The 288,358-nt window shown below is 45.4% G+C and overlaps 4 protein-coding genes across 4 annotated transcripts; 1 reads left to right on the forward strand and 3 right to left on the reverse strand.

Annotated features, from left to right (window-relative positions):
- Positions 1–32,521: 32,521 nt before the first annotated feature.
- On the reverse strand, positions 32,522–34,345 carry Tlnrd1 (talin rod domain containing 1). The gene has a single exon (XM_051206634.1). It carries the CDS (start codon positions 34,203–34,205, stop codon positions 33,117–33,119), a length of 1,089 nt encoding a protein of 362 aa, XP_051062591.1. The 5' UTR covers positions 34,206–34,345; the 3' UTR covers positions 32,522–33,116.
- An 8,362-nt stretch (positions 34,346–42,707) lies between these two features.
- Mesd (mesoderm development LRP chaperone) lies at positions 42,708–50,941 on the forward strand. The gene is made up of 3 exons (XM_051206635.1): positions 42,708–42,938; positions 47,792–48,024; positions 49,603–50,941. The coding sequence occupies exons 1-3, from the start codon at positions 42,750–42,752 to the stop codon at positions 49,859–49,861; spliced, it is 681 nt and encodes a 226-aa protein (XP_051062592.1). The 5' UTR covers positions 42,708–42,749; the 3' UTR covers positions 49,862–50,941.
- Positions 50,942–72,037: 21,096 nt separating this feature from the next.
- On the reverse strand, positions 72,038–220,677 carry Cemip (cell migration inducing hyaluronidase 1). Its single transcript, XM_051206548.1, has 29 exons — positions 220,414–220,677; positions 135,043–135,152; positions 131,445–131,591; positions 130,846–130,984; positions 129,525–129,761; positions 128,427–128,606; positions 126,329–126,399; positions 125,191–125,286; positions 124,656–124,777; positions 121,572–121,704; positions 120,660–120,851; positions 110,090–110,265; positions 107,626–107,835; positions 100,126–100,331; positions 99,166–99,235; positions 97,629–97,757; positions 94,935–95,020; positions 94,016–94,147; positions 91,842–91,877; positions 91,605–91,760; positions 89,142–89,322; positions 87,756–87,971; positions 84,774–84,985; positions 83,341–83,526; positions 80,204–80,408; positions 79,942–80,028; positions 78,500–78,657; positions 73,780–73,880; positions 72,038–72,172 (listed from the first exon to the last, which is right to left on the reverse strand). The coding sequence occupies exons 1-29, from the start codon at positions 220,464–220,466 to the stop codon at positions 72,045–72,047; spliced, it is 4,155 nt and encodes a 1,384-aa protein (XP_051062505.1). The 5' UTR covers positions 220,467–220,677; the 3' UTR covers positions 72,038–72,044.
- Positions 220,678–242,841: 22,164 nt separating this feature from the next.
- Abhd17c (abhydrolase domain containing 17C, depalmitoylase) lies at positions 242,842–281,789 on the reverse strand. Its single transcript, XM_051206530.1, has 3 exons — positions 280,990–281,789; positions 247,939–248,118; positions 242,842–244,277 (listed from the first exon to the last, which is right to left on the reverse strand). The coding sequence occupies exons 1-3, from the start codon at positions 281,550–281,552 to the stop codon at positions 244,058–244,060; spliced, it is 963 nt and encodes a 320-aa protein (XP_051062487.1). The 5' UTR covers positions 281,553–281,789; the 3' UTR covers positions 242,842–244,057.
- Between the last annotated feature and the right edge of the window lie 6,569 nt (positions 281,790–288,358).

Raw genomic sequence — 288,358 nt, forward strand, 5'->3', positions numbered from 1 at the left:
ACCAACAATCCCTTTTTAAAGAACACCAGGGGATCTGCTGGTTTTGGGTCCACAGGCTCCATGAGTGCCTTTTGGGTATCAAGTCTTGAATAGCACCCATGATCACCCTTACCATACAAGGTAGACAATTTTCTGGACTTATAGATACTGGAGCTGACTCCTCATTAATAGCAAAAAAAAAAAAAAAAAAAAAAAAAAAAAACATTGGCCACAAGCATTGCCTCTTCAGCCAGCCTCCACTCATTTATAAGGAGTTGATAATGCGGTGGCTCCAGAATGTAGCACTCAGCTTCTTAAATGGTCAGATAATGAAGGACATACATGCCTTTTTCAACCTTTTGTTAAGTCATATATCCCTGTTAATTTTGGGGGAAGAGATATGCTTCAGGCCATGGGAGCAGTCCTTACTACTGAGCCTGTTAAAAATATGCTAGCTGACCACGGTTATGTACAAGGAAGAGGACTGGGTAAGTTCCACCAAGGTGACCCTCAGGCTGTTGCATCCAAATATTTAATTGTCAAAAGAGCCAGAGATTGCTCTGGGTTGGAAAATTTTCCTTAGGGGCATTTGTTGCACAGCCTGTTCCCATTCCTATCACCTGGAAAACTGATAACCCAGTATGGGTGGAACAATGACCCTTATATATTGAGACATTAAAGGCTGCACATCAACTTGTACAAGAACAATTAGAGGCAGAACATATTATTCCTTCCCCCATGGAATATGCCAATATTGTTATAAAGAAAAAAATCTGGAAAATGGAGACTCCTACAAGATCTCCGAGCTGATAATGATTATATGCAAATTATGGAAGCCACACAACCTGGCTTCCCCTATAGGTATTCCTCAAGGTTATCATTTATTAGTTATAGACCTAAAAGTTTGCTTCTTTACCATTCCCTTGCATCCTCAGGATAGTGAGCAATTTTCATTCCTTCTGTTAATTTAAAAGAGCCCTATAGAAAATATCAATGGGTGTTGTAGCCTCAAGGAATGGACAATAGTCCCACTATTTGTCAAGTTTATGTATCTTTGGCCATTGCCTCCATTAGAGAGAAATTTCAATCCTCATATATTATACATTATATGGATGATATTCTTTTTAGCCAGCCCGGCTCAGATCCTAAGGAAGTAAATGAGGCTTTTGGGGAATTGCAACATAATCTTTAACTAGCTGGCTTAACAACAGCCCCAGAAAAAGGTATAAGAATTTCCTTATCAATTGTGGGTCATCAATTGTTATATTCTGGTATCCATCCTCAAAAGATTACTTTAAGGCTGGATAGACTGACCACCCTTAATGATTTTCAAAAATTATTGGGAGATATAAATTGGGTTTGATCTAGTTTGGCCATAACCACTGGGCAGCTTAGACCCTTATTTGATATTTTACAAGAATCTGATCCCACTTCTCCCCGTACCTGCTGTGTGCGAATGCATACAACTTGTGCAAGAATGCCTCCAATCTGCACACTTAAATTATATTGACTATTCTCAAAACCTGATGCTATTAGTTTTTGCTTCAGCATATTCCCTTAAAGGGGTGTTTTGGCAAACTGGTCCTATATTATGGGTTCATAAACATGCATCCCCAGGAAAAATAGTTAAATCTTATCCCCAGGCAATGATTTCCATTATTCAAAAGTCATACAAGATGAATCTTCAAGTTTTTAGCAAGACTCCAAATGTAATTGTCATTCCCTATACTCAACAACAGATACAATGGCTTTGACAGTTTGATAAGGATCGGCACATTTCATGTGTTCCACACCCTGCCACTTTGATAATCATTTTCTTTCCAATAAATTAGCTAATTTAAAAAAAAAACATAACCCAGTGTGTTTCCCCAAAATCCTTTGAAGGGGGCCCGCAATGTATTTACAGGCAGCTCTTCAAATGGTTGTGCAGTTGTTGTTCCTTTTCCCATTATTAAACACTCTACACTACAAGTGAAATCTGTACAATATGTTGACCTAGTTGCAGTACAATTAGCCCTTCAACATTTTTCTGATGTTCAACTTATACACTGATAGTAAATATGTGTATCATATATTGGCCCCTTTAGAAACTGCTGCCTCTATAGCTCTGGTCTCTCATGTACAGGAACACTCACTAACCATACAAAGCCTACTATGGAGGTTCTCTCATCCAATTTTTGTAGGACATCTCCGAGTGCATTCTGATTTGCCCAGCCCTTTGAGTTAAGGAAATGCCATTGCTAATTTTAATACTAAAACAGTGCTGTCATGATGATGAGAGAGTCTGGTTATGAAGTAGCCTGCAAATCTCATACAACCTTCCACCTTAATGCAGGGTCACTTAAGTTCCATTTTAAAATTACTAAAGACCAAGCTATTAATATATAGTTAAGAATTGTTCCCTATATGCAAAGTTCTTAACTGTTCCACACCTTGGAGTTAACCCCCAGGGTGTCACATCTAATGATATCTGGCAGATGGATGTTACCCATGTTCTTTGGTGGACTACAATTTGTTCATGTATCTGTGAATACCCATTCTCACCTCATATTTGCCTCTGCCCATACTGGAGAAAGGCTTAAGGATGTTAAGAGCCATTGTTTGCAAGACTTTGCTTACATGGGAGTACCCAGACAATTAAAAACTGATAATGGCCCTGACTATACTCAGGGTTTCAACTCTTTTTGCAAAAATTTTTTTATCTCGCATAAGATGGGCATCCCTTATACTCCTCAAGTTCAGGCCATGGTGGATCGCGCACATCATACAATTAAAGCCTATCTTCATAAAAGAAAAAAGGGGGTATTTACAGGTCTCCTCATAATCGCCTTTCACTTGTCCTTTGTATTTTAATTTTTTTTAACTATTAATGGTGCTGCCCAATCTGCAGCTGACAGGTATTGGCACCCTCATTCAGCTGACGATGGCTCAGTTATTTGGATGAATGTCAGTCACTACTGGACAATGGTGCGGCCCTGACCCAGTTCTAGCGTGGGCCTGAGGGTCAATTTGTATCTTTACACAAGATGCAGATAACCCCATTTGAGTGCCTGAGCATCTGGTTCACCACATGGGGAGGGACTGTGATTGTAGCAGCCATCGAGAAGGTCCAATGGGCCTTCATCAATAATCCACCTATTCTGATACCTGTGGGTCTGAGTAGCCCTGTGTGGCTCCTTTTCCTGACCACTAATTATAGTTTGGGTAAAGCAGCTATAAAATTACACTTTGATCTGAAGGATAAGAATTTCATCTTCATTTTAGGTACATGTGTTCTGGCTCCATTCTTTTTTGTTGTAACTAATGCTATTAATTTTGGAGGAAATCTCAATTGATCTCAGCAGGACTGCCAACTGATTAGCTGATGGACATATGAAGTAACATCTGTCGTGGGTCACATACCCATGGTGGTACCTATGCTGGAGATCTCTTCTACACATGACCAACTTGTGTGGCATAGAGGAAAGGAGATTTTGGGATCACGGCTGCGATTGTTAATACCATTGTCATCTCTACCTATGCAGCAAGAGTTTCTAGGATAGCCCTCTCCCAATCTGTAAATACTGAAAGCACAGTGGATGAACTATCAGGTGAATTGGCTGAAGCCTTGGCCACCCAAAACATACTCGATTATCTAGTACAAATTAGCATTTTAAAACTAAATCTACAAACTAGCCTCCTATAGGAACAATTGGATTTACTGTGGGAGGCCCATATGGCTTCTTATTCTCTCTCTTTCTCACACACATATCTGTGTTATACTCACTATAGTTGAGAATTCATCAGTTGTAGTTACTTTTCTCCAGGGATCCTGGAGTGATCAGTTTTTAAATTACACATGCTTTAGCCATGTATATCATTAACATCATGAAACCCGAGTACCACCTGCCAGTGCAGAAGATCTTTTACTGGGACTTCAACTTGTGGGCAGATTAATTAGAGAATGGGCAAGCTCTCTCTTACTGGGGCTCATAGCCCTTGTCCTTGGTGCTATCTGCCTGATCTGCCTACACCACCACAGCATTAGACAGGCCCAGGCCAACTTTCAAACAAGGCATATTCTACTGTCTTTATCTCAAGAGAATGCCTCTGTTCAAGTATGACTGAACTTACAGAGGAACTAATCACCAGAGACAGGAAAGGCAGAAGGGGGCAAATATCCAACCTATGACAGGAAGATTATGGGCAAATGATGGGTAAGGAATTATGCTGATGTCCTCTGCCACCTAAGACAGGTGTTGGTTTATATTAAAAGAAAGGGGGACTTGTAGGGCCCTGCATGAACCCCCGAGGCACCTTGAGCAAGCCTGAAGCTGTTGGCTGGAACATCTTGCCCCAGAGTTGTCATTGGCACTCTTCCTGTTTTGCTAACACACATCTGCCTCGGAGGAGCTAACCCTAGAAACCCCGTTGTTTTCCACTGTGCTGTCAGTCAGTATATAAGCCCACTCTGACCCCTCAATAAGTGGCATTCGGCATTCCAACATTGCTGTTGAATGAATGACCCGCTGCCTTGTCTCTTATTCAATCTCTAGGCCTTCATCCGATTAGTGGAGCAGATAGTAGCGTGGGCGCGACACACATTCTTCATCAATTTGATACATCCACTCAAGCCCAGCTGATGCCAGCAGCATATTCCTGGGTCTCTGGAGCTATAAGCACAATAAATCTCTTTTCTTTAGTAAATTACCCAGTCTCTAGCATTTTGTTGCAGTAACAGAACATGGACAAATGTAATGGTGAACATTGTTGCATTTAGAGTTAGAGTGATTGTAGATCCAGATCAGGCAGGAAAAAAGAACAGAGATTGAGCCTTATGCAAAGTTTTCAAAATTAGAAAATGAACAAAGTGAATTGCTAAAGGTGATGGCTATTCTTGGTTGTCAACTTGACTTTACCTGGAATTAACTAAAACTCAAAAATGGAGGGCACACCTGTGAGGGATTTTTGCTTAATCTGAAGTGGGAAGATGTACTTCTAATCTGGATCCACAGGCAGCAGGAAGAGAGAGACACTATGACTGGCTTGATTTTTTGAAACCCCAAAGTCCACCCCCAGTGACACACTTACTGACCCCAAGAAGCCCACTCTCTCATTCCCTCTCAAGTAGCGCCACTTACCAAGCATTCAAATATTTGAGCCTATGGGGACCATTCTCACTCCAACCACCACCCTGAGAAAAAGAGTAGGAACACCCTGGTCCAGGCCAACTGAAGCTGGCTCATCCTGCTGATACACTCTAGAGTATCTGAGCATTACCTAAGGCTCCTTATTGTATTAAACACACAGTGAATATTGAAAATGTTAATGAGACGTGTGGCTCATCAAGGTTTCTGCAGAATTACGTGTACCAGATACAGTGTGCTTACAGAAGCCTATGTGGTATAAATGAGCCCCAAATCCCCTGCTGTGTAATATAAAAGTTCCAATCTTTCGTCCTGCAGCACATATCTTTTCTTACTCTGGTCTACTCCCATCTCCCCAATAGTACACACCCCTTGATAAACTATCTCAGCTATCAGTTGCAACCGTGGGTTTCTGCCCAATTCCTTGTTCATGGACACACCCTAAAACTGACCCCCCCAGGGGTCAGTTAGGCAAGGCAAGGTAAAATAGCAACACAATAGTTAAACAAATATTCTATTCCACACATACTTCAAGTGAGGTCCCCAGTCCAGTTGCCCCTAGAACCCTTGGAGCTCTCAGCCTCACTGAGGACCACAGTCAGACTCCGCATCATAACTAGACATCTGGGGTTCACATGCAAAACAATGCTTAAAACCCTAAGTAGAGCAGCAGAGTACATCTGTGGGAGCAAGGACCTGGGTCTTTGAACCCAGGGAGGACTGGGCACAGGGATAGCTTAGTAGCCCCACATCTGAAAAGACAGAATTCCTAGAGCACACAGAGCCCAAGTGGGTGGTCAGGTGATACACATAATGAGCAGTAAGCCCAATGAACTTGCAACTGCATTGCTAGATATGAAGAGGCGCTTCTGGGAAGGTTGTACCCAGAAAGAAACAGTAACTAAGATTTGTGCTGGTGGTGCACTCCTTTAATCCCAGCACTCAAGAGGCAGAGGCAGTGGATCTATGTGAGTTCAGGGCCAGCATGGTCTACAAAGCGAGTTTCAGGATAGCCAGGGCTACACAGAGAAACCCTATCTTAAAACAAACAAAAAGAAATGAAGAAAGAAAGAAGGAAAGAAAGGAAGGAAGGAAGAGAAGGAAGGAAGGAAGGAAGGAAGAGAAGGAAGGAAGAAAGAAAGAAAGAATTGCTGAAAATTATATGAGACTAATAAGGAGTGGGCTATTCTCATTGTTCTCTCAGTATTTCATATTAGCCCAAAGACTGAATGCAGAGCCAGGTGTGGTGATTCACATCTATAACCCCAGCACTGAGGAGACTAATCCAAAAGTTCATAAGCAGGTGTGTGGGGTGGGGAAGCAGCTTATGATAGAGCAAGGTCTTATCTCACAGAGCAAAAGGAGTAGGAAGGAAGGAAGGAAGGAAGGAAGGAAGGAAGGAAGGAAGGAAGGAAGGAAGGAAGGAAGGAAGGAAGGGAAGAAGGGAATGGTTTCCTAAGGTCCAGTTGCATTTGTCATCCTTTTCATATTCTTTATGAAAGTATTGATCCACTAGACAGGTTGGGATCAATCTACCCCATCAGCCTTCTCACTGACAATAAGACTTTAGCCTTTGGTTTTTTTACCCCAAACCCCCAAAATCCTCATTGTCAATTCCTCAGCTTCCTTTCCCTACACGGTAGCAATTGCTTTTGCAGCCCTTCTTCATTTAAGAGCGCTACAAGCTCATGGCGTGTAAGGACAAACTAGAGGAGGGAGGGGGATAGATAGCAAGGCCATGAACATCAGTACTACTCACTTTTCTTGTTGCTGGGCTCAAATATCTGACAGGAACAACTTAAAGAAAGATTTACCTTGGCTCATAATTTGATCAGATAGGTCATTATGGTAAGGAAGGTGTGGCTGAGTTCATCATGGTGGGACCACATGGCTGGGACTTCTCACTTCTGAAAAGACCAGGAAACAGAGAACAGGAAATGGTGCTCATCTTACTTCCTCCTTTTCTCCTTTTTATTAAGTATAAGATCCCAGACCATGGGATGGTACTGCCACATCCAGGGCATTCAGTCTTCCTCAGCTAATCCTCTCTGGAAATATCTTAGTCGTCCTATACTGTGTCTCCTAGGTGATTTCAAGTCTACTTAAATAGAATACTAAGTAAGCATCATCAAATCTGAGTCTCTGAGATTTGATTTTCCTAAGTCCCAGCTACTCTGCTTTTTCATTCTATGCCTTCTAGCTGTGGACCAGCTCTCTTTTATTCAAATCAAGTTTCTATAGCTGGAGCCAAGAGATTGAGCCATTCTCCAAGGCTTCACCTTTCCCCTTAGATACCACTACTATGGGTGAATCCAGGCTTTACCAACTACTATGCTATACTTTTGTGTTTTTTATTCATTTATTTTATTCATTAATTATGCTGTGGATAAAAACCAGGGCCTTACATATGCTAGACAAATACTCTATTACTGGGCTATGCCTGAATCCTTGTATTACTTTAAACACATGAAAGTAATGTAAAGCTGTGTGTATCTGTATTTTTATGCTGGTACTAAAATGAATCCATCCATAGATGTAGTAGTGTAGTATGCTCAGACAGGGAACTCAAGGGTGAGTGGTGAAATTAGCTGACAACTCGGTGAATATGAGCAGCCTTACACACTCATTCACCAGCTTTGTGATAATTCAGCATATGACCTTCTAATGACAAACAATTGAGCATCCCTTACTTTTTGTTTCTAAAAATTTCTCGCCATGAGTTGCCTGATGACATGGGAAAATGAGCCCATTCCATTACTTCTGAAGCTAGGTGAATCCTAGTCAGGGAGGAACCTCCTTCAGAAAACTGCCTATGCTAGCACCATGAGCTCTCTCAAACTTTAGCTTCCACTAGATAGTCATGGTGGCTCTGGCTTGCCATCTCAGCACTGGGGAGACAGAGGTAGGAAGATGCCATCTCAGCTCTGGGGAGGCAGAGATAGGGAGATCCTTGGGACTTATTGACCAATCAGCCTAAATGAATCAGCAAGATCCAGGCCAATGAGGGACACTGAAGGAAAAAAACATAAGACAAACAAACAAGGTGCACTGCGTATGAGGAATAATACCTAAGGTTATCTTTAAGGCCCCCCACCTCTCCACACATACACAGCACAGCATATTGTTGGCTTCCGTTTGCTACAGAACTGAGTGTGACTGTTATCCTATAGAGGGAAGAAGAAATTAAGGTTTGGTAGGGCAAGTTATGTGTCGAAGATCGCCAGTTAATAAATGACATATTTAGGAGTTGAGTCTAGGTCTGTTAGACACATCTCTTTGTGTGTAACTGTGGTTCTCCAATTGAAACTTTGCATATGGTCCTATGGGGATTCCCTGGGCACAGGCAAATTCTCACTCAGCAACTGCAGATACCAGGATGGGAATTGAGTGTTCACATTTTTCTCTTTAGTTTAATTTTTTTTTTAATGTGTGTACCATGTGCATGCCTAGTGCCCACAGAGGTTAGAAGGGGGGTCTCCTGAAACTGGTGTTACAGGTGGTTGTAAGTCACCATGTGGGTGCTGGGAACCAAACTTAGGTCCTCTGGAAGAGCAACAAGAGTTCTTAACCCCTGAGCCGACTTTTCCACCCGTTTCTCTTTCTCTTTTGAGGCAGGGTGTCCTGTAGCACAGGCTGGTCCTCAACTTACAATGTAGCTGAGGATGACCTTGAACCGATGGTCTTCCTGCCTGCCTCTTCTGGAATTACACGTGTGTACTACCACTCCTGGTAAGAGCCTGTATTCTTTTTTATTTTTTTTTTAATTTTAATTGTATGTCTGTGTCTATGTATGGCTGTATATATGTGTGTACAGGTTCTAGTAGGAGCCCAGAAGAGAACATTAGACACCCTGGGGTTGGAATTATAGGTGGGTGTGAGTCACCCAATGTGGGTGCAGTGAACTAAACTCCAGTCCTCTGCAAGAGTGGTACAGACTCTTAACCACTGAGCCATTTCTCCAGACCCAGAATCCATATTTCTAACAAACTCCCTAGGAATGTAGAAGCTACACTCTATACCCATAGCTGCTAACAAAAACTTCAGGTGACAGTGTGACCTTGGTCATGTTCAGCCCCTGAGAATTAGAGGGAACTCAGGAGGAAGTTTGATTTTTGCAGACCTTGGAAGTGGTAGACACTTGAGCTAATTTTATACAGCTCTTGTGGGGTAGGGGGGCCTCACAGTAACATCTGGGCTACATAAGTATTTAGCTGTACAGAGCACAGCTTTGTTTTTTAAGATACAAATACAGACTGAAAACTCCTTTTTTGGTGTGCTGGCAGCAGCTTCCTGAGAAAGAAGACATCTTCCCCAACACCCTGTTCTTTCCAGAGATGCTAAGCTCTGGCCAGTTTGTCACCTAGCTGAAGCAGGAACTGTCTGCTCGTCTGCTCTCCCTGGCCCTCCCCCACTGCAGGTTTTCCAAGAGGTCAAAAATGATAATAATTACATGAATTGCCATGATAAATAGAACTGTGTGAAATGGATTCCATAGCAGAATACATGTCATTAACCCAGGGAGAAGTCCCAATTTTCAGTAAAACAAACTTAAAAAATTATTTTTGCACATATTTGAGAAAGGGGGCAGGGAAGGATAAAGAAATTTGGCCTGGGAGATTCCTCATTGAGTCAAGGAAACCTAAAATGACTGTTGGCAGTTCTTTGCTGGGACTGGGTGTGGTCCTCTTTCTGACAGCTCCAATAAACTGCTCAAGGATGAAAGTGACCTTGAGCTATGTCTCTAAAGCAAGGAAGACTTTCTACAGCTTTTTCCTGATACTAACTTGGAGCTCATCTCTAGTCTATTGGGATCTGCAGCCCTTGGTTCATCCACCAAACCCCACTCAAAACTTAGCTACTAAAACCCATGCACACATTGGCAGTATCACACAATTTCAATGAGTGCATTATCTGTGACCGGAAAGTCTACCCTCCAATGCATACTCGAGTGACATGTATCAGGGACATGCATTACAGAGAAGCTGTGTTCTCAGTGATGCTGAACCGAGAACAGCTGGATTATCTACTAGTCAGGGAAAATGAATGGCATTGCATTTATTTTGTGGGATATTATACAGTGCTGGGAACTGCAGTGGACTTCTCTTCCAGATATGATGTAATCATCAAGGCCTTGAATCAGAGTAACTGAGATCATTCAGGTTCTTTCTCACAAGCCAGGGCCTACTAACTTTCCTTCCTAGAACGTTAGTTAGATCCTTAGGCCCTTACCTGAGATTCCAGTTAAAGCTCCCTCCTGCCACTACCAGCTGCACATACATAATCCTGTCCTGGCCACACAAGTTGTTTTGTTTATTGGTGTTTGGGGAGAGTGTTAGAGTGCATAGAATGTAGAAGGTGGAAATGGGTTGGGAGAATCCAGTGATGCAGCTTTCCCAGGTCATTACCCATGGTGGGGTGGGTAGGGTTTTTTGTTTGTTTGTTTGTTGTTTGTTTGTTTTGGTGATGCAAATGCCTTTGAGGCACCCATGAGCCTGTAAGTGATCCCATTGAGTTCATTGGTTTGCCAAGCTCGGTGTGCATGGAAACGTTTCTTGGGTCTATACTCCTATCTGGGATGAACAAGAAAACCATGCCTTGGGATTGGATGAACTCGGGCACTCAACAACATGGATGAATTCTACAACGTACTTGATGGACAAACATAATCAAAGGTGTGTGCACAGGATGGCTTAGTGGATACTGCTACCAAGCCTGAAAACCTGAGTTCAATACCCTGAGCCACATAGTGAAAAGAGAGAACCAACTCCTGTAAATTCTCCTCTGAATTCCATGTAGGCACTAAATAAATACAATTTAAATTTTTTTAAGTGATCAAAGGTGTCAGAAGTCAGGATAGTGGGATCCTTGAATGGGGAGGGGGCACTGGAGGAAGGGTACCTGGGGTTTTGGCTGTGTTCAGGTCCCTAGTCTCAGTTTTGATGGTGTGAGTATCCACTGTGAAAAAGCTTCAGGTGGATGCACATGTACTTTTTCCATATACATGTAGATACACACACATGTTTTATGTATATTTATCTACATTCACACACACACACACACACACACAAACATATATATTATGTACAGACAGGAATGTCACACTTTAGTTAACATTTGACCTAACAGGGCTGGGAATGTAGATTGGTTGGTATTGTGTTTTAGGCCTGTTGTAGGATCCAAACCTTTGATTCCATCCCCAACGCCACATGAACTGGACATGCTGGTGCATGTCTGTAATCCCAGCACTCTGGAGGTTGAGACTAGACCAGAACCTCAGTCATCTTCAGCTACATCCTGAGTTCTAGGCAGTCTGAGCCAATGAGACCCCTGCTTCTAATTAAAATAAAACTTGACTTAAAGAAAGGTCACGTCAGTCTGCTGCTCTGAGATCAGCACCCAGGACTCCTTTGGCGACCTCTGCTCCCTCGGGCCTTTTCTCTACTGTGACCAGTGGTCTTCCTTGCATCTCTTTTACTGCCTTAGTGATAGCCTCACTCTGAGTCCTGTTACAGATGAAGCTTGCCACCTCTGGGCTCTGCTTACTGCCAATGTGTTGATGTCCACTCTTCATCACCCAACTACCACTCCTGAGTCCATTAAAGACCCAGCTCCCCTATGTGGCCCACATGTTGTCAAACCCTTGACCAGATCTGTCTACTCTTCCCTCACTGTGGCCTTCTATGAGAGATTGCCCAGCTAAATCATTTCTTTAGTGTCCCCATCCCTCTCATCCTTGCTGCCAGCATTCCCAAGCAGAGAAACCTCAGGCCACCTCAGTCTTGCTCATTCTTCCTGGAAGGAACCACTTCCATCCCATCAGATTTGCTAGTGAGCCTGACCTTGGCCTCTCTAGTTTTTCTCTCCCCTGACTGTGGGCCATCCTGGCTCACCTGCCTACATCATCCATAGTTGACTTTACATGTTTGGGTTCCTTCAAAGGAGCTAAAGAGAGAAAACAAAGCATTGTAAATGCTGTCTACCTATGCCTACACTCCCAACATGTGCCTGCCTATCACCACCTAACACAGAAGTTTCTCTGTCTCAGACCTAGGTCACCTGGACACCACGGGTGAGCTTTTAAACAGCATTTATTTGGTGTGTGTGTGTGTGTGTGTGAGTGTGTTTGTGTCTATGCACCAAAGTTCAAGTGTAGAGGTCAGAGGGCAATCTGTGGGAGTCAGTTCTTTCCTTCCTATATGGGTCCCGGGGATAGAACTTAAGTCCTCAGGATTGGCAGCAAACCTTCACCTGCAGAGACATCTCAGGCCCACATGGCTCTTCTTGAACACACAAAGACACAGAGTATTGCCTGAGGACTGCCTCAGCAGGGGTATTTCCTCCAGCCATTTGATGGAGGAGCTGAGTGAGGCAGGAGATCCACTAGGGCCAGCAAACAGGATCACAGGGGACTAAGGTCAGCTGAAATTCCAGAGCTGTATTTCCCTGCTTTTTCCGTGGCGGGGGTGGGTAAAAGCTTCTCTAAGAAAAATCCAGCTTTTCAGAAAAATCAGAGCTGAGTCCCTGCCCAGACAGTTGCTGGCCTGCTGGCCTGGGCTGGGTGCTTCCCCACCCTGCTCCGGGTCAGGCTGCTGGAGGACTGGAGAGGGAATGAGGCAATGCTGGCAGGGTGGTGGCCCAGGGAACTGAAGAAACTGCCTAGGCTGCAGCCCACGTAAAAGGAAGCACATTTACCAGAAGCAAGCAGGGATTTGCATACAAACAAGGGAGTTACAACTGCATTTCTAACCCTACAAGGTCCAGCCCCCTCAGCATGTAGTTACAGTAATTAAAAAAAAAAAAAGTGAAGGGGAAGATAGATTATAAATGCAAAGGAGAAAACAAAACAAAACAAAACAAAAAACCAGCCTTGTAGAAAAATGAATGGATGGAGTAGAAACTATGGTAAGTGAAGTAACATGAGCTCAGAAAAACAAATATTGCATGCTCTTTCTCATATGAGGATCCTAGCTTCTGAATTTGTATGGGTCAGGAAAGCAGAAAGAGACCCACAAGAGGGGGAAAGAGGGAGGCAGGGACAGTTGTAGCACCCAGAACCCTCTCTTAGAAACAGACTCCCATTTGTGCATTTTTCACACACTGATGGCAAACTGGCCACACACTGTTTGGGGCTAGGGTTGGGAGTTGGAGGCTATAGCTTACTCAGAAATATAAACCACTCAAATGGGTAGATTTAGGCCATGTGGAGCTTGCAGCTAAAGGCTTTGGGTATTGACATCTTCAATGTGACCAGCATAGCAGAGAGATGTTGCAAAGACAGATACTTGTGCCCCTTCTTTGAACTATCAGACTATTGAAACAATGGACCCCAAAGAATTACATTTTCTCCGGGAATCCCATGCTGGAGGAAAGGGAAGGTAGAAGCCATGGTGCCATCCAGAAGAGGAACTTGTCTCCTGAGAAAAATTTCCACATGTTCTGATAATTTATCAGGTCACTTTGCAGAAAAGACTGGAGAAGAGACAACTGTGCAAACCTATTATTGCCCACTATTTAAACCAGTGGTTCTCAACCTGTGGGCTGCAACCCTTTTGGGGTCATATATCAGATATTTACATGATGATTCATAACAGTAGCAGATTAGTTATGAAGTGGCAATAAAATAATTTTATGAGGAATAATTTTTTGAGGAACTGTGTTAAAGGGTCACAGTGTTAGGAAGGTTGAGAACCACTGATTTAAACCTAAACATCAAGCTAGGACCCAAATGGATTTGAGGGTCACAGGATATCCTTATTTGTCCCTCTTCCCAATGTGTCCCCATTGAATAAATCCCATTTCTCTGCCACTCATTATTACTTGTTTCTTTAATTGGCATATTGGGGATTGGTGACCAAGGCTATGGTTAGGGCTCCCAGAAGCTAAACTCTGACCCTTAAAAACTCTAGTAACTAAAGCATGGGTGTGAGAACTACATAGCCCAGATTAAACTCCAATGATTATCACCTGTGACCCTGAGGACGCTACTTGAGCCCTCCGGGCCTCAACCGTTTTACCTATAACCCATGACTGATGACACCCAGGCTATCATGAGGATGCACACTTGGGAAAGGACCTGGATCTCAGTGTCACATGGGCATTTGTTTTGTCAGGAGAGACTGGGCAAAAGGATGCTGAGTTCCAAGGATTCCTCCCTGACCATTTCCACGGCCCTTCTTTGCTTCCCATATAAAGAGGAACTCCTGCACTATGCTCTGATATATTTGAAGGATGAAGATTGAGGAGTTGTCTGAGGTTCCTGAATAGCAGCTCTGGGACATGTTCCAATGGTAAAATACACCCAGGCTTCTGAACCACCTGCTTTTTGTCCAGTTTTATGAGTCAGGGCTGTAAGTGACTAATGGTAAGATTTCCTTAAGGGAACAAGATCTGAGATTGTGGCTGAAGAAAAAACACATTAGCATCGTAGTGACACAGGAGCAGTAAAGACCCTTTATGGGAAAACTGGTTCCTTCTGGTCAAGAAGGAAAAAAAAAAAAAAAAAAAAAAAAAAACCTCTGACCTGGTGGAGACCAAGCATTCTAAATTACCAAGAACATACACACTTTACTCTAGTTGGAGTGGTCAATCACCCGGCCAAGGGACCACCTCTCAGGAAGGTGGCTGACCTTATCCCGGGCTAGAGAGATGGGCAGAATAATTATGCCTGTAATGGAATACTGTACTTTTCCTTCCCAGAATTTCTGCCCAGCAGCATAGTTGCCACAAGCTGCTATGATGTTCTATTGGATCTCTTCACCTAACTCAGAAAAAGGCAACTTTTCCTTTCTTACTCTATTGAGTCATAGCCAGGTGTGTTTGCTTTTTGTTTGTTTGTTTTATACTTTGGGATTCCATATTCTTTCTCCAAAGCCTCCCTTCCCACGATATGGCTGCTTGTACATCATGTGGCTGCCCTCAAGCTGGCTTAACTCAACATGGCTTTTCTCCCCCCTTCTCCATTCTCCTCCTCAGGCAACTGTTGAGATTTACAGTTTGCCTGCCCCGGGGCTTTTCTTCCTTCCTTCCTTCCTTCCTTCCTTCCTTCCTTCCTTTCCCCTCCCTCCTTCCCTCCCCCTCCCTCCCTCCCCCTCTCTTCATCCATCCATCCCTGTCTTGTTCCCCTCCTCTTTCTTTTTTTCTTTTCTTTTTCTTTTTCTTTTCTTTTTTTTTCTTTTCTTTTTTTTTTTTTTTTTTTTTTTTTTTGAGACAGTGTTTCTCTGTATAACAGCCCTGGCTATCCTGGAACTCACTCTGTAGACCAGGCTGGCTTCGAACTCACAGAAATACCTCTGCCTCTGGATTGTTGGGATTAAAGGTATTTGCCAACACTGCCTGGCTGGGGTTTTTCTTTTAAACTGAAAATAAAATTGTCCTATTTTAGATACATTTGGCTTTGCTTGACTTTTAAACTTTTCCTGTCTATTTCTTTGATGGGTAGAGAAAGGGTAGTTATTCCTACATCCCCAGATCATGTCTACCAGGCTAAGGGATAGATGAAATAAGGAACATCTGGGTCTTGGAGGTGGCTCAGGAAGCAGGCAGACACTTGGCATTCAAGTCAGACAACCTGAGTTAGATCTTCACATGCCATGGTGGAAGAAAAGAAACAACTTTGAAAAAATCATCCTCTGACTCCACACATGTTCTACGGCAAACACACACTCAGAGTCACACAATACTAACTGAATTAAAAACAGCATCTAATTGGGAAACTTACTATCACAATGACCCTCCTTGTATTCAGGCATTATGCTGGCCTGTCCCTGTCACCTGGCACTCAGGTAGTACTCTGGTCAGCCCAGGGTTCCATGATTTCGTAGTCTGGACGGATGCAGGTGCAAAGGACCACTTTAAAAGACAGACCCTTGAATGTTTATGCATTTTTCCCTCTTTCTCTTTCCTGCTGTTCACCTGGGGCCCACTGGACTTTTCCTGTCTCCCTCTTCTCTTCTGTCCTCTATCTCTGTATCTCTTTACTCTTTTCTCTCCCCCATCCCCTGCCCCCGTTCTTCCCTTTCTAATAAAACGTCTCACTTAAGCTCTGTCTGCCTGGCATGTTTGTCCCTCCACCTGGGTCAACCTCGCCCAACATGGAATACGCCGAGGGCCCCCCCCCCCCCGTGCAAGGTTCCCTCTCTCTTTATCATAACTCAGACACCCTTATTGGATCTTGACCTGAGTCTCTACATTCAAAAGGGCAGAATTGTTTTATCTTGTTTTTCTTTGAACTTTTGGCCATGGCCTTATTTTCCCTGGGCATCACCCGTGAAAGAGGTCACATCTCCTCTTTGGGTTTCAAGTTCTCCACCTGTAAAATAGGGATGAAAACACCTTACATGGACCTAATGATACATAAATGGGTTGGAGGTGCCTCATACACAGCCAATGACAGTTATATTGTCAGCATTAATACTCACTTGCAATCCCAAAGAAATTGTTCCTCATTAAAAAATCTCTTCCCAGAGCCAGGCATGGTGGCAAATACCTGCAATCCTAATGCCTAGGAGGTGAAAGGAGGAGGATTAGGAGTTCAAGCCCAGCCTCGGCTACAAAGTGTGTTCCAGGCTAGCCTGGGATACAAGAGACCTTGTCTTTAAAAACTACATTAAAATAAATAAACAAACAACTCTCCTTGTAAGATCTGGTTCTCAGCATTCCTTGCTGTAGACTCGGGATCCACTCATCATCATTAACTTTGTACAAAGGTGCCATCCTGGAGTCCCAGGATAGAAATGGTCCCTGGGTCCCCAATGCCTTCTGAAGTTTCTAAAGAAGTTGTCCCAGATCGTGAGACATAATTAGATACCTAAAAAGGAAACTGCACATTCATGCTTTTCTGGAACTTTTCATCTATTTAAGGGTCATGAGTGATGCCACTCAAAGTAACCTAGTCCAGTGGCCTCATTTAAAGATGAGGACCCTGAGTCCTAGGGACATCATCTGGCTCAAGATTGTACAGGGCAACAGAGAGCACCAAGTTCTTGAGCTCAAGTGCCACAAAGCACCCTTAGCAGTGACAGTACTAAGAGGAAAAACAGTTCTCTTTTTCTTTAGGATTGGAGCTATCTTAACTCCCCACCTAGACTCCAAGCTAGTTAGGGCAAGAACATGTTTAATGATTTGTCCAACAATACCTGGTACTTAGTGAATATCTGTCACTCAGAGCAAAGACTACCTCTGCCCAGAATGGGTAACTAATTTCCTTTAAGAAGTTGTCCATATTCAGTAACATGTGTAATCTGAGCACTTGGAGGTGCTAAGGCAAAAATATGAGTCATTCACACAGCTGTCCACATGAGCACTACCTGTTAATTGTTCAGGAAACAACCACAAGGTCTTATGAGGTAATGCCTAGGTGCATTGTAGTACGTCCATGAAGTCATATTGGAATTGTGTTTATGTGTGTTGGTGGTGTATACATGTGTACAATGTGCATATAGGTAAGCTTACCTATGTATGTATGCACAAGAGGCCAGAGGTTCATGTTCAGGGTCTTCTTCAATCAATGTTTGGAGACTGGATCTTTCACTGGATTTGGAGATCACCATATTAGCTAGATTGACTGGCTAGTAGGCCCCTGGGATCCCCCTGTCTCTTTCCCTTCCCTGCTGCACTGAACTATAGACTGCTACTGTTGTATTCTGCTTTTACATGAGTGTTCAAGATCCAAACTCAGTCTCCTCCCACTTGTGCAACCTACTGAGCCATCCTCTCAGCCTTGGAATTATATTTTAATAGCATTTTTATTAAGTTTATGTTGACAAAGTGAGAAAATACTAAGGGAAAAGATGTTCCAAAATGACTAGTAAAACAAATTGCTAAGTGTGATGTTTCAGATCTTCAGAAATGCTTCTTTGCTTGGATTAACCTTTGAACATATCCTTTAAAGCACTGGTGGTGGAGCTCAGTTAGCGTGGTCCTTGCTCTTCTTGCATAGGACCTGGGTTCAGTTCTTAGATCCACATCAGGCAACTCACAACCATCTGTTACATTACTCCAGATCAAGGGGATCCAGTGATCTCTTCTGGCTTCCTCAGATACTTCCATACACATGATGCATATCTGTAGGCACACATGTGTATACATGATAAATAACTAAATAGTTAAAACACTGACAGTGAGGAAGGGTAGATAGGCAGAGAGATTTGAGTGGACATGGAAAGGGAAAGAAGAATGCAGCCCTGGGATCCAGTCAGTGTTTCCTGATGAACAAAGGGCAATGAACATCAATGTAGCTGGCAAAAATTACCTACAGAGAGTGTTTGTCTTCAAACAGTCATCTCAAACAAGGATGACAAACATACTCAGATAGGGCCACATTACTTGTGTCCTCTAGTTTAACTGTGTTAACCATCTTCTCTCAACACTAGTCCCAGACAACATACTTCATAAGCTATCTCCTAATTTCATTTATAAAACAAAATTCTTTATGAAAATATGTAAACAATTCTTTATATTCAAACATATTTGTTTACATATTTACACATATGTATTTACAAGTACCTTAAAATGTAATTTTGTCACCTATTTTATGCATATGGTATATGTGTGTGTTCACATGTATGAGAATATGTGTGCACATGTATACATATGAAGGTCATAGGTCAACCACCAGTGTCATTTCACCTTATTTTGAGACAAGGTCTCTCACTGGAACCTGGAACTCACCAACTGGATTAGCCTTCCGACTCTTCCTCCCTCCATACTGGGATTATGTGTTTTGCCATTTTGTATGAGGCTGTCATGTCACATGTCAAACACTTTACTGACTGACCTGTCTCTCCTGACCCAACCCCTTTTTACTTGATGCTTAACTTGATTTAATCATTAAGATATTGTAAAGTATATCCTTTAAACAATGTAACTTAGGATGACACAAAGGTATATATCTAGCTATTGTAAAGACACCTATGGTGACTCTCTGGAGAGGTTTGCATACATGCATGCCTGAATGTGTACTGTAGCATCCCTAAGCTTCTCCCACCCAACCCACACTTAAGTCTGAAGTGTGTATCATCTCTATATAATAAACTCTAACTTTACTTCACCCCAATTCAACCTGAAATTTTTTGCCTGTGCTGTGGTCATGGCTCCAACTTTGCTTGGAAAGGGTCCCTGAAAGGGCAGGGAGCTCTTTGGGCTACTGGTAGATATGTGAATCCTCAGAGCCATCAGCACAATAGCACTGACTCATACATACATTAAGGGGGAGAAACCTAGGACTCAGAATATTCTCATGGACACACAAGGTCAATGTTTCTCAAACTTGAGGGTTCCTATGTACAATAATATATTCCTTTACATACACCAAAACAAGGCTGCTGTCATTCTAATGTAAGAGCAGTTTTGTCAAATAACAACTACTGCCATTATTTCCATAAGATAACCCTCATAAAAGATGTGGGGGGGAGAACATTCTTAGATGAAAAAGAAACCCATGAGCTTCTTTTTTTGGTGTTTCTCTGTAGCTTTGGAAGCTGTTCCGGAACTACCTCTTGTAGATCAGGCTGGCCTCGAACTCACAGAAATCCGCTTGCCTCTACCTCTCTAGTACTGGGACTAAAGGTGTGTGCCAGCACTGCCCAGCCCATGGAGCTTCTTTTCTTTTTCTTTCTTTCTTTCTTTCTTTCTTTCTTTCTTTCTTTCTTTCTTTCTTTTTTTGGTTTTTTTTTCAAGAAAGGTTTTATCTGTGGCTGGTCTCAAACTCAGAGATCTGCCTGCCTCTGCCTCCCGAGTGCTTGGATTAAAGGCGTGTGCCACCAACACCTAGCTCCCATGGAGCTTCTTAAGTCCATTATAAGTAGCAGCTAACATTTCACAATGTTTTTTCCATTTTGTCCAGACATGAGATCTTTGTCACGGATAGGCTCTACTCCTCAGCCAGCATCTTGGAACTACTGTTCTAGGTGGCAATTGGGGCTAACTCCCCATTTCCCAGAACATTATGTAACATCCAAAATGCTTCCAAATTGAACCAGAAGGTAAAGCTTTCTAAGCATTGCTGCTGCACTTAGTCATCTCTTATGAATCCCCTTGCTTCTCTCTGTGTGGCCCCTTCCATGCATGCTTCATCAGCTAGCTCATCTCCACAGAGATCACCGATTGTCCAAATCTTCAGTATTAAGAAAACTAGCAAGCCACGGCCGGTGGCTATCAATATCCACTCACAGCAACAGCTACATGTGCTGCTGACCCTGCTTCACCCTCCCCAGATGTTGGAGTAAAGCTACCCCTCCCCTACCCCAACATAAACCCTCTCTATCAGGAGCCCAGGTTGTTGTGGTGACCTGTAGTCACCTGGCCCAGTAGTCATGGCAACAACAGTTCTGGCAAGCAGAACACAGTGAGATACTAGGTCTATAGGAAAAGTAATGGGGCTGTTGCTATTTCCTAGTAGAAGTAGGGACAGTCATAGGACCTCACTTGGGTTTCTAGTCTCTTACCTTTGCAGTCCCTTCCAGCTGCACAAGGTCCTGGGAAGTGCTCTGTGTTTAAGAGATGGAAGGTTGCCAGGTGGTGGTGATGCATGCCTTTAATCCTGGCACTTGGGAGGGAGAGGCAGGCAGATCTCTGAGTTCGAGGGCAGATGGGTCTATAAAGTGAGTTCCAGGGTAGCCAACAATACACAGAAAAACCCTATCTTTAAATCCATACACACACACACACACACACACACACACACACACACACACACCCTAAAAAGATGAAATATTAGCTGAAGATGGGATTCTATGACACAGTTTCCATGAGGTCTTCATGCATGCTGAGGTGGGACTTTTCAGTGATGCCACTATTCTGGGGTCACCACATGTGATGAAGGGCTTATGGAATGGGTTTACTAAACTGGGCCTGGGTGGAATTATTCCTTTGGTCTGCCATCACATTCTCTTTCTAGGATGAACAGACATCTATCTGCTCATGTCTTCCCAGGAAGTCACACAACACCAGCATGAGCCCCGTTCCCCTCTAAAAGGGTCACAGAGCTTCTTTCTCTCCATGAGAGCAAGGTACCACCACCAATCTCAACAACTGAAATGTCAATTTCAGTCATGTGCTGTATGGAGTGTCTGGGAGCATAGTGTGACATCCTTCCTCTTGGGTTGGGGTGGGGTGCAGGCAGGGTCTGGGAAAGATGAAAAACTGATATTCATTGAGATGATAAGGATAAAGATGGAGGGCAGTGGGGTGATTCAAAGGACACTGGACAGATGTTTCTGTCCTAGTATATGTTGCCCCTCAAGAACAAAAACAAAACCCACATGCCAGGCAAGGCAGTGCATGCCTTTAATAACAGGATTTAGGAGGCAGAGATAGGTGATCTCTGAGGTCAAGGCCAGCCTGGTCTTACAGCAAGTTCTAGGACACCCAGGGCTACATAGAGAAACCCTGTCTTAAACAAGACAAAGACCCTGCAAACTTTGTGTGATCCTTGCAAGGACTTCAGGTGTTAGTAGCCTGTACTGGAAAGCAGGTTATATTCTGGCAGCATCAATTCCAGGAAGCACAGGAAATGGGCCTTGTATTTGCATCATTGGTGCTCAGCCCCTAGGAAGTTTCCAGAAACTGTCAACCTAAATGTATATTTAGGCGGGCGAGAGAGGGGCTCTGAATATTCAGACAGACTCCTGTGACAGGAGTGAGGCACTGAGCTAAGTCTGGGCTCCCCTCAGGGAAATGAGAGGCAGGTTGACAATGAGATGGGTAGGCTGGCCTTTGGCTGCTGTGAACTGGTCTCCAGAGACTGGATTACTGGTGCGTGACTTTCCCGGAGAGTCTATTTCTATTCACTCCAGATAGGGAGGGCCAGAACACATCAAAGAAACAATCCCAAGTCCAGTTTGGTGAACCCTTGAGTTTAATTGGAATTATTTAAGGACAGCTACACCACCAAGGACGCCCTTTCTTCCAACAACTTTTAACTGTTTTCATATCCTTGGAGAGGAGGGGACTAATGAGACACCCTCCTTCCTTGAGGGGGTATCAGTGAGCCCAGTTTTATGAAGGTGGCCTCATGTGGCAACCAGGGCTGCTCTGACTTCAGATGGCCACAGCTACATCAAGCCCAGAAGACAGATCATACCAGCACAGCTACCCTGGCAGGAAAGGAGACTGAAGAAGGGCCATGTGCCCTTGCCTTTGTCTGTCAGGCTATTCAAACAAAGAGTCTCAGAGTTAAATTTCCACGGAAGGGATAGGCCGATGTCCTGGTGCCTAACAGGAAGAGACTTCAAATGATTCTGATGGTCTAATTTAACATGCTTTCTCACTTTCCCTTCATGGGTCCTATAAAGTTCTCCACTATGGAGAAAAGCTGGAGAACTCAGGAGTCTTCTTTCCCTCTTTTGACCAAATTGTAAATACATCAATGTTCCTGTGTCAAATTGTCTCTTAAATTCTCTTAAGCAGTGGTGAGGTTCTGGATTTAAGTGCTCTTCAAAGACCAAGATAGGACCTAGCTGGGGTAGGGACAGGGAGATTGAAGGTGCTTGTTTCCTGAGTCCAGGACCCACATGGTGGAAACAGACCTCCAAAGGTGTCTTCTGATCTCCACATGTGCATACTTGTGTGCATGCACACACACACAAACACACAAGTACACATATGTACACACTAAATGCATACATGAATTAAAAAATGTAAAAGCGGGGTAAATGTCCTGAGTCTTATCTTCACGTTGCCCTTAACAACCTGTGCACTATAGCTCCCAAGCCCCAGTGCTAGGAGAATAGGACCCTAGGTTATGACTCAGATCCTTGAGTTTTCTGGTTCTTAAAAACAGGCCACTTTTGGGTTAGAGAGCACTTATCACTCTTGCAGAGGTCCCAGGTTCAGTTCTCAGCACCCAGACAGTAGTTTACAACCCTCTGTAGCTCCAGGTCCAGGGAATCTAATGGTTTCTTATGACCTCCATGGGCATCAGGCATACACATGATACAAATGCATATCTGTAAGAAAAACTTTCATAACATAAAATAAATATTTTAAAACTTAATCTCTGTGAGTTTGAGGTCAGCCTGGTCTACAAAGTGAGTTCCAGGACAGGCTCCAAAGCTACATAGAGAAACCCAGTCTTGAAAAACAAACAAACAAACAAACAAACAAAAAACCAAAAACTAAAACAACAAAATTAAAAGCAGACCACCTACCAGACATGATGAAGCATTCCTGTAATCCTAGTAGAGGCAGAGGCAAGTGGATCTCTGTGAGTTCAAGACCAATGTGTTCCAGGCCAGGCTAAGGCCCTAACTCAAATATACTGGTGACTTGGAATCCTGTGAGACTTGTTTGTTTGTTGACTGGTTGGTCTTTTTGAGACAAAGTCTCACTGTGCAATTCAGGCTGTCCTTAAACTAGCTATCCCCCTGCCTCAGGCTCATGGCTGCTCTGAGGCTTTTACTTTTCCTAAATTTCCTGGTGACTTGAACTTTCTCTCCCTGAATCTGCCATTTTCTCCATTTAGAGATGTCTAGGTCTGGAATGCAGTGTGTGTGTGTGTGTGTGTGTGTGTGTGTGTGTGTGTGTGTGTGTGTTATTGAGCACTCCTCACTCCAGAAATGGATTTATGTACATTATCACAACCTGATTATGGAAAGTCATGAGTAATTTTTGTAGTATAACAATCACAGGACTAGAAGCCAGAACTCAGTTCTCACGCCAGCATCAAGGGCTCCCTGGGGAGCCTGGTTCTCAGTGGATGTGTGGGAAAGACCAACTTCCCAGAGTGGCAAATGGTTTCTAGACTCTTGAGAAGAGCTAGAAAAATCATCAGATGGACACCAAGACCTAACGCTCACAGCCCAGAGTCCAAGTTTAGTCAAGGCACCAGAGGAGCTATCCATGTACCAGCCAGAGAGAAAGAGAGACAGAGAGAGAGAGAGTAGAGAGAGAGAGGGAGAGGGAGAGAGACCCATTTACATAAACAAATCATGTCATCTCTACTTGAAGTTCACTCAGATTCCTGGGGAATTATGAGATTTTATTTTTCTGGGGGCTGGAGAGATGTCCCAGCAGTTAAGAGCAAGTTTGGCTCCCTATGCCTACATAGTCGCTCTCAAGCATTTCTGTGGGATCTAACTCCCTCCTCTGACCTCCATAGACACACATGTGATGCACAGAAATCACACAGGCAAAATACACACATAGAATAAAATAATAATACTATTTTTTAAAAGATTTTATTATTTGAGACAGGGTCTAGTGTAGCTCAGGCTGGATTCCAATTCACTATGTACACAAGAATGACCTTCTTGAACTCCTAATCCTCCTATGTACCCAGTGCAGGGATTATAGGTATGTATCAGCAGGCTAAGCAATGACTCTACCAGTTGAGCTACATCAGCTTAAGAATGGTTTGGCTTTGTTCTCTGTGGTGCTTGTCCAGTGGCACAATGCCGATAATGAGTGTGTAAAAATTTTGACAGTTCGAAGTTACCATGTAGGATCAAGATTTACCATATAAAGCCTTGACCTACAACCGATGGATAAGAGAGGTGAAGATAAGAGTGGGCCTGAAGTGGCTACACCTAGGAAACCTCATTTCTGGGAAAAGGACAATAAAACCCCAGAGTAGGAGGCTGCGGGTAGACCACACAAAGTACATAACTTAAAAGTTCAGAAGATGCCTGACTAAAGAGAATTGGAAGAAGTTAATAAAACATTTTCTTCTTGGGACTTTGCCTTTGAAAGATTGATAAGAACTCAAATCTTACATCTATTAATGTAGATGTATTTATTGAATATGTCTATTAGGTGGCTATAAGAAAAGATGATGCTACCACCTGGTAGTCATGCCTTTAATCCCAGTACTCAGGAGGCAGAGGCAAGAGGATCTCTGTGAGTTCAAAGCCAGCCCAGACTACAGAGCAAGTTCCAGGACTGTGCAGAAAAAAACCCGTGTGTGAAAAAATCAAACCCTGGGTTTGAAATACAAACAAACAAAAAGATGATGCCACAACTTGATGATCATACTGAGAACATATGTGAGTAAACAGTTACAACAACTTGGTAAATACTAGTGTATTGTAAGTCCAGGCTACTACAAGGGCCCACAGACAAGGTTGCCAGCAGAGCTGAGGAATGGCAGAATGGGGGGGGAGGGGAGGGATGTGGGCTGAATGGTCCAAGGAGAGACAGCTTAGCTTGTACAGTAACTTAGAAACAATAACTGGGAGTATAGCTTTTGTCCTGAAGTCAGTGGGAGGACGGTGGGAAGTACTGTAGAGTGGGTGAACCACAAAGACATTTGCATCTTAGAGACACAATGGTTCCTGAACAAGCCAGAAGTCACTTTTACTCCAGCACCCTTTAAACCCATAGTAGACATCCCACTTTTCCCTGTATCTATTTCCCAAGAAGAGCTCTAACCAAATGTGTGAGACTCAGGGAAAAACAAACAAACAAACAAACCTACCTCATGGGGATTACCATCTGTAAAGTGAAGAAATAACCCCGTCAGAGCATTTTATCTAAAAGACCAGATGGACTCCATGTTAAAAATTCACCCATTCATGTAGTCAAGTAACCCCAAATGCTTGGCTCTGTCAGAGACAGCCATGCTTCATACTTTTCTGTTCCTACTTAGCAGCTTGTGACCTGGGCAAGCAGTTTCAATTGAGCATCCCTATCCCTTAAAGCAGCCATGAGAGCTGAGTGATGCAAAGGTGGAACAGAGCCAACTACTACATCCCCCTCGTTAAGCAGCTTCTAGCATCAGCAGGATGCTGGAGACAAAAGAGACATGCCGATCTCCTTAAAAGGCTCCACTCCATCAGCAAGCCCTCACCCTCCCAGCCTGCCTCTATCACCCCAGTTCGCCTCTTGGTGATCTGAAAAAGCAGGCCAGACTCAGGAACAATCTGTAGGTAAGTGTGTCCTACCAGCACCACACAAGCTCCTGATCTAAGACCAGCCTAGCATCGAGTGGAGATAGGATTCATCTGCTCTCTGCAGAGCAGACCAGGTCTTGAAAGAGCCTTACACCACAAAACAACCTGGAAATTAAAGCATAAGAGAAAATTATTCCCCAGGTCTTGGAATGAACCTTGTTCTTTAAGGTACCTAAGGCCTCTCTAGAAAACCACCCTTCAGTTAGACAGAAAACAAATCAAGGAATTTTCACTTCTGTGTGGTCACATGACAGAGAGAGAGACAGAGAGAGAGAGAGAGAGAGAGAGAGAGAGAGAGAGAGAGAGAGAGAGAATAGAAATCGGTTCTAGCTAGCACCATTCCCCTCTTTGGCAAGTTAGCATAGCCAAATTGACCCAAACTAGGGATTAAAAAGGCTGGAGATAGCAAAGGGTTAGAGGAAGATCCTTTGGAAGGGTTAAGGGTTCTAAATTGGTCTCCTGTGATCTGCATCACCTCTCCATCAGCTATTCTAATGGTCACCATCTCATCTTTGTGTTTCCTGCACCCACTGATTATTTCAGGGAACTCATTGCACAGTCAGCTTCATGAGTCTTAGAACCCTGAAAACTCAGTATCGGTATCTTCACAACTGCTAGTGGGTGTCTTCACAACTGCCAGTGGACACCAGTTATGTCCTCTGCATGGAGTGTGTACACATACAGTCTCTCTCTCTCTTTCTCTCTCTCTCTCACACACACGCACACACACATTTAATTATTTGTGATAGAGAACAATTCTATTTGGGTCAACAGACCATTTTAATCATACTTTGTGGGGTTGTTATTCTTCTTCTTTTACTTTATATCTATGGTTGTTTTGCTGCACATATGTCTGTGTGTGCTGGTGCCTTTGGAAGCCAAAGGAGATCAGATGGTTGTGAGCCACCATCTGGATGCTGGGAACTGAATCCAGGTTCTCTGGAAAAGCAGCCAGTGCTCTGAAATGCTTGAGTCATCTCTCCAGCCCTTGTGGGATATTTTTGCCTATTGTTTGGGGGTTTTTTTTGGGGGGAGGCAAAGTTTTATGTAGGCCAAACTGTACTGAAGCTGGCTTTGAACTCCTGATCCCCTTACCTGAGCTTCCCATGTGCTAGGTTAACAGTCATACACCACCCTGCATGCCTTTAACAACCTGTTTTGAAAATTAGTCCTCTATGTGTTTAAGATGGAATGAGAAGGAACTTAGGTGCCAGGGAGCCTTTTAGAAAATTCTGTACACCAAGATTCTACCCAAAGGTAGATGCTGGCTTGGCTTGCACATCAATCTGATTTTCTTGTAAATTTTTCATTTTTTTTTCCCCCATAGGGTCCCATGTAGCCCAGGATAGCCTTGAACTACTGACCCTCTGCTTCTGGGTTACAGGTATTTGCCATCACAGCTGGCTCTTTGCCAGTTGATTTTACAACCCTCTGATGGTCACCCAGAAAGAAAAAGTGAACAGGGTGTATGTCAGTAAAAGCTACCCTGTGTTTTCTCGGGTGACTTAACAGCTTCTCCAGGTTTGCCACCAATTCAGACTTCCCGAAAGCTGTCTGACAGCAGAGCCAAGGTAATTGATAAATGATGTATTTGTTTGATCAGTATTTGCTCAAATACCATCTGAAATTTAGGCAGCCTGGGGGTGTAGCTCAGTGATAGAGTGTTTACCTAGCATGCACAAGGCTCTGGAATCACCCTGCCCCAGCAAAAAATAATGAATTAACTGATAATAACTTGAGTTATTTTGAACAAATCCTGAAGTGATTTGTGCTTGGATAATACTTCAGTCGTTTAGAGTGGTGACACGTTTAAGTTCTATGCACCCCACTCTTCCTCTAAAGCAGGATTATCAAAGCTTCCTGTCCTTTCTTTAGCCGATCTTGATACACAGATGCTACACATTTAAAATACGGTCAGTGAGGTGGCTCAGCAAGTAAAGCTGAGCAAGCCTGAGGACATGAATTCAATGCCCAGATCCCATGTAAAGGGGGAAGGAGATAAATGATTCCCAAAGGCTGTCTTCTGACTCTCACTTCTGTGGCATGTACACACACACACACACACACACACACCACACACACACACACACACACACAGAGAGAGAGAGAGAGAGAGAGAGAGAGAGAGAGAGAGAGAGAGGAAGAGCGAGCAAACACATACACATATAAAAATTAAAACTTAGAAATCCAACTTCAGTCATAGTTTAAAACAAGCAACTGGATTAATTTTTAAATTGTGCTAAAAACTCATACTTATCATCTGGCTTTTTGAGACAAGGTTTCTTTGTGTAGCCCTGGCTGTCCTGGAACTCACTTTGTAGACCAGGCTGGCTTTGAACTCACAGAGACCCATCTGTCTCTGCCTCCCAAATGTTGAGATTAAAGGCAGCTGCCACTACTACCCAGGGGTTTAAACATTTTAAGAAGTACAGTGGTGTAGAGAATCTGGATTGGAGGTCTGAAGCTATACAGAACACTTCTCAGAGGATGAAGAACAACACATCAATGTACTTGTTGTGTCAAAGCACTGGAAGTTAAGGCAAGAGTGTCAAGGGAAACTGCATGAACCTAACATTCAGTGGCGTGACTCCATGAAGTAGATGGGGTTACTCTGATGGAGCCCATTGCCAGGCCTTCCACTTCATGGAATTCACTGTAAATATTTGCTTTAGTTTTTACAACGGGAAAGCAGAGGCACAAATGTTTGGAAGACATAGTGAGTAATACCTACCTCCTCCCAAGAGTGTTCTAAGGACCCAATGACTTATGATGAGTGAAAGTGGTCTGTAAACTAAAGATGCTCAAATAAGTATAACAAATGCTCCAATTCCCACAGTTCAGAATAAAGCTAGGACTCAGCCATGGCTACCTCACCCTATCATAGAACTGCCCCGGGGCACACTTGCATTCACACACACAAAACAAACGCAACACATAAAGATCCTCAAAGATCTAGCTAAAGAAAAGTTCTTAGGGCCTGAGGACATAGTGCAGTGGCAGAAAATTTGCCCACCACATACAAAGACCCAGGTTGAAATTTACAATATCCAAGAGAAAAGGACACCAGAGTAAAGGAGGAGCTCCCAGAAATGATGCTGCATTCTGATACACAAGTGGTGTATTCTGGAATTAAAGATGGAAAAAGAGTAAAAAGAAACCCACATACTCCATAGGGTAGCAAGTCTCCAACCTAGGCATGCATTCATTAGTTTACCTGGAGAGCCTGGCACAACACAGATCAAATTCCATTGAACAAACCCAATGTAGCTCCCAGGATGGGGAAGATGCTGCAGGTCTTTGGACCACACAGCACCTGTGTGACAGACTATAGACCATGTATCATTTGCAGCTGTACCCTAGTTGGTTCCCAGTCTTTTTGCTCTGCGAATGACCATTGTAACTTCACTTCCGGGAACTATTTCACCACTTGCATATATAAACTAGTTGTAGGCAACTTATTGGTTTCATTTCAAAACCAAAATACATATATGCCAGGCATTACAGCTTCTGGCCTTAATGGGTTCATAGCCTTATTAAATTGACCCTAATCACAGATGCCCATGCTAACAGCATTCCCTGGTTGTACATGTACAATTACATTTTTCAAGCCTTTTATCATAGTGAGGGAAGTAGATTACTCACAGAAACTTGGCTTAAGTGAAACGAACCAATTAGTCACACATATGGCAAGTAAATAAAGTAGTAAACCCTGAAAGGATCTGCCTGGGACACAACTGTCTGTTTCCACCATTAACACCCAGGTCTCCCTAAGAATTCTTTAGTTACTGTAGCTAAAGGTGAAGCCAGGCAGCAGCCCCAGGCGAACATGCTACGCGTGTGGGTTTCTTCTCCAAACCCCCTCAGTCTTTGCACGTTTGGTTGGTAACTCTCTTCTGTCAAACCCCTGCTATTCTGACTGTTCACCCCGAACATTCATTCAGAAAAACAGGTGTTCCTGTTAAAATTAGCTGTCTCAAAACTGCCAAATAGCTCAGATCCTTACCCCAGTTTAAAAAGGAAAGTGCAAAAGAACCACCACTCAGTCGTTAACTGATGTTTCCAAAATTATAAAGATCATAGGGGCTGGGAGACAGACAGAAAGACCTCCCCCCCCCCCCACCCACACGTTACATTCTTACCAAAAACTCAAAATGAGTAAGAAAGGCCAAACTTTAAACAACCAAAGAAAGGCTTGTTGTGATTTTTTTTTTTTTTTTTTTTCCTGGTAATGCCTGAAAGCCGGGTTTGTCCCATTTCCTTGGTTGACTATCATAGATAATGGCTTTTGTTTGGGGAACTTAGCTGTTTTTTCCTTTTTCTCCTTGGCATTCCTGAGGAGGTTCTTGACATTGCCAGTTAGAAAAGGACAGTTACTTTAAGCCTGACTTACAAACCTTGACCTGGGAGGTCAAAAGGACCCAGGGATGACCTGGGAGTTAATAGTAGTGAGGTGTAATTTACATATTAAACAAGAAAGAAAAGTGAAAGGAGGCCATTCTGATTTTATTCCTGGAACCAGTAACTCTGCTGACCTCATTACATCCTATTACGAAATAGACTGATGTACTTAAAAAAAAAAGAAAAGAAAAAAAAAAAAAATCAAGGGCTATTTAAAAGAGAAGTTTGGCAACTAGTACATTGGAAGAAAGTTACAGTCTCAAAGACCTGTGCCCAAATCCCTTGCCCAATGAAGCCTTGTACACACACACACACACACACACACACACACACACACACACACGTGCTCCTCACGATGCCTGTCAGAAACTGCTGAAAAGACAGTTCATTTCAAGACACCTGCCGTCCCGGGCCTCATAAACAGAAGAGAAAACAGGAGTTCAACATCACTTTTCTTTGGACAGATTTCTAACTTTGCATGCCCCAAACTTTATATGCACTCAAGCATTAAGAGCATTTGTCACTTTTCTGGGAGAAAGAGCAGCTTCAAATTGAATTTGGAAACGAGCTAGTTAATGCCATAAGGAGATAGGGCAAGTCTATTTTCCTTTCAGCTCGCATGGTTTTTAGAATTACTTCTTTAAGGAGCGATTCCAAGAATAAGCTGGCAATTCTCTTTTCTTAATTACCACATTTACAGTGTTGTGGCCCTTATTTCCTTTGAGTTTACTCTGTGCTCTGTGACTGAAGGAACCATCTGAAACTTAGATTTTATCATTATGTGTGTAAATCCAACAAATAGAAAAAAATGTCCTTATACTTAGGGTTTCCTCCCCAATCTCTCTGAAGCTAATCTAGACTAAACTTTACAAAAGAGCAGGGGAATGAAGAACACTCAAGGTCACTTCATTTTACTTTGTAGCTTAACTCTTCCAGGACCTGACAGAGAAAATGACTGTTCCTTTGATCATTTTCCTAATGATTATTTTTTGTTTGAGGCAGCCCATGCTGGCCTCAAACTCATGGCAATGCTCCTGCTTCAGCTTCGTAAATGATGGAATTACAGGTGTGAGCCACCGTGACCAGCTTTCCCCGACCACTGTTTAACATTTTTCTAAGAGTTCAAGAGAGGATAATTTTACAAGTAAAATTTCACATTCTTGCAACAAATACAGCCATTCAAGTAAGTCAGTCAGTATGACTCTTCATGCTGATATTTTATAGTGAAAACTTCTCCGACTTTTGTGGGCACTGCCACGGTTTAAGCACAATAAAAACATAAATGATACATTTAAAGCCTGTAGGAGTGTTTTTGCTTGGGTGGCTCTTCCAGGCTTCAAGGCTGTAAATAGGCTTGTCATTTTTTAAATAAGAACTATTCAACAGTGTCTTCAACAAACTATACACTCCCTTACAACCCCCCATCCCCAATTCCTTTATGTGTCTACTGAAAAGACAAACTACCATGACTTGATTTCAAGCATAACACAACCAACCATTTGAATTCAAGGTCACAAAAACAAGCCCTCTGCCAGCAATTGTGCTCCAGAAAGTTCCTACTCTGGAGGAGACATCCTCCTCTACCAAATAGCCTAAAAGACCCTAAAGCCATGGAGATTTGAGTGAGGTCTAGTCTCCTCGCCAAGGAGGCTGATGCACTCAGCTGATGCACAGTGCTGTTGAGTCCCATGCAGAAATCCTGTGAACTGGCAAGGAGGCTGCAGCCCACACAGTATTAGGAAGTGCTTTAACCTGAAAAAGACAGGCAGAGCACAACTCAGACTTCAGCCAGTCTGAACCGTGGCTCACAACGATAGTGAGATGAGCAGCAACAAAGGCAGCTAAATCACTTCCCAGAAAAACTAGATGGGAGACTAAAGCCCCACTAACAGCCCACCCCCAAGCACTGCACAATCCAATCACACGTTGCCTGCCTTTAAAAATAGATCACATACATTTGTCTCTGTGGTGGTAGGGTGCTCAGAAGAGTAATTCTTGAAGGAAAAGTGGAAAAGGGTGGGCACTGAGGATCCACTTGCTAACCAAGGTAAACCTTTTTCCCCCACAGCCCCTTCCCACAGATGACAGGCAGCAAGCACTGTTAGTGAAAATACAGTAACTGCAAAACAGCCATCTGAGAAACATAACAATTTAATAGATGAAATAAATACTCCAGTACATGCAGGGTAAAAACTTGACATTGGGGGAAAAAATCACTCTATAGTGTAAATTAAAAAATAAAACACACGCTCACAGTAGCTTTCCCCCCACTTGCAAATCACATGGCAAAGTCATACTCTTATCACACCATGTATACTCTAATTCAACAAAAATAACGACATACAAAAAAGGTAGCTACATCCATATCTAAGGAGTGGAAACTGAGGTAAGATTTTTTTTAATTAAAAAAAAAAAAGAAATGAACCCATGACATCTTTCCTGCCCAATTAATAAATGAGTCGAGGGGTTGGAGTGTGTAGGGGGTAATCCTGAAGCCTGCAGACTACCTACCCATCTTCTGTATGAGTCTCTACAGCGGGCTGGCAGATACCTGGGCCTGTGTACATGTTGTGTGCATGGCCCTGCCTTCTGGGAAAATCCTCTTGAGCATTTAACATGGGGGAGAGGGAGTCACCTATGATTTCTTTGGTATAAATGGAAAGGGGTAGTAAGTGTCTTCCTTTAGCCTGGGGTGGAAAATGGGTTGGGGGAGTGTGTGGGAGGGGTGCTAATTCACAGAATTGGAATTCACTGGCGGTAAAGTCCTGGGCGAAGACCTTTCCCTTAAAGCCTGAGATAGCAGGGTGCAGCCTTCAGACACGGCGCAGGCCGAGTTCCTCAGCCTCTCCCTGTGGTCCGACATCTTGGCGCCCCCATCGGGGTGCTGCGCCAGATCCCTGAGGCACTGGGTCAAGAGCACACAGGCTGACACCACACTCATGGCGCCTCCTAGGATGGCGGTCTGTACCGCCTTGCCTTCAGCGCTCACGGCCGCTGCGCGACCCAGGAATTGAGGCTCGGTGGCAAAGCCCACCAGAGCGCTCACGGCCTGTACCAAGGGCCCGCTGAAGAGTGCACAACGGCTTCGGGCCAGCTCGCTGGGTGCCGCCTTCACCTCGCGCACGCATGCCAGCAGCGCGGATGCACTGGTGCTCATGCACTTGACGCCCAGCTTGAACTGCTCGCGCGAAAAGCGGTCCCGTGACTTGTCACTGGCCAGGGCGCATGCGTCCGTCAGGAACTTGAGGTTTCGAGACAGGCCCTGCGACACCTCCAGCAGCAGCTGCGGGGTCATGTCAGCCAGCGGAGTGGCTCGAAGCACAGCACAGCCCTGCTCCACCTCGTGGCGGCAGCGTGTCACACGGTAGCGGTCCACAAGGCCAGGCTGTGCAGGTTGAGCACCCGGCGTGGCCACGGCAGCCAGGTAGGCCGCATGTGCAGAACACTCGGTCAGCGATACCACCAGGTCGCCCAGTTCCACCAGACTGTCCCCTGCCTCTCCGAAGCGGCCCATGTTGAGCTGGCTCTGCACGTCGTGGGTGAGGATGGACAGGCCCTTGGTGCGCGCGATGATGGTGTCCCGGCACTGCTCGAAGGACTCGGCACCAGCGCCAGCGGAGGCGGGACCTTCGAAGAGCACCGGCCGTGCCTCGCTAGACAGCAGCAGCAGGTCGGCCACCAGCTGCATCTTGCCCTTGCAGTGATCACAGATAGACACTAGCCTCTTCCGCGGCTGTGAGCTGGCCCCGCCGACGGCGCTCCCAGGAGCCGGAGAAGCCGCCTCACCAGTGGGTTTCCCGGCGCTGCCGCTAGCCATCGCGCCCAGGGGGCACTGGCATGCCGCTGGGGAGCCCACTACCACCGCCGCCGCGACTCAGCTGGCCAGGGCCGCGCTGCCTTCCGCGCACCATCATGCCACCCACCGCGGCGGGCACAAGGATCGGGGTGGCGGCGGCGGCCGGGCGTTTCGGGGCGGGCCCGAGCCCGCGACAAGCTCTTTCGGGGTGCTGTGCACGCTCGCTGGAACCGTGAGCCGGGGCACGGCAGACTACCAATCCGCGCCCCTCGCCACGAGCCTACCAGAAAAGTCCCCGCTGCCTAGCTGTCGCCGCCTTCCTGGGCATGGCCGGCCGGGCCGCCGGAGCGGAGAGGGCGGGACGGGGAGGCTGGGAGTTGTCCTTCCTTCCTTCCTTCCTTTGAAATCAAAATCCTCTGCTCCTGGAGGAGCGCGGGCGGCGGCCCCGGCAGGCTTTGCTGTCAGCCGCTGCGCTGCGGCCACCGGACTCGGCGGCGCACGTGGGCTTCAGGCGCGGCGACCCCGCCAGAAGGCACCGGCCGGCGAAGGCGGCCGAAGCAGACGACCCGGGGCGAGCGGCCGCATCTCCTGCTCCGGCTTTTTGGGCGCTGGGCGGCCGCAGGGCCGAGGGCGTGGCTGGCGGCCGCGCGGAGTCAGTGGGGCGGGAGGCTGCAACACAGGGCGCTGGGCGGCCGCGCCTTCCCGCCTGGCGGTTCAGAGTGCGCGGCCCGGCGCCGCGGCTGCACGCCGTCCCCGCCTGAACGGTCCGCGCCCGGCGACCGGCTGTCGTGGCGACTCCATCCCCGTTTCCCCTCAAAACCCACGGGCCCCGCGCATCCGACGCCCCGGGGTAATCGGCTCAGAAGGTGCGCGCGGCTCCGCGGCGGCCGACCCGGGCCCCGGCTCCTGCCATGTTTGTCAACCAGCAACTTCCGAGCGACCTCCGAGCAACTGAAAGGAAGGGCGGAGACCGCAAGCCAGGGGACACCCGCCTGCCCGCGCGCCTCTGCGGCTTTCGCCTCCTCGCGTCCGCCTCGCCCCCGGCTCGCCGCCGCCACCTCGGCCGTAACCTCCCCGGAGCCTATAGGAATCTTTTGTGTGGCGTCACCGCCTTTCGTTTAAATCCCGCTTCCTCCTCTTGCCCTTCCTCCCGCCCCCTCCGCCGATCCCGGATGCTTGCGCGATGCGCTGCTCCTCCCCCGGGAAGCTGGGGGCCGTGGGAGGACGCCGCGCCCAGCCCCGACGCTGCGGCCCTGGGGCCGGTGGTCCCCGAGTCCAGAGGCTGGGAATCGCGTGTGATGGGGAAGGCCCGTCCTCGCTCCGCTCCCCGGCGCTGCGCACACCCTGGGGAAACCGGGGCGCAGCCGCGAGTGGCCTTACGTAAGCTCTCAGCCAGCCCCCGGGTTTGGTGCTTCCTCCCAGCCGAGGGAGCGGGTGTAAAAGGTGATGTTTTGTTTTCTTGAAAAGGAGGAGGCCCGTCACTATCCCCTGCCTCCCACCCCCCTACCCCCACCCCCCGGTTCCAGTTTGAATCTCTGAGATTCGATGACTTTTGCAAGCCCTCCCCTCCCTTTGTTGTGTTCAACCCTTTCCTATGGGTGGGTTTCTGTGAAATAGTGAAAGAACGGGACTGTGGGTCACGTTCAAGTTCCCACAGCGAGTGGAGCAGAGACAGACCCTTCCCGGGGATGGTCTTCCTCCAACTGATCAAGAGTTGTGTGACCTTGGGCAAGTTCTCTCTCCAAATCAGGTAGTGTGCGGTGACTCCGTTCCAGCTGGCTAGAATTAGCATGTGCCTTGATCAGCAGTTTGCCCTTTCCTGGCTCCGTCTATATAATGGAATAATAGCAGCCATTGTTAAGTAAGGAGTCTGTCTCTGGTGGTAAACACTGTTATCTCAGTGTTACAGGCTGAGAAACTGGTGGCAGAGTTCCTCCACCCTCCCACCCCCACCACACTACGGGCCTAGGGATTAAGCCTAGGACCTTGAACTACTGTACCTTTATTATTTCTGGAAACGGGGTCTGATTAAGTTGCCCAAGCTGGCTTTGAACTTCTGATCCTCCTCCCTTAGTCACATCTGGAACACCTGGGCCTGCTCCCAGCAAAGCACTCTCCTCTGAACAGTCTTAAAGCCTCCTGCTGGTGCCCAGGATAGCACAGCTGGGTGTGCTCAGCCAATGGAAATGTTTGTTCCTTTTGTCTCTTCCTAGGACCGCCACAGACTGTTGTAAATGTTATTTATGAGTTGGGTGACCTTCAAATTTATTGTTCAAACCCCAGTAGTTTACAGAGTGAACTATGAAATAAGTTGTTAATAAGTTAACGAGAAACAACAGATACAAACCTGGATGGATAATCATCCTACTCATAACCAAAAAATGCCCTTACAGATTATCTAGATTCTAGGAGAACCAACTTTCTCTATAAACTGAAGCCAGTAAAACCAATGGCTCTTTAAACAACTAGTGATCCTGTAGGGTTATTCCTTTGTATTTTTCTAAAAGGGAAAGGCAGAGCAGAATCTTTCCATGCTAACCCTGGAATAGCACTTAGTCCTAAGGATTAGTTTCCTTAGCTCTAAAATCTAGGAAAGGGGCCAGCAAAATGGCTTAGCAAGCTAAGGTACCTGCTACTAAGCCTGACACCTTGATGTTAGTTCCTTGGATCTGCATGTAGAAAGAGTCATCTCCTACATATTGTTCTCTGATAGCTACTCTGTGGCATTCACACAAATGGGTGCACAGACACTAAATACATGAATAAAAATAATAAAACTTCAAAAGCCAAAGAGAAGTAGAATCTTTGCCCTTTTGCTCACTTTATTCCAGGAAGCTCTGGGATCAGATTATTTTCCCCAACACAGTTGTTGCCCCTGGAGTCCAATTTCCCTTTTCTTCTATTGCTGCTAGAAGCCTCTTGTCCCCAGTGTATTGCACATAGACTGCCCCTGCTTGGTTTGTACCATGGAATTGGGCTTAGCTGTACGATTTGGTAGGCTAACATTTTGGCCTTTCTGGCTTCATTTTTTTTTTTTTTTAAGATAGTGCCACTCTTCCTAAACCTATCTTTCCAGGGTCCATCTTCACCTGCCTTTCTGGTTCTTTTTTTTTTTTTTTCCCCTCCTGCTGTTGTTTAACCATGGCTCAAATACTGGGCATCCATCATGTGCCAGCCCCTGTTCAAGGCACTGAGCTTACATAATAGGCAGTCTCTGCCTATGAAGATTAGAGTCCAGGAAGGGCAAGTTCACAAACAAGTGCCCTCAGTTACTGTTTGTATAGTAGAAGCACAGAACAAAATGGACATTAGATCCAGTAGTGCATTCCAAGTTTCTGACCAAGGCTAGGGAAGTGGTGGTGACCTGCTGCAAGGCAGTGGAAATCAAGTCTAAAATTTCCTGCTCTTTCCCACCTTGCTGGAACTGTGACACTCTACCCAGGAAACAGCATCTCTTTAGTCTCTATCCTAGTCCCTGACCATCACCAGCTTCTCCTTTGAGCTTGATGATTTGAAATACTCTGCTCTTTTGTGCCTGTCTTAGTTCATTAAGCACAGTGTCATTAAGGTTAATCAGTGCCATAACTTTTCAGAGTTTCTCTTTTGGGGAAATAATATTCACCTGTATGTATTTTGGACATTCATACCCAAGTTTCATGTTACACCCCAGAATTTGTGGGCTAGCAACCAAGCTGTCTGTGGTACACAGTGCCACCCAGTGGTTGGTAAGGAGCAATGTTGGCTACAGTTTTCCTTTGGAGCTGTGTTTCTCAGTTTTATGTTTGCAGTCACAGGTAGACAGTGATCTCAAGTGATCCTTCTTACACAATTGTAGACATCACGGTTTATTCTCTTTCTTTGAACATTGCTCTTGGCTGGGCGTGGTGGTGCACACTAGCATTTGGGAGGTAGAGGCAGGAGGAACAGGAGTTCAAGATCATCTGCAGCTACGTATGGAGTTTAAAGCAACCCTGGACTAGCTGAGACATAGCCTAAAAACAACAAACAACACCTCTCCTGGAGAAGAACAATTTACAACTGAGGGATGTGGTCCCATCCCTTTTTTAATCACAGTTGATGCATAAGAGCCCCTCACTGGCTAATGTATAGAATCACCATGGAATAGGCCACCCTCCTTACTTGGTGTATTCTCTAGACCTTTGGCACAGTGTGATCCTGGCTAGTACCATACATGGGGAAAACCTTGGCCTTTAGTCTCATCTTCCCTGTTGCTTCTGCTGTAGTATGCAAGGAAGCTGTGTACAGGCCCACTGATCCTTTGGCAGGAATGCCTGAACCTTCAGTTTCCAGTATCTAAGAGAGTAGGGATTTCCTCCAAGTGTTTCCCAGGGTATCCTACATGAGTAAGGTTGCTTGCATGGATCAACAATTTCATAGCCTATTCCTATACTGGCCAATAAGAGAAAAGATTAGCCCCAGGATTTAGGGACCACAGGTAGCCAATACTACCAATCTGGCCTGGTGGTTAGTACCTATAGATTAACTAGGGCTATTGCTGCCTCCCACAGAGCTTCTCTGGACCTTTAGATACACTTGGACATGTCTGCCCCTAGTGTACATTGTGCTGTCTTCCCAGCCTGGGTGAGACCATGCTATTTGAGACTACTCAACAATCCTGTCAACCTATGAAGAACAGATCTGGTATCTATTCTCTTCCATATCTGATGTTTGTGTAGTCATTAGCCAGTATTGGTGGAATTCATTTGTTGGGCCTTTACACAAATCAATTCTTGAAGGGTTAATGTTTGGCACCAGTGACCTACCATCAGATCCTAGGCCTCACTGATGATGATGCCTTTCAATTTCTCACATTTTGGGTGTTGGTCATGCATATTTTCAGGTAATGCTAGAAGCTATCATCACTCTACCTCCTTGCAGTGGACATAGGCCAGCATGAGCCCAGGCTCATACTCTCACTAAACCTGAGATGCACTTGGAGGTAGGGTGAGTACACAACTCAGAGCCTGGCCCCTCATTTAGGCCATGAACACTATCCTACTTCTGGCCACTCATCTCCAGTTCTATGTTGTTCTGCCTCAGACCTGGTTCGGATTCCAGTGCAATCCTAATGTTTCCTGGTTCCAGATTTTGCAATCAATTTCTATACTGTTGTTAGTGTTACTGTGCTAAAAGCCTCACTGGCTAAACCAAATGGTGTCATGGTAGAAGAAGGATACCAGGGAAGAAAATATTCTATATTCCTGGGTCCAGATTGTCTCCATGCTATCCTAGCTACTTAACCACAGTTGAATGAGCTGGGACTGGGGCTGGAGAGATACTTTAGTGGATAAAGCCTTTGCTGAGCAAATATGTGTCAGCCCTCAAAGAGACAGAAATGGGAATGTTTGTAGTAAGCCAACTTGCCAGACTAGCAGAAATGGCAGGAAAAGCCCCTGCCTCAATGTATAAGGTAGAAAGCAATGAAGGGAGACACTAGATATTAACCTCTGGCCTTCACATGAATACAACACACACACACACACACACAGAGGGGGGAGGGAGGGAGGGAAGGAGGAAGGAAGAGGAGGAGAAGGAGAAGGAGAAGAAGAAGAAAGCACAGACACTTATCATGGCATGATCCCTTTAGCCCCTCCTGGAATCTATGTAGAATTCATGGTAGATGGCTTACCTCCTCTGCTAGGTGCCAAGCCTCTGATAATATCTCAAGGACTGCAGGTTCACCTTCTCCTGTGTCTTACCTGCCTAACCGTAAGTCACTGGTAATTAAGTTCCTTCAGAGTTTAACTGGTCCAAGTTCCAAAAAAACAAAATATACTTAAAGTATTAAAGTGTTGAAAATGTAGTTGCTCCAGATGTTTTCACATCAGTAGAGTGGGAGCCAGATGGGTTTCCTCCTCAGATGACAGTCAGTAGCCCTGGAACTTCTGATTTGTTTCAACAATTACAGTACAACACTAAGAAAAACTTTTATTCTCTGTAACTAGATATTGTGGGCCAAGAAAACCAGCATTTTTTACCTTACCTTGGCAGTTGGCAAATGAATGACCAGGGTGACCCTGCCCTGCAGAGCACATGATCGGCCACAGCTGTGCATGTTTTTTAGGATGACTGTGCCAGGACAGAGCTCCAAGCCACTGGGTGGAGCAATGTGCCCCTGGGAGAAGGCTCATGACATTTCCCCTATGATTTCAGAAAAGAAAAAAAAAAAATCCTCTTTTTTGCTTATGAGTTGTTTCTGTGCAATGTCAACAGAAAATTTCCTTGTATTTATGCATATCCATACATGAATGGGGAAAATATCAGCCTCTGCTACAGCAGGATAAATGCACGCCGTATTTGACCTCAGAGTGAAGGTCAATAAGGCACATACTGCTAGCTAGTTGCTTTTTTAATCTCCACTTTATGCTTTTTCCCTTCACAACAAGTCTAATTTTATTTGGGCTGGTAGCAAATCCAGCTAAATGACAATTCCCCAGCCCCTCTCAGAGAGGTAGACTCCAGCCAATGAGGCCAGAAGTACTGTGCACAATTCCCAAATAGGATGCTTCAAATAAATCGTGCTTGGCTTCTTTCCCATTTCCTTTGCTTGAAATACTGTCTGATGGCTGGAGCACCAGGAACCATCCTGGAACTTTTGATGACCTTGAAGATGGAAACTCCAGACCAGTGTGATTAGGCATTATGGAAAAGAAGTCTGGATGGACAGGACACCTTAACACACTCAATTCCCACTTCCTTCTGTGAAAGAAATGTCAGTCATAAGAAAGACTCCTGATTCAACATTTTGTAAAAAGTTTGCACTATATGAAACCTATTAATCATTTTATCCAAAGCACAGAGAAAGAAGGGAAAAAGTTGCAGTAATGTCATGAGTAGAGAAACAAACAACAAACCACTGCCACAATATATGATGGATGTCATGACCCACACCTTTTATCCCATCACTTGGGGAGGGCAGTCAGGTGGATCTCTGAGTTGGAGACCAGCTTGGTCTACGGAGTGAGTTCCAGCATAGCCAGGGACTACACAGAGAAACCCTGTCTGGAAAACAAAACTATAGAACAGCAAAGAGATGAAGCACTCAAGGACTCCAGTATGCTTAGTAATTCATAAGATATGCTGACATAAACATTGAAAACCATTCTTGAGATTCTTTCACATTTGTAAACATAGAAATGAATTACATGCAGCATGTGATACCTTGGGGTAGGTATGTTTGAACATTGTCCAACTAACCAAGGTTTCATGTCTTATTATATAATTTGAAATTTTAAATAAATCAGATATGCCACTTAAAGCTAATGAAACTTCAAGGTATCTCTGAACCCAAATATTTTCTTTTTATTTCTGAAAAGCTTAGTGGTCAAAAATCTAGTAAAATAAAAAACAAAATTACTGTAATTTTGTTTAAAGAGTAGAACCATAGTAATAAGTGGAAATTACAAGAGACTGGAACTATTATTTTTGGTTTTTCAATATAGGGTTTCTTTGTGTAGCCTTGGCTCTCCTAGAACTAGCTCTGTAGACCAGGCTAGCCTAGACCTCAGAGATCTGCCTGCCTCTGTCTCCTGAGTGCTAGGATCACCAATGCCTGGCTGAGACTGGAACTATTTTAAACAATTTAAAAATGGCTATAAACTAATAATTTAAAATTTTTTCAAGGTTTGCTGACAGTGATAATGAAATACGAGTGGGTTGAATCGTCTGGAATGACAATAGATCCTTTATTTACAGACTTCGAGAAAAGTTGCCCTGGCTGTCCTTAGCTTTTTAGCTGTAAGTTCTCGTGGAAAATTGTTAGGGAGCAAGGCTGAAAATATACATCCTGAAAAGGGCCTCATTAGGGTCAGGGCAGTTTGCATATCTTCCACGCTCATTCATTTCACAGGCAAAAAGCTGAGGCTTCAAGGGAGCTGTTTGGCAGTTTTTGCAGGCCCTGAGGAAACTTTCTGATCTGGCTCGTGAATGAGAGACAAAGATGCCAAATTCTAACTAAATCCTCCAAACCTTAAAAGCACAGTCCAGCAAGACCCAGCTAGGGTAGACCATTTGGACAGGCGAAGGGGAGGAGCCCGAGGGGTGGAGCCTGGCAAAGGGGAGGAGCCAGTGGAGTGAAACCAGGAGAGGAACTATTGGTGCCCAGCCAGGTGAGGTCCCAGAACCATGGGGCGGGGTCTGGGGAGAAGGCGGAGCCCTGGGGGCGGAGCCAGAAGAGGGAGCCGAGGGGCGGAGCCAGATGGTGAGGCGATCGATGGGGTGGAGTCTGAGGTTGGAAGACCAGTGAAGGCAGTTGTGGGGCGGGGCCAATGTGAAGGGGCAGGGCTTCCGGAGGAGGTCGGGACTGGAGGAAATGGGATGAGGCGGGGCGCGGTAGGCTTCTGACGGTGGGAGGCGGAGCCACTCGCCCCTGAGTTTGCGAGGGTGGGACTGAGAGGCGAGTACGGGGCGTGGTTCTGGGCGGAGCCCTCCTGGGGCGGGGACGGGAGACAGGGGGCGGGGCGGGGGCTAGACCCGGGCTCCCGGACTTCGCGCGCTGTCTGCGCAGGCTCAGTGTGCACGCCGTCGCTACTCTGGGCGGCTAACATGGCGGCGTCCGCCTGGCTGTGCGCGGTCCTCCTGTTTTTGTGTGCCTCGGACCTTCTGCTGCTCCCTCCTCCTGGGGCCTGCGCGGCCGACACGCCGGGCGAAGCCACCCCACCTCCACAGAAAAAGAAGAAGGACATTCGCGATTACAATGATGCCGACATGGCGCGACTTCTGGAGCAATGGGAGGTCCGTGCCGCCCTACTCCCGGGCCTAGCTTCATTCAGATCCCTTCTCGCTAACCCTTATCCCCTTGGTCTGTGCCCCTTTGACTTCTATCCCCTGATCTCTAGCCCTGTCCTGTACCCGGGGGCCTTATTGACTGTTCCAAGTTGCTGCTGACAACCCCCCTCTGGTGCCTCTCTTCATTCCACCATGGCCTGGCCCCTCTTCCCCAGTGTCCTCCACTGCCGTGGCTTCTCGGCCACTGGTCAGGATTTGGCCTCTCACCAGTTATGCCCCGCTTTTCCTGCTATGCCCCGTGGTCTCTACATTGATCTTGGTGGGCAGTGAGCTGGGAAACAGGGAGAGAGTGCTCTGGAGGAGTGTTCCCTCATTCCGCCCACTTGTTCTGAGTGAGTGGGCTGTGAAGGTTGTCACTCGAGGACGATTTTTAGCTTTGATAGTGCTCTTTCCAAATATAGAGGGTTTCCGACTCCTTTCGTTGTATGTTCCTGCTTTTGTAATTTCGTGGGCGGGTTGATTTTACTGGTCGGGGGAGGTAAGGGAACTCAGGGTTTTCTTTCAAGGGGACAGTGGATTTGTGTTGTGAGAGGCCGTTTTCGGGTGTTACTTGAGTGCACTGGGGTGTGTAGTCACAGTAAGTATGAATAGGATGCTAAGGAGAGGTTACTGGTCAGAAGCACATTGCATCCTTCCCCCTTTCCAAAAGTGGTTGTACTGTCCTGTTTGATTTGCACAGCTGATGGACAGGAGTCACACAATTACTCACTGTGTAACTTTAGGCAGGTTGTCTCTTTCTGCAAGAGAACTCCCAAGGTTTGTTTCCGATGCTGATGTCTTAACTCACAGCTAACTCTATATTGTTGGAAGGCGGTAAAGACTTTTGGACATAAATTTAAAACAACCAGGTGCTGAATTTGACTAGAAGAAAAGGGGCTCCTGTTTTCATGTTATCTGTACCCAGCCGAAAAATTGGAGTAGTGGGGCCATGGTAGTTCATGTTTGTAATTGCAGTACTTGAGAGACTGGTGGAGGAGACTAGCCTGAGCTACCTGGTAAATTTCAAACTAGTTTGGCCTTCACAGTGAGACCCTGTCCCAAAAGAGAGAAGAAAAATGATAGTGGATTTGAATGGGCATGTGTATGACTAATGGGGAAGCCTCTCATTCTTTTCTTGATTTCAAACTGCCTTTTTTGTCTAGTAAACAGTGCCTTTTAATCTGCCAAAGTGAGAACCTTACCAGGTGAGAAGCTTTGCCATGGACAACGCTCAGATACTGAGAAAGAGGAGGGTGCAGAAATGAGCAAGCCATCTGTCAGAAAATAGTTGGCTCCTATAAAGAGAAGATGCTGTGGGAACATCAGAAGGCTGCAGGGAAGAGGTTGCCTTTTAGATAGGATAAGGAGAGTGTGTGAGAAGAGTCTGTGAGAGAGACCTGCCTACTGGGCAGAGACTAACAGGCTAATATTCAGTACGTTTAAACTTGTGATTTTGGTCTGGTAGAGCTCTCTGTGCCTATGTGTGTTCCTCAGCATGTGTGTAAAGGTCAGAGAACAAGTTGGGTGTGGGTGGTCGGTGCTTTCCTTCCACCAAGTGACTTTTGGGCATTGAACTCAGGTCATCAAGTGTGCCCAAGGCAAACATCTTTAACTCATCAGCTCACTGGGGATTTTTATTTGTCTATTTGTTGTTCACATTTTTCTATTAGTTGATCTTGTTTGTTTGCTTTGCTGTCCTGGAACTTGCTCTGTAGACCAGGCTGGCCTTGAACTCATAGGGATCTGCCTGAGTCTGCCTTCCAGGTGCTGGGATTAAAGGCATGTGCCACCACTACCTTATTAGTTTATATTCTACTGTTAGTAATTCACCCCTTTTTTCTTTGTGTCAGCACAGACAAATTCACCTAAGCTTGTGAATTTGGTCCAGTACAGCTCTGTGGAAGGAAGTGTTGTTCATCTCAAAATAGTTGCAAGTATTAATTGAGAAAACTGGAAGGACTTGGAAGAGTACAGCGCATAGTCAGTATTCAGTGTCAGAGCTAATTAATCTAGGCTGGGTCTGAAGCAAAATAATAGTGAAGGTTTCTGGGAACCAGGTCAGTGAGGTCCAGAATACCATAGGATCTGCACTTCTCTTAGAAGTAGTGAGTGAGTGGGTCTAATGGTGGTGAAAGTTGTCTAACTCAGATATTGTAGCACTACATGTCCATACGTAATCATCTCCACCCTGTTTCTAGTCTTTCTTTATGAAAACATAATTTTTGTAGCTGTAATCAGTACAAGTGGACTTTTAAAAGTCCTGTTTGTTTTCTCTGATACCTATTAAGCAGTTTTCCTTGGGCCGTCTTTCTAGGTATAGTTTCAAGCAAGTTTAGAATGTGCCCTGGAGCTGTTAGGTTTTGAGTAGGGGAATGCCAAGATTAGGACTAAACTTGATGGAGAGTTAGTCACTCTGGAAGTGGGGGATGGGTAAACTGGGAGGACTTTGAAGTCTGCTGTACAGTATCTCCTTTAATCCTCTCTCTTTGGTGATAAGGGAGGCTCTGTTTCCTGAAGGCTGACCTTGAGGCATCTTGAAGCAATTTGCCCAGGGTCACAGTGGGTTAGCCTAGTTTGGAATCCTGTCATTTGACTTAAGAGCCTATTTAACCACTTAGCTACAGTGCTGCATTGGTGTGCACTGTGCAGGTGGGTTATAATGAACACTTTGAGTGTGAAGCCTAAAGCCTGAACCAGTGACACAGGAGGGAGAAATACAATCTTGTGACCCTCGTTTACTGTTCAGCCTTATCCAGAGGGAAGTGTGTGACCCCATCTTCTATCGCTCTGAACCAGGGAATGCCTCACTTGGCCAGCTGCCATGCAGATTGAGCTGCTGTATTTAGACTCTACAGATGTGAACTCTCTTCCCCTGGTTCTCCTCTGAGAGAAGGTTCTGATGCAATGCAGTCTTTTTGTCAGGGCTCTGATTCCTTCCTAATCGCATGAGTGTTTGCTGAGGACCCTGCCTCAGATGTGTACAGAGGAGGTGAGGGCTCTGTGGAAACTGATGGTGAGTCCCAGGTGGCCCTGGAAATAGATGTTATTTCATTTTTTGTGGAGGCCAGAGGGATTGAAAGCCAGAAAAAGATATTTAAATTTGGCATACAGGTCTTCTTGTAAATGCATAAGTTGTGCTGTGCTGGTTCTTTGAGGCTCATCTGATTCCTTGAGCTGTTTGCTTTGAAGACTAGAGATAAGATGTGTCCAAGTGGAGTATTCTAGTAACTCAGCAGATAGTAGCTATTATCAAGAACCCTGAAAGAAGAAAAGAGTTCAGCTTGGTTGTCCGCAGACAACTGTGAGGCTTGGTGAAACCAGTTGACAGTGCAAGACTAGGTGTTTGATGCACACCTGTAGTTCTGGCCTGTGTCCCACTCTATCACTCTCCACTTTATTCCCCTGGGGCAGGGTCTCTTTCTGAACCTGAAGCTAGGTGAGTGACCAGCAGACTCCAGCCATTTTCCTCTTTCCTCCCCAGTGCTGGGATTATAGGCCTGAGAGGCCATGCCTAGCTTTTAAGTTGGTATTAGTTTATTTTGTGTGAGCCATAGGTCAGAGAACAAGTTGGGTGTGAGTGGTCAGTTCTTTCCTTCCATTGTGTGGGTCCTGGGGATTGAACTCAGGTCATCAAGTGTGCCAAAGCAAGCGACCTTTACCCACTGAGCCAACTCAACAGCCCTTTTGGGGTTGTTATTTTTGTTGTGTACCAGTTATTTTGCTCTATTTATTAGCTATTTATTGGTATTCTACTATTAATAATGCATTCTTTTTTCTCTTTCATTTCTTTATGTCAGTATGGACTTCATTTGGAGAGTTATAAATCCTCCTCCTCCCATGTTTACATCTTCCCCCAAGTGAGGAATCTGCTGTAGTTGCCCTCAGCATGTCTACACCTCTGTCGGTTCCCGAATCCACAGAAGGTGCTTTCAGAATCACTAGATCACACCACTGCATAGAACTGACGCACCACCTGGGATTGAACATGTGTGTGCAGTGTGTTGAGGGTTTTAAGTATTCAGCATGAGGAGTTTGTTATGCTCTGCTGGGGATGGGACCCAGGCCCCTGGGCAATGACAGGAAAGCACCCTGTCATTGAGCTCATAATAAGTTTTGGATAGTGTAACCCACACCTTATTGAAATACAAAACTGGTGAGTTGATGGGGTCACAGACCATCACAGCAGATGCTCCTTCATGTTTGTTCTCAGTCAGGTCCACCTTACATCTTTCTCCCAAGGCAGCCAATGTGCTAATTTTTTCCATTCCATATTCATTTTACCTGTTCTTAATACTTTAAACAAGGGGGGTTGTATAGTATGTCTTTTGTGCCTATCATGTGTGATTTTTTAAAAATAAAGTTGTCTTAGTGATGTTGGAGATTGACCCCAAGGCCTCACATATGCTAGGCAAGCACTCTACTACTAAGCCATGTCCCCAGCCCTTTTATAGTCAAGATCTTGCTAAATTGCATAAGTTGGCCTTGTTTTCTTCACCTTTCTCCTTGATCTGCTAAGTCATTGGACTTATGGACCTTAGCCTATATTTGAGATTTGTTGTAAGTGTATTTGATTTATTTTGCTATTTGTATTTTCACAACAATACCTGAATGTGTCTGTCTGTATAATCTTCCACGTTGGGTAGGTTCTTTGAGCGTAAAAAATCATAGAAACCTATATGACACAGGAACCCTGAGTGGTGTTAGGGGAATCTTTTTGATTGTAGTAATTTGGTAATGTGTACCCCTGCTTCTCACATCATGGGCAGTACCTGTGCAATTGGAGAGTGATGATAGGGCTAATGCTCCTTCTCTCCTGGCAGAAAGATGATGACATAGAAGAAGGAGACCTTCCAGAGCATAAGAGACCCTCAGCACCCGTTGACTTCTCAAAGCTAGACCCAGGCAAGCCTGAGAGCATCTTGAAAATGACAAAGAAAGGGAAGACTCTGATGATGTTTGTCACCGTGTCAGGGAACCCCACCGAGAAGGAGACAGAGGAAATCACCAGCCTGTGGCAGGGCAGCCTGTTCAATGCCAACTATGATGTTCAGAGGTAAAGACCCAGGCTAAGCAGCTTTCCTGGGGTTTGGGGGAAGGGTGGATGCATTTGACTATTACTGTGTAGCTCTGGCCATTTAGTCCAGCAGGCCTCACTCCTCACACTTAAAGATCCTCCTGGCTCTGCCTCCCCAGCAGCTTTGTGTCACCTCACCTGAATGTGTGCTGGGGATTTTTCTGGGGCTGAAGCAGGGTGTCTTTTTGGCAGGGCATCTTTTTTGGACCTTTCCTGTCTGAATTCTTTTAAATTTATTTAAATATTTTTTTTTCTTTAAGCATTTGGGTTTGTTTGTTTGTTTGTTTGTTTGTTTTGCTTTTTTTTTGTCAAAATCAGTAAGTTTGTTTTAATATCTTGTTTGATGTTAAATTTTGTTTTTCTTTGTCCCTCTAACTTTTACTTCATCAGAATAAAGAATTGTATTGCTTAGCCTCTTAGAAGGATGAATGTTATAGCTCTATAGTCCGTGGTATAGCTGTATTGATACATGCAGCTCTAATAGGTGACAAATTACTAATGTGAAAATGTCAACAAGTCTGTTTTCAAAGACCATATTATCTTAAAGTACAATTGGAAATATTCTACTTTATATATATTTCATACAGTATATTTTTGATCATGCTTACCACCCTCCCTGCCTTCCTGTGTTCATTCTTAGCACCCTCTCTTCCCTTCCCAGCCAACTATGAGTATCCTATTTTTAGAGCCTGCTTTTCCTCCTCAACAATACTTAACAATAGTTGTGAAATTCTAGGTCTTCAGATGAAGTGACGAGAAAGGACAGGAGTTTCTAAGGGTGCACAGGCCAGCATAATGCCTTCTGTATGTGTCTTTTTAGTACTGCTGTCTAGTGGACACCTTGCAATTGAAGGGGGCAGGTTTGATGTGCTCAGAAGCAGAAGCAGCATGCCTTCTGGCCATGCTTCTGTGTGTCACCAGACTCATGCTGCTCTTTTTTTGCTTCCTGGGCTTGGCTGAGTGGGGATAAGCTGAGCTGCTTGTACCTGACCATGACGGTTAGGGTTTCTACCAGGTTGTTAGGAGTCCTTGTGGGCCTTGAGGAAGAAGAGTCTTGTAGAACCTGCCATATGCCAGTGATGGCTGGGCACAGTGGCACATGCCTGCAATCTCAGCACTTGAGGGTGAAGTCAGGAGGCTCTGAAGTTCAAAGTCATTTTCCTATCAAGTCATCTTGGGGTACATGAGACCATTTATCAAGGAAAAACAAAACACCCCCCCAAAAAACCCCAACAATAACTCCCTCCCCCCAAAATGGGAACCCCCTCTCCTAGCATCACAGCTATGCTCCTCACAGCTCCTGGGGAGTTTTTCTTTTATGGTCTCTTGACAAGGTCCTCCTTTATGCCTAGGCAACTTCAGCCTCTGCTTTTTTTCAAGATCCAAGCAGCATGCTTGTTTAGAGCTCAGGGAACATTAAAGTCAGCAGCCACTTGGCCCAAGGCAGTACAGTCTGCTGTTCTGTGTTTGTGTGGAATTGAAGTGTGGTTCTGTGCCCCAACTTTCTCTGATCTTGGCACCTCACTAGCATTGCTAACTAGTGGCTTCTCTGTCTAGGTTCATCGTGGGCTCAGACCGTGCTATCTTCATGCTCCGGGATGGGAGCTATGCCTGGGAGATTAAGGACTTTTTGGTCAGCCAAGACAGGTGTGCTGATGTCACTCTAGAGGGACAGGTGTACCCTGGCAAAGGAGGAGGAAGCAAGGAGAAAAATAAAACAAAGCCAGAGAAGGGTAAAAAGAAGAAGGAGGGAAATGCCAAATCACGGGCTTCCAAGGAAGACAATCGGGCTGGTAGCAGAAGAGAAGACCTCTAGCAGGTGGCAAGTTTCCTGACGGGCAAGCAGGACCAGACACAGGACCAGACACAGCCCCTTGCGGGCCCGTGGGGCAATTGGGTGCAGGAACCTGCATACCAGATGACATGCTCATATCTTCTAGAAAGGGTCAGTGCATGCCCTCTGGTCAGTATCACAGTTACTGTATGAAGGCTTCACACACACGAAGGCAGGGCTTTGTGATTGGTAGTGGACACTGGCAAGACATACTAACTGTGGCATCACCTGACATGGAAACTTGATAGATGTTTTGTACCTCTTATATCTGGTGAGTCCTTGACACCCCCAGAGTACCACTCCTTCCTCTTCACTGAACCTGATGTGTCTGTGCGTGCAATAAGCTCTGTCAGACAAGCTTGAGAACCTGTAGCTTGTCTGAGGCAGACATTGATTGTGCAGTTGGTGAAGATATATGAGCTGTGCAGCTGGCTCTGCACACCCAGGATCCAGACAGCAAGTTCATTATACAGGACAGGTGTATTCACGAGATGGCGCCACCCAAAACCTAAGGAATCATTTCAGATGGCTTCACTTCTCGTGAGTTCAGGGGATCCATCGTCTGTCAGTCTCCCTGTGGTTGTAGAAGGGTTGCTGTCCTTTCTCATGTGAAGAGGGAAGGGTGATTCCCGTGAGAGCTCGTGCTCTCATGACCCGACAGCTGTAAAGTCGGTGAGGAGGGACCAGCAGAATCTTCCAGAGAGGACCTCATCTGCAGTATTTCTAAGTGTTTTTCTTTGATAAAGTGCCTAAACCTGTGCTTTTGTATGGTACTCTCATGGTGTGCTGCTGTTCACATCTGGGTTTTGCTGTTTGTAGGTTGGAGCCTATATAAAAACATTTCTGTGAGGATGCCTTTTCTAAGAACTTACATTCTTTAAAACCTCAGTTGTGGTTTTAAGAAATTCAAAATAGTACATGTATACATACATGGCTAGAAAGTGTCACTGTCAGTGTTGCAGTGTGGAGAACTGCCCTACCCTGCTGCCAATACTTACCCAGTGGAGCTACTGTTGATAATTGGTTTTTCAAAAATAAAGTATGTTTACTGGCTTCCAGTGATATATATATATATATATATATATATATATATATATATATATATATATGTATTATATATATTCTGTCCTCATTTTGGTCCCAATTTATGTTCATCTTAGTGAGCCATATCCTCTCCCCTCCCCAGCTCAGGGTGTCCTGGATGCAACCTGCTGAGCCTCTAAAGAAAGAGGCTTTTCTTGGTCCTCAAACATTGTGAGCCTGGGAAGATTATCTGCTACTGTCCTGCTTGAGGGTGCTGCCAATTCAGAAGCCGGGACAGGGCACCCAGCTTAGTGGTGTCTGGGCCCAGCAAATCTGAGACAAGCCGCATTCCTGGGGTTTGCCTATTTCCACAGGAGGCAGTTGATTGGCTGCTATCATGTCTGTAACTCTGATCATCTTGTCCCGTAGCTGGAAGTCTTCATGTTGCAGACATAGGGTTGTCACTGCTGTGTGATATGAACCCATTTCACCAAAGTCATGCACCATCTGTGATGTACTTGATGTTACTAGGTGCCAAGGACAGTGAAGACATGGCAGAAAAGACAAATGGCCTACACAATGTGAAATGGTAGCCATGGGGAGAATGGGACAAAAGTGGCATGGAGGAGGCCAGATGGGCAGAATCGTTACCTTGTTGGGTGATCAGTGGCCCCACCGAGAGCCAGAAGAAATATACAGTTGAGGGAATAGCAGAGGCGAAGCAGCAGAAACGGACTCCAGGGAGGCTGTGGAAGAGTCTAGGCTGGGGAGTAAAGACTGCAGGGGGTGCTGGAGTTTGGGGTGCCTGAGTGGTTAGTACTGTCTGGTAGGACTGAGAGCCTCCCAGGTTTACAGGTAGGGGGGCTTGAACTAGCACTCAGTCTGTGCTTCTTGTTGTTCCTAGTTTTTGGCTGTGTATTCCAAGCGGTAATGAACAGATTTTCTTCTCCAAACATATACTTATTTGCTACTAGAAATTACATTAGCGTATGAAGATTGCGTATTATTACAATTCAATTGTTTGAAATCCGGATAAATCTAATGTCTTCCCTAATTAGTAATATTACCCAAACTGCTCAGTGTTTCTGCATTCCTTCAAATCTTGTGTTCAAGTTTCTCAAGCACAAGGGGCTGGGATGTACCCGTGCTTCTTTGAGTCAGAGGAGAATAAAAGTATATGGAAGTCATTCTTCTACAAACTACAGATTCCTTACAGTGGTACCAAGGTAGGAAAAGCAGGTATAGTGATACAAATGCCTGTAATCCCAGTGTTTGGGAAGTAGAGGTGGGAGGATCAGGGGTTCGAGGCTAGCCCAGTCAGACCAGGTTACTTAGTTTGAGGCCAGCCTCAGCTGTACCTGAAATCCTGCCCTCCCCCCAAAAAAACAAAACACTAAAAAAAATGAGGAATAGTTGTGAGAAATCTGTCACACAACTTACAGGTACTCAGAATTCTTGGTGTGCAGTCTTAGCATAGAGTAGCTTTCTCAGCCTCCTACATAAATTAACCCTGCACCATGATTTCTCTCTAGTCTCGTGCTCCCAGAAGGACCTGCTGCTGCCACAGTGACTGCAGCTGCATCTGGACAGCACACTGCTTCACTCCAGTGTCCTCAAGGCCACCATCTCCTCAGGGAGAGCCAGCTCAGTGCTCCAGGATGCTCCTGTGCTGGAAATGGGTCCTGGCATTGAGTCAGTTGTCAGCATTTCTGAGCAGGACTTTCAGGACAGCCAAGGCTACATAGAGAAACCCTGTCTTAAAAAACCAAAAAGAAAAAAGGACTGGTTATCTTCTGTGAACATTCTGTTAACCTTTATGTTTGCAGGACAATGTGGCTTTGTGAGGTTTTCTTCAGCTTATTACATTCCACCCCTTTGGAGAGGTCTGAGATCACATCATATCATTACCCATGGAAGAGAGTGGTTTTTCTAGCAGAGTCTAAAAGTCCTTACTTTAAAAAAAAGTTTTTTTTTTCTTTACATTTATTTGTGCAGCATATATGTTGGCATGCAAATGTCCTGGATCCTATGTGGAGGTCTGAGGACAGGAAACTTGTTAGAGTTGGTTCCTTCCTTATATTATGTGGGTCTCAGGGATTGAACTCAGGTCACGAGGCTTGGCTCCAAGTGCCTTTACCCACAGAACCATCTTGCCAGCCCATATCTTTCTACTAATCAATATTCTGTCATTTTGCTGGAAAGCATAATCATGCTGGTTTTTATGAATTTTCAATTACAGATTCAGCTCCTTCTCTTTGATTTAAAAGAATTGTATAAAGCCTGTCTTTTATTGTCAATTTAGTTGTAGTTTTCTGTACGGATTTTGCACAGCAATTTTTTCCTTAGTTCTAAATTTATGTATTTATTTATTTATTTTTGTTTTTTTACATTGAGTCAAGATATTCCTATGGTGCTCTGGCTGACCTCAAATTCATTATTTAGCCCAGACTAGCCTGCAACAGAAGATCCTCCTGCTTTAGCTCCTTGAATACTAAGTTTACATGTATTACCTGCCATGCCTGGCTCTGAAATGATTTCTAAAAATCCATCAGTTTTTAAATCTCATCCTCAAGCTATTTGACTTAAAAATAAAATTTTTATTAAGTTCTCCAACTCAGAAAAGCTCAAATGGAGACTCTCCACCTTGTATATATATCTGATAGAGTATTTGTCTGTATTGAGAATGGGGATATGGCTCAGTTAGTAATGCTTGATAGCATGCACAGAGGCCAAGAGTCAGTCCCAACCATCTCCTAACCCCAGTTTGATGATGACATAGTGACACAGGGCTATAACACAAGTACATAGGAGGCAGAGGCAGGAGGACCAGAAGTTCAAAGTCACCCTTGGCTACTTAGGAAATTTGAGGTCAGCCAGCCTGGAGTAATGAGACTTTGTCTCAGAGAGAGAGAGAGAAAAAATTATATATGTATGTATGTGTTAGTATTGACTTGCTGTATTCTTTTGCTGTTGTCTTAATTCTGAATGTCTGGGTAGATGCCATACCTATTTCTTTCCTCTTTCACTCATTGTTCAGTAGACACAGCTTTCCATCCTTTCCCAGCCTTAAGCTAACAGCAGCATTTGCAGTGAATTCTCCTGGACCTCTCTCCCGCACTGAGCTGGGAAGATGTGATCTCTAGCTGGATGCTGCTTTCTCAAAACTGAGCAGTGAGGAGAGACGGATTCAGAGAGCTTGGCCTTGTTTGGCAGGTGGCCTCCGCCTCCTGTGCTTTAAAAAATGCCTAGACTGGGGTCTTTCTCCCAGGTTGGGGAGAAGCAGCCTCGACTTTAGAGCCTCCTCCCCTCTAGAAGTGGACCCTTTGTCAGGACAGGATACATATTTTCAGCTTACTTATCTGTCTTTGTAGAAACCCTTTTCATTTGCACTTCCCACTAAAGGACCCACCATGTGTGAATTTTTTGGTTTTTGTTTCTTTTTTTGGGGGGGGGACAGGGTTTCTCTGTGTAACAGTCTTGGTTGTCCTGGAACTCACTCAGTAGACCAGGCTAGCCTCAAACTCACAGAGATCCTCCTGCTTCTGCCTCCAGAGTTCTGGGATTAAAGGCATGCACCACCACCATCTGGCCCCATAATTTGTTTTATATGTAACAATACAGTTTACATGCTAAATAACCCTAGAATAGAATCAACTGATAAGGTTTTCAAGATTTGTTATTACTATTTTTAAGTTATATGTATATGTGTTTATGTGTGTACGTTCCCTCAGCATCTGGAAGAGGACATCAGATATCCTGGAGATGGAGTTATAGGCAATTGTTGGCTACTTGGACTTGAGTACTAGAAACCCAATGTAGGCCCTCTACAAAAGCATTGTGTACTGTTTATATTTGTCTGTCTGTCTGTCTATCTATCTGTCTATCTAGCTATCTATCTGTCATCTATCCATCTATTTATGTATTTATTTATTGAGACAATGTCTCACTATGTAGTTTTGGATGGCCTGGCATGCTCTATCTATTCAAGTGCTGGGATTAAAGGTGTGCACCATCATACCTAGCTTCATAGAGTTTTGAACGGAAGGGGGGAGGGAGAAAATTTCAAGTTACAAAATCTCTCCTTCCTCAGCAGTTTTTTGTTTTTTAATCACTTGAAGTAGGTCAGTGTCACAAACAGATGAAGTCGAATCTGATTCCTGTTGTAATGGTCAATGAAATTGGAGAGAATGGCTTCAAAGGAAGAAAACAATGGATTCTTCTGGAGTGCTAAAATGCTTTTTTGCAGTTTGCTCATGGTAAACATTTCAAATTCCCTGAATTCCCAGGGATTTTTGTTTTTGAATAACAATTGAAATCTTGATTTTGTTTGGTTTTGTTGTTTGTTTCTGAAACAGGGTCTTGCTCTGCAGCCTTATCACACCCATCTGAAGCGTTGTTTTTTACTAGGATGATATCACAAAGCAGGTTGTGGTAGCGCATGCTTGAACTCCCAGCACTTCAGAGGCGGAGATGTGAGATGCAAGTTCAAGGCCAGCCTGGGCTAAACACCAAGACTTATAAATAGATAGTAAACCACAGCAATGGTTAAAAGTTCTGAGAAAGAAAGAATGGGCTAATTAGATGTCTCAACAGGTGAAAGTGCTTGGTGAAAACATGAAACATCTGACAAGCAAACTAACAAAAAACTGAGTTTGATCCCTGGGTCCCACAATAGAAAGACCGGAGGATCAGCCCCAGAAAATTGTTCTTTGACTTGGTGTGTGTGCTTGTCATACCGCACACTACACAATAACAGTAAAATAAGAACAAGTGATGGTGAACAGCTGTAATCCAACACTTGGGAGAGGAAGGTGGGAAAAGCAGCAATTCACACCACCCTCAGCAACAGAGGGGTTCAAGCCCCTTTGGCCTTCCTAAGACTACATCTCAAAACAACTTCCTCTGTCAACACATCTTTCTCACTTAATCAAGTTTCCTCTGGGGCCACTGTCTCTGACCATTATCTTCAGATTGATGTCATCATAGCAGACATAGAATTTCATTTGTTGTTGTTTCTGTCTCCCTGTCTGGGCTTTAAGCTCAGCAGTCTTGTGACTGTAGCACCTCCATCCTTGTATAGTGCCATATTTTCACTTAGAATTTTACAGATGACGTCATGGAAAACGTAGGGTCAGATGTGGCTCCAGAAAAGACTGCAGAAGTGCTTGAGCCAGATTGATCCTGTCTCTGTAACACGGCCCCAGACCTTAGCAGAACTGACTCCATGATAGAAGTACCGTTCAGGCCATAAAACTCAGCATGTAGGCAGCACCACTTGCCAAAATGAAAGCAAAGATCTAATCCATCAAAGTCCGTAGTTCTGGGAAAGCCTTTAAATGTACTAATCTTGCCTTTTGGCTTCTGTAGTTCTGCTTCTGTTCTGTTCTTGTTAAACAAAGTATGTCAACTCAGGATATAGTCTTTGCACTTAGAATCTCACCCCAAGAAAGGCTCAGGGCTACACTGGGACAGAGCATCGGGTATAGTTACTGGTGGATAGCCCCAAACAGCCTCCTGTCTGTCTCTTTCTAGGAGTACCCTCTGCAGCCCAAGGCTCCAGCTACCCTGCTAGCCTGCCAAATCTATCCTGCTGTTCCATTCCCTAGATAGTCATGGGACCAGAGATGAACACCTGACCCCAAGGCATCCTCTATGAGGTTGTCAAGTCAGATCCTTCTTAGCCAGAGACTGATTCAATGGCTGAGTTCTTGTGACTGGACAGCAAGATGGAAGGTCCAGTTGCAGAGGTGTCTGGACTGGCTCTGTCTGGGTTTCTGACTTGGGTTGTGTTGCTTTAGGTTGCTATTGAGTTCTGAGAGGTCAAGATCCATGAGGGCAAGTTTGGAGAAGCTTCTGTATTTTAGACTTCTACTTCTTCCCCAGCTTTCCCTTGTTTTGTTCAGTCCCATGTACGAGGGGACAGAGAACCACCCAGGGTCACTGCATTGGTCACTGCTTGTTACCCAATGCTAAGTAACTTCTCTGTTACTTCTGAACTTACAGTTCCTGATGAAATTAGGCCCCTCATTTTAACTTGAAGGTTACCGAGGTAAAGATATCTCCTACTGTATGTTGCCACTTCTGAAAGGGTTGTACCAATTCATCACCGCATTATGGAAGCAGACCTGTCAATCCAGATGTGCAGTGGAGTCAGCCAACTTATTAAAAGACAAAACAAAACATTCTTTGTGGGAGACAGAGGCAAGTGGACCTCTGTGAGTTCAAGACCATCAAGGTCTACAAAGCAAGTTCCAGGAGAGCCAGGGTTGTTACACAGAAAAACCCTGTCTTGAACAACAACAAAAACCAAGAAACAGAAGAAAATACTTTTGTGTGTGTGTGTTTTCGAGACAGAGTTTCTCTGTATAATAGCCCTAGCTGTCCTGGAACTCACTCTGTAGACCAGGCTGGCTTTGAACTCACAGAGATTGGTCTGCCTCTGCCTCCTGAGTGTTGGGATTAAAGGTTTATGCCACCTCTCCTTGCCAATAATTTATTCTTTTGCCTCATAATCTTGGTGATCTCTGTTAATGAAAAACATTGAAATGGCAAGGATGGGACCAGTAGAATGGATCTGCTGGTAGAGGTACCTGCTATTGAGCTTGACAACCTAAGTCTTTCCCTGGAACCCATATGGTGGGTTGGAAGAACCTGCAATGGCACTATTTTAGGAGTCTCTAGAAAGTTTAGAAGATGGGGCCCAGTCAGAGGAAGGAACTTAATTGGAGGCATGCCTTTCCAGTCTATATCTGGTCCTCAACCCCTTCCTCTCTGGTTCCGTTTCTGTGAACAACCTCCTCCACATGTTTCCACTACCATGCCAGGATACTCCTCCCTAGTGCATGGGACCAAGCAACAAGGAACCGAACTATGAAGACAGCCAAGTGTTCAACCTCTGTTATGTCAGACATCCCGTCACAGTGAAGAAAGGTAGCATGATATCCCATGAAGTTTTCAACCTCGGCCACCCCTGACATGATATTTTAGCAAGGACCCAGGAAGCCAAGATTCCCTCACTTCTGGTGTATCTCTGCCATCTTCATCCACCTACCCTGCCTCAGCTGTAAGTTCCACCTGCTCATATTGTGTTCAGACGCTCTCTTCGGTTGCAATAGTTCCAGGTTAGAACCCATTTTTATTGTCTTCGACTGTGGTCGGGTTGGCTTTGCGGAAGTTCCATTGCAGAGCTGTCTGCAGCAGCAAGCTTGTTCTAGGCTGGTGGTCTTCCTCCTTCCTAATGTTGTGACCCCTTAGTACAGTCCCTCATGTTGTGGTGACCCCTGACAAAACTTTCATTGCTCCTTCATAACTGTGTGGAAGGGTCGTGTGGGCATAGATTTTAACGCTTATGCCCGTGCTCACAGCAGCCCTGCAGCTGCGATGATATAGCTTATTTACAGAATGGTGTGCTGAGGCACAAGCAGTGAGAGCCCCGCCTCCTTCACCAGACTCCTGTCAATCAGAGGTGGCTGCACACCCCTGACGCCCATGCACTTGAGAGGTGGAGGCAATAGGCGTGTGAAAACGTCTTAAAAAGGCTCCAGCCCATTAACGTAAAATTTTATGTTCTCTCTTCTTTATAGTCTGAAAAACAAAGCAGCCCTTGGGAAGTGATTTGTAATCACTCCCCACACTGTCTTCCCATTCTGGAGCCATTTGTAATTAGAGTGTTGTGTCCACTAGGGGGCAGCAGAGACTGGCTGTACCAGGCTGTTTAACCACAGTCTTCTGGTGAGAATTCTTCACTTAGTAATTCATTGCTCAATCATGCACCAAGTGTTTTATGAAAAATCTGCCTGCACCTTGTCTCTCAATTTCTCTTTGAAATTCAAATGATCATTGACCCCTGTGCATCCTTTATTGGAACATAAATTAATTTAGGTTGACGAGACTGTTGGGTGGGTAAGCTGGATCTCAAGATTCACTAGGTGGAAGGAAAGGACTAACTCCTAAAAATTGTCTTCTGACTTACATACAAGCACCATGTCATGTGACCACCCAATACATTTTTAAATAATTTATATCACCCCAGCAGCCGTATATGGTAGACATCATATCTATCACCTTACACACAGAGAAGCTTAGACCCAGAGAAGTTAGCATTCCCCCCCCCCAAGTCCAATCACAAAGAAATGACAAAAGCAGGGTTTGAACTCATGGTTTGGCCTGTGAAGTCTGCCATAGTTCTTCTAATTTGCCTGGAGGTCCTGCTGCATGGGCTTCTCTGCAGACCCACCTGCTTGTTGGACCAAACACTCCCTGACCAAGCTAGACACTGATGGATCCTAGGGATCGTGAGGGTGATGGTAGTGGAGGTGAACAAGGCAGACAGGTCCCCTCCTGGCATTTACAAACTTCATTGCATGATATGACAGGCCAGTCCCTAAGCTATGCATAGGTCTTCAATCCTTGGCTCTCTTTTCCCCTTCAAGGTGGCTGTTGGCTAGCTTTTAGCTTGAGGCCTGCTAGACCTCTGCCCTCATGAACTGTGCCATACTAGGCGAGTCACTGAGTCCCTTGCCTATGCATACCACTAGACACTGTTGCAAGTTTCTACCTTGAAGAAGCATTGTGAGGGTCAAGTGAGCTAACCCACCCAAAAGTTTACAATACCATCACAGCATTTGTGCTGGTTTGAATAGCAATGGCCCCCACAGGCTCAAATGTTTGAAAGCTTGGTCATTACAGACTGGAACTACCTGAGAAAGATTAGAAAGTGTGGCCTTGTTGAGGAAGTGTGTTACTGGGGGTGGGCTTTGGGTTTCAGAAGCCCAAGCCAGGCCCAGTGTCTCTTTTTCTTCCTGCTGCCTGCAGATCCAGATGTGGAACTCTCAGCTACCTCTCCACCACATCTGCCTGTGTGCTGCTATGCCATGCTTCCTGCCAGAATGATAATAGACTAAACCTCTGAAACTGTAAGCCAGCCCCTAATTAAATGCTTTCTTTATGAGAGTTGCCTTGGTCATAATTCCTCTTCTCTTCACAGCAACCAATAGCGCTCTGGCTAAGACAGCTTTCTATGTTTTTTTTTTTTTTTTCTTGCTTGTTCATTTGGGGGGGGACATTCTTGTTTGTTTGTTTGTTATCATAGACACACACACAGAGGCTTACAAGGGTTGAATTCAGTTTAAATTTCCCAGTCATAGCACCACCTCTGCAGCATTCTCCGTCGGAGGATATGCTGGCTCATTTTATGTCAACTTGACACAAGCTAGAGGTATCTGAGAGGAGGGGACCTCAATTGAGAAAATGCCTCCATAAGATCCAGCTATAAGGCATTTTCTTAATTAGAGATTGATGGGGAAGGGCCCAGCCCATAGCGGGTGGTGCCATCCCTGGGCTAATAGTTCTGGGTTCTACAAGAAGACGGGCTGAGCAAGCCAGTAAGCAGCACTCCTCCATGGCCTCTGCATCAGCTCTGCCTCTATATTCTTGCCCTGTTTGAATTCCTGTCCTGACTTCATTCAATAATGGACTCCAATGTGGAAGTGTGAGCCGAATAAACCCTTTCCTCCCAACTTGCCTTTTTGGTCATGCTGTTTCATTGCAGCAGCAGCAACCCTAAGACAAAGGGCCAGGACTCTTTTCACTGTGATTTTAAACCCTGAAGTAGATGGCTGGGATGGAAAACAGGGATAGTTCTAGAAGAATGGACACATGCCCAGTGTGAATAGCACAGCTTCCTTCCAGGCAGGAAAGTTTGCTGATCCCACCACTGTGGTACTTGACTGAACTGTGACAATGGCCTTCTCTCCTAGGTGAGATTGCCTTGCTTGAGGGACCAGATTAAGGCAGAGTCCAAGAGTCTTCCATGACTAGCAGGAGGCTATAGGCTGACGTGATACTTGATGACACAAAGATTTTAAAGAGTTCCCGCCCAGTGCTATTAAGCCAGTGACTAAAAAGTCCTTTCCACTGGGTTCCAATGTGGGGACAGCTGAACTGGCAGCCAGGTCACTGGCAGGGTCTCCTGAGGGTTTGCTGAGCTATCTAAACACTGTGAACCTCATCAGCCTACTTGCCAGATCCCTGCTAGATGCTCACCACCACACCCAGAATGCTTTTGTCTTTTTTCTTCTCTCCAAGAGTCTCCTGAGGCCCCCAGGTGACATTCTAGAGTCAATGGTTTAGGGTCCTGGCTTTGGGCCTAAGGGGCTGTCCTGGGTGGAATGCTGGGAATGCCAGGGCATGTGGTCTGCTCCTGTCAGCCTGTATACTTCCCATGGCAGGGAGACTCCAGCCATGCCTGACACACAGGCCTCTTTGATGCTCTCCTCACTTAGGCCCCAAGCCGGTGACTGTGGCTGTCATCACAGAAGCTCTACAGATTAACCTCTTCTATGAGCGGGTGCCTGGGCTCTCTGGGCTCTATGGGCTTGAGATTTATATCTTAGAAGAAATGGCACAAAGGGGTCCCTCATCCCAAAGCAAGGAGATCCCTGACTCGTCTAGGACAGACCTTCATTGTAGATTCCCTGAGACCTATGTTCCCTTGTTTGAACCTCTGCAGGGTAGGGATGGACATTTCTGTCTTTGAGCTCTTCTTGACAGCATATATCCAAATCCAGAATGTGTCACCTTTCTGGGCCTCAGTTGGAGTTTAGCCAAGGGTATAACCAGGGAGGCATTTGCCACTTAAACAAATAACTTCTGTTTTTATTTTATGTATATGAATGCTTTGCCTCCCCGGTGGCCATAGAGATCAGGAGGCATTGGGTCACTTGTAACCAGAGTTACACACCTGTGAGCCACCATCTGGGCAGTAGGAATAGAACTTGGGTCCTCTGAAAAAGCAGTCAGGGATCTTAACTACTGAGCCACCTGCCCAGCAGTTTGCTGCTCTGGGCAGCAAACTTCTTTAGGGTTTTGAGATGCACAGCTAATGGGGAGGAGCTACAAAGCTCTGGGGGAGAGGCGGTGGGATACAAGAAGAGGCTTGAATCAAAATCAGTCCACCAGCATGCACAGTGGCAGCTCCAGACAGGGCTGGGAAGCTCACAGGAGAGGCATTGTCCCAGGGAGGCCAAGTACAGCCAGCCAAGATGCCAACTCATGAGAGACTGTCCCAGGGATGTGTGATGAGGAAATTTCCCAGAGCTACTAAGTAAAGAATGAGGCAGGTATGAGCACCAAACTGCAAGAGGAATGAGAGCTTAGCCTTAGGTAGAGAGAGCTGACTGTGTGTGTGCGTGTATGTGTGTCTGAAAAAGTGTATGAGGGTAAATGAGTGTGTGAATGTGTGTGAGGGTATATAAGTGTGGGTACTTATGAGTGTTCATATGACTACAAATGTATATGTTAGTTTGAATGAGAAATGGCTCCCATGGGATCATGTATTTGAATATTTGGTTGGTCCCCAGTTGGTGGTGGTGTTTGCCAACAATATGCAATATGCAATATTTAGGAGGTAAAAGCTTGCTGGAGGAACGATGTGTCTTGGGGGAGGGCTTTGAGAGTCTTACACTGTTTCCTTGTTGTGGGGTAAATCTAGTTGTTCATTGTGAAGAATATATATATATATATACATATATATATATATATATATATATATATGCCAAGGTACCTTCTGATGGGTTTAATGAAGAGCTAAATGGCCATTGGCTAAGCAGGAGAGTATAGGTGGAATTTCCAGAAAGAGGAGGAGGAATCTAGGCACAAGAAGTTGGCTAGCAGACTCAGAACGAGTTGGATGTGCTTTATTAAGGAGAGGTAACTGAGCCACACATGGCAGAATGTAGATTAATAGAAATGGTTGGAAACAAACCTAAACGAAAGGCCAACCTTTCATAATTAATAATAAGTCTCTGTATTATTATTTGGGGACCAAAGAGAGTCCAACCAGAAAGCTTGCTACATTTCCTGTTCTCCCTCTTTCTGTCATTCATGAAATGTGATCTGTTTGCATCCTGTTCTTGGCTGCCATGTCTTTCCCACACTTAAGGAGTCTATTCCTCTAGAACCTTAATCCAAAAATCAACCCTTTCTTCCATGAGTCGTTTTTGTAAGAAGATTTTATCACAGCACAATAGTAACTAACACAGTATGTGAATGGGCATGAGTGTGGTTGTGAACAGATATGAATGTAAGGGCAGGTGTGTGTATGTGCACACACAGTGAAAATCCCTAATGCAAGGTGTGCTGGACCAGCAGACCTGAGAGGTCTTTCAGTCCTTCCACGACTTCCAGACCTTACAGGCCTACAATTGACTGCAATGAGTAGTGCATTATTGTAAACCTTGATATTGTAAATATCAATGAGATGTTACCATGAGAGCATAATTTATTAGTCATCCTGTGTAGTTGAAGATGTAGGGTTTTTAAGCCTGTCGAATGATTAGAAAAATGCTGCAGTGTACATCCATATCCCTAAGCTGTGTCATCTTGGGCTAAATTCTAGGTAAGTAATTAATAGGTCAAAGAAAAAAGCTATTTTCTAGGACATTGGTTTGTAACGCTAAATGCATTCTAAATTGGTTGTTTCAACTTTTCAAAGACATGTCTTGCAAACACTGTAAATGAATACATAAAAAAGAGTGAGGGGTGTGACATGTGTTCTGATATTGGCTTTAATAGTAACCAACATTTCAATAGTCACTTGACTCTTCTAGTTGGGAGGGGTGTTGACTTAGCCAGTCTCTGATCACTGTTGGGACTATTTCAAGATGTTCGTAACCACACAGAACACTGCAGGGTGTGTTCTTTTTGAAGTCTTTTGTATCAATGAAGCATGTTCTTTGTGAAAAAAATCTTGGAGCCAAAATTTTGGAGCCAAATTTTGCCTGCTTTTTGAAATTGCTTTTATACAATGGTGAATTGCTCTGCAGCAAAACCATTCCAAGTGATTCTTCTAACATCACTGTCCAGGAGTGTCTAGTTCTTTTTATTTTTTTTTAAAGTATTTATTTTCTAGTTACTTTTACAACTTGCTTGTTTAATAGTTCAATAGATGCATCTCATTGTTGTTTCAAATAGCATCTTGTAATTGCAGAAGACACAGACAGAAACTTAATTTTTCCTTATGTAAGCTGGCTACTTCCTCGAATGCTTTTGGTAGTTTCTTCTTTTATATTATTGCTTTGTAGGAAATATCTATACATGTAAAGTGTCAGGATTGTCTAGTCAGCCTAGCTACCTGGGAAGTTGAGGTGGGAACACTTGAGCTCACAAGTTTGAGATCAACCTGGGCAATATAGTGTGAGACCCTGTCTCCAGAAATAGGAAGAAGATGGGAATGGGGTATACAGGCACAGCTCTGTGGAAGAGACTAGATTAAGTCATTAGTATGGAATCCCCATAGTTCATAACTGGTTGCTTTTTGGGGAGAGAGACCCAGGTGTACACTGACTTCTCAGCTCATGCCATGGTTTACACCATGTGTTCCAATGGCACTTGTGAGCTATATAAACCTCTTGCTTTAGAAAGTATCTTTCCTAAGGCATTTCATAATATACTAAGGAGCTGAGTTAAATAGTGAGGTAAAAGACTGGGTATGGTGACAGATGAGCAGGCATCCAAAGACTTTCATCTCTTACCTAGGATATACATTTTAAATAATTTCCTCTGTGCATTTTCTTTCAGTATTATTTAGTTTTAATAATTTGACATAGTTGTATCAGCTAGCCTCTTGTAAAAGGCTTGTTTTCATTATTTTAAATTATGTATAGATGTGTGTCAGCATGTGAGTATGTGCACACTGGAGCTGGAGTTATAGATAGTTCTGAACAAGGGTGCTGGGACCCAAACTCAGTCATTTGGAGAAAGAGGAGCAAATGTTCTTAACCACTGAGCCATCTCTTTTGCTATGTGTCATCCAGTCTTGATAATACACACCATTGATATTGTGCTTTGGAAGACAGTCCCCATCTGTATTAGTTGGGATCTCTAAGGACAGAACTGATAGAATGAACTTACACACACACACACACACACACACACACACACACACACCTGTTGTCCAGTCCACACCAGTCCACAAGACTGAATGTCTCAGTCCAGTCTGGTGCTGGAGTGCCAGAGAAGTCCTAGAGAGCTGCCAGTTTTCAGTCTTCACTGGAATCCTGAAGAAGTAGGTTCCAACACCAGCGAAGGAATGAGTGATGGCAAACAGTAGAAAGCCCAAACTTTCTCCTTCCCTGTCCTGTTAAGTGGGCCCAGATTTCAGTGAGTCTTCTGACCTCAAACAATCCAGATCAGATTATGTCTTCCATCTCAAATAATCCAACCAAGAAAAACCCTTGCACAGGTGTGTCCAGCTTCTTAGGGTTTTGTTAATTCCAGATGTAGTCAAGCTGACTACCAAGATTAGTCATTGCACTATCCCAAAAGTTATCATCATCCAACCAGATACAGAGTGTTTTTACTCTAGAAGATGAAGGAAAGCCAGGCAGTGGTGGTATACACCTTTAATCCCAGCACTCTGGACGCAGAGACAAGCAGATCTCCAAGTTCAAGGCCAGCCTGGTCTATAGAGCGAATTCCAGGCTTCACAGATAAACCTTGTCTCAAACAAAAAGCAACAAAAAAAGGAAAACCAACCTATGTAGAAAAGACAGACAGAGCTTGGCATGGTGGTGCATGGCTATAATGTCAGCACTTGGAAGGCAAGGCAGGAAGGTCAGGGGCTCGTTATCCTTAGCTCCACAGTGAATTTAAGTCCAGCCTAGGCTACAGGAGAATGTCTCAAAAACAAACAAACAAACAAACAAAAACCCAAAGCAAACTAACTCATACATAGGCAGAATCCCATCTCGGCAACTTAGTTCTTTTTTGAGTGTGAATTCGTGTAGTTCCCTGTGTGATCGCTTGGCTGCATGGGCTGATCTTATAGGCATAGGCAGATATTCCCATCTTTCTCAAGCTGTGTTCAAACGCACCTTACCTCTGTTAACTCAGCCTTCCGGGTGACTGACCAGCTAGTACCAGCTTGTGAACAGTTGTTAAAGAGGAATTTTGCAATCTGGTTATCCAGCCATTGCAGCCTGTGCTCCCAGTGGTGGATTTGCTCTACAGAAACAGAGAAGTGGTACAACCAGGGGCTTCCTTCCATCCATCCGTTTCTCCTGCTCTCTGCTTCCCTGGCCGTTTTTCCTGATCACCCCCAGATGAGGGTGCAACAGTGCCTCTTCTTTTCTTCCCCATAGCTTTCCCCCTCTGCTCCCCTATCCTGCTCCATTCTTGATGGGCTGGACCCAGACAGAAGGATGGAGGGAGATGTTTAGGAAGTCCTCAACAGTGTATGTTGTAAAAGGCTTCTAAGTGTTATGGCAAGGGTCCTGTGTTGGCTCTTTGACATGGGGTTCTGGATTAATGTGAGGACCCACTTACTGTAGTCTCAGACAAGATTTCCCAGTTGAATACTGGCGGAACCCCTTCCTCCTGCAACTCTTGTCTCTAGAGGAACCTCAGCTGTTTTGGGGCAGGAATCCCTTCCTGGGCCTTCAGTCACCCAGGACTGACTCCTTTAGCTTTGTGCATATTATAGCCAGATGAGCCCCCACCTGGGTACAGGACCCATAGGATTTCTGGCTCATCCTGACAACCAAGACAGAAGTGTGTTCTCTAGAGGCTGACCTTTGCCATTCCAGGCTCCAATGGGAGCTCCCATCTCTGCCCATTCTGGTCACCCCTAGTGGGGACACCTTCTAAGGCCCCCACCAAAGGCAGCAGGCAGGTTTGATGGACTGCTAGTTTTCTCTTTGCATGTCCAGTATCCCCCAGACCAGTTCTTTTGGAATAGCATGTAAAAGAAATATAAACTCATGGACTTATTTATGTACATGTGTATGTGTACATATATGTACTGCAAGTATGTGTACATACATGTATGTGTGTGTATGCACATAACTGTGGCATGTGCTATGTGTATGTGTGTGCACACATACATGTATGTGCAATAGGGAGGAGATACAACATTTCTTTCAATCACAGAGGATCCAGCAGTTTTGTTTAATCTCAGGTAGATGAAAGTGGCCTCTGAAAGCTGACATGATAAGCAATGTTCACAGTAGCAACCCAGTAGCCAGCAAATGATTTAATTCTCCTTCTCAATTGACTTGCTAAGTCTTTGTTCATGGGGCAGCTTGTTTTTGCGTTGTTGGGGTTGCTGCTGGGGTTGGATCCCTTCTGCCCGCTGCCATGAGGTCATCTGTATTTTCTCATGGTGGTTCTTCTGTTCCCTTTCCGAGAAGACTGTATTTTGTTTGCTTTTATCTTCTACAGTGGTTTAGGAAGGAGACATCTTATTTTTGAGCAGGACTAATTATCATCATTAGTTTTTGTTTGCATTCTTAAACCTGCAATTACAGACCTATCAATGTCTAGGACAACATGCTGCACTTTCTTTCCTCCTGTGGGGAAGGAGAATCTGCACAGTGTTTCCCTGCCTGTGCTCACTGAAAGTCTAGTACGAGAAACCCAGCCTTCCTTCTGAAGGCTCTCAGCAGCTCCCTTGCTTACCCTGGCCTTGCCCTCAAGCTGGGCTGATGCCTGCAAAACCTTTTCCATGACTTTGTCATTCTGGACTTTGCTGCCAGCTCTTCTGACACCTCTTCCTCACTCTACAACCCTTAGTACTGTGACATCTGATTTGGAGAACACCTCAACAGCATCTTTTCAGGAAGAGTGCATCCAAGTGCTACCCATCCCTCTGAAGTGCTTAGATGCCAGACCCATTTTCTTTTGCTCTTACTCTGGGTGATGCCTAACACCAGTTTTCTGTAGACTGGTTGGTCCCTTTTCTTTAGGAGTTCAGTGAGTTGGGGATCGGGGAGATGACAGGACAAAGAGTGTCAGTCGGGTAGCAACTGGACAGCTGCTGATTCTTCAGTCCTGGTGTCATAAGGGCTAGCAGCCCATTCTCACACTCTGGCAAGCCTGTTTCCTAGGCTCTAGGTGACTCTCAGAGCTATGCTTGTCATAATTGACCATGCAAATAACTTTTCTGGGGCTCATTTAAGATGCAGCATGTGGGGCTGGAGAGATGACTCAGTGGCTAAAAGCAGGTTCTGTGCTTGCAAAGGACACAAATTCAGTCACAGCACCCATATTAAGTAGCTCACAACAGCTTGTAACTCCAGTTCCAGAGGAATCTGAAACCTCCTTGCCTCCTGAGTACTCATATGCACATTCCACACCCCTCATACATAATTAAATAGCAAAATAGATTTATTTTGTTCTATTTATGTATGTATCTGTGTGTCTTAGTCAGGGTTACTATTGCTGTGATGAAATACCACGACCAAAAGCAACTTGGAGAGGAAAATGTTTATTTCAGTCACACTCATATAACACTTCATTATAAGAAACAATGAGGGTAGAAACTCAAGCAGGGCAGGATCTTGAAGGTAGGAACTGATGCAGAGACCATGGAAGGGTGCTGCTTACTGGCTTGCTCAACCTGCTTTTTTTTTTTTTTTTTTTTTTTTCAATAGCATCCAGGACAACCAGCCCAGGGATGGCCCCACCCACAATGGGCTGAGCCCTTCCTCATCAATCATTAGTTAAGAAAATGCTCTACCAACTTGCCTACAGCCTCGTCTTATGGAGGCATTTTCTCAGTTTAAGCTCCCTTTTGTTTAATGACTCTAGTTTGTATCAAATTGACACAAAACTAGCCAGCACAGTGTGCTACAGCTGAGTAGACCTTCAAAGGCCAGAGAAGGTGTTGGATACCCACTCTCACTCCCTTGCAGAGTTAGAGTTACCAATGGTTGTGAGTCACCCAACATGGGTACTGGAATCTAAACTCTGGTTCTCTGGAAGGGCAGAGTGTGCTCTTAACCACTGAACCATCTCTCCAGTTCCCCACTGTTATTTTATTTTTGATTATGTCTATGTCTAAGCCTGTGTCTCTGTATGCAAATATGGTGGTCACTAGATTCCTACAGCTGTGGAACATCTGCAGCGTGACCAGTAGACAAGGAACTATATTTTTCATTGTTCTTAAATCAATTAAGTGTCAATATCCACAAGTGGTCCAGACCATCTCACTCTGCTCAGACAGTGTGTCTCCTCATCCTCTCCAGGGCCCATTCCACCTATTCCTGGCCCTTGAGTTCAGATTGGACTTGTTTCCCTACCTCTGTGCCCCTCTCAGATGTGGAGTTTGTTCTCTAGTCAGAACCTGAGGGCAGGACAGTTGGTCTTCTGGTCCCCAGTCTGATGACTTCCTCCAGATTCCCCAGTAGGAGGGGGAGGATTGAGAGCTTCTTGGTGGCTCGGGGGTATGGGGATGAGATGCATGCTGTCTTGCCTGGTGACACACATGACTTCTTCTCTGCCAGTGGACCCTTCTGTCTGTTTTTCTCAGCTATGGGATGGGTGCAGGTGGGATACTGATATGTAAGTAGCTCTTGGCAACAAGACCAGGAAGTAAGTGGGACAAACTTGGCTGATTTCCATCTCATTTTCTGTAGACAACTGGTGTAATGCGAGACTTACTGTCCCAGAAAATGAACCAAGCAGACAAGACAATGACATCCTTTGTATGTTTAATATGGTACAGCAGGATTTTTCCAAACCAGAGCTGGTGTCCTTGGCTCTGGGCACACCCCTCCCCAGGGCTCCAAAGACATCCTCTCACAGAATACTTAAGAGGACTCTTCACTCCTCTAACAGTGACTTCTTGAAGTGCATATATAATAAATAAATAGAAAATATACCTTTGTTCATGATGACACCTACAAGAAACATTTACATCAAAACATGCTGTGCATCCAATTCCCAAGAAAGGACCAGCTGTTTAGCCAACAGGAAGAAGAGGAACCCCTGACTAATGGCAATGCTGACCAGCAGAAAGGACAAAGCAACTTTCTAAGCAAGAAAGACATTTGTGCTACCAAGAAAATGCCTGGATATGAACTCTTGGTGGGTGGTATAGGAAAGAAGGCTTTCTGTATAGAACTCTGTACTATTCAGCTTATGTACAACCTGGAGAACTTTCCCACCGATATTTGCTGAAATGAACCGAGCCAAAGACATTTAACATTCACAGCCACCTGAAAGTGATTATTGCATCTTAAGTTGGTCACAGTGTGAGACCCTCACATTGAAAATTCAATGAAACTTAGATAAGAAAAATATGAGGTCACTTTTATCCCCTTATCATTTGCCCCCCACTCATCTCCCCAGAAGAGGCCTTTCGTCTGATGTTGGCCACTGAAGCAACCATGTCTTAGTTGGGTCTCACAGCCATTTCCTGATAGCTGGAAGACCCATTCAGTGGGGAGGAGTCCCTGGGAGTTGGCTCAGCCTGGAGACTGGACTCTGGCACTATGTCTTCTTGGCACCACTGGGCAGATTGGATCAAGAAAGTCTTTGAAAATGTTTCTGGTTGGAGAGGAAAGGGACACATGGCATTCATGAGCCCCAGGGAACCCCTGATGCCTCAGAAGAGTAGGGAACATAGATAGTTTCTACTCATTTGGGCATCTGAGCTATTTTCTCAGACAGGGTGCACACTAGCTGGACCCTGGGCTGGAGCCAACCATGCTCAGATTCTCATGAAAAGCCAATTTGTCCCACAATGAAGTATCCTGATCGCTATATATCCACTGGGCATCCCAGCACCACTGTGGAATAAAGTAGCACCAAGAGAGTTCCACAGCCATGAGTAGCCCATGCCCAAGTGTGGCAGGCAGTATGAAGAAAATGAAGGTGGCAGGGATGCCACCTAGGGGAGAGTGGGCAGTGTGCACTAAGGAGCAAGATGAAAAAGTCCTTTACAAAAGATCATTCTATTCTGGCCCTTGTCTCCTCTTGCAGCTACTTCAGGAGCACTGGACACCCGGGGCAAGTTGCTGAGGCTGTGTGATGTGGCAGTGTGAGCTGAGATTGGGGTTCACGGACTGGCCATGTGCTTCTTTCCCATCTCAGTTCTCATTCTCCTCAGATGCAGCTGCAAATCTCTAGACTAGGTGGTCCTTGAGGAGTCCCCAAGATCCTTTCCATCTCTGACACCCTTGGTTCACTGTGGTGTGAGCATGATCAGATATTCTGGAATCTTCTGCTCAGCTCTTGGCTGAAGTGCACCGGAGGCCTGTGAACTTCACTCTGCCCTCTCAATGTCAGAGGGGACTGGCTGAAGAGCAACCTGCACTAGGTTCTGTACATCGTAGCTCAGCCCCCTTTCTCTCTGCTGACCTTGCCTCTCCATCACAAGCGGGTCAGCTGTGGAGGGTCAGAGGTGACCTGCCGTGACTCGGATGCAGCTAGGGAGTGGCAGGAAACCATGCCAGGGGCCACATCATGTCTCTCTTTTCCAGTTCTGTCCTTCGCTCCTGCCAGTACCACAGCATCCCAGAAGAAGCCTTCCCCCATGTTCCTGGGTGGTGTGAACTTCCCCTCCTCCGAGCTACTACTGCTCAACTGTGTCACTTCTGTCTGGACTCTCAGCCTGGTATCTGAGTATACTGAGACCTGGCTGCCTGTCATCTGCTGACACAAGACCCCCAAGTGTGAACTTTCACCTCTCTATCCCTATATCATGAGCACTCATAATGGAGATGCCAGCTATGATGATTACGTCTACTGCTGGACTCCAGGCACAGAGCAAAACACTGTAGAGTTCTGCAATCCCAGGAAGGGCTTCCAGGAGCCACCTAGCCCCCACTCCAATGTGTCAGCTGAAGTCTCTCGAAAAGGGACCCCCCTCCAGACAGAGAACTCCATCTCCTCCCCAGCACAGTCTGCCACCCTGGCCAGCTCTGTCTGCATGCCAGCTCCTAATCCCAAGAAGCCCTACCTTACAGGAGTAAAGATGTCCTCCCCTCCCCATCTGCCACTTAATGTGTCTGCAAGTGACTGTAGAAATCAGTGAGTGGTCCCATCATCTGGACCACCTCCTATCTGGGTTCACATTCCTGCCCAAGTGGCCATTTGCTGCCAGTACAGCCCAGGTCTCTGTATGGTCCGCACACCTCTACTGTTGAGGCACAGACAGGAGAGAAGCACCCAAGAGGAGGTTGTGGCATCAGCCAGCACAGCCCAGCTGCTGTAGGTAGACTGGAGTAGGGGCAGGTGGCAGCACCAAGGTCTTTGATATCTGTCCCTTAGCCCAATGGGGCTGAAAACCAGGGGACCCAGCCATCCTGTCCCTGGCTGCTGTAGGAGTCCAGCCTAGGGTGGTAACAAGTGGTAACTGTCCTTACAACTTCTTTTTCCTCACCACAGGGATGGGAACAACTTGGAAGATTTTGGCCTTGTGTTCTTCAGTCTCCAGGGTCACCCAGCTGGGTCGAAAGCTGCCTTTGAAGCCGACAAATGCCATTTTTTCTGTAAAGTGAGGAATTGAGTGGATGAAAACGAAATTAGTAGAGAAGCGTTGCTTGCCATGCCCTAGTACTCCCCTTCAGCATCCATTGCCCCTTAGGGAAATCCCTTGCCAGCTCCATTGGGCTGTGTCCCCCTTGAGTAAGCTCTCAGCTGGCTGGTGCTGGGATTGGACATCTTTTTGTATGGGGCTTGTAGGTATCACTTGGACCTCAGTAAGGTAGAGGCTCTGTATGTTGCACGAGAGCTATGCACAGCAGAGGACAAGGTGGATGGGGAGGGCAGAGTGCTAGTAGGATTCCTGCCTGCCTTCCAGCTGACCTATGACCACCAGAAAGTCTCTGTAGCCTAAGATGTTACCAGTGAAATGGTGGAATTTATCTTCAAGATCTCATCCTCTGCTGTCATTTTGTGGCTCTAGGAGGGAAGGATCTTCCCAGGACATGAATGGCACATGGTGTGGGACTGAGTGGAACCCCAGACCTTAGGCTTCCATGCTGTGTGGTCTCTGCCCTGAACTTTGGTGACTTGGAGGTTCATGTATACACTAGGAGTGGCTGAGGCTGGAAGGCAGAGTACATCTATCATCTCTGGACAAGTACCACTTGACAATGGTCACTGTACATCTGATCCTTTGGCAATAGCATCTTAACAGATGGAAATTTGAAAATAGCCCTGGAATGTAAGGGAAAAACCTCGATTCCCTCTCTCTACTGGCTGCTATGATAGGCTGGTATCTTTCCAGATTGCTCTCTGGCTGCTGCATGGGAAAATATCTGCATGATGGGCTGCTGGCTTTGATGTTCATTATAATCAGGACACAGTTAGTCAGGGCCTGGCTCAGGAAGGCAAGGGTCCATATCCTAGCAAGCATCTCACTGTGTAACTGTTGAATTCTTCCTCTTCTGTGGAGGGAACCATGCCTGCTGCCCAAGTTACTTGTGAATGCATGAGCTAATTATTAAAAGTTCATCAAGGCTCAAGACTGGCATCAAATGGTAGCTATCATGGTAGTCACCATTCATATATCTGCTTCCTTTCATTTAAACCTCACTGAGGTCTCGCTCTGAACAATCTATGACAAGTAGCATCAAGTGGATATTTATGTCTGGCTGGCTTTATCCAGCATATCAAGGAAGTCTGGGTTGGGTCTCATTACAGAAGAGCTGTGTGGCCTTAAACAAGCATAGAGAGTCACTGGGATTTAGTTCTCTCTTCTTTTCCTGTCTTAGAAGACAAATAAGAACTGTAATAGATGCTACAAAAGCAGATATCAGCTGGACTTATGAGGAGGATGTAGACCCATGGCCAGGCTGATGCTTGGACAAAGACAGTTTCTGATGATGCTTTTAATGCATAAAGGGCCACTTGTGGAATAGAGGGGCAAATAGCTTTACAAGTATTCTTCCGGTGTCTGGTCACAGGGAATGTGCTGTAGTACAGGGATGGTAAGCAGGTGGCATCAGGCCAAGAGGCCACTGGCTATACCAAGGATTCTGGGGCTGGACCTAAGCCTAGTGGGAAAGAGTATCATGGATGCAGCAGGATAATGGTATCTCCACCCCATCTGCCCTGGTTCTGAGGTCAGCTTAGACCTCACTCTGACTTACCTTTCAACTTGAGACCTTTGTCTGCCCCAAGCTTTTCCAGTACTTTGGTCCATGGGCCTCTGGTGTTGTATCTGCCCTTCGATGCCATAAGAATGATGGAACTGAGGGAAAAGGAACTGGTCAGATGACAGGAATGAGAGGAAACTGCAGTGAGGGGTATGTGGGAGGGATGCTGGCCTTCAGTAGAGCCTGTGGTGGCCATGCCTGAGCATGGCCAGGGATCTGAGAAAGGATATCCTTCCCTCTGTCTTGTCCTGATGGGAGATGCCAGACCCTCTCTCTGGTAAGATAAGACCACATGGAAACACTTAGATTAATAGAAATGGGTTAATATTTAAGACAGAGCTAGCCAATAAGAAATGCTAGTAACAGGCTAACAGCTTTATAAATAATACAGCCTCTCTGTGTGTTATTTGGGGCTGACACAGCTGTGGGACCAGGCTGGCAGGAAAACTACTCGTAACATTATCCAGTATACTCTTTCGTTTCAGTGATGAGTATTCCCCAACATCTGCCCACATCTGGTGTTCCTGGCCTCTCATTACTTTTACATGTATGTCAACAAGCAGGAGAGAGAATTGTGAGGATCATGCTGTCTCAGGATGCTATACCAGTGCGACTTTACAGTGTAGCTTCACAGGACTCTCTCTCTCTCTCTCTCCCTCTCTCTCTCTCTCTCTCTTACAAAATAGTTTCATCTAAGACATTGCATTTCCACTCAAGATACATTAAAGTGGTAGTTTGAATGTAATTGATGCTCAAAATCTCACAGGAGTGACACTAATAGAAGGCGTGGCTTTGTTAGAGTGGGTATGGCCTTGTTGGAGGAAGTGTGTCACTGTGGGGGTGGGCTTTGAGGTTTCCTATGCTCAGGATCCCACCCACTGTGTCAGTTGACTTCCTGTTGCCTGCAAGATGTAGGACTCTTAGCTATACCTCTAGCACCACATCTGCCTGTGTGCCTCCATGCTCCCTGACATGGTGATAATGGGCTGAACCCCTGAAACTATAAACAAGCCACCCCAATTAAATGTTTTCTTCATAGGAGTTGCCATGGTCATGGTGTATCTTCACAATAATAAATACCCTAACCAATACAATTGCTCATAAAGTTCAGTACTATTTCATTTCTTTGTGAATAGTTATGTATTTCTGTTTCCTTCTTTACCTCCTCCCTCCCCCTTTTCCTTCTTTCTGATTTTTTTTTTTTAAAAGACAGGGTATGACTATGTGACCCTGGATGGCCTGGAAATTACTATGTAGATCAGGCTAGCCTCAAAACTCACAGAGACCCACCTGGCCTCTAGGCATACATTACCATGCCCAGCTGACATGTACTTCTTCATTAAAGTAATCTCAACTATGTTTGGGATAAAGGCCAATAGAAACGTGGTGATAGAAAAAGCCAAGACAGCTAGAAGGGAGCAAAAAAGGAATGGGAATGGAGACACAAGGGAAGAGGAGGGAGCGGTCATCAAACTGCAAAGCATCATGAATGCCTGACAGCAGGGAGCCTTGGAAACCCGCTACAGTAGCTCTACTTGGGAGTTCTTAAGGACCATGCTGCCAACTCACAGCAGACCTTCTGACCTACAAGCTTAGTCCCCACAAGATCTTGGCTAAGTTTGTAAGAACAGCGACCACAGCCATGCAAGGTTCCCAGTGGAGCCCATGTTTCTCTTTTTTTTTTTCTTCCTGTCTTTGTGTGTGGATCTTTGTGTTGTGCATATAGTGGACAGAGGAGGGTGTCAGATGTCCTGTTCTACCATTCTCCACCTTATACCCTTGAGACAGAATCACTGAATCTTCTGCGAGGCTGACTGCCTGCAAACCCGAGCAGTCCTCCTGTCTCTGTCTCCTAAAGGTTACAGGCGCAGGTGTGGCCATGACTGGCCTTTTACACTGGTGCCGGCCTAAGTGCAGGTCCTAATGTTTGCACAGCAAGTGTGGAGCCACGGTTGTGTGTTAGTGGTTTCTGTGGATGACACTGGGCTTTGTACAGCTCAGCCTCCTCTCAGCTGCAGGAAGAGTGTGGCCCAGTTTGAGAGCATTCTGGGAAGGACACTATGTAGTCATTGCATTTCCAGAATGGCCTCTGTTGTGTGTCACCACCCTCCCTCATCAGGTAAGATCAGCCTGGTGATATGAATGGGAGATTGACCAAACACTTACACATTATCTGTAAGGGCTTCCCAGAGGTGTTACTCTGGAGGGCAGGGGGCAGAAGCCAGGACCCAATTTGCAAAAGTCTAGGTGAGGAGTGGGCAGTCTGTTCATACTGCTTTGGACTGTATTTAGTTCCCAGTGCTAAGAAAATAGCCTCTGTAGTGGCAGACTCATGCTGGGCCAGACATGGGGAGTGAGCACTGACCTCAGGATAGAAACAGGGAAGAAGCTTCATGGGGTTTTGACTCCCAACTCAATGGAATTCTGTAACCACAGACCACAGTCCAGACATGGAAAAATTGTATGGGATCCTGGAACTTGCTATCACCTCCAATTTTGTTCCACTGGGGGCAGAAGGAAAGCTAGTGTGCAATAGGGGAAAATGGGAAGGCAGCTGGGAGGCTGTCTTGGGCTCTTTAAGAAGGCTAAAAGTGGGAGGTCCAAGGGATTGGCAAGGTGAGGCCCATTAATGAGAAAGGATTCATTGCTAACACATCCAGGCTCTGCTCCCAGGAGGAAATTTCCCCATTGTTCAGACTCAGAATAAACACTGAAGACCTGTGGCACTAAACTCAAAGCAAGGTCTTACACTTAGGGTGGCATTTGGGTCATCTGACAGAAGTGGGATAGGGAGACAGGCTTGCTTAGCAAGCAGCCTTCTGGTATGCTTTATATCAGGAACTCACACAGGTGGAAGGTCAGAGGGGGCTCCCGGAAACTATTCTCAGTGTCTGTGGTGTGAGCTGCTGGGATGCTAGGGCCAGTGATGGACCTGCGGGTAGGTGAAGGAGGGTGGAATAGGCCTAGGCTGGGTCTGAGTCACAGAACAGAAGCATCTCTCCAGGCCCACACAATTGCTGCTTCCCAGGAGGCCTGGGAGGGGTTGGAGGGTACTCATTCCTGTCTGTGTATCCACTGTCAGTCAAAGACTGACTGAGACCGAGACTACATTTCTCCAGGGATGTGTAAAGGCTGCAAGGAGCCCCACACCCCATTCAACAGAACACTCTGGGTTCTACTTATCACTCTCAGCTTCTGCACTCTGGTTCGTTTAAAGAAAAGGTCCTGTGGCCTACTGATCTCTAGATGATAAATGCACTTTCCCAACGTGGAAAGTTGTATTCTTTTGCATGAATCTGTACGTGAAAACTAAACCTAATGCTAATGTGCATGCTTGTCTTGCAAGCACAAGGACCTGAGTTTGACATCAGAACCCATGTAAAACAAAGCCAGGTGTGGTGGCACCTGTGTCTGTAATCTCAGCGCTAGGGAAATGGAAACAAGCGTCAGATTCCTGGGGCTTGCTAGTCAGTCAATCTTACCTACGTGGAAAGTTCAGACCAATGAGAGACCTTTTTGCAAAAACAAACAAAAACAACAAAAATCACAAGTGCCTAAAGAATGACACCTAAGGTTGTCTTTGGCTTCCATGCACATTGTGTGCACACCCATATACACCTATACCCATTTGCTTCCACATACATACACACAAATATGATGGGACAGGAACACTGCATGTGAGAAGAACAGACACAAAATGTGACCAAGCAAAACTTGTTCTCCAGAATCACACATGGAGCCAGTTCCCCCAGGGCCCTGAAAGTACATCTGGAAGGGCACTTGCCTTCATTCCTTAACTATTTATGAAGACCCTAGGTGTCACAGGTGCCACATGACTTGCACAGGCTTTTTTTCCACCAGCCTGTGCCTACAAAGATTTTCACACCCACATTACAGTTCAGGGACTCAACAAGCATAAGTTAAAGTCTGTTATGGAGCCAACATCAAAAAGTCTGATTCCTTGACAGGGCATCCATCAAGGGTCCCAGTTCTGGTTCAAGCAGTGCCCCAGTGGAGAAAGGTGGATGGACAGGAAAATACTTCAGGGAGGAGAATACAGATGTGCTAGACTTGGAAAGAGGTGAGGAGAAGCTACTGAGAATCCTAACATTTTAGGACACCAGGGAGGGAGCAGGTGGGAGGTCAATGGACTGTTTTAGCATATGGGGTGAATGAAAGATGTTCAGTATTAAGCTCAGATTCTGGTCTAAAGGTCTGGAAGGATGATAGTTTAGAAAAAAACAAAAGCAAAAACAAAAACTAAAACAAACAGAAGGAATGGGTGACCTGGAGGATTCAAAGATAAAAGGGAGAGACAAGGGGTTGAGAATTTAGTTCCATGAGAGACATCTAGGTGGCAGCCTCTAGGCAGCCATTGGGTAGGAGCGTTTGGGGTTTAGGAAAGAGATCCAAGCTGGAGAACTTCAGTAGCCACCAGCATTTGGATCCTATTGGAGGTGTGGGTGGGGATGAGATCATCTCAGTCGGGGTTGGAGGGTCAGGCAGCCTTCCAAGGTGTGAGGCAGCAGTCTTCTGTGCCTCAGCCTGACCTATATCTACAGCAGCCCTGCCTCTAGCATAAGCAGCAACTGGCATGTAGGTCTCCCCATCCAGTAGGCACAGATCATCATGAGAGGTTGGGCATGAGGGACAGGGCCCTAGCCAGGAATCTGTTGTGTCACTGGACAGACCAGAAGCTGAGACATAGACTCACTTGTCAGGGATAGCTGCCACGTAGTTGAAGAGCTGCCAAGGTATACCCTGTAGGATGGCATTTCTGAAGCTCCCATGGCTCACCACATGACCTCGGTTCCCATCAATTACCACTACCTGGATGCCATCTTCTGAGCAAGGGTACTTCCTCCCATCCACCTGCAGGGCCAAAGCAATACAGAGATGCATGAGGGATCCTGGGGCATCTGAGGTCCCAGGTTCTCCTTCCTGTATGGTTCCTATGTAGACACTAAAGACAGAGTTTGGTTACACAGCTGCTCAATTTATGAGACTCCTTCACATCATTTTCCTGTGCTATCTGTGTGTTTGAACAGTGAAGCCTCCAAAAGATATGACCACTAGGAACCTGTGAGTTTGACTTTATTTAGAAATGGTGTTTCTGAAGATGTCTTAATGACATACAGATGTGACCATATTAGGGCAGGGGCATCCAGAATGTTTGGGGCAGGCACTAAATCCAATTATGGGGGTCCCCTAGGAAGGAAGGTGAGAGATGTGAGATAGGCACAATGGGTGGAGGGCCTCATGAAGGTGGATCAAAGATGTCAGTGAAGTATCTCTAATCCAGAGGTCCTCAGAGCTACTGGAAGTTAGAGGAAGCTTGCTTGCTTCCTGAACTGAATGAGAATAACTGTCCTTTGCTTTAACATAGGCAACTTATCCCAACACCAACTGTTATAGTTTAACCTGACATGCCCCCACAGGCTCATGTTTGATCATTTGCTCCCCCTGGTGAGGATGCTTCAGGAGCACGGGGAGCTTTCAGGAGGTAGAATCTGGCTGGAGTTGGTCTTTAATAGTTATGCCTGACCCCTAGTTTCTGTAGTCTCTGCCTCTCTCTTGGTTTCCTGGTCCTCCACAAGGTCAACAGCCTCTGCTCTATGTGTAGGTATGGTGGTCTGAATGAGAATGGTCCTCCCATAAGTCCATACCTGTAAATGCTTGGTGGGACTGATTGGGAAGGATTAGGAGGTGTGGCCTTGTTAGAGGAGGTGTCACTAGGGACAGACTTTGAGGTTTCAAAAGGCCTCCCACCATTCTCAATGTCTCTTTCTGCCTCCTGCTAGTGGATCAAGATGGAAGCTCTCAGATGTTCCTACCATCATACCTTTCCCCATTGCTATGAACTCTAGCCCTCTGAAACTATAAGCCCCAAATTAAACACTTCCATTTATAAGTTGCCTAGGTCATGGTGTTCTATCACAGCAACTGAAAAGTAGCCATAACAGCAGGTCTCTGTGAACTGGGTTGTGTTATCATACCTTCCTCCCTAAAATGGACACACACTCTCTGGAACCATGAGCCAAAATAAACCCCTCCTCCCATAAGTTACCAGCTTCTGTGTTCACAGTGAGACAGAAGTAAATAGCACACCCACTCCACCTCAGTTAGCAGCCTGGGAGCTGCAGAACCTGTGCTCACTTCAATATAAGCGAAGTCATTCCGAAGGTGGAAGTAGTGCTGCCTGGAACTTTCCATCTTCACTTCCAGGAAGTGGTCCTTTGTCTTCTAAGAAACAAACACAGAGCAGTAGTGAGGCTATGAGACAGGATGGTCTTTCTCCTCATGTGCCCTGGGCCTTGACCCAGAGCTCAGTCATGGTGCTGAGTAGGTGTCCAAGGAGGAGCTCAGCTGGATCCAAACCCCCTGGAGGCAAAGGGCCCAGCCTGCCATGGCCACTTACCAGCTGAGCTCCAACGAGCTTCTTGGGCATTGGCACATCCACCACGGCCCTCTCCATGAACCTGGGGTACGCAGCGGCTGTGCAGTCACTGATGCCCGCATTCCTTGGGATCAGGGCTTTGATCTTGATTCTCTCGCAGCCCTTCATGGAGCAGAAGGCAAATTTCTCCCTTTCGTTCTGGGCTTTTAGCTTCAAGAAGAGCAACCTATGCACAGAAGGAATCGGGGTGTTCCTGTGGGGCACTTAGAACCTCCTTTTCACCCAAATCAATCATGATGGCACCCACCTGTCATCTCAGCACTTGGGAATCAGAGGTGGGAGGGTCACCTCAAGTTTAAGCCCAGACTGGTCTGTACATTGAGTCAAGGCCAGACAGACTACCTAGCAAGACCTTGTCTGAAGCAAACAAATGAGCAAACAAATTTAAAAATCTGCTGGTCACCAAGGTCATATTCTGAGAGCCTTAAGTCATGGAATTGTGCCTGTCAGAGTCCTATGCAGTTGGAGGAATAAAATAAATACATTTATGAATACATCCAAGAAGAATCTGAGAATGCTGGCAAACATTTTCTGAGGACTATGTCATACAATTGTAAATTTATGTATCACCTCATTTAACCATCAACTTTACCCACTGTGTACCATTATCACACTGACTTGCCAGATGGGGAAATTGTCTTAGAGAAGTGACTGCACCACTGGGAAGTAACAGAGCCGGGAATTTTCTCATCTCATCATAGGTCCTTACTCTACTTGTCTTCAAGCTATAACTTATTCTAATAATAACTATTGGGAAGGAAGCTGGCCCATGTTCAGGGAGGCAGATTATGAGGCCGCCACAGAACTAACTTGGCGTGTGTTATTGTTGTTCATTTCAGAAAAATGCTCTCAAGTCTTGTCTGTAATATCTAATGATAAGCTCTGACTGCCTCTACACTTTTCTTTTGCGGAGCCAACTTTTAATGAGCCCACTTGGCTTTGGGCCTGTGTGCTACAGTCTACTCTACTCCAGAGTAGGGGCTCACATTGGACTCTGAATAGGTTGTTTGTTGGCTACAGGGAGGTGCTTTCCTGTGAGCTAGAATGAAGAATGTTATGGGTCTCGTTCACTAGTTGGTAACTGAGTTGTAAGGGCATGTGAGTGGTGGCTGTTGCTACTGTTGTGCTATGGTCCTCCCAGGGAATTGAGAAAAGAAGGAAACGTGAGAGAAGACCTTGATACAAGAGGCTTGGCATACATGCATACATTCGTGTATATGAGAATGTGAGAGAATGAGCCATGTCTTGGGTTTGAGCTCTTTCAAGCCACTAAACAGCAAGAACTTTTGTTCTGCCAGGTGTGATGGCACACATCTTTAATATCAGCACTGAGAAGATGAAGGCTGGTGGATCTCTTTGAGTTTGAGGCCAGCCTGTTCTACACAGTAAGTTCCAGGCTAGACAGAGCTATCTAATGAGACCCTGTCTCAAAAACACAAAAACCAAACATATACACAAACACAAAATATCTATGCACCTGGAATCAAGTAATCCCTGACTAAAATGGAAAGTATCAGACACAGGAGTCCCCAGTCAAGGCCAAGCACATAGCCAGTGTCATCTGTATGTTCCACATCATGGGGAAGCTGCAGAGATGACACCTCTTATGAAGTGTGGCCATGGTCACATCAAACCAGGGCTCCATTCCCCATCGGAATCCAAGCCAGGGACTGAGAGGCAGAAGCTGGCATGGCCCCTTAGCTCCCATACTGAACTTAACAGTGTCAGAATACTCTTGATGCCAGACCAGAGCAAGGGGAATCGGAGAGACCATCCATCCCACACACCTGTACAGATCACCCTTCTGGCCTTGATCTATAATGCATGGGTGTTCCCCTGACCTGAATGTCAGGGCCCAGGGGTGGTGAAGAAACTAGGGCTCTGGCCTCAGTGGTCCCCATGCTCCTAGAGCAGTGCTTCCAATGGCCATACTTCTTCTATACCATACTTCAGTTTGTAGTGACACCTCCCTTGGTGGAAACTGGTAAACTCTGTAGTGCAGAACACAGTTAAAACCAAGCCAGGGCCCACTTCTCACCTCGGAACTCCTTCGTCTTATCTAGATTACTTTCATTTTACCCCTAATTATGATGAGTTGATTTTCCTTTTAAAAAGAAAGACAAGCTACTCTGTTTTCTCCTCATAAGAAAAAGCAAAATGCCCATTAAATGACCGTTCACTTTTCTCCCTAGAAGGTATCTGTGGCCAGCTTCATCACTGTGGAGCATACTGGACTGCCTGAGTTGTTAGTCTGGAGTGTATGTGTTTGTGAGTGTGCATGCATGCTTGCATATGTGTGTGTTTGCACACATGCATGTGTCATCCTCAGGAGTAGTCCATATTAAATCTTAAGAAAGGGACTAACATTTTTACCTGGACTTTGCAGACTAAACTAGGCTGGCTAGTAAGCCCAAGGAACCTGCATGCCCCCCACACCTTTCCCTTTCTGGAATTTCAAATGTGTGCTGCGGTACCTGTCTTTATTATATGGCTTCTAGGGGGCTAAACTCAGGTCCTCATGTTTGCACAGCAATTACTTTGCTGGCTGAACTGTCTCTCTGGCCCTGGATTTATTTCCAGGGGAAGAGACCAAAGAGTTGCCTAGTGTCTTTGTGCAGACACTGTGCTTCTGTTGTGTCCCTGTTGACCAGGACCCAGTGAAGGTCAGCAGAAGTTGGGGGGCTCAGGGTGTAGATAGTCCTAGGCTCAGAGCCAGCTGGGCTAGGTTTGTGCTATGGCCCCTGACCAAGTCACTCTGTACTTCCAGTTTCTTCTTTTCCCACCTTCAAATTAGAATATTATTTGTTCCTTTGGGCTTGGGTAACATACCACATTGGTTTGTTTTCCTTACTCCCTTTACTTTTTTTCTGACATTTCCACTATAATCCACTTGCAGATTTAGTAGAGAGTTTATGTCTGTCCCAGTGTTTGGCTGCATTAAGTGGTTGGGGACATGGTTAGTGTCAGGGTCAAAGTGCCTAGGAAAACATCTTGTACTCATTAGTATCAACTACACTGTAGTTCTTAAGAGTTATGGGAAGACCTAGGATACATAGTGTACTGGGCCCCATTTCTGCAGGCCAAAGGAACCTCCTTACCCAGAATCCTCATCCCAGTAGTAGTGGCTCCTGCCAGGATAGCTCTGTTCCACCTTGTCCATCTGCAGGGTCCTCACAAAGGTGCCGGTCTTGGATGTTTGCTTTAGCAGGCGATTGTGAACATCTGAAAGGATGGAAAAGGTGGTGCCTCTTGGGTAGCAGAGCCCCACTCGGATCCAGTCGCCCCTAGAAAGGAAGGTAGAGTTAGTTCAAGGGTCTCCAGGTCCCAGGGCCTTTTAGCACACCACAGGATGAGTGGCCAAAGAATTCTAAGTGGGAATTTTTGAAAGAATAATTACTAAGTCGCAAAGTGTTCAAGGAGAAAAGGATGAACAATGACCACCACTGGTTGAGGAGGACCATCCGGATGGGTCATCTGTAAGCATTCAAGGGCTGATCTGGGGTGTTCTGCGTGGGTTTTGGCTGGGAAAATGGTATTCTTTCAACTGGGCTATGATTAGAGAGCACAAGCATCTGAGGGAGCATGATAGAACACGATAGAGCATGATCAGAGGGCCAGCTTAATCCTCTTTACTGCAATAGACAACTGTCTCAGGAGTACAATGGTGAGTGCATGCTACATGTAGGGAACGCTTGAATGTCAATGTACATGGCTGACCTGATGCCCTCAACCTAACTGCTTCCCTTTCTGCCGTGCTTTACATTGACAGACTTGATAGGTCCTTGAACCACCCAGGAAAGGCTGTAACCCCCCGGGGGACATGCTGGGAGGAATTATCTAGATTAGGCTAGCCTCTCATCATGCCTGTGAGAGATTTTCTTGATTAAATTAACTGAAGTGGGGAGAGCGACCCTAAGTATGGGTAACACCATTCCATTGGCTGAGGTCCTGAACTAAATAAAAAGAAGCTTGTATCTCCCTCTGCTTCCTGGCTGCAATGCGACCAGCTGCCTCAAGCTCCTGTCAACCTGATCCCCACGCCACGACAGACTTTAACCTCAAACCCTGAGCCAAAATACCTTCTTCCTTCCTTAAGTTGCTCCTGTTAGGATGTCTTACCACAGCAACAGAAAAGTAATTAAGATCCCCCCACAACCCACACACAGAGCTCTTTGTTCCTTCTCCATAAATAACAGCAGTAATGCCCTGTGGGGTTTTTTTTTTTTTCCATTTACTGAGCACTTAGTGATGCTAGATGCAGGATGAGTTATCATATACTCATTAGCTCACTACACACGCTTGGTTCACTTGGGAGGCAATAATCACCCCAAGCCTCCAAGAAGTTAGCTGTTCTGCCCAGTATACATCCTGAGTCCTTGGATTCTCAACTCTGGGTGATGATAACTTCTCTGGGTGCATCCTGCAGGGGTGACAGGGAGTAGCCTGAGGTCCTCACTAGCCATGAGGAGTTCTCACTATCGCTGCCAGAGCCACTGTCCTGGGTCATGTTATCCTGGCTGCTCTCACTCACTTGTTGAAGTTGATGAGCCAGATGGCAAGCTCAGCCGGGGCTGTCTGGTCCCAGTGGATGGTGTACCCCTTCTGCAGGGTGATGACAGGCTGATACTGCTGGTAGTGGGTGCTCCTGGTGAGGGCCCCCTCTAGGTAGAGGGGATGGCTAGGGAAGTCGTTCTTGATGATTTTCATGCGCAGGTTGCTGCTCTTGTAAGCCTGGATGTACATCTTTGAAAACCCAAAAAGGAAACATACAAAGGGGGCTGTTAGAAGGGATTGTGCCAGAGTGTCTGGTTAGCATCTGATCACCGAGGACACTTTCAGAGCTACTGTCTCTTTACAGAGCCTAAATGAAAGGAAGACCAAATAAGGGGACATCTCTCTCTGCTGATGGACACAGCATAAGCTGCACTTCGCTCAGCAGTCACTTTCTGAAATTTCCAAAAAATGACCTCTGCTGAGGAGTGGCCAGTGAAACTGCTGGGAGTTGCCTGCCAGTTACACAGTGAACTGTGGGAAATGGAGGCATGTGTGCGAGGGCAACAGAGGGGAAGAGGGGCCCCTCCTTCATTTTCCTTCCTCCTTTCCTAGCTCCTTCCTTCTTCATTCCTCCCCTCATTACAACCTTCCTTCCTTCTTTCTTTTTCCTTCTTCTTTCCATACTGGACATGAAACACCATAGGTGTAATGCAAGTACTCCATCACTAGCTATATTCCTAAGCCTCTCTTTTTGTTTGTTTGTGTTTTATTTTGAGTCAAGGAAGGTCTCACTAAGCTGCCTGCCCAAGCTGGTCTTGAAACTAATGAACTTGTAATCCTCCTGCCTCCACCTCCCTAGCAGTTGAGATGTCAGGGCCTGTAGCATCAGGCCCAGGGGAGGGGTTAAACTCAAATTCTACTGCAGATGCAATTGGCCCTTCATTGCCTATGAGAGTTTGTATGGATGTGTTGCCCAACTTCACTCTCTGCCTCTCAGCCCATAGGCCAGGTAGTGTAAGTATCAGTATCCTTCAGAGGAAAAAGCATGTTGCCTTATTCAAAAAAAAAAAAAAAAAAAAAACTGAAAATAAGACTATTAGCCACTATATCTCTAAGGAGCAAAGAGCCAAGCTCTATTTGTGATACCCTTCTGGGCTCAATGAGTAAAATGTCTGCTATTAAAGCATAAGGGCCTTTGCATGGCTCCCCAGTGCCTATGTCAAAGCTGGCATGGTTGCATGCATCTGTAACCCTAGCACTTGGGGTAGTCAGAAACAGGCGAATCCTGGGAGCTTGCTGAACATCTAGCCTCGTCAAACAATGATTTCAGGTTCAATGAGGGAGTTTATCTCAAAAAAAAAAAAAAAATAGGGTGGATAGTGAGTGGTAGAGGAAAGCATCTATTATTAACTTCTAGCTCCTATATGTGTACACTCAGGCAAAAGCACACAAACACATAATATACATATATGCACACATTACTCACACATGTCCCCTCACACACCCCCTATTCAGTTCTCTGGCTCATTCAATATTCATAAAAATAACATCTCTGCAGCTAAGGCCAAGACAGACCATTAAACCGAAGTGCAATGATTTCCCTTTGGAAGGAACATGCTCTCTTTCCCTCTAGTTCGTGTGTGTGTGTGTGCACGCGCGCGCACGCGCGCGCGTGCACACACACACACACATGTATGTTATGCATCTATAAAATATATAATATATATGCACTATATAAAATATATACATTATATAAAATGAAAAGAGAAACTCCAACATTGTCCATCCTTACAAGGCTGTTTGATGCATCAAAAGACATACAAAGTATCTTGTAAGCTTTCTGATGCCTGTCTTGTAGGACCATCAGGAAGACATGGCCATTACATATTTCCTCCTCCTCTAGTCCACTTGGCCCAGGTGCTTTCTTCCTAATCTGACAGTTTCCTCTGGCCTCTTTGTCCTCATAGATTTCATCAAAGTAATGGCAGTAATGGTCACAGGGCCATGGCAATTATTTCAGATTGTTATACTCTAAACATTGTATAGCACTGTTTTCATGTGTTAGCCATGGGTCGTGAGTGCCCACTGAGTCCTGGACATGAGGACAGTGTGTCCCAGGAACCAGTTTTAAAATGCTATTTTAATTAATTTAAATCTCAAAATGCAGATCTGAGTCACGACATCAATCAGTCAATAAATTTCAAAACAAGAGCAGGGAAAAAACAGTTTTCTTCTTGTTAAATACAACTTGATAGTTTCAGTAGGTCTCTGTATTACTTTGCTGAGAACTGGCATTTCAAAAGAAATGAGCCAGGGGTCTATAGCAATGGTTCAGCAGTTAAGAGCACCATCGCTCTTCCAGAGGACCTGGGTTCAGTTCCCAGCACCTACTGAGTGGTTCACAACTGCCATCACTCTAGTCCAGAGGACCTGGTACCTCCTTCTGATCTCCGTGGGCACCTGCATACACATGGTTCATAGACATACCTGTAGGCAAAGCACTCATACACATAAATAAAATAAACATTTAAAGGAAGAAGTGGCCTAGAAATGTGGGATAAAAGTGGAAGTTTGAAGTCTCATTTTTTTTTTTTAAACCTTTTAACATGACTACCAGGAAAGTTATGGCTCACATTATATTTCTATTCCTAAAAAGGGGCAGGAGAAGGATTTTATTTGTCTCATCTGAAATCATTAATACAACATCATTAAATTTCAGCTTTTAGCTCAAGCTCAAACACGAAGAGACTGAGGCTTCAAGGGTGTAAGCTAAAGGTCAACAATTAGTAAGTGTGCAACCTGACACGAAGTACCCAGTGCAGTGTGTTGACTGTGAAAATCCTGTGGAACGGGAGTGAGGGGCAGAAAACATAAGGGAAGAAAATCCTGCATCGTTCTTGGCCCAACACGGAGCTGGATACACACCAGGCTCTCTGAGTTCTTGTCATGTGAGTGAGTGAGTGAGTGAGTGAGTGAGTGAGTGAGTGAGTGAGTGAGTGGCTTAGGGTATCATCCCCACCTGTGCATAGTGCCCACTGCAGATGGCCCCTCTCCAGTCTGGGACGTTGATGCAGTCTGGATGTCGAACCAGCCAGTTGTCATCCTTAGTGAGGTAGGAGCCAGGATACTCCGACACAGAGCCATCTACATCGTGGAACACAGATGTCTTGTCCCCATCCATGTCCAGCTGGTTGAACCAGGGCCCAGGCTCTCCGAAGAACACTCTGGAAGTAATCTGAACAGAGCCCAGAAAAATAAGGCTGGGCCTGAAGGTGAATGGAAACTGTAGCTGTCATCAGGCCAGGGGAAAGTTTCCAGTTTCCGCTGACATTACTAAGTAATCAGACAGAGGCTGACCTTGGGTGCTAGAGGAAACCACATAACTGACCATCTCATGGAACTTGAAAAACAGTCAGGGTGGCACTGCCTCAACTCTGAAAACTAGCATACAGTTTTGGTTTTACTTACTATAGGTAGGTCTGGCTGCTGTGGTGACCTTGGAGGCTGGTCTGGTAGAGGAAGGGCTTAGGAGTGAGTGAGTATGAGTGTTCTGATGAATGAACTGGACAGGAATGGGTGGTGAGTGCTTGTATGGTGCGCATGTGTACCAGCAGTATGTAAGGTGTGATTGTGTGAGAATGTGCATGAGCTTGTGAGTGTGTGGTAGATTTAAGGAGGGAAGCCTCATAGTGCAAGCCATGGGATATCTCTGTGACTGGCCCTCAGGGCCCTCAGAGGTCTGAATGAAGAAATTAAGTAACTTAAATTTCATGTTTTCTCAGAGGCCCTACTAGTGACTGGGCAGAAAGGCAAAGGCAGTAGTAGGAAGGAGGAAGACGATTGAGGAGGAGGAGGACAAAGAGCAGAGAAGTGGGAGTGAAAGGTTTGAGAGACCACAGGCTACAGATAGTGAAAAGCAGCATGCCCCACAGGCAGCCTTGGCCTGCTCTCCTGACCTCAGCTCATCCATCCTCTCATCTTCACCCGGGAGGCCCATTTCTACTTTCTACTTTCAGGATGGAGTTAAATGACATCTTCAGAAGACTTTCCTCGGACACTGTTGGAGTTGTGAGATGAACTGTGCCAACTCAAGTAGCCAAGTCACAACATCCAGTGTGTCAAAGGGTCTGGAGGAGCAGCTTCAGAGCCCTGACTTCATCTCTAGGTTCCTTCTGAGGTACAGATAGAAGGCCAGTGGGCATTCACCCAGACTTGACCTTTTTCTGTGACCTGAGCTTGTACTTTTCCAGTTTGGGCAGAAAGCAAACTGGGACATGGCCCAGCCGACTTGGGCTATTCCACCCTTGTGGTGGCGGTAACATCTCAATCTCCAAGCCTTGGGGGCCATGTGAGTCATCATTCATTTCCTGGCTCTGCCAGAAGCCTGTCCTGGCACCATACTCACCGGGACATCCTCAAAGGCAATGTTGGTCACATTGTTGTGAGGGCAGCTTTGCCAGGCATTGTTTAGGCGGAAGGCCAAGGCACTAGTGTGCCGGCCCTCGAGGGCCACGAACTTGCGGAAGGTGCAGTTTTGGATGTTGATAGGGCCATCATAGAACTGAATTCCTCTAATCGGAAAATTCCTGTGGAGTTAAGGAAGTCAGATGTCAGATGAACACCATGCTGTTTGTGTTTTTGAAGGTGAATGGTAAGGGCTTTTCTGAGTAAAGCTATCCCCTGATCCCCACCTCCAGCAACTCCTTCCATGGGAATCATTAAGTCAATTAACTCACTAAGAGGCACGTATGGGCACGGTGTCAATGAAAGAATGACTGCTGAAGATGGATGATGAATGTTGGGGGATGTATTGGCTGAATGGTGGATGGTGGAAAGTGGATGAATGGATCAGGTTGGATGGATGGGTAGATGGATGCTAGCTGTTAGGCAGATAGGTGCATGAATGGTGGGTACATGGCCAGATGGGTCGAGGAATGGTATGATGGACAGCTAGTTGGATAAATGAATGGTAAGTTGGTAGATAAATAAATAGCTGTCTATATCGTTGCTGGCTTGGAGACCTCTGTTTACACAGTTTCTCTACTCTTCCCATCAATGTGTCTAGTCACTAGGAAAATACTGTAAATACTTCAAGAGACTGCCAATATTCTGTCCCTTGGGAGGGGAACACTGTTAGTCATTATCGCCCTACTTTTAGTTGCTATAACAATTTAATCAGATTAAGATCCTCTGTAAGCCTATCCACCAGCAATGTGCTGGGCTTGGGAAACTGGATCAGCAATACACAGAATAGGCAATGAAAAACAAAATTGACAACGTAACTTTTCAAGGGTTGCCAGAGGCAAAGACTGTTCTTGCTAGAAAAGCAAGGCCACAGACTGACACAGGGGCTTTGAAAAGGCTTGATATGGAGTAGGGGGAGACATAGGAAGGAAGTGGGAAGAGGTGGCAGCTGGGAGACATGGAGGGACCAGGAAAGAATTAGTGGCATGGAGACTACACCCTTGCCTGGCAGTGAGGAGGGGCTCAGAGGCATCTCTCCCATTTGCTTGAGACTCTTGAGCAGGGTATGGGAAAAGGTGGCCCATGAGGGACTGGTCAGACCGCTTAGTGGCCTTTCTCAGGGCTGATCACAAATCTAGGCTTGTCATTTTCTGTGCCTAACATATTTGCTTATACCCATGTCTCTGCTTATGGCTTGACCCCTTCCATCCTCCTCCAGAGGGGACTTATGGAAGCAAGGAAATGAAGAAGTAAAGGAAGCAAGTGAAGTACCTGTCCCCAGAGAGAGGCTGTCCCCAGCTGTCCCTCGTCTTCCAGTCAGGCTCCCAGCTGTTGCATATGCTTCACAAGAAAGTCTCCACTCACCCCCAAATCTCCTTGTGGTCTCATATTTTTATTTGTAAGTGGCAATGCTGGTACCTTGAACCCTGGTTCTCATGGAGTACATCCATGCATTTCCCAGTTAAGGTGTTCAGGATCAGCACATTCTTGCTAGCTCTATGCAAATCGTGTGCTTCAGATCCTAATCTACTTCCATTCAGGCAGAATATACCTCAATCAAAACAGCACAGTCCCTTCTAGGTATCTCCCCTCAAAGGCAGTGTGAGGAACCTGCCTGAACCTGTCAGGCTACCATAGACAGGATCACCTCTGGAAGTTACCAGCATATCCTCTCCTTGGAGGTTGGTAACCTTCTAGAAAGAAATTTTAGAAATGCAGACTCAGACTCACTTTTAAATAAAAGGATCTGCCATATCCCTTTAAAATGGAAGCCAGGCCTTCCTGACAGTTTGGCCAAAGAAGACCAGGTGAATGCCTTTGAGTTTGCCTGTAGGGCATTTTGGGGGAGGCCCATGTGCAGGTTGAAAGTTTCAGTCTGTGTGTTTCTGTCCTGATTGTAGCAGCTGAACCTATTAGTTTCACAAAGAGAAAACTAAACCAATTCTAGGGCCTAAGTGGAACAAGCCTTGTCTGCATGCCAGCCTTGAGATGTGACCACCTAGGGATCATCTGTCTTTGTGTAAGATTCCAATCTGTGTGAGACATGGCTGCAGGTTTGATCACCTCTGCTCATCCTCCAGTAAGTGTAGTTTGGCCTTATTGTCTCTCTGCCATACTCAGAAGTGAATGAAAGACTTCAAGTGAGACTCAGAATCCCTCTTCTGGATACCATGCTCCCATGAAGACTGACTAGGACCATATCATGCATTTGATGGCTGTGTGCTTATTGGCATCTACTCTACATTGCTTTTGAACTTCTCTCTCCTCATCCTCATTCAGGTTGCTAGAGCACAGAAAAATTCAGAGTCAACACATAAAGGTCTCCCACTAACTTCTTTCTTTCCATGGCTGCGACTCAAGCCACACACACATAAAATGGCAGTTCCCACCATTTCAAACCTACTGGCCTATAGGGAGGGTTCTTCCGCTGTGGTCCAAGCCACCTGGGCCCCAGATTCTGTTGTCCATCATCTCTGTACCCACGTTGCCACTCTCGCCAACAAACAAGCTGTTCTTTATCTCCTGCTTGGAGCCATCATCATACGGGAAGGTTCCACCACTGCAGAAAGGAGATGTTGGGGGTGAGATGTCCAAATATAAGCTCCCACAGAAGGCCACTCACAATGGCAGTTACTCTTACCTGGCCAGGGTCAGGCCGATGCCATTATCAGCAAACCTGGGGACAAGAGCAGACAGTCAGCACATGCTCTCATTTTAACAGTCAGTGAGATTGTAGGAAGGAAGGACCCTTCTCTGTCCCTGGAGTCTCACTGTGGACACTGAGGGAGGAGTTTTGCTGGGGAAATCGTAACTTTCCACTCTACACAGAAAATGGGTATTCTGGTTCTTCTTCATAGATTTAGAATTCCTTGGATCATATGGTGGAGAGCTGGAAAATGTACCCCACACTGGCAGGGACCCCTCAATGTTCAGCATTTGGGGCATGGAACATTAGCTGCAGGAATACTGACCTCACAGTCCTTCCTTACCAGCCCACCTCTGGTTGAGCCCCCGGGGCCTGTGGGGTTGATCAGGAGACATGGAGGGAGGGTGATTTCTCACCGTCAGGACCAGCACTGGCTGAAGGTAGACCATGTGGAAACTACTTACTCTTAGCCATGATAAGGAACTCAAATAGCTAATTTCCAAGTTTCCTCAAAGCTAGGGAGGTTCCATCCCTGAGAAGAGCAAGAAGGAACCTCATAATTGCACCATGTTGACCACAGCTGTTCCCCAGAAACACTCCTGATATTAGGGTTCAGCATAAGCAGGTTTCTGGAGGCAGCTGTGCCTGCCTTGTAAAGGAGCTGGACTTTGGATCTGTGTTGTCTTCACTCCTTTCCTCTTTTCCCTTCCTGTCCAGGACATCCCAAGGGACTCATCTCCTCCAGGTGTCATTTTCACTCACCACCTGCTACTTTTTGAATCTCCCATGGCTTCATGTCTCCTATAAGCCCAAGGCCAGGTCTTACCCTGGGACAGAAGGCCCAATCCTCTGTTCCCTTCTATGTCAGCCACACCGGGTGATCCTGGTTTCGACAAGCTCCTTGGTTCCCAACACACTTGATGCTCCCTTTCAGAATGCTCTGCTTCCCCTTCAAAGATCTATCTATTCAAACCAACAGCCAAGGCTCACCATGGGTACCAGGCTCTCTAGCTCTTTCCTACTCTCTGCCCCCAGCTTTTCCTCCTTCTCAGTATCTCCGGGTGCTTTGCTAAGTTTCTCTATGCTCTGCTATGACACTAGGGACCTCATAGCTTCCCTCTCCCCTCATCTGCTGGGGACTCTAAGACAAGACATTGCCATATCTTGTCTTTGGAAGATCTGTGGCGTTTTCACTGCAAACTTTATGAGCATCTCCATCTCAACGCATCTAAAAACACAGCCACCCATGCCTGCTCTCTATGCTGAAGGCTGGGGTTTAGCCACACTCTCCTTTCTATGATTCCTTCTCACCTGGACTGGGGTGTGGTATTCCATTTGGAGTTCCATTTTCAATCTCCAGGAGTAGTACCCTCTCCCATCCTCACCTGCATTCAGGGATACTAGAGCCCCCACCCCTGTCCCAATTCCCCCAATGCCCTAAGTCCCAGAAAAAACCATTCTGTCAGCTCTGGACCATGTAAACGCTGTCTACTTGTGGGACCTCAACCCTAGTGCCAGCCAGACTTTGAGCTTCTTTAGAATGTCTGGTAGAGGACAAGAAGATGCTCTCTCATTGGCAGGTGCTTCATAGCTACATAATTTTCCTTTCAGAAGGAGAATCATGTTTGGCATCAGACTTCTGGGGACTTTACATTATGAGCCAAGGACTTTACATCATGAGCCAATGTTCTGGGCCCTTTTTGTTGGGCTTATGTCACCAAGCATCAAGTCTCATTTTCATCACTCATTAGCTATGTGATATGAGACCCTCCTAACTGAGCCTGAGTTTATCATCAATAGAGCCAGGATTGTGCATTTAAAAAATTTTCATTCTTGAGAAATGTGGTAAGAAAGAAATAAAACCAAAGTTTAGGGGCACAGTGAGAGGCCAGCACGGTAACTTTTTTCCTTCCCGCACTGACCATGGACCGTGAAAAAGAGAGTCCCCATGAGTAACTTAGCATTCAGCACTGTGGGTGAATCTGTTGTCCTGCTGTGGGTTTTTCTCCCCGGCCACTGTCTGCGGCCACCCTATGTCCCTGTCTTTCTATGGAGCAGAGAGCTGAATGTCAGTGTGTTTAGAATCTCTGTGCCTTGCTCACTCTTCAGTCTGGGGAAGGAGCATTACACCTCTTTTGTGTCATTGTAACCTTGCCTTCCAGACTCACCGGCAGCTGTCCAGCCACACATCCCCACCCCGCAGCCAGGCTCCATGATCCTGGTTCTTGTAAGCAGTGAAATGGCGGATGATGGCCGGCTCCCGGGGTTTCAGCGGGTCTGCATCCTGGTGCGGGCTGTACCTGGAGCATGGGAAGACACAGGTGGTATTCCTTCTGGCCTCTGTATCTTGCTTCCACTCACAGGTCTCCAGTTGTCTCTGACACCACAGAAACCCATTGGCACAGTAGGCTCTAACATGAACACTCTGAGTTTCTCCCAGAGGCAGGAGATCCCATCTCCAGAGCCCAGCTCCTTGCAGGAGACAGACAAGGGGTCCTACTTTTGCGAATGACCCTGAAGTTTCAACAACTTCTTATGTTTTCTTTGAGACAGGGTTTCACTATGTAGCCTCTGCTGACCTAGAACTCACTTGTGCAGAACATGCTGACGTTGAACTCACAGACATCTCCCCGCTTCTGCCTTTTAGGTGCTGGATGGAATTAAATTTGTGTGCCACTCTGCCCAGCCTTGGCAACATTTTAAAAACAGCCTCTGGTCTTCAGCTAAGCTTTGGCTTGACTTATCAGCCTGGCCATCAGATTCCTTATCATCAAAGTGGCAGTTAATGCTTCCTTTCTGATCATCTTTGTATCCTAGCCCAGCCTGTCACAGCTCTGGCCATTCCTACTGTTGTACGGTCCTGGTTCTTCAGAGGAATCTGGAAAGTGCTAGGAATTTCAGTCTCCCTTTGGCTTAGTTTCATTTCATTCAGACTTAGTTTAGATTTCTAGCACAGTACTCTATCTCAACAACTGACTTAATGCCAGCTAGCAAGCACTCATTAGGTGAAGAAATGCATGGCCAGAGCAGAAGACAAGGAAGCAAGCTGAGAGGTCCAATGGGATGGGTCATCCCAAAGGTTATTACCTGGCAGAGATGATGGAGAGGAAGGGTCGCTTGTCCTTCGCTGAAGCCTCAGTAGTCTTGACTCCATTGTCTATGATCATGCCAGCCTTGGGGGGGGGGGGGAAGGACACAATGGCTACCACTGTTGCCCACAGCCATAAGTACCAGCCTAGGCACATGCTTTCGAATATGACTGTAAACCCAGCATGATTCTCAGACTGTGTCCATGGGAGTAGGGTCTACAGTGAGGGCTGAAGAAAGCCTACCTCACTCTGCATCTCTCTGATCAGATCTGGGGAAGGTCATCTGCGGAGGTGTGATAAAGAAATTGGGGTCTAAGAGTGTCTAACCTGGAGTCACATAGACAATTCTTCATTCAGAGCTCACAGTACTTCAGAGAGTTTCTATCCCAGACCCCCAAACAAGGGCTACAAGTGTGTACTCAGAGGAGAAAGGCGAACTTTTTTTTTTTTTTTTTTTTAATTTTGAGGCAGGGTCTCAGGTAACCCAGGCTGGCATCAGACTTGCTATGTAACCAAGGATGAGTCTGAATTTCTGATTCCCCTGCTTAAGCCTAGAGTGCTGGGATTATAGGTCTGTACCATCATGTCTAGTTTGTATGCAAACCCAGGGCTTCATGTACACCAAGCAAACACTTTACCAACTGAACTGCATCCCCAGCTCTGAGACTGGTGGCTTTTTCTTTTCTTTCTTTATCTTTTTTTTTTTTTTTTTTTTGGTTTGTTTGGTGTGTGTGTGTGTGTGTGTGTGTGTGTGTGTGTGTGTGTGTGTGTGTGTGCCAAAGCTGGCCACTTTACAGCCACCAAGTGGGAGGAAATGGAGGCTGTAGTTCTAAAAGCCACCATCCAATCCCTTTCACTCCCATATCCCCTTGGTTTCTTAGGAGAGCTTGTACCAGTCCCCTCCCCCTATTCAGGCTACTATTTGCTCTCTGGCTGGCTTTAACTTAACAACAGTGATGACAGGAGTTTTGGCTCTTGGCTCTATTCTCCCAGACTGTGCCATTTGGCAAATCCCTCACCTCTTTGGTTAGTCATATCATTATCTGTAAAGATGGCTGATAATACCTGCTTCACAGAGTGGCTATGGAAACCGAAACAGATGCCTGACAGATGACTCCATGAGGTGGGTGTGGTGTCAAGCCTGGCTGGGGAGAAGCACCCAGGATGTGGACCCTGTGCTCAGACTGTCAAGCTGGCCCAGCTGTAGAATCTCTCTTTCTCCCAGGCTTTCTCTGACAAAAAAGGCCCTCCTGCTCTCCTAAGTGCTAGTGTCCCCACTCCCACACCTGTGTGTTGACTCTGACTCAACTTCCTATTAGAGATGTTACTCTTGATTATATTGCTCCCCTTCCCAGCTTCCTATGCTACCTAGTCCTCTTGCAAGTAGGAAGTTTTCTTGAGGGTCCCGGGAATGGTGAGTCCCAAGAAGAAGCCAATGTGCTTTCTCTCTTTCTCCAACAGTGATATGGTCCATGAAATGGCATCCATGAAATGCCTCAGCAGCAGCTCCTCCATCCACAAACTCTCCTCCACACTCTGGAACTGTCCTCCCTGCTTAGGCTCTGAGACAATTTAGGAGATGCCTCCTTTCTCCTCATGGCTCTCCTCTCAACACTGGTTTTTGTCGCTTTGCCTCCAGCTTTCAGCTCAGATCGGCTCTGAGCCTTTATTGCTTCTTTTTGTCATTTCCCAGGCTCAACATTTTCAAACAGACTTTGTGTGTGCATGTGGAGACCAGTGACTCCTATTGCTTTCTGTTGTTGTTATTTTGATACAGGGCCTTTCAACGAACCTGGAGTTTGCTGGCTAACTGGCTGCCAGAGGGATTTTGGGATCTGGCTTTGGGATCTGCCTATTTCTGCCTTTCTACCAAGATACAAACTCTTGTTTTCATGCCTGTACAGCAAGAACTTTAAACACTTAGATATCTTACTAGCTCTCCAAAACAACCTTTTGTTTGACCCTGAATTTACCCATTCCTCTCTGGAGGTACCAATTTCCTTGTCTGCATTGTCTATAATTGGACCAGACATCATCCTCATGTACTAGGACCATCTTGGCCCACAGAGTGTTGTCATCTTTAATCTCAGCCTTGCCCCAAACTCTCTTGGTGTGTCCAACAATTGTCCTTACGGGAAAGTTCTTGACATACTGAAGTTCCAGGCATCACAATCCTTCTACCTTTTACTCTAGCATCTAGTTTGGAGCAGGTTACACACTGGTACTCAGAAAAGGGGGGGGCAAGCAGTGAAGGTGGTCAAGGACTTTCTTATTTTCTGTCTGCTGACTAAGCCCTCACAGAAGGGGCCACCTACTTCCCAGCAAGAAGGGAGAAAGTCTGGGATGCCAGTGCCACCTCAGAACCATAGCCAGACTTCCCTTAGTCCATGACCAGGCCTAATTTATAGTCAACATCACTGTCACCTACAAACGGATCATGAAATCAAGCTGATGGCCAACCCAGCATCCTCCAGGAGGGGAAGGCACACCTTGTTCCTTTGGTTAGGTAGATGCTGTGAGTGACAAGGCAGGCCCTCAAAGGAGACTTGTGGTGAGTGGTCAGTAACCTGCAGGCCTTGGGAGGCTGCTCTGGACCCATGGGAAGAATGTTTTTTCCAGGCACTAATCATCTGCAGGTTGGGGTAGGGGAATGAACAGGCTGGCCGTAGCAAGGTAGCATGGAGACACTTACCCGGTAGTTAGAATGTGCTCTGTTGTTGTGGAATTTCCCCAGTGGAATGTGCTCTGAATAACCTGGGGAATACATCCCCACAGAGGGGCCTGTTGGCACATGGTGGAAAATGAACCAAAATCCAGTTTCCTGTTGGGGCAGGGCATAGGAGAGAGCCATAGAAATTAGTGCCAGTGAACTCCGGATTGAGTGGCCCAGACACAGGGAATGGATGTAGTACTGTGACCAGAACAGATCATCGCTGCCAGATACCACCAAATACATCTGTGTGGTCCAGTGCTTGACTGGACACTACACACCACCAAACACACCCATGTGATCCAGGGCTTGACTGGACACCACATACTACCAAACATACCCATGTAGTCCAATGTTGAATGGACAAAGCGAAAAGTTCAGGGTTACTGTAATTTTTCATTTGGCTACTTGACAGCACTCACTCTTCACAACAGCCCTGCCTTATCTGCCACTGTTAAAACTAGTGGGTCACTGTAGAGGTTAGACTCCCTATGGATAGAGTTCCGAAAGCAACTGCTCTCAGCAATTCTTGGAGATCTGGAAGATGAGGCCCAGAAAAAGGAACAGACAGGATCAAGGTCAAGGCCCAAAGCAAAACCAGCATCAGGGGAGAGCTGTGTCAGAGCAGCTGGAACAGAACATGGTGCTTGTTGCCCAGCTGCTACCATCCAGCTCTTTGGGGCTCTGGATGCACTGGGTCTCCCTGTTGTAGCTTCCTTCCTAGCCCAGGGCATAGCCTTGACGTCAGAATCACATGGTGTTAGCTTGCAACACGGATGCATCAGGTACCATTCAAAGGAAAAAAAAAACAAAAAAAACAAAAAAAACCTCATTCTATAAAGAATTGCTGTGCATAAATTGCTTAGTAATCTGGGATGGTTTTGATACGAAGTGTCCCTGACAGGCTCATGTGCCTGAATACTAGTGATTCTAGCTTTTTTTTTGTATAACCTTTAGAAGGGGGAAATGAACTAGAGGAAGAAGGTCATTGGGGGTGGGACTTGAGGATTATAGCCTGGCTCCACTTCCTATTCTATCTTTTTTTTTTTAATTGCAAGTTTTAACGTTTATGTGTATGAGTGTTTTGTTTGTATGTATGTCTGCATACAATGCTTATTCCTGGTGCCCACAGAAGTTGGAAGAATGTATAGGATCCCCACTATGTGGGCTCTGGGAGTCAAACCAGATCCTCTGCAAAAATAAGAACTCTTAACCATGGGCCATCTCACCAGCCCCTCTTTCTGATTTTTCATCCACCCAGATGTGAACAAGCTCCCACTGTTGCAGCCATAAGTAAATCCTACCCCTTTGCCTTCCCTATTACTATGGACTGTAGTCCCTTAAGCCACAAGCCAAATGTTATGGTCACCAGGGTTATGGAGTGACAGACAGACCTGTCATTTAAAACCAAGTCATAGGACTCCCTATCTCCAGCCATAGGGAGGAGTGGTACTGAGCTCTGACTGCACACATGCCCAGGGCAGCCTCTGCCAGCTCCACCTTGCTTATTTCTGCTTACCTCGGACCCCGCAGCTGCACAGTTAATGAGGTTGTTGTTGGGATTTGCCATCCAGAAAGTGGACACAGCACTGCAGGGAGAGGACAGAGGTTAAACAGTGTCATATAAAGAACTACCAGCAAGCATTCTTGCTGCTAAGTAGTAGGAGGGCCCACGGGAGACACTAATATTAATGGAGAGAGTCTCTTGCCTGAGATCTGAGAAACCTTTGATGGATCTATTTGAGGTTTATTCTCTGACCACAAGGCAGTGAGTGCATTTAAGCTGTGCACTGCTCAGGACTGCAAGAGCTAGGTGCAGTTTGTGCTTCTATAGAAGCAGGAATGTGAGCCCAAGAAAGCAAACCTTTCTAAGGAAGCTATGTGTCTCTCCTCACCTGCCTCTCTCTGTGTCTCTGTCTTTCTGCCCATGTTTGTTTCTCTGTCTTTACATCTCTGTGTCTCTCAGCCTGTTTCTCTGTTTTTCCTCTGTCTTCTGTCTCTCTCTGTGGTCTCTGTTTTCCTGTCTGTCTGACTGTCTGTCTGCTTTTCTCTCTGTCTTTCTGTCTGTATTTTTCTATCTCTGCATTTCTTTGTGTCTCAGTGTGACACTGTTTGTGTCTCTCTCTGGCTAAAAAGAGATTCTTGTGTCCAGGCTGATGTGTACATACTGGGAGCTGATGTGGCAGCTGCTTCCTGCCCACAAAGATGCTATGTGGTACAGGGCCACAGGTGAGCCAGAGTTTTCCAGACAAAACAGTGCTAGTGAGGCGCACAGAGAAAGAGGGAGGGAGGAGGAAAGGGGGGGGGGAAGGAAGCTACTCTAGTCTAGGGACCTCACTCTGAGAAGTAGGCAGAGATGAACAGTAAGCTTTCAAAGATCCCGAGGCAGGACATTGAGTGTTCATGTTCAGCCCCTCCCACCCTTCCTCCCCCAGACACAAGTGGAGGGCATACTCTACAGTACCATGCACACACTTACTTGCAGTCCTGCCTGGGCTTAGGAATGTACCCTGGGTATGAGTCCTCTGTGATCACTTTGCACATCCTGCTGTCCCGGTCTGATGGGAGGAGAGTTCCTGACTTAACAAGGAGGCCAAGGCAGTGGTCAAAAGTGTTTCGTTCCTCTGGCCCATCTTCAGTAAAAAAGCAGTGGCCTAAAGAATTGTAGCCGACAACATCCTTGATCTGTAGGGTCAAAAAGCAATATCACTCAACAAACAAGTGCACGTGTCTGAATATTCATTTAACAAGCATGAAACAGTGCTGAACTATACCAGGCCTGAGGAGATGTGGGGGTGGGGGGCAGGGACCAGTCTGAGAGTAGACCAGGAAGAGAAAAATCTCTTCTGGTTGGATGTGCTGGGGGTGAGGCTTCAGAGGACAGGAAAAGGGATGAAAAATCAGAAGTGTGTGGGTGGTTGAAGGGGAGACTAGAGCCTACATTCTAGAGACTTATTTACTGAGTTTGCCAGGACATCCTGAGGAGGGTCTCCAGGGCCTGAGTGAGGGGGTATGGCAGCTCCCCCAGGAGACAGCACCACAGCAGGTCTGGAGGATGATTCATGAGTGTCTGCACTAATATACTTCTATAATCCCTGGAACCCAAGCTGCTTTGTTGGTCCACAATGCCCACCTGAACACTTTCACACCTCAGGCTGAAGACCAGAGAGGGCTGGTACACCAGCTACTGGGCCCCCTTCCCAGAACTACAGAGTGAATAGAAAATCAGGAAGAGCATTCTGAAGGGACACTGTGAAAGCAGAATGTGGTCTCAGTACCAGCACCAGGAGGCTCTCACACCAGCCTGCTGACTTGTCAGTCACTACAAAAAAGCGCTGGACTTGACCTCTGTCATCTGTCTCCAAGGCCCCAGAATCCTTAGACGGCCCTGTCCCAAGCCCCGGTCCCTGTTCACACTGGACTCTGATGACAGCGTCTCTCCCACATAGGCTCCTACTCTGGCTCAAACACCCCAGAGGGGAGATGCTCTCAGCTCACAAAATACAGTGGGTGAAGATGGAAGCATTTTGTGCAACTTTACTGTGTCCTTCTATCCCCAACTGTCCAGTGACTTCATCCAGTGAGATCTTCCCTGATTCTCTGTGACCTCAGATCAACCCACACCTCTTAAGGAGCAGCCACTGTGCCAGGAGATGGAAAATCTGTACACTATCCAAATGTCCCTGGCACTGACTGAAATACCAAGGCCATGCCCTCAGTCCTGGTGCCTCTACAAGGGACTGTCTTTCTCACTGTAGGGCACTCAGTAACCCTGGTCTATCCCTGTCAGATGCCAACAGCAACTCCACCACCTCCCCAACCCTGACCACACCGAGCTGTTTCCAGACTTTCATTACTCTGTAGTTCACTGAGTAGGAGGGGTGACAAAACTGTCTCTGATGGAAAAGCATTGATCCAAGGTGAACAACCCAAGTTCCTGCAGGCTCTCTCACATAGCAGGTGCCTGGTTCCCTAACTGCAGGGCCGTCAGCTGTTACACACAGCAAGCCCTCCATGGCTGGACACTGGCTGGTCTCTTAGACCTTTTCATCTCTCTGCAATCTCACACAGTCCTCTTGCAAATTTTTGTTTTAGAAATGAAGGAGATGAGGCTGAGAGAAGCTAAGCAATAATCCAAGGTCACAAAGTCCAGTGGGCAAAGCCATGGCAGGGACGTTTGTTTTTTCAGGCCTATGTGTTTTCCCTTGTAAGGGAAGACCACACTGCCTGCCTACACCAGACAAGCCCTCTGCCTCCTAAACAAGCATTCTTCCTTTAATCTTTGGCAACAGGCAAGGGCATAACCTGGAAGCCCATTCACTCCTTCAATGGGCATTTCAGCCAATGCCAAGGTCATCCAGTGGGACGCTTCCTCCTCTTCTAGTGAGAAATGAAAGCTTTTTATAAATAGCCCTGAAAGACAAGCCTGGGAGGGGATTCGGCTGCTCTTGCTGGCAGAGACCTCTAAGATCAAATTCAATGTCTGGCTTTGCAGAGAAGAAAACCATGCCCAGGGGAGGGAAGTGGGTATCCCAGAGCATTTGGTACCCTCAGAGACTCCTGTCTTCTGTCCATGGGTCTTTGTAACTTGTCCCGACTCATTTGCCCCACACTTTAGATCACATAGTCAGGAGGAGTTAAGGACATTTTTCTAACAAGCACTCAAGGAAGAGCTGGCCTCCAACATCCCTGACTGATGCTGTGAACAGAAAAGGCTTCACCGAAGAAGGAAGAGAAAGAACCACTGTCTTATACCAGTGTCTTACACATGCTATCATGTTTCAACCTTATCTCAATGGATGCCACTTGACTTGGATGTCCCAAGCCCCTTTCTTTGCAAGGACTGAACTCAGACTTGATCTCATCTTGTTTGAAACAGGGATCAACCCGCTGTTTTGAGGGAGCAATGAGTCTCATAGAGCCAGGAGAAAAGGAGGACAAGAGAGAAGGAGGCTGGGGGGAGTGCAAGAGAGAATGTACAGTTCCCATCTTTACATAGCCACAGGCTTGCTCTGTCATTTATAGTGAGTATCTCTTGTGTGACAGAGGGAATGCTAAAATCATCTTCAGATAGTTTCTCCTCAGAACATTTCACAGAATTGACTATTAGTTGTAATACACAGATGGGTAGATAGATAGATAGTAATAGTGTGTGCATAGAGAAATAGATATGGATGCCAGGTAGATAGGTAGGTAGGTAAATAATAAACAGATATTGACTACATGAATAGATAGGTAGGTAGGTAAATAATAAACAGATATTGACTACATGAATAGATAGGGAAATGAGATAGGCAGCTAAGTCAATGATAGAAGCATACAGATAGACATATCAGCTAAATATCCTCTCTATCTGTCTGTGTCCTGCCATCTTGGACAGTCCTTATATGCTAACCAGGGAGTGTCTCTCTGTCTCCCCCTCACTCTGTCTCTCTCTCTGTCTCCCCCTCTCTCTCTCACTGTCTCTCTCTGTGTCTCCCTGTCTCCCTCTCTCTCTGTTCCTCTCCCCACCCCTCTCTCTGGTTGTTCTTTTATGCTAATCAGAAAAGGTGTAACCCCCCTGCCATTCTCTTTGAGAAAACTAAGACTATATTTCCCCTTCATTTTTCTGGGCATCTTCTTGCCTGCTGATATCAGTTCATGATTTCCTGGAATCTGTTTTAAGTCTTTCACTGCTGCTAGTAGGATCTGGGCATAAGATTGTAAAGAAGAAAATTCATATGAAAGACCCATAGACAGGCATTGTTTCAATTTGTGTGACCTTCAGTTTAGTCACTGAGTCAGGATATTTGGTGGTGGTGGTGGTTGGGGTACTGGCACTAGAGGAGACTATCGGGGCACAGCACTAGGTCTGAAGACTGTTCAGTGACCATATTATATGGTCATCCCAGGCTGAACTGGCTTCCATCAGCAACCTGTATGTTCTAAGAACAATGATTCAATTAAATGAGCATAAGCAGAAATTAGTGATATGCAGGATTCCACTGTAGCTTCAATCAAGCTCAGACCAGAAATATTTCTTTAAAAAACTGCCTGTGAGGAACATGTACAGACTCTTTTCCCTTGGTATTTTTCCCCAAAAAGTATGGAATACCAACCATTTATTAGGCATTAAATGGCAGCATAAGCCATCTAGAGGTGATGTGAAGCCTGAAGGAACATATGCATAGGTTCTATACAAATACCAGGCCATTTTATACCAGGACTTGAAGGATTTTGGCACCCTCAAGGGACTCCTGATACCAAAGAAGATGCTACTTCTAAAGTCTTGGGTAGGTATGAAATTACATATGTATGTATGTGTATATGTAGACACACACACATATCAGCAAGAAGCCTCACCTCAAACTCAGTCATTTCAAAAAGAAAATGTATTTCCAAGCTTCTGCTATCATTAAAAAATTTAAAAATAAAATTCCTGAAGAGGAGCTGGCTTTGGAGCACAAGCAAGGGTCATTTGTTTTGCAGATCTTAATGAGTTTTTGAATATGCAAATAGAAGTTGGGAGAGGAAACAGAACAAAACACTACCTAAAAAGGGAAGGAATGCTTCCAAGGCTGTGCAGGGGAGGTAGGAAGGAGTGGGGGGCGAGGTTCACGGGAGGCAGAGCTCTTATGGTCAGATGCTGCCTGAGGGAAAGTATGTGACCTGGAAAGGGGCAGTGAGACCAGAGGGATCTGCCATTCCAGTCCTTTCCACACTGTTCATTTCTGCTCTGATCTGGAATGTTCTCTCACCCCCTTTTCTGCACCTCAGTCTCCCAGTGGAGCACTGGACCAAGGTAGCTCTGTGGGAAAGGAAAGATAAAATCTGGGTCCTACATCTGTGCTCAAGTGGAAGAGAGAAGAGAACAGCACAATTCTCAGGGCTGTGCAGCTGGCACAGAAGATGCTCATCATGCCCATCATGGGCTCCAGATATCTTCAGTAGAATGTCGAGAAGGATGTGGCCCCGGAGATAGAGAGCCTAGGGACTGACTGGATCTGCTGGCACAAAGAGCCATGCATGGCACAGACTTCATGGAAGCAGTTGCAGCCTGCTGGGGACATCTTGGTTTGATATGGCTGTCATTTATAATAGAGATAAATTGTGAGCAAGTCCCCAGGTAGGGAAGGATGTACTTGCTTTTGCTCAGTCTCCCTGGCTTAAAGAAAGGAGGTAGGAGAGAGTAGAACTCACACTGGAGTCTTTTGTACCTTCTGCTACAGGCCAGGAGTATATTGATTGCCTTCCAATAATAGGAAGACAATGTTCGAGGTCCTCCTTAGAGCTTGGTGTACGCATGAAGATGCACTGAGCCCACTTCCCTGTGGTCCTGCAGAGAGTGTACATACAGCCTCCCCTTGGGGAAATTCTTCCATCCTACACCTGCTAGCACTCTGGGGGTAGTATGCACAGAACCTCCTTGTGAAGGCAGGCTTCCTCTCTGCACCTGCCAGCACTTTGGAGCCTTGGTGCTCCATGCTCCATCGCCAGAAGGACACCCTCAACAATGCTATCACAGGAGATATTACCACGGCTTCACTGCATGGACTCAGGGTGGTGGCTTAGTGAGCTGCAAAAGCAGTGTGACAAGGGGATTGATCTGTTAGGGGGCTAGGCCTTCCTAAGAGATCAATCAATTTGGTGAGTTTTACGCAAGCCCTTTCCTTTGTGAGCATGCACTGGGGCTTTTCAAAGTGGCAGGGAGGGAGAGCATTCATGAAGTTTTTGCCAAGAGCATCTAACTACACAGGCTCTACTTTTCAGTGGGACATATGGTGCTATCTCCCGGAAGCAGAGCTGTTTCCAAAGAACAAAAGAGATGCAGAGGCACACAGTGCTGCTGCTATTTATTGTCCTCGCAAAGCATGTCGCTTGTGTTATCTGGTTTCATCCTCCCAACAACTCTTTGAAGCTGGCTCTATCAGCATTTTCACTGGAGGAAACTGAGGCCCAGGGAGTTTCCATCAGTTCCTGCAACTCCATGCTTTTGACTCTCTCTCTGTGTCTCACTCTCTTTCTCTCTTTCTCCCTTCCTTTCTTTATTCCTTCCTTCCTTTTCTTTTTTCCTTTTATTATTATTATTATTTTACATTCCACTCCCAGTTCTCCCTCCTTCCTCTCCTCTTCTCCCATTCCCTCCACTCCCCTTCCTCCCATCTGCTCCATGGAGAGGGTAAGGCCTCCCTTAGGAAGTTTACTAAGTCTGTCCCATCATCTGGTTGTGTGCTCTTGACTTTTGACACCAACAACCCTGACACAGGGAAAGAGCAAAGAGATGCACAAGCTGAGAGAAGGACCATGGTTTGCTAAACTCTGGCATTTTAGTCATATTGCTGAAAGCTGTCCCCCAAACTCAGAGAAAAGCAGAAGATTGTGCTTTTGTCAGAAGAGGGAAATAGCTTAAGTGTTGGACTAGAAGGGGCTGGAGAGGTGGCTCAGTGGTTAAGAGCACTTGGTCTTGCAGAGGATGAGGGTTCGGTTCCTAAGACCCAGGTTCCAGGGACCTTATGCCTTCACCAGACTTTTGTGGGTACCAGGCAGACATATGGTATACATGCATAGACTCCATGTAAAGATTCATACACATAAAATAAAACAATCTTTAAAAGAAAAAAAAGAATAAATGAGAGGAAAGGGGACTGCCTGTGGCTGAAAGAAGCTGGCTCACAAGGATGGTGGTATACAGGCAACAGACAAGGAAGAGCTGTGAACAGGCCTCCTGGGACATTTCAGGACCTGCCGGGTAGAGCAGGGTGCTGAGATACCTCTGGTCTCCACACAGCTAGGGGCCCTTCTTCCTAGTGAGATGGTGTCTGCTTGTCTGGGATCCACCCATCTCTGACCAGGGATGATGCTAGCAGAAGGCTTCCAGGATTACTCCCCTCCACCATGGCCTCTGCAGTTTAGGCCATAATAGCATCTTTGTCTCTATATGGCTTCTTATGGTCCTGTCAGCAGAACCCTCTCCCCGAAATGTAGTAACCCACTGATAAACCCTTCAATCCAGGCAGCAAAGAAATGCACACCAGTGTGAAAGGCCAGCTCCCTGGACAGCGCACAACTGCACATTCCAAGAGCATTCAGAGCCAATCTGTCAAACTTAGGTCTGTCTGGGATATGGCCCCACGGCTGCCTGCTTGGCTCAGAGAGCTAGAGACCCGGACACAGTCTAGATGACAAGCAGCGCAATTTGGCTCCATCTTGGAAAGGCTGCAATGAGGCTGTGCCTCCAGATCTAATAAGCACAATTCTGAACTGAGTGGTGGTAGATCTCTGAATAGCCACTAGATAGGGCTGTACTCAGCCATGCAGGCAGCTGCATAACAGGGGAGCCAAGAGATGCTCCTTCCCAATTTGGCAGCTGACTTTCCTGGGAACTGGGGAGGAGGAAGAAGACTGCATAGATCTGCTGGTTGGGCAAAGCTGTCCAGAGTTCCGCTCTAAGGCCCTGACTCTACTGTGGGTACCACTGACATGTCTAATTGTTCTAGTCCCTACTGTGGGTACCACTCAACTAATTGTTCCAGACTAGATCTGGGGGATGGCGGTGCCTTAACTCTTCCCTTTCCTACCACAAGTCTCTTGATTCCCCCACCTAACTGAATTAACCCAGACTCCTGGTGATGGTCCCCTGCCAGCTCCAGAAGCCTGTATCTCCCTGAGGGGCTGGCTCCCCATGTTGTCCTGGTGAGTGTCCCACATGACTGCTCAGTTCCCTAAAGCCAGCCTGCTCTGTGGCAATACCTGGACTCCCTGCTCTGAAGATGGGCTGCTAGGACAACACAGCCAGGAATGTTTCACTCTCATCCTCTACCCAAGCAAACTGAAGGGTAACATTACTGTTCTGCAAGGCTCACAGGGAAACGGAAGATCTGACTGATTCAGTGGTCTGATCAAGTTCACATCGGAAGTAGGCGAGAAAGCACAGCACAAGATCTTCTTTACCCACACTGCCCAAGTCTCTAGATAGGCTACCCTTCCAGCAGGCACTTACCAAGAGGCCATTGGAGCCATGGACAGTGACGCAGCGGGAGAATGTGTGGTGGATGGAGAGGTCCCTGATGTACGTAGGTGGGTCATAGCCTCCCTGTTCATCCAAGTCTCCAGCCAGGTGGAAGTGAATTGGGTACTGGCCCACCAGCTGCTGCCCCATGTACTTTAGCTCCACGCCCTCCAAGTGGACTGCTTTAAACCCCAGGGCAAACTGCAACAGGAGAGTGAAAGTTAAAAGAGCCCCAAGGCACCTCCTGATTACCCTAGCTGATGCCTGCATCCTCAGTGCTTTGTCATGGGGGTACCTGATGGGTACTCAATAAATCAAAGAGGCACTGTTCACAAGGATGATGCCCGACCCTTCTTACACTAAGGGAGCCCAACAAGGCTTTATAAGATGCTGCAGGATAATAGACTCTTTGGATTGGAAGTGCCTAGGACAATAGCTTTGACCTTCCTTTACCATCATCTACATAGCCATCAATGAGGAAGAGATAATCCTAAAATGATTAGTGTGTGTGTGTGACAGAAAGCATGTCCTGGGGGTGCTAGAGAGTGGGAGACTTCAGAGTATCATTGTTTACTGTGTGAAACCTTCTCTCAGGATGGAAGGAGATGCTGACTCTGGAAATATCATGAGCCTCTGCTCTGGGGGCATGCATATGAGTGGCAGGTGGTCACGGCACAGGGCTCCTCCTGGATATGCTCAGAGAAATTGCTTGGCCAGATAATGCATGCAATCCAGGAGCTAGCAGAAAGCACAGTCTGGAATGACATGAGTCAGAAGTAGGCACTGCCAGCTTCTACCAGAGGAGCTGGATTTTGATATGCAGACCATTTTATTTCTCCTAGATTCAGTTATCAACTGAACACTAGTCCAGCAGCCAATGCCTGGAGAGCTGTGTTGAGAATAAATATGAGCCTAGTTTGGGTTTCATGAGCTAGAGGGACATGGGGACTCAGGACCATTCTCCAGACTGGGAGAGACTGCAGTAGCTTGTGTGACAGGGAATTACTGTTTTCTCTGGATCTCACTATGTTCTTGGGTATGTGGTGACAATAGCCAGAAAGAATGCATGGACTAGGGACTGGAGACTCTAGAATTCCTAAAGACATAGATCTGTACCATAAGACTCACCCATTTAAATGGTCAGCGGAGCTCTGGTTGTGAACTCTCAGTCTCCTTTCATCAACCTCTTTGTTTGCATTACTAAAAATAATTACTCAATGGGGCAGTGTGGGCACACACCTTTGATTCTAGCACTCAGGAGGCAGAGGCAGGTGGGTCTCCAAATTTGGGGCCAGCCTGGTCTACAAAGTGAGTACCAGGACAGCCAGGGCTATACAGAGAAATCCTGTCTTGAAAAAATAATTTACACTTACAGCACATTATTTTAGCCTCAAGAGAACTCTTTTTTACAAAATCCATTTTGATTCTGTTAGCATTGACACCAATAGTTACATTAAGAACACCGAGGAAGTCTATGTTTCTTTGAGTATTTACCAGGCCTGATAAAGGCATTTAAATGGAGATAAAAGAAATTTCTCTTTGAGCTGGCTACTAGGAGAATGTGAACTCTAGTGAACTAGGTTGCTTCTTAGGGCTTTGAGAGACCTGCTGCTATGTGTGGCTGTCTTTCTAGAGCAGTGGTTCTCAACCTTCCTAATGCTGTGACCCTTTAATACCATTCCTCATGTTGTGGTGACCCCCAGCCATAAAAGCATTTTCATTACTTGTTCATAACTAGAATTTTGCTACAATTATGAATAATAATATAAATATCTGATGTGCAATCTAATATACAACCCCTATGAAAGGGCCTTTGGAGCCCCAAAGAGGTCACAACCCACAGGTTGAGAATTACTGTTCTAGACTTTACCAGGACCAGGTAAGTTCAATGCTACACCCCCTTATTTCCTGCTACACCCCCTACTCCCTGCTGGTTGATTAGTCTGTATTATAATGGATCTAATTTTGTTTTTTGTTTGTTTGTTTTGTTTGTTTTGTGTATGGGGGGCATGGAGAACACTAATCTTTTAAGAAATTTTCAGGAAGATGGACATGGTGGTACACATTTGCCATCTCAGTACTTGGAAAGACCAAGGCAGGAGAATCTTAAATTTGAGGCCAGCTTTGGCTGCATAGTAACAGATTGTCTAAAAAAACAAAAACAGAGTAATATAAAACACTAACAAAATCATTAAAAATGACCAATGATAATGAAAACTGGGCAGAGGCAATGAAGTAGAGGTCAGTGAGTGCACGTGGCTTCAATCAGAGACCTGGTCCCCAGATGGCTCCATCATCTCTGACAGGTACAACTGCCTATCATGGATAGATAGACATCTCCTAAGAGTGTGCTTTTATTCCTACCCCTGCTCCACCATCCCTTTTCCTCTGCCCACAGCTAGAATCTTGAGTGCCCTCTGTTAGGGCTAAGAGCCTCAGCCAGGCAGATTCCTACCTTGATGTGTCCCCCAAACGTATCAAAGTCAAAGAAGTCACAGATGTGGTTGTTGTAGGGGTAGCAATGGTCCTCCATCTCTCCCATCACCACGATGTTCCGGGTCAGCAGCCCAACCTCAGCCCGCATGTCCACACCATCAATCTCCTCCCCAATATGTAGGTATTGTGGCTTCCCTAGGGCACAAAAGGGGTGAGGAAGCAGAATGGCTGGTGTAGCATGCCCACTGTGTTCCCATCCTGCACTCCCACAGCTATAGCTTGCTCTCCACTAGGCTCTCACTCATGGCGGGCCCCATGGGCCTTGTTCCCACAATACAGAAAAAAAGAACTCAGGTAGAATATAGTCACATGCCTAGGAGTGGAGCTACAGTTCATAGCTACTCATGCTTAGGTCTTAAGACCACCACAAATGTTTTCTGATGTTTTCAGAGCTAGACTCTCCCGTGATTCCTCTGACACAGGGCTTCCCAATGGAACTGTGCTTCCCCACTATAGAAGTGCCAGGTGTAACCTTGGGTGGCCTCTCTTGCTCTCCAGCCTGGTGGGCCAACCTCACCCGCGGGAGGAACTACCTCAACCAGAGGAAAGCCACAGCCTAGGGATGGCAAAGGAGTGAAAGGAAGAGGGAGAGGAAGAGGAACAGGGGGGAAGGAGAGGGAGAGAGGGAGGGAGAGGGAGAGAGAGAGAGCCTCTCAGAGCTCCTGTGTAGCTTCTCTCCAGCTGCAATTCTTAGACTAAAACAAACCTCTCTTTCAGGCCTCTGCTTCAGAGCAGGGTAAACCCATGCTCTCCTCTCAGAAGCCTCGTGGAAGATACATCCACAGCTTGGTGATTAAGAAAGAGTAGGTTGGTGTTCCTGTGTCCAGAGCCGTGGGCTTGTACTCAGGCCCTTGTGGCACCACATAGAGCAGTGGGAACAACTTGCACCCTGCTTTGTGCTGACCTCATGCCACAGAGAAGGCTCTCTCTCCCTGCTCATGGATCCTTGCCCTGTCCCAAGCCACATTCAGAAGGCCTGTGCTGACTTCATTGCACAGAGGAGGCTCTCTCCCAGCCCATGGGTCCTAGTTCTGTCCTGTGGTGCATTCAGAAGGCATTGACTCCAGCTGATAGTCCTTCCCAGTCCAGCCATCTCATCCTTCATCTGCATTTCTGATGCTCTCTACCCTCAAGCTTCCCCGGGCCCTGCTATCCTTGAGAAAAATCTAACAAACCAAACACCCCACACACACACACTCCCTCCAGTCTCTGCTCTGTGTGGTCTGAATCCTTGACCCTATGTTCTGTCCATTCTCTCTCCTCTGCTACCTCCCCCCCCCCTTTTTAGCCAAATTCTCTTAGTGTTACCCTCCCATCTCCTCTCCCTCTATCTGTGCAGACAACTCAGCTTAAGGCAGGCTCGTTACTAAGATGGCTGACGGGATTGTGGATATTTTCTGTTTCACTTGAGGATGCAATTACAAAGAACACTACTTTCCCATGTGGACTTGCAGCCCAAACCACACCACCTACACCTCTTGGCTTTCACTCTGACCTTGACTTGATCAAGGAGGCCCTTGCCTTGTCCCTGAGATACCACGAGTGCTCATGTGTGAAGGCCGTGGTTAAAATTAGCAATACCCACCACAGTGTTTTTCCTCTGCTTTCTTGTCCACAGAAAGAGCTGACCCCTGCCCTCCCCTTCACCTGGCACACATCTTGGGGGTTGGCAGAATTGCTGAGGAAGTCTATGGTTTTAGAATTCTGCAGACTCAGTGAGATAGTGGTTTCTCTCTCTCTCTCTCTCTCTCTCTCTCTCTCTCTCTCTCTCTCTTTTAAGCAATATGACATTAGTGCATGCTGAAGCTGAGAAAACAGCTCCAGGCAAGTGAATGGCATGTGTTTTCTATTGCATCTGTGACAAATTACCACAGGTTTATTTTTTATGGTCCCGGAGGCTAGATGTCCGAAATTAATTTCCTGGGGCCAGTTAAGGTGTTGGCAGGGTTGCTGGCTTAAGAAGGCGCCACCTAGAAACTGTTGTTGGGCTTTTTTAGATTCCAGTAGCTTCCTGCACTCCTGGGTTTGTGACCCTGTCCTGTCTTCCATCTTCCATTGCTCTGTCTGCTTCCATCATTCCACGGCTTTCTCCTCTCTCCTCTTCCTTAGTCCCTCTCCCCGATAACCTTTGTAATGATATCGGACCCACCCACAGAACCCAGGACACTCTTCCATTTCCAGAACTTTAATCTAGCCAGGTTTGTAGGTCCTTTTTTGTTCATAGGAACTAAGGATCATAAAGTAGAGTCAGCCTGCTGCAGAGTTCTCAAGTCTCAGGCATAGTGTCAGTCAGCTTTCTGTTACTGTAGTTATTACCTGGGATGAATCGATTTATAAAGAAAGGTCTATGCCAGTTCATAGTTTCATGTTTCAAGTGAGCTATGTGGGCTGTGTTGTTTGTCCCTGTGATGACACAGCATCTCATGGTGATTGCATATGGCAGAGGAAGTCCATTTACTTTGTGGCCAGTAATGAAACAGAGAAAGGAGTGTCCCACAGTCTTCTTCTAGGACATATCCCTAATGAACTTAAGCCTTCCATTAGGCTTTACCACTTTCCAATAGTTCCACACTGACCTCACTAGAGGAGATAATTGGAAACAAATTAAGTGCAGAATGCCGGGCCTCTTCTACCCTGAACCCACTATGGCTTTTGATTTGGGTCACAGGCCATGTGCCTTTACTGCTTTAAGATCCTCTGGACATTATGCTTCTATCCCTGGTTGATCTCCCTGCCTATTGGTTCTGTGGCCTTCACAAGCAAGCTAGTCACAGGGCCTTCCCAGGTGTAAAGGGCAACACCTGTCTCTGAAAGCGGTGTGCATGGCTTCTGAGGGACACTGGCTTCAGAAAGCCAGATAGAAGAAACAGGGAGCCTGCTTGGTGGCTGAAAAGGAAAGGGACTCACATTCAGAAAAAGACATTCCAGAAGTTGATTCAGGCCATCTCTAACTGTGGTGTTCAGTTATGAAGAGTTTTCTGTCACCCTTAAGCTAGCTTTTACTCCTCATGAAGATATGGAACTTAGAAATTGGTGAGCCTGGAGCAGAATGTGGGAGAGGGGTGTGTGACTTTCATGGGTACGATACAGAGGCTGATTTTCTTTATCACTAGGCAGTGATTCTGAGGGAGTGCTGTGAGCTGAGCCTGAGCTTCTCTAGCACAGCCACTTCTGTTTAATGCCTTTCTCCTGTGGCTTGAAGATGATGCTTCATAGAGGAACAGAGGTACCTCTTTCTGGAACTTACTTATTTCCCACATACCCTTGACTCTGGCTTCAAGGGCTGTTTAGGTCACTGTATCTCTGTCCTTTTTTATGACACACACTCCTGTGGTATCTCTTCAAGGACTGAACAACCACCCTCCCACTACTGTTCCTTCTATTCCAGTTCATGCTGTTCTAGCTCACAGGGCCTCAAGGCCCTCCCAGAGTGTCCTGCTGGTCTACTTTAGCTGGTTCAGAGTTTCCCAGAGGGAAGAGGTCTGTCCAGCTGATCTCTATCCTGCCTTTCACATATGTCAGACTTGCATGGTAGTCTGAAGACCCTGCAGAGTCCTCACATGCATCTTGCCGGGGGCCCACTTACATGTCTACTTCTGTCTGGATGCATCTCCTCTCTGAGCCAGGCTATGTGACTCCATTTACAGAAGAGTCCTGGAGCCCATGGTTTAAGCCCCCCCTGATTCTTGGGCCCTTCATCTATGACACAGCAATCACAATATCTCACATCCCAAAAGGTAGCTAGATTAAGTGAGTTAGTCCATAGAATGTGCATAAACAGCCCTGGGCACATGGTTGGAGGCCAGTGTGACAGAAATGATATTTGCAGCTGTCAAGGCTGTTGTCTCCAGAGCTTCACCAGTGACAGGAACATCAGGTTCCAGAGCTTTCTTTGCTCATGGGGGGAAGCAGGGCATGGGCCACTTCAGGTGGCTAGAAGGCTTGTGTTTATCAGACTCCCGTGCACTAAGGAAATGCAGGTCCTACTGAGAACTTTGGGAATTTTGCAGTCACAGCCACCTCCCCTGCTGCAAGGCTCCTTATCAGAACCTTTACATGGCTGCTGTCCACAGTGAGACCACTTATCTCTCCTTGTCACTTTCACAGGATACTCCCTACCACAATCCCAGGGAAATGTTGTGCCCGATTCCTTTCTTCCCTTCATGATGTGGGGTTCTCCCACCAGTCTGCAGCTCCCTTCCTTCTCACAGCAGGCTCACCAGGTCAGAATTGTCCCAAATGATTGAAAAGAGCCTTGGGTCCACTAAGAAAGGGGAGGGGACCTGGGGCATAGAGGACTCCAAACATTGGTATTTTTCTGCGTTTATCCACAGGCACCCTAATACCATACTCTGAAAACCTCCACAGGACAAGCACAGAATGAGACACCACAAGACCAAGAGAAGAATAAACCACAAACACCTTGTCTGAGAGACACACACACAGGTACTTGTAGGTTAGATCGAGCGCAGAGAGCCAGGGGAAGTGGACTGTCCTTATACTCAAGCGAGAAGCTTGACACTGGCTTGCTTAGTCTACACTAGTACCACCCACAAGGATATCCTGTGACAATGGATTCCATGCTCTTCAACATGGTAGCCATTAATTAAACCCATGTGGCTTTCACATTTAAAATCTGTCTACTGTAAGGAAAAGGGTGAAATTTTACTTGACTTCAATTAAATCGAAGCAGCCACCTATGGCTGTTGACTGCCACACTGGAGATCATGGACTTAGACATTTGATTTTACAACTCAGTTTCCTCTTCTGCTTCCCATATAAAACAAGAACCCCCAGACGCTGAGGGTCTCACAAAGAAGGGCCAGGTGAACCTGTGAAGTCCTGGGACTGTCATGGGGAATGGCACTCATTCTGGGTGGTAGTAGCTGAAAGTGTGGTGGTGTTTATAAGGCAACATGGGAAGGTGACAGTGAAAGAGGGGGCAAAAACCCAAGGGGGAGATTTCAGCTGCCATGGCCACAGCAAGAGGTGCTGGGAATCACACTGCAAGTTGGCAAAATTTTGAGAAAAAAATTTCAGTGGTTCATATATTTCCAGCACATTGTCACCCCCATCTGTTTCTCATCAGCAAACACTTCAAATGCAGAGAGGGTTGTTTTCTGGAATTTGAAGGAAGGAGGATCCAAGAAGAATGTGTCCCTGTCTACAGCCAGACGGAGGAGGTGAGCCTAGCAGAATGCAGCAGGCGGGAGATGAAAGGGATGGGCAGGTAGAGCCATTACTCTGTGTTAGTGATGGATGGAGAACAGAGAATGGGCTTCAGGAAGAGGGACAATGGGTGCCTGCTCAGGACAGACAGATAGACAGATATGCATGCATACTCATCCCCACCTGGGGTTTTTGTGACGCTACTTACCAGAAGGAGCTGTTTCCATGGGGACACAAAGCTTGCTTCTGAGCAGAGTGGATGGTCCACTCCTAACAGGCAGTGTGAGGCTGGGGGGGTGAGGCAGAAGCAGAATCCTTCCATGCTAATAAAGCAAGGGGCATCAGGGCATCGTGAAGGAAATCTAGTGGCTTCCACTCATACTTTCATCCTTTGGAACTTGGTACCCCGAGAAGCCCCCTGACACTCTTGATCCATATTAGACACATTCATGAGTTGTTGGTTGCATCAGTAACATGTTGTCAGGAACAGTAACCATCGGCATGAACCCCCAAATCTCTGCTGTGTGAGCCTGGCATCTCATGGGCCTTTCAATCTCAGGGTTACGTTGGCATCCACAGCTGCCCTTTGGGGACCTGCTCAAAGTGAGATCTCCTCTATGGACCTTAAGATGCTCTACCTTGGGGCTCAGGTGAGGTCTAGTTTGCCCAGACCTAGGGGAACTTCTAATTCCAGCAAGGGCTGGAAGTCAGGCTTTCCCCATCCTGGATAGCTACATGCTGTTTGGAGCCACAAGAAGTGACATCAGCTCAAATGATCTGCCAAAGGGGCATCTGACATCCCAGGGGGTTGTCTACCAGGCACTGTCCCATTGCAATCACCTAAGTGTCCTCCTATAGATGCAGACATGGGAAGGTCTTTCTTGCTAGGGGACACCCAGCAGACTCATGGACTTCAGTGACTTCCTGTGCACTCAAGTAAAGCCTCTGGTTTTTGGGTTTCATCTCCCCTCTGCAGTTCTAGCTCTCACGCTCTCCCCTATAGCCTCCCTGTCCTCCTCATGTCTGGCCCACCCCTGCTCAGGTGGTGTGCCCACATGACTTCTTTCTTAGCTACCTTGTCATTTCTGCCCAGCTCCTTGCTTAATCTTGAATTACTCAGGGAAAGCACCATGCCTACTCCAGCTGAGCTGAACCCTTCCCCCTGTGCCTAGCTTCTCCCACATCCTTAACTATTGTGGCTAGGGTCCATTTTTAAGACTCTTTGATGGATGCCATTCTCCCTGCTGAGATGCAGCTTTCCTGGGGACAGAGAATGGTGTCCATCTTGCTCACCATGGCACCCAAAAGACTGATGTGATTGCCTTGCACATGTTATGTACGCAGCAGCTGCTGGGTAAGTAGATGATAAAACATTCCATTCTTCTTTCTGTCACCACAAAGGTAGATCCTAGGGTGTCTGCCCATCATCGGGAAGAAAGGTGCACTATCATCCACAGATGTGGCTCCCACACCTGGAGTCATAGAGATCTCCAGAAAATAACTGCAGGCTTGCTTAATCATGATGATATATGTTGTTTTCTCCTCCACAATGCCATGGCAGAAATGTCAAACTGAAGCATACACAGTCCAACCATTTATAACCAGCCATGCTCCTTTCATCTTTCCCACACTGAGGACTAGCTACTAGATTATTGCAGTTAAGGCTGTAGAAAGGGCTCCATGATCAAAGCACTTGCTGCACAAGTGTGGAGACTCAGTTTAGTTCCCTAACCTATGTAAATGCTGGTTGGGTGTAGCAGCTCACGTATAATTCCAGGGCTCAGAAGGTGGAGACTGGAGATCCCTGGAAGGAGCTAGGTGGTCAGACTGGCTGTGTCAGCAAGCTCTAAGTTCAGCTGAGAGACCTCCTCCGTAAATACACAGGAGAATGATAGAGGGTGACTCCCAACATGAACCTTGGGCCACCACACACATACATGCACATTGCCCCATACATGCCCAAACACATGTGAACACTCACACACATATGTACACTAAACACACATACACATAAGAAGAATAAAAAGAATTATTGTAGCTGATGTTAATAGCAATTGCAGCAAATTAGGTGTAGTGGCACAGGCCTTTGATCCTAGCACTTGGGAGATGGATGCAGGAGTTGGGGCCATCCTGGGCATATCAGTGAAACCTTATTGCTACAAATGGGGACACAGCTAATAACCAGTTCCCTGATTCCAGAGTTTGTACTTTTTATTTTTTTTGCCTCTGCCAAGCAAGACAAAGTCAAAACTGCCTTTTGGCTCAGCATCTCACCCTCTTCTAATATTAGGAATCTAACTGCACATGGCCCCACCCAGAGCACATTTGCATAGTGTCCAGGTCGTGTTGCTGTGGCATGCTTTGTGGATGATGACTGTGAGACAAACTTCTCAAGCTTAGGGCTAAGAGAAGGTGACCTTTTGTCTGTCTCTTTCCTTTCCCTGGATACAGATAATTTCCTCTGCTCTGGCTGCCAGGAAGCTTGGAGATAACTTTTATGGCTATGTCTGCCATTTCTGCCTACCTGTTTACTCCACTTTGTTACTTAGACTTCTACCACCCAGATCTTTTTCACTTCATTTTTTTTTCTTCTGGGTATCAGGTTGATCTGGACTTACTTATAAGGTGCCCCAAAGCCTTTCTTGAAGAATGCAGGGCTTCCAACCTTATCATTTAAACAGGGGACGTCTTACCTTGCAAACTCTTCATCTAGACTTGACCTGCCCACTGACCTTCTTCTCTAGTCATACCCCCAAATTAGCATCTCACTAAAAATGTGTGCTTTGCAGAGTCTAGTCCTAGAATTGGTGCCTTGGGATTCCAGCTGTGACCTGACACAACAGGGCCCACTTTCCCCAAGAACAAACTCAGGAGGAGATGGAACTCCATCATGGTTTCTCACTTCACTAAAATGAGGCTCCTCCCAACCAGCCAAAAAAGATCATTTTGAGTTTTAGTTTCTGAAGGGTTATTTCTAAAATACTAGACATTTGAAATGTACTGGATATGCATTCTCAGTGCTCAATTTTCTCATCAAGATTGAGAAACTTCCCCAGCATGTAATCATCTGAACATACAGTATTGAGTCCCTTCCCTTCTGACAGGTCACTCTGGTTTTCCTTTAAGAAATGATCCTTTATTGATTCATGGCAGTCTAAGGATTGCTGACAAGGTCCTGACCTCTCAGAGAGGTCACTAGCCCTGTCAGATGTCCTCTCCCTGGACAGGGACTGTGCAGCATGTTGTCCCAGGGACTCAGCATGCTTCCTAAAGACAGTGAAACCTAGAGATGCTGCCCACTGCCTCCTGTTGTCCAGACCCCCAAAGATGCCCTGCTCTGAGTCCTTTGCAGCTTAGTTCTCTCCCTTTCCTCCTCCTCTGCTCACCTAACCCCTTATCCCATCCCCTTTCTGTTCCCCAGGGAAGGTAAGACCTTCCATGGGGGATCTTCAAAGTCTGTCATACCATTTGGAACAGGGCCTTGGCCCTCCCCCATGTGTCTAGGCTGAGGGAGTATCCCTCTATGTGGAATGGGCTCCCAAAATCCATTCATATACTAGGGATAAATACTGATCCACTACCAGAGGCCCCATAGATTGCCCAGGCCTCCTAACTGACACCCATGTTCAGGGGGTCCTATGCTGGTTTCCCAGCTATCAGTTTGTGGTCCGTGAGCTCCCCCTTGTTCAGGACAGCAGCTTAGATCCTTAGTATCCAATTTGTTTCTATGACATGAACAGCCTGTCAATCAATTATTTTCTTGTTTCAGATAGTCATGTTGGATTCTGATGATTATAACTCAAAGATATACATATATATTTTCCAGGAGCAATTGACCAACATTATATTTAAGGTCTCTGTGGTGGTTTGAAAAGGAATGGCCCCCATAGGCACATGTATTTGGATGCTTGGTCATTAGAGAGTAGCATTATTTAAGAAAGAATAGGAGGTGTGGCCTTATTGAAGTGAGTGTGCCTTGTTTGAGGAAGTGTGTCATTGGGGATTGGCTTTGGGGTTTCAAATGCTTGATTTAGGCCCAGTGTCTTTCTCTCTTCCTGATGTCTGCCAACCCAGATATAGAAATCACAGCCATGTCTGCCTATGCACTGCCATGCTTCCAACCATGATGATAACAGACTAAACCTTTGAACTGTAAGCAAGCCCCAATGAAATACTTTCCTTTTTAAGAGTTGTCTTGATCATAGTGTCATTTCATAGCAATAGGACATTAACCAAGACAATCTCTTTTGCTCTCTAACAATCTGTGATTCTGGTAATATCACAAAACATATAATATAGGACTCGCAAGTTAGGATTCAGGAGAAGAAAAAAGGAAAGTTGAAAGCTATGGAAAGAGGGGAATTAAATTCCTGAGGTTGACTAAATTATATTCAAACAGATGTTCATTCTATCATTTCAATCTCAGTAAAAAAAAAAAAAAAATAGGCTCTTCTAGCCATTCATGTTGAGTTTGACCATGGGCTGTGCTCTGTATTGACCTGGCAGACCATGTTATCAGAGTTTGCCAGTTTGTTTAATTTTTCTGAGTTCATTTTGTTTGGTTTTGAAATAAGGTGTTACCTTAAAGTTCAGGTTTGCCTGGAATTCACTATGAATCCCAGGCTGGCCTCATATTCACAGCAATTCTGCCCCCTCTGGTCTCCCAAGTTCTAGAATTCTAGACATAAGCTAATATTCCCAGTGTGAGCCAGTTCTAAACCCAGGCCTTCGAAGTTCTCCATTCTCCCCTTACCTCTATGGGAACATTCGACCTCAGTAGTGAGAAGAGTGTGTCTGGGGAAGACTAAGAATAGTATGGAGCTACTCCAAGCCCAGCTTCCATCCCAGAGCTAGGCTCAACCTAGAAAAGCTTAAGGCTAGTGCTATGATAATACCCCCTGCCAAGACCTGTGAGTTATATAAAGGTTTGCCATGAGCCTGGGATGCTATTAGAGCTAGCCTAGTGGGAAGAAGTTAGATCATTGGGCCCATGTCCTTGAAGGGGGATACTGGGACTCCAACATTTTCCTCTTTGTTTCCTGGAGGCCAGGAGATTAGCAGCTCCTTCTACCACTGGTACTTGCCCTGAACAACAGGGCTAACAAACCATGAACTGAAGCTTCCAAAACCATGAGCCAAAATAACCATTTCTTCTTAAGTGAATTTATTTCAGACATCAGTTCGGCTACCTGCCTGGAAAAGGTATAGATGCATCAAAATGGAAAAGATGCTTGCAGTGAGAATCTCATCATGGTCTGTTATGTGCCATTCTGAGAATAGCTCACAGACACAGATCTCTTTTCTCTTGAAGTCTACCAGTGTCCAGATTCATGCAGCCTGGGCAGAAGTGGGGTGCCTACCTGCCACTCTGACCTGCGTGGAGGCACAGGCTTTGCAGGTGAGCACCTGGAACTCTTCTGCCTGGTACATGGAGTAGTCAGTGCTGGCGACGACCAGAGTGTCTCCAGGCCTCCAGGACTGCACATTGTCCACTAGGCTCAGGATGGTGCTGTTTACGTTGGTGTCGATGCTGACCGTGAGCTTGGGCCTCACTACAACCCAAAACAGGAAAGACTGAGATACAGCCCTTTGCCCTCAGCAAACATGCGGCTGCCCACCTCTTCCCCTCCCCTCTGGAAATCGGTAAATGCCAGGTATGACCTTCCAAAACCCAAATCACTAGGCTCTCTCCATTGCAGTCTCAGTACTTACAGGTTTTTGAAGTCAACAAAAACCCAACCAAAAAAAGACCCATTCATTAGCTCTGGGCAGAGGAATTTTCCACTGACTTCTAAGCTTGTGTTCAATGTGCTGCCTCACCACACCTACTTTGCCCAAGATGTAAAACAAATATAGACCTTCTCCACTGTTATTTACAGTAGCCATAAGCCCTACCCCCCAAATCCACCCCTAATGACTGCTTTCTGGAGATGCTGATTCCAGAACAAACCAGCCATTTCCAGTCCTTTCTAATGAGGACTGCCTGGGGAACTGGGTTTGAAATAAATAACAGCACCAGAAGAGACAAAATGCATGAGCCCTGCCCATCAGCACACTGCATTCTTGGACCATGCCCACCCCTTCTAGAAAGACTTACAGGACAGAGTGTTGTTGTCTGCTCCTGCATTTGTGCCTAGTGGGGGTAATTATGACACCCTGATGCCCAACACTCTGACCCAGCCATCCCATGTCACAGTGCATAGCAGCCAGGTCAGAGATCAGAGCACAGTTGCTTTTCCGACCCAACAAGGAGCCAGGATCTGCTTGCTTACCAGGTTTTCCACATAGGAATCGTACTCGGTAGCTGCGGCAGGCTCGGCCCCGGGTATAACAAGCAAACCTGTAATCTTGACCATTTTTGTAGACAACCTCAGTGCTCAGGGCAACTCCATCCATTGTTGTGGCCTGAGAATGGAATGGAAATTACAGAGTAACGGTACTTTTTTTGTGAAGAGGGAAAGAGCTGATTAATGTCCACAATTTATATTTACAAGGCTGAAATTGTCCTCACTGCAAAACTATTTATAACAGCCTAGGACTATTATCTCAATTGTCTATTCAAGTTTGCTAGAAGAAAGACAGTGATAAGTGTTGGAATGGAGGTGGACTGGCCGGACCTTGCCAGTGTCTTGCAGTACCTATTATTGTTTGTCATTGTGTATACATTTCCAGAGGCATCTATCACACACAGGCTCTCTCGGAACCCGGATGTACCCCTTCTTATGACCATCCTACCACCATGTGTCCATGAAGGGAGTTGTCATTTATTTACCAAGGACTCACCCTGTTAAACTCACCCGAAGGGCTTTTATACCCTACCAGGAGTCTCAAGTCTCTATACCCAGGTTCTACTCTCAATGGCTGAGATTTGGTGGGTTGGGGCTGTGGCCTGGGTGGCAGGACTTTAAAAGCTGCCCAGATGATTCTGGGTAGGAAAGGTTGTGATCCTCTCTCCCAGCCAAAGAGCTAAATGCTTTCGGGGATCCATTGCATCCTCATAGTGAAACTATGAAGTCGTGGTTGGTTCTAGAGATAAGGAAAATGGAGCTTCAAGAAAATGAGCACCATAAGGCCAGTAAGTAGCAGAGTCAAAAATGAAGCCCAAATTCATTTAGCTCTTTGAAGCTGCTCCTATTCTAGCCTTCAGGTGTGCCCAGCCTAATGGCCTTTGTTCAAATGTCCTGTTCACCACTCCACCCACCCACCATTCATCCCCACCCCACACTGCATCCTTGAAAGTGAGGTTGAAGTTGACTGGGGATGCCAAGCAAGAAGCTACAAGGGCAGGGCACAGTTTAGGAATAGGCTCAAAGAAGGGTGGTTCCTGCCAGCTGGTGCTCATCCCAAAGCCAGGGTGTGTCCCTTTGCAAACTGCAGACATGACTGTCATTCAAAGATATGCAATTTAGAAAAGTGCTGTGGCCATCTTTGGCACAGAAACCATGGAAACAGGGGGACAGGCTTGGATAAGAGAGAAAAGTGTCACCAATGAGAGAGAGAGGGAGAGAGACTAAACTTTTTACTTTTAAAGAAAGATTATTTGGACCTAATGGAGCCAGCTTTGGCTTTGGCTTAAAAGGAGGTCTCCCAGACACCCAGACATGCATGCTAAAATTAAATTAAAATCCAGCTTTTTCTAAGTCACACTCATAGCCACGATTTCCATGGTCTCTGTTGCAGCTGAGACCAGGTTGTAAACTTGTCTCTAAGGGAACCCACTAAGGTCCAAAGGAATCATCACCAAGTTCAAGGTCATCAACTGTCAAGCCCTGCTTCTCTGATCTCAGAAACCCACAGAGCCCGCTCCATCTTCAGCGGGAGCCCTGTCACACTGACCACAGTAATGGGCCTTGGCTCTTTACCCACTGGAACTGGATATTTGTCATGGAACAAAATCCAGTAATGATTTCAAGGAAACTGCTTAATTACCATGCTTTCTCTTTTAATGACCTCAGTTTTGGATAAGAACAGTTTAAAAAAAAAAACTATTGCTGCTACATGGCAGGAATCTTTAAAGAAATATTATTAGTCATGCTTGTAGATCATAAAATACTTAATAATATATTATCACGGTTAACAATAAATTAAAACATTTTTGAACAGGGCAGGGTGTCACTTTCCTTTAATCCCTTCACCCAGGAAGCAGGGGCAGGTGGATCTCTGTGTCAGCCTGGTCTACATAGTAAGTTCAAGGCCAACCAGGCTGATGAGAGCCTATCTAAAACTCCTCCCCCAAGTTTTTGAATAAAATTTGTAGAGAGCATTTAGACATCCATGTATGTCATCAGTAAGTCCATGGGACCAGGTTGCGAGGGAACATTTATTACCCCTATTTTTGTACTGAGTCATGAAGTCAAATAAATTGATGGACATCTACAGCCAGACTGCACGAAGAACTAGGGTCTAGGGATTATAAGGGCACCCACTCTGAAGGTGGTATAAGTACAGAGTCCACCCTGAGGAGACAAGCCACCGACCCCTTACACAGTGGGTGCTTCATTGCAGACAGCTCAAAGATTTAATGATGTGGAGGGTGCCTTCTCAACCAACTCAGACCTCTCTGGCTTCCAGAAACATCTTTCCTGTTTACCAGCTCTGTGCCAGCTACTGTGGGGGTGACATTGACAACACCATTCCTGCTTCTTCCCCATTGCCTTCTCCAGTCCTCTGGAGGCCACAGAGGTCTGTCCCACCCTGTCCTCTGAAGCCCCAATTATGTCCATGTGGACCAGATGTGCCAGAGCCTATGTCAGATGTGGTCCTGGCCAGTGGGGGTGGTACAGTCACAAAGAGAGCTTAGTGAGAGCCCTAGCTCTGAGGAAGTGGGAGGCCATGGGGAACCTTGGGCCAAAGATGGGCATATGTGAGGATGTTTCAGTGTATGCCCAATGTAGTGGTCATCTACTCCTCCAGGTAGATAGACTCAGAGTGGAGCCCTTGTGAAGATGCAATGCTGTCTTCTATCCACCTTAGTAGGGAGCAGAGGGGAGGGCATGCTCTTCTTCTGGACCAAGGGCATGAGCTACACTTCAAATCCTATCTGTGTAGTGTACTCAAGGGCCCAAGGGCATCAACACAGAAATGAGCTGTGTGGGCCAAGCAGGCCCCCGCAACTGGAGCTCTCTCAGCCATAGTTGAAGCAGAGTGACAGTATGGATAAGGAACTCAGAGGCAAGAGTTGCTTTGGACAGATAGGAACCTTTGCTTCAGTCTCTGGGGTGTGAATATCGCAATTATCTGCTTCAGAGGAGGGGGTAGACAGTCATACCATCTGAGTGACAAGGAAAAGCTGTGGCCCACAGAGATTTCTTCAAAGTAAAGCCTTGCTGACTCCCCTGCTGTTGTGAGGATGGTACCTGAATATCAATGGGTCGATTGCAGATTTTTCCTGGGTAAGCCGCTCGGAGATCTGAAATTTTCTCCCCACCTTTGCTCTGAGGCATCTTATCGTGGGTGAACCACTCAGTCCATTCCACATCTAGATAGAATCAGAGACAGGGTCAGGCAGGAAAGCACTCTTACTGATGCTTTTTCTGTAAAGGTGGTTTCTGTTTCTTGTTATTATAAAGGCAATGAGCAAGATGTAGAGAACTAAAGACCCATCCATAATCCTGTCCCCAAAAACTCATTACTACCATGGCTGCTTCCTGAAAGCTTCCATGATCAACACTATGAGTTAGCACATAAAAAGCATAAATGCCACAAGTTCCTGAAGAGGAACAACACAAATCTTAACCACTGGTGAAAGCTTGCTGATATTCATGCAAACTTCAGTTGCAGTTTCTTCATTGAAGCCTAGTAATATGTCCTTACTGGTATAAGAGAAATCCTTGCTATTCCCAGCCTAGGTTGCAACTATCAGGTTTCACCAGCCTGCCCCCAACACCTCACCTTGGACCCATTCGCTGGTTGAAGACACATTGAAATGTTCGCCATGCTCTGTCTGGAACAGCTTGAAAACCCTGGCAGCAGCCGAACCTCTGTGACCTATTAGGGTAGAAAGACACTTGAGTAAGCAGATACTCCATGATGATACCGACCTCACAGCAGAGAGGAAACCCCTATACCACAGTTCTTTGTTTTGATTTGGATTGGTTTTAATGTTTGGTTTGGTTTGAGAATGGATCTCAGGTAGCCCAGGCTAGCCTTGAATTATGCAGTCAAGGATAACCTTGAATTTATCTTCTTGCCTCCACTTCCTAATTGTAGGGATTTCAGGTATGCATTACCAAGTCAAGTTCACAGTGGATTTTGTTTTTTTACTCATTGTTCTCTTGAACCATTTCATTAAAGAATTTTACCCCTAATCAGATTATTCTTGTCATTTGGAAATGACAAGAGGTTACATCCATTTTTTTTCTTCTGTGTTTTAGTTTTGAAAGTTCAAGTGCAACTTTCTGACAAATGAAGAGTTGAGAGAACCTGTTATTTCTCATGATCTGAACTCTGCCTTGGGATTAGAACTGGCAGCTCTCATGCCAATCACGTGTGGCAGAGAGGCTACCCTGTATGATAAAGACCTTCTTTGGGGCTGCAGATGGAGCTCAGATAATGGAGTGCTTGCCCAGCACCATGCAAGCTAGTCATAGGGGTGTAGACCTGTAATCTCAACACTCAGGAGGTAGAGGCAGGAGGATTGGAAGGTCACAGTCATCCTCTGCTATATATTGAAATTGAGGCCATCCTAGGCTACATGAGACATTGTCTTAAAAAAACAAACAAACAACAACAAAACCTTTCTATGACATCTAGTCCTTACTACTCCTCTGAAGGCCTCCTCCCAGCTCTTAGCTTTTCTTTGCCAGGCAATACTTCTTTGGAGATGTTAAAATTATAGGGTGAGATCTACTTTCCTCCAGCATAGACCTTTGTCACTGCCTCATACTGATGTGACTAAAGTGCCCAGACTCTCAGCTGGGGCCTTGCCGATGGGCAGCTATGTTCTAGGAGCAGATAGTCACTCACAATCCACAACCTCTGGTCAGGGAGACAGTGGAGGGGACCAGTCCTCTCACCAACCATTCATTACCATGGTATTCAATGTGGTCTTCAACTGAAGAGGAGGGATTTCCTTTCACAGTAATGAAGCTCCAAGGGTGTCTGAAAAAAACAACAGAAAGTCTGGTTTTTTACTCATTGGGCTGGCAGAGTAAAAACAGGGTCCAATAGCAAAGTCTTCTGAGCTGCTGGAGGAATTTCTCATCTACCCATGGGCTTTATTTCCCCATAAAACAAGAGACTTTCTTTGCAAGCACAAGGGTGCCTGCTTCCTCACCAGCCAGCTAGCCTGGGCATCTGCTCTCTGGAGACAGTTTGACTCAATGCTGGCAAAGAATGGGTATGAATCACAATTAAACAAACATGCCAACAACCTAACCATGCTACCCACCAAGCCCGATTAGATTCTTCAGCAAATATTGGAACAGTGTTCTAACAGAGGTGATTCCACTCATGCCCATTGCCTCCAAGAGATGAGCTCAATGAAAATGATACAGGATATTGTGATCGGCCACTTAGCCACCTGCTTGGAGTTGAGGATTCAACCATGTCATACACACTCTTACTTAAATCATTCACTGGCTCCCCGTTGCCTTTGGAGCTCATCAGCTGTTGACCCTCCAATAGCAACCTTGCAGCCTTGTCTCTCATATATACATATCACTGCTCAGTCTTCCCTTACTCCTTGTGAGAGCCTAACACTCACTCTCTAGAAACACTGGTTTGACAGCACTCCTCCCAGCTGTGATCCTACACTCAATTCTTTGCCTACTATCTTGCCCTCACCCATGGGTACCTTTCATCTCCATCTGCCCATGTAAGTGCAGCAAGCCCAGCCCAGTGAGTCCCAGTGATACTTCCCATTTCCTGAACAAACAAATGAAGGGTCCCATTCCCAGCACATCTACTAATTTTAAACGTTCAGCTCTTATCACTCAAACATACACAGGAAGGGTGACTATTTGTTATGGCCAGGATGAAATGTGGAGGTCCCCACTGTTCAATGGCTCTTGTTTATAAGGAGAGAACAGTCACTAACTGTGCCAGGCAGAGTGACAACTCTGTTACTCATATTATCCCATGGAACCTCTCCCAACACCCTTTTGAGATAGATCCCGAGATACCCTATTTTACAGATGCAAGAATTAAGTGAAGAGGTTGAGTCACTTGCCTGTGGTCCCACCTTAGAGGCAGTGCAGCACAGATTCAAAGTCACTTATCAGGAGCCAGGCATTGGGCTACGAGCCACCACAACCTTCTGCTGAGGTCCTTCAGTAGCCACACCTTTCATAGTCCTCTCTCACATCGTAAACTAATAACGTGACTTTTTGGTTTATGATATGGTGAAATGAAAGTGTGCTTGGCATTTGCTGACAAAGGAGTCCTGCCATCCCAAGGTATCACTGTCATATTTGGCTTCTTGGGCTTCCTGCCCCAGTTTCCCTCCCAGAAATTGCATCCAGAGAATACAGGGGATCTTTGTCCAGCCATTTAGATTACTTTGCAGGCTAGAAAAGCCTCTGATCGTCTCTAAGCTTGTCCATATCTGAGGAGCTGAAGAATGGGGCTCACAATCTCTAACAGCCATGGGGTAGATCATCTCAATGTTCACCAAACCAAGAGCTAGCTTACAGTATCAAGAGATGTGGTTCCTGTATGCCAAATGGCTTCCTGAAGTTGTCAGTGTGTGTACATGCCAATATCAGGCAGGATGCTGCAATCCAAAGCAAATAGGACACACACTATAACCTGTCAAAAAGGCTCCCTTTCCTTGGGTGTTTAGCTGGGTGGAGATACTTTGCATAATCCCTGAAATACTGTCTGCCAATTCCCAAGGAATAATATGAACCTTGAACAAGTAAACAGACCTTAGCCGCTCAGCAGGGCTCTTACAAGTGACCGACTGAAGAAGAAAAGTCCTTATAGAAATCTGTACATTGCAAAAGTGCGCCATTTCTGGAAGAAAACCCAGGCTTCTTTTGAGCACAAGCCCTAACTCCATCCAGTGTGGATGAGCAGTGTGCTTACATGCCTTTGTGCTGTCATTCAGAGTCATGTGGAGCTGGAGACATACACTCTGGTTAGCATGGCATGCTTCAGTTCATGTAGATACAAATGATGAGTCGTACCTAAATCCAAGGTGTAGGAAGTGCTTGCTTCCCAGTTTGGTCATTGCCTTCCGGGCTGTGTCATCCAGGTTTCGAGAGCCTTCATCGTTCACTGCGACAGAAAGGATCCTGCCATCAGGCACTGCATTCAAATACTGGACCAGACGTTCACTCTCTTTCTTGGATCTGTAGGTGTCAAACCTAAAAAGGGTAGAGAGAGTAAAGATGTGGATAGTGTTGGTGGCAGATAAAAGATACAGAGACCTAAGTACATGTCCATTTCAGCAGCTGAGATGCCGGTCAAAGACCTTGAAGGCCAGAGTCTGTAAACAAAGAAACCTCTTCAAAGAGCAAGCGAGTGTGTGCCTGTTGGGCTTGCCACTCAGAGATACCCAAGAAGGAGGAATTTGATTTGGCCACAGCATTCATTCATTGGGTAAATGCCTTGGAAATAACTATAGTGCTGGAGAGCTTGGGTTCTGGGATGTGGAATAAGTCACCTGCTTGGGGCTCAGGCTTTTCATGCCCCCTCTCTTCCTGGGGGTTGTAACACATGACTCTTGGAAAGGACTGGCACTAAGAGAAGATCCAGACACTTAGAGCAGCAGGGACTTCTATCTCTGATCCAGACCATAGCAACTCCCTAAAGTCCCTGGAAATGATAGCATGACTGTTACATCATGTCTCCCTCTCTGAGGCAATTCATGTGCATTTCAGAGCCTTTAAACTGTCGCCTTTGATTCATACTGCAGTGGTGATAGACTCTTAACCATTGTGAATACTGTTGCATTTCTGCCTTTTTCCTCGTCTGTTCTTTTTCTAAAAACATTTTACATTAATATAGTGAGAATTCTAGTCAAGGAATTCTTCCTTTTAAACAATCTTTTAAGAACAATGTTATAAAATTGATCACCTCTAACTAAAGGGGTGTGTGTGTGTACTTGTACACATTTGTGTTAAATTCTACTTTGCTGAGCAATTACTTGGGATAGAAGGCATCTCTCCAGAGCAGGGCTCTCATCCAGGCCACTCACGCTACACACCAGTCCCCATGGAAGCCCCCAAAGCTGGGAAGATCCTGAACATGTGAGTACATGAATAGAGGAAAGTTAACCTTACCGGTCAGAATGTACAACTGTGCCTGATTTGGGGTCAATGACATGAACAATGACTCCACGGTGGCCCCAGCTCCTTTCAAAGAAATATCCTCCCTCCTGCATGCCACCAGGACGAAGAGTCTTGTTTAGAAATGTCCATGAGAGCTTTTTCTGTCCATGCAACTCAAGAGTGCCTCCTCTGCCCACTCCAATGTACTTCAGGCCATAGTAAGGGTCCGGCTGGATGTCTTCATCAGCTCTGTAAGAGAAAGGCCTTTAGCCAACACATCTCTGCTAGATGCTGAGCCCCTGGGGGGGGGGGGGACTGTCACTGTTCCCTGTCTCCCACTGTGGCCTCAGAAAACCAGATGAATTTTTGGTGATGACATTAGGTCTGTAGAAAAGCATTAGCAAGCTGACCTTCTCAAAGCATAGCAACAGTGGGCGTCCAGGACAAGACTGCCTAACAGACACTGTTCACTGCCACTTTTCTCAGCCCTTATTGGCTGTGGAATCACAGGTGCTCTCTCTGTGTCCCTGCCCACACTCAAATATGCTTGGTTGTTACTTCTTAGAACTTTCAGTAGCTAAGGAGGAGGTCACAGCCAGAAGGAAAAGCCATGTGGAATGCTCCTGTGTCTTGTTTTTGTCTTCTCCAAATGAAAGCATCCTCTCCTGAAGAGTGAAGCGATGCTACTAAGACCCAGAAACCTAAGGGAAGTTAGAAGGCTCAGAAGGGTCCCTCCCAATGGGTATATACAAGCAGTTAACACCTGCTGAGGTAGAGGGGACTGACCCATGGAGTTGCCTGCCTGTTGGGTTGGAAGCTCCAGGGATGCAGCTTTCACGAATGGTGGCTTTGAGGTGATACAGTTACTTTGAGTCACCTATGCTTTTATAAGTAACCCCAAATAAACCTATAGGTTCCCCAAGCTAGACTTGGGTAGAATTATTTCTCTTGTCTGTTATAGATGCCGTCTCTGGAGTAAACAGATATCCATCCACACCTTGCTATGAAACATTGCACACTTGTCCTTTATAGCACTAAGTAACATCTTTCAGAGTCTCTCCAAATCATGGAATGACTGGAAAGATGCTGCCAGGGGCTTCTGTGATGCAACTGCTCCATCCATATTCCATCTATACATAATGAACAAGGGTCCATGGACTCCTGCTCATCCACTTCACCATGTCTATCTTGTTCATAGTTACAATCCAGTGGGACACAATGGTGGTTCCTTTCCTCTATAGAAGTCTAAACCTCTTGCCTCCCTCTCCTTTGGAAATCCTCTTTCCCATCAGACCCAACAGCAGTGCATGACTCCTGAGCAAGGTCATCCCACCTTCCATACAGCACAATACTGAAATTGCCCTCAAAAGGGCAAAGGGCACTCCCAGCATGCAGCTCTCCTCCGTCATCAATCAGAATGTGCCGGGCACGTAGCACGATGTGCTCATGGTGGTCTTTAATGACAAGTTTGCCTGAAGAGAGAGAACGGGGAGGTCTGAGAAGACAGGAACCTTAAGTAATGTTAGAGCAGAACCCAGAGCATATTTCCTGTACCCCATATCCCTTTAGGCAGGCAGCAGGGCACATTTTCTTGGCACTTCTATGCCCACTGTCTTGCAGAAGTTACTTTTCTCCACCATCTGCTTTGCAAGATATACACAGTGGTCATCTGCTTCAATGTAATTACTCCATGTCCTGAGTTTAATTACCAAGCATGTAAAGGTGAGAATAGTAGGTCTCTTTTAAACACCTTTCCCCCCAAGATTGGACCTTTGATAAGGCGTTTCTTAGTGCTCTGAGTTGATGGCCATCTCAAATCTGCAGGTGCCCTGACTTGAACCCAAAGCATGAACTGTTTGTTCTGTCTGTCTCACATGGCCATGTAGATGCATTTGCAGGACTCAGGGTGGTGGAATGGACAGGAAAGCTTACCTCCCTGTGAGATGGTGATGGAGTGGACTGTGGCAGAAGACGTGAGCAGTAGTCTCTTGCCCTGACCAATATGTACTTGATGGTCTCGGTCATGGCCAGGAGTCCAAGGCTGCAGTTCAGGGTTCTGGTCAGGACATTCAGCTGTCACTGCCAAAGACAATGAATGTCACCACTCAGATCCACCAGCAAAGGATAATGGGGGGGGAGTACTTTTAGGCACCCATTTCTTCTCCACCAAGGTTAAAAGCAAGTCCTTAGACACCAGAGAGATGTTCTGGTCTGGGAGTCAGGTACCCTGGAGTATGGCCTCACTCTTTTAATGACTTTATCATGTGACTCTGGACAGCTCCCTTCCTTCTCTGATTCAGTTTGCATGATGTGGTTCTTTCCTGCCTGGTGGAAATGTCATGCTGTAGGCCTCTGAGGGCAATAATTCTTATCACTAGAATTGTCCTCTGTAGGCATCTACCAAGTGACACATGTAGCAGTACTATAAGAGATACTGGCTCTGGCAGAGCCCAAGGCCACTAATCCAGGGCAATTTCTACACGTGTCCAGGCTAGTCATATTTTTTCGGCCCTGAGCTGTCACTCCAGGAGCTGAGGAAGAGGCTTTTTCGCAGGTTGTGTGGAGTCCCCAGGGTAGGGTGCCACCTGCCATTTCTCTGATGTCAGCCTGCACTTCCTGCCCTATAATACCCAAGGCAGTCTAAAGCCAATTGCAACCATCATGTATGTTGCTATCTCATGAGCCAGAGTATTTAATCAGACTGGGAAACTACTAGATTTTTATAAGATTTGTTGGGATCTGCTCCAGGTCTGTGCCATGGAAGATACAAGAGGGACATCTCTGTCCTGGGAGCTGGGTGAGCCAGCCTACAGAAAGCAAGGGGAGATCAAGAAACAGAATCAGAAAGAATGGGCAAATTGACATGAGACTATTTTCATTTTCTCAGCAATTATATCATGAAGAGTAAATCAGGAGAATTAATAGTAACACAGAGTGTCTAGGGAGGTGGAGGTAAGGCTTAGGGAGCCCACAAAGGGAAAGGGTTCAGGTTGGGGACCAGGGCAGATATGGATTGTAAGCAAGTGCCACAGTTCAGGGAAGTTAGAATCGCTACATCTGGCAGGTAAAGTTGGTACAGGAGCCACACCCAGAACATGGGACCAGAACCAGTTCCAGATCAGTACCACAGCAGGCAGACCTTTGGGATATTTGATTGTTCTTCAGATGTGCATGAAGGAAGTCATAACTGCCATAGTTGGATATATGAAGGAGAGCCTGGAGGGAGACATGCCTTTGTCTATACTCAATGACACCAGATGGGGACTACACAGGCTTTCACTGAGCCCAAGTTTTCTGTGTGGGTGCTGATCCCCACACCCCAAACTCTCTCCCACTCTTGGTTTCATCTGCCTCACTGTCGGTGTGAACTCCACATTTGTGGGGTTTCAGTGAGCAGATGCAGACTTCCCTGCTGGCCAGAAAGACGAGCTCTACCAGCCTGTGCATGGCTGGGCAGCTTCCTGCTCAAGCTGGGGCTCAATGCTCTGAGAGCTGCTGCATGATGAATCTCACACCTGGGCTTATCTCCAAACAGAATAGTCAGGAATCCCTAGTAGTCTTTCACCAGCCCTGGACATGGGAGTCAGTCTCAGTTCCAGAGTGTGTGACCACCCAGAGTGCCCAGTGGTGCAAACCAAGAGCCTCCTGGGGAGGATGGGTTTCCACTAAGTGAACAGTGCCTCAGGTCTCACTCCCTCACTTCAAAGCCCATGGTCCTTTCCTGTTCAGGAATTCTGAGTTTACAGCCAACTTTGCATCTTGGCCAGGCTCTAGTGGGCCTGGTCCTATAGGGTTGCCCTTCATCGGGAGCATAACCCTGCTCTCCAGAAGCTCCAAGACTGTGGCTAAGACAGAGTACTTCCAGGGCTGGATTTGATGGACCCTTCTTTGTGGAAGCTGAGTATTTACACATGTAGATCAGTGAGTAGCTGAAAATCATCAGCGCCATCCCTGAAACATCACCATGGCAACCACGCTTATCTCCCCTACTAGGGCAGAGGCCCTGTGAAGCAGACTCTAAGGGAATGCAGGCTACAGCTACTTGAAGCATTAATGGCAAAGGTGATTTCTACCTCTCTCAAAGAACACAGACTAAAGGGCGCCAGAGAGGGGTGCAGCTCCCTTCCAAAGGGTTTTTATGTAAACTGACATGTTGAAGGAAACACCCAGGAAGTATCTGAATACTCCTCTCCAAGCTGAATCACCCCAAAAGATAAACTCAAATGCAGCTTCTAGCCTGGAGTCAAGTCAGGTTGAAGGAGCAGATGAATGAACTCTGGCAATGTCATTAATCATTGCACCGAACACTGACATACTGCCTACTTGCTATGTCACCCAAGAATCCGGAAAATTTTGTAGGAAGCCACAGTGGAGGTATTCTATGTTGCAGAAACCTTCCTTCCTCCAGTGGGCTGGTAAACAACGCAGTTCAATGTGAGGCCCTTTATTATGGAAAAAAAACTTGATGAATAATAATAGTATTTTGAGATGAGCATGGTGTGGGCGAGTAGTAGTATTATTAAACTCCTGTTCAGTTTCTAAGATTTTTGTCTGTGTCTCCTAAGGTAAATGGCTGTTTCCTGTAGCCTGGCTGAAGTGTCCTGGGCTTCTAATCTTAATTTGAAGATCACTTGCTTGGCACCACAAGGGAAAAAATACCACAAGAAGAAATAAAATCACTTAGAGACAAAGTTGACGAAGCTGAGAGAGTAAGATAGACTAGGGTGCTGTGGCACATGCCTCTAACTCTAGCACTTAGGAGTTCAAGGCAGGAAGACGGAGAGTTTGAAACTAGCCTGGATCATACTGGAGAGTTTGAAACTGTCTCAAAAACAAACAACTGGGCGTGGTGGTTCATACCTTTGATATCAGAGCTCCAGGGGCAGAGACAGGTGCATCTATGAGCTTAAAGCCAGCCAGGGCTAACTTGCAAGGTGTATATGTGTATGTGTGTGTGGGGGGGGGGGTGTAAAACAAACAAAACAACAAAAAGAAAACACAATCTAACCCTTCTCAGAGCATCGCAGCTGAAAAGACTTCATGGGGCCCAGATCCTAATCTGATGAAACAAAGTGAGAAGGGATGCTGAGGTCTGAAATTAAATAGCCCAGACAGAGGCAGAAAGCTGAAATCTCAGTCGAATCTCCCCTTCCCCCTCCCTTTACTCTCCTGGGCAGTTTTTAAATTTTGTACTAGCAGGTAACATTTGTACTAGCAGTAAAAATAAGATTTTCTATAACAACCCAAATTTCTGGTCTCTTTTAAGAATTCTTCCCTTCCCAATTGTCCAGCATTGAGAGATAGGTGAGTCTAAGCTCCACAGAGGTGGTAGTACCATCCCAACTAGGTTCTCTTGCAATGGAGCGCAGGCAGACGCTGAGCTTGCAAGCTGGGGTGATTCTAGGCCAGCCTGTCATTTCCTAAGAAAATTTAGGGCAGGATGAGGCTTGCAGGCAGGCAACCAAGGTGTTCAGTGAGGACCCTGCCCCAGAGACACCCTCCCTCCCCCAGCAGCCTGGCTGAAACTCACCAGCAGATACAGCCACTGAGAAGTGGACCAGGAGGAGCCAGCCCATGGCCAGCACAACCTTGAGGGAGGCATCTTGCCTCCCAGCAGCTCTCAGCCCAGCAGCATGCTCCCTGAAATGTAAGTGCAGGGTCAGAAGTGCATCTCCACAGTAAGCACGAACAAGAGACAGAGAGTCACTCACACTGCTGGGGGACAAGGACATGGCATGAGAGGTACACCCACGGGTCCCAGAGCGGAGACCTTGAGTAGTTCCTCACCTACTGTGACTCAGGGCCAGGCAGATCTGGACACGCAAACTCAGTCTCCATTCTGCCCCTGTCCTGCAGCTGTGAGCTAAGAGCTCCTCAAACTCCCTCCCTTTGAAATCAAGCCTTTCTATCCAAGCCGAGAAACAAGAGGAACTAAAGTTAAGTTGGCAATCCAATGCCACAGGCTTCCTGTGTGATCCCAGCTGGTGTGTGGACCTGGTGATCTCATCAGGGAAGGAGTAGATGAGCTGATTTTGAACTTGACATTGTCAGTGTACAGTGCTCATCTGTCTTCTCTCTGTCCAGTAATAGAACCCCTGGTTTTTTATCTGGGTGCTTGGCCACCTGGAATAGCTAGAACATCCTTCAGTTCCTTATGGCCTTCAAATTAAGTTCAACAAATGAAGCAGATATTCAGAGAAAGCCCTTAAGGGAAAGGAAAAGGGATTTTCTTCCTTCCTTCTTTCTGATTTTCTGCTGGCTGGGATGCAGGTAAGGTGGCTGGAATGCAGGTAAGGTGGCTGGACCTCCATTAATCTCTTGCACCATATGGTAGGAACCAAGCACTGAGAATGGCAAAGGAAAGAGAAAAGAATCTGGGGCAGAAATAACTATGGATTATAGATTTATTCTTATGTTAAGGAGACAATTTAATTTCTACTTTATCAACCTTGCCATTATGATTTATTTATTTTACTTTTTACTCACACAGAAGGTGACTGTATGAATCTAGCATCAGGATGAGGCTTTTAACAACACACACACACACATATATATATATATATATATATGTATATATATATATACATACATATATATATATATACATACACACACACACACACACACACACACATACATATATAGTCTTTGTGCTCAGAGCTCCCACTTTGGCTCTGGGAGGGGGGCAGCCCTAGATTCTGAGCCATCTCCTCAAGTCTTTGCCCATAGACCTGGGTTTGTGCCTAGAACAAACTGACATTCTCCTGAGAAAGTGGCTCCCATAGGCTCCACCTCTCAGGCCTGCTCAGTGGCTGATCTGATGCTCCTGACCTTAGGTTCAGTGCGGCTCTTTGTGCTAGCTCAGCGAACCGAGGCAGGAAGAGGGCTTCTGCACAGGTGGGCTGGAAGGAGGTTGGGGAGGAAGGAGCAGCTCAGAATCAAAGCCTGTGTGTCTCCTTCCAGCACCCTGCCTGACCCAGGCTGGCTCTGCCAAAACAACAGAGGCCCTTGTCTCTGGCATCTGGGAGGTCACTTTTCCCATGGCTCCCAGGGAGGACTACTCCAGAAGATGAAGAGGGATGGTAGTGAGGGGTGCATCCAGGCCTTGGGGGAGAGACACAGCTCTCTTCTCAGGTCTCAGCTAGCTTAGACAAAACAAAGGCAGCTTGCTATCGGCTGCCAAAGAGCCTCATAACCTCATTGGGCCACGTTCTCCGGGGAAGTTGAACCTGGACACTGGCACCCTCACTTTGTGATGGAATCTGTTGGAGCAGCACGAGGTGTGGGGGAGGGTGTATTCCCAGGGTTGAACTTCTGAGGACCTCATACTTCTGCACAGAGCTCAAGTCCCTCTGAGGTCGTTTAGCTTTGTGGATGGATGTAAAGACCCTTCCACAGAAGGGAGTGATGCCCAGCTCCCTTCACTGACATTAGGCCTTCATCTGTGTCCTCAATAGTGTCTGAGCCACAAGAGGTAGAGAGAGTCCCCATGCCCAGAGCTGGCCCATTGTAATTCACAGCCTTCGAGCTTTCATGCACAGAGAGGCTCTTGGGGCCTGGATACAGTCCTGCTGCTGTGGATCCTATAGACACCCATGTTTCTCTTGAGAATTGTCAACCTAGGAGAACAGTGTTTGCATCTGACCACTGAAACTTCTTGCAGTAGTGTTGCAATCCAGCTTCCTGCTTGGTGAGACAGGCTTGAAGCAGGTTTTGGCTATGGAAGGCCTTAGAAGAGCTCACGAGGAATGATACTGGGGACTTCTGGGGATAGCCAGTAGCTGCAGGCCAGCTGACTCTGCACTGGTCAGGCTACAGGGTTGCTAGGACATTGGTCATGATGGTCTCAGCTGGCTTGTCCTCTCAAGGGTGTGGGAAACCCATCAGCGTGAAAGGAGAATCACACGGCTTCCTCAGCAGACCTGCACTCCAGGCCATTGTACATCTCTGTGGTAACAGGCCAAGTTTCTAGATGTTCAGCATCCCCAAGTCCAGCTGCTAAACCAGCCTTGGAGATACAGGGATCAACGGAGGAACAAGAGTGTCAGTGGCTGCCAGGTACAGGGGCTTTGCTCATCTTTCCATGGCCGTCCTGGAGTCCTAAGTTGTTACCTGTAGAGCAGTCAGAGTATTAGAAGATGCAGATGTGGTCTGGGAAGATTGGCTCAGTGGTAAAAAACACTGGTTGCTCTTCTAGGGGACCCAGAACAGTGAGATGGCTAAACAGGTAAAAGTGCTTGCCACACAAACCTGCAGCAATAAGGGAGATAATTGCCTGGAAGCTCACAGGCCAACTGGCCTGGAATACACAGACCCGAGCAGAAACAAGAGAGACTCCATCTCAAGGTTGAAGGAGAAAACCGACTCCTGTAAGTTGTTCTCTGACCCTCACATGTGCACTGTGGCTGTTGCCTTAATAAGAATAAGTAAAAGGGAACAAACAAATCCCCACTAGTTCCCAGGTCCGGTGAGAAACATGAGATGGGTGATCAGGTACATTATACTACTGCCAAGAGGACAGAGGGGAGAGGACTGCCATGCCAAGAAGAAGCTGGTCGTGATCAAGTCATGGAGAGGGGCCTCAAGAAAGCCTTGATCTGCCACCCCGCCAGCCTTGAACACAGGTTCCAGTCTCCAGAATCGTGAGAAAGAGAATTTGTGCAAGAACATTGTCAGGACAACTCCAGCTTGCCTCAAGTGCTTTTGGAAACTTTAAAAGGTAGAGTTAGGCCCTTGGGGATGTGGCCAGCCATAAACCAAGCAGTTTTCTACCCTCTAAATATTCCTGCCATGATGTACTGCTTCATCACAGGGTCCAAAAGCCCTGCTGGGAGCCACTGCCAGGTTCCCTTTCCCCAATCACCACTGTGCTCTCTCACAGCCACCCTCTGTGGTGGCTAGTTATGGATGAGGAAACTGAGCCACAAAGCATAACATTTCTTAAGAGCACACAGTCAAAAGGTGGTAAAGTCCAGAGTCCACTCCCTCCTCCAGAACTATGCTTCCAATTCCTAAAGAATAACCCTGGGATCTCAGATCACAGGAGCTGGTGGGAACACAAGACAGCATCCAGTCAGTGGCCTCACACCTTGGCATGTCCATAGGTTCCCAGGAGCCCTCATTAAAAAGCACATTCTCGCCCATAGGGCTGAGACAAGGCTGGGCCTCTATTGAGGCCCACAAAGCTGGAGGGCATCTTTACCAGGATTTGACCCCCTGAGTCAGACTCTAGCTTCTCACTCTGTTAAACTGACACAATAACCACCTCAACTATCTCTACCACATCAATGATGAGAGTAAGTTCTTGACCAGGGCCATCTCTCTGCCCCTTGGAGACAAAACTGTGACCCTGAAGTCAAGCTCAAGCAAGGTTTTGGGAGGTGGGCAGATGTCTCCAGCAATACTCTTGAGGTCAGAGAGGTTCTGGCATCAGCCTTCTGTCAAACCACACTTTTTTTTTTCTGTGAACCCTGTATTTCCACTATGGCTTCAGGACCCAGATTGCCTGTGTAATATTTGTTGAGAGCTTTTCTGGCCAGCCACGGGATGTTCCAATGAAGGGACCAGACCCTCAATCAGCCCTCTGCTTTAGCAGCCGTGACATGCAGCAGAAAAGACCCAGCAAGATGTAGGCCCCTGACTCAGCAATATGTGCTGAGCTTCTTGACCTTGCCCAACCTCCTAGTCACTAGGAAGTCAGATTCCCTCCATGTGGCAAAGAACCAATCAGAAGTTACCTGGCAGGTTTGGGTGTGGTTTATGGTAACAGTGACTTACAGAGCATAGCAACTGCCCTGGGCGGGCCTATAGGCCATAGCAGTTAACCAATCAACACAGGACAGGTTGCCCAAACTCAGAAGTGCACCAATCCTGAGACTGTTGTGGCTCCCCTTGCTCTACTACAATAAATTCCCTGCCCCAAGGTCCCTCCAGGGCCTTCTAGATCCATCTGCTGTTAGACAGATGAAGGAACCAAGTTAATACAGTTAACTCGTTAATTAATTAAAGACTCTTTCCTTTTGCATCCAATCGGGTCTCTCGGTGATTTGTGGGTTCAGAATTTGGGCACAAAACCAGTGGCCACCAAAAATCATGGCAAAACCAAAATGCAAAGCCCAAGAAATCTCATCCACTAGGCAGAAAGCCCTTCAGACATATCCCAAAGGAGCTGCTCCTCCCCACCCCCCATTCTTGAGTCAGGGACTAGGCAGCTGTCTCCTTGGTTACACCTGATCTGTACCCTGGCTTAGCTTTCTCCTGACAGAGACAGGTATCTCCCTGGCTACCTGGTCTGGAAGCAGCACCCTAAGAGAGAAGAAGGCGGGAGAGTGAACAAATCGAGTCCTGATGTGAATCACAGGGAAACAGGAAGTTGAGCCCCTTGGAAGCCCCTTAGTCCTGAGCTCCCTGTAGCCCTTTTCAGATCATTCCATTGGAATAATCCACTTTGACGAAGTATGTGGGACATCTATGCAAGGAGCCCCAGGGCCAAAGAGTCCAGCCTGGCCCTCGGAGAGGTGCACATAGGGAAGCCTTTGCCTCTGATGCTGGGCATCCCTTAGGCTACTCCATGAAGCTGGCCTCTCAGGCATGGGCCACTCCATTATGCATGAACCTGCTGAGCCCTGCTTCCCTGCTGCAAAGACCAGAGCCACCCTCCTCTCCACCACCACCCTCTCCCGTGGCTCTGCCAAGCCAAGCTCTTCCCCTCAAACTGGCTTCTTAAGATGAAATCCTCTGCACCTTCATCTCCAGCCCACAGAATGCTGAGGGACTGTGACACCTCTCCCAGCTGCACTTCCCTGTGTGTACCCGTTACCAGGGCAACTCTACCATGAGCAGATTCTCACCTGGTTGGGCTAAGCAGGCTGGCTCTGCATTTCTTTTCCATTTCTTTCTTTCTTTCTTTTTCTCTTTTCTATTTTTTTCTTGTTCTGTGGGTTGCTTTTTAAAAGCAGCATCTCATGTATGACAGGTTTGCCTCAAACTCCCTGTGTATGAGAGAATGGCCTTGAGCTTTGGTTCCATTTGCCTCTACCTCGAAAATGCTGGAACAAATGTGTGTTATCACACTCAGTTTTGGGGGAGGGGCGGGGTCTATATAGCTCAAGCTGCTCTCCAAGTCATGACCTGCCTTAGCCTCCCAAGTGCTGGTGTGACAGACATGTGACACTGTATCTAGCTCTGATTGAGCTTTTCTAAGCTTACAAGTGAGGCCAATATGGCTGGGTGGTGAACTGGTTCTGAGTAGCAGGGATCTAGTTTAATCACATTCTTTCAATTCTACAGAAAAATACCCTGAGACTGACAGAGTAGAAGGAGGTTAGTTGCATTGAGCTGAATCGGGTAAAGGAAAGCCTGATTCAACATCTAATGGAGAATGTCTGCACCAAAGTTATGAGACACAAACCACCTTTTTGCTTGCTTGCAAGGGAGGAGCCAGGAAAATGGGGTGTATGCCTTTTCCCTTTTGCTTCCCCTCAAGTCACAGTTCGAACTATAAACACACGCCCTGGGTGCCTTGTAGAAGCACACAGTCATATATCATCTTCACTCCCTCCCCCAGAGGAACTTCCTTTGAGCTGTGAAATTCCCATGGGAGCCACCTGTAAAAGCCATGCCTGGGTGCTGCTTGTACAATGGCTGGAATCCTCACCATGAACTCACCCCTAGGTAAGTGCAGCATCAAGAACTCTGTGTGGTCCTCTGCACAATCAGCTCCTCATATCCCATCACCCAATTGCTAGTGGTGAGGATGGGAAAGGGCAGCCCCTGGGAACCTGCACCTCTCTACACAGAAGTAAGCCAGATCTCTATCTTCGGGGATCCCTCCAATCCCAACAGTCTTAGCAGAAAGCAGTGACATTGAAAGGATGGATTCCACCCTTCAGGAAGCAGATACTTTGAAGCAGATACTTTGCATAAGAGTAGCTGCTTACTGCAACTTAGTTGCTCCTGAAGCTAAACCTTTACCCTGCACTAGAAAACTATTTTTCCTTTTTTTTTTTTTTTTTTTTTTGCTTAGAGCTTTGCTGTCCTTATATTACTCATCATACATGGCTGTGTCAACTTAATAAAAGTGAGGTTTAAAAATAAAACCTTTCAGTCTGTGTGTGTGTGTGTGTGAGCGTGTGTGTTTGTATATGTGTGTAAGTACATGTGAGAATGTTAAACCTAGAGTACAACCTCACATGTCATTCCTCAAGCACCACCCACTTTGCCTTTAGAGACAAGGCCTCTCACTGGCCAATAAGTTACAGGGATCCCTCTTTCTCTGCCTTCTCAGCATTAGAATTATAGCTATGTGTTACTATTTCCAACATCTTACACCAATTCTGGGAATTGAACTAGGGTCTTTATGCTTTATTGACTGAACTATTTCCCAAGCTCCAACTTTAGTTTCTTAGCAACACGAAGCAAGGGAAACTACAGCTGTGTATGGTGAAGCCTCCACAGTGAGCACTGGATCTGAACAATCTGCTGATGCTCACATCAGGATCCCAGTCTTGGTGCTCAGTGATTCAGACGATGCACACTGAATCGATGAGTCTCAATGGACTCATGATATAATCTGGGCCAGTGTGGGCCATAGCGATTAGAATACAGCTCCAAGTCTACAGAACTATCCAATCAGAAACTGTCCTGGTAAGGGTCCCATAACCTTCTCTGACAAGTCCTCTAAGTGACTGTGATGTGTACAGAGTCCCGATTCAGTTCAAAAGAGATACCTGTCAACCATTAGTTAAGTGTCAACATTGTGAATGTTTGGCATGGTATTGGCTAAGTGCTGATAATCCCCAATACATTGCAAGATAAACTCAGAGGCTTCTGATGGGCCACTTGAGTGTGAACTTAGCTAGTCCTCAGTTCCCCCAGATTCCATATGGGGAAGTACAGAGCTGTTAGCTGCAAAGAGGTAATCCCCCTACAGTATGTGGCACAGTGAAGGTCCAGGGTGACCTTCCTCATGTCTGGTTTGTGTTCACTGTCTAACTCAGTTACCCACCAGCCTGAACCATGAAATGGGGCTGATGGTGTGGTCCCTCTCTCAGTAATGGGCTAGTGGTACCAAATCAGCAGCTGAGAAGTACATTTAAACAAGGAGTACTCTCTCAAAGCTTGTGACCAGGAATGCCAGCAGGAAACTGCAACATGGGGCAGTATGTTTATGGAATGAGGAGAAAGCATAAACATGACATAATCGGATCCACACACTGGGCTCCAGGCAAAGGTTCTGTGTGGATAGTGCAGCATGGTGAATGTACCACTCAGGGACAATCCCTCTTGTACAGCCTGTTTACTGGAGGGAGTACAGGAATAGTTAGGAGCTGGCCTTCCACCTCGGAGGCTGGAGTAGGGAGCCAGAGAGGGTCACTTCTCTGATGATTTACATTTCAATAATTACATTTTTAGTTTTCTAAGATTATTGCATCCTGGGCGGGGGTGGGGGGTGGGGGGCGGGGACTGCCTTGTCCCCTGCATTCAAGCAAACCCCAACTCCCAAAAGAAGAGAGAGACAAAAATCTAGGAAGAAGATGACCCTCTCCACCCAACCCAGCATTACAGGACCAGTGTCCTGAGATCCAGGGATGAAGATGTGCATGAGAAAGAGAACAAAGACACACAGGGTACCCAGAGAGCAGGTTCATTATGCCCTGGCCTGCCTATGCCCTGCCCTTGGGGTCTGTGATCTGCCTCCTTGATTTAAATGCTTCTCCATTTCGTCTCTGTCATTCGGCACATTTTGTGATTCAAAGTTGAATATTCAGTTTCTACCTGAGTTCTCCCTGACTGCAGAGTCCCTATTACTGCTTCCTCCTTTGCATCCACAGGTTCCTGAATGGACTGTGTGCATGTGCATGTGTGTGTGTCTTTCTATGTATATGTGTGTGTGTGTGTGTGTGTGTGTGTGTGTGGTCAATGTGTGTGTCTATACATGTGAGTGTGCATGTGTATGCGCACGTGTGTGCATGTGTGTGTCTCTGTGTGTGTGCATGTGTGTGTCTGTGTGTATGTCTGTGTGTATGTGTGTGTCTGTATGTGTGTCTATATGCCTCTGTGTATGTATGTGTATCTGTGTGTGTGTGTGTGTGTGTGTGTCTGTCTGTCTATGTGAGTTCTTGTGTGTGTATGTTCATCTGTATGTGGTGTACATGTATGCTCTTGTGTGAGGAAGACAGAGGTTAACCTTAAGTGTCACTTCTTAGGAAATATCTACTTTTTTTTCCTTTTTGACAGGATCTCTCACTGGGACCCGGGTCTCACTAACTGGGGAAAGCTGGCTGGATAGCGAGCTCCAGGGAATATTGGTCTGCTTTTCCGGTGCGGGGATTCTGAGCACTCACTGCCACACAGGCTTTTGCTGGAATTGAACTCAGGTCCTCATGTTTGTCTGGTTAAAGTGCTTTGTTGTCTGGCCTAGCTCCCGAGCCTCTGGTTATAACATCCTTTATAAGTATTTCATTCAACTGTGAGGTTGTTGTGCCTCCCACCACAGTTGCCTGGGTGTCAGGACTCTAAGGGCTCAGTTCTTTAATGGAAGATATCAGCTCCAGGCTTGGCACACAATGGTGGCCTAACCAGCACCGAGTGAGTAGTGAGTTCCCCAACTCTTTACAGAATGACTATATCACTGAGTCAAGTGTCACTCTACAGATTTGGACTTTGTTCAGTGCTTTCAATAAAACAGTGGGTGTGTTTTTGATGTTGTAACTGGATCCATTTAAATGAAAATATTATTTCTTCTCCTTCAGCTTGCCCTCTGTCACTTAGGCCTTACTTTTACCTGAGGAAAATAATGTTTTCCCTATTCAATTTGGATTTGAGCCCCCCCATATCATGAAGTAAGTCTTGATTGATACAGTTGCCAAATCCAAGGACAGCCTGCCTGTGCTACAGTTAGGGGTGACTTGAGTTGCTGCAGGGAGTGGTCTTGACCTCTCCCAGCAATTCCAGTGTTCTCTGGAGAGCCCACTGCATGCTCTAAAAGTTAGTGGAGTATCTCAATGCCCCCTCTTTTTAATCCCCCAATATTTGATGCCTGACACCCCTAAAACTCTCTTGCTTATATAGATAGTGTTGCCTTTGCCCTTTGTATGGCTGAGCTACTTCTCAGGTGCCTGCACACACCCTGTTCCCAGTTCTAACTGCAAATGCCCTGAGACTTCACACCATGTCTGCTACTCAGGGCTTCACGGAGTTCTACCTACGCTCCTGCCAACTTAGCTTCAATTTCAGGTCCAGCTGCTGGTAGCTGCATTCAGGGTGCTGGGGACATTTATCTCCATGTGAGATGGGGTGGTGGCTGCCTCCTATGTCACAGTGAAAGTTGCTGCATCTCAAGGGAATAGAGGTAGAGCCCAAGCTGGGTTTTCATCCCACCAAGGCATTGGAAGCTCCTAGAATGTTGCTCTCAGTCCATAGAAGTCTTTGTAGCATAACTATATGGGTACCTGAGTTCCCTCTACCCTGAGGCCCTGCCCACAGTCCCTCCAGCTCCAGCATTTTGTCTGCCCTGCACATGCTAGCTTTACCACTGTGACATGCCTCTCTTGGGGGCCTCTTGTCTTTCCCTGCATGGGAGCTGTCTAATCTTCTCAACCCATCAAATGGGTGTAGAAAAGTGATGCTGTACTGCCCAGCCCAGCATAAATTTGGAGTCAGGAGCTGTCACTGGATTCAAAGGCAAGTTGTCCTAGACCTCAACTGCAGCTTCCTAAGCTTTTATCTGAAGGCTTTTGTTTCTGGCATGTTGGGGGCACCTACTGCAGCCAGGACACATAAGGCCTTGAGCAGCTGGCTGGATCATGGAACATGGAGAGTTCCTGTGGGCCAGAGAAAGAGATGCTGGCCTCGTCTCTTCCCTGGCTCAGAAAGTGATGGCAGTGGTAAACACTTCATCAGCTGTAGTTTTAAGTGAAAATTCTAGCATTAGCTATTGACTCTGTATTCCTCCTGGCTTGAGAGTGCCTCATGCATGCCTGCTTGTTTCTGAGGCTCAGGGAAAATTTATGCCAAGTACCCCTCCCTATCACCTCCCACCAGGCTGGAGATCCATGCTATTCATCTCTTGTGTTTGTTTGTGTGTGTGTGTGTGTGTGTGTGTGTGTGTGTGTGTGTGTGTGTGTGGTATATAGGTGGGTGAGGTGGGGTGGATTAGGACCTACGTGACAGCGAGGGTGCTGAGGAGTGTAGGGTGCCATTTATGAATCACCTCCAATGCGAAGTTAGCTTGTTCCTGAAAGCTTGCAGGCCATCAACAGACACAGCTGGAAGCTGGCTTGTATGTACATTATGAGACACAGTGCCAGGATGGGGAGGATTTCTGGACAGGAATGAAAGCAGATCTGGGAACTTCTTGATCACACACACACACACACACACACACACACACACACACACACACTGATTCCTATAAGCTGGGTCATCACTCCATGTAGCAGGAAACAGCCTGCCCTGTATCATGTGAACACTCACAGTCTAGCTGGGGTTGGGTGGAGAAAGTAGAAACAAACAAGCAGATTTGAATGGCTGCTGGTGTTGGGAACTGGTGGGATGGGGCAGTGGCATCAGGTGAGAAGGAGTGGTAAGGAAAGAGCTGCGTGATGACTACAGCAGAGACCTAAGAAGGGGACAGGAGCTGGGAAGTACAGCAGGCGGCAAGGCATATCCAGGTGGGGAAGGGTGTAGGAGGGGAGCTGTAGGCAGGGCTAGGCTGAGTTGATGGCAAAAAGGATAGATACCACCATGGATGGACCAAGGAATTGGGTGTGAACTCCTAGTGGCTGCACTGGGATAGGGCAAGGAAAGGAGAAAAGGAATTTGAGCAAGGCATATCGGCTGCTGTTTTTACTCTGTGCCTTTGCCATTGAGGTGGCCCATGCCCCATCTATGGCTCCCTTGATGATTATTATTCCTACTGGAGAAATGCCTGCAGATATGGCAAGTGCAGGCCTAAGTGGCCTGCACAAAACTGTATCTAGACCCTGGCAGAGAGAAAGAACAGGGCAGGTCCAGGAAAGGTGGGCCTTTTCATCCATACAGGACATGTGGGAAGGGACAAATTGTCTAAGAAACAGCTGAAGAAAGTCAGCTGTGACGGAGGGCTCTGTGTACGGTTCTGCCCTGGCTATCCAAGCTACTCTTATAGGACAGAGTGTAAGGTAGGTTGCTGTTTGTTTGCTTGCTTGTTTATCTGTTTGTTTTGTTTGGGGTAGTCTTACTCTATAACCCGGCTGACTGAGAACTCACTCTCTATCTTAAGCTGGCTTCAAACTCCAGTCAATCTTCCTGTCTTAGCCTCTGGGCCCGAGCCACCATGCCTGGGAAGAATCTCGTTCTCAAGCTTCTGCTTCCCCAACTAAAGGAAGAAAAGCGGAACCACAGATGAGCACACGATGGGTTCAGAAGGGAGGTAGGGAGGTGCGGAGGAAGGCGGGACAGCCGAGAGTTCTGTGGGGTTTGAGACATAGTGTGTATGTGTGGGGGGTAACAAGAAAGGATGTATGTGAGAGATGAGGTGTGTTTACATGCATGTGCATGGGTGTTCGTGTGCTTGTGTGAATGTCCGTAAGTGTGTGAGAGGGAGAGAGAGCACATGAGAGAGAGGTGTCACTGTGTGTCACTTAGATGACTGGTGCAGGCAGAGCTCTCTCAAAGGCATAGTGAAAAAGGAAGGGCTTTCCTTTATACCCAAATAAAACAGTTTTCCCTCAACTATACCAATACTACAGGCTACCGAATATGCCAGTGGCTTCACCAGACAGGTCTCCAGGGCTCTTTATACACTAACTGGTATCCTACACTCCAGTTCTGCCCTGACACTGCCATGTACCATGTGTCTTTAGCACTCACAGGGTTGAAACCTATAAACACAGAAAGGGCTCATGATGGCATTTAGACATCCATACTGTGGGCTTCCTTCACACCACAGGGTAGCTAGTCATGGCAGGCTCAACACCTTCAATTCCAGCATTCAGGAGCCTGATCAGGATTGCTGCAAATTGGAAGCCAACCAGGACTACCTTTTCAGAACCCAGTCTCCAAAATCATAAACAAACCAAGTAGTCAACAAGCAAGTTAATCAGAATGCTGCGGGGAGCAGATTGGATAGCAGCCACATACACACACTTGGGGTGGGTGAGCATGTGAGTATGGCTTCATCAGACAAAGGCCCAGGCACTATTTGGAATGAAGGTATCTAATTTGAAGCCTCAGAGGTGGGTGGAAGGACATACTGTGTTCAGTGTGAAGGAAGTAAAGGAGCTTGGCAGAAAGGGGCACGACTAAGAGTACAGGAAGGACAGCACCAGGCCACAGGCTTCCCAAGCCCCAGCTTGTGCTGGAAACTTGGTTTGCCTGTTTGCACACCTTTCTGCACTTTATTCCTTGATCTTCTATGTGTTGGTGTGGGGCTAAGCCACCTGCATGGGCTCTTGAGGTCAACCATGAATGGATCTATTGGCTGGGCTCACTGAGAGATGACTACATGCCCCAACAAAGAACAGGGGCATTGGCTGGAGTTACTGTGGATACCGGTTCTCATCCCATTGTGGCTGGCAAGTGCCAGCCTGAGCACCGTGAGAATAAAGTGTGCACAGGGAAGCACAGAGCCCAGAGGTGAAAAGGGACAAGCCTTGGACACTCAGATCCAACTATTCCTGAAGCCAATACTATCCTTGGAGTATTCCATTACATGAGGAAATAAAGTTCCTATTTTGTTTAAGCCAACTTGAATTGTGTTTCTGACATTCACTTTGGGAACGGTCCTGACTAGCAAGGAGCCAGGGAAGGCAAGATGAAAGTTTCCCAGGTCTCTTTGATCTCAGAAAGCAGGCACATACAACTTCCTTTCCCAAACTACAGCATGCCTGTCCCCAAGAAATGTGGGCATCCTCAGAAAGCAATGAACCAGTGCTGTTACTAGGGTCAGTAGTACTGTCCAGCAGGCCTATAGGTTTGAGGCCAGCCAGGTAATTTAGAGGCCTTGTCCCCAAATAAAATTGAAATTTAAAGGTTGGGGCTGGGGCTGTAGCTCAGTGTTAGAGTGCTTACCCAGCATGAACGGCCCTGGGTTTAACTGCCAACACCATGAAAGAAAAGAAATGAAAAGAAAATAACTTTTCTGCAAGAACCATTTACATCCTACTCACAAACCTCACCTCATTACAGCTTCCACAGACCTGCCAGGGCAGATCATGGCGGTTTTACTTAAGATCTTCTGGTGGCCTCTCTCTATCTTCCTCACACACCTGCTATACTGACCTGTTGGACGTTTCCTTGATGATGCGAAGTCCATGCTTCCCTAGGAGCTTTTCATTTGCTTTCCCATTACCTAATATCCTTCCCACCCCAGCCTAGGGGCCCAGCTCACTCTGCTGTTCTTAGAGAGCTTTTGTGAATACTCTCTTCCCACCCTGGCTCCAGACCTCTCATAGCATCTTGGTGGCTTTCTTCATATGAAGCAGTTTACAATCACGGACTTGATTAGGGTGTGTGAGGTTGATAAGGGGAGGAACCAGGGTCAGCTGTAATGCTAATCAGAATGTGGTTCTGCAACCGGTGGCCTCTACATGGCTTGCAAGCTTCTGAGTAACGAGGCCCCAGGCCACTGACTGGCAATCACTAGCAGTGGCTGTGCACACTGAAGTGTTTGAATTTCAACTTGTTGCCCCGACAGACACATTTCTACCTCCTTTTCTCCCTTGGGAGGAGTCTGAGTGGCTGTCATGCTCTCTCTCTGGTCCCCTGCCCTTCCCCTAAAAACATCATGTCTGTTATCAGGCTCAAGGCAGAGATGAGAGAGGGATTCACTGAGAATTCTGAGGTGGGCATGCACCCATGAGGGAGCCCTTCCAGTTGGGATATACCCAGAGGCCTCTGCTGGCTTCTGTTGGGTTGGGCAGGCCAGCTGGAAGGTCATGAGGCAGTCCCAGCAGACCTGGCAGCGGTTCAGACAGCCAGCATTCCTTCAGGCTGCTGTTCTCAGGCTCTCACAAACCCAGGAAGGGCTGAGACAGGGAATGTTTGCACAGCAGATAGGCCTCTCCACGCCTCCTTCTGCTGGTCACAGTGGGTGCCAAAGGGCACGCCTGCGTTGGGCCCAAGCCTGGCCCACAGTCCTCCTTTGATCTGAGAAGCTTGTCTTTCTTGGGTTATTTATTTGCAATAACTGCTGTGGTTTCCTACCACTCCAAATACACAAAGAGGAAGCTGGCAGGTGGAGCTCTACAGCTCAGGCAATTACTTCCCTCAGAGCCTGGTGTATTGTGTTACTTACATCCCATCTCACAGGTGTGATCTGCAGCCCTGGGCTATGCAACAAACACCCACAGTCTTTGGAAGAAAAATGAGTTTTGGCAAGGCATGACTGGAAATGGCAAGGCTCTGGTCCTCAGCATTATCTACATGGGGAAACATGTTCTTTACTACTTTAGCGCCTGCTTGAGACCAAGAGCTGTGACTGGAAAGCACAAAACATGGATACCTTCTCTTTGACTGGCCACCAGGAGACCCTAGGCCTCCGAATAATTGTCTCCTTCATCAATACAGCATTCCACTGTGAAAATGCTCAAATACACAGCCATGTTGTAAGCACTTCCCAGTGAACCCATGCTGACCAGCAACACCACACTCTGTGTGACGTTCCGTGTAACTTACTACCCATGTTTCCACCTATCCAAAAATCAACCTTAGTTTTTTTTTTTTTTTTTTTTTTTTTTTTTTGATGCACTTCCAGGTAGAGTGAAGAAACTGCTGCCTTTCTAATGTGTTTGACACACATTTGGTTCACTAGAGTTCCAAATTGGCCCACGTGAATGAGACACACAAAGCTGAAGGATGTGTGTATTGACTTGGGACAAATACATTGTGCCCATGTAACAGAAGTCCTCTGCAGGTACAGGAAAAGGCTGCTGCTACACTGAGCTCCTCAAGTCCTGGCTCAGTCTAGTTTACCCACAGAAGGCAACCGCTTCTCCAGTTGCAAGTATCAGAGAACAGCACACATTTTGCCTCTCCTAGAACTTCATATCAAAGAATGGCATCACTTATGGTCCTTTGTGTAAGACTGCTTGCACTCAGTGCCCTTTAGAGATGATGTGCCTTAGCTGCTGCACATGTCATTGGGAGTTCACGGTATGTCTTAGTCAGTTGTGAACATATATGCCATGCCACATAGTGGCTCTGGTTGTGCTGCTCTAGGCAATCCCCATGAAGTAACACTGGGGACTAAAGAAGAGAATCACTTTGCTCTGAAAACCCAAGCAGATGATCAAGATGTGAAAGTGGACATCCTTGGTTCAGATCCACTCTACAACTGACTCACTGAGCAAGACTGGGAAGGGACTGGAACAGAAGCTCCCCCTATCTGTAGAAGATACAGATCAAGTCTCCTGGTGGATGCCAGAGACCACAGACAGTTCCAAAGACTGTGAACACATTCCGCTAAAGGGAGCTTTGGGGCCTTTGGAAATACATTAAGGGTCATTTGGACATAAGCACTCTAACTCTGTGATGAGACAGTGATAACTGAGATGGACAGCACACACAATTTGGATCCACTGTTAGAAGATGCTCTGAGCAAGAAAGGCTGGGATGTCCTAAGATACCATCACATGACTCCTGGTGGTGGGTGGTATTCAATTTTGAACATATGCATTATGTATTTTCTAAATTTTCTACTTGATGGCCCATGGTTGACTGCGGGGAAACTGAAGCCAAAGAAAACAAAACTACGTGCGTTAGAAGCTTGGAGGAGGGTAAGGTTGGCTTCTGTGCTTCTCAGTTCTCCAGCTTCCTTGGTTGAGAGGTGCCGGTAGCTGAAGAACCACCATCAAGTGACTGGAAAGCATCCAGGCAAGCACGTGGCAAAGGCTCAATAGACCAGGGAGGAGGAACTTTGCCTGTTAGCAGGAGCTTGCACCCAGTGTGTGCCACACAGCAGCTCTCAGAGCCTGGGAAATTTCCACGGCCCCTTTTAAATGGGAGTATTCACACTATTTTATGATATCATCTTGTGGGTTTACTTTTCCTCTCCTATTCCCCTGCTCTTCCCACCACCTCCTGTCATGCTTTCAGCCTGAGGCTCCACATAAGGCTACATCTTCTGCTTATGGGAGGGTTGGGGAGAAATTCAGATAACAGCTAGGTATGGTGCTTCACACTTAGATTCTCAGCATTTAGGAGGCTGAGGCAGGAGGATTGCAAGTTCCAGGTCAGCCCAGGCTAGGTAGTGAGACCCCATCCCAAAAATACAAGAGGTGGGAAAGGGTACCTGTATATGTACGCACTCTCTAAGTCACACACACACACACACACACACACACACACACACACACACACACACACCCCAGCTACGTTCTCTGAAAGTTCAGAACAATGACTGGTTACAATTGCTGAAAACAGATCTGCTCAAGGTATTTGTGAGTCTTGCCCTGTGAAGTCAGAATACTGAGCCTGCAGCACAGGTCAGCCTCAGCTTCTCTGCCCATCAGAAGGTCTTGAGAGTGAAGTGCAAGACAGCAAATGCCAAGTCCTTGAAGCACCTCCTGTGCCCTCAGGCTGCAGCCCATGCTGGGTTCCTAGCCAGGAACAGGGGCCAAACGGCAAGCATAGTTCCTGCCTCCAGTTCTGGCTACATTTGCTCAACTGAACAAAGGTCCAGGATGCTGGCCTGAGCTTAACCCAAGTTGACTGCTCAACCTAAGATCTTCTAGAGGCTTCTTCTGGAAAAAGTTATTCCAGAGAGAGAGAAAGAGAGAGAGAGAGAGAGAGAGAGAGAGAGAGAGAGAGAGAGAGACCCTGGCAGAGATGGTTTAGGGCTATCCGCATTGGCTAACCTACAGCCTGCAGAGATCCAGAAGATGGGTGAACCCCCACTCATCTGACTCTAGCCTTTTCCTGAGCTGTTTGCCACAGGCAATTCAATCTCTGAAACTGTGTTGCCAGAATCTTAATGCGAGTCAAACCCTAAAGATCACTGAGAACATTTCAAATCCCCCCCTTTCAGTTATTTTGAAATGTACACTTAATCAGTAATCACCTAGCAATGACTAGTGCATTCCTCCTGCCTGACTGTGGCATTGTGCCTGCTCCTCAGATTTCCCTTGTCCCATCTGGGATGATCGGTCTGCTAATTACTGAGCTACAATCATTCCACCATGTATGAGTGCATCAAAATATAACTTTGTGGTCTGGAAGTGTAACTCGGTTGGCAGGCTGCTCGCCTAACACACATAAGGCCCTGCATCCAATCCTTAGCACCATATAAACCAGTGTGGTGGCATGTGTCTATGGCACTTGGGATGTGGAGTCAGGAGGTTCAGAAGTTCAAGGTCTTCCTTAGCTACACAACAAGCTTGAGCCCAGCTTGGGCTCCACAAGACAAAAAAAAAAAAAAAAAAAAAAAAAAAAAAAAGAAAGAAAGAAAGAAAAAAGAAAAGAAACATTGCTTTGTACCACATAAACATACAGTCACTTGCCAATATAAACTAACCATCAAACTTAAAAGTGGGGGTCCACAGACACTTCAGAGTTTGTTCAGTGGCCCCCCCCCAGAAAATTCAAAGTGAAATGAGATCTTGATTCTGTTCAATGCACATTTTGCATATTAGATTGAACAATAAGAAACGGTCCATGTTCAACTGTTAGAAAACTGTGGGGCCCATTGATTCAACCTGTTCATTGTGTAGCCACTCAGTGCACACAGGCACTATTGTGTTTAAGCCGAGGAGATGATATGGGATATAGGGACACAAGATTAGAGGGACAGGGCTGTCTTCAGACTGTGTGTTGGTCTTTACAATCTAATCTCCCTGTTTGCATCTCTTTCCCAGGCTGTTCCACCTTTTACTCTGAGACCTCTGCCTTTGAAACAGAGCCAGTCACTTTCTTAGGGCTTCTAGGCGCACCACAAGCTTCACCCTGAGCAAAATCAGCATTCTGTTCAGAGCATCAGTGACAGGAGTTTATAGGATGGGCCCTGGGGACTCTTTCTCTCCCAACAGTAAAATTTTACTGACTGAACACAAGTGGTTATTGTTATCCTGACCCCAATCCCTTCTAGGATGAAATCCATCTTCCAATAACTCTAACCTCTGTGCTCGCTGAAGACAGCTGACCTCGATTATAGGACTAGCAACCAGAAGAGCCCAACTTCCTCACCGATTAAGGACATCCTGGTTTCTGCCTTAATTGCTCCTGTGTGTACTGTCTTCATTACCTTTCATGTCCAATGTGTTGTAAAAACACAGGAAGTGATTCTCCTGACTCACTCTGTATCCCAGGGCAGGACCCAAGGGTCACCTGTGTGACCTGGGAGGATTCATGATGATGAGGCAGAGGGTGTGGACCACAAGGCGATGCCCACAGATACTCAACCATCTCTAAGAGTGTGCTGCAATTCACATCAGAACAAAGACGGAAGCAAAATGAAATAAACTGAGAAGATAACAGCACGCAGTCTTCCTCCTCATTTGGGGTTAAAATGAGCTAAGCCCCACCTCATTTACCTGGTCTCTGTGGTTCTAGGATAGGAAAAGGGAGGGGAGACAACTCTCCTGAATGTGCTGACATGAATGCAGAGGCAAAAACTTACTTAGAATAGGGACAAACAGTGGGTTTGTTGTTGCTTTGTTTTAAACAAACACCAAAGTCCCATCTCAGTTTAAAGGAAGCGGTGCAGAGGGAATGATGGGTAGGCTGGCTCAGGAAGTTTCCTGTGCTGTATATATAGGGGCTGTGCTTCCTAGAGACTGGTTAGTATCACATTCTTCTCCAAAGAAAAAAGGAAAGAGATTGAAAGTAAAGACTGTTTCAAAGTTCCCATTCCAACCGAGTAGCTGTCTGGTGAGGGAGCCTTCACTGTACCAGCCACAGAGCGATTTACTTACACTCCAGAAGTTAAGTGGTTTACACAAACTCAGCATGAATGCTGGGGTCCAAATTATTAGTAGTTCAAGCTTTTACACTTTCTCCAGCTCTGCTGCTCAAGGAAACTAAGAATTCTGTTAGCACACAGTTATAAACTCTCACACATGCCCTTCCGACTCCTCACCTTCTTCATCCTATTTGGCCTTCATGCCACCTGTAACCTGTCACTTTCTCTTCATCTCTCCAACCCTGGCTCTGGATTCTGATAGCCATAGTGGCCTCCACAGATACCCCTGTCCTCTCTTTGTCTAAGTCACCTGATCTGCTCTCAGAGATTTCTCAACGGTGGGTCTTATGTTTCATATCCTTCCAAAGTGGTACTGCATGAGGACCTTCATGTGATTTCCAAATGCTTCCCAGCTTCAGCCCTCAGAATGGGCCATCCTTCACTCCTCTGACCTACTTCAACAGTCATGTGATTGAGCCATCAGTGCTCACATGGCCTCAGCTGTCAGGGTTGTCAAAGGGGCCTGAAGTCATCACCTCCCTGGAAGAAGTCCCAAGAGGAGCTGAAAGTATCTGTCTCCACTCCTGTCCTATGTAAAATTTACCTTTCATTTCTGTTGTTATTATGGGATGTTATTATTTGAGATGTTTCTGTTGCTAAGTGGGCTCCTAAAGAGCTTTGGGTCTTATTTTCCTTCTCTCTCTCTCTCTCTCTCTTATCTGAGATCTTGTGCAGAACAGATACCCAGCAAATACTTGCTGGAAGAATAACTGAATTAATGCTCCCAGATCAGTGATGAAGATAGTCAGGTGCCACTGACCCATCTCCCTGCCTCCTTTCGCTCTCTTGCCTCTAGTCCTGCTGTGGAGGGACTGGTGGTGGATCCAATATTGTCTGTCACTTCCCCTTTCGAGGTCCCATGCCTTGCAGGGATTTTACCCCTTGTATAACTCTGGCTGATTGTCTGGCCCTAGGTGACCACTGTAGGAAGATTCTGCCTTACACTCTCCGAGCATACCATCAAGCCTGATTAGGAATCACTGTCCTCACCTAGCTCCTGCCATAAATACCCCACGGTTCCTACCCCTTTCTCTGACTGGACTGGTCCACAAAGACTTGCCCTTTGTTGAACAATCCCAGCATCCCAGTCACCGATCTTAACAACTGAATTTCTCCAGGACACAATCCAACTCTTGCTCAATTATATCCAACTCTTGCTCAAAAGCCCTGGTACTGTACCCTCCCAGATACCATGGCTCAGAAAAGGGTGGCCTTCATCTGGTTTGACACATCTGAGCAATCATTCTTCAGTGTGAGGTAAGCAGAATTGGCCTCCCTTGAGGGTTTCTGCCTCTGCCTCTGCCTCTGCCTCTCTTGACTCACTCGGTTCCTCTTGCCTGGTGTCTCATGACACCAGTTCATTCATATATATATCATCACACACACACACACACAGAGAGAGAGAGAGAGAGAGAGAGAGAGAGAGAGAGAGAGAGAGAGAGAAAGAGAGAGAGTATATATATATATTGCTTTGTTTTTGAGACAGGGTTTCTTGTGTAGCCCTGGAACTTGCTCTGTAGAGCAGGTAGGGTTCAAACTCAGAGATCTGCCTGCCTCTGCCTGAGTGCTTGGACTAAAGGAATATGTCACCACCACTTAGCTTTCTTTTGCCATATTTTAACTGAGTCAAATGTTTGTGAGTTCACTGAGAACACCAAAAGATGACTCACGTCCTGGCTCCCATTCTTTCTCCCAATTGTCTCTATTGAGTGTCCCTCTTAGATGCACACAGTTTTCACACCAAGAGGAACCTCGAGTGCCCCTGATTTATTTGTTCCCCACATCAGCTTCCATTACTAAGCTGGAGCTGGGGAATTACTGGCCTAAGGTAACTACCCTTGTCATGGGCAGGCTTGATGAGGAGAGGGACCAGGTCAAGTAAAGGTTTGTGTCTGGAACAGAGGCCAGGGCCCTGGCTGAGAGAATGGCAAACAGAACACTTGAGCTGTGGGAAGTCCCTCCTTACTTTAGAACCAGGGCACAGCCAGTTGAGCACAGACGAATTTTAGGCAGGAGATGGTGGGGGTCAGGAAGGAAATGTGAGTTTTAGATGTAGTTTAAAGAGTCATAGTTCAAAGCCAGCCTGATCTAAATAGCAAAGCTCCAGATTAGCCAGAGCTATATAGTAAGATCACATCTCAAACAGACACAGAAACAAAGAAAAAAGATGTCCCTGAAGCCATCTGTGTGTGTCACTGATCAGGGGAAAACCAATTTTCAAGTCTGAAGTCTGAGGTCACAGAAACAAGTAGCTTCAGGCTTGTCTTGGATATTGTACCCTGGTCTTGCTTTTGGGTTATAGCACTAAGGTCAACTGCTTCTGGGGTGCAGATTCCCACACCCCTCCTTCTTCCTAGGAGTCCTTTCCTATCTAAGGACAAGCCCACACGTTTAGGCCAGCAATGTTATCAGAGTGTTTGAAGTTGCTGCCTGGCACTTGTGGAGCTGGCAGTCCACCTGCCACACCTGGCTGCCAGCCAGCCTTACCACCTGCTCACTTAGGGACACCTTTCTTGTCATCTACAGCTGCCAGAGGCTCTGGCCTGACAGGCAGCAGGCTGCAAGCATGCTCTGGGTTCACCCTTGCCACACTGATCCCCACTGGGAAAAACACCCCTAAAAGCTACATCTTAAACAAGAGATCTGGGTTAATCTCTACCTCCCCAGTGAAAAGCCATCCCTGTGAAGGATCTGGAGCAAGGGAAAGGGCCCCAGACACAGGTCTTGGCCCAGGTCTCAAGCACGTGGATCAGCTGCTCCCAACACCTGACCTGCAGCTTTAGCTCATGAAGCCGTCCACCCAACATGAAAGTTCAGGCAGGGTTCAAATCCAGGCTTCTTCCATCTGCTGCTGGCAGAAATGGAAAACAGTGTAGCTACCTCAGAAAACAGTCAGGCTTTTGTTCAGTTACCAATAGGACCCTGAATATCCATTCTTACCTGTAAACTCAAGAGAAATTCAAATCTTTGCCCGTGGGGGGAAAAATCTACATGTAAAGTTTTACAAACAATACCATTGTTCCTAAGAGCCAGGAATGGAAGCACCATGAGCATCCATCAACTAATGAGTGGATAAATAAATAAGGTCTCTCCATACTATAGAGTATTAGTCAGACAAAGGATGTAGAACTGACACATCCTGCAACATGAATGAACCCTGAAAACATGCTCAACAAAAGAGACAAGAAAGACAACATCTTATCTGATTCTGGTACATTTATCAGAAATGTCCACAGTCAACAAATCTACAGACACAGGACTGAGCTAAGTGGTTATCAAGGACTGGGAGAAGGGTGATTGTAAAGTGACAACAGCCAATGGCTGCTAGATTATAATGATGCCAATTGAAAGACCCTCTACAAAAACTACTTAATCACACACTTTAAAAGAAGGTATTATAGATGCAAATACGTTTCAGTAAAGTTGTCAGGAAAATTATCTCATCATCTTCTGGACTGGGGTGTACAGCACATGAAAATTGTTGAGACCATTCTACTTATTGCATCATAGAATCCAGGCTCTGTCCATGTAGTCTCCATGCAGAGTCATGCCCTCTTAGCTCCAGAGCCTGGTGAATAACTTTGCTTTGTCTACACAAGAAAAAGAGTGATGCTGAGGATGCTGAGTGTCCAATGGCCAGGAAGGAAGTAGATGAGTCAAGATTAAATTACGCTTGGTCTCACTCCAAAGCCTGATTCCCATCTGCTCTCCCCTCCTCCCCACCTCATTTGGGAATAATTGATGGGATACCTACTATACACCAGCACTAGATTTAGCCTTTGGGAATCAGTATATGATGAAGCACCCATGTTTTCTGTTTTGGTGGGGTTTACAATCTACTGAGGGTGGGCAACATCAATCAATCACCAAAACAGGTGAATAATTGCAAGTGACATGGTAAGTTATCATCACATGGAGAATGCCATGGAGAGTATAACAGAGTAGATTTCTACTAGGATAAGGAAGCCTGTGTTGGGCTGCCTGCAGGACATATACATTTGGCCAGGGGAAGAGTACTCAGGCCATGTGTGTGACTGACACGGACATGAAGACAGATGTCTCACTCTGAACCCTGTGATGGACACTGAGTTTATGCAGGTGAGGAGGAGCATCCTCCTGCAGAGCAGAACGCCTCTGGGTCTGATTCTGCAAATGATTAGGAAAAGGCCTGTGTTCTGGCAGGCTTTCCCTGGTCTTTCCTTCCCTCTGCCACCTGGTCTGGCCTAAAAAAAAAAAATTAACCATCTCTATGGGAACTTGAATCCATGCGGGTGGGTAAAGGAAGCCCTGCTCCCTGAATTAGGTGTGTGTAACAGGGTGTGCCCAGCCAGGACAGGGTCAGACTGAGGTGCAGCTGGGCCGGGTAGAGGGGTGGACCAGGGAACTCTCCCAGCTCTAGATAGAGGATGTAAAGAGCAGGCCTGCTTGCGTCACAAGTTATCAGGTGCATTTTTGCACAGGACTCTGAGGTTCAGTTTTCTCCTATTTCCTCTGGCTTAGCACGGCCCCGCCTAACGACTCTGCTAGCTCACTTGCAGTACTTTCCACCTCAGCCCTGGCCTGTCTACCCCACAGCCACGGCCAAAGTCAACATAGAACGTTAAAGTCTGGAACGTATGGTGTCTCAGACACCACTGAACTAAAATCAGATCAGAAAAAGTTTTCAGGAGGACACTTGTCCTCCCTAGATAAAGACCATAGAGGGAGGGTATTCAAAGAGACCAGGGAACCAGAGCCTGGAGGGAGGTGACTGTCAGCACCTGGTGTACTCATGGACTACCAACAGGACTCTGCCACGATCTCATGCCACCCATATACCATTTTAAAGTCACTCCCCAAGCTTTGCATTCATGCTTCTACACTAGTTGATTTAGAGGGTGTCTCTAACACTTGGAACTGGACATGCCCTGTGCTATGTTCTGGGGTCCTGCTCACCTACCAGAGCTGCACTTGTCTGGGTTCCATATCCTTGCCTTGCTGGATTTTAGAATGAGTGAGAAGTCCTCAGCATCTCTTAACATCTCTGATATCTGAGAGTCACCTCATCATCCCACTCTAGCCTCTGTCACTCTGTCACAGCAGGCCTTGAAGTGGGGTAGGGACACAGGAAAGAAAGGGTAGCCTTGCACAGCAGCTGGTCGGGTTCAGCCAGCTTTATAAAAAGCTTCAACTAAACTGAGTAGAAATTCCCCTCTAGGCTGCTACAGCCTGTGAGTCACCCTGGGGGTGGCTTTCAGTAGCATTCTCATACCATGGAGGCCGTGGTCATCCAAAGAGCCCAGAGAGGAAAGGACAGGAAGAGTTGTAACCTGCTGAAACTTAGGAAGGGAGACTGCAGCTGTTCCCACCCTCTCCATCCTGGCATTCTGCATATTTTAATGGTCTTTTTTCTGGCCTGGGCTTCTTTCTCCCAGATGCACTGATGATCCAAGGGCATGGGCTGCCAGAGGACACAGGCTGGTGGGTGGAGGAGTCAGGCATAGAAGCCCAGGGCAGCTTCAACTTATCTTGCAAAGGTGGGGGGGTCACAGGAGCAGGAAGTCCATGCCCACTAAGCAGCTGCTCACTAGGCTGGAGTGGGTGAGATGAGGACCCATTAGCGTAGGTGAAGGGCAAAGGTCTTGGTGGCACGCCTTCTGAAGATGTGTGCCTGGCCAGCTTCCCAAAAGTTGCCTTCCATCCTCACTTGGCCATGTCACATATTCAAAGGAGGCCTTAGGCAGTTCCTGTTCCTCCCTGCCTTAGTTTTGCCATCTGTAAGACTCTCTCTCTCTCTCTCTGAAACGAGAATGCTAAGATGCCATCCAAATCAGCTGTGCCCTAGCTCTTGTTGGAGTGTGGAACAGGCCTTTCTCCTGAGCCCAGGCTGGATTGCTGGCTAGGGAATGAGATGGACCCTTGGGAAGAACACCATCCAGATCTCAAAACACATACCTGCTGGTGGCTACCACCCACATGTGTCCTCAACAGAGACAGTGGGGCCAGGAGTGAGAGGGGCTGGCTGTGGGCAGATATCTTTGACTGGTAGACTGGAAGCATATAAGCACACCCAGCCTTACACGGAGTGCAGCATGTATGGGCTGGATACAGAGAAGGCAAGATAGATGAGAAAGTAAGGCTAGCTCTACTTGCTAGTGTCAGGCAGACCAATTAGTTCCCCCCTTCTCTAGGTTCTGACCCTCAGTGTAATCCTATAGCAGTTGGATAAGCACAGTAGTGTGCCTTGAAGGTCACGGAGATCTCGCTAAAGACACAACATGCATTCTGATGGTTCACTAGACTTGTTCCGGTTACAGAACAGTTCCTCCTGCTTATCTCACACTTCTAAGGCCATCTTGACTAGTCCAGGACATCACCTATTGTAGTGAGATAGTTCTGTGGCACTGACCACGCCCATTGGGGGGGTGGAACCATGGGCGGAGTGACCTGTGGAAGGAGGTCGGAGGGGGCGTGACTCGGACAGGAGAGGATCGGGTTGAATTTCCTGGTGTTCATCTGTCTAGGTTGTAAGTTATTTCTCCCTGAATAAACATCTATTCGGCCTATTTGTTTATCCTGATCCTTATTTACCGCGATATCTGGTGTCAGAAGTGGGATTACCTGGGTTTCGCCCAGGCGGCAGAAGCCACCCCCACTCCCCCACCTTCCCCAACGGGCAGGGTTTAACCAGGTGGACTCACCACAGTTTTGGGACATTTGCCTCTTCCTTACTGCAAAGGAGATCTTTGCCGCTAAAGCAGACCTGAGAAGGCACTTACCGCGTTAACCTCCCACTAGCCAAACTCTCTTCTTTCAATGGTTTTTTGTCTCAGGTGGTGACCTCAATGAACACTAACCTGGGGCCCTTCCTAGCTCTCTCCCCACACCTGCATCCTTGGCACCTCCACACTCCTCCACAGGTCTCTGGAATTTATCTATTTCATGGTTCCTTGATCTGGTCTTCTCTCAAGTCTTACTCCAGCATCTCCAGGATGGCAACCCTGTCCATACCCAGCCACAACCCTGGCTTTGTCCTAAATCTCTCCAATCATCATCTTCCCATGTGCCTCTCACTGTCCAGCAGTGCAAAGCTTCTGTGGAGAGTTACTGACTAAGGCACCAGGCTGGAGAAGGTCAACAGTGGAAGAAAAGCATGATAGGCAGCAGGGAGGAGAAACTGCTTGTAGCACAACTGATGGCCTTTAGCCGACCGTGCCTGTTGAAGAGGCTATGTAAGAGTGGGATGGTAGCACACTTACTTACAAGTGTGGGAGTCTGAGTTCAGTCCGTAAGACTCCACATTAAGAAATCTAAGGGTGGTAGCACAGTTGAGATCTCAGTACAGAGGAGATAGGCAGGTGGATCCCTGGGGCTCACTAGCCAGCCAGTCTAACCTCCTTGGTGAGTTCAAGGCCAATTAGAGAGATTGTTTTAAAAAATAAGGTGGATGACACCTGAGGAATGACAGCTAAGGTTGTCCTCTGGCCTCTATACTCCCATATATCCATAAGCACAAACACAGACACACATGATTAAATAAAGGATAACCCAGCATAGATGGTATCTGAATGAATCTCCATGTGGGTTGTTGAACACTGGTGTTTTGTCTTCAGAAAGATGTTCAGCTTAAGAGTTTGAGACCAATTGCAACACCAGTGTACTGGATAGTTTTATGTCAACTTGACTCAAGCTAAAGTCATCTGAGGAGGGAATCTTAATTAAGAAAATGTCCCAACAAGATTAGGTTGTAGGTAATCACGTAAAGCATTTTCTTAATTAGTAATTGATAGGAAAGGATCCAGCCCACTGTGGGTGGGGCCATCCCTGGACATCCTGGTCCCTGGTCCTAGGTTCTATAGGAAATCAAGCTGAGCAAGCTTGAGAGCAAGCCAGTAAGCAACCCCTTCCATGGCCTCTACATCAGTTCCTGCCTTCAGGTTCCTGCCCTGATTGAGTTCCTTCCTTGACTTCCTTTGATGATGAACAGTGCTGTGGAAAGAAATAAAGCCTTCCCTTCCCAAGTTTCTTTGGTCATAGTGTTTCATCACAGCAATAGCAACCTTAACTAAGACAACTAGTATAGCTCATAATCTGTTCCAGGCACTGTACTAGGCACTTCCCATTCATCTCCATAGGTGATTGTCACCAGGAAGGAATTGATGCCCTGTTTTACAGATAAGGGGCCGAGAAGTTTGGTAATTGTCTCAAGGTATATTTGACCAGGTTAGGGAGAGCTGTTGGCTGAATCTGGCTCTGTCTGATCACAAACCTTATGCATTCCCCCCTCCCCATGAGATGCTGCCATTGATCTCTACTGATAGGGCAATCTGCCCTAATGGGCGAGCCTCTCTTGGCTCACACCTATCAAGGACCCATGAGGAGGAAACTATGAGCAGAGAAGGGGATAATGGAGGGAGAAAGACTTCCTCTAGACATAGCCTGTGAACCAATACAACAGAGTGATATAGACCAAGACTAGAAATGCAATGGAGAAAGAGGGAGGGAAAGAGAAAGAACATACCACCAATGCCTTCCTCTATCCTTGTGCCAAGGTGACAGCAAGAACCAAGACACATGAAGTGATGGTTTTCCTTTGTGGAGAGTGAAAGAACACGCTGCTGTGTCTTTGGACTACAGGGTCTCCCTCAATCATTCTTCTCCTATCCTCCATTCCCCATGACTGACATGGAGATTGTGGTTAGGTGGGGCCCCTGGCATCTGCACACTGAAAGCAGTAGTCACTAACTACCTGTGGACAGTCTGGCCTGCAGATGTGGTTAGTTCAGCCTTCACCGCATTTGTAACAACTTGTAACAACTGAGAAATTTCACACATATTTCTAGACTTCCATCTTGGCTGGAAAATCTGCCACTTCGACAGCCGTCAGCTGGAGTGGGCTACAGCTGCCACTTCAGTCAGGCACAGTTTCTCTTCTGAGAGAGGCAGAGGGAGGGCACCCTCATACCATCCCGGGCCATGGCCCCAGGTGCTGGTTGAGAGGCTGTGCCTTCCTTTGCCTGTAGCTGGTGAGGACAGAGAGTGGCTTTGTCAGCTAATGAAGCTGAGGCATGGTGGCTCGAAGCTGCCTGTCTTGACCTTGGGGCTCAGGCCCTCCAGGAAGACTTCTGGGATTTTTAATGCAACATCAAAAACATCTGGCTTTCTGACCTGGACTCCCTAGGGTTCTCCCTCAGGCCCCAATGCACCCCACCCCCACAGGCCCCAGGCTGGTCTGCCCAGGGCACCTGGGCAAACACTTGGGCACTGCAGGCCAAGGCTGGCTGCCCACACTTCAGGCTGGTGGCACCCTACAATTTGAGCAGTGTGTCCCAGACTGTTCCTTGGAGCTCAGGCCTGTTTACTTCCTCAGGGAGGCATGATGGCAAGGAAGCCATTTCAGAACCAGCAGGCAGACTTTTCTTTCCGACTTCAAGAAGTTTCCAGAAAATCCAAGCACATATTTTATAACAGCAGCCTGGCCATAGCTCTAGAGGCTGAGCCAAGAAGAAGGGCAGAGCTGACAAGCCAGCAAGGGCCCGGAGAGGTGGGAGGGTACACATAGGCTATGGTGGCTCGAAGGGCTGGGCCAGACAGCTGTGGAGAATGCAGCTCTCCTCTCATGGAGCACGACAGAGCAGACAGTCATCTTTGCTCATACCGGCCTGGAGCTCCCAGGAACCTTTATAGACCCTTTTGAACACCAGCCTCGCTGGCCTCTGCCTTCCCACAATCTCCTCTGCACGTGGTCCCTCTTCTGCTGCCCATTGCCACTGTAGTTGAGAACTTACGGTTTTCTCTTCCTTTCATGTTGGAGGTAGGGACCCTAAACATTACAGAATTCATAAAGACCTCAACTCAAAGGCCCCATCTTGCTTTCCTCACTGGCTGCTTTTGGATGAGTCAGTTCCCTACCCCTACAGTTCGCTTTCCACAGTTAGGTAGGGTTCACAACAGCAATGGGGAAGACTGGAGATGGCGACACTTTAAGGGAGGGGGGTGTGAGGAGTCTACACGGTGGTGAAACACAAGCAGTGCTTAGGAAAAGCTTGACAAAAAGCCAGAAGGGATAAGTACTTGAATGGAGAGCCACTATGCACAGTGCCCTTGGTGCCTGATGCTGCACTGGTACTCAGGGAAGTAGGCACATGCAAGTTTCCACCACAGTGCCATCTGAGGCCCTTGCCCCTTCCAGTTTTGTTAGCCCTAGACCAGCCATCTGGCCCAGCCCTGAACCCAGCTGATTTCTCAAGCCTGCAGAGATACTGCAAGAATGGTGAGTCAACAACAGCATTTTCTGCTCATAGCACAGGGTTGCTGGATGCTCACCCTGCAGATAGCGCAGGGTGGGCAGGGAAGCCTGGCCCACTGGGCAGCAGATGAAGGCACTGCCGCACTTGCATGATCAAATGAGGGTGGGAGGGTATCATTAAGCTTGGAGAGCACATGACTTCACACCTGGCTTTCTCAGGAGGCCATAACTTTCATGTTCTCTGGACCCGCTTCACCACTCCCTGATGTAAGACAAAATCCCCTTGTTTGTCTTAATCCATTTTTTTTTTTTTTTTTGAGACAGTCTCACATAGCCCAGACTGATTTCAAACTGGTTTTGTAGCTCCATCTTCCTGTTTTCATCTTCCAAGTGCTGGGGTTGTAGGTATAGACTCACCATGCCCAGTATGTGTGGTTCTGGAGATAGAACACCAGGGCCTCTTGAATGCTAGGCAAGCACTCTACCAACTGAGCTATATCCCAGCTGTGTAATTCAGTGTCCAGTTAGCACTCCAACACAGCCACCACACACACACGCACACACACACACACACACACACACACACACGTGCACACACGTTTGATTCCAGAGCCTTCTCTCCTGACAAGCTTCCTTAGAATAGAGAGCTCCTGTGTGCTGGGGGGGGGGCTCATTGCTGCTTCTGTCATAGCAGGCAAAGCAGCACAGCCTCAACCTCACCCCCTCCCAGGCCTGCTGTTCCAGCTCTCATCCCTCTGAGAGCCTTGCACAAGTCAGAATGCCTTGCTTATCCTTAGCAGATAACTGCTAGTTACCCTGAGACTCAAGATTCTGATACCTGAAGTCAAGCATACCAGTCACTTTGAGAGAGTCCGGCAGGGGCCTCAGGCTGAATGCTTGCTCTGCCTTTCCTTGCTGAGAAACTGAAATGAATTGCCTAACCTATGGGATCGCAAGGAGAAAGTGGGAATTACCTCCTTTTCCATCCAAAGAGACTAAGCAGGGCATCCTCTGGAGCTGAGAGTGCCATGTGAGCACTGTGGGCCATGCTCTTGGGATGACATTGACCATCAAAAATGTTCCCAGGGCCTCACCATAAGCAAGGTGGTTGTGAACTCCAGACAAACACAGAAGAGAGAGAACTCCGGGAACATTGCTCCTGAACTTGAGCAGTGCTTAGGATTTGGGCAAGTAGAGATTCAGAAGCAAGGACCAAGGAAAATTTGCAGAGTCTTGGGATAGCTAGAGGCAGCAGAAAGGTGGGGGGGGGAGGTCTTGCTTAGGCAGACACCAAAGAAGTCCCATGAGAAAACCACAACCTGAGGGGAGGGTTTGTGGGCATAGATGAGACCTCCTTGCAGGGTGGGTTACATTAGCCACCATCCTGGCTATACCATGAGCTCAGCTCATCTGTGACAAGAAGTAAGCACAGAAATAACAAGAAATGTACACTAGCAGTGTCCCTAAATAAATACAAGGATGTTTAATTCAGATGCTCTGCAATATCCGGGCACTTTCTCTTGATGGAAGGCAGATGAGGATGAAGAAAACATATGAGAGTATTTAGTGCAGGAGTCCCAGCAAGCCAGCACAAGCTTGGCACAGCAAGGCTTGGAGGTTCACTGACTGAACTCAGTGGCTTTCAATCTAGACAACTCTTGTTTGTTTTTCTCCCTTCCAGCAACCTCTCAGGAATGTTTTGAGGACAGACACAAGCTGATGGCCTGCAAAGTGTTCCATACCAGACTGGCATGGAGAAATCGTGGCATTCTCTTTGGTCTTGCCACATTAAACAGCTCTTCCAGGAAAGCCTGGGGAATCTCTTTGGATAATGTGATTCTAAGCTGTATCCTTCATTGTTTACACCCCTTCAGTCCCTGCCATTCACACATCCATTTGTTGGTCTGTCAATCACAGGATCTGCATGGCAACAAATTGTCTGACCTATGCATCTTGAGATACCTGTCTGGCATTCTATGCTTTTTATGTGGTTCCAGGCAGCCACAGATTGGCAAAGAAGGCTCAGGACTATTCTGAGGCGCTCCAGCTGCTCCTCAGCCTTGGGGGTCTGACTAGAGGAAGATACAACCCTTGGCCCATGTTCCCATGATAACTGCAAAGACAGGAACTGCAGAAGGTGTCCTCAAGGAAGGGCCCCACCCTGGAGGGAAGGGGCAAACAAAGGCTGGAGAGAGATGAGAGATAATTTTTCTAGACCAGGGCTCCATGCATTCAATACTCAGAAAGTGTTTAGGCGTCTTCAGGTTTGGTCCTCACATTACTTTCTGTTATTCTGGCTTGTTATAAAACACTGCTATGCTGTCTGTAGCCGAGGCCTTTAGAGTACATTGCTGAACATCCTGTTGGTTGGACTGTTAAAGTCTGGGCATGGAAGTTGTGCTAGACCATATTTTGCAGAACTTGGGAGAAACATCTTTGGTTTGAGTGAGCATTGGGAACTAGCCAGAGGGAAAAGAAAGAGGAAGGAGCTAGGGGGATTGGTTACTTCAAGAGGGAAATAGAAGATACATGCTTTTAAAGAGGGGTTTCAAACTGGGTTTTAGTTTGTGTTTTGGTATGTGTATGTGTGTGTTGATAATTCATGGAGATCAGAGGTCAACTTCAGCTGCCATCCACCTTGTCTTTTGAGACAGGATCTCTCACTGGGATGTGGGGCTCACTGATTTGACTAGGCTGGTTGGGTACTGAGATTTACCTCTCTGTCCTCCAGCACTGGGGTTATAAGCATGTAGCACCATATCCAGCTTTTTTAGAGGGTAGTAGAGCTTGAACTCAGATCCTTCTGCCTTCCTGGGAAGACTGACTGAGCTAGCTCCCCAGCCCCTCAAGCCATTGTTTAATAGAGCATGTGTCATCAAACCCTCTTTATTCCTGAGGCTTTCAATAAAATTTATTTGATGGGCTTTATATTTTGCTGCAAATGGACAAAACCTTAACTCAAGTTACAAGGACAGCCAGAGAGTGGTCAGAACAATTTACTTTAAATTACCACCTAATCTATACAAAAGGATGCAACTTCAGCCTCAGAACTCTGCCATTCTGGCTGTTACCAGCCCCTGCCGCTTCAGGACACCTCCTGAGGGGCAGAGCTCAGGTCTCACAAATCTCATTGTATGTCCCTCCCTCCTCCTCAGTCAAGGAAACAGGAGCCTGTACCAGGGTTCTGAGGCCAGGAAAACCACCAGTGGTGGAGAGGGTAGAGGAATTTTCCAGGCACTTTTTGGTTTAAAAGGGAAGGGGAAAGCCAAAAAGTTACAAAAAAAATAAATAAAATAAATAAATAATAAGTTTCTTCCCCTCTCTAAATATACCAAGCATGGAGCTCTTTTTATGAGCAGACCAAGTTACACATGACCTATTTTGATGTTTCCCAACAAAGCATTTAACATTTGAAAAGGCCACTTAAAAATAAAAGTGTGGATCTTTCCATTTTTACCTAAATGTTACTGTTATTATTATTATTTAAAGAGAGAAAGCACAGTTCAAGTTGAGGCATGGGCTCCAATCTGTCCTACCTGTGGACAACAGTGGGGTAGAGGGACAGGCTGTGAGGAGGTGGGACAGTAGATGGTCACAGAAGCATCCTCCCCACAGTCCTGAAGGAAGAGGAAACCTGTAAAGACTGCCAGGATCTTACGAATTCTGCAAACACAGGTGCGCACACAGTGGTCGTCAATGACGACTCCAAACCAGAAATGTAAAAAACAAGACACGTGCACAAAGACATCATGAGCCACTCCAGAACTTCAGACTGTTAAAGACTGCCTGGTAGATTCTACACACTTCCATCAAATCCGTCTCCTCTGTGCTCTGGAGAGCACAGAGTGACTGTCCCCTGGGAACGCTACACTGCTCAGGGCTAACCTGACCTAGGACAGGACAAATACATGCCGACAGAGCTTCTATGTTCTTATACAGGACTAGGGATTAGTGGGAGGTGGATCCTCCCCCCCTTCTCTGCTTAGGAATTCATGATCATTCTTCAAGTTTTGGCTCTGCTAACACAGCCTGCTGATATCTCCTGCCCAGCCCAACTCTGGCCTCTCTTCTTGTCTGCCTGGACAATCACATGTGACACTCATATTATGACAATCCGGGTTTGTCTGTAAGGATCTACATAGCTCAGTGTAGAGCACTTGACCTGGGTTCTACTCTCAGAACCATAAAAACAATCCTGAAGAAAGAAAAAAGTGAAGATTATTTGCCATTATTTGTCCTAGTGCCACTTACTTATCCCATCAATAGATAGTGAGCATTAGATTGGTTTCACTTCAGGCTGTCATGGGTGTGATTGCCCAAGTGCCAATACCTACTGGTGGTGAGGAGATCAGCTTCTCTGAGTCTTTACTGACAACTGTACTGTGTGGCTCAGTGGGGTCAGAACATGTATCTCCCTGTAAACAGGGGAGATCTTCGCAGGCCTCAGGATGCTTTCTTCCATGAAATTCTACTCAAGAGTTTGCCCACTTTCCACCAGATTATTTATTTTTAAAATTTTAATATTAATTTAGAATAGAATCTCTCAGTCTTCCTATCATTGATATCTTGGCGCAGACTGCTAGCCCATTTTTTGTTTACTTGACACAAGTTAGGGTCATGTAGCACAAGCCTTCTATCCTACCCATCCTCCCACCCACATATCTGATACCCTGGAGATGGATGGGTAATAAGGGCCATAGTTTCCAGAAAAAAAAAAAAAAAAAAAGAATCCTCACTTGGGTAAAATTGACCACAATCTGAGATCTGCTCTTAGTTTTCAAAATGAGAAGTTCTTGCAAATGGAGGGACTTGCAGGACAACTCTAACTTGTGACATTCAAGGTCTAGTGGCCTGGTACACACCCAGGAGGTAGGGGTGACATTGCACTCAGACAAACCAGAGTTCATGGGCCCTATAATCAGACAGCTATTGCTCAGACCCCTTCCTGTACCACCAGGTCACTTGACTTTCCAAGGGAAATCAGAAGCAGAACTGTTGGTTTCTTGTTTCACCTTTGGGCCAGGACTATGACTTGGTTTGGGAGAGAATGTTTTTTGACATGATCTCACGCTTTAGCCCAAGCTGTCCTGGAACTGTGGGATGGGGGCCCTCTTTCTTTTCCCCTTCCTCTTCTCTTTTCTCTTCTTATTCCTTCTCCTCTCTGCCCCCGTCTCACACTGTGCAAAAGCCAGACAGCCACGTGGAAAGGCCACTGTATCCTAGGGGAGTTCTCCCAGGGGAGACAGCTTCTGCCGCCAGACATGTGAGCCAATTCAGCCCCAACTTTTCATTCGAAGCAGAACATGACCAGAGCAGCTGACCCTGCTGAGCTGCCCACATCCTAGGTTTCTGAGAAAAGAAAAATATTGCAGCTTTTGAAAATCAGAGTCTTAGGACAAGGTGGACAGCCAGTGATATGTGGAATATTTCCAGATTTTTAGAGCTCTCACAAACATCATGTTCTCCATGAACCTGCACCTTAACCACCCTTACCTAGCTCATTCTGTAGAAATCTAACTGAAGACCATGTGATTGCTTGAGACTTCACGTGAAAGCAGGTACTGATGTTGAGACATGTGTAGTCTGTACCAATTTTTGGACCACAGCAATCCATCAAATGGAACTGGAAATGTCTTGCACAAGCACCCCCTCCATCTCTGCATTCTCTGTCTCTCTCTCTCTCTCTCTCTCTCTCTCTCTCACACACACACACACACACACACACACACACACACAAAATTACTTTGCTTAAACTCAAAGGTACATCAGTTTGGAGCAGTTTCCAGTACAGTAACCTGAAAACAACACAGATCAAAGAACACACTCCTTGCAACCATGACTCTAATAATACTGCTTGCACCCACAGAAATGTGCTAAATGTAGAAAGGGCAGAAGCTTCCAACCAGAGCTTTTAAATCAAAGCAGGCCGACTAGGAAGGGCTCTTTGGTAGTGTATGCTAGGCATGCGAGCTCTCCTAAAAGCACATTCTTGACCTGTAGGACAGAGCAGGTGAGGCTTACAGCAGAGTGACAGCCAGGAAATGCCTGCACTCGGTCTCCATTTTCTCAGTTGTTCAGTCATGTGGCTTCCAAAGCTACCTTTCTTGGGCTTCAGTACATAGACACCAGCCTAGGGGAGGCCAAGAAAAGGAAATTGCCACTGTTGACCTTGGGGGAACATAGGCCACCCAGGGTCCTCTAAAAAGAATGATGACAAGCTGTGACTTTTTTGTGGTCAGTTTAAGGACATGGACCTTCAGTACTGACATTCGCAGCCTACAACTTTCTGACACCAGAATGTGGCTATGTGTAAGGAAAAGGCCAGAATGAGGAGGGCCTGGGTCTTGAACCTGAATGTATGTTCGAAGATATCTAGCATTCAGTTTCTCCAAATGACAGAGATGGCCACTAGACAGAGGCCATCTTCCTGATCCAGCAGCTGCTGCCCGATTCTGAAGGTGACATAGTTAGCCCAGGTCCAGCTGCCCCTTCCAAAGCTCATCACCCCCTTGCATCCTGCTGCCTCCTCTACCCTCCCAGGAGAGTTCAGCCATTCAGAAATGCTGTGGCAGCCACAATGCTGGACTTCACAGTTATCTTGGATGTCCCCAAGAGGCTGTTGCTGCTGCCTCCCTCATCCCAGAAGCCTCTGCTTTCCCTGACCCTTTCCCCACTGTGCCTCTCAGAACCTTGTATCTTGCCCAGGCTTCACCCTCTTCCCAGACAATTTCCTCCACCTCCTCCCTAGGCCTCAGTCTAGTTCTTTCCCATGGCCACCAACCTCTCTACCACACCTGCCAGATCCTCCAGGTGGGATCATTACCTCCAAACCATGTTTCTCAAACCCAGCAGGCTATAAGTACCCTGCACTGTAACTGCTTCTCAGTGACTTCCCAAGCCACATAGAGGTCTGCAGGGGGAGGGAGGAGGGGGTGTCCATTCTGGAGTCAGCACTTGCTGAACATACAACAGAATTATATAAGCCACTCAATAAAGGTAATTTCCTGGGGCCTGTTTCTCACCCAAGCTGCCCTTGAGAGAGGAGGGAGGGGCTCCAGCATCCCCAGTACTGGTCTCAGCTGTGACTTAACAGTCAGGTGAGAGAAATTGGAGTTCCACAACCAGCAGGACACCCCAGTCTAAGGGATGCCCACTCCTCCTGCCCGCTGTTCTTAGGCTGACCTGCCAGCAGGCCACCGCAGGAGCTGCAATTGCATTTTCAGTCAGGGCTTCACACGGATGGTGGTAATTACTGCAGAAAGTTGAACTCGTCCAAGAGTCAGATATGAAAGGAACCGAATTACAGAATGTTGAGCAACTGACAACGGGAGTGCAGAGCACAGAAAGCTTATTGGTGGATGTGAAGATGACCCACTGTCAGTCCAAACTAGAAAACCTGGACCGAAGACAGATGAGAGAGTAGTCGAGGCAGGGTTGTCCCAAAGATCCCCAAGAATGTGAAAACTGGGCTAGGTACAGCCAGGACCTCTGGCTCAGGTCTGGCCACACACACACACACACACACACACACACACACACACTCGTACACCTATACACACTTGCTTTCTGGGTGCTAGGTAAAGATGGATGCATCAGTTTACAAGAGGCTGTTAGAGAAAAGCAAGAGGCTGAAGGTTTTTAAGGAGACATTTAGACACAGTAGTATTTGGGGAACTCGAAGAAAGGAAGTGGTCTGCCAGCCTTTTCATTATCACTGTTAAAGCCCAGAACTCTTTGGAGGTATTTAGTTGACCCTTGGAGATTCTCTCCTTGGCAATGATGTACCATGGAGCAGGCCTTCTAGTCACATCTGCCTGTGGAGCAGAGCCTGAGATGCAAGACCATGTTCTATCAACCTTCACAACATCCCAAGGCATACCAGTTCAAGAGGAGACCTGCTCTGTTTGGACTGGGGCAGAGACCAGCTGGCCCTTTTGTTCCCTCCAAAACACCTGAGAAACAGCTGTGTTTATGGTGGGTTTCCACAGAACAGTTTGAGGACTACAGACCTGAAGTGGGTCAAATGTAGTAGGTTGGCCCAGGAATGTGGGAACCATCAGTGGCATTTGAATGATCAACACAGCAATGAAAGCAATGGACTGGGCAATGAGGAAGGGAGGGGCAGATGCATCCCTCGAGAAATAGCAGTGGTTGAGGTGGCTCAGCAACCAGTCCACCCCATAGGATGCTCAAGTAACAGAAGGAAATAAAAGGAGGGCCCAATTCACCACTGAGAAAGGGGCAAATGCCAGGCAATGGCAGGTGTTTAGAATCAGGACCTGAAGATACCCAGACTGTAGCCCATACTTTATGAGGATGGGGCACTAGGGGAGCAGAGAAGGCTTGGTTTGCAGCTCCATCAACCATTCTCTGTGCAGGATGAAAGGGCTAAGTTTCTCAGAAAAAAAAATCAATCCATTTCTTTGTGAAGAGAATGTTCAAAACATCTCTTCTAGATATTTTAGAATTCTAAATACTTGATTGTCATTCTCCCTGCTGTGTGATAGGGTTTATTCCTCCTGTCTCTCTGTAACATATACACATATGAAAACATACTCCGCAAATAAGTGTAATTATTATGACTATCAAAAAAAAAAAAAGATGAATGACCCAGAACCCTGACTGTAATTCCAATCTGCAGACACCTGCTCAGTTTCCGGCCCTGCTAGATTCACCTATCTTAGAAGCATGAAGTCCACTGAAGACCACTCCTGTGGAGACCTGCTGCTCAGTATGACCTATTACAAAGACATTTTCCACACTGGAGTTGAAGGGGAGAGTCAGACTTCAGAAAGACAAACACTATCCCCAGTCCCATTCTTACCATGGGACTATGAGCATGTGACACAGTCTCCACTTAAGAAGAGTAAGAGGCTCATCCTTGAGAATGTCCCTTAAGTAGGGAATGCGTAGGTGACAAAAGAGAGATAGAGAAGTAGAGACTAGACATTGCCCTGGAGAGCAAATGCCACATCAGAAGGTATTCGAATTATACTAACAGAAGTCAAAGGTAGTACTTATGTGGACCAAACTGAGCCTGTAATCAAGACCTCTGATCCCTGCTTTGGCACACAGTATACCCTAAGTACAGCAGCTGCAGGTGGAAAGTCCTTAACCCGAGGCCTGGGGAGAGTAGAAGCTGAGAGGCTGCCATGATCCGAAGCTTATATTCATGTCTTGGTTCTATGTCAGCTTTATCCTGAGAAAATAAGCTTCTAGATGATGTCACAGCTCTGCATACTGCTAACCCAGGAGAACCCCAATCATGACACAGGACAGAATTATACAATGTGGTGGTGGTGACATTCATGATGGATACCAAGCTATATGGAAATACCTTCCTGGCTATCCTAAAGCAAGGTTTGGAATACAGGGCCATAAGGGTTCACTATATACCAGAAAGTCTGCAGGGTCCACAGGAGAAAAGAACACCCTACAGATACACACCTGAGTAGATGCCGGAGATACTCACCAGGAAACATGACAGCAAATGAATTTTGTTAGAAATACAAAATTCCTGACAGCTGAAGAAAAATACATTGTTGCATGAAGTCTCTAAAGATAGGATCATGTATATATACAGACATAGATGTGTGTATGTTTGTATATATGCTTATTCCCCTACCAGTTACAGGGATGTCACAAAAAAAAGTTGCTTAGTTAACACTAAGTGCATGGAAGTAACCAGAGGAACTTTGGGGAGGAGGATATAAGAGCAAGCATTGAATTTGCAAGTACAGGCTTGTACAATTGCAAGGGAGAGTGTAAAGTGAGCCTGTCCTAAGCAGAGAGAAAAGCCTGGCCACTGGGGTACTTTTGCTTTGCCCCCACTCCCTCTAGACTGTTTCCAGTGCTTGGACAGCTCAAGACATATTTAAAAAAAACCCTTCAAATAGCCTGAAATGACCAAGTCATGGAACAACAAATCTACTTCATGGGAGGACTGCCTGCAGATCGTAGTAAGGAAAGGAGCACTCTCAAAGCCTGAGGAGTCCCGTGTGTCCTACGGTTCCTCTTGCCTGAAGGATACCTGAGCTCTCTGGTCAGCCAGAAGGCAGGGAGGGGCTTGGCTCCAGAGCCAAGAGCTGATGGAGACTTTTGTTTTCATCCCAGATGCTAATGAAAAGTGCAATAGCCTTGCTTACTTGCTTGAACCAAGGCCATGTGTGCTGTGGCTTGGCGGATGCTCAGCATTTGGAGTGGTTTAAACAGCAGGTCAGGCAGGGGCCTTCCCAGCCCAGCCTTGTCCTGGAAATTCTTACAAGCATTTCCAAGAAAAAGAGGAGAAAATAATGTCTGTTTCACTGAGGGTGCAGCTGAGGACAGGGGTCTTGGAGTTAAGAATTTAAATTTTGTCCTGGTACAGGTGAGTGTCCTTCACCAGGTCATTTAGTTTCCCTGAGCCTCAGTCTCCCCACTTGCAAACTGAAGGTAATTCCAATACAGGTTTTCTGAGTCACTGGATGAGGTTTTCACCAGTAACCCATGGTCACCCTATAGTGACCCAGGTGACCACCTGGTACATGGTATGCCACATTTGGCAATTCCCTTTGCCTACCAGTGGAGGTACCAAGACTCTACCAACCTACAATACAGATTTGTTCTGGAAACCCAGGAGAGAAACACATAAGCAGCCTGGGGAGCTCACTACTCCTCTTTAACTGATGAAGAAAGCTCATAAACACAAATGGAGATTACCTGTTAAAACTCACAGGTAAAGGGAGAATATTCCAGAGCATTCTATGTTTCAACCCAAATTAACCAAAGCTGGGTTTTGGGTTGTCAGTGGAACCTGCTTCTTCACAAGTCCAAGAAGGTCACTTTCTGAGCTGAAGGTTGGGCCTCTGCCCCTATGGGAACCAGAAAACAGAAGTATCTTCCTCAACCAACTCAAGAAGGCTAGGGGAATCAATGATAAAAACCAATGAGTCCTTACTATTTAGTAGGACTTTTTCAAACTATGTATGAAATAGGAGTTAGTAAAACTAGACATAAGGCTTTGCGGCCTGTTGAGAAGAGCTGACCTAGACTACTGGTGTCAGATTAAGGATCAGAGCCCCTATCCATAGTCCCCACAGGAGACTGGAATTTGCTGATGTGTTCAAGCACCATCCTGGGGAAAGAGTCAACACTGAGTGCTCTGGGGTGGGAGGTTGCTGGTCTGGAGCAGGTAACAGCAAGACTGTCATCTTGTGCCTGAGGAAGATCAGATCAGATGCAGTCAGAATTCCTGAAGCCACCTGCAGCCAGTGTGCCAGCTGAGATACCAACAGAAGGGCCCTCTCTGGTGCAGTTTCAAGTGAAATCCTACAGGATGCGAATGTGAGATTCAAGCAAGTCATGCTAGTATTCCCATGGTAGATGAATGGGAACAGCTGGAAACAGAAGCTTGGGGAGCTGGGTGGATAGCTGTGGCTCTGATGAGGGCTGCAGGAAACCATAACAGAGCCTGCAGAAAGATCAAGCAAACACCTCTCTCTTCTTGTCCATGAGCTTCCGGGAGACACTGGGAATCAAATACAATATCCTTCCCTGGGAACCCCAAAAGAACCTTTATAAGCAAGCCTTCTCACCTGAACCAGTGAGACACAAGATAGTCACAGTCCCAGCCTAGAGGAAATCCTACACCCCAATAGGAGGAGCCATGAAATGCTTTCAACAGTTCAAGTGTGTGGACACATCAGCCAGTCCCTGTGCATGCTGTGCCAGGCTGTCTTAAGTCTGCATCTCTGAGAGGTTACATCTCCATTTTCCTGCTCCCTTGCTGCTTCATGGTCCCCGCTCTGAGATATGAGGACATCCCCCAGTGAAATGTAAGAATTCCCATTCTTGGTCTCCAGGTGGGCCCCTAGGAAATGTTCAGGGAGACACCATTGTTGTTTTTAATCTTTTCCATCCTCTGGTGCTCCTTTCCATGAGTCTTGGTCCATGTTACACAGTCAGCAGGCATTCCTAGTGCCTTCCTCAACTATGTGACAATCAGTAAACCTGTTAAGAACTGGCCCCACCTGGCTTGTCAGGAACCTATGGTGGGCTTGAGATGGGAGGACAAGGACACCTCACATCCAGACTCAAGATAGGGGAGCTCTGGGGATGGTATGAGTAGTATAAGGATTACAGAAGGAAACAGGAGTGGGTCTCTGGTGTCTGTGGGAAGGAGAGGGGCTTTGAGAGAGTTTGTCTGTGGCTCCATAGGGCCATGTTAGAAGAGTTCTAGGCTATGGGAAGGGTCTCCAGTCCTCACCCCTGTCCTGACTGGCCTTAGGCTGCCACAGGAAATTTCCCTGATGGAGTCAACAGCAAAGACCTCAGTGGAAAAGACACTCTGCTCCTGGCCAACCTACTGTGTGTGAAGCTGGCTCTCATCCATGATATGGATTGTACTTAGCTTCAAACATCTATAAGATGCCACAGGCTAGTACACTGTCAGATAGCATACTCTCATTTCAACAAGGAACTATGACAGCCCTTTTCTCTAGTTCCCTCCTGGAATCCTATTCTTTCCCATCCATTCCCTCAGTGTAAAAGAGAATTGTGGCTTGCTTTTGCTGTTTTAACACGTAAGATAGCGTAACCTCAGAAAGAGTATGCAATTTTGTCATGACCCCACAGTCGGCGGTAGCTCCTGCAAGGCTCAACTCCCAGCCTATGTTCTCGCTTGGTTTGCCTATTGCCCAAACTTGGCTCTCCCTCCTGGCCATCTGCTTGGGGGCCTGAAAAGTGAGGTGTTCTCTGTGGCAGCAGATGGAAGTCATAGAGTATGAACGAAATGGCACCACACTGGGGGCAGAGATGTTCTCAGACTGAAAATAGCCTCCGTTTATGCTACAAGTGACATGAGGAAAGAAAGAAAGCCAAGCCATTAGCCAAGCAGCTGTACTGCCTTCTCCAAACACTGAACTCCTCTATCCTGCTCACCACCACCCAATGAGTGACTATGTTAAAGGCAATTCTGACACTGCTAAAGTCAGATCCAAGCTTTCCACTCCTGGCTCATCCATAAACTCTTCTGTCCTGCTATGGGAAATGAAGGAAGGCAGAGGCTCATGAAAACAAAGTCTGCTTGACAAGCAGATGGTGGGAGCTGAAGGGAGGACTTGAGATACTTAAGCCAAAGAGAACTTGTCCCCTCTGCTTCAGGGACCTGCTGCCTGGCACAGCCTGGGTTTGACTTGGAAGAGAGAGAGCTATGATTGTACACATAAGAGGACCATCAAAACACCATGAGCTCATTACAAACATCCATCACCCTCACTTCCTGCAAGGTCTCTGAGGTGGTGGCCCTAAAGGGCAGCAGCAGAGAGGTGCATGCATGCAACCAAAAGACCACTTCAAGAGCTAGAGAGATTTGGCTCTGGGCAAACCATTAGGGTTGATGGAAAACCCCATTGACTGAAGACTTCTGTGCAGCCGGGGAGTGTGTGTATAGGGGCATCTGTCAGGTTGCTGCCCTGACTTGGGACATCCATCAAAACTAGTGGATATACCATGGCTTCAGGTACTATCAGATCCCATCCAGGTAAGACTGGAACAAGTTGGCACACTTCCGTTCCCTCTGTACTTGTAAACAAAATGATTCGATCAACAAACTAGTGTCTCAAGTATCCATAACCAGGAGGGAAGGAAAACTGGCTATGTTGCTCTTCAAGCACTCGGTGACAGCTGGAAGCCCCTAATGCGGTCTCCAGAAAGTTCAAGAGCATGCAATAATTTCTGACATGCACCTCTTTGTAATCCCAAGAGAAGGCAGCAAGGCACAGCTGTGGACTGTTTTAGGAATTTACCAGCCAGAGTTATTTATCCTCCATCTCCTGTCAACCCTAGCTTTGTACCATTGCCTCATGGGCACATCTAGTGATGCAAGAAAGGGAGGAAACCTAAAGGGTTTGTGTGAGTACCCTGGACTCCACACACTTCCCTACCTCACATCCAAGTTGGAGCCTGGCATCCCATCTTCCTGCATAAAACCTTTCCACTTTTCTTCTGAAGTTTTCTTGCTCTGACCTTCTATTTGAAGTCCTTGTTTTTTGTTTCTACCTGGTTAGGGGCAAAGCTTCAAAGCCAGCATCCTTGCCCTTGCCTGCCCCTTTCACCCAAGCCTCTTCCTGAATGCAAATGTGCCTGTGCTTTTCTCTCATCCAAGTCTTCTAACCTCAGGGCTCTCAATTACAGAAGGATCATAATTTCTCATCATCATCCTTCAACTTGAACTCTGCCTGTGTTTCTGGTCACTGACAGCACTGGCACATGAAACTACCAGGAATAACATGAAACAGAAATGGAAGTTTGTGACTACAGCAATCCAGTGGAGAATGGAGTTTTCCGTGTGCCCTCCTAAGTGGGAACCATCACAATCCTCACCCTGCCCTGCTGTATCCTTAAGGATCTATTTGCTCCAATTGGGGAAAGGGGATTGTAATTCCTTAGCATCTGAATTCTAACATGTCTTGTTTTTTTTAATGTATTCCATAAGCTAGAAAATGAATTTTAAATACACACACACACACACCTACCTACCTCCAGGGTCACCACACTGACAACATGCAGAGAGTGAGTGACTTTAGAGCACTTGGCCTTAAATGGAATATTTCTTATCAAATCCCTTCCCTCAAGGTTCAGAGATCTATATGGAAGAGGAAGCAGAAAAATTATAGGAACCGGAGGTGGTGGATAACTACAAGGAAGCAGCATCATGCAGACACAACAGGACAATGTACATATGAACACACATTGATGTGACAGTACAAACAAGATCTGCACAGATCCAAACCAGACAAAATCCCTGTATGGAGGAGGTGGCGTGGACATACAGTCCCACCTCTAACCAAGAAGCTATGTGCAATTGATACCTGCTAGGAAAGGGAAAATCAGTTTTCCCTTCTGGGCACTACTGGGCATGTCAGCTACACTGAGGCAACCCCACGCTTAGGAGCAGTTGGCCAACACAAAATGAATTCCATGATTTTTAGTGCACTTTCTGTTTTATTGTTTTGCTTTGATATTTTTTGTTTCTTTGTATTGATTTTTACTTTTGTCTTCTGTTTTATTGAGAGACAGACAGACAGACAGAAAGACAGAGAGAGAACATGAAATTGGATGGGCTAGGGAGGTGGTGAAGATCTTAGAGGAAGTGGGGAGAGAAAAGACCACGATCAAAATATATTGTATGTAGAAAGTATTTTTAAAAAATTCATGATACTAAAGCCAGATAAAGACTCAACAAAAAGAAGGAAGAAAAAATATAGGCCAATTTTTGATGAACATCAAATTAAAAAATTCTCAGTATAGTGTTTTCAGCCTGAACTGAGAAAAAAACATCAAAAAGATATGTGCCATGATCAAGTTTAGCTTCAATATGAGGATGCAAGGATTGCTCAACATATGCAAATCAATAAAGTTATAACATAGAAGCTCAAGAACAGAAATCACATGACCTCAATAGGTACAGAGAAGACTTGACACAGTAAAACACCCCTTCATTATAAAAGCCCTGAAAAAAAAACAAACAATTTAAGACTATATCTCACCATAATAAAAGCTACATACAACAAATCTACAGGCAGTGTTATATTAAATAGACAAAAACATCAAAGCATTTCCACAAAAAATAAGGAGCAAGACAAAGGATACCCACTTCCTCCATTTTTACTCATTGCAGAGCTTGAAGTCTTAACCCACAAAATCAAAGAAAGGGAAATAAAAGTGATACATATAGGAAAGGGAGAAGACAAGTTATCCTTATTTGTAGTTCACATGATCCTATTCATGAAACACCCTAAAGGTACCCATCAGAAAACACTTATAAATGATCAATGCTTTTTGACAATGTAGTAGAATACAAAATCAGCATACATAAATCAGTAACTTTTCTATATACAAATAACAAAGTCTTGAAGCAAGGAATCATTGGGGGAAAATCCCATTTATAACAGCCTCTATAAGTACCTTTGAATAAATCAAGGAAGGGAAAGGCCTTCCACAATGAAACACTTTAAAACACTGAAAAGGATTCTAGAATATGGAGACATGTCCTCAAACTGGCAGAATTAATGTTATGAAAATGGCTATATATGTAAGGCAACCCACAGATTCAAAGTGATCTGCATAAAAATTATAATGAAATTCTTCACAGATATAGAAAAGAAAATGTTTGAAATTCCTATAGAACCAACTATTCCAAATGGCCAAAGAAATCCCCAGGGAAAGATGGTGAGGACATCATCATGCCTGAGTTCAAGTTACACTACGGAATAAACAGTAGCAGAACAATATGGCTCTGGCACAACAACAACAGATAGACCAGATAAATTGAATAGAAGAGCCAAATATAAAGACACATACCTGCAGCCACCCGAATTTCTATGCATATACCAAAAACATGCATTGGGAGAAAGAAAGCGTCTTCAACAAATGGTGCTGGGGAAATAGATTGCCACATATCAAAGAATGAAACCAGATCTCTTGCTTTGTATAAAAATAAATACAAAAGGGATCATAAATCAGTATAAGACCCCAAAGTCTGAAATTATTAGAGGAAATTATGAGCAAAATACTTCAAGGTCTAGGCATAAGTGTGAGTTTTCTAAACATTTTCCATTAGCACAGGACATAGAACCAAGAACTGACAACCCAGACACATAAGGCTAAAATGTTTCTGCACAGCAAAGGAATTGATTGAGTGAAGAGACAGCCTCAAGAGCAGGAGAAAATCTCTGCTACTTATATATCGTGTGTGTGTGTGTGTGTGTGTGTGTACACATATATATGTATATATATCATAAAAGCTAAATGTCATGAAATAAAGCAATGCAATCAATGTGGTGGCTTGAATGAGAATGGCTCATATATTTGAATACCTAGTCACCAGTTGGTGGATTGTTTGGGAAGTATTAGGATGTGTAGCCTTGTTGGAGGAGGTGTGTCATCCTTGTTGGAGGTGGGCTTTGAGGTTTCAAAAACCCACACCAGCTCCCACACCTGCTACCAGGAAATCAGGATGTAAAGCTCTCAGCTACTGCTCCAGCACCGTGCTTGTCTGTTTCCTGCCATTGCAATCATGGTCTAACCCTGTGAAACTGTAAGCAAGCCCCCAGTTAAATGTTTCTCTTTAAGAATTGCCTTGGGCCTTTCTCCCTCCCCAGCAATCTTGGCGGCTGCTCTTGGTTGGGGGCTGTCCCGCACCTAAGGCAGGAAGATGATGGCCGCAAAGAAGATGAAAAAGTCCATCAACTCTAGGCTCCAGCTTGTTATGAAAAGTGGGAAGTACATGCTGGGATACAAACAGACTCTCAAGATGATCAGACAGGGCAAAGCAAAGTTGGTTATCCTCGCCAACAACTACCAGGCTTTGAGGAAATCTGAAATAGAATACTATGCCATGTTGGCTAAAACCGGTGTCCATCACTACAGTGGCAATAACATTGAATTGGGCACAGCATGTGGAAAATACTACAGAGTATTCACACTGGCTATCATTGACCCAGGTCCAGGTGACTCTGATATAATTAGAAGCATGCCAGAACAGACTGGTGAGAAGTAGTAACCAGAAAAGCCTTCCTTTAATAAAACCACCAGAGCTCTTTAAAAAAAAAAAAAAAAAAGAATTGCCTTGGCCACTGGGTATGCTGATGCCAGCACTCAAGAGACAGAGGCAGGTGTATCTCTGTGAGTTCAAACCCAGCCTGGTCTACAGAGCGAGTTTCAGGACAGACAAAGATACACCAAGAAACCCTGTCTCATAAAAAAGCAAAAGAGTTGCCGTGGTCAAGGTGTCTCTTCAGAACACTAGAATGATAAAAACAGGCTAATGAAATAAAATGACCGATAAACATATAAATGATATCCAACATCACTATATCAGTGAAGAAGAAAATTAATACTATGTCTAGATCCTATCTAGACCAGTTCAAAAGGGCAACAAATGCTGATGAGGCTGTAGAGAAATAAAAACCATTATTGACTGCTGGTAGGAATATAAACTTGGAGAGTCATATGGAAATCAGTACAGTATATCTTCAAAAACTAAAAATAGAATTATCTTATGACCCAGCTATGACACTCCTGGATATATATCCAAAGGAACACACACACACACACACACACACACACACACACACACACACATGGAGAAAGAGAGAGAGAAGAAAGCAGAGTTTTCTCAGTCATGAGAATGAAATTGAATTGTTTTCTGGGAAAATGGATGCAAATGGAGATCATAATGTTAAGTGGAATAAGTCAAGCTCCAAAAGATAAACATCACATGCTTTCACTCCTTTGTGGGTCCTAGATTTTATAGAGACACATGAAACTTGTCATATGTAGGTCATGAGAGTAGAAGCGAAACTGCCCCACAGAGTAAGGGAGACCAGCAGCAGTAAGAGAGAGAAGATAGGGAGACTATGGCAGCTGAATATAGTCAAAGTACATAGCATACATGCATGAAATATCTTTAATGAAACACAATGTGCAATGCACAGTGAACACATGCCTGCAAAAGCATATATTATCATATTCTAAAAATGTGCTATTAGTTAGTTAGTTAATTCTCAGCAACCAGCACAGAACCTGATATTTGAACACTTTCTTATCACTGCCTTCTCAGAGGCTTCATGCATGCCCTTTTATGAAATCTAAACCTGCTAACCATGGGTGTATGTATTGTACTCTACATTCCACAGTAGATACTTGGGGGCTTTCAGTGAGTTTGAACTTCAGCACTACTTTGAGAAGCAGACACAAATTACAATAAAATGGTAATTTTTGAGCATTCATTACATGACAAGTTGTCCCGAGTGTTCCCTTGTTTATGTTCCTTTATCATATTCAACAGCCCAGTTGGCCATAGACTGTCACCTCTCCATTCTACAGGTGAGAAAACTAAGGCTGGAAAAGGATGTAGAGTTGGACTAAAGTTCCTTTGCCTCCAAATCCTCAGGAATCAAGTCTTTTACTGATTATTGCCCCCGTTCTACAGATAGAGAAACTGAGACTTAGGACATTTGCAGGGCTTCTCAGAGTCAGGCAGCTAGTAAGTAGCTACACCTGCCCTCTCCATTCAGTGACCAACCACCACTCCCTTTATCAGGTGGTCTTGACTATGGTTCAGGGTATCTAGAGTTGGAGAGCTTGACCAATGGAGAAGCAAGGTCCTAAGGTTGGAAGACACCAGGAAAGCAAACCCATGTGAATATAAAGGATGCACTGTGCCACCAGCCCTCTGCAAATTTATGCAGACCAGAGACATGCTGGGCTCTGCCTGCATACTTTTGGCAGTCAGAAAGACATGTGACTCATGGTATTTATAAGGAACAGACTGCCACTTTCCTCTGGCCAGTCTGAGTAGCTATACTACCATGGAATACCATTACCCAGGAGAATTTCGGATTAGACAGAGGAAAACCAGTTTGGGAACAGACACACGCAGAAGCAGATGGAGTGCTTTTGTACAGTTCCACACAATTCCAGGAAAGCTCTGCACAGAGGCCAAGAATAGCGGCTTAACAATGGCTGAGAGAAAGGTCCAGGCTGAGCTTTTCTTTCTCCAATGCTGGGCAGTGTGGGATGTCTTAAGTTTGATTGTCAAGATATCGGAGGAAAGCCAAGAGGGACAGGTAGGCTCACCCTTGAATCCTGACTCCCCAAATGAAGAAAGGGGCCCAAATATTCCCATGGAAATGAGCCTTAGTTTCACTTGGCATAAAGTAAGGTGTATCTCTCAAAGGCTTTCATCAACTCAATGAGATATTATAAAATTTCATGCCCCGGGGCTCGTCTCTCCATCATTTTCCCTCTCCCTAAGATAGATCCTTCCCATCCCTTAAGATAATGAAATAAATACACTGAGAAAAATCTAGCCCTTGTCTCAAATAATGCATACCCTCAACCTCTCTTCACAAATACTATAGAGGGTCTGCACAGGCTGTGCTGCCAACTGTCTTGGTGGACACTAATTTCAGGAAATGTACCAGTTCTCACTCTAGGTCACATCCTGTCTTAACCCAGACATAAAAGGGTATGACAAGACCCCAGATGAAATGCAACTTCTGAACTGCAGCCACTGCCCTCCTGCTTAAAGCAAACATATGCAAGCCAAACCAGCCAGACATATTGGAGCATCCTGAAGAGAGGAGCTAACTCTCTATCAGGACACAGCCATGTCATGAGTAAAACAGACTTCCTGGCTCAGTGGCTCCGGATTTCAACTCTTCCTATGTGCCACTACATGGCTTCCTGAGATCCTCACCACACTGTGACAGCCATGGCATCCAGGCAAGAAGGAAAATGGGTGAGGCTGTGGAAGAATTATATAAGCCTCCATTTTTAAAGCAGGAGCGGGTATTTTGGAAAAGAACTGGCTGCATGAGTTGTTTAGCAGTCATTCTGGAAAGCCTGTGGGAAGTTGAAAACAGCTTCCTCTCTGGGTCTACGGGAAGCTGGGTTATCTTACACCACCAAAGAGGAACGAAGATGTCCAAGCTTGGTTGGACCAACAGAGGAGAGCATCCTACAATGAAACAATGTGGACAGATCTGGATCTTTCCCAAGTTCTAGCCAGGCTCCTGAATGGAGGCCAGGAGGAAAGGTGTTTGTAAATCATTCCCCAGCTGGCTCTTCATAGACAAATCCTTTCATTACCCACTGTGTTTCCATAAAGAAACAAAACTGATCAAGGATGACAAAGGCCTGGCTTCTACTCCCCCACTTCCTTTTTCCATGTTAGACACTATACTAATCAATCACAGATCTCATAGTCTGTGAGCCCCACATTGAATTCTTTCTATAAGACTCCTGAAACCACAGGCAATGGTCAATGGGAGGTCTGCAGTGATGGGTAGTTACTCTCTAGTCACTAGTGAATAGCACACTAGCTTCTGTTTGCATTGTGAGGCTAACCTGCTGAGTTCCAAATATCCCTACATGGCCAGGGATTCTGTTTAGCTGAAGAGTAGACTATTCATATTTGTTCTGAAAAAATCACAAGTACTTAAATATTTAGAACATACAATTGTGACTCCATCAAACATGCTCACAAACATGCTGATCTTCTAGGAGTCCATGGTAAGTTAGTTTGTCTTTCTCAGTCTCTTTGAAGTTGGACACGATCCTGTGTTTTGATCTGACCAATGATATGTGAGCAGAAGTAGCACGTATCATACGTGGAAGGTTGTCATGAAATCCACCATATTGCCCCTCCACTTTGGTGATCATGGTAGCACATGCTAAGATTCAACTTCTACTCAGGAGAGTCCTTGAGTAAATGTGATGAACATTTCCTCATTAATGATCCATGTTCAGCATGATCACAAATGAGAAATAAAACTTTTTTGTGATGGGTTCCAAAAAACTGGGAATTGTTTTCCATGTGGCATTGCTTTGCCTAACCTGACTCCTACAAAATGTCTACTGCCGGCCATTCTTTTGATCCTATCAACAACCTTTTGCAATGGGAAGCATGTTACTGTTTACAATGTACAAATAACATTTATGTGTAAATAATGCACATAAATTAAATCCAAATAATGTCTAGAGAAGTAAAACGATTAAGTGGCCAACTAGTCATAAAAAAGGATTTATATTCTCTGGTTGTATAATTTTCACAAGAGATGGAACATATCAGTAAGGTTTCACTGAAGATCAAAAGCTGACTCAACCCCTTGCCCCTGCCACCTGTGGTGGGTGAGGGAGCTGACCTTACCAGCTGAGCACTAGAGAAAGTGGGCTCTGCACCTCACGCCTCACCTGGGCAGCACAGCTTACCCTATTGACAGGGGTGGGGGTGAATCAGCCAAGAGAACATGAGCCTGGGAGATCTGGTTCCACCCATCTGTCATATGGTGGTGTGGGGGGGGAGAAGTGGCCCTTCCCCCTGCCCCTTGCCACCTATGGCAGATGGGAGAGATGGCTCTGAGGTCATAAGAGCAGTAGAGCTGTCTCTGACCCTCACCAGCTGCAGCACTGGTACTTGGGAGACTGGGCCACTGCATCTGGCCTGGACAACACAATTAGAACTGGCCTTGATGGTCCAAGTGTGGGAGAGCCTACCATAAGGGCATAAAAGTGGGAGAACAGGCCCCACCTCTTGCTCATTGCTGCTAGGGGTGAACTAGCTGGAGAGCTCACCCTGGTGATGAGGGGGGCAGGGGGGGAGCTGGTGGGCTGACCAACCCTGCAACTATCCAGGCCCAGAAACAGGTTTACCAGTTAGCCCACCCATCCCAACATCCACCCCATCCATTATCTGTGGGAGCACGTGAAGGAGCCAGTCCTACAGACCCAAAGCTGCAGGTTCTCCACAACACAAGGAAAAACAGTACACCCAAGAGGAGCCCCAGTGAGGGCCCAGCATCGACACTGTAGCAGAGACCAGAGGACCAATGACTCTTCGCAGTGAACACTTACAAGTAAAGATATATGGACAAAAGTGTTCACTGCTTGACTCACCATGTTGCACTACAGTTTCATGGAGAGATTTTTTTTTCCTTTTATTTTCTTTTTTGTCTTTAATTTTATTCTATTAGGGGAGGTTGCAAGGGCAGAGGGAGGATGCGAAGGTATGAGGAACTGAATGGGATGGAGATGCATGATGTGAAAGACACAAAGAATAAATAAAAAGCAAGTTTTAAAAAGCTTACTCAACACCAAAATTATTTCTATGATAACCAAATACAACCACTTAAAAAATAAAGCCACAACATCACTGTAGCCTCCTAAATTAAGAATCACAACCTTCTTTGCTAGTTATCCAAACACCCAGATCCAGCCACACCCTATCCCTGAATGTTTGCATCATCCTCTCTGCTTCTACTCACACTTTATTTATGGAAATTCTTTCTTCTATAAGCAGTATACAATTATTTAAACCATTCTCTCCAGTTCTTTTCTCTCAAATGACAAGATACTACACATTCCAGGACAGCCTGCCCAATAGACTTCCACAGACCCTTCCAAACTAGATATAATTATGATGATGGTGATGATTATTATTTTAGGCAGTGTTATAATTTTAACTCCTTCTGACACAATGGCTTTCCATTTCTATTTCTACATAAATAGCCTTATTGCCAACTTCATTCTTTTCAAGAAGCAGGCAGAGTAGGTACTACACACATAAAAACATAATAGATTTCTCTGCCCTCTCATCGGGCATATAAATATGTCAGCATATAAATGTGAAACACTGAGAGGAAACTATCTCTTTGACTGACTTGGAGGAAAGCGAACAGCCAGTTCCTACTCACAGGGACCAATTGGTTACCTGGTTTGTACATACTGTTGAGCTCTGTGTTACAAACACACAAAAATGAAGTTCACCCACATACTCCCATCACTCCCTCTCATGGCCTGTCCTGAGGCTCCTCCCTACCCCCAATACACATGCATGTGAGTTCAGCTGGAGAGGAAGGTTAGGGTGCTAGAAAAACAAGAACGCCCTTATTTTGGAGGGAGCTTTGAAAGCTTTAATAAAAAAAAAAAAGTGATCTGGAGCAATCAGAGAAGGCTTCCAAATGGAGGAGATACAGCTTCATCTAGGCCTGGATAGGTGGCTCATAATTTTGAGTGTAATGGGAGGACAGCCATAGCTCAGGCAGGAGGAAAGGGGAGGGAGCTGAGATCATGAGATTGGCAGAGCTGTAGACTGCAGGAGATGAAAACAGAGAGACTGGGAAATGTCTGAGAAGCTACCAGTGGGAATCAACCACGCTCCCCTCTCTACCACTGAATATAGGGAGGATAGGCTTAAGGTTCAGGGTTCTGCTCAGTTGGGAAATTGTGGAAGGCGTGAGTCATTCTCTCTCCTGTTACCTTGAGCAGTTCTGCATACACATAGAGCTAGCTCAGCCTGAAAAAAGACAGTGGCTTTTCCCTGCAAAACCCCTGCAAAAGGGTCTGCTGGAGAAACTCAGTGTGTCTCAGCTCACTTGGGTTTTTAAGCATAAATTCCAGTGTGGGGGAAATGTTGGAAAGAGGGCACCGGCAATGGAGTCATCCCAGGAAAAGTATTTATTCTCGCCTCTTCTCAGCCAAGGAAAGTTTCTGCTCTGGAAAAAGCACCTCACCATGCGCTAAGCTGTATGGCGAAGGTTAAAATAGAAATAAAGACGCAGTTCTGATGTCCGTTGTCCTGCTTTTAACTCTGCTGCCTCTGGGGCAGAGAAGATCAGTTCCTCCTGCTTGCAAAGGCACATATTTCTTTAGGTTTCCAAACAATATCCTGCTTTTTAAAAATTTATACCTTTGTTTAAAAGACTCTTGTTTGGACTGTTCAACTGGAAGATTTTTACCCTAGCTTTTCAAAGGAGAAGGAAGGGGTTAAGGAGGAGGACCAGAGGAGGAGGGAGGAAGGGAGGAAGAGAGTGAAGGAAAAGGAGGCAAATGAAGAAAGAAGGGGCAGGGAGGAGGGTGAGAGAGCACTCACTTAGAACTGCTGGATACCAGGGACCAAGTTACCATATTTAATCCTTGTGGCCATGCTATCTGAAAAATGCTCTCCATCTCATCTTTATAACTAAACAATTCGGAACAAGTCAGTGGCTGCTCCCAAAGGGCAAGGGTCACAGCCATTGATTGTATTCAATAAGGACACATGAAACCAAAAGCAGATGTCAGAAGTCTGTTCTGTTGGTATGGGAACCTCTGTGCAGTAAGAAGGCTCCCTGGTGGAGGCTGACCTGGATATCTCCTGAGATGGCTTTCCTTGTCAACTTGACTGGACATATTATCACCTAGGAGGGTGCAGCTCTGGGTAAACCTGTGAGGATGTTCCTAGACAGGTTTAAATGCAGAGGGATGGCCTGCCTTACTTAGGTGCATAATGCTGTTCCCTGAACTGGGGTCCTGGGCTGAATAAAAAGGAATAAAGGAGAAAGTGAGGTGAGTGACAATAGTCATGTCTCTCTGCCTCCTGACTGGCTGCCTCACAGTGCCCCCTGTGCCTCCCTCACATGGTAAGCTGTACCCCTTTGTAAGCCATCAGCCCAAATCAATGTGCATCCTATGAGCTGGCTCTGCCCTGCACTATGTCACAGCAATCAAAAGGGTAACTGACACACCTCCTGTTCCCCACAGCTCATGGAGCTGTTGAACACATGTGTCCATGTCCACAAAAGCTGCTTACCGCTTCAGTCCAGGCCTAGATAAGATTATCAAAATGTATCACTCAAAACTGCTTTCTAGAAAATGAAGTGAAAATCCAAACCAAGCAATGTAAAAGGTGCCTATGGAAACAAAACAAAACAACAACAAAGTGCTGACATTAAAAATCCTTTTTTAAAAAAAATCACTGTATGCCAGAAACAAGAATAAACTCAACAATGAATCTCATTCACCACCTCAACCAATATTCAGAATACACTGCCTTGATAAAACAGAGCAGAGATAAAGTTACAGGCAGTAGCTTTTCTATCATGGAGGGGAAGGACCACCTCAAGAAGGTAGGAAAGTTAAAAGTGTAGCAATGAATTTAATTCTGCCTTGGGAGGAAAAAGCAGCTCAATTAACTATGGGGGAAATACAGATTTCAAGTGTGGAGTCCCAAGGAATCATGCATGTCTCTCTCTCTCTCTCTCTCTCTCTCTCTCTCTCTCTGATATGGGCTGTGGGGCTAAGACGCCCTCATCTACACATGCCCAGAGCACACCTATCCTTAAAGAGCCATCTGAAGACCCTGGAAGGGAATGGCACCTGCTGAAGGAGCTGCATCCTCTTCTTTGAGGCCTGGATAGCAGAAACCAGATAGAGGGGGGTCTCTACGGAGTAGTAGAGAGGAGCTGGAACTCAAGGGACAATAGGAGATTGCCAAAGACACCAGGAACTTGAAGAGGGTCTTCTGGGGCAAAGCAGTCTGTCCAGTGCACCATCCCAGCTGTGGCAGAGAATGATCAGCCAGGGACCAGGCTGAGCTGAGGCCAACAGCTAGGCTGAGCCATACCCAATAATAAGCCAGCAAGTCTGGGCTTTACCCTGAGATGGTAGAGGGGAGAGGCTCAGCTTTGACCAATAAACCTTGGCTGCTGGCAGCTCTGAAGCTGAAGTTGGAAAGAGGCCAGGCAGTGGAAGGGGCTTTCCCATCCCTATGAAGCCCAGACGCTAGAGGATTTAAGTGGGAGTAAAGCAAACAAATGCACTGTTCATAGTCTCCCTTATTTCCAAGAGACAGATGCATGATTAGAAGAAAAACTAGCCATTCACTAGAGAAGGGAAAAGGCAATGTGATGCCATGGAGCCTTTGCAATTTCAACATGACCCTAGGGTAAGAGATGTCCCTGCTCAGCACAGATACTGAGAAGTCATGATTGACATTTGAGCCCCCACCTCCACCCCTATCCCTCTTCCATCTCAGCATCTGAACCTTTCAAGATACAGAGTTGTGGTCATTGCTTGGCCTCTGCTATGTTTATGAACATTTTCATTCCAGCATTTTCCCAGCCTAATAAATTAGGACTAATGAGTTGCTTTCCTGCTACATTAAAAAAGGACATGACTGCATGTTTTTCATAAACATGTTTAACCATAAATCTGCTTCATCTGATTGGTGAGCCAATTCTGCCTGCAGAAAAATATGAGATTCTTCCAACAGAGCTTAAAATATCAAATGTCCCTGTGAGTGACAGTAATTAAGAGCAATGACTCCCATTTACCAATGATGTTAATTTGCTTCATGCTTCGCACTGTATATGCCTTACCGCATATCTTCACAGCAAGTCCACAGCAAGTAACACTAAGTCTGCTTTGCAGGTGAGGGACCTGAGCCCCAGCCATGAGTCTCAGATTCAGGGCCGTGCAGTTGATGGACAACACAACAGGCTTTAGTTTCAAGATTATCTCCAAATTCCCTGCTTTTTTACATCAGCTTGTAATACAAGTAGGAGACTGTGGTGGCTAATTTTAGTGGTCAGATTCATTGAATTAAAAATGTCTAAAGCATTAATGCTGTACCTTTGAGTGTATCCGTGAGGGCATTTCCAAAGGGGACTAACTGAGGCGGGGAAGAGCCGTCCTGGTTATGGGTAGCACCATCCCATGGGCTAGTGTCCCAAGCTAAATAAAATGAAAATATGAAAAAAGCAAGTGTAGGGGCTGGAGAGAGGGCTCAGTGGTTAAGAGCATTGCCTGCTCTTCCAAAGGTCCTGAGTTTAATCCCTAGCAACCACATGGTGCCTCACAACCATCTGTAACAAGATGTCCTCTTCTGGCCAGCAGACATACATGCAGGCATAACACTGTGTACATAATAAATAAATAAATATTAAAAAAAAGAAGGAAAGAAAGAAAGGAAGGGAGGAAGGAAGGAAGGAAGGAAGGAATGAAGGAAGGAAGGAAGGAAAAAGCAAGTGGAGCACAGCATTGCCTTCTCTCGGCTTCCTGAACCATAGAAATGTGGGCAAGCAGCAGCTGCAAGCTCCTGCTGCCATGCCACCCCCATTATGATGGACTTCATCACCTCAAAACTTGGGCCAAAATAAATCCTTATTCCCTTACGTTGCTCCTTGCCAGAAATAAGGTTATACCAGTAAGAACAGCAATTGATACAGGGAAGGGTTAAGAGGAGCCTGAGGAAAGGACCTCCAAGCCTCTGTTTGAAACTAGCCTCAGGTGATCATGAAGAAAAGCATGTAAGTGGTCCTCAGATGCTGGCTATACAGGTAATCAGAGCATAGAGGAACACTCTACTCTTGAAGGATTTGCCTGCCAATGCTGGCTACCAACAACTCAGGTTAAAGCTGTGGTTGGAATGAAATGAAAACTGCTGCTGTGAGTCTCTGATCACAGGTACAGGGTACTGGGCACTTGACAATGCTGGACAAAAAATGCCCGAGAAATCTAGGTGTTTGTGGACCATAGTGATGGTTGGTGGATAGTGAGTGAATGGACAGGAGGCTGAAGGCAAAGGGGTAGGTGTATATAATTGGATATATTGTTGGAGATGTGGCCCGATGAAGAGGTGACAGTGATGATGGGTGGATGGACAGAAGAAAGGAAAGGAGGGAAGGAGGGAGGGAGGAAGATTTGGTTAGTGAAGAGATTAGTGGGTGGTTAGATGGACAAAGAGCAGACAAGTTCTCCAGAAGCCAAGTCACTGAGTCATTTTAAACACAAGTTTTAAAGACCCAGATGACTCAAGAAAGAAAATGGGCAGTTGTTTTTCAACCCAAAGCTAATCTTACTCAAATCAAAGCAGAAAAAATTTGTAAGCTACTTTATTTAAGCTGTATTTTTTTTTTCAGTCATCTTATTAAGGTAGGACTCAACACTGTCACAGTGTCATATATCCATATTACTGTTGAGAGAAACAAACCCGGGTTAGGGTATAGCTCATCCTTCCTAGAGTAGGCAAGGCCTAAGTTTGATCCGACCTTCTCCTCAGTTAAAAATGGAAGAAGAGAAAGAGAAGACAGTTCATCAATTTGTGGAACACAGAATTCTCAGAAACTCTTCCAAGATTCTTGGCACCTGGACTGAGGGCAGCCATATAAACCCACACACTAGTCTCCCGCCCCACCCCCATGACAGTTTCATAAGGCAGTTCAGTCTGGGTGGACAATGGGTCACTGGGTTTCCTTCTGATTGACTGAGGAAACACTCTGACACAGCGTTCCTTCTCAGAGTGATTCAAATACCAACTATATGACATGAATATTTCCTCTGTGTAATTAAATAGCATTTTATGAGATTTGCAATGGCCACAGACTATTGCACTCAATGGAAGTAGAATAAGATTCAGCCTTTACCCTACTGCTGGGCATTTGGGAATCTCTAAGCTTTTATGATTATGATCATCACTCAATTAAAAATATCTTGTAGATGAAACTTTGTGTTCTACCCTAGGAAGTTTTCCAAAATGAAATCCCAGGGACTGGAGAGATGACTCAGCAGTTAAGAGCACTTGCTGCTGTTACAGAGGATTTGAGTATGGTCTCCAGCACCCATGGAGACTGGCTCACAATTGCCTGCCTGTAAGTCTAGCTCTAGAGGATCGGACACCTTCTGGCATCCTCAAGTACCTACACTCACTTGCACATATGTACACATAAATTTTATACATAATTAAATATAAATATTTCAAATCCATTGGATACATTTAAATTCTAAAATTAAAGTGAAAGAATAACATTGCTGCCTCACTAGATGCCCATTTGCAAACTTTCCTACCAGTATTATATGACCTGCTCAAGTCCCTCACCTGGCTGCAAGTGAGACATTGAAAACACCTCATTAGTTTGCCCTTGCATCTTTATTCACTAGCATTCACATGTATCGCTGACGTATCATTACATTTCTCTGCATTTTGAACAACCGACTATGTTGACAATTAAATCAGCTACAGTTTTTAGTGAAGTCAGCTCTTGCCTCTACTATTTATCTCTTATTTGCTACAAATCACCCAACTCTGTAGTTGACATATTCATTCATGCCTTCCTGTGTTCTTTCATTTCAGGCTGATGACTCTTCACTTACAGTGCTGACTTTATTATAGAGTCTGTAACAGATGCCTATGGCCATTCTTTTGTATTGTTTCTTTGTTCAGTGTTCATGATCAGCTTTCCTGTTGCATAGCATGCACAACAGCTCTGGGTTTGGTTTTGAGTTTCCCAATTTACCCATCTTTGGTGATACCACTCTAACCACATCTTGTGTTTCTTGGCCATGGTATAGACAGATGCTCTATATCCCATTGCTGGCTCTGTGGAGGCTGTCTTGATTGACAACTTGACTGGATTAAGAGACACCTAGGACACTGATGAGGCACAGCTGCAAATGTGCCCTGAGGGTGTTTCCAGAGAGGATTTTATTGGAGGAAAAAGAATAGCATGAATGAAGCCGACACCATCCCATAGGCTGGGGTCTCAAACTGAATAAAAGGATGGGAGGGGAGGGATGAGAAAGCCAACTGAGCACCAGCATACCCAGCTCTCCATTTCCTTGTCTGCCTAGAGGTGAGCAGGTAGCCTCATGTTCCAATGCCAGGCCTTTCTGGCCATGATGTATGTACCCTCAAATCACAAGGCAACAGAATCCTTTCCTCCTTGAGGTTGCTTTTTGTCAAGTATTTGTTCACAGCGACAAGAAAAGTTACTGATGAACAACAGAATATGCAACAGCAGGACCCTGGGGACAAGCGGATGGACATGCAACAGGCTGTTTCCAGACAACACTGGCTGACAAACACAAAGGGACACAGTATCAGCAAGCTATCACCTATCTCAGAGGTGAGGTATTCTGGCCACAAACAGGTCTGCACAAATGTCAGTACAACAGCCGTGAACTGACAGAAGCAGCAAAACAAAACACACACACACACACACACACACACACACACACACGCAAGACATGTAAACTAGAGGCCACAGTTGGGATTAGAAACTCCACAGCCATTTGATGGGCTTGGGCCCTTTAATACAGCCTCTAAAAGTTATGTCATCATATCCCCAAACACTGATCAAGTGGCTTTGCTGATGACACTACAATGCACACTGGTCTAGGTGTGTCAAACATGCACCTAGGGATAGGTGTAAATGGAGTTTAAAACAAGATCACAAACTTAGTTAAAACAGTATGAGGGGTTTTCAAAGCTTGATTGTGCAGTTCTCAAGCATAAACTTTGTAGATGATATGCCACAAGTGTCAAGTGGTTGGACATGCCTAAGGACCTTATCCTAAGAAAGGCCTTCAACATAAACACTCAGGTTTGCTCAGAACAGTTTTTAAGAAGAGGGGAACTTGGTATGTAATGTAGTTAGAATGTTCCCCCCCCCCCAGACAAAATTCATTTCAAAACTATCATGGCAACAGTGATTAAAGGTAGGACGATAAAGAGTTAGGCCATGTAGACTCTACTCTTACACACCCCCTTTGGAAGTACTAAGGACCTTCTGTAATGTAGTTCTTGAGGGAGAGGGTTTCAAAGCCTGCTGCAAATTCTTGAGACTTTGGGTTTTTTGTTTGTTTGTTTGTTTGTTTGTTTGTTTTTGTTTTGTTTTGCTTTTTTCCTGAGGCTGACTTTAAACTCAGGATCCTTGTTCTTTAAGCCTCTGAGTGTTAAAATTATAGGTGTGTGCCACAATGCCCAGCTTGAGGTTAATTTGAACAGTGAGAATTTTTAAGTCCTTCTTAGGATATACTTACTGGAAATGATCAGGCATCGCTTGCAAAGAAAACTAGACATGAGCAAATGAGCAAACTATGGAGTTCTAGAAATATTTGGCAACTGAATGAGCAAATGTACCCCCACTTCCTCTTCTTGAAATAAAACTGTTCTGGGTCATCTCATACTGCAGGGAGAGCTTTCTCCTCGGAGCACTCACAACTCTTTTCTGCAGAGAACATTCTCCAAAATCAAGATCCTCAAGCTCCTAAAGACACCATCTCTGAGCTTTGCAATGCAGGGTGAACACATTACCATGAAGGAAGTGATGCTCATGTTCCATGAATGTATTGGAGCAGTCAAGGTCAAATGGCTAGTGGAATCTAACAAATGTTGAGAGTACAACCATTAGTAGGTACAATAAGAACAGTTGTCACATGGCACCTGTGTTGTGTGCAGCCAAGCCCCTCCTTGTGAATGTCTCAGGCTTTTCTGTTGGCTAGCAGATACACTCTTCAGACTCTGCCTTTGCCATACCAACACCTCTCATCAGTAAATAAATACACACTGGAGAATATTCTACCAACCAGAACTTGGACTTTTTTAAGACATCAGATGATATGTAATTTCCAGGCTACAGACACAGCTCAGTTGATAAAGTGCTTGCCATAAACACATGAGGGCCTGAGTGTGATGTCCAAGGACCCAAGTTTAAAAAATAAAAATAAAGCCAGGCACAATGGTGTGTGGGGGAGATAGAAATAGCAGGATCCCTAGGGCTTGGGCCAGCCAGCATAGCCAAATCAGCAATTGAGAGACGATGTCTCAAAAAGTAAAGTGGAGAGCAACTAAAGAAGACACCTGACATTAACCTCTGATTTTTACGCATATGTCTGTCACATTAGCCTATACACACACACACACACACACACACACACACACACACACACACACCTATACACACAGCAACAATTGTGGTATTTCCTTTCACTGTTGTTAAGTGGTTTAATTAAATAATGGATCTGTGACTGAGAATCAGTCCCCCCATGTTAAAAAGTGGAAAAAGTGGCCCACGATGACTCAAACAAAAGACCTTATGTGAAAAATCAAATCCATACACTAGCAAGTGAAATATGAAATGGAGAGATAAAGTGTTTCCCAATAAGCCCACCATCAGAGAGTTAAACTTCATGTTGGCTGTTTGGGTTTCATTCAAGTTAGATTTTTGTTTGTATATCATTTGTAAATTTGTTTTAGAGTTAAGATTGTATAAGAACTTATATAAGCTGAAGGATTTGTACCTAGTCTTATGTTTACATGCATTTAAAGAATATAATAATAAAGGTAGCTTGAGTCAACATCGGGCATGTTTGGGAATGCTTTCCTGTATAAAGAGGCTGTATGCTGCAGGGCTAAGAGCAACACTGGTCCTGACCTGAGAAACCACAGCTTAACCACTGAAGTAAAGGCAGCATCTGGCTGGTAAGCTCACTCTCCAAACCTTTAACTGGTACGGGGCATGGCTGGGCACGGGAAGAACCTGCCATGGTGGGTGATTTTTAACCTGAAAAGAAAGTCTGCTTGTTTGTACATCCTCTTTGTAAATATTGTCCCGGGTTGGGCAGGAAGGGGCAGGCTTTCAAAACACCCATAATCATCTTCTTCTGTGTGTTCCTTCTGCCTTGGACCTGACTTCCAGAATGCAAACAGCCCCTAGCAGGCTTGCCAGGCAGCAAGTGAGAGAGACCAGCCTTCTCTGGGACTGATGGGATCTCTGATTTCTATCAGGGTTCAAAGCTTGTTCTTTGTGCTGTTTAGCGATAAATCTGCCTCTCCTGCTTTACTGTGGTGTGGGAGCTGAGGGGAGAAGAGGTGTAGATACAAGCATTGAAGCCTTGTACACACAAACCCATAAGGGAAAGCATGCAAGACCAGGGCTGCCAGGGTGGCAGTGGCTGTGCACACAGCCAGAGAATTTTTCCCTAGCCTTGGCTCCTCTGAAGACATGGCCTTGTTTCCTCCTAAGTCAGAGAAGCATTGAAATCCTTCCAACAACGATGGAAGCAACAGCCAACCTGGCCTTTTCGCTTGTTCCTAGGTTCGGGTACTAAGGTGAGAATTTGTGCCAGTTTGTTTTCAAGTGGAGAGGAGATCTTGGCCACATCATTAAAGGGAAGTATCTACTCTGACATCAGAATCTTTCCCCAGGTTTTTAATGTGCACCTGAAGTGGAAGGGGAAAATAAAACACCACCCAGGAAAGATATGTGTGCTTCAAGCAAGCCTGATCCTGCCTGGAAATTGGCCTTTGGATAGTTAGAAAAAATTGAAGAAACCTGGTCTCCACAGCCTCTTGTCAGAGCTGGAAGGAGCCAGCGATAATGTAGCACATGCTGTTCTTTCATAGTTTGGGGACAGGCTCAGAACAGGCTCCTATCCCAGCTCACATGAGAATTTGGTGTTGAAGTTTAAAGTATTAGACTCTTTACCCCTACTCCAGGACTCTTCCCTGAGAATCACAGTTACATCTGACACACAAGGAGGCACAGTTTAACACACTCCCTACCTGAGTGGCAACATCATTTGTAATGATGGTCCTCACAAGGCACTGACTTCTTCAGTAAGATGCAAGATAAGAATATCAGAATTGTTTTAGAGCCAAAAAGAGACCTTAGGAGATGGTGAGATAGCTTAGTGAGAGAAGGTAAGTTGGTGTGGAATCTTGACAACCTGAGTTCAAACCCTAGGACACTTCCAATTGACTCCACAAACGTATTCTCTGATCGCCATACATCTATCCTATCCCAACACATGAAGAACACAATGCAATAATAACAAAATTTTGTGAAAAAGAGAACTCTTGAGACCCAGCTAATTCCAGAGAGAATATTTGAGGTTCAGAGATATAATTTATCCACAACAGAAAAACAAGGAAGAGGCAGAGAGAAAGCCTTTAGATTTGGAGCCCAAGTGAGTCCCAAGATTGTACACCACACCTCCAACACCTCACAGGTTAGCTATGAGCCAAGCTCATAGGCTGGTTGGAGATCAGAATGAAATGATGAAAGCAAATGCTTATCCAGTGTTCCTGTAGCTACCACCACCATTACTATTACCACTACCATAGAATGACCTTCTTAGGCTCATATATTGTCTTTCCACATCAATATAACAGTAACTAAAACAGAAGTTGGTACCAGGAGTGGGGCTGTGATAGGCCTGACCATGTTTTTCTTTGGAGGAATATGGAAGACTTTGGGACTTTGGATAAGAAAAGTGGTTGAACACTGTAAGTGTGGTTTAGTGGATGGTTCTAGTAGGAGGATGGGAGACAATGATGTAAATTATGCGGGCCCAGCTCAAGTACTTTCAGAAAGAGAGAATATTCATAAGTGGCCTAGAGATATTTTGGCGAAGAATGTGGCTGCTTTTTCCTTTTGTCCTAAAAAATCTGCCTGAGGCTAAATTAAAGAGTTTTGGGTTGGTGACATTGGTAGAGAAGATTTCAAGACAGCTTAGTATTGAGTCTGTTGTGTGGTTATTAGTAATTGAACTTAACACAGATCTATAATAAAATGGAGCAACTGGGACAAAGAGAAATATAAAATGTATAGTTGGAGGAGAAGGGAAGCACTGGGAAGTATAGTGGATCCAATTTCAGTGCTCAAGGAGATAAAAGGTTTGAAGAAAAGCCTGATGCCAAGTGGAATAGAGGCAGTGGTGACCTTAGAGCAAGACCCTTCCACCTAAGCTTCCAACCTGTGGAAAGGAATTGAAAAAACGCTTAAGCAGTGGCAACAACAAAAGGCTGATGCAAATGTAATTGAATGAGGAAGGCCCAGTCCCAGCTGCATTAAACAGCAGAACTTTGCACCTTTGGCCATGTGGTCCTGGTTTTAGAGTCAAAGACAGAAAAAAAAAGGGTTATGGAATCTCCCTCTGTGACTAAGAAAAGCTACTGGGGCCAGGCATGTGTCATGAGTGTCTCTGCGTGGAGGCCCGGAAAGACCATTGCTTGAAGCTGTGAAAGTGAAGCCTGGATTACATTGGATACCCCAAGATGTTGGAAATGACAGGAGTGTGTGATACCTGCCAAGGAGAGCTGCTAACAGGTGTGGAACCAGACCACACCGTCAACATAGCTGAAAGGAGTTGAAGATCTGAAGAGCACAGACATGGCGATGCAGAATTTTGAGCTTGCCCTGTTGATTTTTGGACTTGTTTTGTCCAGCATTTCATCACTGTGCTCCTTTCCTCCCTTTTGGGCTGGTAATGTATATTCCGTCCCATGTATGTTGGAAGTTTGTGACCTGCTTTCTGATATTATTTTACAGGGGTTACAGTTAAAAAGTTGCCATGAATGTCAGAAGAGACTATGTACTTTTAAACAGTGTTGAGACTGATAGACTAAGGGGACTTTTGAACTTGCACTGATTCTAATTTTGCATAAGCTACAAGTCTATGGGGCCAGGGAGTGGAATGTGGTAGTTTGAATAAGACTGGCTCCCATAAGGCTCATAAATTCAAATGCTTGATAAACAAGGAGCAGCACTTTTTGAAAGGATTAGGAACTGTGGCCTTGTTGGAGGATGTGTATTAATGGGTGTAGGCTTTAAGACTGCAAAAGCCTATGCAAGCCCCCCCCTCTCTCTGGATCAAAATGCAAAGATCTCAGCTACTGCTCCAGTGCTATGCCTGCCTGACTTCTACCATGATGATAATGGACTAACCCTCTGAAATTAGTTGTAAGCAAGCCTCAAATTAATGCTCTGTCTCATAAGTTGCCTTGGTTTCTTCATAGCAACAGAACAGTATCTAAGACAATCACCATCACCACAACCATAGCTACATCATCATCATTACCACTGCCATCACTACTATTACCACTATATAGCCATTATCACTACCACTACTACCATCACCAACACTACCATCACTACCATAATCATCATCACCATCACTACAGCACCACATTTATTGCCTTGTCTCTCATCCAGGACACTTTGCACTGCAATAATCTTCTTCTTTTATGATTCCTCTGCTTTGGTATTTAAATAAGTCTAAGAATTAAACCTTCTTGGTCTGGCATTTCCTAACCCAGTGTCTACAACTCTAAGTCCAAACTGAACAAAATACATTCTACATATCTGCCAGGTATGTAAAATCCCTGTTTGGTCCTTTGGTGACCAACTGAAGGTACCCACAGCCATGTTAAGTATGTATACTCATTCTAGACAATAGCACTATCCTTCTGGCCTCCGTGCAAAAAGGTGACTGGGTCTAAAAGAAGTTCTGTCCAACCTTGTGAGGAATCACTAGGTAATAAAGTCTGTTTCATATCACCATCTAGGAGACTACTCACCTCTTTACTTGGCAGAGAAAGTGAAGGCCCATTTCTGGCCACTACATGAGAACACAGACAGACAGACGAGAGGGGGACAGTGGCAATCGAACTGGGGACTCAGTCTCTTGCTTTGAGCTCTGGGAGGAATCAACAGAGAACAGCAGTGCCCAGCAGCCATCCTGCAGAAGATATGCACACCATGCACATTCAAGTGGTTAATTCCTGCAACAGTGCCTTTGCAGAGTTGTAAGCACAGATCGTCTCCTTCCTTGGAGTGCTTCTGCCCTATGAAGAGCAGTCGGGAGCCCTTCAGCTGCTCTCTTCATCCCAGTCAGGCCAAGCCAAGAACATAGCTACCATGTTGGAATGAACAACCCACTCAGTTAGTTGCCTTTTTCAACTCTAGCAAGGGCTTGCTCCAACACCATGTCCTAAGCATTGTCCCTGTATCAATGACAAAAGAGATTGTGATTATGACTGGCCCTATTTAACAGGAATGCCATCTCTCATTGACACTGGTTCGGGCCTTTTTGCGTAGTTCACAAACTTTAGCAATTATGTATTGCAGACCAAATGCTTAGGTTCCTCCAAGACATATGCTGAGACCCTGTCCTTCAAGCTGAGACATTACTGCCTATGGGAGGGTAAATAGGCAATGAAGCCTCACAAAAGGGATTAACACCCTTACACAAAGACCTTGGGAGATACATTCTTTCTTCTGCCATATGAGAAATATAACAGAGGATGGTTGTTTACACGCCAGAAATGACCCTCATCAGAGCCCCCATGTTCCCATCCTTATCTCAGACTTCCAGCCTCCAGAAATAGAAAGCCAATTTCATCTAAAGCCACCCAGCACTTTATTACAGCAGGCCAAAGTGATGATGAAAACAGAGGTTCTGAGAGAAGATGCTAATTCATTTTTCTCATTTCTGTACCCAAACAAGGTTTGTTAGCATCACTGTACATGCAAAAAAAAAAAGGGGGGGGAGTAGGCTGTCAGTAAGTAATAGCACCTATGCCAGAACTAGAACACAGGACCTCTGACTTGAAATCTGAAGCCATCTTGATCATATCCCAGGACAGACATGTGGACATGTGAGGAAACTCCCAGAGCATGTACCAAACCAGAAAGATTTATTTTAGTCATTTAAGATTCAGAGAAAAGCAGTGGGAACTGACCTAGAATCACTGGAAAGTGATGTCACTATTCTAGCTAGCCCACACCCCATGGTCATTATTTTAAAATGATGAAACCAACCATGAAATGGTGCTGATGCTGGAGCTGTGCCCCTGTCAACATCCGGTGCGTGGGCAGGCCCCTGGGGGGCCACGGTGCTGGTGCAGTGACAGGCCAGAAGCTGCCTTCCGGTGGGGTTGGTGTGTCTGGCCAGAGGCAGAGTGAGGGCACTGAAAACAGTGAAGATTTCTCTGTTCCCTTAGGATCTGTAGCTGAGATTCTGGGCATATAACTAACTTCCCTGACTCCCATCCTGCCTTACTATCACACATATCCCAAGAAGATGAGCTGGCAGCTAGATGTCATAAGAAATGAACTCCAGGCCATGTTGGCTAAATCAGGGCTTGGGCAGACAATAATGCAATGTGACATGTCACTATACCCAATGTCACAATATGAGAGTGATTCTGTCAACAGGAGGGGGGGTGACCTCAGAATGCCTCCCTTCCTCCTACCTTTCTGCCTCTCTCAATATTCATCTATTTTCTAATACCACTTTGTAATTTCTCTCTTTTTAGCCTCCCTGTTTTAGCCAGAAGGGAAGGTAAGAAGGAAGGAAACTATATTAGTTACTTTTTGTTGCCTTGATAAAGTACCATGATAAAAAGTAACTTGTGGAAGAAAGAGTATTTTAGTTCACAGTTCCAGAGGGATAAAGTCCATCATGGTGAGTGGGCACATGGTGGGCAGCATGGCTGCTAGCAGCACGCATGGCAGCTGGAAAGGGAAGCTGAATGCTCACATCTTCAAATGCAAGCATGAATTAGAGAGTGAACTGGAAGTATAGCCAGGCTTTAAATTCTCGAAGCCCTTCTCCTGTGACATACTTCCTTTAGCAAGGCTGCACTTCCTAAATCTCCCCAAACAGAGCCACTAACTGGAGACCCAGTGTTCAAATGCCCAAGTCCATGGGGCATAGTTCTCATTTAAACCAACAGAAAGGAAAAGAGAAATGTAGGGTTAAACTGCAAGGAGATAAGGCATGCTGTTTCCACCTCAGAGAACTTTGTCAATCACGGTGGGGATAAATCCAGACTCATCTGTTGATAATAAGAGACTTATGGTCCCATCACCCTCTTCCCCTCAGTACACAGCTGACTCTAAGGTGAAACATGTAGATGAGGCAGTCCTAGAGCAACTAGCTCCAAGCTGTCTGCCAACTAAATGAAGACCTATGAGCTCGTTAGGAACTGAAAAGACTGTCTCCATCGGTGAAAGCAGCTGGCCAATCCACAGATTGAAGACATGATGGTTGTTTAAACCATTGATCAGGGGTATGCTTTGTTACACAGCAATAGTATACATTGAGAAAGAGTACCTCATAGAGCCAGGAAATACCTCATAGAGGAGAGGAGAGGAGAGAAAAGAGAGGAGAGGAGAGAAAAAGGGTGGAGAGGAGAGGAAAGGAGAGGAGAGGAGAGAAAGGGAGAGGAGAGGAGATGCCTAGTGAGGGCCAGGAGGAAAAAACAATGGATTATCAAATGTCTGGTTAAAGAAAATAGCACATATAGCAGGGGGGAAATGGCAAGAAGGCAGCATTATGTTCAAAGGCCCATGGAGAGTACTGTTGTGTTCCCAGAATCTAAACTAGAAGGGGGACATACCTGGACCAGATGATGGAGAGGAGTCTACCCAGCCATGAGATGCTTCCCCATTGGTCCCCCTACCTCAGACCCCATAGCCTCAATTTATCCCAGATGATTGACAAGGGATATCAAAAGGAACCAAGTCAATGTATTTGCCCCTGTGTGGAGGACTGGAACTACCATGCAAGTTTTCTCTCTAGCTCTGATAAAAAAAAGTTTATAAAACTGTGGTTAGCACAGACCCTTCAAGAGTATGAATGCCCATGACAGAACGAGGAAGGAGTCCCAGAATAAGATGAGATGAAAGCCTATTTCCCAGGGTTTTGGGTGGGAGGGCGGAGGCAGTGTTGTTTGAGACAATGCCTTCCTATACCACATAGCACACCTCAAAAACTGAAGAGTAAAGATGCTCACAGAACCCCAAGAACAGTGGGTGATTTCAACTGCCTCTTCCAACATTTGGGAATTAAATCCAACATAAATTCTTCAAATCTCCCAAGAGACTGCCAAGGATGTTTAGAGCTGTGACTCCTGAACTCTGAGAAAAAGGTGAGAGGGCTGTGTGTGGCCTCTGACGAAGGCTGATAGACACCTAGGGAAGGGCTATCCAGCCAACTCTGCAGAAGGACTTCACAGCTCCAACACTAGGCAGCCAGCGCCCCAGCATGCCACAGTCTAATCCTCACTTGACTCTCAGAACAGCATCAGCATCGCTGCAGGCTGGCTCCAGCCTTCACTCCCAGACATATCCAGGCTTGGTCTGCTGAGAGGCAGTCACTGAAGTTGGCCCAGATGGTCAGATCAAGTGTCTGCCTGAATTCATACTGAGCTAGCTTTATCACATTCCTGTTATCTCTATGCTGGTAACTGGATCAAATGTACTCTTCCTGGCAGCTCAAATCAATGGATAAAAGAAAGATTGTTCGATAGAATTGTGCTGGGCTAACAGGTTAGTAAATTGAAGGGATAATGGAGTTAGCATATCTTCTTGCACCATGAACTGAAAGGAATTCCAGATGGGTCAAAGAGCTTAAAACTCAGCCCATGGATCACCAAGTAGCTCTAGAATTTTCCTTGGTAAAAGAGATCAAGATGAAACTAACTGATAAATTGGGCTGCATGAAAATATTTCACATATCATATTTTTAAGTGAAAAATAGAAGGGGGGACTTTTAAATTGTATAGGCTTTGTAGACGTTGTAAGAAAACATATGAATATCTCGTACATGAGCATAAAAAAAGAGCTGATGACTTGGAAATAATTTTCAACCTTACCAGTAGTAAATAAATACCATTATATGTTTGTAAACAGTAAGTAAATACCGCTATGATTTTCACCTACTAAAATGAATTTTTAACTTTTGTAAGATGGACTGTTGGTGAGCCTGGAACCGTTAGCAGCAATGGTGTAGATTTGAATAAATATTTGGAGACTAAAAGAAGAATCAGAAACAGCCAAAAACATTGACCTATTCCATCTCTAGGAATTTTCTCTATACGTGAATATATCAAAATTGAGGGAAGTACAACATAGCTCTCCTAATAATAATGAAAGAGTTAACAAGGAATTTGATGCCCTTAAAAGAGCAATTAAACTGTTGATTTTTAAAATTGAGATAAAAAATTTAAAATCATGTATATGCAAGTTGATGCTTCATAAAATCTCCTGATAACACCAGAAAATTATTCATCAAAATCCAACAATGGCTCTTGGGTGATAGAGCTAGATTGTTTTCCTACAATTTCCAATTGATAAATTGTGCAGCTTGACACAAATATATATTGGAAAAAGGAGCCTTGATTGAGAAGATGCTTCCACCAGATTTCCTACAAACAAGATTATAGAGCATTTCCTTGACTAAAGATTGATGTGGGAGAGCCCAGCAAAAAGGGAGTGGTGCCACCCCTAGCCAGGTGGTCTTGAGCTGCATAAGAAAATAGACATGAGGAGCAAGCCAGTAAGCAGCATTCATGCATGGCTTCTGCTTGAGTTCCTGCCTCCTAATTCCTGCCTCAAGTTCATGCTGTGCCTTCCCTCATTGAGGGACTGTGATCAGGAGCTGTAAGCAGAAATAAACCCTCTTCTGCCCAAGTTGCTTTTGGTCATGATGCTTTATCACAGCAATAGAAACATAAATAGGACATAAATATACTTATAGGGTAGTATTGTTTATATAGTAGGAGCCTATATGTGCAACATTCATATTTGTTAAAAAAAAAAAATTAATCACATATCCTTCTTATCACCTAGCTCCCGGTGGTTGCTTCTTCCTCCAAAAACTTTTAAATCAGATTGATTCAGTACAGTATCCAGAAGACACCCCTATATGTTAATGTGATGAGTGGGTGGATAAACAAGGAAGTATAAGGGAATGAATGAGTAAACATATTTTCTTTCTACTCAGTGGCTTTAAAATCTAGAAACATTTTGATGTTGCACACTTGGTAGGGAGATCATGTTCTGTTGCAGTCAAGAAAACTCTCCAGCGCCCAGGATCCCCTCTGCTCGTGGCTCCTGTACTGCATCAGCTTATTGATCTCTCTTTGCCCAGGATGCCCATTCCTGATCAGGAGACAAATTCTAACTGTGTTTGTTAATGTTCAAATAAGCATCAGCATCCTCAAAAATGCAGGCATGCTCACACACACACACACACACACACACACACACACACACACACACTGTGTCTTTTGTGAGCACATATTCTCATTTTTTTCACGATGTGACCTGCTCGCTTCCACCACTACCTCAGGGTTGTAAGAAGTGGTAATCTGGTTTTGTGCCTTCCCTGCCTGGTATGCAGTTGATTATTAAATGCCTTTACAAAGAAGGGCCTAAGCAAACTCATTATCTCATGGTTTTATCGAGCTTCGAGATAGCGCCTCAGAGCTTTCCAACCCATTAGCTTTTTCAATAAACAGGTCAGACTGATAGATTCGATAGATGTGATAGATGCACAGGTGGCTTATCACACCTCTAGAGTGGGACACAAAGCACGCACCAAGAGTCCTGTGATAAGAGCTTCTCATCCAGAATTCCCTAGTCTGCTCATTCCTTTCCTGGCAGTCTCCAATGGAGTGTCTCTAAAGTTTCAGCCTCTTAATCAAAGCTCTCTGGGGATAAAAAATGGGAGTGCTGCTGGCACACCCTATCGGCCCTGGAGCTCACCACAGCTCACCATTTATGATTCACCCTACTATTCTGAGAGTGCCCAACAAAGAAGACAACCCAAATCTCTGCTTATTTGCTTGATTTTGCGAATAATAATAATAATAAATAGACCAAAAGTAATTTCATAACATTCTTAATGAAAGCTAACTAAAATTCCACAGTTTTTTAAATAAAGTGGTATTGTGTTTCTTTTGTTTTGAGTAATAGATAGTGCTGTTGAATTTTCAGAATTCCTTGCTTGATCAGCCAGTGACTTAGCATATACATGTCTAGCCTGAACCTGTTTTAGTTTTCCTAACACACTTCCATGCTTGAGCTGCCAGGCCCTCTCCTCCTCCATCAGTCTGTGTTCAGTCCATCACCAAACGATGTTGGTTGTATCTCCTGAACTCCACTTGGATCCATACATACTGTCTTTCTCCCCATCTCAGACTCCTTTACTCTGTCCTGACCCCAGCCTCCTAGTCTCCTGAGCCTCTTTTCTTGCTAACCATTGCCTATCAATACCCACCCCTACTCACATGAATCTTCTGAAAGCTACCAGAGGGATCTAAAAAAAAAAACAAAAACAAAAACAAAAAAAACAAAAAAACCTTTCCCCTACTCCTATTTCTACCTCTACCAGACACCTGCAGCCAGATGCCCTGACCATGGTTCTGCCTGAGAACTTGCACTTTTGATTCAGGTCACTGACCACAGTTAGAAGTGTCTGCATGTGTGCTATACACTGCTTCCCTCTGGAGCACACACACAGCTGGAAGGCAGAAGAGTTGGAAGAACAGGTAGGATGGTTGAGATGTGACTGAAGTGAAAGATACACACTAATTTTGAAGACTTGTAAAAAATGCTCATTATCTCAGTATTTTTAGACTACTACTTATGAACTAATGTTGAAGTTGCAATATTTTATAGACAAACTATAAGAAAGTATATTGTGAAAATTAATAAGCTTTTTAATATATGCACGTGTATGTATGTATTTGTATATGTGTATGTATTTGTGTGTGTGTGCCACCCAGCATTTACATGGATATGGGAGCTGTGAGCACTGGAAACCATGATTATGACTCACCTGGCATTTACATGGATGCTGGAGCTCTGAGCTCTGGTTTCCGTGATTGAGACACACACTTTACCTGCTGAACGACCTCCCTAGTCCCATAAAAATTGATTTTGCCTAGTCTTTTCACTTTAAAAGATGGCGAGTACTCTGATTCTGTCTGTGTCTCCCACGGTACTTCCATGGGAAAGCACTGCTCTAGACAGTCATCTGCATAACCTCTGTGCTATTATGTGTCAACTCCATTGTCCTGCCAAATTGGTCAACTTAGGTCAAGTAAGCAAAGGATACATTTTGGTAGAAAAGACACTCTATGGCAAAGGTAGAAGCTGAGCATCACAAGAAGTTTTGAGGAATCAGGAAAAACTTTAAACATCATCAGAGGCTCCAGGATGAATACACTGCCCCAGTTCTGACTCTGAACACAGAAAACCAGGTTCCTCAAACAGTACAGGGGATATTGTCAGGCAATTGAGATAAATGTTGAGTCCAGAAATGTTTCCTCAAAGTCTTGAACCAAACCAGAGCCCCAGGGAGTTGGCCCTAAAGCTCCCAGATGCTTTCCATGCAGAGCTCCCTGTGAACTGCTGCCTGGCTCTGGTGCCAGTGAGTAGGGCTGACAGTGTCGCTTTCCCTCAGGTCTGAGTCTGCTCAGAGCTGGAACAGTTAGCCTCTCCATGGGAATTCTACAATGCACTGGCTGCCAGCAATACCACATCTTTGCCTGAGCCACCTGCCCCAGGGAACTAATGCCTGCCTCCTGGTCACTCACTTCTGCATTCAGAGCCTAGGGCTAAACGTTTAAGCTTCCACACTCAGTTTGCAAGGGCAGTCTTCACCTGCTCCTCCCTCGGGGTCTCATTTCCAGTCCAGGGAGACACACAGACTTTCTCCAAATACCCATTTTCCAGTTCCTCTGCCTTTGGCCAAGGCTCTTGCTTCTTTCCTGAGCCGGAGAACTGGGCTCTTCTTTAAGAGCTGATCACTTCCTCCAGGATGCCTGCAGCCTGCTGAGAAGCCTTCCCTGCTGAGCTGTTTGTGCTCTCTGCAGTGGCACTCCATATTGCTTTGTTCACACCCTCTTAGGGCCCAGATTGTAAGAGGGCTGTCTGTCTATCTCTCCAGCTAAGCTGTGAGCTTCTCCATTGTGGAGAGACAATGAAGCTGTCCCTAATCTCCTTCCTCCGATGTCAGAGAAGATGCACACTCAACAGTGAGTGCCTTGGGGTTGGAATTCCTTTCAACTTCCTCTGTTGAGAAGGATAACATTCCCCTAAACACATTTTGCTACAACTCAAGAATTGAGCCACAGCAGTCATTATTAAGAACATGGCCTTTTGGTCATGCAGCCCTGGGTCCCAGTTTTCGGTTGTACCACCTCAAACTGGGTGATCTTGACTAAATCACACCACCTCAATGGGCTCCCTCCAACTGCAAAGTGAAACAAAGGTTTGTCATGGTTGTCAAGGATGATAAAGTGAGGTGGTGTGTATGAAATGATTCATGTGGATCTAAACTTTGCAAGTGCTCAATAAACCCCAGATAGTAATTTAAATGTTGGGGATCACCCCAGGGCCACGGGAGGACAGACATCTCAGAAGGTGACTAACAGTCACTACCATTGTCCCCACTCCAGAGCAAAATATTGAAGAATTAGCATTACCAGCCCTGGTGGCTCAGGCCTGAATTCCCAGCTACTCAGGGGGCTGAGGCAGAGGAATTGAAAGTAGAAGGCTTGGTAGGGCTATGCAGTGAATTGAAGGCCAGGCTGGTAACTTAGTGAGACACTGTTTCAGAGGAAAGAGGAAAAAAAGAGTATTTGGGGGGGGGGAGGGTAAGTAGAAAAAAAATGATGACATGACATGACAGCTCCATGATATGGTTAGGACTTTTATTGTAAATATTAGAGAGAAAAGGAAGCAAAATGAACATGGCCAGCAGACTGGACACGACCAGGGCTAGGGAAGCAGGGGACAGGGAGCACAGTGAGATAACAAGAGAGAGAATAGAGCAGAGAGAGAGAGAGAGAGACAGAGAGACAGAGAGAGAGAGAGATGGAAAGAGACACAGAGAGAACAAGAGAAAGTATCCGAATCGTGGGGACTATAAGAAGGGTGAACAGCTGTGGGGAGGAAAAGGCCAGGAGACTAGCATGAAGGAGACTAGCATGGGTGTATAGCTATGGAGCAATGTGTCCCTTTCGCCAGAGGTAAGGGAATGACCCCTTTTGGCAGCTGGAAACTGACTGGTTTCAGAAGTTCCTGAGGAGTGCTGGCTTTTCTCTAACCACCAGAAATTCATATTTGAGATCATTTCTAGATATTTAGACAGCCTGTGAGATCTAACAAACACTATGTGAATTCCTACTACATGCTTAGTCATTGGCAAGAGTTGTACACAAGTCTCTGCACTGCAGCAGGTAGGGATTCTGTTTCTGAATGAGAAAAGGGCTATTGATTACACTATTGGTGATGATGTAGAAGTCATCTCCAGCTAAAAGTAACCACATTCTCCAGAATGGTCACCCAGCAACTGTGAAAGAAGCACATATACTATTCAAATTAGGACTCCCCTTTCTGTCCTCAGACCCCATTGTCCTCAGGCAACCTCCACAAGCAAGAGCTCAAGTTTATGCTTGTGAGACAAGATTTGAAAGAATCATCACCTCTGTTTTTAATGTCAGGAATAGTTTCTTATTTAGAGTAATAGTATATGGGTATATTTAAAGGGAAAAAACACTTCCATTCTATGGTTATTCTCAGAAAATTCCAAATGTTGATACTCTGCCATTTGTACCAACCATACCCTATGATTTTAAAATCTGAATCATATGTAAACTCTTCCTCAGCCACCTGAGAAGCCCCAACACACATACAACCCACAATTACGTGGTCAGCATCATCGTCGAGCTGTTGGAAGCTCTGATGCCTTTAGATACCAACAACATGGCTAGGCCTTTGCCCATTTGCAAAGACATTTAAGTAAGGAAAAAAAACAAGCATCTGGGAGTCCTGAAGCCCAAACCCTAAAACTGCTTTTGGATTCCAGGCTTCAATGCCTGGAACAGAACAGAGGAAGGTGTTGGTTGTTATCAGTACCTTTTCAGAAAGTCCTGGGATATGGGCTGGGGACATAGCTCACACAGTGGAGTCTTTACCCAGCATGCACAGGACCTTGGATTTCATCCCCAATACCACACACACTGGGCCTGGCAGCATACACCTATATTCCCAGTACTTAGGAGGTAGAGGAGAAGAATCAACAATTCAAAGTTATCTTCAGCTACATAGAATGTTCTAGGCCAGTTTGGGATGCATACAGTCCTAGAAAATGGTGTAGGGGAAGAAGTCACAGGCACAGTTGCATTGCAGTACAATGAAATCTGCAGAAGGTCCTCCCACAGGCTACTAGTTTCTTCCTTAGCCAGAAACATAGGTAAACAAGGGAAGAGGGAACAGGTAAATTTGGTTCCTGAATCATGTGCATTTCGAGCTCCAGTTCCAAAGAATCTCATATCCCAACAAATCACAAGTGCCCTTAGCATCCCCAGAGGCTTGCTTGAGCCACCTGACCTAGGGTGAGGCAAGTAAAATACTGAACCTTAGGTATAAAATAAAGAGAGCACACAAACACACAAAAGCAAAACAGACCAAAAAAACATCCGGAGGGACAGAAAGCTCAGTCCTTAATATATAAATGATACTGCAATCCAACATGTAAAACTCCAGTCAAAACACCCATGAAGAACAAAATTCTAAGTGAGAATGGAGTCGACATAATGGATTGTTTTCCCCCTTTTGCCTCCGGTTTATATGCTTCCTAGTGTGCAATGAATGTCTGTGGAGTCACTCAGCTGTGAACCATGAGCATGCGTAAGTGCAAAGGGGAATGTGTGACCTCACTCAGGGATGAGCAACAGTACAGAAATGCAACATTTTGCTGAGTAACGTGGAAATGGATCTGAAATGTATGGATTAAATTCCTCTGAAAACAATGTGGGTTTTCAAGGGAAGGAAAGGAAAAGTACTTAGCAGTGGTGTCTGAGGTTTCTTTGAACCCAATCCTTTGGAAAATGAGCACACGCGCAAATTACTCAGTGCCTGCAATCCAGCTTCCAAATGTGCTTGTCACAAACCACCAGATTGTTTAGAAACTTGTTTTTTCCACTCAGGTTTATCCCCTGTGCACTCCTAAGGGGGCTGATCTCTGCTGCTCATTTGAGTGAGACGTGGCAGGAACAAGTGTCCCACAAGACAGTGTGACAAGTGTCTTCTGCAGGAGGCAGGCAACAGAGCATGGAGGTGGCTCAACTGGCCGAGTGCTTGCTGTACAAGCATGAGGGCCTGTTTATAAACCCAGCTCTGGCATGGCAGGGTCAAGAGGACCTTTAAAGTTCACTGACCATTCTCAGTTGAATCTGTGAGCTCCAGATTCAGTGCGAGGTATTTTCTCAAAACAGGTAGAGAACAACTGAGGAAGATATTGACCTCTGGCCTCTACATGCATATGCAAACAAATACATGCACACACACATGTACACACACACACACACACACACACACACACACACACACTTTTCTTTTTTGAATAAGAAGGCAGGAGAGTAGTGCTTTGAGCTAAAAGCTGGACAGAAGCACCGCACAGGTCTACTCCTGTGTCCTGTGTCCTCAAATCCTCAGGAACGTGAAGGGAAGAAGAGATGATGTTTAATCATAGCTAAGCAATGGCCCCTACATCCATGTTAATAATGACTCAGACTTGCTGCTATCTAGTCTCCCAAACAGTTCCACGTGACTGAGAGAACCAGGGTCTGTGGTCACCTCTGATAGCCCAAGGAAACGCCTAGGAAGCAGGGAAAGGCTAAGACTCCATTCTTTGGGAGCCAGTCTTTGTGCAGGGTTCTGGCTGCTGCAGCAATGTTGCGTGACGGCCAGATGCTCCCAGAGAGTAGAGTCACTGGTCACCCTTTCTCTCCAGCCTTCCCTGAAACTTGCCAATAGACAGAAGGAACCCTGGCAACCACAGATGCCTATCCTGGTAAAACTCACACACCAGCATGCTATTTGCCTCTGCCAGGGTTTCTCATATACCCAGCAGGTTCTTCTGAAGGCTGAGTGTTTTCTAAGTTGCCTGGACTAAACAAAACTTGCTGTTACCATCTTAAACAATTCATAGTTATCTTGGAAGAGCTGGTGCCAGCTCCGGAAGTGATTTCCTAGATCACTACTCATCAGTGATGGGCAGGTTCTATTCAAATAGTGTCTCACTCTGGGTATCAGTTTCCTCCTTAGGAGAGAGTTTTGTAGGGGCCTCACAAGAACAACGCTTGAACTACCTTGCTAGCCAAACTCTTTCATATCCACCTAGCAGCCTTATCTCCCCTTCTAGGACTCCTCCTTCAAAAAACGCTTTGCATTCAAAGTGGGCTACCTTGAATTAATGAAAAGAAATCCAAGGTCCTCTGTAGAATGTGTTAACATTTTACATCCAGGAAATAAATTATTTTTTTTCATCACCACTTTTATAGCATCTGAAAGTCTTAGGAGGTTTAAGACTGATTGACAGGTTTGAAAATAAACAGCCTATTTTTGCAGATAGCTCACAGCTGTATTGCTTCCTCCCATGGTGCACTCAATTGGAGGTTTCTGTCAGAGAGCCTTTGCCAATAGCAACCCTTATCCTCTGTATTCTTTAGGTTAATACATGCAAAAGAACTCTGATCTTATTCCTTTGAAAATTGATGACACATCTATACACACACCATTAAAAAAAAAAAAACAGCAAGACATCAAAAATATTTAAAGGACACAGCAAGATAGACTATACTGAAACTAAGATAACATCATTAATATGGCTGCCTGAAGCAAAAACAGAAAGAACCCAGACAAAGGCTTTTCAACTGTGTGCCTGGGAACCCAGAAGGATCTTTGGAACTTCTTGTGGGCCTCAAGACCAACAATGCTCCCCCTTCTAGCCATAGATACTTTTTAAAATCTGGTTTGTGAGTCGGATTTAGTCAGATTGTATAGGAATAAAACATTTTATAGTTAAACTCTAGAGTGAGAGACAAAAGGCCCCAAGATCTACCAATGTTTGGTCGGCTTATTCTCTATGGTGTAGCTCAGTATCTGGACATGTCAGGGAGCCTGTGCCCCTGAGTCAGATATGCACCTGAGAGTTGGAAGAAGTAAGCCATTTAGGACTGTTGGAGCTTCTGGATCTTCCTCTGTTCCCTTCTCTCTGTGTGGAATGTTTCCGAGCTTCCCTCTTAGAATCCCATTATTTACTAAGTTAAAAGTGCCTATTAACCCTTCCAGACTCTCACAAAGCTTCCTGGCTTCACCTCCAGCTAAGACAATGGCTCCTCTGATGCCCTAGTTAGTCCTAACGTCCACTCTGTGAGTCATCTATCCTGGCCCCCCTCACTCTGTGGAGCAACTTCTAACATGGACATCTGTCCTCCCTCTAGACTGTTGAATCCTAGAGATCTTGGACATGTCTTAAAATCCACCTCCCCAGAATTAATTCAGGGCCTACCATCCAGGTGTTTACAGACTTCTATATTTTCAGCTTCCAAATGTGGTAGTAGATGACAGACTGCAAAGCACACCTGCATCTCCAGCACCCAAAATGCAACCGTGGTGGCCACTCCACCCTTACAGGAATGCTTCAAGAATGGGGGGCTGAGGAAGACAATTGGGGCTTTAAATTTCATTTTCACATTTTTAAAAATATGTGATCTTTTCAAGCCCAGGAAAGTTGTTTAAATATAAACATGCATTCTCACTGTCTGGGGCCAGAGTTAGATGAAATTCCTCAAATGATCTCTTAATGCCACCAAAATTGCATTCAAATGCTCCTGCCAGGCAAAGATAGCCATTTACACAATAATCTTGCGCTTAAAAGTAACTGCATCCAGAGTTTGGGGAAATTTATTATGACAGGGAAAGGGGGTTCAAGATATTTAGTCTGCTGATAAGACAGCTTAAGAATGACCATAATTATCTCCAGGAATGTGAAGGGTTTTTAAAAGGTCATGGGCCAGCTTGGCTCCATCTACTCGGACATCAGAAATTGACTTAAATGATACCAAAATGAACTCCTCTGAATCACAGACATTTGGGGGGGTCAGAGCCAGAAGCATCCCCCACCCCACCTGAGATGGTCAGAAATACAGACCTCCCTATCCACTCCTCATCCTCCAAGCCAGAGTTGTGCTCTCTCAGGCCTTGCTGTAGCTTATTGACATGTTCAAGCTCAGAAAGCTCCCCTCATGTAAGAAGGTGAGAAAGCAGAAGATTGGAAGAGCCAAACATCCTGCTCAAAATCTGACAGTCAGCCCAGGTAGGGAGCAGCATGGCAATGACTGTCACCTTCCACCCAGTCTCCAAGGGAAGCTCCAGTGCCCTTTATCTTTCCTGAGATGTACAGCCACATCAAAGGGAGTCTGAGTCCTGCCTTCATGTTCACTATAATGTCCTCAGCACCATGCCCTACAGCTATAAAGACTCAGGTCAATAGCACAAAGCACTCAGCTCAAGACTGGGCAGCTTAGCTTATATTAGGCTGCTGAAGAAGTCTTCAGTTGTCCTGTCTCTAGAAACAGGATGGACAGCAGTCTGCCATCTACATTTTGCATGGCAAAGCCCCCAGCCTCTGTTCATGACTTCCCTGTAATAGGCAATGCCTGATGGCTAAGTTCCTCAGCAGATGGAGGAAAAAATGCATAGCTCTTTCCAAAGCAGTTGTTTCAAGCACTATAAAGTTGCGGGTAATCCTGTGGTCTCACTGCCCTTGTAGAGATTCAAAGCAAATGCCTTATGAATGCCTCGTGAGTCCCCAAGGCAAGGAGCCATGCTGTCTAGGGTGGAAAGAGAAGGTACTTGCTCAGAGTGGGTACTTTTACAGGCAAAGCCTGCCTAGGCTTCCAAAAGACCCCTCCCTTGCAGGCCATAATAGCTTCCTGAAGCCAAGCAGAACCTAGAGGAGCCAAGCAGAGTCCAGGGACCGGCCCTGAAAAATAACAGGGGCAGGAAGGAGCGCCTCTGGGTGGGTAAGTGTGTTTCCTGGCACCAAGGGAACTGAGGAGCAGTATAATGTACATTTGATGACATTTCTCAGCAAGCAGCCTTCCTGCCAGGGACCTAGGCTAGAACAAAGCCTGGCACTAGGGCAGACAGAAGATAAAGGAAAAACCATGGAACCTGCCAGAGAGGCCAGGATGGTCCCAAGGGAGTGGCTAGACAGCAAGGTATGGATACTAATAAAAATCACCATGACAGCCACCATCCTATACAAATCTGCACAGTTCCTATGTGTAAGGCTTTGCAGGGGTGAAGATCATGCTGAGCAGCTGATAAAACAACAGAAAGAAACACATGGCCCTGAGAACTTCCCCAATACCCACTCCCAATTGCTGTCAATGCAACCAGAGTCAAATGAGCAAGATCCTTCTAGTCCCTGTTCAAAAGAAACTGAAGCTGCCTTCATCGTGCTGAAAACCAGAAAAGACAGCTGCCACATTACTCTGATAAGATCCAACATCTGTGTATTTGCTACCATGTGTAAAGATACCTGTCACCCAGACTGTCACATTCAGGGAATCTTGTGAATGAAGCTCACAAACATAACTTTGTTCCCTTTGGGCAGTCAAGCTCCATGCAAGCATGTGCCTTTTAAGCTATAGATAAAATGCAAAGTGCACTTAATCCACGTGGTGGTGCTGATCTGCCAACACCAGGCAGGACTAAAAGGGGTCACTTATGCCACAGGCTTTAAAGGAGCCAGTGAGAGTAACTAGAGTTGCCTTTACCATGCCACTGGGCTTTCTCAACAAATGTCACCCTTGCCATCTGATCTGTCTGTCCCAAAGACTCAGACACAGCTGCCAGAGACAGAATGCTACAGAACCAATGATGAGTTCCTTTCTTCTACGAATGCCACTCCCTCCCCTCATTGGCCTTGCCTCCCAGGAGTGCTCCATGGTTCAACCATTTTCTTACCTGGAAGCTACAGGGAGACCGGACTCTGTAGTACCCAGAAGACAGCCCAGACTTCAGGGTGAGGTGGAGAACCACATCCTTCTTTTGTAGTCACATCATCAGTGGATGAAAGTCACAGAAAGGTTCCCAGCATCTATAGGCTGCTCGTGAACTCCATTTTCCTTTCAGGTGGAGGAAACATAGATTCCACCTGATCTACTGAGAGAGGCAATGAAGGAAAGTCTAAGCACACTGGGACAAGAAACTTGCAGAAATAGGCACACTCTTGTGAGGAAGATCTCACTACGATTCTGTGTGCTTGTAGCTCCATTATCTAAATTTCTGTGGCATGTCATATGCTAGTGATTTCTACCAGATAGGACCCCAAAATGAAGAAACTTAAGGGGACCTCCAAATCCAGTGAGGACCAAAATATGGTGAGCAAAATGTCTTGACCAGGTTATCATGTCTGAGCAAATCTCAAGCATGTAAGAGAGTATACATAAGGCATGACTACTCTAGGTCTGATAAGGACATCTTTTGTCTGCAGCTAAGCAGAGCTTCATCTAGAAACAAGAGGCCCTCCATGCCTGTCCCCAAGGGTACCCTGCCTCAGCAAGAGAGTGGGGCTCCTCCTAAGCAGATTGTGTGAGAAAATGTGCAGGAAGAAATGATTGTCTAGATCAAAGGGCTAAAGTGATGTGCTGGAAATGACTTCTTTAAAAAGAATATATATATATATATATATATATATATATATATATATATATATATCCCCAAGTGGGACAGGTGGAGAAACAATGAATTGATTGCTCTCTCATTAAAAATATCCTTCAACTTATCTTCCCTCCACACTGTCATCAATTCCATCAGTGAGTTGTCAAATGTGGCAATGGATGACAATGGAGTCACTCCCAACCACTTACTGGGTTAAGAAGGAGGACATGGGGCTCGTTAACATAGCTCAGAAAAATGTGTAGCACTTTGAAGTACACCTGTAAACAGAACCATTGCAGGAGTTTTCTTGCTCAGCACTGGACTTAATGCCTTGCTTTGTGCTGATGATTTCCTTAGCCACTTACTAATATACCCTACTTGTCCCCACTTACAGATGAAGAAACTGGTATAAGTTTAGTTGACTTTCCCAAAGCCACAGATTTTGTTCTCTCTCTCCCTCTGTCTCTCTCCCTCTCTCTCTTGTTTTCATTATGCTTCCATTGCTAGCAGAAAAGACCATCAGATTTCTTGTAGTGTTTATAGGTCAGTGGTTCTTAACCCATGCGTCACGACCCCCAAATTCCATCATAAAACATAGATAGTTACATTATTATTAATAAGAGTAGCAAAATTACAGTTATGAAGTAGCAATGAAAATATGACTGGGGGTCACCATAACCCGAGGAACTGCATTAAAAGGTTGCAGCATTAGGAAGGTTGAGAGCCACTAGTATAGGTGGTGGTGACAGGAGCCATTCGGTATCATTTCTTACTAGAAGGAAGAGACAGCCCCTCACTACATTCCCAAGTAATACACTTGAACCATCATCTCATGGGCTAAGGAGCCCTTGGAAGCCGCCTCCAGAGTCCTTCTTTAGAGGACACTGTTAGAATCAAGAGGAGTGATTTTGCACACTCACTCAGATACTTCCTTGTAATTTTGTCTTGCATGGTTTCTTCTCCATTCTGTCATAAACTGTGAAACTAAAATATTGATTCATTGCCTTATTTATTATTAGATTGTTCAATTTAAAAAATGACCCTACTCTCTACACTTAAAGCACTTTAGTTCTACACCTAATTACATACACCTTTATCTCACTGTCTGGATCCTTTAACAAAGGTTGCACACCTGTCAGACCTCTCCATGGTGTCACATGAAACTAAAGTGACATTAAGAGGCTGCACACAATCAGATGCAAGTTCTGCTGGGACCTTGTAGAAAACCACAGCCCCTGGCAGGACAGATTCCCTTCTCAGTGGTTAGTGACTCCAGAAAGAACACCTAGGTCCCCAGGACTTTTGGTCCCTTTCTACCTTCCCAGTGTCTCAACACCTGAATCACTGAAGGAGGAGCCTGGACTGCAGACTCACGCCACAGGCCCCGAGTGGCGGAAGTAGCTGGGAGCTGTCCATGGTGGTGCCGCGCCTGGGCACGCAAAGCCTCCTGCTCTCCGCCCGCGGGCGCGCCTGGGGTCCCTCTCCAGACCGCTGACACGGAGACGACTCCCTCCCTGGCTCACTGTCTCCTGGACAGGGCTTCAGCCAGGCCGTGGCTCTCACATCAAAAGCTTGGCTTTAAAAGGGAATTCTTACCTGTGGGCAGAGTTGGCTGCTCGGAGCAGGACTGGGAACCTCAGACCTGGCGCCTGTGGAATGAATGTCCAACTCTTGTGGAACACGGGTTCACCTCCCTTCTTGTCAAGAATGCACGCATTCTCCTGGATTCATCCCGAAATCTCCCCGGATTTGATTCCCAGAGCGGCGAACTGGAGAACCGTGCACAGACTCAGGCTTATGCCCTGCTAAGATCTTGGTTTTTCTGTCAATCTAGCGCGACCCTTCTTGCAGAGGACGTCCGTTGCCAGGAGCCAACAAACATTCCTGCAGAGCGCTGCCAGGCTTAGTGTTTGCTTAAATATCAGCAGGGACCACCGAGGTCGTCTAACATCAGATCGTCACCGCTCGCCCTGTGCCAGCGGGAAGGCAGAGGCTGATGAGGGAACCCAGGAGACTTTGCCGAAGGGGAAGCCACAAGGTGCTGACTTGTGAGGCTCACGACCACTAGCCACAGGGCAAGTTAGCTCGCTGCAATGGGCTTCTTCCGAGATCTGCTTCGGGGCCATCCCTCTTCCGTGAGACACAGTTGTTTGAGCATCTAGTGCCATTTACAGAGGGGACAACCTAAGCAAAGCAGAGATCTGCCTCCCGTCGAATGCGTTCCAGGACGTTTGTGTCCCCAACACCTGCCGCTTGTAAAGATCTCAGAGACGTCCACAGAGGATGGTGACGGGGGCATGTGCCCGCTAACACACACATAGACAGCCAGACAAGCAGGCAGGCAGACAGACATACACACGGGCAGGTAGGAGGACAAACAGGCAGGCAGACAGAGGCAGACAGCATAGAACAGGCTGAACAAACAGGCCGATGGCGGGCAACGTTTTCCCTAAACTGAGGGAAGGCGCGGGATTCTGACTGTCCTCTTCCCTCCAAGACTAAATCCAAGCAGCCCTCGCCCCAGCCAGGGTCCTCTTACCTCCGCGGTCCCCTTACCTACGGCTGATGAGTGAGACAGTGCCACGCCTCGGGGACCTGGAGTGCAGCATCCTGGAGTCTGGTATCTGATTCCACGCGTGGAGCTCCTGAGTGTGAGCCAACCGGACAAGAGCTCGCGGGAAGTGGGGTGCAGATCAGAGCCTCACTCAGCACAGTGCGCCCTCAGCACCAGACCACTGCCTCTCTGAGCAGCAGGCGCTCCTCTCTGGGCTCCGTGCGCTCACTGGCTTACTAGCTAGCTTGGAGCTGCCAGCCAGAGCCGCCGCTTTTTATAGCCGCCTTCCGGGGCTGGCTCCTCCCCACCTAGAGCCCCCGGCGCCCGCACTCATCCCGCTCCCCTCGTCCCACCCCCGTCTCGGGGCAGCGTCCTCTCACTCATCGAAGGGGGCGGCCTGCGGGGCTGGACCCGGGCGGGCTCTGGCGGCCGCTCGGGGAGCCGCAGACCCGAGCCCGAAAGCCGCCGCCGGGACATGCCGCGGCCACCAGGTGAGGGCGCTGGAGCCCAGGACGAGCGCGGTCGACCTCGGAGAGCTGTATCTATGGAAGCGCGCTTGTGCCTAGTGGCCTCCCCAAGGGGCTGGCAGGCCAGAGAGAAGAAAGGCCAGCAACTTCCACATCCCGACTGTTAGATCCAAACCCTTCTCCCCTTGTGTAAGCGGACATAGCAACAGAATCCAAAGTCGCCTGGGTCTAGAGGTCCTTTGGAGGGGAAGATGCACCCTCTTGCAGTCAGAGACCTTAGTTTAAAAGAGGGCTTATTGGCTTACAGGCTTGAAAATCAGAGTTCAAGTCCCAGAATCAGTGTAAAAAGGCCTTGGGTGATGGCCCTGGTGTGTAATCCCAGCGCATCGGAGGTGGAGACAGGGTCAGCCAACCTAGCCTACTTGGCAAGTTCCAGGTAAAAGAGAGACACCCTGTCTCTGAAAAAACAAAAAACAAAAACAAAAAAACAAACAAACAAAAAAAAAAGATGGGCAGATTGACTTCTGCCTGGGGACATGCATACACACATACATCCAGAAGAAAGGAACGTAGAGAGACTTCACTCACACGTGCCAGTTTTCTGCACATGCTAGTTAGTTACTTGATCATGGACAAGAGCCCGTCGAGATGATTTCAGTGAGATTGGAGACCATGGGTACTAATTCACAGCAGGTACTTACTGTCCTGCATGTAGGGTGGTAGGACACTGAACTTTTGTGCCAGCACAGTCCCATGTTCTCAAGGGTCAAATCAAGAAGGTACCACTGGTGAGCTATTCCCTGCCACAGGAGTCAGCCCAAACAGAATATGGCACACTTGTGCCTGGAGCACCCACACTTACCCACTCCAAGCCTGGAAAGGGGTGGAAGGTGCTGGGGGTTTTCCTTCCATTTTGTTTACTTTTAAGATGAGGGCTTTAATTGTAATTCTACATCTTGCCCCCCTTTGGAACTTGTTACTCAGCTCCCTCCTCTGGTTAATGGGAGTCTCCATATACACATTCTTTGTTCCTGCCTGCCAGTATCTTATGAGGATAGCTATGCAGGAAGGGCTTCACTCTAGCCAGCACTCTCCAGTTTGGGGAATCTAAGTCTGGGCCTTGGGGCCAGGCTATGGTAGAGAGTTTGGAAGTCTCTCGGCAGAAGCCTTCAGGCACTTGTTAGAACCCGAGAAGCACATCTCCAAACCTTTTCTAGAAAGCTGGAAACAGTGACTAAGAGTCTCAGATGTCCTTGACATCCAAGTACACCAAGGACTGGGTTGTATGGCAGGCTTCCTTTCTTGGCCCTTCCTTTCTAGCAGGATGGAACCGGAATGTGCCCCCTTGTAAAGTGCACATCCAGTCCTCATGTTGTGAGTACTCGCTGCATCCTTTTCTTAAGGACCCCCCTCCTCCCCGCCCCACAAACACTGGGACAAGGCCTGGGTAAGTGGACAGTGCACAGTGGAGAAGGGAGAAGGGTGTGTTTGGATCAGCCTCACTGGAGCCATGTGCGAGACTCCCCCTTTGCAACCCATGGAGCACGGACCTGAGGCTGCAAAGCAAGGGAGGGGCTCATTTCCACAGGCCTCCGAGAGATGAAGAACCTTCTCCTGTTTCAGGGATGGGCTCTGGGAAGTGCTTTGTCATGCTTTCTCCAAGATCCAAAGTGCCCAACTCATGCTTCTGGTATCCAGTTTTCTTTATTGTTGGCCAATGCCTAGGGTGGGGGAAAATGCTGATGAATTACAGACAGGCTCTGTATGTCTAAAATCAGACTGTCCAGCTACATCCACTCAACACTTCTACTCAGTACTCTGTGACAGACAGGAGATGATGGGTAATTCTTTTTGGGTGAATACCGACAATGCAAACCTGATGGATTTCCTAGCCTCACTTCTCTAAATCCAAGGATTTCTAAATACAGAGATGGGGGCTAGCTACAAAATGAAGTTAGCTTTCTAGCTCTTGCCAGGATCCCCCAGAGGGAAGGGTGGTTATCTTGGCTGGAGGTATGGAGTCACACCCTGCCTCCACACCCTGTGTGATGAGTCCCCATCACCTTCCTGAGATATGCAGCCCCTAGACCTCATCCTGTGTGTTGTGACATCCTGCCTGCCCCCTGTTGCACAAACTGCCTGAATCTAGCAGTTTTTCATGAGCCAGTCAGCCATATTTCACATCTGTCCCTTAAAGCAAAGGTCACCACACTCCACCTACCCACCACCAAAGCCACAACCTTCCTTCCCTGCATCTCTGTGAAACTTGAAGGGCTGGCCACAACTGTGGCTCCATTCTCCAGACTTCTAGTTCTGGCTTCCTGGAAGTGACTAGGGACTGAGAAAACAATCAGAAATGAGAAGCACGATGAGGCTGGGTGAGTTGCCTGTAAATCCCAAGAGTTCTAGTCAACAAGCAAAACAGTGAGCCTCAGATAAATCCCCACAGCCTGAAAACAAAACAAAACAAAACAAAACAAAACAAAAAACCCTCATGCTCATGGAGTGGAAAAGAGCAAATTTAAATCTCACCAACAGGGGTCGCCCTTGAACACAGAGCTTGAAGGTTCCATCAGAGAAACGGAAATTCAGGGTCTGTATCCTGAAGCCAGGTTTCTAGCACTTCACACTGCTAAATTCCTTTTTAGTTGGTGGCAAATGAGGTCCAGTAAGAAGAGATTTTAAAACAAACAAACTCCAGTGTTAGTGTTTCTGGAGAGTTGACATCTGGTAGGAACTTGGGGCAGGAAATCCTAGAACCTAGGTCAACCTCTCAGGAACCATGAAAGTGGATTTCTACCTTTCTCCTTCAAAGTTGACATCACCATAGAGAGGGAAGTAAATATTAAATATGTGAAAGCTTGTGTGCACGTTTTTTACAATGTTTATTTTTCCTAATTTGAAAAAAATCTATGCATTCTATTTTCAAAAAAAAATCAGAAAACAAACACAGGGTGAGGGAGGATCGCCTAGTACATTCTAGTACAATGTACCAATAAGTTTGCAATGTAGAAAAAGTGTTGTTATTTTGTTTTTGGTTTTTGTTGTTGTTGAGTTCCCCCCAACACACACAGGGTTTTCTTGGAAAACAGCTCTGACTGTCCTGGTACTCACTATGTAGACAAGGCTGGCCTGGCACAATGTAGAAAGATTTTAAAAGCCAGTCACAGTAGCTCACATCTTCAGATTAGCAGGTGAGGAAAGAGAATCTGGAGTTCAAGGCCATTTTCAGCTATGCAGGGAGTGTATTGGAAGATTTTAGACACAAGCTCTGTTATCTGAGAAGAGGAAGCCTGAATTAAGAAATGCCTATCACATTGGCCTGTAGGCAAGTCTGTGGAGCATTTTCTTGATTGTTGACTGCTGTGGGAGGGTCCAGCCAACTGTGGGTGGCATCATCCATGCGCAAGTGGCTTTGGGGTGTATAGTAAGCGAACTAAACACATCGGGGGAGCAAAACAGTTAACAGTCTTCCTCTGAGGTTTCCGTTTCAATTCTTGTTTCTAAGTTGCTGCCTTGAGTTCCTGCCCTGACTTCCATTCATGATGGATTATGATGAGGAAGCCAAATAAGCCCTCTCCTTCCCAAGTTGCTTTTGGTCATGGTCTTTATCCCAGCAAAGCAACCTAATCAAGACAGGGAGTTTGAGACCAGTTTGGCTACATGCGGCCTTGTCTCAAACAAGCAAAGAGCAAAACAAAAGCTTGAAATAAGTAACACGTATTTATTAGTGCATAAATAATAATAAATAAATAAATTGAAACACAAAGGGGGAATTATCTCTTCTAATCAAAGCCATCTCTGTTAGTTTCAGTACATAACCAAACATTTGCCAATGTATGTTACATGGAGAGGTAGAGAAATATATAAATGTAGGTAAGCATTTAACAAATGGCTCTGTAGCTCAAAATCCTTCTCCACTACAGCACATGTCCTGGGCTATGTCTCTTGAATGCACACATTTACTTGCCACTCCTACATTATCCAATATAGAGTCCCTGCATGACTGGTTATGAATGAATGAGCAGATACATAAACGTTTCTTAGAAAGACAATGTGAGTGGGCGGTGATGACCCACACCTTTAGTCACAGCACTTAGGAGGCAGAGGCAGGTGGATCTCTGAGAGTTCAAGTCCTGCTTGGTCTTCAGAATGAGTTCCAGGACAGCCAAGGCTGTTACATAGAGAAACCCTACCACAAAACAAACAAACAAAAACAAAAAAGAAAGGCAGTATGAATGCAGTAGAGGTGGGTGAGCAGGTAAAGGTACCTGCCACCAAGACATGGTAGAAGGAGAGGACCAACTCCCCCAGGTCACCCTTTGACGTCCATATGCATGTTATAGCATGCATGTGTGCTCACAAGCGCACAAACACACAAATGTTTTTAAAATATTCTCAAAAAGAGGAGACCTAAACACTTAGAAAAATTCTCTACTTTTTCCATTAATAAATAAATGCAAATTAATCTGTTTAGCAAAAAAAAAAAATCAAAAATGTGATAGTGCCTTTGCTGGTGTTAGGCAAGTAAGGGTGGGGAGGAGCTCCTCGAATTCCTTGTTGATGCGGGCCTGTGTCCGTGCAATGTGAGGACAGTTTGACAAGGCTTATGAAATGTACATAGCATTTCACATTGTAATTCCATCTTCAGGAATTTGTTCTACAGTTATGATGTGGAAATGATTAACACCAGATTTACACAACAGCCTTATATCTTAGTGTGTGTGTGTGTGTGTGTGTGTGTGTGTGCGCGCGCGCGCGTGCGCGTGCGTGCGTGCATGCTGGTATGTATGAGTGTGTAAGTGCATGCACCCACAGTGGGGGTCAGAAGACACTTAAGTATCAGTCCTTGCCCTCTATTTGTTTCAGTCAGAGTCTCCTCCCTCCTGTGCACATCAGGCTTTCCTGGACCATGATTTCCTAAGGAATCCCCTGCCTCCATCTGTCTATCTTCTCACTGTTTGGGATTACAGATGTGCACACTACTGCAACTAGGTTTAAGTGTCTTTTGAAGATTCAAACCCAAGTCTTCATGCTTGCATGGCAAGTAAGTTCTTGACTAACTGAGTCATACCCCCAGCTCCTGCAGCTCTATTTCTAACAAATGTGTAGCTTTGGGGGTGGAAGGGGCATAGAGATGCATGCCTGTAATTCCTGCTTCTTGGCTAAGGGAGGAAATGTGCAAGTTTAAGACTAGTCTAGGCTGCATGGCAAAACTGTATCTAAGAAAGAGATACAGAGAAAGAAAAGGGGACCTAGAAAAAGTGATTTTTTTCATTAGATTTATTTTTTAATTGTGTTATGTGTCTGTGTATATATGCACATGAAGGTGGGTACCCCTGGAGTCCAGACAAGGATATCAGGTTCCTTGGAGCTGGAGTTATAGGGAGTAGTGAGCTGCCTGACATGGGTGTGGGGACCTGAACTGCAGTCCCCTGGAAGAGCAGTATATAGTCTCAACCACTGAGACATCTATCTAGCCCAATAATAATGTTAGTGAATAACTTTAGATAAAATGAAAAATCAAAATGTACAACAATGACTACTACCAGCTGTGCAGACACAGGGAAGAAAATGTACATGTGTTTCCTAAGATAAATGACCTAGATGGTGCATAAGAAGCTAATAGCATGATTTCCTCCATGTGCATTCAGCAGTATTTAGTATATTCATAATGCTGTGCAACTACTGTTTCTTTTGTTGGACCCTAATTCTGGGATCCTGATAGGCCGTGACACAAACACCAAAACCAGGAGATGCAACAAGCAAGAGGTGTTTATTGTGAGTGCACTCAGGGAAAGCTGCACACACCCCCCAAAAGGGTTTAGGCTCTCTTTTTATAAAGACCGCAATCAGCATACATGCATGGGGCACAAGGTGATTGATTACAAAGTATGATCTCATGTTTGAGAGATCACCCAGGTATGACCTGTTCTTATTCAAAGGATAAACCATAGAATGACTTGGAAAGTCCCCAGACTGTTGGCCAGGAGTGACCCAAACAGGGCTGGTTATCTGGAATCATTTGTTCCAGGGTTGGGGGCCTATTTTCTTGTTGTGGGCCACGACTTGGGAAAGACTTCAGTTATTTCACAAGAGATTGATGATTCAGTTACTAGCCCTATGTAGCAGAATCAGCCTAGCATGACCACTAGCCCCCTCACCATAGTAACTTTCTTGTTTTCATAATTTCTGTTCTCTCCTCCCATGTCCATGCTTTATGATTTTCTATATCCCACTTGCAAGAATTATTCTCCTGCCCCTTTCCTACATTCTTGCTCTGCAAACTAAAATCTTTCACTTTTACAAATTTTTAGACATTTATGTTTTAGACATTATGTTTTGAGGTATGTGGGCATGTGCATATGTAGAGGACAAAGGACAACTTTTGGGAGTCTCTCCTTCCACCATGTGGGTTCTGGGGACTGAATTCAGATCCTCAGGCTTGGTGGCAAGCTCCTTTATATGCTGAGTCTGGCCTGGTTTCTTGCTTGGTACTATTGATAGTTTATGGAATGGGAAGGTTGGACACACACACACACACACACACACACACACACACACACATACACACACACCACAATTACAAATAATAAAAATAAATCTAATAAAAAATTTTCCTTTTCTTTTTAAGATATGGCTTCACTATGCAGCCTGGCTGATCTTAGATTTGCAATCCTCCTCCCTTAGCCTCCCAAGTAGCTGGGATTACAGGAATATACCTCTGTGCTTATTCCTTTATTAAATAAACAGTTACACAATGGAAAACCAATTGTTCCTTCATATTTTCCTTTATTTTTTTCTTTTGTTGAGCAATATGAATTCCTAACCAAGTTAAAACCTTAAATGCCTTTTAAATACCAAACTTCATATCATACATAATAATTTTCCTCCTAACAATAGTTCGTAAGTGTTTGTCCATGTCTGAAATGTCTTCCAACATTATTTGGAGGTGGTATGTCACTTCCTGATAGGAATACACTTTATATGATCAGCATCTTATTGCTGCTGTCAGTGTTTTAGAATTGGCTTTGAATAGCTTCACATGACTCACCTGTTGTTTGGCATAAATTTGTGGGTGTTTTTACCTATGCTCATCTCTCCTTGTGAAAACTTCCAACCAGGTCTGCTCCAACCACAACTCCTTCCTCTCCATCCTAACACTTGCCATTCTTGTGTGTTCTGCCAGGATTTTTACCTTCTTTGATTTTCTTACCCATCCAGTTGAGATGCAAACTGCCTGGTCCCCATAGACTGGTTTAGGACTTGACTGCACAGAGCATTTGTGAGGCACCTGGCATGGGCAGACATAACCAGATAACTGCACAGTTCTGGGCTGCTTGATGACAAGCAGTGTCTTGGAATGTCAGGAAGCATGGAAGCATAAAAATATGGCCAACGCTTATGCTGCAAGACAGAAGGCAGAGTGTGAACCCACTCAGAACCCAGCAAACGCTTCCCATTCACATGAAACTCCAGGTGCATTACTGTGACCCATGATGCCCTCCATGAGCAGTCACCTCTGTGCCTACATCATCGCCACTAAATGCTATGCTCATTCAAAGTAGGTCCTTCATCCTATTTCCTCAGTGTAACTGCCCAAGATTCATTGTCTGTGCTGTTCTTTTAACCTGAAGTGCCCTCCCTCATGAACCAGGGTTCTGCTCAAGAACTACTTTCTCAGAAAGGACTTCCTATCTCTCTATAGTAAATCACTGTCACTCTCTTGTCCCCTTATCTTGCTGTAGATTCCTTTACTACTTACTACCTGTCTTCTCTATTCCTGTAATATGAGTGCCAAGGGCTCAAAAATACTATTGTTTTATCAATGGCTGTGTCCTCAGTGCCTATGACAGTAGACACTCCAAGGGTATTTGCTGAATGACTAAACATCTTTCAATTACTGAACCTACCATCTAATGTATCAAAAAACATTTATGGAAAGTAGATACAGTCTAACATAATGTGTCTTGGATATTTGGATATATTTGCTCTTATTCAGATGTCAGATAGCTCATTTGCATTTCTGGTCTCATGCTGTGAGCCAATATATGTCTGCTTGGCAGCTCTGAGTTAACATTTCAGAAACATTTAGAAACAGCACGCGCGCGTGCACACACATACACACACACACACACACACACACACACACACAATAAAGCAGTTCCTAGTCCCGTTTGTGGGGGGCAGGAGGCTTGGTGAGCATGAAGCCACTCTCAGGACTTACCTCAAATGTCACCATTGTTTAGAGAAATATTCTGATCTTCCCTACCCTGAGTTTTCAAGGTGTCGGTGGCCGTGGGGCACAAGATGGGGACACAGTTCCACACTGCCACCAGTAGTGGTTTGATAAGTCATTTTCAGAGACCTCCACTCAGGGGGAGCTGGGATTCTTCACAGAAGAGAAGAATTCCAGGATGGCCCACTACGAAGCAGAGCTGTAGTTTGTTGGGTGGAGATTTTAACATATTTAAGAGGGAAGTTATAGAAAGAGAGGCACTCAGAGGAAAGACAAGTGTGGGTGTGGGCTTCCCCTGGGAGAGTTGAACCGTATGATAGACATACCTCTGATTTTCGTGGCTTCTCAAAGCATGGCTAAGGGGTACCAAAGGATATCCCAGGATGCTCCTGGGGTACACTGGATGATCAGACAGCTGATAAGATAAAAAATCCTTAGGTCATGAAAGTTACAGGAGAAGTTAAGATGTTTTTACTGTGAACAAAAATGTAGTCTTGTTTGTAAAATTCCTGGAAAACTGATTTGTTGCTAGGAATAGCGAAGTCTGTGTGTGTGTAGACCTGAGGCATTACAATTTTACCATTCTTTTTGAAAATAAGTCTATAGAGAAGTAATACTGTCTCCATGTAAGTATTCTTCAAAGCCAACTTTATCATTTCTGCTGGAATTCTTGACTCTCAGTTGGGAACAGATCTCAGTCAGACTCCAGGGTGAAGGGCCCCTTTCTCTTGTCACACGCCCTTAATTTTCCAGTCTGTCTGTTCTGCTTCAGTGGTCTCCTATGCAGAAGTTCTCTATAGAATCACAGAGATGTGCATGTGTGCACATGGGCCTCATCCATCTCCTCTCAACTGTAGGCTCAAACAATGATCCATCTTACCCCATCTCTGACCACAGACCAACACAAGAATGGCCCAAGTAGATGCTATGTCAATCGCTGCATAGACAAACAGCATTTCTCCACTAGGATTCATACAATCCTCCCAAAGAGAAAGGCTCAGTGTGGAAAGCTGTTCCTTGTCACTCTTGTAGAATGAAGAAGTAGATGTGGGAATGCTCCGAGCTGGTGCTCACACCCCTCATGATTTCACAGCTGGTACAGCATCATGTTTGATTTTAGAGGCCATGAAGCTCTGTTTCTTCTTTGAAAGCAAAGAGAGTGTGCTCTAAAGAGGCAAGAGAGATGGCTAAGTTGGTAACGTGCTTGTCAGGCAAACATAAGGGTCTGAGCTTGTTATCCCCAGCAGCTACATAAAAAGCTGGCCACAGCAGTGCATGCCTGTCACTTCCATGCAGGCAGGAAGTGGAGACTGGAGGTATCCTGGGACTTACTGGCCAGCTAGTCAAGCCAGCCTGTGAGTTCCAGGTTTAGTTTAAAAGACCCTATCTGAAATGAAAAAGAGAGAGAAGTAGCTGAAGAAGAAAGCTAACATCAACTTGGGTTGTACCCACAAGCACTTGGGTACATATGCATGTACACACACACACACACACACACACACACAGATAGAGAGAGAGAGATGAGAGATCACCACTACCACCACCAGCAGCCCATAAAAACAGTTCACTTCCATGAGAACAGGCTTTGTATAAATGTCCGCAGATCGCGCTCAGATCTTGGGAAATCCTGTCCTAAAATGAGTAAGATGTATGTAAACAATGGAGTTAGACTGACAGCCTGCAGCCCTCCGGGCTACAGACAGGCATAGTCACGGTGTGTTGATGAATGAGAACAGCAGCAGTTTCTCCCCTGCATGGCCCACACTTGTCAATCTCTGGGAGTCTCAAGCTGTCCCCACTGGGCTGAACACAACTGTTTGCATGGGGAATTCTATAAAGAGGCCACTAGGGTACATCTGGAGCTGAGCAAGGGAAGGGTTAAACACAACAGCAAATTGCTGAGCTTCTATGCAGACTTATGGAAATTCATCAGATGCAGACTTGGGGAAGTTCATGCCCCACCTTTCAGCAGAGAGGCTGCTCAGGAATAACAGACCTTAGGAAACATGAGAGCACAATGCTGCTCACAGGATGGCTTCCAGGAATCTCTCTACTGATGAAAGTTGTCACTAAGACACTCATACTGGAGTTACAGTTGTTTGTGAGCCACCATGTTGGCACTGAGAACCAAACCTGGGTCTTCTGCAAAAGCAGTGTTTTTAACTTCTGTGCCATTCCTCTAGCTCCTATGTTTTAGTTATCTGAAAAACCTCCAGACTCAATTTCATAGTGCCTGCACCAATTTACTCTCCCACAAATAGTATATAAGGGTTTTTTATCCCTGCTACCCTACCCCTCGAATCCACACCAGTATTTGTTGTCATTTGTAATGCAAAGACTCATGGGTGATCAAGGTGCTAAGAATAAGTACTTTGAATACTCAGTTCTCAATGGAATAGTCCTATCACCCCTGCCAAGGCTCAGGGAATATCACCAAAGAGGGGCAAGTATTTAACGTGTGTTACATTTGTTTGTGCAGTGGAACATTTGTTTTAATGATGCAGAGATGTGTTGCATTTTTAAAAAATTCTGTAAAGTGGTGATTCTTTGCCTGTCTAAAACACTTGATGGTCTAATAAAGAGTCGAATGGCCAATAGCAAGGCAGGAGCAAGGATAGGTGGGGCTGGCAGGCAGAGAGAATAAATAGGAAGACAGATATATGGATAGATAGATAGATAGACAGACAGACAGACAGACAGACAGACAGACAGACAGATTTAAAAGCGGTTAGTGGGGCAGGGGAGAAAGGTCAAGGAAAGACTGGAGAAATGGCTCAGAGGTTAAGAGCACTGGCTGCTCTTCTAGAGGTCCTGAGTTCAATTCCCAGCAACCACATGGTGGCTCACAACCATCCGTAATGAGATCTGGTGCCCTCTTCTGGCATGCAGGGATACATGCAAATAGAACACTATGCATAATTTAAAAAAAAAAAAAAACAATCTTAAAAAAAAAGAAGCTAAAAAATATTAGGAGGAGGAGGAGAAGGAGGAGGAGGCATTTATAAGTAAGAATAAGTTAAGTAAGACTAAGTCTCCATGTGTGATTTATTTGGGAGCAGGGTGGTGCCCACCCCCCCCACAAAGAACACAAAGAGCCAAAGAGTAAAACAACCACCAACAACTACAGGGAAGAAACAATGTAAAAGCCAGATCACTGGGAGGCCTATTTTCTGAGCACAGCATGGCCATTGCACTCATGTACTTGCAACAGTTGAGGCTACTGGCACAGGACCTGCACAAAACTGACCCCATCAGTATTCAGCCATGGATAGGAAAGCGGCTCATGGGGTCCAGCTCCTCTCCAGAGAGCTATAAGCAATTGATGGCTTCTGGGACAGGAAGAGGTGTTACCCCTGGTGAGTTATGTGTACTCCCATACCCTGGCCAGTGCAGCAGGGCTAGGGCAGGGTGGGAGTGGGGGGGGGGGGTTCCTGGTTAAACCCAGATATCACAAAACCTAAACAAAGCAAGAAGACACAAAGTGGGCTTGGCTCAGGAAGGGCAATAAGAGAGGGCTGAGTGACAAATGTCACCTGAATGTATACTTACACACATAAGATTGCCAAAGAGCAAATAATTCAAACCAATAAAGGAAACCAGTTCTTCCGGTTCCTCTTTCTATGACCAGAGAACAGTGTATCTTTCTTTCTAAGAACATTGTCAGAAACTTTCAAGAACCCAATGCTCAGGAGAGTCCCGTTTGTAATTAAATAGAAAATAATCTGGTTTAGTGGTTCCCAGATTTACCCTGAATGAAATGAGATCACTGGGCAGGCTGTTGAAACAGAAACACTGCACCCCTGAGCCACACACCCTGCCCAGCCCAGACTGTCTCAGTCAATGAGCCTGGAGTGGAACCAAGAATCTGCCTTCTGAATTCTCAAGTTCCAGTGAAGCTGCGGCTACTGCTGGCCTGGAATTCACTCGAAGAACTCTACTGCTGGGCAGTCTCAGCATTCACATGGACAATAAGACACCAGTGGGTCTAAGAATGCCTTAAAAGTAAGATTACTGCAGGATTCGCTACAGCCTGATCTGCATTCCAGACTGATGGGCTAGTGTGACACAGAACATGAGAATGGAAAGGGTACCTCACCCACCTGTGTAGATCTGGCTTGTGCAGCCTGACGGCTCAAGAACAGTCTACACAGGCACTGCGGCCTAAAATATCACAAACAGGACTGCTAACACAACTAGTGAACCATGTTCTAACCTGTGTACAGCAAAAAGTACTTCAATTTCTGATGGTTTATCCATGCTCTTATGTGTGATACATTCTTCCTCATATGTAAGCCTGCCCATGACACTCATAAATCACCCAACAATTTCATTTACTTAAAAACAAACAAACAAAAACTTCTTATGTGCTAGCAAGATGGTTCAGCGGGTAAGGGCATCTGTTGCCAAGCCCGGAGACGTGAGTTCAGTCCCCGGAGGAAGAAGATGATTAACTCTACAAGTTGTCCTCTGACTTCCATACCCACTCTTATACATAAGTAAATAAAATAATTGTTTAGAATTATTAAATTATTACTTACTGTTATAAAGTAAAAAAAAAATCAACATATTCTTTTCCCCTTTGTTCTGTGTTAACTTCCTTTGAACAATGAAACTGCAAAAGCTCCAGGCCACTGACAGGGAGGTTTCTGAAGCACTCAGGTGGGTTCCTCTCAACACCAGCACTGGACTTTTGGGAAGTGGGCTGTCCTTTCTCTTAACCAATAAAATCGCTGTCTTTGCTTCACTCTGGCTCATTCTAAAATTCTTTTTTGTAGGTTGTCAAGGACCCAGTTGTATCTGAGTATCTGAGGTGAAGCTCCCAAGGCCTCCATGGTGGCAACGTTGAGTTCTCTGCCCGTGGTGACATATATACAGTGAAAACTCATCTCCAGACTGTGGTCAGTAAAATGGGCACTGGCATGCTGCAGTAACTTCCTCCCTCCTTCCTTTCTTCCCCCCACTTCCCCTCTTGGAATTGCAGTTCCTCTCATGCTAGGGAATTCACAGACCTGGCACTTCTGAGAACTTGGTTAGGTTGGTGACTGCTTGAGGAGGTCTATGTTGATGCAGAATGCAACTCTCACATCAAAGGGGATAAGAGGCAGTTTGTTCTTGAGGAAAATATAAGTGACCGTGGCCCAGGAATATGGAACCAGGCTGCCTCCCTTGTCATGTTCCAATGTGCAAAGTATGATGAAGTTTTATAGTTACAGAACAAAACGAAACCATCTGATAACTTTCCTAGCTTTTAGATTGATGGGATGTAGTGTTCACCCATGTTAATACAGTCCAAAAGACTTCATCTGATATTATAAGAATATGCAGTCACAAACTATGATGGGTAATGAATGGCTACTAAGAGGGCTAAAAATAGTCCAAAATAATTTTGGCTCAGGTTCTGAAACATTCCAGCTCTTTACCAATCAGCCTTGAAGAACCTTTAACATGGACATAGCCTTTCTCCTGGGAAATGAATTCAGCTCACATTTGGAAATCTGGCTCATGAACTCTTCAGGTTAAGCCATAAAGCAAAGCAATAAGTGATTTCATGTGAGTATGACAGAGGCAAGCAAGTTTACAGACTAAGTGGTAGATGGTGTGTGTGTGTGTGTGTGTGTGTGTGTGTGTGTGTGTGTGTAATAGGTGAGGTAGAGACTAGACATCCCCCTTTATATAGTAAAGGCTGAGAAGCTCTCATTCCCAAGAGCATCCTGGGGTACCTCAGGCCCTTGGGTTTTTGCTGTGAGAACACTTAGTCTTTAAAGGGGACCAGGCACAACCATCAGCCTGTGGAGGCAACATTTATAAGAAGTAAAACTTCTCCCTGTGGTTCTGAAGGTGAAACAATTTTTGCAAAAAAAAACTCTTACTAAACAAATAAATAGAATCCAGGCAGCCCTACTATGCATTGTGTGTGAGTGGAGCAGGTGGGGTCATTTTCTCACACATTGCTAATGTGTTTCCTATCTGTGAGGGAATAAAAGTGCTCTGGTTCTCCAGGTGTGGTCAGCTGGTGTCCAGAGTGCATGTTCTGGCCTCACGGGACCCTCAGCTGAAGTGCACAAGGTAGAACTTATTCACCAAGGGAAGGCAGAACACCACAGAGAGGTTAAACAGCTTCTCTGCGACCCACAGCTGGGGACTGAAATGCTGACCCAGGTAACAGACATCACATGTGCATGTCAAGTCACTGCTCTGCCACTCTAGGGCTGAAAGATGTGATGCCTCATCCCCTTCTCAGAGGGTTCTGTCAATAGTGCGTATCACACTTGGACTTTTTTTCCCTCCCACTGCTTACTATCACTTTTCTATCAGAACATAAACTCCTGGCACATTGTTCCTGGCTGAAGGTTCAGAAACAGAATGTCATAATGCATTTTTTTTTTGAGTGAGAGGCAAAGTGCTGAACCTGGTACATCGAAGTCTGATTAGAAGATTATATATGGCAATGCCATCCAGGTGGGGTCATGTAAATCTGTCAGGTCATTTGAAGTAGGGACTAGGACTTCTCTCCTGTCTCTACGTTAAGGGAGTATCCCTCCATGGGGGATGTGTCAGCAAGGTCCTTTTGTGCACCAGGAATACATCCTGGCTCCACTGTCTGAGGTCCCTTAGACTGCTCAGTCCTTCTAGCTGAGATCCATATTCAGGGGGGCCTGAGTCAGTCCCATGCTGGCTTCCCAGCTATCAGTCTGGGGGGGCCTGTTAGCTTCTCCTTGTTCAGGTCAGCTTTGTGTTTCTGCAACCTGGTCTTGTCCTCTCTCTCTGCATCTGGATTCTAGTTCAACTCAGTGTTTAGTTATGGGTGTTTGCTTCTGTTTCCAACAGGTAGTAGATGAGGGCTCCATGATGGTGGATAAGTTAGTCGTTGATCTCAGTATCCAGGAAGGGCATTTATGGTAGCCTTTCCATGGTTGCTTAAATTGTTAGTTGGCAGCAGTCTTGTAGGTTTCTAGACCTTTCTTTAGGTTCAGTTTTCTCTTCAAACCAACAATGGCTCCCTCTTTTATGTTCGTTCTCATTGGGGTGGGGGGATGGGAGGGGAGGGTAGTCAGGGTGCATGTAAGGGGGGAGAGAGTGTAAGAGGGGAAGGGAGGGAGGGAGAGGGAACTGGGATCCACATGTAAAATAAAAATAATAATAATAATAAAAAAGAGTTCTCAGTTTACAAAAAAAAAATAGATTATATATGGGGCTGGGGAGAGGGCTTCATGGTAAAGAACACTAGCTGCTCTTCCAGAGGACCCGGGTTTGATTCCCAGCACCCACAAGGCAGTTCACAAGCCACCTGTAAGTTTAGTCCCAGGGCATCTGATGTCTTCTTCTGGCCTTTGGCAGGTAATAGCATGCATAGTGTGCAGATATACATACAGGCCAAATACCTATGCACATAGAATAAAAATATTTTTAAAAGACTGCGTTACATACTTCTTTATGTATCAAATGATCTTATTTCAAATAAAAAGCCTGAGACTTACATTGAGAGGAACAGAAGTTGCCTCTAAGATGACAGCATGTGACGTAGAGAACAAGCACCACCTAGTCTCCTCAATCTACCCCTTGCCTCAGTTTTTCTTAAGCTGCTTTGAGAATCTGGGGACACAGCACAGCTCTAACTGTATCTCACAAGACTCCTCCCTAACCAGAGACTATTGTACCAATGGGGACACCTCTGAGGCATGAGATTGGCAAATAGCTGCTGAGTACATATACATAAAATGTAGCGTCCGCGCTACTATCTGTTCCACGAATCGGGCAAAGGCCTAGAGATTGAAATAAATGTCGGAACGCCCAAATGCCGAATGCCATTTATTGAGGGGATGGAACGGGCTTAAATACTGACTTACAGCACAGTGGAAAATTACAGGAATTTTAGGCTTAGCTCCTCCCCACGAGGTGTGTGTTGTCACAAGGTGTGCGTTGTCACGAGGTGTGTGTTATCAAAATGGGAAGAGTAGGAGTTCCAGCCAACAGTTTCATGCTTGCCCAAGGTGCCTCGGGGGTCCATGCAGGGGCCTACAATAAAGATACTAAATAAAGGAGAACTAGCTAGAATTTATGAGAAATAACTATGAAAAAGAAAGTACAGAAATCTATCAGGTGAGTAGGCCAGGGCCATGAGCAGACATTTCACAATACAGAGCTCTTGAACATCCTCTGTGGTTTTGAAAACTTATCTCTTGAGTGGTCAGGACCTAATATTTCATATTTAGACAAAACTTCACAAAGTCAGACACATCAAGTGTGGAAGACTAGAACTCTAACCTACTGTAGGGAGGAGAAAACCCTGGACCCTTGAATTTCAAGAATGACTTGGCATGGCTCTACTGGAGCTGAAGGCCCATCCCTTCGACTCATCTGTACTCCACACTGGACAGTGGACCAATAGCATCTGGGAGTGTCTATGAAACATGCCACCTTAAGCCATCACAGATGTATGAGTCTGCATGATGGGAGTGCCTATGCAGATCAGGAAGCCCTTTCTAGGGCAGTGTTTTTTACTTTCAGATGTCTGAGAAGCTTGTATTTTACTTGAAAGTCTAGACAGACACCCAAAGCAATTAAATTGGAATTTGTGAAGATGGGGATTCAGGCACCAATGTATTTATATGCAACCTGAGAATTTCAACACATTAGTAAGATTAAAGCCCATCAGGAAGAAGTCTCTTAAATCGTGAAGTGTGCAAAACCTGGATGTCAACCTAAATGCCCACTTACCATCCAGGTATAAACTGGACTGTACTCAAACATGACAGCAATAAATACCTATGTGCTTCAGCTACATAAATTAACAGGGGGTACAATCTGAATCTAGAATGTGTCCCCATGGCCTATCTATTAATGACTTGGTCCTTCGTTTGGTGATATCAGAACATATCCAAGGCTTTAAAGAGGTAGTGTATAGTGAGAGATTAGGCACTAGAAGTATGACTTCTAAGGGGATTGTGGCACCCTGCTGTATTCCTGGTCCTCTTCTTTTGCTCACTGGTCATCTTGATTTGTCACATGCTCCTGTAATGTCCTTTCTCACCACGGAAACAAAAGGCACAGAACCAACTGAATATAGATTGTAATCTCCAAAGCCATGAACAAATGAATTGTTCCTCTTTTGAGGTTGATTATCTGAGATGTTGTTACAGTAATGGAAAGCTAACTGGCCCACATGGATAAACTTACATTGTACCTGAAATTCAGAAATGGAGACTGAAATGTTAATGTAAGGATCAATGAAAAACAAATTGGCTACTTGAAAAGCTTAACAAGATTGTAAGCCATTGGCAAAACTGAGAGAGAAAGAGAGAGAGAGAGCTCAATTAAATTAAAAAAAATCGAGATGAACAACAGATACAACTGGAATTTATAGGATCATTGGGGAGTGTTCTGAAAGCATACACTTGGTTACATTTCTATACACAAATGATTTACCAAAAATGAGTCAAAAGGATACAAATGACCTAAACAGATTAATAACAAGCAATATGAGATTGAAGCAGTAATATAAAGTGTTCAAACAAAAACAAAAATAAAATAAAACGACAGCCCAAGATTGAGCAAAAATCATTGTAGATGTTACAGACTTTTAATGAAGGGTCAACAGCAACACTTCTCCAACAGATAGCTAAAACAGAAGTGGAAGGAACACTCAGAAACATGGCTAGGAAGCCATTATTACCTTGATACCAAAGGCCACACACACACACACACACACACACACACACACACACACACACACACACGAGGAGAGAAAACTATAGAACATTTTCTTGACTATAGACACTAACATCATTAAAATATACTTGCAAACATAAATCAAAAATATTTTAAAGAATCACACAGCACGATCAAGCTGGTTTCATTCTGGGTGAAAGGTCAGCAAGAAAGGAATCAGAGAACAACCTATGTAAGTCACAGAAGGTCTCTATTAAGGGGAAATGCTACAGATGGGCTTTCTGTAAGAATCAGAGCCCTCTTCGACTTATGAGGAAGGAAGTGGAAGTTTCCTTTTCTGGTCAGCAGTTGACATTGGTAAGGGAACGCAGTGAGCAGTAAGTTAAAGAACGTTAAGTGGTCAATAAGCATCTTGCCTGGCTGGCCATTATTTGGGCTACACAAGCTGGGCAGTGAAGTCTAGAGCAATGGTTCTCAACCTCCCTAATACTGTACAGTTCCTCACATTGGCTATGGGGATTCCTTTAAGGCTGCAGGCTCACTGAGGTGTAAGAATTGGGAGCCAAGCACACAGAGCTTCTTGATGTGTAACACTCACTGGGGCTTCACTCAACTCTTCTACCTCCAGACACTTTCCTGTAAGCACAGAGCCCTGACATACCTCCTGGGGTTTATTGAGCCCAGAGTAGATCCAGGCTCCTCAACCCCTCCATGACCCTTATGTAATCTCAAAATCTGCAAATATTAGTGGCTTCTTTTTGTGACTTGGTTCCTTAAGACAGAATCTCATACATAATTTCTAAATCATTATTAATAAATTTGGTGGCAACTGATTTTGGGGGGGGGGGTGCATTTTTATTCAGCTGGTTTTCTGTCAACCTGATACAAATGCAGGCATGTATGGGAAGAGGGACCCTTTAACTGGAGAGAAGAAAAAAAAAAAAAGCTTGCGTTAAGATTGGCCTGTAGGCAAGCTGTGGGACATTGTCTTCATTAGTGAATGACTTGAGGGCCCGGCACAATGTGGGTGGTGCTAATCCTTGGCTGAGGACCCTGGGTTCCATAAGAAAGCAGGCTGAGCAAGCCATGGAGGGCAAGCCATGAAACAGCACTCCCAGCTCCCTGCTTGGTTCTCGGTTCTCCTCAGTGGACTGTGACCCAAGATAAATAAACCCTTTTCTCCCCAAGTAGCTCTTGTCCAAGGAGTTTTATCACAGTAACAGAAACCCTAACTCAGACATCGCCCTCATGAATCAATCTTTGTGCAATTGCCTCTCTTGGGTTTGTTGCAATCTCTCTCCATTCCCTGGCTTAACATATGGTTAGAATTCTTGGCATACTGTACTGTTGATGGCAACCTTAATCCTTGACTACAGAGCAAACAACTTGAATACAACCAATGACCTAAGTTGGTTTTTTTGTTGTTTTTTCCAATGAATTAAAAAACCATCTTAGCAGGCATGCTGGCACACACCTGTAATTCCAGGTGAGACTCAGGAATTGATTACACAAGGCTAGCCTGGGCTGCATGGTGAGACTCTATCAAAAGAAGGAATCATCTTTCTGTCCCTATTTTACTAGAGTTCAAGTCAGAAGTGCCTGTCAAGTCATTATTCCTGGGTTGGATGTAGGTCAGTGGTAAAGCATTTGCCTAGAATGCTCAAAGCCCTGTGCTAAATACCCCAGCATTGAAAAAAGAAAAAAAAAAAAAAAAAAAAAAAAATCAAAACCATTCCTATGGGTGTTTGCCTTAACTATTGAGATTATGCCTTACTTATTAACATGTATTTGCGTTTTATTTGAATAAGCCCAGCTTGAACATGCTGTTACCTTGGTAGACTGTGAGCACTACTCTGGCCTATGTGAGTGTGTATCACTATGAATGTACCTTTAATAGTCTACAAATAATAACAGTATAAAAGACTTTATCTGTATGATTGCCTGAGCCTTGCATAATTTTGGAGACAGTTTAACACTTTTACTCGTTCTTTCAATGTTATCAGCCTGTTTTCTTCAAGAAGCTGAGTCTCCAGGAAGTATCTCTGCTCTGAGGCTTTGCATCCTGTAGGGACTAGAAAAGCTCTTACCAGGTCTGTCTCTGATACTCAGTCCTCAGGAGCAGATTCGCTAGTAGCCTAGACCAAGGGGGATATGAGAGGGAAGGCATGCATAGCTTTCAACCTGAACCTGAAGCTTCTGGCTTTGTTCTCAGACACAGCACACATCTATGGCTTCTTTCCTGATGGCTCAGAAGTCTTTTCCTGATGGCTCAGAAGTCTGTGGACAGGGAATTCCCTTACTAAACTCCAAGAGTCAGAAACTGTGCCCCAAATGAGTATCTTGATAAATCATCTGCCCCTTCTTACAATTTAAATTGATATGAGAATGGTTTTGAAAGGACACTTTATCCGAGACAATAACCACCTCATTCTCCAAGTTTAGAAAGAATGTGACAAAGTAATGCTTTACATTAAGATTTGATGGTTTTTCTATGACAAAAACCCCACCCATCCAAATCTTTATCACTGACTGGTGATTTGGATGAGAATGGTACCCACAGGCTCACAGCTGTTTGAGTGTTTGAATAGTTGGACCCCAGTTGATAAAACTGTTTGAAAGGATTAGGAGAGCCTTGAAGGTGTCACTGGGGGTGGGATTTGAGGTTTCAAAAGCCCACACCAGGCTCAGTTAAGTCCCTCTTTGCTTCATAGTTGTTGATCAGATATAAACTCTCAGCCACAGCCACAGTACCATGCTGGCCTGATCCCCACTATGATGGTTATGGACTAAAACCCTCTGAAACTGTAAGCCAGCCCCCAATAAATGCTCTTCCAAGTTTCACTGGGTCATTCTGTGTCTTCACAGAACTAGAAAAGAAACTGACTTCTTGATTTCAGGGATAACAGTCATCAGAATGAAAGTGAATGTGGTTACAGAGTCTTACCCTGGACGTGACTACTATGCCCATCTTTTAATATTCAAGTTATCATAAGTGGAAAATACAAATTCATACATTAGAAATAACCCACTCATTCTCCAGTCTACAAAGGGGTTTTTCATACTCGTGCTTTCTTTTGTTAACTAGAGAGAAGCTTCTGTATCCAGAGAAAACACTATGGGCATCCATCAGATTAGGGATGGAGCACATCTCAGGAGGGAGACTGTAGTCATTGTGGCCAAGTCTCAGGGGCCCATAACCACCTCACCCCTACCCCTGAAGGATTTCATTACTTCACGAACCATGCTCAAAAGGATGTTGCATCACACCCCTCAGCCCTGGGAAAGCGTGAGTTGCCTTGAATGAGTATGAAGCAGCAGTGAAGGAGTGGACGGGCCTCAGTCTGCCCACTGAGTAGTTTCCTATTTGTTAATAACAACCAATAAAATTTAGCTGATAGACTTAATAATTAATAAGAACAGGGAGGTAAGAGTATCAAAGATTCAAGCACTCCCAAAATCCAGGATGAGAAATCAGGTGTTTAGAACTCTAGGTTAGCTTCTTTCCAACAGGCCACTTGGTGCTCTGGACTTCTGGGCAAGCATACCCTGGAAGCTTTGTGAATGTACTCACTGGGGAACAGCTCTTTGCCCCTCTTCCCAAGGCTCCCTCATTTAAGGGCTCACTGATTTAAGACCAGAACACAGCCCTCTCATGCATGCACGCACCATATCCTGTACCTGAAGCATGTGCTATGTCAGGCAACCAGCAGTCCTCTTAAAGCAAGACCAGGAAGGGCTACTCTAAGAGCTGAAAGCTGGCATCCTTCCTCTGGTGCTCAAAAGGCTGAAAAGACCCGACTCACCCTTCCCAGAGACATAGGTACTTTGTCCTCTGCCAGCTGTGTGGTGAGGAGACTCCTCTCAATTTTGTGCATTTACAGCAAGTATCCTCTGCACATCCCACTTAGGGACCGTGTTTACTGCTGCTTTGTGTTTCGGCTTCTTATGGAAGTATCTCAAGCCTTTTACCAACAGTGATGCCCCAAGGATGAATGGTACAATCTTACTATTTCCTTTGATGGAGAGATGGAGGAAGAAGCACATAAGCCCACGTGTTCTGATCCATGCGTCCTTTATTCCATTACCAACCACCGTGCCGCATTCAGGCAACAGCACACAAACTGGCAACCAACGCAATCCAGTTGTACAACGATCTGAGGCTTACAGTACATTTAAGGCTTTTAAATTTGAAAAAAGAAAAGAACTAAAATAAGACCAAACAATCCCAAACCCAATCCCCCAACCAATACAAGTAGTGTAGCAATTTTAAGTGTCTCATTTCTGATGTTCACCTGGCACAACTCCAGTGTCAAAACCCAAATAACTCTTAAACTAAGAAATCAGCTTAGGGTAATTTTAATTACCTAAAGTCTTCAAAGCAGAAACTTGGAATTTTTGTCTTGGAAATGTTATAAAAATTTTAATAGCAAAACATAGGAATAAAAACATATTAACAAAATGTATTCAATTCAATCATTTACAATACAAACAAGGAATCTGCAGTCTGTTGTTGTAGCCTGACAAAAGAAAACTACCCATTAAGAATCTGTGCACAATGTCATTGCAAATATGTACAGGACTTTAAAAAAGCCGACAAGGATGACTTTACAGAAGGAAAGTCGGCCAGGCTTTATTAGACCAACCAGACAATCAAAATATTAAAACTCTTGGCTAGTAATAAATTTACACATAAAAAAACCCCAGTTTCCTGTTTAAGAATATTCCAGTTGTATTTATATGATTACAGTTGACAAAGCTGTTGGTGATATTTCCAGTAAATTACTCTTCAATTCATGTGTGTGGGGAAAGACTGGCATGTTAACACAAGTTAATGGAGGATTTCTCACAACAGTTTTCCAGTTACACTACCATAGCTTCACAAATGGACCTCACCCATGGCACCAGGGCTGAGAGTGCTGCAGATCAAACACTGGCACATGGGTGAGAGGGTGATCCTGCACCAGTTGGGGAATCAGAGGTGACAGCAAGGGAGATAGACTTGATCACACTTTAGTCTATGATGCTGGGAAACAGTCCCCATGGTCAGCTCTTATTCCCACTCCTGCAAGGTCATACAGCTGACTTCAGCTGCTCAGCCTAATGGGAGGTGGAGATTAAGTACAAAAGACAGACTTTGTTAGCTCTTTAAGGAGAACATCCCAAGGACTGGGCCCCTCTCTGTGGTTATTGGGCATCACTGTTAATCCAGTCAAAGCGTGTGCAAACAAGGATCCTCGCTTCACAGTAATGAGGTAAGGCTAGCCGCCATCTTCAGGAGTTGGGAAGCTCGTGAGATATGAATTGTTTTAGTCGTTCTAGGTACTGTGCATACAGCTCTATGTCATTGTGCCCAGCCCCCTCAACCCACAGGGGCTCCACAGCACGGGGACAGCGCTCATACATTGCCAGGCCATGGGAGAAATCGATGACCTCATCCTCAGTACCGTGAATGACCAATACAGGAGAGGTGACTTTCGATATCTTGTCGATGCTGCAAGACAGAAATGGGAGGAGAGACAAGGATTCCTTTAGTTGTGCTCATAGGAGAAGTGCTGCCCTGGTAAGTGGGTCAATTCCACAGCTGGACAGTACAGAGCTTGACTCTCAAACTAACAGTAGTGTCCAGGTGAAATGATGAATTCACACCAACACACTACAGTGGCTCAGCCTTCTTTTCCCACTATTTTTCTAGTAATATCTTTATTTCCTTAACACATTTTTTTTTTTTTTTACATTTGGAATCACTTAGGATTTATAGCAAAGGAAGATGTATTACAGGTTCCCATAATTCCTAACTCATTTCCTATTGAGCTAACAGCAGCCAAATCCATGCTTTATTTGTCAAAACCAGGAAATAAACTTTGGTACACACATATTAACTAATACCTCCTGCTTTTATTTGGATCTCACTTGTTTTTTTCCACAAATGACTTTTTCCTATTCCAACATCCTGTTAAGTAGCACTTAACTACTTTAAAAAAAAAAAAAGTAGTTTTATTAAAAATATCAGACTAGCAAATCAGTACTTAATGTTTATTTAGATATTCATGTTTTGAGAAGACTTTAAAATGTAAATAGGCCAGCACTTGATATATCTGACTGAATGTCTCTGCAAAGTAGGACTGGATGCTCCTCCAATTCTTAGAACTCTTCTTTAAGAAGCAAATTCAGGCTGGGTATAATGGTGCATGACTTTAAGGAGGTAGAGGTAGGTGGATCTCTGTGAGTTTGAGGCTAGCCTAGTCTACAGAGTGAATTCCAGGACAGGCTCCAAAGCTACACAGAGAAAAACAAAACAAAACAAAAAACAAACAAACACACACACACACACACACACACAAAAAAAAAAAAAAACAAAAAAAAAACAAAACAAAAAAACAAAACAAGAAAGCAAATCTGGGTTGGAGAGGTGGATCAGTGAGTGGTTTAGAGCTCTTACAGAGGACCCAGGTTCAATATCCAGAATACACATATTGGCTTACAACTATCCATAACTCCAGTTCCAGGGGATCTGACCTTCTCTTCTGACTTCTTTGGGTACCAGGATACAAGTGGTACACATATATGCAACTAAAACATTTATACATACAAAATAATCTTAAAAATTTTTTTGAAGCCCCATTTCATAAAAGCCTAACTTTGGTAAAAAATAGCACCAGTTAGCTCAAAAGCTTACTGTGATATTTAGATTGTACTCCAACTGCCTTCTGTTTATAAAAATCAAATCCACTATTACAGGATGAATTTTCAAAGATCTTCAAAAAGACTGACTTTAGGTTCTGAAGACATCCCAGAAGGAGCTGAAAGGACCAAAGGCATTTTGTCAGGCTGGGTGCCTGGGCGACTGCTCTGATGGGGAGATGGTCCATTAAGTCATGAATAAATGTATCTTTCCATCTGTCCTTCTGCCCAAAACCTGCTTTACTGCTGACTCCTTTTTATAGTTGATCCTACTCAGGCTTGTAAAAAGACACAAATGGGTCTATTTGTGGGAGTCTTTCTGATAAAGTAACAGCTAACATTCATCACAGCTGAACACTTTATGCAGTCCACATGAAATCTCATTTAATCCTTGTGAAACAGTACCCATGAGGAATTGCCTTCTGTTTGATCAGGGAGGGAACTGAAGCTCGGAGAGATTAAAAAGTACAGGAACCAGGCCAAGGAGATAATAAAGAGGGCTAACATCAGCTATATATTTCAAAGGTCTACACTCTGACTGTCACACAGTCTCTATGAACAACCTGTGAATCTGTCAACTGCTTGAAGGCACCCCAGCAGCCACAGGATCTGAGATCAGAGTCTCTGTGGACGTATGCAGTTTTACAGAGCAGAAATCTTACCTGAAACCTACTCCTCCCCTGAATTTCATTTTAAAGTGCTTTCTTTTGTAAGCCATCAACTACACTCAGTTAAAGAAGATAGTTACTCATCAGTTATACGAGGCCTGAGACTATGCCCCATGCTGCTCTTTCTGGGAATCTCTTGTTGTCTGCAGAGGGCATCTGAAGTTGAAAGCCATTGTCTGACCCTCCATGCAAACGTAGAGAACAACCAACACTCAAGTATGAATAGGACTTATTATCTTTATCTTTTTAAACCTGGAAGGAACTGTGAAAGTGTTTTCCCTTCCAGAAAGACAGCATTCTGTAACTTGGTAGCAAGGAATACTATATTTTTAAAAAAGGTTTGCCAAATCCAATTAATGATGAGAGCCAGTACAGCCACTAATGGCTTGAAATATATTCCATCAATAATTTAGGGTGCTGAGTAGAAGCAAGTGGTCTCTTTGTCTCTAACTTTACGAAGCCAGTGATGTCACTGCTCTTGGCCTGATCTGTAAAGAGTACAGTAACAGGATCAACTTTTTAAAGCTGCTGGGAAGGCTACCTGGTGGGACAGACAAATAGCATTTGTTGCTGGTTTGCCATTAATTAATAAATTGCAATTAGTTACAATGGAATTAGTTTCAATGCTGCATTTTAAGGTATAGGCTAATCTCATTACTTTTTGTCAGGGTAACTCCTGGAATTGCTTCCCACAAACATGAAAAATATTAATCTCTAAACAAACAGCCTCTCATTACCAATTCAGCACAATAAGGCTATATTTTCGAGGCACATCAATCCTACTTAGCATTTGCAGTCATGCCACTAGAAATGCAGTGTCCCATTCCCAGGAAACAGGGTTTCAGTGCAAGCTGCACAGAGTTGAGGGTCAGCCAAAGTGCTAACAGAGGTTTCTTCCCGTGGAATAAAGCAGTGGAACACAAATGTATGCAGCCAAATGCTGTATTTTTTCCCCCCAGCAAGAACAGGACAGTGGCAATTAATAGGTCAACTGAAGTCTTGAGCTCATGCATTACTCCTTCCTGCTGATGCTTTTCCTGGAAAGTGTAATACAAGCTGGCTAGCTTCTGCAATGTACTGTGAGAAAAAAGCTACGGGGCAAGTACTCTAAAAATACTTCTCACATTATCACTTAAATAACAAAAAACAAAACAAACTGCAAAGAAGGAACTTGCAAAGAAAGCACTTTCCTCACAGCTTTTATATTTACAGTGGTTCTCCCTTCCATTAACAGAGCTAGAGAACAGCAGGGTCAGTTAGCAGGAGGGGCCTTAGGTTGGCCAGGACCCCAGGCAGGGCATGTCTGCAGGAGTGGGCTCAAAGTGTAGGATTGGGAAGAGGAGGTGGTTTTCTTAACCATCCCCAGGGATACCTTTCTATTCTTCTCTCAAAGATTACCTGAGCATGTGACTTCCCCCTCATCTGCATCCTCTAACTGAAAAGAGAAACTTCATACATGTGCTTGTTTTTATTTCAGGGACTAGACCAGGGCTAATTGCTTCTTTGGACCTCTTGTGTGTAGCTCTTCAGTAATTGAGCAATACAGGTCCCTCTGAATAAATCAACACTGAACTGGAAGTTCCTTCAGGACATGTTACAGCTTAATCAATTAGTTCTGGGCACTGGCACACTCAAGGTCCTTATCCATCATCTGGAGACTGGAGTCTCAGCATGCTACATTTGCCTCCCATCCCCAGTGGTGCCCAGTGGGCCTGACATGGGGGATGCTCAATCAATATTAGAAATTGCACAGATGTGGACTGAGCACTGGCTGACTTCTCACTCTTCCAGTTGTACGCTTACCTGGGAAAAGCATCAAAACAGTATGTTTTCCTGGTATCTGGAAAAGCAACACGCAAACCAGACATCAGTGGGGAATGGAGGATGACCGCTGCACACTCATATCTCGAGGCCAGGTCCACAGTGGGGACAGTCCCAATGCTCTGTCCATAGAGGATAATATTCTCAGGACTCACACCATACCTGAGTAAAGCAGAGGTTATACACCATTAGACAATATGTGGGGGACAGGGACGATAACAATATTTTAAGCAGACAAAAACTCTCACGTACATTAACTTAAAACTGTTATCTAATTTTTATATTTTAGCTTAAATTAGCATGCAAATTTTATAAAAACAAACAATAGAGGCCTATTTCAGAACTAAACTGTCTTCTATATTTGTAAAAATAACGACCATAACTTTATTCCTGGATGGCCATCTAAACAAATGCATTGTAAACTTTGGGTAAGGTTTTATTCATCTTGACATTTCCCATTATTCCTCTTAAAGATTTTCTTTGATAATCATTTTTCTGAAGTAAAAATAAATACAAGGTCTGACAAACTAATACTAAGAACTCTTCAAGTAAAGTTTTAATGGTATGACAAACACTGGCACTTATCACAGAACAATTCACTAAGAGATAATGAATCTGAAAGCAATCATATCTTTTTAAGCCTCTTCTCAGGATTACATGCTTCCCAGATTTTCAACTCAGCAGTGGTCTCCTGATCCGCCTCTGTAAAGGTTTCAGTGGGCAATGCTCATGTGGAACACTGACTACACTTCCCAGCCTCCCTTGCAGCGCCAGCCTAGGGCAGATGTTAATGAACAAAAACCAGGTGTGGCTTTGAAGAAAGAAGTGTGCTTTCCTTTTTTCCCTTCCCTCCATGTTGATGGGAAGCAATGTGAAGTGAAGGTATGAGAGAAAGCTACATCCTCCTATGAGGGTAGAACAAATCAGAAGGCAGACAGAAAAATGCACCCCTTACTAGCCTACAACAGATGGATAGAGAAGCAAGAGATGACTCAACAGGTAAAAATGCTTATTGCCAAGGCTGAGGGCTTGAGTTCTTATCCCTAAGACTCACATAACAGAAAGAGGAAACCTATTCCTATACTCTGCTCTGACTCACATATGTGCAACATCACACACACACACACACACACACACACACACACACCAACAATAAATAGATGTAAAAGAATTTTTAAAAAAGCTATCAAGAATATACTAAGAGTGCCTAGAAAGGGCAAAGAGAAAGATATGGGTATGTGGGAAGGGGGTAGAGGAAGCATGGACACCTAATACAAATAGAACATACAGCACCTAGTTTTGTTATTACATGAAGATGCACATTAGAGCGGACATTAACTAGCTATTTTATACCCAAGAGACTGAGGAAAAGGAGAAAATAAGACACAAGGTGGAATGTGCTGTTTAATCCTCCCTGTTATCTTGGTTGCTGTCTAGAATCCTCTAGGAAGTTCTAGTCATCTCTGCCTGTGTCCAAGTTCTGCAGAGGTTCTCACTGTAGGAGGTATCAACCCATGGATTGGGTCTTAGATGAACAGAATTGTAGGGGAATGAGAACCGAGTACCAGCACCCACCTCTCTTCCTGACAACAGACCCAGTGTGACCAGGCATCTCCTGTTCTTGCTGTCTTGCCTTTATCCCACTATACTCAAACTGTAAACCAATAAAACAACTATCCTTTGTCAAGTTGCTTTGTTACTTTTGTCACAATGATGAGAAAGAAAGTAATACAGATGACAAGCTTGAGCAGAAGGTATTACCTTACTGAAGGAGTATAATTGAAGGGAGTATAAATTGCTACAAAAAACTTGGGAAAACAACCCAGCAATCTGACATTAGCTGGTAACACTAATGATACCATGTGCACAGTGTGTAAACCCACCAAAATGAAATGTTATAGCATATTTTTCACTTGACAACAATACTGTTACTGTTAACTTGATGCAATACCAAAAAACAAAGATTTGAGTCCCTATTAGTCAGGATAGCAGCAATGGTGTGACAGGGAATGTTTCATCTGGGAAGAAGGGTGTCAAGGTACAGAGTGGCAATGGTCTGTGTCTTGTCATAGTGTGCCATCTCGATGGGCATTAGGCTAGACACTTGCCAGCTTATGATCCTCTGAGACTGAAGTTTAGGTAGATATTAGCAGTCATGTGGGGGCTGGGAACTATACCCAGGTCCTCCAGAAGAGAAGAAAGTGTTCTGACACTGAGCCACCTCTCCAGAACATGGGGCCAAAAAAAAAAAAAAAAAAAAAAAAAAAAAAAATAGTTACTATAGAAAAGCTAACATCAGAATGTTCAACAGAAGCAGCCTACAAAAATAGGGCTGCTCTCCTTCAAAGCATAAATATAAGGAAAGGGATCTTGAGAGCAGAGTGTGAAATGGCAGTTATGGTGTACTTTCAGGTGGTACAGTCAATGATTTCTTTTTTTCTTCTTCACATCTCATTCAACTTAGAAAATACAGTCTATGCTGCTTCTTCTGGGAGTTTACAAGGAAAGGCTCAGAGCCCATTCTGTCTGAGGACATGAAACTCAAGATGCAGCTCAAGGAAAAGGGACAACACCATGTTGTAGGCCAGCAGGGAGATTCTACAGAAGGACACAAGAGAACTCAGGACAAAATGAAGCAGATGCTGCACCCAGTACCACAGTCAGTCACTGATGGAACCCGGAAGTGTGCCTGTGGAGGGGAGAGGGCCAGAAGACACACACAGGAAGCAGACCTAGGCACCTGTAGGTGTTGACCAGGATGAGAGACATGAGTATGTGTTCAAAGGTTAGGCCTCTTGGCATCTGCTGAGTAGTTAGTTATCTGTTACCATTGGTTTGAGAATGAGACAGAAGAAAATATCCAATAAACTAATAAGTTATGAAACAAACAAACAAAAACAACAACAAAACAAAACAAAAACCTGGCAACAGCTCTTGCAAGTTCATAGGAACTCAAAGAAGTCAACATAGGCCAGGTCTGCCTAAGACAACCTCAGGGAGCTGTTCTATGGAGACCTGGGGGGTTTGATGCAGCTGTGTGTATGCTGGTCATGAAGATTCCCTCTATCAGAGGGATGGCTGAATGACATCTCTTCTACATTTGCTGTTGCTACTACAACACCATGAAAATGTTTTCCTGCGACTGTGTTTCACACATTTCTTCTTCCCTGTGTGTTCCTTCTGCTTCCTTGCTCGTGCCTCTTTCCTCTTGAGCATCCTACAGCCTCAATTCTGAGAATTCTTTTCTAGAACCTCATCATAATTATTTCCATGTAGGACTCTCCAATGTCAGCTTCCAACAGTAGCAGACTATTACAGCTGTGCAGCAGCTATTGCTGAATGGATGAATAGATAGCCCGGCATTCCCAACCCTGTCTGTGCTGCTATTTTCTTCTTAGGTTTCTGCGCTTCACACTCAGCACCTCCCCAGTGACTTTGATGCTGATTTCCCCATCTTTCTGTTCCTAGTTCTCTCCAGTCCCACACCTTTCATTCGAGGGCTGGGAACCAGGAGGAAGTCTCCTGCATATACCCTTAGTCACTAAGCCTGACCCATTCCTGTCTTTGAGGTATTTTTCATGCTGACTGTCTTTGTGACACAGGCTGCTGCTCTGTGGATACACATGGTGACATCTTGTGTGCAACTGACCAGGGCTGCCTGATGAATCAAGTATATGGTAATTGTGCTTTCAAGGTGATGAGCATCTCCATTGCAAGAATCTGGGGTCAATTCCCAGGTCATTCTGGAGATCTTACTCTAGAATGGCACTGCCTCCACATCCTTTCCCGAGGGCTTAGAGTACTACTTCTAATCTGGCCCATTCTGTGAATCATCCCATGACTATGGGGAGCAGGTGTCCTAGTTTCTAGATCCCAGCTGGGTTTCAAATCCCCTGCCTCACTGACTCATGGTAATGATACAAAGTTCTGATAGCCTGCCAGGACTCTGGCCCCTGCTCAGGGCAGAACTTGGGTAGCATCTGACCTGACAAATGCCCATGTCAGACCTGCCTTGTTCCTAGTTCTAACTACATGAACCTCCAAGATCCTCTTTGCAGTCCATCTCTCATACTCTCTGCTGGAAACAAAGCAGAGCAAATCACCTTTTATTCTGTTACTTTCTAATCAAACCCTTCAGCAAATCCATACCTCCAAGTCTACACACCCAAAGAACCAAAGATAACTATTGAAACCTTTACTCTCCAAGTGGCCTTTCAGCCATCAAAAGCTTAATCTCTTGATGATTACAAACACCTTCTGTCTGTAAGCCCTCACTGCCCTCCATCATCACTGCCAACTACTGGGCCCTACAGACTCCTCCCAGTTCTACCTCCTTCCCACACTTTCCTCATGCCTCTAGGCCACCCCAAGCATCACTCTGCCCAAGCTATTCATTCATGGTCACTGAAGTGAGGTGAGGGTTATGTGATGAGCCACTCTGCTGCATACAAGCCCTCCACTGCTTTCAGGGTATAAGCCCACAACCTTAGGTATACCCATTAGGAAAGTTAAGGACACCCACATCCAGGGATCAGTTGGAAGAATCTCCAGCTTTGAGCTAAATGTGATTCCAGTCAAAGACTACTTGTGTAAGACACAGAAACACACATACACACACACACACACACACACACACACACACACACACACAAAATGGAGCACTGTCTACCCCCTCCCTTTTTTTCTTTTTGCTTTAGATAAGAATTTCTCTGGCCCACAGCTTACACAGTAGGTTAGGCCAGGCTAGCTAGTAAGCCTTGAGAATCTACCCATCTCTACCTCCTTAGCTCTGGGATTACATATGTGCACAAATATGCATGTTTTTTTCACATGGATTCTAAAGACCAATGCAGGTCCTACAAACAGAGCCATTTCTCCAGCCCAATGGCTATTTAAAAAAAAAAAAACAACAAAATCCCATGCATACTTAATATTTCTCTGATATAAAACTCACTGAAGTCTGACATCTTGGAGATGTTGGACAGGATCACAATCTCCGATGTGTAGGATAGTGAACATGAAAGTGGCATTAATACCCTGTAAGCATATAAACTTTAGTCGTACAGGTATGATCTAAGGTTTTCTTGAAACAATGCTTGAAGTCTCAGACTCAGTGTATGAGGAAGTCATGGCCCTGGGTATAGCTCTCTGTTTAACAGTATTCGTGATGTGCAGACACACCCTTGCAATCTCCACGTTTTGCTCTCAGCCTCTCCAAATGTTCACCACTATTTTGTAACCCAAGCTACATGCAGTCCAGGAGTGGCCTGGAGCCAGAGGCACCATGACCCTCTCAGCATGGACAGGTGTTGGGCAGGAAGACCCATCCTGGAGGCTGAGAGTGCCAGGAAGCCCTGTCCCATGAGAATAATCACCTATATAAGGTTAAAGTTAAAGTCGTTTGTTTTTGCTTCAATGTAAGGCTTTCTTCTCTCTATAGCAGAGCACAAACCCAGCCTCCCTGAGACACCCTGCATCCTGTGTGAGTTAATGGGCCTTGACTTTGTCCTTTGTCAAAAGCTTTCCTCATTTATCTTCTTCAGAAGTGTGCTTGGCACAGTTCCACTGACTTTGAAGTCAACATTTTAAATATTTCAGAGCGAGAATTCCTAGGGGAAATTTCTTAAGTCATGGGATGAAGACAAATACACAAGCTAGTGGGGATGTTAATTGAAGGATGGGGTCTGAGAAGGAAAAACCCTTATCTACTGTAGGGCCAAACTGCAGAGCAAAACAGCACACAGACCAGCTGGAGAGGGAAGCAGGTGCATACATAGGCCAGCCCCAGCCAGGCTGGGTCCTTTGTCTCCAGGCAAAGTTATGGTGAGCTGATTGATTGGGGACTTTCTGGGCACAGAAAGCGTAACCAACATGAACTTTACATTGTAGGTATGAGAAGAGGAGGGGGAAAACAAAACAAAACAAAACAAAACACGATCACATAAAACAGAATGATCTCAGGGATTGGCTAACCAAAGCTTCATGTCCCGGCTTCCCCGGGTGTTTATTCTAGAGTGAACAGGAAACAGGGATCTGTTGTATGGTGCTGCTTGAGAAAGTGAAATATTTACAAGTTATTTGCTATGTTTCTTTTCTTTCTAATTTTTAGTTCATTTAGTTGAATGAAACATTTACTTTTTGTAAACTGTCTCTTCTAGAAGCCTTACAAATGTGAACACTATCAGTTATAAAATCAAACAGGCCAAATAAACCATAAAAAGTAGCCTTGTTGGCTCCAAGCTACAAGGTGGGAGGGATTAAGCCATATGTCTTTGAAGGAATAAAAAGTAAACAGATTCAAACTGAGGATAGAAAGACAGGTACAAATGAAGGCAAAATACACAATACAGTCAGTAGGTTTAGTTCAAGCACAGAGTGGAGGATGGGTAAAGCTCTAGGAAGAAGGCAAATTTAGAAGCCAATCACAGTGGAGGTAGAGCTCCTGGGAGAGAAGGCAGCTCACACAGGAATCTGGAGGTCAGAGGGGTGCTACTAAAAATTAGTAGAGATGCAGCATGGAAAGACTTGATGGTCAGGCACAAGGTCCCCAGAATACAGAGTTTGGTTGCAAGTTGTGGTCTGGGGAAGACCATTAGTAGGAGGGGGGGGGGAGTGAAGGAGTTTCAAATAACACTAGAGAGATAGACAAGGACTGACAAAACTGGCTAAACTGAGGAGTTGCAGAAGAGATCAGCTAGAGCTAGTTTTGTTTCAATAGGAAGTTCAGTTTGTGAACATTCAGTTTCAGGAAACTCAAAGTCAACGTGTTCTACCACATCATCTTCCAAGCCAACTGCTACAATCTCCATGAGTTCAATTGTACCCATTGGGTACAAACTTCCAAGTGTGGCTGCTTCAAGCCATCTGTGCCCTTGCCTGGAGCCCTGCACCCACTGCTCTGTAAATAAGCCTAATAAAACTCACTGGCTCCCCCAGAGTGAACTGTGAACTGCAGCCTGTTTTGTCACTGAGACATCAGGAGAAAGGGTAACATTGTTTAGCCACACCTCTCACCCAAAACACTTTAGTAACACTACTTGTCAGAATTAACTATAAGGAGAAATCCTCTCAAATCTCTCTGATGTGTATGCTACAAAGACCATTCTTGAGTACAAAGCTTTATCTTCTGCTACAATTCAGAAGATGGTTGGCTGAAAGAGGCCTGGGGAATGTCTGTGTATGTCAACAAAAACTCAGCTCACCCTGGATATTAGAGAACATCTCCAGAACCCCTGTGGAATGTTCAAGCCTTTTATGCAAAATAGTGTAGTACTTGCATATAACCACACATACCTCAACACTTTAAATCATCTCCATACTGTTTACAATACTTAACTATTGTTTATGGTATAATGACAAGAAAAAGAGCCTACATGGTCAGTACAGGGACAGGCCTAGCCACAGTAGGCCTATCTACAGTCCACAGTGTTCCATGGGTACTGGAGAAACTGGCATGAGAGGCAAGAGGCCACATGCATGTATACATATTACTACATTCATATGGGATTGGCATGTTACTCAACAGACAGCAAATTCAATTTTTGTTTTGGGGCATGTTCTAGAATGCAACCCTCCACCTCCCAGATATTCCCAATTTGCAGTTGGTGGAATCTATGGATGCAGAACCCATGAGTAAGGAATGTTCATTTTAGTGTTTTGCCAATGACAGAGCTTCTGGGAAGGATCAAATGCCCATATCCCACTTGCAAGGACACAAAAGCCTCTAAAAAAGGAAAAACAAAAACAAAAAACAAACAAACAAAACCCCTCACAACTTGCAGTGTGGTGTACAATGCTCATCAACTCAGTCTTACCTTGTGTTATCTAAACACCCATTAGGCTGTGCTTCCTTTCACAGAGCACTAGCCACCTGCTTACAATGAATCCTTCCAGCATAGGTGTTTGCAATTTCCTTCTAAATAGAGATTAAGGGAAAGGTTCTCTGACAACTCAATTTTTTCTGACATTCAAAACCGTTCTCTACTCCAACTCTCTGTCAAAGCAAAAATAAATAAAGCCTGACATGACTTAATTTTAATATTCTAAAACCATCATTCAGAGGAAAACTACAGTTATAAAGAATATAGAATTAATTGTCTCTGGATCTGTTACAATTAAAATAGAATCACTTACTTGAATTCATCTAAATATAATTGAGCATGAAATTATCCCGATGATAATCAGACTCTTGGCATTCTGTAATTATCTGACATGCTGGAAAAGCCAGAAAATACTGCCTCCCCGACAGCTGCACAGATACCTCCTTGCAGGTGAGAGCACAGTTGCCCTGAGGTCCTATGCCAAATCCTAGCATAGGCATTAGACCAGTGAGAAGAGTTACCCTTGTCCACAAGAAACAGTTCAACACAAATCCCACCTCTAAAACACCCCAATGAAAGAAAACTAAGACACAGATGTCACGGAAGCTCTCCCATGGGAAGACAAATTTTAAAAAACCAACTTCATGGCCTACTTGATGCCAAGGCTGAAAGTCACTTCTTAGAACTAGAACATCTCGAAGTACTTGATCTCACTCTAAACACATTCTCAAAGGAGTTGTGAGAGACCTGCAATGACTGGAAGCTCTTCTGCATGACACTGCCTTAATAAGATGGAGACATCACAGGTCACATCAGCTCCTGCAACAAAAAGTTTCCACTAGGAAGTTCTCAAATGGTGACAGAGGAGACGGGACACCCTCTTTGGGGAGTACCAAATTTGCGATGGTCAATGAGGTCTGGGCCCCTTTAGGGTAAAAGAGTGAGTGACTTTTCAGGGTAAAATACAGGATTCCAGCATGGTGTATCCAAGTCTTTCTCAGGGTATCTGTACTCTTGCCTGAATCATATCCTGCACTGAGACAGGACATCTTTGTCACCACAAAGACTCCTTGGCAATTACTACCAAAAAACAAATAAGGGAACAAGTGAGCCTGGTTCTTAACGCCCCTGCCTGAAGATCCACACCCAGCCTTGCACTTTGACCACGATGGTCCCTGATGAAGGTAGGTGAACTACATACTCTGTCTGCTAAGCAGTAAGGCACACGTGGTGGTGACTATGGTGGAGATGTGCAGAACAGGGAAGGAGGAAACCCAGGTTTGGAATCAGTGCTCCCAGGTCTGTATCCTAGCTTGCCATTGTACTACAACAGGAGGATTCCTACTTCTCTGGTTCCCTGGACTGCCATGAGGAGTAAACGGAGAGAAGAGAGAATACAGGGCACAGAGAGGGCCAGCCCGAACTCTCAGACTCAGTTCCACACACCCATAAGTGAACCACAGTCTAAGCTCTTTCCTTCACAATCCTGCCTCCCTCCCCTGTGCCTTCCACAGTGCTGTCCTGTTTCCAATTGCAGGCTTTGCCTACATAGGATTTACTGGGGCCCCAGTTACTATGCAGGCTGAAGGTAGCACAATGGCTCACTTGCCCTGCTCTAAACTCATCCTGACTGTGCTCTAGACATCTGCAATGGCACTTTTGGGCAGATCCAGCTGCTGGCCCTTCCTTAGTGGCATTTCAGCTCCATTCTCCTGGGCCAAATTCTCAAAGTGTTCCTTTTGCTTCCAAAACCTTCCATCACCCTTTTTCTTAAAAGCACAAAAACAAATAAATAAAAATAAAAAAGATCAACATCATCAATTAAACAAATAAATCAAACCACAGCTTGGCAAGGTCCTTAGGGACTGCAAACGGATGACTGTGTTTTACAGATAAGGAAACACTAGTTTTGAACAAGGTTACCAAGTTAACTGAGAGTTCGATTACCAAGACAACTAAGTGAATCAGAGCTGGAACATGGACTAAGCAGGGAAGAGCCACAGATCCTGTGAGTTACAAACAACCTCCCTGGCAGGCGTAATAACTGAGCTGGTATCACCACAGCTTTGACTGGTGAGCAACAGCTTGTATTGCACCTCTACCACTGACATGGCAGGGACATGCTCTCCATCGCTGTACTGCAGTCTAGTTCCCACTGTGTACCAGGGTCTTCCCTACCAAAGGTAGGTGAACAGTCAACACTGTTCATTAGCACATGCGCACCCACGACTCAAAGATGCAGCAGTAGGAAGGCCCTAGAGATGAACAGGGGTAATAGTTACACAACAGTGTCAAGGTGCTCAGTGCCATGAGACCATCTACTTAAAAGCGGTTATAACTGCAACCAAGAATGGATGTGCACACCTATAATCACAGCAATAGAGAAGCAGAGACAAGAGGAGCATCACAAATTTAATAGCAGCCTAGCAAGTGAAGGTCAATCACAACATACAAGATCCAATCTCAAAAACAATGTTTTTGTTATTTTGTTATTCTTGTTTCCCTGTGTAGCCCCGGTTGTCCTGGAACTCCCTCTATAGACCAGGTTGACTTTAAACTCACAGATGTTCCTGCCTCTACCTCCAGAGTGCTGGAATTAAAGGCATGTGCCACTACACCTCAAAAAAATAAAATGAAAACTTTTAGATGATAAATAAAAAGTTGTAAGGGCTAGACATAATGATATACACCTATAGTCCTAGCATTTAGGAAGTAGAGGCAAGAGGATTGCTCTGAGTTCAAGGCCAGCCTGATTCCCAAAGTTAAGAGTCTATTAAGACTCTTAAAAAAAAAAAAAAAATTCAGATTACATTGGCAGATTTCGTATACACACACACACAATTAAAATAGAAAATAAGGTGAACATTCCTCTCACATCTGACCAACACAACTTATTTCCTTATTATCCTATATTCTACAATGAAGAACAGTTCTCTCAAATTCTAAATAAAACAGTAAGTCCTTTTTTATTGTATAATTCAAGGGCATTCAAGTTTATTGGTACTATAAAGAAAAAAGAATTCTATACCCATGTTGTGACTCATCTCTGCAACCCTTTATAGGGAAGCTAAGGCGGGAAGATCACCAGAGACTAGCCTGGGCAAAACAACAAGAGCCTGTTTCAAAACTAAGACAAAGAGGATTTGATTATAAAATATGTGACCCTCCTGGAAGACTATTCCTCTAATGTGCTACTTAGGGGAGAAGGTATAAAAGGCTTAATAAAGAAGTTGGGTGATGATAGCAAAGCTGAGATCCTAAATACTACTGTACACCATTTTACCTTCTTTGCCACAAAGGGTATCCACAGCCTCTCCTCCTTGAGAAGGTCTAAGTCTGCCATGCCTCTTCTTGGGAAATGAAAGGACTGACTCCCTGGGGACCAGACATAACACAGCTATGCACTAAGTAAGAATGTACTGAGGCAGGAACATTTCTTTCAATGGAATAAAACAGGAACACAACTCCAACTTCTATACTTGAACACTCAAGGACAGCTGTTACAGGGCTGTATTCTAATGTGCCACCTCCACCCCTGTCAAGGACCTTGGGATTGTGTGTGCCAGAGTCTAGATAGCCTGCAAACAGCAGATGTGACTCTGAGGACTAACCCACAGAACCTCTCATTTCCTCTTTCTAGCCAGCCTCAAACAAAGCCTTGAAGTAACGTCAATGTTCTATTTTAATTAAAATACTATGATGTAGGATACAAACTTAATGAAACAAATCCTACATCCGTATTTATCGTAAACAGGAAGGCTTTCCTGGCCACTAAGAACACTGAGTAGTATGATCAATAATTCAAAATACCCAGCTAACCACATTCCATTCCACACACTTCACCATAACCAGTTACAATGTCTTATAAATGCAGTCTTTGGGAGTAAATGCAAACCAGAGGTGTGGCAGGCAAGACAGGGTTGATTGCTCAGGGTAAGACATCTACAACCATTCTGTTGTTGCTACTTGTTTTTCTCAAGACAAGGTATCACCTTGTAGTCCTGGCTGTCCTGAAACTTACTATGTAGAATAGGCTGGCCTTGAGCTCAGAGACCACCTGCCTTTACCTCTCAGTGCTGGGAGTAAAGATGTGTTCCACTATGCCAGCTACATTCACAAACTTACAGGCAGCAAGTCCACACCTGTGTCTTACATTGTTCTGCCATGGTAATGATGTCCTTTGGCAGGACATACAATATAACATATCTCTTGTTTTCAGTTGTTTCAGAAATGGTGATGCCTTCTACAAGCTACATACTAACAATGTCTGGGACAGCTCCAGATGCAGACCTGTTTCCTACTCTGAAATAAACTTTCTGTAACTGTAAAACCTTCAAACTGTTACAACTGGTTGCATTTGTCACACACACTCAGGTGCCTGGAAGGAGGGCCCCTCCTCACCCTGACAGCCAGCAAGAAATAAAGAGGCCAACACAGGCTGGCAGAAGTGGGTCCCATGGATTATGAGAAGAAGGGACATTTAGACCAGTACTCTAGACTGAGTGGTTAAACAAAGGCGGGGGTACTTCTCTGGTCAACCCCTCTATATTTAGCACAGAATTTACTGTTTCTGAGCAAGGCTTGTCTGTAACTGTCATCCATCTGCTCTCAGGGACTCTTCCCCTACTGGGTTCCTCCTTTGAAATCCACTTCACACCCTGGTGAATTCTTAAAGGTAGTAGAAAGTGGGTGTGTGTGTCATCAGAGAAATAGCAAAAGGACATAAAATCTACAAAGCAAGAACAAATGCTTTCCATAATATCTACTCATATGCATGTCTATTCTGAAGTAAGCATATTTTATACAATGTATTAGAATTCCCAAGACTGAAAAAAAATAAGAAACATACAGCTAAGGAATTTAAGAAATATGAAGATTTTTATTAAGATTTCACATCTGGTGGATTCCTTCCAGACTAAGGTGGTTTGATCACGCCAGACCGCCTGAAACAGAGTACAAGCTGATCCTACATTCCAAACAGCTGGACAAAACAGCCCTGCAGACTACAGCTAGGATATCTGAATCTTCTTCGAATCCCCCAAGACAGCGCCCCTTACCAGCAGGAAGTAGTTTGGAAAGAACGACGCCCAAATTCCCAAATATTGTGTATAAATGTTTGTTTTCATTTAATTGGACTTTGTTATATAAAATTAAATAAAAATAAATAAAGAAAGAAAGAAAATGTCAAAAAAAAAAAAAAAAAAAAGATTTCACATCTGCTGTGCTCCAGCACAAAGCAAAATGCCCGAGTTGAACAACCCCTCCCCACCCCTCTCTACCCATCCCCACCTGCAGACCTCTTAGGAACCTGAGAGAAAGGCAGCTGTGGCTTTCTACAAGAACTTCAACATGGCTTATGGGTATTATCCCTAGAGGTGGCTGGACCAGCAAGATGATCATGAGTGTCATCTACACTTGGTACCAGAATGTCCACCTTTTAAGTATGGCCAAACTGTTTTCCAAGGCTGATGCTCAGGGGCAGAAACCCAGGCTGGATGTACTTGGCAAATCTGTGCTTTTAGATAATCCCTTGGGTCACCTAGATGATAAAGCTTTATCTTCTAAAAACAGCCTCAGGTCACTTTAGACCTCAGAAGGCCTTGGAACTTGCCTATCAGGCTTCACTGACTGCAAAGTGAGGTTGAGGTCCCTGTACTCACAAGTCTCATAAGTGATGCTCTATATAGACCTTATGTAGAAGGTAAGCACTGAGGTGAGTTAGGCTGATCTGTTCAGTGATGGGAAAGGATCAGGCCTGGACCTTGCCCACTCTTGCTCCTTTTCTGCTAGAATAACTCATCACTGCCCCTCTACACGATCAACCTTACCAGGTCAAAGCAAGTAAAACAGCCCAACACCCAAGTGCTACTACTACTACCTGTGGCTCAGGCCTGATGTCACCAACAGTCTGGTTCTTCAAGAATCTCTATACATCATGGGTCATTTGTATCTATATGTAAGGCCATGTGCTCACAGCAGGCAAATTCTGTTAGAGCAGTGGCTTGATCTTGTCATTAGTAAATGCCTAGCACACAGCAGAACCATTCTATACACCTTGTCCTGATCCTAGCAACAATCTAGCATCACCAGCTCCATTACACGATCAGGACACTCAACTCCCTCCAATCAGGTAAACTGAGTCCAAGTCTGGTGTCTGTCTCCGTGTCTCCACAGAAGACCAATAAAGGCTGTGGTGAGGGCTAGTGAGGGCAGCCTTGCTACACAGTGCCAAGTAGTATGAAGTCAGGCATGCAAGTCTCTCCAAGTACATAAGGAAGTCCCTGGGCCTTTCCCATAACCCCACACTCACGATTCTAAGGATGAAGTACAAATCTCAGGAGGGGGCCCCAGACAGCAATTTAGTCAAAGTCTGTGAGAGCAGTATAGCCATTGACTCCATGGACCACAGGCACACTCAGTGATAGCTTTGGACAACTACTTTCCCTTTCTCTCGCCCAGCAATCCCAGTTACTGCAAAGAAATTTTATTTCAGAGTCTGGCCGTGTCCTAATTTTAAAAGAATGTAATGCTATGACAGTGATAGTTAGTTGAAGGATCAAGAGAGGCTCCAAAAATGTGGACTATTCACAGCCCCAGCACAGAAGGCTGGCAGGGCACAAAGAATGCGCTTTATTATGTGTGCACTGGTGCTCTTAAATGCCACCTGCCAAGCAGCCACATAGTTCGAATTTCTTACCTTCAATTTCTCAAGTAGCCAGATAATTTCACATGCCCTCCCTAAGCTGGCAGCCCCAGTCTCTGTATAAATGCCCTGCACACCAGGCCATACTCAGTGATTCAGAGTTCTGTTATGGAAGGAAGGGGGTCAAAGCTCTTAAGAACTAATCATGCCCACTACAGCGTTTACAAGCGAGCTAATGGATTTTTTTTCTCTGCACTTTCAGCTTAACATTTCTCTCTTCCTCTACAAGACAGGAACAGAGCTACCTGTGACCTCAGTCTGAACTTTCTTCAACTGTTAGCACCAGACAGCAGTGAGGACAGTGGAGCAGCAGACTGTCAGAAGGAAACCACTTAGACACTGTGTGCCAGAGTCTACGCTGTGCTGAAGGGACTGAGCTCAAGAATCACAGTAAAGGATATGGTACTCTGTCTCAACTGCAATGTGAACAACCAGCAAAATAAAGGAGTGGTTAGCCAAGATAAGGGGAAACCCTTGGCACTTTAGAAAAATGTAGGATTAAAAAAATCTTTTTCTGAACAATTCTGAATCAAAGAGAAATCACAATGATAGCCAACACTCAAACCACTAAGATCAACAGCTACTGAGGCAATGGAACTTACCATCATCCGGACCACCCACACAAGCAAAGTTGCAGCAACACTGATCTACAACATGAAACTTGGTGCACAAAAGACTTGTAGATGGTGCCAAGTACCCAGTGCATGAAGCAGGTTCCCAGCCACACCTGTCTGTAGCACCCCAGCATCCTCAGGACATAAGAGAACAAGTTAGAGATCACCTCTACTACAAAGGTCTGCAACAGCTTAGAAATTGAAGAGAAAACTGTGAGTTATTTGGGACAAGTCTTGATGAGGTCAGTGACATTAGTTTTTATATGGCTGCTAGCCTGGAGCCTAATCCCCATCATTCTAGCTGTCTTTTCTGTAGCTGTGATAAAACACTATGAACAACATAACTTGGGAAGACAAGGGTTTGTTCGTCTTATACTTCCAGGTCACAGTCCATCACCGAGAGGAGTCAGGGCAGTAATTCAAGGTAGAAGCCACGGAGGAAAGTGACACAGACAGTCCATACAGTAACATAACATATACAGTTACTATATATAGTATTACCCACCCAAGGTGTGCTGGGCCTTCCTATATCATTAACTACCAAGAAGTCCCCCAAAGACAGACTCACAGAGCAACCTGACAATTGAGACTTTTGTTCCCCTCTGGTGATTGTAGGCTGTGTCAAATTATCAGTTAATTCAACTTAGGACACTCAGACACTAGCATCCCTGAATGAAACGTTAACCCCATGCTACCATGCTGTTACCTGTGATTCTTGGACAAGGTGACTGGTTGTTCTGCAAGGTTCCATAACATAAGAACATAAAAGTGGGGATTACATAACTAATACAGAGAGGAAATACCACAGGGTACAGGCTGCTGATGGTACTCATAGTAATCAAGACCAGCAAACTAAAGATAGTACTCTGTTCTCATCCAATGGAACTCACCATAGATAAAGACCCCAAGAGAACACCAGTAGGACACTCTGGCTTTAAGAGAAGTAGGAATAAGGAGGCTGAGGAAGAAGATGGAGAAGACAAGAGAGCACCCCAAAGCACTTTTGTGTAGAAATACCATCACCCCAGCAAACATGACAGCTCTACTCAACAAAATTCAGGTAGTCACAGAAGCATTTCTGAATCTCTTGTATGGCTCCATTTTGTTTCCAGCCACCCTTCCCCCCCCCTTACTGTCATTTAGCCCCGTTTATATCAGACCTCACTCTAGGCAAGATATTAAGTCAGCAATCAATCAAAACCTACATAATAGAATACCCAATTTCCTAATGATGATCCAGAGTCATTAATAAATGATTACTCCATTCATTTTCTGCTTAGAATGGAAAGGAAGCACATAAAGACATTTTAAACCTCTTTTATCACAAATTGCTGTTAAGTTTTGAAGTTTAAAAAGACACACACCAGCTCTGAAGATCTGAAAGCTACAGCTAGACTGCAGCTCCTCGGAGAAAGATCTGGCCACCTCTTCCCTCTAAGTGTCTTCCCCCAGCACAGTGTTCTGGATTGCTCAAGTAAACAAACCCATGAGAGTCCTAGACTTTGGAATTCTACACTCAGTTTGGCAGAAAGTCCAATTTACTCAAATGTCTATCTGCCTAGGCAGCCAGCTTTCTCTAACAGCTGGCCACAGCTGACTTGGGGCCTCTGACTGCAGTAAAGGTTTTACACCTCCCCTACCTTTGAACATGAATTTGAATCAACATCAGTCCTGTTGGCTGTCTTCAACCCTGCTCAGGCAGGCTGTTTTGTTTTTAAAATCCTGTTGGGGAGCAGGTGGAACACACAGGATATCTGAATGGTGCTGCCTCCTAACACTCCACCTCAAAGTCCATATCTAATACTTACATTCTCCAAGAATATTAACAAGATTAATGACAAGGGAATATGGAGGAAGCATGCTGCTCAAAATTAAAAGAACATGTTTACCTATCCTTGGTTCCCCCCCCCCTTTGCAGACAACGTCTCACTGTGTACCCCTGGCTGGCCTTGAACTCACAGTTCCTCCTATTCTTGGCACCCCTGTGCTAGGATTAAAGCCATGTGCCACCATATCTGGCCTTCAAGAAGTATTTAATATCAGTGTTTTAAAAATAGTCAAAGCTGGTTTTAAAAAGTTAGAACACTAAGCTAGAGACCTGTTCTGGCAGTAGTTCTCACAGGGAAAACAACCTGGGGATGGTCCTATCACAGGTCTGAGTGCAATGACATGCTAAACACAGAACACCCAAGTCCCTAAACAAGTCTGCTTCCCTCACACCTGACTGGAATTCCTGGCATCCTACTTCTGTGGCTCTGATGCTCATGCCACTGGCCAGCTCTATCCTGAATTAGCAGAACCCTGATGCAGGAGGTCCTGTGACTAGTCTGCTACAGGTGTCCTCAAACTGGAGCATATGAGTTCCCAGGAACTCAAAGAGAGGGCTTTGGGCTCCTGCTAGGTGTAATATCCTGTTTGCAAAGAAAACATACCAGGTACCTAAAAACGCTTTCAGGGCCCCATGTAGCCCAGGATGACCTGGGATTCACTCTGCAGCTAAGGCTGGCCTTGAATTTCTCATCCTCTTGTCTATCTCCTACGTGCTGGAATTACGTGTGCATGCCACCATGCCCAGCTTATGTAGTACCAAGAATTAAACCCAGGACTTTGTTTTGTGTATAGTTGGCAAACACACAAACATCTGCTCTCACCCCTAGGTCCAAGTAAGAATTTAATGAAAATAGGTGGCAAATGGAAAAATGAAAATGCTAAAGCTAATGATATATATAAGATGCCATGTGTTTGAAATGACTGCAGTGAAGATAAAAAGGATTCAGCACATCAAGCTCTGATTTTTTTTTTTTTTTCTTCTGTACACTAAATGATTGCTAGCCTCTGGATGAGAGTGTCATTCAATTATAAAGGGAAAAGAGACACTTAGGAAACACTTATTTAAAAAAGGTACAAAGTCATCTCTAAAAGTCAAAGACATAACTGGAAGTGACCTTTCTCTTCAGCTCTCAGTGAACCCTCCCCAGACACTGTGTGCAGCTCTGCTTGACCCACTATTTGTAGAGTTGCACACTGGGCTTGGAGGCAGGTGAGAAGAGCAAGAGAGAACCACACAGGAGGGAGATGACCACTCCCTAGCTTTTGTCCAGGGAAAACCTAGTGCATTTTAAAACAATACACATATAGATGGGACCATGAAAATTATCAACAACCTGATAATTCACTCAACCAAATCTTGTGCTGGTAGTGTGGCTCATTCTTGGCGCACTTGCAGACATGAGCAAGGTCATAGGTTAAATCTCCAGCACTATGAAATAAATAACAAAACTAGAGACTTGGCATTAGTACTTTTTGAGAGGAATTAAGTCCTGAGTACATCTTAGTCATCTAGATTTTATACTTGCCAACTGCCCCTTTCCTCCCTCCAATAAAATATGGGAGTTACTACATTTGCAAAAACTCAAATAGGAACCAATTACTGCAAATAAAAGTGGAAAGGCAGTACTTTCTGCATTTAGCTTTCCAGGAACTGGTGCTGCCTTTGCTTATTGCTTTCCTAACTTGCCGTGAAGTCAAAAAATCTTCTTGTACCATTGGAATGAATCTATGGGATCATTCCCATCTTTACAATTCCACCAAGGATCATGTGACTGTCATGATGGTTTTCCTAGTAATAGAAGGGCCAAAAATCTTAAAACCCATTGACAAGTACCAAGAACTTTGCAGGGCACAGCCTGTTTCACCACAAGTGGCCATGCCTCTGAATCTCTCTGGCTAATTTAATACTAAACTTGAGTGGGATCAGTGGGAGCTTGATTCAGCCCAGCTGCCTGCAGACTGTCTGGATGTGTCTCCAGAGTCCCCTTGCTTTAGGTATAAGAGACACCATCACTTTCTAAACTTTGAGAGCAATGTACCAACAGCTAAGGAGCTATGAATCATACCTTCAACTGGGTCACAGAACACGTCTTACTCGCCCCTGTGGTTGATGAAACACGCCTGTCAGGAGCCAAGTCCTCAGGTCAGTAAATAATCACAAGTGCCCAGGGCCAGGCAGCTGCTACTGAAAACAAGCACTCTATGCCCTGTGTCTATAGGAAGGAAGGTACCTGCAATGCTAAGTTAAGCTCCAGGTTCAAAGCCTAAGCTGCATTAGAGCATTTCAAAATAAAAGATAAAATAAAAATACAGGAGTATCAGTGAGTGAGGTAGAACACTCAGCTGTCCCAAGTGAGGGCTGGTAAACACAGAAGACACTAGTCCTCAGAAGCAACTGCCAACAGATTCCTTGAGGCAGGTGGCCACTGAAAATGGCAGCTGACAGCCACTCCTCAGTCACTCCTCAGTCCCTGGCTCAACTAAGCCACTGCTTGCTAGCTTCCTCCTCAACCCCCCAGTGGAGGCAGCACCTCTCCTGCTGTTCCCACAGAACTGTTCCAAGGATCAAAGGTTTCTGGAGCACTTTGAAGACTGCAACCCCTTTAGAAACACCAAATCTTTGAAATCTCTGAGGATGATCTATACTCTGAACTGACTCATTTCCTTTCAGTTTTCTTAAAAAAAAAAAAAAAGAAAGAAAGAAAGAATGAACAAAAGAAAGAAAGAAAGAAAACAAGAAAGAAAATCTTATCAAACTTTGGAAACACTGGGAACAACTCATTTTTTTCTTTTCTATGAGACAGTCATGGCTGTGCTGTGTAGCCATGGCTATTTTGGAACTCTTCTATACACCAGGCTGGCCTCAAACTCAGAGTTCACCTGCCTCTGCCTCTGTGCACCACCAGTGCCTACAGAGTAACTAAAACAAACAAACAAACAAACACATTTTACAGAGGACCTGAAAGCACAAGGTTCAAAAACCACTCAGGAATACAAGCAACTGCTCACTGGAGACAATGTTTCATCTTCCATGTGATTTCCAGAGCCAGAAGTAGAATACTCTCTGTTATATGACAGCTTTGAGTTCCTGAGGGGTGGTAGGAGTCTTTATAACGATCTTCAAAGTCATCTTTTCAGATGCAAACTAAATATTCTGTGTGTGCAGCATAAGTCCTACTTGGTATTTGGCCCTGCACCTGAAACAGACACATCAGTGGCTCAATTTGCTCTAAGACTGGAATTTCTACACATCTTATTGTTCTGATCATATCTTCTTACAATTCAGGAAAAGAAATCCAAGAATACATGAAGTGGAAACATAAACCAATTGCACGGGTATTTGAACTTTACATGAAAGCAGGAGATGTGAGCCTGTGCATGACTTTAAGTAACTGATGCACACCAATGGCAAAACAGAAAGAGACAGTGAGCCAGATGGTAGTGAACACCTTTAATCCCAGCACTTGTAAGGCGGACGCAGACAGATCTCTGTGAGTTCAGGGCCTGCCTGGTCTACAGAGGGAGTTTCAGGACAGGCGCCAAAGTTACACAGAAAAATCCTGTCTTAAAAAACAAAAATAAACAAAAACAAAAGAAACAGACAGTGAAAATTATAATTGGCATACAGAACTCTAAATTCTGATCTTTTCTACACTCAGGCTTGAGTGTCCCCCACAAAACAGACAGACAGACAGACACACACACACCCCATGTATAGTACCACCTGATCTGAGAACAGAACACAGGCCCCAAGGTTAGCTCACCTGGCATCAAACTGTGCTTTTTTTGTGCTTTGCTGGTCAATGTGTGACCCAAGGCAAATTACTTTTTCCCCTAGTCTTCAGTTTCTATACCTGTGAAATGGGTTGACCAAACACAGTCCCTGCTTCACAGATGTGATGTGCTAAAATATATATAATAGGTAAAATAAATGTCTCCAGCACAAAACAGTCATTTAACCAATGCTGCCTCAGCAGAACGGGCACAAAACTCTCATTACAACAAATAGAGACACTGAGGCCCCAAGACAGGACCCAGAAGCCACTGCTCCCCTAGAGTTCTGGCCAAGTCTCTTTCACTGACTCCTCCATTGTCTTTGCATGTCTGATGTCAGAATGGTCACCCAATAACCTAGAGCCTTCTTTCTAACTACCTGGTATTGCATTTATTTTCAAGCCCCTTCAGTCTATGACACATCAACGTCATCCTCCTCCAGCTGTCAACCAGCACCGTGTCTACTGTATGGTGAAGAAGGTGGGGTGCACCTACTCACCATCAGACTGGATAATGAGATCCTGCCAGGAACCAGACAACCTGCATGGCTGCATTACAATGCTTTTACATTCTTCCTTTGGAAAAGAGCAGCCTACACCAAGTACTAATAACAGCCTGGTGGAGATGGATGCTGTATGGCAGGATGTTAATAACTGCTCAAAGATGAATTCTGATACCACTGGGGTTTATTCCCATATTTCCTTACTTTGCTTATAATTGAGATTTTCCAGAGTGGATGAAGTAATAGTCAAGCAGTTAGTGAAACCACATTGTCATTGTCAGCTGACAGTGTTTGTACTAACCACGACCATTCGCACAAGTATTATAAAAACAGAATGAGAAGGCTGAGCATATACATACTAAGGATGATAGTTAGTTCCCTAACAATGGCTAGGCTTGCACTCAGACACACATGTACGCACACACACCCCCTCCCCCAAACATCCCCCCCAACCCTGTCCCCTCTAAGCAGTTTGGTTACCTTTTTGGAATGCAGATATGGGATGTTGATTTTTCTAAGCAAGAAAACTTCATCTTTCATTAGGACTGGTTTGAGGAACCGGATGGCAGGCCATCAAAAAGACCTAAATTTTCCCAGGTCCTTATCCTACACTCAACACTAAAGAAGGACTTCACAAAAAAAAAAAAAAAAAAAAAAAAAAAAAAAAAAAATCAGGGAAGACTCAATCAGTCACTTGACTGATTTTGACTGATGCTTTTGTAGCCAGTAAGGAGGTCAAGACCTATGATCTTCAATCTGAAAAGGAAAAGAACCTTAAGCATAAACCCAGTCCTTCTGATTATCTAGCCCATCCACTAATGCTACCAGAGCAGGTAGGACCAGCTCTACAGGAAGAATGCACTGGGCACCTACTAAGTCTAAGAACAATTAGTTATGACTGTGTCTTTCCTCAAGGAGGTTACAATTCCAGGAGGAGACAAACATAGACAAGCTACTCAGAGAATTAGGGAGGGGAAAAACCCAGCAGAGGCAAAAATCACAGTTGAGACAGGGAAGTCTGCTGTGCTGGCAAGGTGCAGGTAAGGGTAGCATGGGACCAGGAGCCAGATGATTCAAGATAGCACATGCCAGAGATGGGCAGAGAGGAGCCAAGCCTTTGGGATGGGGGAAGCCCTCTTTCAGAAATACACAGGTAGCAACCTTTCATTCTACAAAAAAAAAAAAAAAAAAAAAAAAAAAAAAAAGCTAAGATGGAAAAGACAATTCCAACTCCTAGGAGATTCAGATTCCAATTGTTTGGGGTATTTATTAACTTTGCAGTTCTCTGATAAATGTAAAGTTTGAGATGGAAACTCAAAAATAAGAATGGGCTTGGGAAGAAGCTTGCAAAAGTCCCAAACACTCCTACTTTCAGTAGAGAGGGAAAATAAGAAGAGACAGACAGGCAGCCAGCTCTGTGGAAATTAAAATGGTTATCCTTCACCATCCTTAATCCTGTGAAAGTAATTACGGGTCTCTGGCACTTCACACATCAAAAGGATCAAGAGCACATCAGGTTGGTAGGAGGGCTTTTCAAAATTTATCCAGTGGAAGCCAAGAAGTATGTAGTCACAGACTGCTGTCAAAGCTGCAGTACACAGCACAGGTGAGCACACAGAACCTTCTATGGGCCTTGGGGGAGCTCAAGGGAACAAGGGAAACTAGTGACCCAGACAGACAAGCTAGGTAAACAGAACACACACAATCTGACCCCAAGAAGTCCCCTCCAAAGAAATTGAGGCCAGTCATAAGTGACCTGACCTTCAGCACACATCTCCTCCAGGCCTGCAGAAACACCAACTACAGAGACCCTAGAAGGAGAAAATGGACTGAACAGTGCTCTTACAGAGGGTAAAGCAGGCCCAGGCCAAAAAATGGCGAGCCTTTTGTTTTAACCTTTTAAATTTACATTCATCCATTCATGTGCTCAGATGATTCTAGCTTGTGTCAAGCTGACACAAGACTAGTCAGCATAGTTGGTTCTGTTTCCTTTCTTTTCGTGTTTTCCTTTGATAGATCCTTTTCTCGCTTCTCAAACTTATCAGACTTCTGAGCTTCGCACTTCTGAACTTCACACTTGTGCACCACTGCTTTTCCATCTCCACTCCAAGGTCTGAGGGGCACCTCACTCAGAAGCCTAACGGCACGGGCCTTACATGTTACACCCCTAGCCACTCAGCTCCACAGAAACAAGGGCAGCTTTCCTACCACTCAAGCTTCATTCTAGCACCTATATGTATATTTATTCATCATTTACTTGAGACAGGATGTAGCCCAGGCTGGCCTTGGCCTTGGCATTCTCCTGCCTCTACTTCCATGTGCTGGGATGCCAGCAAGAGCTGGGATTACAGGAGTGTATCCCACCTAGTTCCTGCTGTCATTGCTGACATTCCCATTTTCCATTCTGCATCAGCAAATACTATTGGCCTTACCTTTAAAATACACCCAAACTTTGAGCAGACTACCTCATCACCTCTTACCTGGATGAAACATTCCAGTCAAGTTCTCACTGGTCTTTCTTTTCTAGTGGTGCAGCAGCTCCCCTTCCTGCCCCATCCTGGAACCCTATCAAGAGCCCACCATTTAGGGGCTAACGTCTAAGTCAAATCACAACACATCTCCACCCAGGACCTGAGAGAGACCTCTGGAGAGCAGATGGGGACCAGGGCTATAATGGGAAAGAGGTGGTATCAGGAAAATGACTGACTGTTTAGATATGTGATGAAGGAGAAAAGACACCAAAGGGCTCTCTAGTTTGAAGCCATGGTGGCAGAGGGCTCTCCAGGCTCAGAACAAGAGTGGGCTGTGTTTACAGAACACTAAGCCTAGGTACGACACGAAAAGGCCAGTGAGTGCCACTTGAGAGGGTGAACACTCAGACTTCAGGAACCCATGATGATCTGCTCTACACACTGATGACAGCCTGAACTCTTACCCTCTGCAAGCTTATTTTTGGCTCAGTATGTTCCTAATCTAGTAGAAATACTAATTTTTTTCCCATTAACTCCGAGATGGCATGTTCATTTCTTAACTTACTTCATCTAGCCTAATTGTAATATAAAATGTGCAGAGAAGCAAATTCGCATGTGAACAGTCTTTTCCTAACAGGTATATAAAATTAAAATAACACAATCTGGAAAAGATCCCACAGCACATAGAGGGCTTGCTCCCAAGCTCTACCACCTGAGTTCAATCCCCCAGAATACACATGGAGGTGGAAACAAGAACCCACTCCACAAAGTTGTTCTCTTGCATCCACATGGTGTGGCACACATAATAACATACACAGGATAATAATAAAACTGATCTGTTCTGGCACCACGGACCTTTACAATCAGCCAGTACTGTTACCACTGCACAGTTTGGCTGCATCAAGACAATCACTAAAGTCAATTGAGGCTAAGCTGGAACTCTCCTCCGAGTTCCAACCCTAACACTGCAGTGGCAGCCAGCACTCACACTTCTCATGTGAAAGCACATTCTCTGATGGCTATGTTCTGAATATAGGTCTGCTTTCCACTCTTCCCCCAAAGCAACTGCCCACACTTCACTCTAAGCATTTCAAATGTCAGGTGAAGCAGCACGCAGGGGTTCTTTGTGTTCCTTTTCTTTTGAAGATGTGAGCAGTCCTGTGCTGAGAGGCAGTGGCTCTTCCAGCCACTCAGCATGTAACTGATCCTCAGCTAACTGTCGCCTGAGCCTTGGACTTGAGCAAGTCAGACTTCCTGGAAACAGGTTTCCAGTTTCACCATGGTGCCACGGCCCTTTAGCTCTACAGTGAATCAATATCGTGGAACTTATCAATGAGCTCTGTTACACAGCCTTGAAAACACTCCCTGAATAGAAGGTGCAAAGCACTATGGGAACATTCATATTTTAAAAGGAAACACAATTCAGGTCCCTTGGCCATCTTCAGGCAAGTGACTGCTTATGGCTGTCCCCTTAGCAAAGAACAGCCAGAAGGTTCCAATAGCCAGAGAAGCCAAGGTTTCAGCCCAGTCCTGACTTCCCCCAAAGCCTCTGGCCCCTGTGTGTCTGAGAGGCCTCCCTTGTGGCTGCAGCAATATAAAGGACAGCCTGCAAAGTGACTGAACGTGTTAGGTTACAGGTAGGGTTTCTGCTCCTGGGAAAGTCTTTGGGAATATAAACACAATGGTAGGAGCACAGCTCCACTGCACATGGCTCTCCAAAGTAACAAATCCCCAGAATGTCTCTTTTCTAGGCTCTAAGCTTACACCAGAGTGTAGGCTCCTTGTGGATGTCTCCTTACAGACAGGGTAGGGGAACAGCATCCGGTTGCACTGGTCTCCAGTATCATTTGACACAGCAGCTCCAACAGCTCTATCAAGAATCCCCAGCAATGGCATCTCCTGCTTGTGCCTCACAGTGTGGAGGTGCTGAATCAGGACCTGATGTAGGCATTATCAGTTACACTCAATGGAAGTGGACAAAGCCACAGCATCTGCATGGGCATCAAGCAACTTATAAGTGGCACAGCCAAGACCTAAATCCAAATCTGTTAGACTAAAGTTTGTTCCCTTAATCACAAAACTCCTGAAAGCTCTGGCTGGCAAGAATGTGCCTCTCCAGGCTATTGTTGAAAACAACCTTGCCTGTGTCATTTGGACATAAGCTGGAAGCCAGTTCCAGCTGCAAAATCTCCTAATGAAAAAATAAACTACTGAACCTTTATCTCACGCTGGGGATTTTTAACCCATACCACACAAGCACACCTGCATTGTGCAGCTTCTGCCCTAATTCCTCTCCTGCCTTCTCTGCCCCAGACTGTTAAGGATCCATCACACAGCAGACCTCTTCTAGCAACCCCAGTGTCAGCTGGTGTCTGAGAGGAAGTGCAGGGAAACGAGAAGCACCCAAAGGAAGAGCCTTCCCTATTTTCCTCGGCTGTTCACTACCATTACTCCCAGGCTTTCATCAGGGGCCCACACATGAGGTCATTAAAGGACAGTGACATTACTGCCCTATTGACCCGGTTTAAGGAATTAACTGTGCTCCATTCTTCAAGAGCAAGATTCTGTGTCACACACCCAGAATGAATAGAAAGCAGAGCCTACTCAAGACCAATGCTGAAACTTAATCCCCACCTTCAAGAGGTGAAGAACCAAAATGGCCCCATCCCTGAAAGGAAGATGCCTTCTGTGGGAGTGGGCACATCATAAAAGGACCCTTTCTTTGCTGAATAGGATAGAGAAACCACAGGGACTGGAAGATAAGGGTAGGCGGGGTTCAGAAACTCTCTTTATAGGAAAGGCCACTATAAGCAAACACAAGATAGCGAAATGTAAATAAAGCCCCACCCACCCACCCAACTCTATCTGATGAGGAGAAGCTCCCACCCCTCTAAAGGTGGCCAGCATTCAAAGAACCTTCTTGGAAGCCAAGGCAGGGCCCTCATCACACACCACACAACCTGTTGGTGCCTTCATCTTACACTTCCCAAGCTGCAGAATGAAAAGGAAGAAATTTCTCTTTCTAAATTGCCCATTGCTGCTACAACAGCACAAAGGAACAAAGTAATAGAGTGAGTTAAGTTAGTGGTAGTTCTAAATTATAGTACTGACAAATCTAAAAGATTTGACCTTTATCTACTGTCTAGAAGTCCCATCTTTTCATCAAAATTCAGGAATCTGTTACTTAGAATACGAGAGAGAGAGAGAGAGAGAGAGAGAGAGAGATCATTGTTCTTTACCTCCTATGTGTGTTTGGGTGGGGAGCAGAACAGCTTCAGTATGAGGCTAGCAGAAAGAAGCCAGTGCAGATGAGAAAGTTGTGACCAAGTGAACACCACAATCTCAAAAGCCAGACTTTAGTCTCCCCTGGGATTATCATGACTGCTAAACAAAGAAGTTAAAGGTGGAGGGAAGGTGAAGAGAGGAGGCAGAGGGTAGGTGACAAAGACATCTTAAGGGTAAGGTTTGGGTAGACTCAGGACAGTCAGCCATAAAGGGCTTTGACAACCCTTCTTCCAGATTCAGTTTAAGTGACTGTTACCGGGCGTCTTCAAGAGTATCCTAAACCAAATTCTAAGAGGAGAGCAAACCCATGAAGGAGCTACACATTACCAGAGAAGAGCCTTTCTCCTGCAACTGGATCACAGCAGAAGTACAAGGTCCATCAGACAGAACCGCAGTCAGCAGGTTCCCCTGGGATGAGGCAAGAACTCAGACTCTGATCCCTGCAGGGGCAAAGTAGTAATCCTAAGAGCCAAGCATGGGGGGAAAGAGGGAGCAGACAGAGGGAGGGCTCTGTGAAGACAGGCAGACAGACCCAGCTTTCAAGCTGCTTTGCCTGAACACATCTGCTCTGAAGAGGAATCACCTTCTTCCTAATGGGAGTTCCCCACTGCTCCTGGAACTGTGAGCTAGCACTGACAGCTGGCCCACAAGTCCACAAGTTGCATACCTGCAGATTCACCATCGAAGTGTCAAAAATTACAAACTGCAGGTCTACTGAACAAGACCTTTGCCTGGTCATTATTCCCTAAACAGTACAATCCAACAACTATTTACACAGCATTTACATTGCATTAGATATCACAAGCAATCTAGAGATGACGTAAAGGACACACAAGGGTTATATGCAAATTCTGTGCCATTTTCTACTAAGAACTTGAGCTGTGGACTTTTGTATCCACAGGGTCCTGGACACAACCTCCCATGAATACTTTAGTCTCCCCTGGGATTATCATGACTGCTAAACAGAAAGAAGTTAAAGGTGGAGGGTGAAGAGAGGAGGCAGAGGGTAGGTGACAAAGAGATCTTAAGGGTAAGGTTTGGGTAGACTCAGGACAGTCAGCCTTTCCTCAGGACAGTACATTTCCTTTCCATAAATACTACTGTGCTTCCGCCTCCTATCAGAGTCAGGCAGAAATCCTAGGCTTTTTCTCTCAACTCACACACAGTATTCCTTCTGAGAACAAAGGGGTTACTTACACTACAACTTCACCATGCTTAGAAAAGGCAAGCTGTGTTACTCCTAAGGACAATTACACCTTGTGAGGGACAATTTTAAATACTATTCAAAAGCAATGGAAGGAAGGTGCATTTCAAGCCCCCACCACCTATGCTACCACAGCTTTACTGTCTGCACAGGATTCCCCAAATCACAGATCCTATGAATGGCAGACATTAAAGTGACCAAACAGCATGTGGGTACATGTTTGGCTGCTTCTAAATTCAGTTGTCAGAGAGCGAAACAGACAGACAATGGCTAATAAATGGTTTGCTGACTGAAGGAAACAGTGGGTCTTTTTTTTGTTTGTTTGTTTGTTTTGTTTAATTTGCCTTTTGAACCAAGGCATAAAAGCTCCTTCTCATCTCCCCTCTCTGCATCTGCTTTCTCTGTTACCAAATGCCTTTCTCCTCCACTGTCCTTGTCACCTACATCAAACAGAAGCCTAGAGGTGACTTCTGTGATGACATCAATAAATACCATTAACAAACCAAATCATGAATGTCCCAGTCTGGGTCGCTACATTCTCAAAACATCCAGTTGAAATACTCTGCCTACTTTGTACCACATTCTTGGGGGTTGCTTATTTAGGTTCATTTCCACTTAGTCACAGTAGAACATCTACAGTGTACATGCAATTGCTCTTGCCAAGTGATGTCTCCTTAGAGGACATGCATAGAGCCTAGACCCACCTATCCTCACCTTTCCCTACACATATCAGCCACTTTCTCCCCCAACTCAAGCAACACAGAGGCTCCTACAGCCCCCATACTTTCCAGTGTCCTCTCTACAAATGCTTCAAAGCCTGCAGCTGCTCCATATTCATAGCACACTTGCAATGTCCACACAGCATGCAGAGATGATGCATCGGCATTTCTAGTGATCTCTATCAGGCTCAAGTCCCTGGCTATCACCTATGACACGCCAACTTTCTTCTCCCACACTAGGTCACACTTTCTAGTGCCTTCAAACCCTACCTCTCTCCAACACCTTTTTTTTTTTCTTCAGAAAATGTTCAAATCCTTAAAACAACCTACTTCCCAAATAGTAAACCATCCTCTCTGCCTCTATCCATGCAAGTGGATCTGCATGCTGGGAAGAGCTCCAGCTCTCTATTAATAAACACAATAATAACATATAGGAGCTACACACACAGGTAATGCATGAAAACACGGAGGACAAACAAGAAATGAGGATAATCATTCTTTTGTTCAACACAGACACCACAATGTCATAAGATCAGCTTGAAAGTGGCTGAGACCACAAGCCAATACATTTGAACACCTAATCTCCCCTTTCTGGTGGATGGTTGTATCCCCAGACACTAAACTCTGAATGTAAAAAAATAAGATCCAGCTCTGCAACTTAGAAGGCACCACCTGCCATTCATCAAGAGTGCACTCACTCATTATATAAATACAACACCCTGAACAAATATTTTATCAGGATCTCTATTTTAAGGCCAGTGCTAGTTTCTGGGAATAGAGAAAACAGAGGTCCTTCCCTCAATGAACTTTCAATTAACAGCAGCTGTGACAACACCACACAAGCACAAGGACCCAGTGCTGGCTGCAAAAGTGAGTTAATCACTTTTGTTTCTGTGACAGATACTGGAGTACACAACTTCATGGTGGATTTACTTTAGCGCCAGTTTCAAAGCTTTCAGGCCATCCAAGTTCATCTGGCTCTGCTGCTTTTAAAGGCCTGTGACAAGGATATTAGGAAGAAAGGCATGAGAAAGGAGAACTGTCCCCACCCACCCACTACCACTCCTATGGCAGCTAGCAAACAGGGACAAGAGAGGAAGAGGCCAGGGCAAACCATAACCTTCAGAAGTACAACAGTGAATCAGTTCCTCTGATCAGGCTCTGCTTCTAGGTTCCCCACCTCCCAATAGTCCACTTGACTAAGAGCTAGCAACAGATTAATCTATTGGCTAAGTTGGGACTTCATGATCTCATCACTTCTCCCAAAGCTCCACTTCAGAACACTATACTGGGGACCAGGCCTTCAATCACAAAGGATTGCCTAATATAGTAGGAGCCAATTAGGATCAATACTCTTAACATAAAGGGTACATTCAAAATGCCAGTCATGAGCTCAGGATGGGCATGGTCCTGTGCTTGGGACTTTGGGGATGCTGGGCATCAGACAACTTATTTCTCAGGGAATGCTATACAGGCCAGGCAAGAGAGAACTCAGAAGGCAGTGAGCACTCCAGTGTCTGCAGTATGAATAACCAGGAAGTCAGAGAACCAATCACAGAAGACCTTGGGCTTGGAAGAGGGGTTCTGAACTGGCACTGGGAGTGGAAGATACCCTTCCATGGCAAAGACCTCAACGGAGCTGGGAAGGGGAAGAAATGGGCTTACCCCAGACTGCATTACTAAAGGGCCACTGAGAGTAGGACAAGACAGACAGCAATCTAGGCTAAAGGAAGGTGGCCAAGGAGCCCCTATCAGCCCTAGAATCTGGTAACATCTAGATTACAATAAACCAGACTCACACCTTTTGAGAAATCCAATGACTACAAAAAACAGGGTGGGAGAGCTCAAAGTATCAGTCAGGAAACCTGCTGGTTGGCTGTGAGATTATCCTTCTGTCAAAATGGGGTGGGTGGATGAAAGCAGCACCCACGCAGGCACCGGGAAATACTCTTAACATTTCACACCCAGCACTTTTTTTTTTTAAAGTCAAATAAAACAGAACACACTCTGCTATGTAAAGCACCCACTTGGGGGCGGGGGTTGAGGGGAGATGTTTTGTGAAACAGTTGGTTTCAGATAGGCAGCCACAGATGAATGTGTTTGTGAAAGCATGATCAAGATCTAAAACAAGTGTCCTACTGTAGGCAGTCAGTGTAAAGGTTGGGAGAGCACAGGACAAGAGGGGCAGGAAGTGATGGTGATTCCCAGTTTCATTGTGAGTTTGAGGCAAGCCTATGTATGAGATTCTTAAGGTCCTGTCTCCAATAAACAGCTTTTTAAGTAACTAAAATAAAAAAAAAAAATCACACTTACTTTTAGGTATGAGCTCTAGTATAACATTAAATGAACCCAAGCAAAATTTACAGGTACCATCAGGTAATTCAAATTTTAATGTACCCCCCAAACAATGCTTCTCATAGGCAATGGACTGCAGAAGGCAACTACAGCTTAACTATGTGATAAGACAGACACATACACATTCAGAGTGAAGGGTCAACTTTATAAAAGGCTTTCATTTCAATAAAGATGGGTCCATATCGGAGGAACGCTCTGTGAGAATTTTTTAGACATTCCAAACATCTAGCACCAAAATTTAGTTCTAATGCCTACACTATGGCAGATTCTAGTAGTTCAAGATGGTGCGACATGTGCTTTTTAAAAATAACTGTGTGAAGAAAAAAGAAACTGTGTTTGTATGTTTGAAAGGAGTGTGTGGAGGCACAATTACTGAGGTGACAGGATAGCCTTGCAGAGCCAGTTCTCTCCTTCCACCTTTGGATTCCACGGACGAAACTCTGGTTACCAGGTTTGTCCTGCAAAGCAACCTCTACTCACTGAGCCATCCGACTAGCTCAGATACTTCTTCCAGGCAAGGTCTAACTATGGCCCTGGCCAACCTAAAACTCACCAGGTAGCTCAGGCTACCCTCAAACTTTCAGCAATCTTCCAGCTTCTGCCTCTGGAGTACTGTGGCATATCACACAGCCGCTCCCTGCTTGTGAGACATACTTTTGAAATTCTTTCTTGAACAGGTGGCATGTAACTACTTGTGGCTTCTCAGTCAGTCCATCAGGACATCTGTAGCCTCATCTATCTACATCATTTTCCAAAAGCTTTACTCCATTGAGGATATCTCTTCCAAGACCTCAACAGAGCACTTCTCTGTTATACAAGCCAATTCCCCCCAGAAGCACAAGGGATAATTTATAAACATATGTGCAACACATATGGAAACACAATCTTTACACTGGCCATGTACTAGAGCCCAGAAAATAATATTTTCATACGAACTACACAAAGCTTTTCTAACAGTGCCTATTGTCCTTATTCTGGGGACTCTATCCTCTAAAGAAGTCCAAGCTTACAACAGACAAGACCTCAGGTATGGTTGCCACCTGTGCTATAAGGATTAAGTGGGAAAGGTCACAAGCACCAAAACAGAGCAGGTCACTTGACTTTCCCACAAACCAAACGTTTGTCTAAGTTCTTTCTTTCTTTTTTCCCACCTGGTCTGTCCTCAAACTATGACAATTGTGCCTGGCATGAAAAAGACCCTCAATAAACAACCCCCAGTTCTATGAATGCTAACTCAAGGTCAACACATTCCCTCCGGCCTGTAAGACATCCTGTGCTACTGGTGGGGCTTTGGGGAGGTGCCAACATCAGCTAACTTCCTGATCTTCTAGTGCCAGCTACTCTGCCCCACCAGGAGGCAAAGTCCTCACCACACCCGACCCTCTCCAGCCTTAATGGCTGTTCAGTCATCGCCCCAGGGATATTTTCTACTAGCAAAGTCTTTCAGAGGTCATCGTCTCGCCCCTGCTTTCACAGGCACTGAAAACCCCAAGGTCACTTCTACCAGACATTTGGTGCCTCATCACACAACTGAATTCAAACCAAGTTGGTTTTGCCCGTACGTTAGCACACCCCCCCCCACTGCGGCCACGTGCGTTTAACCAGAGCCACAAAGACTCCAGGCCGCGTGGACCAGTGAAAAGAAGGCAGGACCCTTTTAAGTCTGAGCTCTCCAACCCCGCGGGGCTGGCGATCCCGAACGAATGCAACGATCCAGAAGCACAAGCCCCCACCCCACCCGCAGCACGGGGCTCACCGGGTGCGCAGCGCCTGCCACGCGGCGTCGATGTCGGCATAGAGGTTCTTCTCCGAGGGCTTGCCGGAGCTCACGCCGTAGCCCGAGTAATCGTAGGAGAAGATGTTGCAGTTGATGCGCGAGCCCAGGCCGATGTAGAAGCTACACATCTGGCCCAAGTCCACGGCGTTGCCATGCGAGAAGAGCAACGTGTAGCGGCTGGAGGGCGCGCAGCGCACGAACATGCACCCTAGCCGGTTGTCGCGAGCCGTGCGTGAGAAGAAGACCTCGACGGCGTCCAGTTCCCGCTGCGAGTACTGCCAGTCGGCGCGCTCGCTCAGGTGCAGGCTGCACGCGCCGGGGCCCGCGCCCTCCTCGGCCGGGGCGGGCTGAGCCGCCGGGGCGGGCGCGGGGGTCGTAGCAGGCGCGGGCGCGCGCTGCTCGGGCGCCAGCACCGTGTAGGTGGGTTCCGGCGGCAGGAAGGCCAGCTTGGCGGCGATGCGGCTCGGACAAGGCGGGCAGCAGAAGAGCCAGCACAGCTCGCCCAGCGAGAAGCCGTTCATCCTGGGGCCAGGCTCGGGCATCGGGGCGGCCTGGAGCCCGCCGCGGGCGGGAGGGAAGCGCAGAGAGCGCAGAGGGTGCGCGCCCGGAGCGGGAGGCCGGCCGAGGAGGCGGAGAGGCCAGGGGCGGGGCCGGGCAGGCGTTACGCGGCGAGCGGGGCGGGTCAGCGGCGGCCCCGCAGCCCCGGCGAGGCGCGGACAGCCGGGGCTTGAGCGAGGCACACAAAGCCGGCGGCGGCGGCCATGGCCCGCTCGAGCGCGCCGCCCCGCCCCCGCACGCTGCCGCCACTTCCGGGTTACCGCGCGGCGCGCCCCCACAGGTGGGCGGGGCTACCCATCCGAACGGACGCCCTAGTCTGAAGCAAGACTCTCACATGTGGGCGGGACTCCCGCCTCTGGGCGTGGATTAGCGCGTTTGGGCGGGGCAACTCGTTGGAAGTAACTCCCTTTCTGAAACTAGGCTCGTTCATCTGGGAGGTCTGGGAGGGGCTCCCGTGTCTGGGGAGGGGCTTATCTTGTCTGGGGCGGGAATGTGAAAAAAAAAAAGAGTGGGCGTGGACGGTTGGGATTAATGAAAGGAGGTAGGTGTGCAGGTATCTATGCATTCCCCAAAACCAACTTCTGTCCTGGTGGGGGTTATTGGGAATTTATGGAAAAGAAAATTATTGGGAAGGAGGATTGAATAAATTAAAAATACCTTGCTCTCGTCTATTTAATACTCCTTTTTTTCCCTCTTGGTTGTTTGAGACAGTTTAGCCTAGGCTGGTTTATAACTCATGATGCTTCTTGCCTCCACCACCAAGTGCTGAGAGTCCAGACTTTGAATAGCCACTACCATAATCGTGCTGGACCATCTTGTGCGTGTTCCCGTGTTGCATGTGGCTGTTGTGTATGTGTGTATAGCTAGTCTTTCTGTGACCACGATTACAGCAGAGCCTGGTGGTTCTTACAACAAATAATGTTGGTATGGTCCCTCCTCCCCACCCTACACACGTTACATCATACCCTGAGGTGCCAACTGGATGGATACTTTGTGTCTATCCTTTATGATGTTTCTCTCTAATTGTTTTGGCAACAGTTTAAATCATGAAAGACACAATTTTAATCCGCTGTGCCCTTGGCAATCAGCTTCAGGTTGCTTTCCAAATATAACTCTCAGGGACTTGGAAACATTGTGAACCATGGTGTCCAGTTGGCAGAGCCTCTGCCTTTTCCCGTGGGCTTTGGCACTAGGCTTCCCTTTCTGGGACAGAGAGGAGGGCATTCCAGGCTACCTGCAATGCAACCAGAGCCCCAGTGGGCAGTAACCACTCTAGACCTGTTTCCCCTCACAAATGGCCCAAGAAAAATTACAACTTTACAATTAAAAAAAAAAAATGAGCACCCTAGTAAACTAATTTATCAGTACCAACTTGACTGAGTTTTAAAAGGCCATGTCTTCACTAAATCAAGTGTTAGGTGTTTTTGAATTGTCAAGCTGTTCCCAAATCCTGCCCACAAAGCCCCTTCAAGTTAGCTGGGCAAAACTGTTCTCTCCTAGACAGGCATTGGCTTCTGGCCTTGAGTTTCCTTTTCCCCAAAACTTTCAAGTTGTTCCATGTTTTTTTTTTTTTGTTGTTGTTGTTGTTGTTTGGTTTGGTTTGGGTTTTTTGTTTGTTTGTTTGTTTTGTTTATTTGTTTTGTTGTGTTTTTTGAGACAGGTTTCTCTATAGCTTTGGAGCCTTTCCTGGAACAAGCTTTGTAGACAAGGCTGGCCCTAAACTCACAGAGCAACTCCTTTCTCTGCCTCCCAAGTGCTGGGACTAAAGGTGTGCTCTACCACTGCCTGGCAACCTCCTTGTTTCTTGCATTCAGTAGGTAGGTGTGTGTGTGTGTGTGTGTGTGTGTGTGTGTGTGTGTGTGTGTGGTGTTTTTCATGTTGGTGTACCCACTGGGTCAGGTACCAGAGCTACAAAAGATAAGACAATCTCTGCCATAGTCAGGACAAGAAAGAGAAGGTTAAAAAATGGATAAAAATGGATTTGCATAAGCATTAAAAAAAAACTATTAACTTAGAAACAGTGACAGGGGAATCAGAAGTTCAAGGTGATGCTCAACTGCATAGTGAGCTGAGTGAGACCAGACTGGGCAATGAGACCCTGACTCATATAAATAAATAGTGGGTTTGGGAGATTGAACTCGGGTTATCACACTGGAAATGGTGCAGCTTTACTCACTGAGCCATCTTGTAGCCTTAGGCAATGGTCTCAGGTTCCAACTTGGTGGTATTTCTATGAGGAATAGATGTGTAGTACATCGAATGCTAATCTAATGCAGAACAAGAATAGAGACTCTGAGAACAGAAATGGAAAGCATCCACTCTCCTGTTGGTCAGTCTTTCTCTAGCACCACTCCTCCCACCTAACAGAATGGACTAGCACAGAGCTCATGAAAGGAGAGCTGTGACCTATAAGATGCAAGGGCAAGGGTTAACTGGTGTCCAATTTGACTTTAAAGAACTATCATGTGATTTAGTGTTCTAGCAGAGTGAGGTCTAACTTTGAATTCAGCTTGCCAAATATATTGGGTCCTTAGCATGAATCAGTCAATGAATTGACTTAGAACATGTGAAGGAAAAAGTTTATGTCACAGCCAAATGTAAGGATTTTCACTGCTATAGAAACAACTCTATCCTTACCCACCAGCTGGGGCTAAGGAGCTACACCACGTAGCTGAAGGCATTAGTTTCTACCATTTGACAGTAGAAACATTTACATGTTTGACATTGTCTTTTGTTCTAGTCTTCTACATGCTGAGTTTCTGAAGATTGACTTAACAAAAGCATTCATACTAATATGGAAAAAATGAGGCATGCATTATGATCAGAAGAGAAGGATAAGTATATATGCTTTAAAACTTGCCTATAAGCTAGAAAGATGGATCAGCCCTTAAGAGCACGTGCTGGTCTTACAGAGGACGAGTCCAGTTCCAAGTACCGCTTGCACTCATGTGCACACATGCATGCAATAAAAATAATAGAAAAATAAATCTTTAAAATACAAAACCTATCTCTTCTGTCAGGTGGAATCAGATACATTGTCCTGTTTTACTTCTTACTTTTATTCATTCTGACACCAGAGTCTGTATTAACTCAAGGACCAGGAACTATGTGTATTCTTTCCATCATTGTTCTCCCTATGACAAGCATAGACCGTGTTTGAAAATGTTTATTAAGTTGCTAATGAATGATTTGGTGAATAATTCTATAGACCAATTCTGTGTTATGTGTGTGTGTGTGTGTGTGTGTGTGTGTGTGTGTGTGTGTGTGTGTGTTGCTGTAAACAGTATAATTGCAATGTGGTCTGCAGGAAGCAGCAAAGTGACCCGCACTCCTGCTAACATCATACCTGATGGGAAGTGTCCTTGTGCTCTGTGGCTTAGCTGTGCAGCCACCCCACCATTCTTGAAAGCAAAGCCCAGATTTTGTCCTCAGTAACAGGGCTTACAATGAAGACAGTCACCCAGCCTCCCTTGATAGAAGGAGAGCCACATGACATGGATCTGCCCAGTAGTAGGAAACATCCTGGGGAATCTTCCAGAAATGCATTCTTTCTTTTCAGGACTGGTGAGAGACTAGGAGTGAGGCAGATGACCTGGTAGGACAGATAAGAGAGAGGGGCCATGACTAAGAAATAAAGATGGGGAATGTCCAAGGTGGCCTCTTCCTCATCCTCCTTTCCTGAGGCAAAAGCCTGGCATGTTAAAGACTTAAAGGCCTTTCTCCTGCCAGCAGTCCCTCTGTTGAGGGACTGGCCCAACAAGTTCCAGGCTGAATCAGGACTTGTTATACAACAATTGTGAGCCAACCATCCTATTTGCTCCAAACAGACCAACCCTAAATCAGGAGAGGAAAACTCTTTAAAAACCCCAGCCCTCTAGAAAAGACTAGACTTTTTTTCAGCTTCCTGAGACCCACTCTGCTTTGCCAAGGACCTTCTTCATTGTGTTTCTGCTGCATGGATGTTTCCTCATTCTCAATAAACATGTTTCTTCCACCATTGATTTTGTAAGTTCCTGTTTGCTGTGTTTGAGATTTCTACACTGCTTCCAGTCTCAATTGAGATGTTTTCCTACCTTTTCATTTTTCAACTGGCAGACAGAATGAACCAGGTCAAGACCCCTAAACTGTATCACTGGGCAGAACCACTAAGCCGCGTTTACCAGCCCAGAGCCAGACTCAGCATCTCTTTCCTGTTTCATTTGGGTAGCAGACTTTGTTGCTAGAACTATAGCAACCAAGAGATGGGATTTCACACTGAAGGATGGTGGTGTTACAGGGAACCCACCAGAGATGATCACTCAAACACAGTTTATAGTCAACTGAAAGTCTTTACTCCAGCTGGCTGGGATTACACTCAGGCTTTCAGGGACCCAAGTGTAGTTCCAAATCTTTACAGCAAAAGGCTTTTAAAGGCAAAACTCATATCCTAGTATCTCACCTTGAAGGTGCAGGTGGGAGGTTTTTGCACAAGCAAGAAGTTTAACAGAACCTAAGTTAGCCAGGCATCGTAACCTTGGGTTCCTAGAGTAGAGTTGAGTAATTTTTCATGGGATTTTCCATCAAAGAGACTAAATTCTAGTTAAACCTAGAATGGCCTCGGCAAGAATACAAGATGGAGGGACCTCTGCACTGTCTCACTCTGTCATATTCCCCACTGGTTCAAATAGTTGGTCCTAAGGACCAGTATCTTAACTGAGTTTATCCACTGTTTGATGTAATTGGCCATGCAGTTGAGGATACAGGGTTCCACTATTAACCTGATCAGAATAAGAACCAACAATCTGGCTAACACTGACAGCAAGGTAGTCAGCCACGGGGATCAGGGAAACAAAGAGTGATGCCAAGTGTGTAATCTATGCCTCTTTTCTTTACTTTGAGGTTTTCTCAAACCACGCAAAGTTTCCCCTAATTACCTCTGATTGGTTGGCATAGAAACAGCAGGCTTTTCCTAAGGCCATGCAAAGTCCTCCCTCTTTCATAAAAAGGTCTGACCTCCTTCAGTTCTGTAGGACTATCTGTGAGGGAGTCAACTTGGCTTTCCAAATTCTATCTCCAGCCTGGAAGTAGAATTCTCCAAATTGCCTCAGTCTAAGTATGTCTGGGAACCAAGTTACCTAAAGTTTTGGTTCCCAGCAGTGAAGGCTGAGGTACCCATGGCAGTTGCACCGTCTATTCCTGCCCCTACTAGGATCAAGACAAGATTTTGAGCCCTTTGGCCTTCATTAACACTGACTCAAGGCCAACAGGAGCTCTCCCCTCTTCTCCATTATGAGCATATATGTGTGGGATAACATAGTCCAACATACATAGAGTGATGGTGTGTCTTTCCTGTGAGTCAGAGGAAGCACTTAGTCAAATCATTAGCACAAACAAGCCAAGTAATTTGAGGACATGATGCAGGTTGCCCTTGGCAGGGCGAATCAACATTGGCAGGACATGCATAAAAGTACAATCCCTAAAGGTCTTTTTCTAGCCAATCTTTCCCACAACCTTATTTACTGATCCTCATCCCTCCCCTAAACCCACATTTTTCCACCCCTAGAAGAGACATAAAAGAACATATTTACCCAAAAGTCAAAGTTTTCTCTCCCTGACTTTTATGAATCTCAATGTCCAGGTTTGGGGCTGATGGGGAGTGTGTATCCCAGAGAAACCCTGTCTTGAAAAACAACAAACAAACAAAGATATTGTAAGAGTGTATTGGGCCCAATCTTTCACCAGTTTCCAGAACCAAGTTGCTCAGAATCTCCTTAAGAGTTCTATTTATTCATCCTTGCTATCTGGCCTGAGTTCTGTGGCTTACATGCAGTGTGATTTCCAATTAATACTTAATACCTTTATCAGATTTGGAGACACTTTAGCCATGAAGGCTGGGCTATTATTGTACCTCAAAGCTAAGGACAGTCTAAATGTAAGAATTATTTCCTGAAGAAGTTTCTTAGTAACTATTGGAGCAGTCTCTTTTCAGGTGGACCAAACCATCCTGAGATGGTGTCTACAAACACCTGTAAATATTTATAGCCAAAACCACTAGACCAGATTTCAGTAAAGTCCAATTACCAATGCTCCCCAGGCCCATTTCCTCAAGCCTGGGTTCCATGTGGAATCCCCCTTCTCCCTTTGGGGTTTACCTGAGTACAGATGGCACATCTAAAAGTGGTGTCTTTAATTGGGGTTCCAAATTTGGAAGCCTGTGGCTCCTAAGTAAGAAACCAGTTGTCTTCTCAGACTCATGGGAAGAATGGTTCTGCATCTAGCAGGACCCACTATCCTTGCTTATCCTGTGTGGCCAGTCTTGTTTCTCTATCAGTCTGGCCCTGGGGTGCATTCTGGGCAGTCCAGTAAACTGGGCCCCAGCCAGGATACCAAGACTTGGAGAGGACCTACTGGTTCTAGGGCCACTTTTCAAGTGGCCAAGTCAGCCACACTTTTAACTCTGCCTTCTGGGAGAATCACTTTTTTGGTGTCCTTTGCAATGGACATGGGCACCCTCTTGGGTAACCAGATAGCTTCCAATAGAACTAAGATTTATTCTATATTTTTGATATCTTTTCATGTTGAGGTTTACAATCCTCATGATCCATGAGCCCATGGACATGGGACGTGAAGAAAGCATATCAGTGCATCAATGTATATGCTCACAGACTTGTCTTTCCCCCAACATAGAGATTTAATCAAAGATAAACCTTGAGCTGAGGTTCCCCTGATTAAAGATTGTGCCCAGGTGATCTTATCTTGGGTCACCACTGCTTCCTCTGCATACCTAATCCTATTTGGGGACAAAACTGCT

The sequence above is a fragment of the Phodopus roborovskii genome, unplaced genomic scaffold, assembly GCF_943737965.1.
Source record: "Phodopus roborovskii unplaced genomic scaffold, PHOROB, whole genome shotgun sequence".
In the NCBI taxonomy this organism is placed as follows: Eukaryota; Metazoa; Chordata; class Mammalia; order Rodentia; family Cricetidae; genus Phodopus; species Phodopus roborovskii.

Excerpts from the sequence above, each read along its gene's own strand:
- Tlnrd1 (XM_051206634.1), bottom strand. The coding sequence starts at position 34,205 with ATGGCTAGCGGCAGCGCCGGGAAACCCACTGGTGAGGCGGCTTCTCCG.
- Mesd (XM_051206635.1), top strand. The coding sequence starts at position 42,750 with ATGGCGGCGTCCGCCTGGCTGTGCGCGGTCCTCCTGTTTTTGTGTGCC. Across the intron at positions 42,939-47,791 it reads GACTTCTGGAGCAATGGGAG|AAAGATGATGACATAGAAGA; the intron begins GTCCGTGCCGCC and ends CTCTCCTGGCAG. Across the intron at positions 48,025-49,602 it reads GCCAACTATGATGTTCAGAG|GTTCATCGTGGGCTCAGACC; the intron begins GTAAAGACCCAG and ends TTCTCTGTCTAG.
- Cemip (XM_051206548.1), bottom strand. The coding sequence starts at position 220,466 with ATGCTGCACTCCAGGTCCCCGAGGCGTGGCACTGTCTCACTCATCAGC. Across the intron at positions 87,972-89,141 it reads TTGCCTTTGAGGATGTCCCG|ATTACTTCCAGAGTGTTCTT; the intron begins GTGAGTATGGTG and ends GGCTCTGTTCAG. Across the intron at positions 72,173-73,779 it reads CAAAGGTCTCAAGTTGAAAG|AAAAAATGGCATTTGTCGGC; the intron begins GTAAGTCAGAGT and ends CTCACTTTACAG.
- Abhd17c (XM_051206530.1), bottom strand. The coding sequence starts at position 281,552 with ATGCCCGAGCCTGGCCCCAGGATGAACGGCTTCTCGCTGGGCGAGCTG. Across the intron at positions 248,119-280,989 it reads TGGCAGGCGCTGCGCACCCG|GTATGGTGTGAGTCCTGAGA; the intron begins GTGAGCCCCGTG and ends TGCTTTACTCAG. Across the intron at positions 244,278-247,938 it reads TGTTTTGATGCTTTTCCCAG|CATCGACAAGATATCGAAAG; the intron begins GTAAGCGTACAA and ends TCTGTCTTGCAG.